The 247,112-nt window shown below is 44.9% G+C and overlaps 2 protein-coding genes and 6 non-coding genes across 10 annotated transcripts; 6 read left to right on the forward strand and 2 right to left on the reverse strand.

Moving 5' to 3' along the window:
- Positions 1 to 15,038: 15,038 nt before the first annotated feature.
- Positions 15,039 to 15,111, reverse strand: TRNAR-UCG. Its single transcript has one exon. It is a non-coding gene; the product is annotated as a tRNA-Arg (tRNA).
- A 119-nt stretch (positions 15,112 to 15,230) lies between these two features.
- On the forward strand, positions 15,231 to 99,755 carry POLG (DNA polymerase gamma, catalytic subunit). The gene is made up of 22 exons (XM_044279480.1): positions 15,231 to 15,363; positions 18,148 to 18,770; positions 19,867 to 20,062; positions 29,550 to 29,717; positions 31,733 to 31,879; positions 37,509 to 37,588; positions 41,414 to 41,596; positions 50,735 to 50,880; positions 51,012 to 51,138; positions 52,260 to 52,617; positions 52,724 to 52,810; positions 55,253 to 55,369; positions 56,423 to 56,583; positions 59,309 to 59,362; positions 59,982 to 60,099; positions 62,334 to 62,469; positions 66,399 to 66,645; positions 66,967 to 67,089; positions 68,700 to 68,865; positions 70,557 to 70,765; positions 97,660 to 97,820; positions 99,513 to 99,755. The coding sequence occupies exons 2-22, from the start codon at positions 18,190 to 18,192 to the stop codon at positions 99,575 to 99,577; spliced, it is 3,630 nt and encodes a 1,209-aa protein (XP_044135415.1). The 5' UTR covers positions 15,231 to 15,363; positions 18,148 to 18,189; the 3' UTR covers positions 99,578 to 99,755.
- FANCI (FA complementation group I) lies at positions 99,690 to 214,162 on the reverse strand. Of its 3 annotated transcripts, XM_044279477.1 has the most exons (38): positions 214,093 to 214,162; positions 211,302 to 211,402; positions 206,475 to 206,547; positions 205,529 to 205,659; positions 203,198 to 203,351; positions 202,335 to 202,392; positions 200,354 to 200,395; positions 192,941 to 193,064; positions 191,734 to 191,819; positions 190,705 to 190,828; positions 183,310 to 183,402; positions 181,946 to 182,082; positions 163,381 to 163,552; positions 163,201 to 163,288; positions 162,958 to 163,088; positions 161,287 to 161,357; positions 157,767 to 157,881; positions 157,567 to 157,689; positions 157,394 to 157,462; positions 157,083 to 157,184; positions 156,031 to 156,210; positions 154,842 to 154,963; positions 143,795 to 143,959; positions 143,524 to 143,703; positions 143,110 to 143,276; positions 140,360 to 140,433; positions 140,113 to 140,229; positions 139,867 to 139,918; positions 138,479 to 138,606; positions 135,653 to 135,721; positions 132,828 to 132,921; positions 131,866 to 132,050; positions 131,081 to 131,137; positions 130,937 to 130,996; positions 130,352 to 130,417; positions 125,911 to 126,006; positions 119,881 to 120,003; positions 99,690 to 99,820 (listed from the first exon to the last, which is right to left on the reverse strand). In XM_044279477.1, exons 2-38 carry the CDS (start codon positions 211,383 to 211,385, stop codon positions 99,764 to 99,766), a joined length of 3,969 nt encoding a protein of 1,322 aa, XP_044135412.1. In that variant the 5' UTR covers positions 211,386 to 211,402; positions 214,093 to 214,162; the 3' UTR covers positions 99,690 to 99,763. The 3 variants fall into 3 exon arrangements, with proteins under 3 accessions (XP_044135412.1, XP_044135413.1, XP_044135414.1); XM_044279478.1 differs by lacking the exon at positions 200,354 to 200,395; XM_044279479.1 differs by lacking the exon at positions 206,475 to 206,547 and having other exon boundaries at positions 214,093 to 214,116.
- An 85-nt stretch (positions 214,163 to 214,247) lies between these two features.
- Positions 214,248 to 214,320, forward strand: TRNAR-ACG. Its single transcript has one exon. It is a non-coding gene; the product is annotated as a tRNA-Arg (tRNA).
- A 225-nt stretch (positions 214,321 to 214,545) lies between these two features.
- Positions 214,546 to 214,618, forward strand: TRNAR-ACG. The gene has a single exon. It is a non-coding gene; the product is annotated as a tRNA-Arg (tRNA).
- A 5,882-nt stretch (positions 214,619 to 220,500) lies between these two features.
- On the forward strand, positions 220,501 to 220,573 carry TRNAR-ACG. Its single transcript has one exon. It is a non-coding gene; the product is annotated as a tRNA-Arg (tRNA).
- A 2,932-nt stretch (positions 220,574 to 223,505) lies between these two features.
- Positions 223,506 to 223,578, forward strand: TRNAR-ACG. The gene has a single exon. It is a non-coding gene; the product is annotated as a tRNA-Arg (tRNA).
- A 2,551-nt stretch (positions 223,579 to 226,129) lies between these two features.
- TRNAR-ACG lies at positions 226,130 to 226,202 on the forward strand. Its single transcript has one exon. It is a non-coding gene; the product is annotated as a tRNA-Arg (tRNA).
- Positions 226,203 to 247,112: the final 20,910 nt, after the last annotated feature.

Consider the following 247,112-nt stretch of genomic DNA (forward strand, 5'->3'; position numbering starts at 1 on the left):
AAATCATTTTTAAGGACTCTCCACCTACCCCTAACTTTGTCATTGGTTCCGATATGGACCATGACCGCTGGATCTTCTCCAGCCCCTCCCAGTAATCTGTCAACCCGATCCGCGATGTGTCGAACTCTAGCGCCAGGAAGACAGCACACTGTTCGGCGATCACGGTCTTTGTGACAGATTTCCCTATCTGTTCCCCTAATAATTGAATCTCCCACTACCAGCACCTGTCTGGCCTGCCCTGCTCTCCTGGTCCCCTGCTTACCGGTGCGCAGGGCAGGCCAGACAGGTGCTGGTAGTGGGAGATTCAATTATTAGGGGAACAGATAGGGAAATCTGTCACAAAGACCGTGATCGCCGAACAGTGTGCTGGTGAGGACTGCTGGGTCTCCCATGATCATGAAAATGGGGATACAGGATCCCCAAAGAAATTAAATGGTAGGTCAACCATGTTCCCTTCTGCTTCATTCAATGTCTATGGGACTTCTGGAAATAACTAAGCATCTCCAGACCACATACCCATTGAAGTCAAAGGGTCTGAAAAAAAAGTGGTTGTAGCATGGGCCACATCCATATTTTTATGCAGATCCGTAATTTGCAGACCTCAAAACAGATATGGTTGTGTGCATGGGGCCTTATACAGATTCTACTGTAAAAAATAAAAATTAAGAGGTACAGTCAGCAGTGTACCTCCAACAGAGGCAGACCATGCAGCTCTTGGAGGAAGGGGGCCCTGTCTTGGACAAAATGCCCCGTCTCCTAATTACACCTAATTTTACAGTAAGTCTCTCTGTGTCAGCTTCATGCACTGATGTAGACTCATTGTTTGTCCTGCTTTACACTGCAACTTATCTCCATAAGGGCATTACTATGAAGGTGACAAGTGGCTCCCTCACCGCCACAACTGCCTGGTAACACGTACAGGAAATAATTATCTTTGTGTTCCTAGATGAACAACTTATTTTTTGGTACATCATTCCTAAAACTCGCATGTTTCAATCAAGATGATCTTTAAAGGGGTTGTCCAGGTTCAGAGCTGAACCTGGACATATCCCCATTTTCACCCCGGCAGCCCCCCTGACATGAGCATCGGAGCAGTTCATGCTCCGATGCTCTCCTTTGCCCTGCGCTAAATCGCGAAGGGCAAAGGCATTTTTCTGAGTTCCGGTGACATACCGGGCTCTCTATGGGGCTGACAGGCAGCCCGGTGACGTCACCGGCACTGATGGGCGGGATTTGGCTCTGCCCTAGCCAGTAAGACGGCTAGGGCAGAGCTAAAGCCCGCCCCTCAGAGCCTGTGACGTCACCGAACACACTGCTGGGCGGAAGTTACCGCCCGGCAGTGTGTTATTGAAAACACAAGAGCCCGCTTTTTGCGTTCCGTATACGGAACCATTCATTTCAATGGTTCCACAAAAAAAAAAAAAAGGAATGTACTCCGTATGCATTCTGTTTCCGTATTTCCGTTTTTCCATTCCGTTAAAAGATAGAACATGTCCTATTATTGCCCGCAAATCACGTTCCGTGGCTCCATTCAAGTCAATGGGTCCACAAAAAAAATGGAACACATACATAAATGCATCCGTATGTCTTCTGTATCCGTTCCGTTTTTTCCGAACCATCTATTGAAAATGTTATGCCCAGCCCAATTTTTTCTATGTAATTACTGTATACTGTATATGCCATACGGAAGAACGGAATGGAAACACAACGGAAACAAAAAAACGGAACAACGGATCTGTGAAAAACGGACCGCAAAACACTGAAAAAGCCATACGGTAGTGTGAAAGAGGCCTAACACTGTTTTGGAGGAAACTGCTCCCTACCAATGACTCTTGTAATAAGCCGCCATAGCTGATGGAACTGTCGCTACGAGCAGTACTGTATTTAAGATTTCACAGAAACATCAAGAAAATCAAACAAGATCAGCTCTGACCAATAGTTTTATCACTGATCTTTACCAACTTGTACGAAGATTATTATGATCACACAGAAACCAGCAAATCGTAATGATCACTGGGTAGTTTAAATGAGTCCTTTGTATCAGTATCTCCAATGAGAAAAAGGTCCACGTGTACAACCATATAAGGCCTCATGCACACGGACGGGGTTTTTTTCGGTCTGCAAAAACGGTTTCCGTTGTTCCGTGATCCGTGTCCGTTTTTTCTTCCGTGGGTCTTCCTTGATTTTTGGAGGATCCACGGACCTGAAAAATGAAAAAAAAAAAAATCTAAGTCAAGTTTGCCTTTGAAATGATAGGAAAAAACGGACACAGATCACGGACACGGATCATGGACGCGGATGACAATCTTGTGTGCATCCGTGATTTTTCACGGACCCATTGACTTGAATGGGTCCGTGAACCTTTGTCCGTGAAAAAAATAGGACAGGTCATATTTTTTTCACGGACTGGAAACACGGATCACGGACGCGGATGCCAAACGGTGCATTCTCAGATTTTTCCACGGACCCATTGAAAGTCAATGGGTCCGCGGAAAAAAACGGAAAACGGAACAACGGCCGCGGATGCACACAACGGTCGTGTGCATGAGGCCTAAGCCAGTGATGGTGAACCTTTTACAGACCAAGTGCCCAAACTGCAACCCAAAACCCACTTATTTATTGCAAAGAGCCAATGCTGCAATTTAACTTGAACACTGAAAAACACCGGCCAAGTTAATCTATTGGTGCGTCGCTTAACACAGGCCCCAGTAAAATGAATGCCCCCGTTGGCACCCCCTAGTATTAAAAATGTCCTATTAGTGGCCCCCAGTATCAATAACACCTCCATTAGTGGACCCCAGTATTAATAAGGTCAACATTAGTAGCCCCGCCTCAAGTATTAATAGGACCCTACAATACAATGCACATCAGACACAATCTGGAAAACATAGCAAAGATTTGCATTATGCTTTGGTTAGGCTGGGGTCACATTACCGTTTAATTTTCTGTTCTTCTGATCTACTAGAAGAACAGAAGAAAAAAACCGGATCCTGTACATGGCTAAAACGGATACAAAATGTGCATAATGCTTAAAATACAGGATCCTTTTTTTCAGTTCTTCTGACGGATCAGAAGAACGGAAAATGAAACTGTGACGTGAACCCGGCCTTAGTAATCTCCTAGCATGTCCTTCCCTTCTGCCTCCAATACCTCTGTGTACTCCAGTGACCTAGCAACTATAGCTACTACCAGCTACTATACACACAAAGAGCCACGACCTGCCCGAGCCCTATGACCAGATTGTAAGTAGCAGCAATTCTTCTGTATTTAATGTATTTTTACTATAGATCTTCTAGTGGCCGGCATTATGCGCCCCTTTACTGGGATACATATAGCATCTTGTCGGGATCATCGGCTATTATATATTTCTGCTACGAGGAGCCTGTAGTCTAATATGTGTGTGTTTGGTTTTAGCAATGATGAAATCTCTCTATAGAAGACAACTTACCGACTCCAGTCACCACAGTACAGGTAAATGTTACAGGATAAAGCGGCAAGTGTTCCCTTCCAACTTTGTGCAGCAGCAGGTGACACTTAACCCTTTCATGACTGGCCCTGAAACGGCTTTAATAAACAGAGTTTTTTATGATTTAGCGCACCTGGTAGTTTAGCAAACCTAACTTTATTTTATTTGTTGGACTACCAAAGTAATTTTTGCAATTATTTTATTTATTTTTTACAGGCTTTTCATTAATATGTTTTTTGGGTGGTTTTTTCTAGCTCTAATTTGGTGAAAACAGCTAAATATTTTTTACATTTAAAATTTTTAAATATAGAAACTAACACCAAAATAGTGCCTATCATTTTGATATATAATATGTACAGCTTTACGTGCACAAGGTGACTTTCGGTTGGTATGGGCATTTTATTTTTTTACATTTTTTTATTTGTATTTTTTATTATATTTCATTTATTTTTTAATTAAAAGACCTCTGAGGGGACACTGACACTTTTTTGCTTATTATTTTGCACTTTTTCCACTGTAACTGGGGCACCCACAGGAGTCTCAGTTACGGGTTGAAACAGCCCTGTGAGGGCACTGCAGACACCAGGCGATCACGTGACCACCGGGTCCAGTAGAAGAAGCCGCTTTGCCGCTATATATATATTTATAATGGTTGTGAAAGGGTTAATAAGAATACAGTTACTTTTGTTTTGTACATGAACCCTATGAGTTTCTAAAGCGCTGCGGAATATAGTGGCGCTCTATAAATGAATATTATTATACAGAAACATGGGATGTAAAATACAGTGGAAAGTCTACTGCAGATTTTGGCACTGATTAGTGGCAAAAAAAAAATAATAATAAATAAAACATTTCATGCAATATTAAATCATAGGTGGAGATCTGCAGAGTATATTCACCTGCTGCAGATTTGTACGCAGCACTGCATGTCAATCACTTTATCAAATGGGAATAAACCCTTTAATGGGGTTGTCCACCTTTGAAACACTTTTGGGCAGAATCCCTTTCCCCGCTTGACCTGTGGAGGGAAGCATACAAACCTGCTCCCTGCCGCTCGGTTCCAGTATTTTCGGTCAGCTGCGTTCCAGTTCCCTGTTGTCAGCTTCTGGAGTGGACAGAGGCCTTGTGTACTGCTCTAGCCAATGACTGTCCGCAGTGGTAACATGTCCCTCAGCCTGCACGTCACTGGGTCATGTGCCACTTGGGGGACATATCATCCCTGCCGCTGTAGCACTCGTTACCTCCATCCACTCAAGAAATTGACAATCCGGAGCTAAAGAGTGGTGGACCGAAGGAGCCGGCAGGGCCAACGCTTCCATATAGGCAAGGGGGGCAATTTCCCCCGGGCCCCCGAGTCCCTAGGGGCCCCCAAGCCCACCACCCGAGACTGGCCCGCAACTAACGCCAGGTCACAGGGAGATGAACGCTTCCATTGTGGAAGTGTTCATCTCCATAGTCATCTGTATCACCGTCCTCAGGACAGCGATACAGATGGCTGTGCTGTAGGGCAGGGGAGGGAGATGCGTCTCCTTTCCCTGTTCCTCTGATAGGCTGCAGGCCTTGTGCCAGCAGCCTATCAGAGGCCGGTGTAGGCGTCATCACGCGGCCTGAGCCGTACAGCGCGGGACACAGGCCGGAAGAGGCCTGCATCGAAACGCTGTGTGATGGAGGTAAGTATAAGTGTTTGTTTTTGTTTTTTAATACCGGAATATCTGTTACTGCCACATGGGGAAAGCGGGAGGCACTTGATACTGGCACATGGGGGGGTTTGGCACTTGATACTGGCACATGGGGGGTTGGCACTTGATACTGGCACATGGGAGGGTTTGGCACTTGATACTGGCACATGGGGGGGTTTGGCACTTGATACTGGCACATGGGGGTTTGGCACTTGATACTGGCACATGGGGGGTTTGGCACTTGATACTGGCACATGGGGGGGTTTGGCACTTGATACTGGCACATGGGGGGTTTGGCACTTGATACTGGCACATGGGGGGGGTTGGCACTTGATACTGGCACATGGAGGTTTGGCACTTGATACTGGCACATGGGGGGGTTTGGCACTTGATACTGGCACATGGGGGGGGTTTGGCACTTGATACTGGCACATGGGGGGTTGGCACGTGATACAGGCACATATGGGGGTTTGGCACTTGATACTGGCACATGGGGGGGTTGGTACTTGATACTGGCACATGGAGGGTTTTGGGGAGCACAGTGGCACAGTATTGGGGGTAGTAGGATGATTTGTCCAGAAAATGGGAGGATGATGGAAAAGTAGTAAACTAAGATATATTTTTTTTGTTGTCAAACAGCAGAGATGGAAAATGGCGACAAAATGGTGGTCTTGTCTGAAGGTCTGAAAGGAGAAGACGAGGACAGAGAACATCTATATCAAAGGAGACGTCACTGGATGTAAGAGGTATGCGGCGCTGTATTTCTGTAGTGATGGGGGGGGCGTTAAAGTCAGCAAGTGTCATGTGGGGAACCTTATTGTTTTTCACCTAGAACCGGCCCTAAGAGCCGGAACCAAGCAGCGGGGAGCAGGTATGTATACTTTCCTTCACAGGTCAGATAGGAAGGTGGACTTCCATTTTAGTTATCTGACTAGAGCAGAAGCCTGAAATGATTTGATATGAATCTCTTCAGTACAAACCAAGTAGCTTGTTGTTTTCTGGACATTTTATAGCACTCATGTTTGATGCCTCACATCTTTCTTTTTGAATGAATAGAGAAAGTAAGAAAACCTGGGGTCAATCAAAGTCAGGTGGATCTCCTGGAAGAGGAATTAAGAAAAGGTTATCGACAGGAAGCTGTAACCCTCAATGCAGTGATGGAGAACATGACACGGCTCTATCTGACCAGGTGATGATGAATATATGACTGTGGAGATGAATTACTATACACACTGAACCTCTCTAAACTGTAGATGATGTCAACTTAAAAGGCTTTCCCATGATTAATGTAAAAAATTAAAATCATACATAATCTAGTATATGACAACTTTGTCCAGAGATCTTCCCATTCATTGCTCCAACTGTTCTGCTAGATTTACAGCCAGGTCCATAAATATTGGGACATTGACACAATTCTAACATTTTTGGCTCTATACACCACCACAATGGATTTGAAATGGAACAAACTAGATGTGCTTTATTTTGAAGGTATTTACATCAAAATCAGGTGAACGGTGTAGGAATTACAACAGTTTGCATATGTGCCTCCTACTTGTTAAGGGACCAAAAGTGATGGGACATAATAATAATCATAAATCAAACTTTCACTTTTTAATACTTGGTTGCAAATCCTTTGTCGTCAGGAACGCATAGACATCACCAGACGCTGGGTTTCATCCCTGGTGATGCTCTGCCAGGCCTCTACTGCAACTGTCTTCAGTTCCTGCTTGTTCTTGGGACATTTTCCTTCAGGTTTGTCTTCAGCAAGTGATATGCATGCTCAATCGGATTCAGGTCAGGTGAGTGACTTGGCTATTGCATAACATTCCACTTCTTTCCCTTAAAAAACTCTTTGGTTGCTTTTGCAGTATGCTTTGGGTCATTGTCCATCTGCATTGTAAAGCGCCGTCCAATGAGTTCAGAAGCATTTGGCTGAATATGAGCAGATAATATTGCCCGAAACACTTCAGAATTCATCCTGCTGCTTTTGTGAGCAGTCACATCATCAATAAATACAAGAGAACCAGTTCCATTAGCAGCCATACATGCCCACGCCATGACACTACCACCACCATGCTTCACTGATGAGGTGGCATGCTTAGGATCATGAGCAGTTCCTTTCCTTCTCCATACTCTTCTCTTCCTATCACTCTGGTACAAGTTGATCTTGGTCTCATCTGTCTATAGGATGTTGTTCCAGAACTGTGAAGGCTTTTTTAGATGTTGTTTGGCAAACTCTAATCTGGCCTTCCTGTTTTTGAGGCTCACTAATGGTTTACATCTTGTGGTGAACCCTCTGTATTCACTCTGGTGAAGTCTTCTCTTGATTGCTGACTTTGACACACATACACCTACCTCTTGGAGAGTGTTCTTGATCTGGCCAACTGTTGTGAACGGGTGTTTTCTTCCCCTGGAAAAAAAATCTTCTGTTAACCACCACAGTTTTTTTCCGTGGTCTTCCGGGTCTTTTGGTGTTGCTGAGCTTACCGATGCGTTCCTTATTTTTAAGAATGTTCCAAACAGTTGTTTTGGATGCGCAAAATGTTTTTGTGATCTCTCTGATGGGTTTGTTTTGTTATTTCAGCCTAATGATGGCTTGCTTCACTGATTGTGACAGCTCTTTGGATCTCATCTTGACAGTTGCCAGCAACAGATTCCAAATGCAAATAGCAGACTCTGGACCTTTTATCTGCTCATTCTAATTGGGATAATGAGGGAATAACACACACCTGGCCATGGAACAGCTGAGAAGCCAATTGTCCCATTACTTTTGGTCCCTTAACAAGTGGGAGGCACATATGCACACTGTTGTAATTCCTAAACCGTTCACCTGATTTGGATGTAAGTTAAAGCTGACAGTCTGCAGTTAAAGCACATCTTGTTTGTTTCATTTCAAATCCATTGTGGTGGTGTATAGAGCCAAACATTTTAGAAATGTGTCGATGTCCCAATATTTATGGACCTGACTGTATTTCAAGTTGTCAGTGTGGCGTGTTCTTTCCTGCTGCAGCTCGTGGCAGTTGAAGGATGGAACTGAGCATTTGCTTCCGTCAAAGTGAGCAGGACAAAGAAATTCGAAAAAGATCAAACAACAGGTGGCGCTATACAGGTCTGAAAACTGTAGAACATTTTTTGTGGGACAACCCCTTTAAGCTGGCTATACAAATTAGATTGAAGTTGGTTGATGGTTGCACACCAGTTGGACAAACAAACATCTGGTAAACGTTCGTTTTGCAGACAAGACCATACACACTTTAGTCCATATTGACCGTTACAGTTGTTCAGAATGCCTATACATGTTCAATGAAAACAGGCGATGGTCGAAAGATCTATCTGGGAATGTTCGTTTTGGTTGACATCATCCAAGTAGATCATCTTCAGCCAAATGTGTATGGCCGCCTTTAGACTACTAGACAGTCAAAAGATGACCAGATTTATTACAGCACCTAATACTGGCCACTTTTGTCTGACTTTATACTACTATTGGTTGGCTTCGTTGTGACAGAAATTTGGTGCAAATTGTCACATTTTAGGTCATGCTGCAGTGGGTTATTCCTTTCAGTAAATTTTTATTTGTGGTAAATATGGGCAATGGTGCTTTCCTCCATTGCCCATATTTACCACAAATAAAAATTTACTAAAAGGAATAACCCACTGTAGCATGACCTAAAATGTGACAATTTGCACCAAATTTCAGTTGGAACAGACCCACTGTTATATAACCTAAAGGTCTGGCTTCGGAAACCTCAGGCAAACAGATGCTATTTCGAGGCTGAGCTGTGGGCAACTGCTGCAGAGGAAATGCTCCCTCGCCGGGTCCCATTATAGTCAACGGGACCTGGAGGTGCTCGGGCTGTTTTCAGCTATGCCGGATACGATGAACTCTGGCAGGCTGTTCCTCTGCCTGAACAGCCTGCCAGATAGTTTAAATGCTAGTGTGAAACTAGTATTCACTGGACCCCAATGCAAAATCTGCAACAGGGTCTCCATCTACCATGTGCCATTCATAATAGTAGTGCCTAATGTGGCAGAAGAGTTTCTGGACCCTTTAGGCAAGAGGTTCTTAGTACAACTGTTGCCTCTGCACCTCCTACCACTTGGGGCTCATGCACACGACCGTTGTTGTTTTGAGGTCCGTTTTCACTGATCCGTTGCTCCGTATCTGAGTTTTTTTTCCTCAGATTTAAGTCCTCTTCCGTTCCGTTATTTCACAAAACATATCCGTATGGTTTCCGTATTTGATACGTTTTTTGCAGATCGTATACAGAAACAGTAAGGTATTAATCACCAAATGCTGTACATGAGCAATATGGGCTGGGCATAACATTTCTACAGTAAGAATCTGCAAAATACAGATAAAATACGGATGACATACGGATGTGTTCCATGTGCGTTCCATATTTTTGGCGTACCCATTGACGGACAGTGATTTGCGGACAATAATAGGACATGCACTACTTTTTTGCAGAACGGCCATGCGGACAAACAGAAACGGAATGCACACAGAGTAACTTCTGTATTTTCTACAGCCCTATTGAAGTGAATGGTTCCGCATATGGTCCGCAAAAAAAATGGAACGGAAGCATAAAGAAAATGTGTACGTGTGCATGAGCCCTTATAGTAAAACCCTCTCATACATTGCTGATTTTACATCGAAGGTTCCAGGAGCTGGAAAAAGAACTGAAAAGTACAAAAATTGAGCTGGAAGTAGCGGAGAAACAGCAACTAGAAGCACAGAGAGTCCAGTCAGAGCTCCTGCATCACAACTGGGAACTTCTTAGAAAGCTACAGAAGCTTCGCCAGACCTTGGAGAGACACCAAGAAAGAAAAATCCCAAAACGCCAAACTCAGCCGGAGATTACACGCTGGAAACTAGCGAACCTTAAACATGGACATCATCTTATTTAAAGAGGTTATCCCACAAATGTAAACTTGTTTTTTTACTCATTTATCTGAAGGACTTTCTTCCCTTTATGTGGGTGGGCAGCAGCTCATCAAGCACCAGCATTTTCCATGATGCATTGAATTTAGCTCCTGTTAACCCCTTCCTCCCGGCATAGAAAATAGTCCCTTATGTACAGCCCCAGCGATATATACATGGTATTTAATGCCCCCACAATTTCATTCTCCACTGTCTAGAGAGAGATATAGCTATATATTTCTATGAATGAATGAAAGGCGTCAGGACCACTTCACTATGCAATCACTACGCCGGCACGGAGGGGACGGGAGCAGGGAAGCTACTGAGCATGTTAGTTCACCTCTGAATGCAGGAGAAGGTGGACCAGAAGGGTAAACAGCAGGGGGCATGTAATATGTGACAAACATAAAAAAAATTAACAATATTTTTATTTCATGTATATTGCAATAATATCACAGAAAACACTAAGATAAAAACATCCTGCATGATATGATATACAAATGTGCGGATGTCCCTGGCCATATTATTAAAGAAAATCACAGAAATAAGATAATAATGCACTTAGTAAAGTAGATGCAAGCATTATATACTGTATGGACTAAGCCCTCACTCTGATATGATAAAATCTGAGACACAGCCAATATATTTTGATCAAAACACATCTGAGCCCGCCTACCAAGCGTCAAGGTAGTCTCAGGTCAGGCGGGTCCTACTCTAAACCTATGCTAAACCTACCTAAGCCTGACCTGAGACCACCTTGGCGCTTGGTAGGTGGGCACAGATGTGTTTTGATCAAAATATATTGGCTAAGTGTCTCAGATATTATTATATCAGAGTGAGGACTTTGTCCATATATAATGCTTGCATCTACTTTATTAAGTGCATTATTATCTTATTTCTGTTATTTTCTTCAATAATATGGCCAGGGACATTCGCACATTTGTACATCATATCGTGCAGGATGTTTTTATCTTAGTTTTTTCTGTGATTTTTTGGTCTATGTAGTATTTGCTTGAGAAAGTGGCACCTTCAAGTGTGAATGCGCACCTATTTTATCTTGGGAGTAGCATTCCTCTGCACTTTTGCCCTTCCTATCTCATAGAGCGCATTGATTAGGTGGTACATATAGGTGTGTGCTCCTCCTCCCATTGGTTGCTTGATGCACATGGAGGTGACTAGGAGCAGCACACCATATGTGCGGCGTCTGCGCTCCTGAATATAGAAGCCCAATGGCTTAGGTAGGTTTAGCGTAGGAGCCGCCTGACCTGAGACCACCTTGGCGCTTGGTAGGTGGGCTCAGATGTGTTTTGATCAAAATATATTGGTAAGTGTCTCAGATTTTATCATATCAGAGTGAGGACTTGGTCCATATATAATGCTTGCATCTACTTTACTAAGTGCATTATTATCTTATTTCTGTGATTTTCTTTTATATTACAATAATACCTTATTTGAAATATCCATTTCATAGGAATATGTTTCATGGGATAACCACTTTAATTTTGGCCATGTCTTTCATACATTGCTGGTTTTGCATTGAAGGTTCCAGAATCTGGAAAAAGAACTTCTTTTTATTTTATAACTTCATCTACTTCCTAATGTGCCGCCAAACTTACCTTTCAGTACACAGTACAACTGGGTCGTAGGCGTGTGACTGTGCTGTATTTTATTTTTGGGCTGCAACACTCATAAATTTGCTGTTCATTTGCCTCTAAAATAAAATCTATGAAAACTACATTTTCCACTTCTCACATGTTTTTTTTTTGTTTTTGTTTTTCTGTGTTTCTGGAATTGTATTTCCTCAAGAAGAGTATGAAAAAAACATCATAAAAGAACACCACTGCAACAACATGCTGTCATTTAAAAAAAAAATGCAATAGACACAAAAAACACATTGCAATTGGAAAAACACTGTAAAAAAATCGTGTGCACTGTTTCATAATTTCCATGGACTTTCTGTTAACATCTGAAGTAAACATTTTTTTCAGAATGCGACAAAAACACAAAAAAAATCAGACAAAAAAACCATAATAAATTGTGTGAATGAACTCACCCTTTGGCCTCTTGCACACGAATGGATCCGCAAAAAAAAAAACGGATGACATCCATGTGCATTCCGTATTTTGCGGAATGGAACAGCTGGCCCTTTATAGAACAGTACTATCCTTGTCCGTAATGTGGACAATAATAGGACATGTTCTATTTTTTTGAGGAACGGAAATACGGAAACGGAATGCACACGGAGTAACTTCCATTTTTTTTTTGCGGACCCATTGAAGTGAATGGTTCCGCATATGGCCCGCAAAAAAAAAGGAACGGACATGGAATGAACATACGTTCGTGTGCATGAGGCCTTACAGTCAGTGTTTGGCGATTTTCATCAGTAATGGTGAGCCAAAACCAGGAGTGGGTCAAACACAGATGCAGATCTTTCCATTTTATCGTATGTCTGTGGAGGCTCCACTCCTGGTTTTGGCTCACAATAAGGCTCCATTCACACGTCCGCAATTCTGCTCCGCATTTTGCGGAACAGAATTGCGGACCCATTCATTTCTATCCGGATCCGGAAGTGCGGATCTGCACTTCCGGGTCCGCAATTCCGTTCCCGAAAAAAATAGAACATGTCCTATTCTTGTCCGCAATTGCGGACAAGATTAGGCATTTTCTATTAAGTGTCGGCGATGTGCAGTCCGCAAAGTGAGGAACGCACATTGCGGTTGTCCGTGTTTTGCAGATCCGTGGAGCCGCAAAAAACATACGGCTGTGTGAATGGACCCTAACTGATAGAAATTACTGACCGAACACTGATGTGTGAAAGCGGCTTTAGTAAAAACTCTGCTGGAGAAAGAACCAACCAATAGGCGCAAGCCCCTTAATAAATTTGCTGTTTGTGTGCCAGATCTGAAATCTTCACCAGCCAGGAGCTGTAGTAGATTCCTGGCGTTATGTGCGCATGTTTTCTGGAGCACATAGTGTTAAATGATTCGAGCCATGAAGGTCCTACCTGCCTCCTCCCACCCACTTTTTGTAAAAGTAGCGAGTTTGTTGGGAAAAGCTAAAAAGTCCCCCACTTTGTCACAAATGAGTATTTTTGAAAAATATGTGCGTACCACTTGAAACCGAACCCGAGTTCGGGAAATGTTTTTTTACAGTAGAAATCAATTTATGAAGTTATTACGTAAAGTCTCGCGAGACTTCGCAAAGTAATAACTTCGGCTCATCGGAGCCAATACATTCTAATACTGTACAGAGCGCTCGTTCCGTACAGTATTGAAACAAAGTTTTGTGCAAATCAACTTCAGATCTTTCATCCGAAGTCGAGTCGCTCATCCCTAGTCGTGTGCATGAGCCCTTATTGTGAGCCAAAACCAGTAGTGAAGCCTACACGGAGATAAGGTATAATGGAATGATTCCCTCCTGTTCTGGGTTTTTGACCCGCACGTGGATTTGGCTCACAATAAGGCTAGGTCTACACGACGACATTTGTCGCGCGACATTTTGTTGCACCAATGTCGCGCGACAATTTTTATAATGGCAGTCTATGGTGTCGCACTGCAACATGCGACATGTTGCGACTGCGACGCGACAGTCGCAGAAAATCCATTCAAGATGGATTTTTCTGCGACTGTCGCGTCGCAGTCGCAACATGTCGCATGTTGCAGTGCGACACCATAGACTGCCATTATAAAAATTGTCGCGCGACATTGGTGCAACAAAATGTCGCGCGACAACTGTTGCGCCCTATCTGTCGCGCGACAAATGTCGTCGTGTAGACCTAGCCTAACTGATCAAATAAGGGTGGATTCACATCTGCGTCCTGGATTCCGTTATGGCTTTCCGTTATAACGGAAAATAATGGAATCCAGAAGACAGAAGTCAAAACGGAAGCCTTTAGGAGACATTCCGTTTTGATCCGTCTTTATATAAGTCTATGGGCAGCTGAACGGATCCGTCTGGGTCCCGTTATGCAAGACGGAAAATACATTTGTGTCGACAGGACTTTTTCTCCGTTCTGCATAACGGAAACCAGACGGATCCGTTATGCTGCCCATAGACCTCTATTAAGACGGAAAGAAAAACGGAATGCCTCTAAAGGCTTCCGTTTTGACTTCTGTCTTCTGGATTCCGTAATTTTCCGTTATAACCATTTTATAACGGAAAGCCATAACGGAATCCAGAACACAGATGTGAACCCACCCTAACTGAAGTGTGAACGTCTAAAAAAAAAAAAACCTGTAAAACACGCCAAAAATAATAAAAATTCAAATCACCTCCTTTTCCAATTTTACATATAAACATAAATAAATAATACACATAACAGGTATCACTGCTTGCGAAAATGTCAGAACTTTTAAAATGCAAAAATATTTTTCCTGCATGGTGTAGCATGATTCGCCATTTTTGGTCACATTGTCCTGGAAAAATATAAATAAAAAGTGATCAAAAAGTCATATGTATCACAAAATGGTACAATTAAAAGCTACAGTTCACCCCACAAAAAGCTCTCATACAGGTCGGTAGACGGAAAAAAAATAATAATAATGGCTTTATGAAGATGCAAAGAAAAAAAGGGTTTTTTTTGTTTGTTTTTTACAAAGGTTTGTATTTTTTGTCATTTTTAGTGAATGTGGTAAAAACAAAACCCAAATAACTTTGGCGGAACTTCAATTTTTTTCCCAATTTCACTGCACAAAGATTTTTTTTCCAGTTTGCCAGTACAAGCGATGGTAAAATAAACAGTGCCATTAAAAATACACCTTGTCCCCCACCCACCCCCCAAGAAACAAGCCCCTATGCAGCTATATGAACAGAATATGAAAGAAATGATGGCTCTTTGAAAGGCAGCGAAGGGAAAACGAACAATAAAAGAAATACAAACAGACGGTGTTCAGAAAGGGTTAGAGAAAGCTAAATAAAGCATCAGCTGCTATAATGGCTTTTTATTTTGTATTAAACTGAGAGAGAAAAAAAACGACCGCGGCAGGACTCGAACCTGCAATCTTCTGATCCGAAGTCAGACGCCTTATCCATTAGGCCACGCGGCCCGCTGATACTCCCCACTATCCGAAGCATCTATGAATCCTATCTGCCGCTAGGCGTCACTCTCCCCTCCCCTCACTCTGCTTCTCACGCTCTTCACGTAATTCGTCCCCCGGATTACAGTTATGGGAGCAGCAGAGGCGTCAATTAGCCGATGTACTCAAAGTTTAGCGCTTGTGTCCTCCCCGGTCACCGTCCTCCTGTCTGCTGCTGTTTAAATTTAGTCCCCGGCTTTGTAGGCCTCAGCGGAGAATGAGGTAAATACAGAGTCTGTGCCCTTCTTATGTCACCAGCACGTGGGTCACCAACACGCGGGAGATCATACACATATAGCGGTACCGGACTCACAGCCATTGTCCACCGCGTTTACCGAGCTCCCCTGCCCTCCACACTGCGGTACTGTAGAGATATACTGGTGGACAGTGCGTCTTTCATTGCGTTTTATTTGTATACTTTGCTCACAGTCTACACACAACATCAGGTATCACTGTACACATTTACTGTCTGCCAGTGCCATACGTCATCCGCTGCAAGGACAGGGGTTGATCTCGAACTTTGTTTATAGGGTCCTGGGATGACGTAGTCATGTGGTGTTACGTCATTGAGGACGAAACGTCACTTTGACCTGATGAAAACTCCCCACCAGAAGATACCAACTGTGAGAGGTTGAGGGGGGAAGAGTTCACATAAAGGGAAGTTGTATAGGATGATGATGATGATTAATATTAATTACTATTATTATTTTTACATGCTTCTGGGATTGTTTTAATATCTTTAATGGGGGGGGGTCTGTAGTTTTAAATAGTCTAATAATAGCAGATACAGTGGTTTGGAGGAGGTGGGAGGTATTTATGGTGATTTTGGTGTCTCAAGCTACAAGGCCCATCTTCCCAACTTTGGAGACTGGAGGTGCACAGCCGCCATGTCTGTTTCTGAGACTCGAGGGCCACCGTGTCAGTTTCTGAGACTCGAGGGCCACCGTGTCAGTTTCTGAGACTCGAGGGCCACCGTGTCAGTTTCTGAGACTCGAGGGCCACCGTGTCAGTTTCTGAGACTCGAGGGCCCACCGTGTCAGTTTCTGAGACTCGAGGCCCACCGTGTCAGTTTCTGAGACTCGAGGCCCACCGTGTCAGTTTCTGAGACTCGAGGCCCACCGTGTCAGTTTCTGAGACTCGAGGCCCACCGTGTCAGTTTCTGAGACTCGAGGCCCACCGTGTCAGTTTCTGAGACTCGAGGCCCACCGTGTCAGTTTCTGAGACTCGAGGCCCACCGTGTCAGTTTCTGAGACTCGAGGCCCACCGTGTCAGTTTCTGAGACTCGAGGCCCACCGTGTCAGTTTCTGAGACTCGAGGCCCACCGTGTCAGTTTCTGAGACTCGAGGCCCACCGTGTCAGTTTCTGAGACTCGAGGCCCACCGTGTCAGTTTCTGAGACTCGAGGCCCACCGTGTCAGTTTCTGAGACTCGAGGCCCACCGTGTCAGTTTCTGAGACTCGAGGCCCACCGTGTCAGTTTCTGAGACTCGAGGCCCACCGTGTCAGTTTCTGAGACTCGAGGCCCACCGTGTCAGTTTCTGAGACTCGAGGCCCACCGTGTCAGTTTCTGAGACTCGAGGCCCACCGTGTCAGTTTCTGAGACTCGAGGCCAGGCCCACCGTGTCAGTTTCTGAGACTCGAGGCCCACCGTGTCAGTTTCTGAGACTCGAGGCCCACCGTGTCAGTTTCTGAGACTCGAGGCCCACCGTGTCAGTTTCTGAGACTCGAGGCCCACCGTGTCAGTTTCTGAGACTCGAGGCCCACCGTGTCAGTTTCTGAGACTCGAGGCCCACCATGAAGTACTCTACATTTCTGTCAGCAGGATGGTGCTGAGAATGACGACTAGTACTGGACATACCTCCCAACTTTTTGGATGTTCAAAGAGGGATGCTTTTGTCTGACTGTGAGATCTATTTTTCCTACATATTTATACACTTTAGTACTTTTTCTTTTACACAATAGCAAAAAGACTATCTGAATATAGTATCAGGCACTTTCTGGATCAATATTGCAGATGTAATAATGCAAATCTATAGCTCAGCTCAGAAAAGTAGGGACTGTCCCTCCTAAAGAGGGACACTTGGGAGGTCTGGTAGTGGACAAACTATGGTAATCAGTTTGGAATAAGACACACACAATCTTTCATGCCACGACTACGCCACAGAATTGAAATATGTTAGGCCTCATTCACACGTCCATGTTCGTGATGACATCCATGACAAGATTAGTCAGTGGTTTATCCGTGAAGAATCCTTGTTTGGTCTATGTGTCCGTTTTTTGCTGACTGTGTGCCATCAGTATTCCACAGACAAATTAATTTCCAGAGCGTCTCCTACCAATGATGCATGAAAACAACGGCCTAACCTTGGCATCTGTGTTGTGTCCTTGGTTTTCACAGATTCATAGATTATAATGTGCGTAAGGGATCCGTAATCATGGAGAAAAATAGGGCATGCTTATGTGGGGTCACCACAGACCCACTGTCCGTACAAAACCTGTTCTGTGTTTTTGACCTGCACCTGGTTTTGTCTCACAATCACTGGTTGAAATAACTGACCAAGTAACTGAAGTGTGAACTAGGCCTTAGGGCTCAGGCACCTGACCGTTGGATGTTTTGTGGTCCACAGATTGCGGATCCGCAAAACACGAATACCAGCTGCGTGCATTCCGCATTTTATGGAACAGCCAGAACCCTAATAGAACAGTCTTATCCTTGTCTGTAATGCAAATAATAATAGGACATGTTCTATTATTATATATATATATATATATATATATATTTTTTTTTTTTTTTGCAGAACAGCCATATGGACATGGAATGCACGAAAAACGGATACGGAAAAAAAATATGTTCATATGCATGAGCCCTTAGGGTGATAACTTGTGAAACAAGGCTATGTAGTGCAATACATGGAGGAGACATATAGCTTTCATATCATAGTACATCCCATAGTGCAATGTTCTCGTGCTTCCCATTTGACATTCTTTTCCACTTCTGTGTTCTGCAGGATTATATAAAATAACCTAGAACGTTTGAAAAACCAGACAAAATGCAACATCTGCTGGCGAGGAGGCCATATTTGTCTTGTGCTTGGAGGGTCAAATACTTGAGATGTTACAAAAGCACAATGACCTCACATTTACCGAAAGAAGACCACGCAACGGACACTCCGCAGAGACGTCTGAACCCACTCAATATACAGATGCTTTCTAAAGGACTCCATGAACAAATATTCAGAGGTGCGCAAGCAGAGTACGTAGAAGAAGACATTCAAAAGAGCATAGACCATTTGAGGAATCATGAACTTTGGGGTCAAGAAACATCTACTCTTCAAGATGTGAATTTAAAGCTTCCTAAGATGTATGGCAGTAACATTGAAGAACATTTTCAAATTCTAGCTCAGAAACAAAGTTTTCCGTATCTCGAGGCGGCCAATGACCTCTTGCAGTGCAGACTTCCGGACATGCCTCAAGAATGGGCCTGGCAAACTGGGTGGACCAAGTACACCAGAGATGGTGGGAAGGAGCAAGTTGACTTCCCAGATGAACGAGCTTTGGTGTTTGATGTGGAAGTATGCATGTCTGAGGGACAGTTCCCAACACTGGCTGTGGCTGTTTCTCCCCAGCACTGGTGAGATTTTATCAGTGCATTTATATTTGGGCTATTTTTGAGCATTTTTAAGAGGGTTTTAGATAGTTGAGAAGTGTCTGATTTATCGCTTATGAGACCAGGGGTCCAGTGTCCCCATTTGATGGCAGTCACATAAGCACCCTACCTCTCCATTTAAAGTCTATGGGACTGACAGATAGCTGAGCACTACACAGCTGCCGTTCCATTCAAATGAGGGATACTGGACCCCCTTTATCGTAATCAATGGGGGTCCCCGTGGTGAGATTCTCAGTGATCAGACACTTATCACTTGTCCATAATCCAAGTTTTGATTATGGAAACTGCCTTTAAAGAGTTGTGCCAAGAAACGTGTCCTCTCTACACAGGGTGGACCTCTCAGTAAGGAGACCAGCTGTGTATGGAGGAAGTTTCTCATTCATCTTCGCTGTGTTTTCGGCATCAAAATGTTGCAAAACCCGGTTTTGCAACTTTTTGTACACCACTGGGACTAAATCTAGTCGCATTAGTGTTTTTGCACCACATTAGGTAGTTTTTGAATAGGGGGCATGTCGAGGGGAAGGGTGTGGGCTGACCATAGGTCTACATATACATCATAATTTATGTCTAAAAACTAGCGGAAATAATGACTGAGATCTATGCCAGCTATTAGATAAGTAGATTTCAGTCTGGTGCATGGACTGCCGAAGGATGAGTTTATTTTATGACTGGGTCTTCTTCTTGGCCATCATAAATTGAATGCCTCCTCCAGCAGCGAAGAGCCGATCATGCTGGCTTTGATAAATCAGTGTCGGTGATCCACGGGAAAATGATATGCAAAGAGGTATCTTGGAGAAAAAGAGCCATCTCCATAGTGCCACCTAAATGCTCCCCATGAGTCCTCCTAGACTTGGGTGTCTCCGGCAGTCCAATAGAGAGTGAGTGATCAGCTGCCTCATTCATATGGGGGCACTGCACCCTTGATCTTGTGATTATGAGGGTCCCAGTGGTTAAACTGACTATGCTAATAAGTCTTTGTCAGAAGAACCCGCCGAGAACATATACATTTCTATCTTGGCACAACCCCTGTGAGTGATATGTGTATATTTCTAATTTGCAGGTATTCATGGTGCAGCAGGCGGCTAATAGAAGAGCGGTACACGTGGTCTCACCAGATGTCTCTGGCTGATCTTATTCCCCTTGAGACTTTTGTAAAGTCAAATGCATTGAACAAACCCAACTGGACGGAGAGACTAGTGGTGGGACACAACGTCAGCTTTGATAGAGCACACATTAAAGAACAGTATCTCTTAAAAGTAAGTGCACCTACCTCACCTACTAATGTCATTGCTCTCTTGTAGAAATCCAACTTAACCCCTCAGTGCTCCGAGCACCTCATTAGTATAAAGATAAATATATGACTTTCTCAAGAACTAAACATTGGATTGCCTGCAGGACAGGGGTTGTTGCACTCAATACGATCAGCTCTGACAGACAGTATGCTCTACTAGGGTTGATCATGGTCACTATTACGACATATGGTGGACTTTGAATGGCCACCTTATAATATTATATTCCCCTTACACTACCTCCCGCAGGGAAAGTGTATGGCTGGCCAGGTTTATGTAACATGACACACAGCATCTGTCTGGAGCAATCCTACTTTTAAACCAGGCCCAGTACCTTGTTGGGCTTGCTGAACCTTATGTACCCATACCTTTCATTCAGCAATCCCATGCCTCTTTCTTCATATGTAAGTGAGCTGTTCGGTGCCCTCCGTGCACCATAGCTCCACCCTTAGCTCCTCCCTCTCCTTGATTGACAGGTTCAGGCTTAACAACCATACAGAAGCCTGAGAGAGGAGGCGGCAGAGGAATGCAGCGGACCTATGGCGCACCAAGGGGTTCGGGTCCGTCCTCTGTGAGTGTAATAGATCATTTACGTAGGAATAAAATGGCAATGCAGCAAAAAAAAAGATCCAATAAAAAGATATGGTTACATTTGGCCGAGTCAGCCCTACTAGACATTGGTGAGATTTATCAAAACTGGTGTAAAGGAAAACTGGCTTAGTTGCCCATAACAACCAATCAGATTGATCCTTTCATTTTCCAAAGGACCTCAGAAAAATGTATGGTGAAATCTGATTGATTGCTTTGTGCTTGTTTTGATAAATCTCCTCCACTGTTTCTGATTTAACTGATCTATTCACCTGTCCCCTGGATAGGTCGTCAGTATCTGACACCCGGGAAGCCCGCCGATCAGCTGTTTGAAAAGGCAGCAGTGCCGCAGCCTTCTCTCCGCTTTTCCTAGGCCAGTGACATTGCGTTCATCCGTCATATGGCCTAGGAGCAGCTCAGCTTCATTTTCAGTGAATGGTGTTGGGCAGAGATAACAAGTACAGCTGGTATACTATGCGTCGTTGCCCTCTTCTTTTTTTTTTTTTTTTTTTTTAATTATACATATAGTTTATTCTTTCCAATAATAAAATATTACATACAAGCAGTGTATATTGTGACACTTATTTCTAATATCAATCAAATCTTTCATGAAGGTTTACTATATTGTAGCGTTGTTGCCTTCTCAAACAGCTGGTCATTGGGGGTCCAAGGTGTCGGACCAACACTGGTCAGATACTGATGAATTAGGCCTCATGCACACAACCGTTGTGTGCATCCGTGGCCGTTGTTCCGTTTTCCGTAATTTTCTGCGTACCCATTGACTTTCAATGGGTCAGTTGAAAACTCGGAAAATGCACCGTTGTTCATCAGCGGCCGTGATCCGTGTTTCCTGTCCGTCAAAAAAATAAGACCTGTCCTATTTTTTTGAAGGACAACGGTTCACGGACCCATTCAAGTCAATGGGTCCGTGAAAAAACACGGATGCACACAAGATTGGCATCCACGTCCGTGATTCGTGGCCGTAGGTTACTTTCATACAGACGGATGCGAAGATCCGTCTGCATAAAAGCTTTTTCAGAGCTGAGTTTTCACTTTGTGAAAACTCAGATCCGACAGTATATTCTAACACAGAGGCGTTCCCATAGTGATGGGGACACTTCAAGTTAGAATATACTACGAACTGTGTACATGACTGTCCCCTGCTACCTGGCAGCACCCGATCTCTTACAGGGGGCTGTGATCCGCACAATTAACCCCTCAGGTGCCTCCCTCCCCAGTTTTAATTTCATTGGTGGCCAGTGCGGGGCCCCCCCCCCCGGCCCCCCCTCCCTCCCTCTATTGTATTAATTTCATTGGTGGCCAGTGTGCGGGCCCCCCCCCCCCCTCCCTCCCTCTATTGTATTAATTTCATTGGTGGCCAGTGTGCTGCCCCCCCCCCCCCCTTTCCCGATCATTGGTGGCAGCAGTGAGTTCCGATCGGAGTCCCAGTTTAATCTATGGGGCTCCGATCAGTAACCATGGCAACCAGGACGCTACTGCAGTCCTGGTTGCCATGGTTACTTAGCAATATTAGAAGCATCATACTTACCTGCTGCGCTGTCTGTGACCGGCCGGGCGCTCCTCCTACTGGTAAGTGACAGATCATTAAGCAATGCGCCACACAGACCTGTCACTTACCAGTAGGAGGAGCTCCCGGCCGGTCACAGACATCGCAGCAGGTAAGTATGATGCTTCTAATATTGCTAAGTAACCATGGCAACCAGGACTGCAGTATCCTGGTTGCCATGGTTACCGATCGGAGCCCCAGCGATTAAACTGGGACTCCGATTGGAACTCTCCGCTGCCACCAATGATCGGGGGGAGGCCGCACACTGGCCATTAATGAAATTAATACAATAGAGGGAGGGAGGGAGACCGGGGGGGGGGCCGCACACTGGCCACAAATAAAATTAATACAATAGAGGGAGGGGGGGGGACCGGCGGGGGGGCCGCACACTGGCCACCAATGAAATTAATACAATAGAGGGAGGGAGGGGGGGCCGCACACTGGCCACCAATGAAATTAATACAGTAGAGGGAGGGAGGGGGGGGCCGCACTGGCCACTAATGATATTAAAACTGGGGAGGGAGGGGGGTCTGCCCCCTGCTGCCTGGCAGCCCCTGATCTCTTACATGGGGCTATGATACGCACAATTAACCCCTCAGGTGCTGCCAGGCAGCAGAGGGCAGTCATGTACACAGTTCGTAGTATATTCTAACTTGAAGCGTCCCCATCACTATGGGAACGCCTCTGTGTTAGAATATACTGTCGGATCTGAGTTTTACGATCTAACTTAAATCTGATGGTATATTCTAACATAGAGGCGTTCCCATGGTGATGGGGGCGCTTCAAGTTAAAATATACCATCTGTGGTAGTGCGTCTTGAGAGGGGTGTGTACCAGAAAAGAAAATGCTTGACTAAATTTGAGGCTATTTGGGGTAGCTGGATAGATAGGTCGGGATGCTGTAGTCCTTGGCTAGCATTGACGAGGAGTGCTCTGAGTGCCCGGTAAGGCTGCTCTGGGGAAGTGACTGTGTACAACCTGGTGATAGGTGGAATGTGTGGTGTACGGTTGTTGGTGTCTGATGTGTGATGTGCGACCGTGGACTGAGTGCCATAACTGTATGGGAGTTTAGTTACTTGGGGCTCATTGCTTGTAATGTATATTGAGATCCATCGAACAGGTGCCGATATGATGAGGAGAAAAAGAATTTGGAGGTAGTTATGCTCTTATTGCAATGATGTCCTGCTCTTGGAAAGTTTGGGAGGGGAGGGGGGGGGGGGGTTGGTTATAGGGATGTTTGTTGAGGGAGAAAACAAATAGATAAATAAAGGTCTAGATCTATTGTGTAAATTCCTACGATGTCTTACGGTCATAGGATGTATATTATGTACAATGTGCATATGTAATATTTTGTACTTTTACCCTTTGTACCTGATGTCTTTTTGATGATTGGATATTTGATTTGACTGTCATTTGATGATGAAAAAGAAAAATTGATAATAAAAAATTATCTGATTCAAAAAAATAAAATATACCATCGGATTGGAGAAAACTCTGATCCGATGGTATAATAGGGACTCCTGACTTTACATTGAAAGTCAATGGGGGACGGATCCGTTTGCAATTGCACCATATTGTGTCAACGTCAAACGGATCCGTCCCCATTGACTTGCATTGTAAGTCAGGACGGATCCGTTTGGCTCCGCACAGCCAGGCGGACACCAAAACGACTTTTTCCTTCATGTACGTGGATCCTCCAAAAATCAAGGAAGACCCATGGAAGAAAAAACTGACACGGATCGCGAAACTACAGAACCCGTTTTTGTGGACCGCAAAAAAAATGTCCGTGTGCATGAGGCCTTATCCAGAGTATAACTCATTAGTATAAAAGTCTTGGAAAAACCCCTTTAGACGCAAGATTGCTGCTGAAGTATGCCCTTTAAAGTGGTTAGCCAGCATTTCGTCCTTTTTAAATGTCCCCATTAATGTGTTGTACCCATTAAAAAATCCTACTCTGTTGCCCACCGCTCCATTCCAGGTCCCTAGCTCGTTCTACGATCTTCTGGTGAGCTCCGCATTGAGAGAGCCATAACTTTTATTGTTTCATCAGCTCAGCTGCATGAGGGCAGGTGTTTGTGGAGCGAGTTACTGTTCTCGATGCTGGTGATGGTGTGGGCTAGGGCTGAGCGAAGCTGAGTTCGGGAAATGTTTTTTTTTACAGTATAAATTGAGACTTTGCAAAGTAATAACTTTGGCTCATCGCTCCATACAGTATTGAAACGAAGTTTTATGCGAATCGACTCCGGATGTTTCATCTGAAGTCGATTCGCTCATCCCTAGTGTGGGCATTAGACCTAATTCTTATGTCACTGTTCACTGTTTGTTCCATGATTTTCGTCAGGGATTGAGAGCCAAAACCGGGTGCTGGGTAAAAACACACATGACCATATATATTACATGAACTGCAAATTGCAGATCCGCAAAACATGGATAATTGTCGGATGCTTTTCCTGCTTCACACGTCCGGTCCTATGTCACAAATGCCTGTTCTTGTCTGCAAAACGGACCAGAATAGGACATGTTCTATCTGTTCTGCGGAAAGGACATACAGATGCAGACAGTACACGGCGTGCTGTCTGCATTGCGGCTCTATTGAAATTAATGGGGCTGATTTATTGTATGTGGACCAAAAATATGGTCGTGTGCATGAGGCCTTAGGCTCACAATCACTGATGGAAACCACGGACTACACGCTGTGGGGATACTATTAAATCATGGAGATCGGAGTGCTGTTAGATCATAGGGCGCAAACACAGCAGTAAACTATTTAAAATGACTAAATTGAGCCTTATAATAAGGAATGAGCGAATCGACTTCGGATGCTTCATCTAAAGTCGATTCACATAAAACTTCCTTGTAATACTGTACGGAGCGGGCGCTCTGTACAGTATTAGAATGTATTGGCTCCGATGAGCCGAAGTTATTACTTTGCAAAGTCTTGCAAGACTTTGGGTAATAACTTTGTAAATTAAATTCTACTGTGAAAAACCTTTGTACCGAACCCTCGTTCAGTTCCAAGGTACCACCAATACATTCTTTTTTTTTTAACAAATCTTTATTTATCACGGCAAACATGGTAAAAAAGACAAAAACAATATGCGGGCAACAGCCCAACAATCGAGGAGACATATGCAGTACAATCATATGCATAATCAAGAATTTACAGGCGCGAGTAAAGATAAGTTAGACAGACGGACCTAACAAGAGTAGAATGCGTGTCATGTAAGGAGGGTCAAATACCCCTAAGGCTCAACCACCCCAGACCACCAGACAAAGGTGGTGTAGGCTAGGAGTGATAAATAGAACAAGCATGATATACAATACAATATAGGGTGTATAGCGCAAATAGTTAGTTATCAAAGGGGGAAGAGTTCACAGTAACTCCAGTAGAAAGGCCCAAGTTCCCCGACTCTGATTCCAACCAACCAAACCACGGTCCCCACATATCGTTAAACTTGTCGTGCGAGAGGGACTCCCAACTAGTTAGTTCTTCAAACCTGCATATCTCATGAACCTTTTGGGTCCATTCCTCAATTGAAGGAGTATTTGTCGAGAGCCAATGAAGGGGGATTAAAAGTTTGGCCGCCGACAACAAGTGTGCTAGTAGAGAGTATTTATGCAAGGGGAAATCCTTTGATGGTACATTGAGAAGAACCAGAGTCGGAGAAAGTGGGGGGGCCGAAGGACATATTTGCTGTAGTATCTTACTAAGCGAGGCCCAGAACTGAGATACCCCCCCGACACGACCACCATACATGTGAGACTGTGCCAACTTCTTCGTGACATCTCCAGCAGGCTGGGGAAGTAAGAGGGTCCATCCTATGTAGCACCTCCGGAGTGCGGTACCATCTCGTCAGCAGTTTAAAGGAATTCTCCTGGATTCTGATGCATCTGGAGAACCCATGAGAATTCCTAAGTAGTGAAGAGACAGACTCATCTGATAAAGTGATTCCTAAATCCTGCTCCCACCTCCCAATGAAGGACGGTCTGCTAGGTACACCCTCCAGCAACAGTTTGTTGTAGATTAACAAAATAGCCCTCCTCACCGGTTTGTGTGAGGCTACCATAGTGTCGAACCAAGAGGGAATAAAATTCCTATTAGCTTTAGCGAGGTACTGTTGGCCTATAAATGAAAAATGAGAGTAATGCAAAGGGGTCCAATTCAAAGCCAATTGTGACGCCTGGAGGTCCCCCAAGGACGCAATCCGCCCGTCTCTCAAGAAATCCCCCACAGCAAATTCGTTAAAGGCAGGCCATATCCCCAAGACATCTGAATAGTTTGAAGATAAGCAGTACGGCAGAAGGTGCATGGGGAGGAGGGGCGAGGGACCAGGGCAAAACCCAAACTTCCTGGCTGTAATGTTCCAAGTTGTTAAGAGACCTTTTAGAAGGGGTGGTGCATCAATGCAAAACGCAGGACCACGATCCCCCGTCCAAAGGCGGGCGAACACGTCAGGTGAAGTCAATTGGCGTGCAATTTGGCAACCCAATTTTTTAATGTTAATGTTTAGCAATTCACTCAACAGACGGAGCTGAATAGCCCTATAGTATAGTTTAATGTCTGGCAAGCCAAAGCCGCCCCTATGTTTTGGCAGGGTTAACAAATCATAAGCCAATCTCGGACGAGCTCGCCTCCAAATGAAGCCTGAAATAATCCTACGCAGGTCCTGGAAGTAAGAGTCAGGTAAGTATATAGGTAGAGTCTGGAGAAGAAACAGCACTTTGGGAAGGATAAATGTTTTAATTATATTTTTCCGCCCCATCCAAGAAACAAATGGAATATCTAAATGTTTCAATTGTTCTTTAATATCAGCAAGGAGAGGGGCATAGTTTAATTGGAAGGCCTGATCTATTCTGGCTGAGATCTTCACTCCTAAGTAGGTGATACTGGACGACCATTTAAAGGGATGATCCTGCGACAGCAATGAGATGGTTGCATCGGGGACACAAACCCCCAGTGCCGTGCATTTAGATAAATTGATCTTGAAGTTGGACATGTGGCCAAAAGACTCAAAAAGACCCAGGATACCTGGGAACGCCTTCATTGGGTCTGGTAGGAGGAGCAACATGTCATCGGCAAAGGCCGCGACCTTGTGGGTCGACGTGCCAACCTTTAGCCCGGCAATGTCATCATCCTGTCTGATGGCCTGCAACAGCGTCTCCAGACAAAGGATGAAAAGGGAAGGGGAGAGGGGGCAACCCTGCCTGGTCCCATTGGCTATGGCAAAAGAGGGTGAGAGTACCCCATTGACTCTAACCCTCGCGTGAGGTGAGGAGTACAGGGACAGCACCGCCCGGATAAAATGGGGAGGAAAACCAAATTTGTTAAGAGTGGCTTCCATAAACTTCCAATCAACCCTGTCGAATGCCTTCTCGGCATCAGTGCTGAGAAGTGTGAGCTGCTTGTTACTCGTCATCCACCAATACATTCTAATACTGGACAGAGCGCTCGCTCCGTACAGTATTCTAACAAAGTTTTATGCGAATCGATTCACTCACCCCTGCTTATAATGACAGGCGGCCCAGAATGGACTTTCAGGATAGCAACAAGACTGATCTTTTCTACACTGCTCACTCTGGCTGAAAGATGAATGTAAAATCGGCAAATACAGATGATGAATAGGTGGATTACAAAGCAGCGGATTGTGGTAATCAACACTGGGGCTTTGGTCAGAATGATCATATGTTGCCTTCATCGCTTCCGTGGTCACATGTTGTGTATGATTTGTCATTGCATTAAAGTGAATCCACTTTTATCAGCATTGCATTTTTTGGGGGGGTCAAAAATTCTGTGCTAAATCATCTTTTCTGATACAAAGCTCCAAGTGCTCTGCACACATTCAAAAGCTGCCACTAGAGGGAGCATGGGAACTTACCACATCTGTTGTTTTTTAATACAGTAAGATACGAAGCTCCCCCTACTGGCAGTTGCACGTTCAATTTTAACACTGGGGGTCATTTACCAACATGCATATGCCAGTTTTTGGCATAGAAAAAAGTTGTAAGACCCCTTTTTGTGACTTTTTAAACACCCGTGCAACAAAATTTAGTCTAATGGGCGTTTTTACTACATCCTCGTCCCCCGGGAAGAGAGGGGGCTGCGCCAGCAAATTTACTGACATTTGCGCCTGGAAACAGGCGTAAAAGAGGAGTGAAAACTACAGTAGTCAGGGGTTGGCGTTCTTTTCACTCCATGCGGATAGACTGTCAGCTTTGCGCCTAATTTATGAGGAGGCCTGTGCATTAAAATCCGTTCTTTAATAAATGACCCCCTGTGTTTTTGGAGTGGCATTTTAAAGAGGACCTGTCACCTCTCTTGACATGTCTGTGTTTAAATCAGACATCATATAGTACCTGACAATCTCTTTCTAACAAAGCTAGACCCAGCCCTGTACCTCACATGGATCCAGAGATCTCCCCATTCAATGCTCTGCTAGATTAATGTCACGCTGAAAGATTAAGGGGAGTGTCCTTTCTGCGTTGAAGGCTGAAACTGAGCATGTGCGGCCTTCTCAGCGAGCAGGTCAAAGAAATAAGAAAAAGAACAAACAGCAGGTGGCGCTATACAAGTACTTTTTTTTCTATATTTCAGCGGCTATGCACAATTTTTAATTACATGCAATTACAAAAGTATTCAGATCCAGGTGCTGGTTTGAAAACTGTAGAATATTTTTTGTGGGAGGACAACCACTTTAAGACCTCGACTGTTGGATGTTTTGCAGGCCGCAAATTGCAGATCAGCAAAACACAGATGCCGGCTGTGTGCATTCCGCATTTTACAGATTGGCCATCCACTAATAGAACAGTCCTATCCCTGTCCGTAGTATGGACAATAATATCACATGTTCTATTTTTTGGTGGAACGGCCATGTGGACATGGAATGCACATTGAGTCATTTCCGTTTTTTTGCAGCGCCATTGAAGTAAATGGTCCGCATACAAGCCGCAAAAAAAATTGAATGGATACGGAAAAAAAATACGTTTGCATGAGCCCTAAGTCTGTTTGCTGTTTTTTTATTTATTTATTTATTTTTTATTTCAACTGCTTTGACATTTCTTTTCCAATCGTTGCGTGCTCTCGGTATGGTTTTTTCAGGCATTTCCCCATAGGATAAAAAAAACCCTGCAAACAAATGCAATAAAAAGCACTTGAATTGAAAATAAAAAAAATGGAATCTCGCAGGATCTTCACAGTTCATATTTCAGAAGGGGGTGTCTCTGTTCTGTACTAATGTGCTATAGAATAATGAAATTAGCACATTTTGGTGATTACAGTTGACCATCTTCTCTAATGTTCCAGGGCTCAAAAATGCGTTTTATGGACACCATGAGCATGCACATGGCTGTTTCCGGCCTTACTGGATTCCAACGCAGCTTATGGATGGCCAGTAAATACGGAAGGAAGAAAGGCCTGCAGGAAGTTAAGCAGCACATCATGAAGACACGCAAAAAGGGTGAAGGTCCTGCCGTAAGTAGACCACGCTGTGTGTATGCGCTGGAAATTGCTATGGACACTGTGTCACCGCCTGGCGTGTCATCTCTGTAGCCAGCAGGGACGCACAAGTCACACGTACATTCACTGATTGTAACGTAGATTATGGTGACGCGATCAATCAAGATCATCAGTAACGATCATTTCCTTCATTAACCCCTTCCCGTCATTTCCACAAGCAGCCATATATGTATGCTGCTATATAATGCTATCTACAGAGGAAGCCAGCTGTAATATGCTGCAACGGTATCTAAGGGCTTGTTCACATGCTGTTTCTTGTACGCAGATTTCAGTCAGTATTTCTGCCTCCGATTTGTAGTTTGAATGCAGTGGATCTGCTCACTGCTTTAGCCTTGTTCAGTGGTGCTAATCCACGAGCAGTAACCCTTTGGTTTCTGGCAGTGTCCACGTAGAAACTATGCCCAAAAATAAATAAATTTGTGGCATGGTCTGGAAAACCCAGGGGAAATAATATGTGGCGGCATGAACAGCAGCACAGACTCCCATTGAGAGGTGGTTTCTGCACAATTTTTGATGCAGAAATGCCTGTACAGGAAACATTGTGTGAACAAGTCCTAAGTGGTTTAGAGAGGGAGGGGGCTTTCAGTCGCCCCATCAGAATACAATTAACATATAATTTATATTGCATGTTAAATAAATTGAAACAAAGGAAATGGAAAAAAAAAACTGCTTTTCGTTCATTTTGCCTTACAAAAATTGGAATATAAAATTATCAAAATATTATAGGTAGCCCAAAATAGTTCCAATGTAGGGGCACAGATTACAGCATCCACCTGGGTGCACGATTTTGCAGGTGTTGCCCAGTGGGATTGTACCAGACATATAGGTCAGGCATGTCCAAACTGCGGGCCCTCCAGCTGTTGCAAAACTACAACTCCCAGCATGCTCTAATAGCTGTAAGCTATCCAGGCATGCTGGGAGTTGTAGTTTTGGAACAGCTGGAGGGCCGCAGTTTGGACATGCCTGATATAGGTAAACCACAGGCTATGATAATCACCTGTGTGTCATTACCTCCTCACTCTCTCTACTACAAGTATAAGGGCTCATGCACATTGTTGCCTGTTTTGTGGTCCACAAATTGCGTTTTGAAGGAAAGGAACGTCCAGGCCATAATAGTTCTATCCTTGTCCGTAATGCAGTCAAGAATAGGAAATGTTCTATTTTTTTGCAGCATGGATACGGAATGCACACAGAGTCATTTCCATTGTTTTTGCGACCCCATTGAAGTCAATGGTTCCACATGCCGGCCGCAAAAAAACACTGTATGGACACGGAAAAAAAATAGGTTTGTGTGCATGAGCCCAAAGGGTAAGAGCACACAGTGAGGCTGTAGACACATGGCCCAGCCATGCCCACCTGCGACAGCTAATGGCCACCTATATTTGCAGTAAACTCATGTGGCTATTGGCTGCAGGTGGACTGAGCTTGGCCGCCTGCGTTCAGCTGCTCCATGTTGCCCACATGACTGTATGTCCTCGAAGACATACGGTCCGTGAGCGGGCCATACGGTCCGTGAGCGGGCCATATGTCCTGGAGCGGCATACATCGTGCGCACGGGAGCGCACAGCATCATAGCTTACTATGATACTGTGCGCATCGGGCCGCCCGCGGGGCTATTGTCCTGCACTCATAATATCATATGAGTGCGGGACAATAGCCCTGCGGGCGGCCCGATGTGTACAGCATAATAGTAACCTATAATGCTGTGCGCTCCTGTGTGCACGATGTAAGCCGCTCCGGAACATATGGCCTGGTCACGGACCGTATGTTTCGGAGGGCATACGGTCGTGTGCATAAGCCCTAAAACCTAAAATGATCCAGATCATAAATCATTTAAACCTTTTTGGGAAAATAAAAATAGGATTCTGACATTTCTATGAGCATCTCCCCCAGGTTTTGTCTGCCGTAGAGTTCATGCTAAGGCCACTTATGTTGTTGTATTTTATGTGGCTTTTTGTTTGTTTTTGCAGATAACTTCATGGGAGTGGGTAAATGTTAGCAGCATTAATAATCTTGCTGATGTCCATGCACTCTATGTCGGAGGCCCCCCTTTGGAAAAGGAGGCGCGGGACCTGTTTGTAAAAGGAAGTATGGCAGATATCCGAGCTCAGTTCCAGGTGAGAATACAAAGAATACACAAATGCTTGCTTGACAAAGTAAGCGATTTCTTATTATTAAACAGGTTTTTCTGGGGCTAGATTAGGTTAAAAATACAATCGAAGCATTGCTCATCTCCACCACTCTGGTCCGTGCTCTACAAACAGGAAATGGCTGAAATTGCTGCAGGGCCATTCAGTGACCTCAGAGGTGTTGGCATGGGAATGGGGGGGGGGGGGGGTATTGGTAAGTATGCACTGGCCACACCCTTTAAAGGGGTTGTCCACTCCTTTTATATTGATGGGCTTTTCTCAAGATCTGGGAGTCCATCTCCTGGCACCCTGGCTAATCAGCTATTCCAGAGTATCTCAAGTGCCAGAAATAGGCGTCAGAGGTACACAGCTCTGCCCATTGTGTAGCAGAGGACCTGGTTACTGCAGTCCTGCTCCCATTGAAGTAACCAGCCCCATTACACAAATGGACAGAGCCGTGTAATTCTGGAACAGCTGTTACAGTGGGGTGCTGGGTGTCAGACCGCAACAAATCAGATACTGATGGCCTGTTCTAACGATAGGTTATTAATATAAAAGGAGCGAGCTACCCCTTTTAAGCATTTAGGGTACTGTCACACTTGCGGCAGAGGATTCCGGCTGGCAGTTCTGCTGCCGGAACTGCCCCCGGGATCCGACAATACTGACGCAAACTGATGGCATTTGTCAGACGGATCAGGATCCTGACCCGTAAGGACAAATGCATTGAAATGCTGGATCCGTCTCTCCGGTATCATCTGGAAAATCGGATCCGGCATTTATTTTTTTTCACATTTTTTCCCGGTTTGAGCATGTGCAGACCGCAATGCCGGAACACTTAGGGCCGGATCCAGCATTAATGCATGTCAATGGGAAAAAATGTCGGATCCGGCATTCCAGCAAGTGTTCCAGAATTTTGGACGGAGATAAAACCGCAGCATGCTGCAGTATTATCTGTATCTTGAAAAGTCAAAAAGACTTAACTGAAGACATCCTGAACCGATTGCTCTCCATTCAGAATGCATGGGGGTAAAACTGATCAGTTCTTTTCTGGTATAGAGCCCCTGTGACGGAACTCAGTGCCGGAAAAGAATAACACTAGTGTGAAAGTACCCTTATTTATTTCTTATATATATATATTTTTTCCCCATTTTTGTAAAAACCTGTCCAAAAGTTCTGACATAGGGTAATACAAATAAAATATTATTTCTGCAGTTCAGTGTACAAGTCCTTCAGGTTTACAGATGTAACAGTTCAGCCTTACATGGCCGTATACATCCTTTCATACATGTACAGGATAAACTTATTGTTATTGCTGCTCCTGCTGTGTAGACCTCACCGGGTTTGTGCCGACCTCTGGAGGTTGCAAAGCCATGCCCGCTTTCTCACTTGAGTCATTAGGGGACACAGAATACCGTGGGTATAGCTGCTGCCACTAGGGGGCTACACTAAGTGAAAAAAGTGTTAGTTTCTCCTACCAGCTGTACTCCTCTTGCAAACATTGATCTAATCAGTTTTCAGCCTTAGTGTCTCATCCCCTACCATCAGAATGCCTGGTAGAATGCAACGTGGCAGACCATTAAATCTGCTGTAACTTGCCAACAATCACGTCACTTTTTTTATTTTTTTATTCAAAGCTACTGTTTTTTCAGTGTAGCTTCCCACACCAAGGGGCAACACACTGCAGAGGGTGACATGGTTGGGGGAGAAGACTTTGGAAGAGCAAATAGCCTGAGAGATAAGTATATACCCCTTGGCTGTTCCTCACCTTTCTCCGCTTCCCTTCTGCCTCGGTTCGGCGCCATGGCCCTTAACCTACCATGTGCCACTTCTTTCACTATCTTGGGGCAGAAGCTTTTATGGGCACTAAACCAAACGTCTGGCAGCCCCTTCCTCTCGTGTTCCCGCCGCAGCTCCACATTCTCAGCACAGGAGAGGACCACTTACCCGTCATGGCTTCCTGTCTATCTCGGTCTGGTGCTGATGGTCCACGCTGGTCCGTCATCCCATCTGTCCTCTTAAGCTATGTGAGGTCATTGCTTTTGCAGCCTACTGGGCTGCATCTCTAGTGGCTTTCACTGCCCCCACTCTGCACCTTTTTTTTTTTTTATATAGCTTGAGAGGTTCTTTCTAACCTCCTGGGCTATATTTCCTCTGTTGGGACCGACAACACTGTGTCACACCACCTTCTTCAGACCTCAGCCTAATCGAGGTAAAGGCTTTTGCAGCCTGCCACACCACATGTCTGCAGTCCCTTCACATATCTGGAAGGTGTCACAGCTCTTGCCCTCCGGGCACCTTATTGACCCCCTATTACTACTTCACAGGGGAGGCTGAGGTTCTACAACAGTGTACAGTAGGAGCTGATCAAAGTATGTGTTATATACTGGGGCTGTACACAGTGTGTGCTGTATACTGGGGCCATGTGCGGTATATGCATATACTAGGACTGTCCTCATGAGCTGCAAGTTCCCTGTGCACATCTGTTTCTTCATCAGATAGCCATTCCCAGCTATGGAAGATGACCCTTCAACTGTTCCACCAACCTTGGTTCTGGCTTCCACCTGAGGTTCACGCTTTTGGTGGGGGTGCTTCCTCTGGAAAAACTAGCAAATTGTCTTCCACCGATATGGGTAACTTCTTAACCCGTGGTCGGCACATTTGGTATATGACAAGCTTACTCACTTCTGGCATACACCAGGCAACCGGATTGCCCCCTTTTGTTCAGGGAGTGCACTTGCATCATCTCCTGCAACGGTATCCAACAAACCTGTACAGTCCTCTTCATGGGTAAGTAATGGTGCTATCGATAGCTTGATGGATGACAAGCCTATGCATCTCTGATGTGCACTGGACAACCGCATTACCTCTTTCTATAGGCAGAATAATTGCGCTGCTGCTTGTTGCCATATATGACAAGTCTATGCAGTTCTGATGTGTGCCAGAGTAGTTGTTTGGGAGCTAGTGTACTTGTGCTATCTCCTACAATGGTATCCAGAAAGCCCGAGCAAGACTTCTTGCTCCTGTTCCTTCTATTCTAGGTTTATATTTTCTGTCCAGTGGGGATTCGTTCTGGAGTACCCCTCCTCCCCCTACTTGTGAGTGGATTCTTTCCCGAGAGTTAGAGCATCTGGGTCCCCTTACGATCCCTCCACACCTTTTTGGAGTCTCTGCTGCAGTCTTTTTCAGCTCTCATTTATCCAAGATCATGCACTGAGTTCTGTGTTTTTTCTTTGGATTGGCATAGTTCAGTATACCAGGACTCATCCTTGTCTTATCCTTGTTGGGATGCTGTTGGTACCTCCACTCCACTGGTGTGTCAGGTCATTGTCTCTCTTTTATGGGACATGCCCCTTGGCATCCGTAGAAGCATTTTGGTTAATGGGTTCTGCAGACTGTTTTATCGGTTGTGCTAGTTTTTTGTCCCCCTCCCCCCCATTTCTCTGGGACTGCTTTGGAACGTCCTACTGTCTCCTGTGTCCTCAATGACACAAGCGAGAAAATGTTTTTTTTTTTCTTGTTTTTTTTTCTTTGTAACTCACTTGTAAAATACTTGATGTGACACACTGCTGGAGGGGACCACATACTAGCTATGCCCTCAAGAACTGGGAAAAGCTTAATGACAACCTATAATGCCCCCCCCCCCCCCCTCCCATCTCCCCCAAGGATTGGGAAAGCTTTCTGACACCTATAATGCTACCCCCCGCCAAGGTTTGGGAAAGCTGAGTGATGATCTATAATCCCCCGTAGAACTGGGAAAGTTGAGTGACAACCTATAATGTGACCCTGAAAAGAACTGTGAGCCATGACCATTACTTTATAAATTACACTGCCTGTCCCAAAAAAAGTCACCACCCAAAAAAATGAGGTCACACCGCCTTTAGCTTTGATTACGGCATGCATTCGCTGTGGTATTGTTTCGATGAGCTTCTGCAATGTCACAAGATTTATTTCCATCCAGTGTTGCATTCATTTTTCACCAAGATCTTGCATTGATGATGGTAGAGTCTGACCGCTGCGCAAAGCCTTCTCCAGCACATCCCAAAGATTCTCAATGGGGTTAAGGTTTGGACTCTGGTGGCCAATCCATGTGTGAAAATGATGTCTCATGGTCCCTGAACCACTCTTTCACAATTTGAGCCCGATGAATCCTGGCATTGTCATCTTGGAATATGCCCGTGCCATCAGGGAAGAACAAATCCATTGATGGAGAAACCTGGTCATTCAGTATATTCAGGTAGTCAGCTGACCTTATTCTTGGAGCACATACTGTTGTTGAACCTAGACCTGACCAACTGCAGCAACCCCAGATCATAGCACTGCCCCCACAGGCTTGTACTGTAGGCACTAGACCTGATGGGTGCATCACTTCATCTGCCTCTCTTTTTACCCTGATGTGCCCTTCACTCTGGAACAGGGTAAATCTGGACTCAGACCACATGACCTTCTTCCATTGCTCCAGAGTCCAATCTTTATGCTCCCTAGCAAATTGAAGCCTTTTTTTCTGGTTTGCCTGACTGATTAGTGGTTTTCTTACGGCTACACAGCTGTTCAGTCCCAATCCATTAAGTTCTCTTCGCATTGTGTGTGTGTGGAAATGCTCTTACTTTCACTATTAAACATAGCCCTGAGTTCTACTGTTGTTTTTCTTCGATTTTTGATTTCACCAAACGTTTAAGAGATCACAGATCACGATCATTCAGGATTTTTCCCCAACACATTTTTTCCTCAAAAACGATGGGTCCGCACTATCCTTCCAGTTTTTAATAATGCGTTGGATAGTTCTTAACCCAATTTTAGTAGTTTCTGCAATCTCCTTAGATGTTTTCTCTGCTTGATGCATGTCAATGATTTGACCCTTCTCAAACAGACTAACATCTTTTCCACGACCACGAGATGTCTTGTTTAAGAAATGAGAAGCAACTCATTGTACCAGTTGGGGTTAAATAACTTATTGCCAGCTGAAAGATAATCGCCCATGCAGTAATTATCCAATAGGAGGCTCATAACTATTTGCTTAGTTAAACCCAGGTGGCAACTTTTTTTTTGGACAGTGTACATTCCCTGCTACCAAACACACAGAGTAATACAGCACCACATACCTCTTACATTCAGTGACGTTTCCGCTGATGTAGCCTTTCTCCCTCATCATTATCATCTCCATTCGGGCCAGACCACCATGACGACTTCTTTCAGTCATGTCTTGTCTCATGTGTGTTCCCTATTGAACTAAACGATAAAAGGATTTTACAGGTGATTACAAAAATCACATTTTCTGTGTTGGATCTGACATGCCTAGGTATTACCATAACCGATACCAAGTAAACACAAACCTCCGGCTAGGTATTAGTATGTTCCAGGACCTACGCAGTCAGCAGGTAATAATCCACCATGGGACTACTTTTGTCAGGTTAGTGGATTATTGGATCACTGGGTGCTAAATTTATGGTATTTTACAGCATATGAATATTGGTGCATCTGTATTCAACTAGTGCAGAAACATAATGGGATTTTCTTAGCATTTAGTTAAACCACTGGTGACCCGATTGGTTGAATTGAGCCCCCATTTTGCATCAGTTTCACTACACACATTTATATTCTCCCTCTTTGTCTCCTGAAGGATCTTATTCAATACTGCGCTCTTGATGTCAAAGCTACTTTTGAGGTGTTTCAAGAGACATTTCCACTCTTCATGGAAAGGTAACAAGTCTGTCAGTATGCCACCAGAATAATAAAAAAGGGACAGAACAGCTTTTTAAAAAAACAAAACAAAAACAGTAATACATTACCGGTCTGCCACTACACTTGTTCTGGTGCTTTCCTGGTCCCCCAGTGGTTATTACTTTCTTGTCCCTCTCAGTATGGAAGTGTCACCTCAGCCAATGACTGACTGACATGCTGCGACCATTGATTGGCTAAGTGGTCATATTTGCTAGATTGAGATGAACCAGGAAGTGAAGACCAGCGGGGGACCTGGAATTGTCAGATCAGGAGTAGCGAGGGATCGATAAGTATTATTTTTACTATTATTGTTAATATATACAGTACAGACCAAAAGTTTGGACACACCTTCTCATTCAAAGAGTTTTCTTTATTTTCATGACTATGAAAATTGTAGATTCACACTGAAGGCATCAAAACTATGAATTAACACATGTGGAATTATATACATAACAAAAAAGTGTGAAACAACTGAAAATATGTTATATTCTAGGTTCTTCAAAATAGCCACCTTTTGCTTTGATTACTGCTTTGCACACTCTTGGCATTCTCTTGATGAGCTTCAAGAGGTAGTCACCTGAAATGGTTTTCACTTCACAGGTGTGCCCTGTCAGGTTTAATAAGTGGGATTTCTTGCCTTATAAATGGGGTTGGGACCATCAGTTGCATTGTGGAGAAGTCAGGTGGATACACAGCTGATAGTCCTACTGAATAGACTGTTAGAATTTGTATTATGGCAAGAAAAAAGCAGCTAAGTAAAGAAAAACGAGTGGCCATCATTACTTTAAGAAATGAAGGTCAGTCAGTCAAAAAAATTGGGAAAACTTTGAAAGTGTCCCCAAGTGCAGTCACAAAAACCATCAAGCGCTACAAAGAAACTGGCTCACATGTGGACCGCCCCAGGAAAGGAAGACCAAGAGTCACCTCTGCTGCGGAGGATAAGTTCATCCGAGTCACCAGCCTCAGAAATCACAGGTTAACAGCAGCTCAGATTAGAGACCAGGTCAATGCCACACAGAGTTCTAGCAGCAGACACATCTCTAGAACAACTGTTAAGAGGAGACTGTGTGTGAATCAGGCCTTCATGGTAGAATATCTGCTAGGAAACCACTGCCAAGGACAGGCAACAAGCAGAAGAGACTTGTTTGGGCTAAAGAACACAAGGAATGGACATTAGACCAGTGGAAATCTGTGCTTTGGTCCGATGAGTCCAAATTTGAGATATTTGGTTCCAACCACCGTGTCTTTGTGTGATGCAGAAAAGGTGAACGGATGGACTCTACATGCCTGGTTCCCACCGTGAAGCATGGAGGAGGAGGTGTGATGGTGTGGGGGTGCTTTGCTGGTGACACTGTTGGGGATTTATTCAAAATTGAAGGCATACTGAACCAGCATGGCTACCACAGCATCTTGCAGCGGCATGCTATTCCATCCGATTTGCGTTTAGTTGGACCATCATTTATTTTTCAACAGGACAATGACCCCAAACACACCTCTAGGCTGTGTAAGGGCTATTTGACCATGAAGGAGAGTGATGGGGTGCTGCGCCAGATGACCTGGCCTCCACAGTCTCCGGACCTGAACCCAATCGAGATGGTTTGGGGTGAGCTGGACCGCAGAGTGAAGGCAAAAGGGCCACCAAGTGCTAAGCATCTCTGGGAACTCCTTCAAGACTGTTGGAAGACCATTTCAGGTGACTACCTCTTGAAGCTCATCAAGAGAATGCCAAGAGTGTGCAAAGCAGTAATCAAAGCAAAAGGTGGCTACTTTGAAGAACCTAGAATATGACATATTTTCAGTTGTTTCACACTTTTTTGTTATGTATATAATTCCACAAGTGTGAAACAACTGAAAATGTCATATTCAAGGTTCTTCAAAGTAGCCACCTTTTGCTTTGATTACTGCTTTGCACACTTTTGGCATTCTCTTGATGAGCTTCAAGAAGTAGTCACCTGAAATGGTCTTCCAACAGTCTTGAAGGAGTTCCCAGAGATGCTTAGCACTTGTTGGCCCTTTTGCCTTCACTCTGCGGTCCAGCTCACCCCAAACCATCTCGATTGGGTTCAGGTCCGGTGACTGTGGAGGCCAGGTCATCTGGCGCAGTACCCCATCACTCTCCTTCATGGTCAAATAGCCCTTACACAGCCTGGAGGTGTGTTTGGGGTCATTGTCCTGTTGAAAAATAAATGATGGTCCAACTAAACGCAAACCGGATGGAATAGCATGCCGCTGCAAGATACTGTGGTAGCCATGCTGGTTCAGTATGCCTTCAATTTTGAATAAATCCCCAACAGTGTCACCAGCAAAGCACCCCCACACCATCACACCTCCTCCTCCATGCTTCACGGTGGGAACCAGGCAGGTAGAGTCCATCCATTCACCTTTTCTGCGTTGCACAAAGACACGGTAGTAGGAACTAAAGATCTCAAATTTGGACTCATCAGACCACAGCACAGATTTCCACTGTCCATTCCTTGTGTTCTTTAGCCCAAACAAGTCTCTTCTGCTTGTTGCCTGTCCTTAGCAGTGGTTTCCTACCAGATATTCTACCATGAAGGCCTGATTCACACAGTCTCCTCTTAACAGTTGTTCTAGAGATGTGTCTGCTGCTAGAACTCTGTGTGGCATTGACCTGGTCTCTAATCTGAGCTGCTGTTAACCTGCGATTTCTGAGGCTGGTGACTGGGATAAACTTATCCTCCGCAGCAGAGGTGACTCTTGGTCTTCCTTTCCTGGGGCGGTCCGCATGTGAGCCAGTTTCTTTGTAGTGCTTGATGGTTTTTGTGACTGCACTTGGGGACACTTTCAAAGTTTTCCCAATTTTTCGGACTGACTGACCTTCATTTCTTAAAGTAATGATGGCCACTTGTTTTTCTTTACTTAGCTGCTTTTTTCTTGCCATAATACAAATTCTAACAGTCTATTCAGTAGGACTATCAGCTGTGTATCCACCTGACTTCTCCACAACGCAACTGATGGTCCCAACCCCATTTATAAGGCAAGAAATCCCACTTATTAAAGCTGACTGGGCACACCTGTGAAGTGAAAACCATTTCAGGTGACTACCTCTTGAAGCTCATCAAGAGAATGCCAAAAGTGTGCAAAGCAGTAATCAAAGCAAAATGTGGCTTCTTTGAAGAACCTAGAATATGACATATTTTCAGTTGTTTCACACTTTTTTGTTATGTATATAATTCCACATGTGTTAATTCATAGTTTTGATGCCTTCAGTGTGAATCTACAATTTTCATAGTCATGAAAATAAAGAAAACTCTTTGAATGAGAAGGTGTGTCTAAACTTTTGGTCTGTACTGTATATATACACGTCTCAAAGACACTTCAGAACTGAATTGGTCCCTAAAATATAGGATTTGGAAATTGTCTTTATATTTGACAAGGTGTACAGTACACTAACATTTAAAGGCTATGTACACCTTCGAAGGCAATTTTTTAATGATTGCCTATTACTTATTTTTGGCCAAAAATAATTTTTTCAATTGCCCTTTATTAAAAATATTGAGCATTTCTGTCACAAAGGGTTATCTGTTTTTCTAGCTGTGTAACTGGTACTTTCACTTTGTGCAATAACCCTTATCTTGGTCTTGGTCTGACAGAAAATACAAAGGGTGCTACTAGAGCATCTCAGCTATGTACAGAAAAAAGGACCCCATATTTTTTAATAAAGACCAATCTAAAAAATTATTTTAGCTCAAAATGACTACAATGCAATAATAAAATATGCCCCCAAAGGTGTACATAGCCTTTAAAGCCAAGCTGTTCTTTGATATCAGATTTGTTTTCTAGGTGCCCTCACCCTGTGACCCTAGCTGGGATGCTAGAAATGGGTGTTTCCTACCTACCAGTGAACCAAAACTGGGAGAAGTATCTAGATGAAGCTCAAATCACATATGAGGAGCTGCAGAAAGAGATGAAGAAGTCTCTCATGAACCTGGCAAACGATGCCTGTCAGCTGCTGTTTGATGATAGGTGTGTAAGTGAGAGATCTAAGGGTCCTTTTGCACAGGCAGATTTCTGATGAGTGCCAGTGGACGATATAGCATGTCTATCAGTGCTCATGAAAGGACCTGCACTTGAGCAGATAATTGAATTAATGGCTTTATGTACAGTTGGATCATTTGTGCCGCCGCTCATTTACATTCTTGTCAACAGCAAAAGATTATTTTTATGGTGGCATAAAAGATCTGATCAGAGCTGTTAATCGGGCTGATTGTATGGTGCCATAACCTGTATGTAGTAATATTTAGGCACAGTAGCATTTTTTAAGAATGATTGATTTAAATGGAAAAATCATTATTCTTTGCAAGATCTAAATGAATATTCATTCATGAGACATCCCCTTTAAAGGGAGTCTATCACAGACTAATAAAACCACCAGCAATGGCCATCAGTACATGGTAAAAGCGTGCTTACCTGTATGTCATTTGACTGTTCATTCATTGTCCAGGAAAATAACTTTTATTCATATATAAAACGGCTCCCAAGTGCCCACCTGAGCAGGCTTTCCATTTCAAAGTGCTGTCTGCTCGTCCCCTAACCTCCCAAGGTTTCATCACTTTTTCCCTAAGGGGATGTATCTCCAAATCTTGCGTATCCCTGAGGCAATAACCCACAAAAGGGAATGTAGTGTGCAGGCACCAGAAACGCAGCAGAGGGAGCCTGCACGATATTTGGAGACACATTACTGTGGAAGAGAGCGAAGGAAGCTTTGAGAGGTTAGGGGAGGAGCAGAGATCGGGGAAGAGCTGCGAGTTTGGGCACTTTGAAATGGAAAGCCCACTAGCTGGGCACTTGGGCACCGTTTTGCATACAAATTTTTTTTTTTTTTGTTGGACAATCAATTAACATCCCAAATAACATACAGGGACATTTTGCTTTCACCATGTACTGATAGATATTGCTGGTAGTTTTATTGGTGGAAAGTCAGCGACAAACTCCCTCTAAGGCGATGTAAGTAAATCTAAGCCTTGTTCCGCGGCCGAGAGCGGTCCGTGGTATGCCGGGCTGGATTCCTGTTCAGAGCAGGAGTGCACGGCGTCATTGGTTGCGCTCCTGCTCTGAACAGGAATCCAGCCCGGCATACCACGGACCGCTCTCGGCCGCGGAACACGGCCGTGTGCATTCGGCCTTAACCACTTCAGCCCCGCTAGCTGAAACCCCCTTCATGACCAGAGCACTTTTTACACTTCGGCACTACACTCCTTTCACCGTTTATCGCTCGGTCATGCAACTTACCACCCAAATGAATTTTACCTCCTTTTCTTCTCACTAATAGCAGCAATAAAATACCACCAAATGAATGCTCTGACATTTTTACTTTTTTTGTTATTAACCAAATGTAACGATTTTTTTGCAAAAAAATGACATTTTTCACTTTCAGCGGTGAAATTTTGCAAAAAAAAACGACATCCATATATAAATTTTTCGCAAAATTTATAGTTCTACATGTCTTTGATAAAAAAAAAATGTTTGGGCAAAAAAAAAATGGTTTGGTAAAAGTTATAGCGTTTACAAACTATGGTACAAAAATGTGAATTTCCGCTTTTTGAAACGGCTCTGATTTTCTGAGCACCTGTCATGTTTCCTGAGGTTCTACAATGCCCAGACAGTAGAAAACCCCCACAAATGACCCCATTTCGGAAAGTAGACACCCTAAGGTATTCGCTGATGGGCATAGTGAGTTCATAGAACTTTTTATTTTTTGTCACAAGTTAGCGGAAAATGATGATGATTTTATATTTTTCTTACAAAGTCTCATATTGCACTAACTTGCGACAAAAAATAAAAAATTCTAGGAACTCACCATGCCCCTCACAGAATACCTTGGGGTGTCTTCTTTCCAAAATGGGGTCACTTGTGGGGTAGTTATACTGCCCTGGCAATTTAGGGGCCCAAATGTGTGAGAAGAACTTTGCAATCAAAATGTGTAAAAAATGACCGGTGAAATCCGAAAGGTGCACTTTGGAATATGTGCCCCTTTGCCCACCTTGGCAGCAAAAAAGTGTCACCCATGTGGTATCGCCGTACTCAGGAGAAGTTGGGGAATGTGCTTTGGGGTGTCATTTTACATATACCCATGCTGGGTGAGAGAAATATCTTGGCAAAAGACAACTTTTCCCATTTTTTTTATACAAAGTTGGCATTTGACCAAGATATTTTTCTCACCCAGCATGGGTATATGTAAAATGACACCCCAAAACACATTCCCCAACTTCTCCTGAGTACGGCGATACCAGATGTGTCACACTTTTTTGCAGCCTAGATGTGCAAAGGTGCCCAAATTCCTTTTAGGAGGGCATTTTTAGACATTTGGATCCCAGACTTCTCACGCTTTAGGGCCCCTAAAATGCCAGGGCAGTATAAATACCCCACATGTGACCCCACTTTGGAAAGAAGACACCCCAAGGTATCCAATGAGGGGCCTGGCAAGTTCATAGAATTTTTTTTTTTTTCGCATAAGTTAGCGGAAATTGATTTTTTTTTTGTTTTTTCTCACAAAGTCTTACTTTCCGCTAACTTAGGACAAAAATTTAAATCTTTCATGGACTCAATATGCCCCTCAGCAAATAGCTTGGGGTGTCTTCTTTCCAAAATGGGGTCAGTTGTGGGGTGTTTGTACTGCCCTGGCATTTGAGGGTCTCCGCAATCATTACATGTATGGCCAGCATTAGGAGTTTCTGCTATTCTCCTTATATTGAGCATACAGGTAATGAGATTTTTTTTTCCGTTCAGCCTCTGGGCTGAAAGAAAAAAATGAACGGCACAGATTTGTTCATTCGCATCGATCAATGTGGATGAAAAAATCTCTACCAAAAAAAAAAAAATGGAGGGGAAAGGCGTCTGCCAGGACATAGGAGCTCCGCCCTACATCCATACCCACTTAGCTCGTATGCCCTGGCAAACCAGATTTCTCCATTCGCATCAATCGATGTGGATGAATAAATCATTGCCGGGATTTTTTTTTATATATATATATATATGTATATACAAAGTGTTTGCCAAAGCATAGGAATGCCGCCTCCTCCTCAGCTCGTATGCCTTGGCAAACGTATCTGTCACTGCAGAGGAGAAAATCCCGTCTTGCAGCGCCGCATACACCGACTTGCGTGTAATCTGACAGCAGCGCAATGCTTCTGTCAGAATGCACATCGGTGCTGCAGCTAGTAGATCGGTTGGTCCACCTGGAAGGTAAAAAAAAAAAAAAAAAAAAAAAAGAAAAAACCAGGCCACAACGCAATAATTTTATTAACTTTGGAACAGAACATGTAAACTTTAACTTTTGGAACTAAACATTAACCTGTTTGCTTACTGGTGTTTTTTTTTTTTTTTTTTTTTTTTACCTTTATAGAACAAACCTCTCCTTCCCCATGGGTCAATGTGCAAAGCGCAAATCGCCCAAAGATGTGGTGAAGTGCGTTATGCACTTTGTCCCATGTGAAAGGAGACGTTTGCAGCAGCTGTGAGTGAATGGGCCCTAATAGCCCTGTGTGCCTATCCTGGTGAGATGATCCCTATGCTAGGTGTACCTGTGTGTGGTACTTTCGGAAACACTCCCCTAAGCATAGGGCAGGGTGGTCAGGACAGTCAGGACAGAAATAGCGGGTGTCACGCCTTATTCCACTCCTGCTACAGACACGACATTTTTTTCGGGGTGGCGGTCGGTTTGAGGTACCAGCAACGACACTGGGGAAGTGTCGCTCGTGTAGACGGCTAACTACACTGGTGGATGGGGCCACGGAACCTCCTGGATACAGGAGGTTCGCGATGATCTCTTCCTGAAATTTGAGGAAGGATCCAGTTCTCCCAGCCTTACTGTAGAGAACAAAACTATTGTACAGAGCCAATTGAATTAAATATACAGACACCTTCTTATACCAGCGTCTGGTTCTGCGGGAAACTAAATACGGAGACAACATCTGGTCATTGAAGTCCACCCCTCCCATGTGGAGGTTATAGTCGTGGACTGAGAGGGGCTTTTCAATGACACGGGTTGCTCGCTCAATTTGTATTGTCGTGTCTGCGTGAATGGAGGAGAGCATGTAAACGTCACGCTTGTCTCTCCATTTCACCGCGAGCAGTTCTTCGTTACACAGTGCGGCCCTCTGCCCCCTTGCAAGACGGGTGCTAACGAGCCGTTGGGGGAAGCCTGCGCGACTAGTTCGCGCGGTACCACAGGCGCCAATCCGTTCTAGAAACAAATGCCTAAAGAGGGCCACACTTGTGTAGAAATTGTCCACATAAAGATGGTACCCCTTGCCGAATAAGGGTGACACCAAGTCCCAAACTGTCTTCCCACTGCTCCCCAGGTAGTCAGGGCAACCGACCGGCTCCAGGGTCTGATCTTTTCCCTCATAGATCCGAAATTTGTGGGTATAGCCTGTGGCCCTTTCACAGAGCTTATACAATTTGACCCCATACCGGGCGCGCTTGCTTGGGATGTATTGTTTGAAGCCAAGGCGCCCGGTAAAATGTATCAGGGACTCGTCTACGCAGATGTTTTGCTCAGGGGTATACAAATCTGCAAATTTCAGGTTGAAATGGTCTATGAGGGGCCGAATTTTGTGGAGCCGGTCAAAAGCAGGGTGGCATCTGGGACGGGAGGCGGTGTTGTCACTAAAGTGCAGGAAACGCAGGATGGTCTCAAATCGTGTCCTGGACATAGCAGCAGACAACATGGGCATGTGATGAATCGGGTTCGTGGACCAATATGACCGCAATTCATGCTTTTTTGTCAGGCCCATGTTGAGGAGGAGGCCCAGAAAAGTTTAAGTTGGACTGGTTTCCACCGGAAAGGCTGGGCATAAAAGCTTCCCGGGTTAGCGGTGATAAATTGTGTGGCATACCGGTTTGTCTCTGCCACAACTAAGTCTAAGAGCTCCGCAGTCAAGAACAGCTCAAAAAATCCCAGGGCCGAATCGATCTGAGCTGTCTCAACCCGAACTCCAGACTGGGCGGTGAAAGGGAAAACTACAGATGCGGCTGAAGTTGGGGACTGCCAATCAGGGTTTGCCAGCACCTCAGGGACTCTAGGGGCTCTACGGGCACGTCTTTGCGGTGGCTGCGATGGGGTCACTACTGCACGTGCCACCGTACCAGCTTCAACTGCCCTTCTGGTGCTCGCTACTTCACCAGGTTGTACGGCAGTGCTGGTACTAGGTCCAGGAAGGGCTGGGCTGCTGGTGTATGCCTCACCACGTAATCCGACAGCACCAGCCCCACTCTGCTGCTCTTGAAGCGGATCCTGCGCAACCTGCGGTCTAGCGACACGGGGCCGGGTACGCCTGGTGGTATCAGGGACCTCAGCCTCCTCGTCCGAACTTTGGGTCAGAGAGCCACTGCTTTCTACAGGTTCGTATTCTGACCCGCTGGATTCATCAGATGAGGGTTCCCACTCCTCATCCGACTGGGTCAGAAGCCTGTAGGCCTCTTCAGAGGAATACCCCCTGTTAGACATGTGGGCAACTAAATTTAGGGGTATTCCCTGAGACTACCCAAGAAAAAAAAAGCAAGCCTGTCTTACAAATGGGAGGCTAGCGAAGTCCCGGAAGCCGCTGCGGTTGATAAAAAATATCAAACTGATTTTTTTATCGCCGCAGTGCGTGTAAAGTGAATGTGCAGCGATCAAAAAATAATAATTTTTTTTGTCACTGCGGTGGGGCGGGCGTGGGTGTACGCACGTGTGGGCGACCGATCAGGCCTGATCGGGCAAACACTGCGTTTTGGGTGGAGGGAGAACTAAAGTGACACTAGTACTATTATAGATCTGACCGTGATCAGTTTTGATCACTTCCAGATACTATAAAAGTACAAATGCTGATTAGCGATACGCTAATCAGCGAATAACGGACTGCGGTGCGGTGGGCTGGGCGCTAACCGATCCCTAAACTACCTAACCAAGGGGCCTAAACTATACTGAAACCTAACGGTCAATACCAGTGAAAAAAAAAGTGACAGTTTGCACTGATCACTTTTTTCCTTTCACTAGTGTTTGACAGGGGCGATCAAAGGGGTGATCAAAGGGTTAATTCGGGTGATCTGGGGGCTAAGTATGGTGTAGTGGGTACTCGCAGTGATGTGTGCTCCTCTGCTGGAACCAACCGACCTAAAGAAGGAGCAGAGGAGCACAGCAGCCATATAACCCCATCATATTTACTAATATGTGGGGTTAAATGGCTGCTGATTGGATTTTTTAAAAATCAGCAGCCTGCCAGCCAATGATCGTGGCCGGCAGGCTGCTGACGAAATACTCTGCTGCGAAATGCCGGCCTGCGATGCGCATGCGCGGGCCGGCTGTGACGTAATCTCGCGTCTCGCGAGATGACGCGCCGATGCGTCCAGGAGGAATAAATCAACCACCTCCAGGACGCATCGGTGCGTACAGCGGTCGGGAGGAGGTTAATTGGGGATTTCAGAATTTTTTATATTGATAACTATCTTCAGGATAAGTCAGCAATATCTGATGGTTGATGGGCCAACTACCAGCACACCTGCCGATCAGCTGTTTAAAGGGATTCATAAGGGATTAAGAAAATAAAATTACTGTAACCTTCCTAGTGTTACTCGCAATGCCAGGGAGGCTCGTTCCCATTGCGGCCAGGTCGCCAGATGTTTTGATCCGTGCAACGGGCATCAAAAGTGAATCAAGGAGTGGGGTAAGTATAACCAGTATGAGGCGCCCGGGCATTTTGGAGGGCATTATAGGGGTTGGATAACCTGTTAAAATATACATTTATTATAAATATGTTCCCACATACCTTTCATTAGTTATAATGTCTCGTTCTTTCTAGGAGAAATAAAATGGCTGCCGTCCTATTAGTACCCACAAAACCTGTTCTAGTCACACAGCAGGACAAGTGACTTCACAACACTGAGGTAAAGAGCTGCCTCATCCTCCTCTCTGCTTTGCCTGTCAGGAATTATGATCCTAAATACAGGTGATAGAACTTTACCTGAATCTCTGTAGGAATGGAGTTTATGAGGAAACAGATGAAGTACAGAGAAGAGGGTGGGGGTGTAGTAATGAGCAGCAGCTCATTTATGCAGTCTCCTTTACCACAGCCCCACATTACCACAGTCTGTTCTGTCCATCCTCTCTGTACTTTATGTCTCCTCATGAACTCCTTTCCTACAGAGATTCAGCTGAAGATCTTATTATCTGTATTCAGTATCATAATCCCTGACCAGCAGAGCAGAGAGGAGGATGAGGCAGCTCTTTACCTCAGTGTTGTGAAGTAACTTGTCCTGCTGTGTTATTAGGACAGGTTCTGTGTGTACTAATAGGACGGCGACCATTTTATTTTTCCTAATGATTGCTCACTAGGCAAAATGAGCCATTATAACTAATGAAAGGTATATGGGAATATATTTATAATAAACTAATATTTAAGTATTTTTATTTTCTTAATTCCCGGAGAACCCCTTTAAAGAGGCCGTGGTGCTCACCCTAGCTTAGCCCCTTTCTAGGTCTGTGGCGCCATGCTTATCGGTCACATGGTCAATGTGCAGATCAGTCCCATTCAAGTGAATGGGGTTAAACTCTAATTCATAGGAACCTCCTGAAGATAGGTTAGCAATATTAAAATACTGGACAACCCCTTTAATCTAATTTAAATTATCCCTATTGCATATGGTAAATTTTATTTCTCACCCAAATCTTTCATGTCATGTTGATGGGGCACTCATCTCCACTAACCCCTTTCCAACCGAGCCATTTTCATTTTTTCATTTTTGTTATTTACTCCCTGCCTTCCAGGAGCCATAACTTTTTTTCATTTTTTGTTCATATAGTTGTATTGGGCTTCTTTTGTGGCGCCATTAAATATTCTATACGTTGAATTAAAAAGAAATCTAAATGGGGTGGAATTGAAAAAACAACAACACCATTCCACCATAGTTTTATGTTTTTTGTTTTTATACTGTTCACTGATAAAAATGTCATGTTACCTTTATGCCTCATTCACACGTCAGTGTTTTGGTCAGTGATTGTGAGCCTAAGAGTCCATTCACATGTCCGTAAGTGTTTTTGTGGTCTGCAAAACACAGATACCGGCGTTCTGCATTTTTCGGACCGCACATGGCCGGCCCTATGATGGAAATGCCTTTTTTTGTCCGCAATTGCAGACAAGAATAAGACATGCTCTATCTTTTATGCAGGGCTGCAAAACAGAACTACGGATGCGGAATACACATGGTGTGTGCTGTCCACATCTCTTGCGTCCCCATTGAAATGAATGCATCCGCACCCGTGCTGCAAAATTGTGGAACGGGTGTGGATCCAGAACACCAGGTGCGGCTCTAAACACAGAACAGGTGCAGATATTTCCCTTATACCTTATGTCTGTGGAGCTCCATTCTTGGTTTTGTCTTCAATCGCTGATGGAAATCACTGATCATATTTTTTGGGAAGGTGAAGCGAATAAAAAAGGCGATTTGGCCATTTTGACTTTTTTTTCAATTACATTGTTCAATGTACAGGCTTTTTATATTTTATATAACCTGGGGAAAGGAGGGTAGTTTTGAATTTAATTAAAAATAAAATTATTACAGTATTTGCAGCCCCTATAGGACACATGAACAAGTGATCATTATATCACTTCTACGATAGACTACAGTGGTTTACACAGCAGTTTTTTGTAAATCACTATATTTCAATAGGAACTTTACTATGGCAGATCTGGGAGTGTCCAGAAAGCCCCATACTGTCATAGCAACCGAATTGCTCCTGCTCCTCGTCGTGTGGGGTGGTGTTCGATCACAGGGAGCATTACTTTTCCATTAAATGACCACTCATTTGCCATGGTCATTACTGATTACAGTATCAAAGGGGTTAATTGTCAGTGATCAAAGTTGTCCCCCATAATTGACTCTGCTGGTGGATGTCTGCTGCCAGCTTCTAAGCGGGTGCCATCTATAAAGACCCAACATCCTCTGCACATGTACAGTATCTATCCATCCATCCTGAAGATTTGCCTGAAATTCCAGGAAAAGCCTGAATTGGGAGCTTTTTCCTCAATTTGACATCACTGCTTTTGAACTGCAAGTAAATATTACATTTCATGTAATATTGTATAAAGCTGATGCTCTATGTATATCTTGATCTCAAACCAGATACAAAACTGATCCTTGGCTTTGGGATTTAGAGTGGGATGTTCAAGAATTCAAGCAAAAGAAAGTAAAAACTGGCAAAAAGAAAGATCTCAAAACCGCATTAGAATGTAACACACGGAGCCAAGATGTCACAGAGCCACATGAAGGTGAGTATCCATTTACTCCTGGGCACTAATTTAGTATGTACCGCACACATTTTAATGTTTTTCCCAAAATTTTTGGGTGATTTTGCTCTGAGTTTGCCATGGTTTTACACCAATTACTTCAATATATGTAGATTCTGGACCTCCCAGTGAAGAAGAGGAATCTCAGCCTTTACCCGGTAAACTTTACTTGGATAGTATCATAGAGAAAACTTTACCATATTTGCCTAAAAGAACCCAACATATGCCTGGACATCCTGGGTAAGTGATACAAAGAAAAGATAAATTAACTTACAAAAGGTAATCTTATGTCCTATTAGCACACACAAAACCTGTCCTAATCACACAGGAGGACAAGTTACTTCAGAACAAGTAGCTAAAGTGCTGCCTCCGCTCCTACTTGTCAGGGATTATGATCCTGAATACAGATGGTAAAAACTTTAGGAGAGCTGGAGTAAAGAGTGGACGGACAGGGCAAACTGTGGTAATGTGTGGCTGAGGTAATGTAGCCCACTATATACATGTGCTGCTGCTCAATAGCCACATCCCCAACCCCATTCCGACACCTCCACCTATCAGGTATATGGGAGTAGTGCTGGAACTACACAACTTCATCCTTTGCTTAGTAGATGGATCTGGTTCCTGCAGCACTGCTACAATTGAAATTGTCACTCCTCCACTGACCAGAAGCTTGCCCTCTATTCAGTGGATGGGGAAAGTTTGTATTGTGGGAAAACCTGCTTATGGTAAAGTGATCTATCCAGTGTCCCTTTAAAGCGAGTCTGTCAGCACTTTTGACTGTGCCAAACTGCTGACAGCACTAGCTAGGGGCCTGGGAGTGCAAGACGTACATTCTTTTTCTCATCAGGAGTACTGTAAATATGAAGTTTTGTTCTAGTGCTTCTGCGAGTGCATTGAAGGTGAAGCTTCATGGTGAAGTGCTCTTTACATTGAGCTGCTTTGCTGCCCCTTCTGTCTGCTATGAGTGACAGCTGTAGCATCCAACCAGAAGACCACTACAGCTATCGCTCAGATTGGGCCAGAGAGGGTTGTGAAGCAGCGAGCAGTTCAAAATGAAGCTTCACCTTCTGGGCACTTTCATGTAGAATCTGGCAGATTAAAATATCATAGTCACACTACTCCTGATGATAAAAAGTCCACAAAAGTTATGTTTGCACTGTTAACGCTATCAGCAGTTTAGCATGGTCAAAACTGCTGACCGATTCACTAGTCCTCAGTTCCACATTATTAGTGTAATGCATTCTATAGGTTGTAAGTATTGAGGATTTTTTTATTTATTTTTTTGGAGGGAGTTGTTTGCAGATGCACCTTTGAAATAACCTCATGACTGTGGTCAGATTAAGTTGTGTTCATCTTTGTAGATGGTATCGTAAGCTTTGCCCGAGACTAGATGATCCTGATTGGATTCCTGGTCCAAGCCTCATCAGCCTTCAGATGAGAATAACTCCTAAACTAATGCGTTTGACTTGGGATGGCTTTCCACTGCACTTCTGTGACAAGCATGGTTGGGGATACCTGGTTCCAGGACGGAAGGACAATCTTGTGGCCAATCGAGTAGAAGATGATGACTGTGATGTTAATAATAACTGCCCTTACAAATCAATAGAAAAAGTTTACCTTGACTCTTGTAAAAATAAAGCAAACAAGATCTCAGAGGATAAAGACTCAAATGTACAGGACAATTTCATGCTTACTGAAGACAGCAGTATCTGGCTAAAGGTAGAATAATTCAGGGCTGTCTGCATTCCCAGTACATGAGAAATATTAGGACTATATGCTGCTCCCTGAAGTGACTTTGCTCAGGTTGCCTTGTTCTTTTATCTAGGTAGAAGAACTCAGTCGACTGGAGAATGATACAAGCCTCGAAGAATCAACCAAATCAACTATAAGGAAGAAGTACAAAAGTAAACTGGTATGTCTTCTTTTCCTACGCTTTGTGTACAAGTCCTTCACTTAGCTGCTGGCGCTGCTAAATTTGACATGCATGTAAATCTTTCAGAGCTCTTCTCGACTTTTTGATGGCTCTTTCTGCTCTCCTCCATCCTTCTCTCAGTGTTCCAGATAGCAGCAGAGAGGGAGGATGATCAGAGTGCAAAGAGGGATGAAGCAATCCAAGGTTATAGAGGAAAGCACACACACATGGCAGTCTGCAGAGGTAGAATCACATAGGATCCATACATGTGTAGAGAGAAAGCGGAGCACCCATGGCAAACTACAGAGAGAAGGGAATCACTCAGTCCTCAGTATCAATGATTGTCAGTACAAGTGAGGGGAGACGCCTGATGAGCTGTAAAAGGGGAAAGCAGTATTGTAATGAAGCTATGCTGATACATGTGAGCTAGTGAAGGCAGCAGCACACTGGACACACAGAGCTCACTAACTGCATGTATTACTGGGAGAGACAAGACCACATGAGAAAAGTCTGAAACTAAAAGCAACTTGCAGACTGAATATCAAGTGGGTCTAAAAAGGAATGAAGTTTGCGGAGTGACACTTTTTTTTTTACTCAAGGTCACCAGTAACATATGTAGTTAAATCATTTTTTCCACATCAAATGTGTTCATAGCCTTTAAAGGGAAAACATTATCTGGATCCAGCCCCAAATTTTATACCAGATCTGTCATCTCTCCTGACATGTTTACAATTCTGGGTCATCTTCTATTAGAACTGAGCATTGTATGATTTCTCTGTTATTCCTGGTGGAAATGTAAAACTAAGTTGTCAACTGTGTTCTTGCCAGTTGGGGATGTTTCCTACACACTCTTATCATGTCCAGTCATTGCTGACAAGCTGGGGTGGACTGGGAATTTAAAGTGGCCCTGGAAAAAAATAAAAGTGTTGTAGGCCGGTCTAAATTGATAGAAGATGGAACTACACAATGGGACAGCATTACCATATTGTGGCACAAAATACTGCTCCAGCAGAACCATATACCATAGTGCCGCATAAAATACTGCTCCAGCAGCACAAAATACCTCCCCAGAAGCTGCTCCTCTGTGGTGGCCAGCACCAGCTGTTCGGTCCTTCTACTCCAGTTGCCTCAGGATGGCAAAGCAGTTGAATTCAGCAGTCAGGAGGCCACCTGTGGTTGCTGACCAGGTACATATGTTCCTGACACTCCCAGTGTTAATGAACTCAGGGATCATCAGATCATTACTTACCTGGCTGGCGGCTGTGAGTGGGGACCAGGCAGCCCTCTGGGTATCTGCACATCGGGAATATAATAGTTTAATTTTACACAACCTGAATCACATTGTGTAGATTTAGGCTACTTTCACACTTGCGTTCAGAGCGGATCCGTCTGAGACGGATCCACTCATATAATGCAGACGGTGGCTCCGTTCAGAACGGATCCGTCTGCATTATATTGTTAAAAAATTTCTAAGTGTGAAAGTAGCCTCAGACGGATCCGTCCAGACTTTACATTGAAAGTCAATGGGGGACGGATCCGTTTGAAAATTGAGCCATAGTGTGTCATATTCAAATGGATCCGTCCCCATTGACTTACATCGTAAGTCTGGACGGATCCGCTTGCCTCCGCACGGCCAGGCGGACACTCGAACGCTGCAAGCAGCGTTCAGGTGTCCGCCTGCTGAGCGGAGCGGAGGCGAAACGGTGCCAGACTGATGCATTCTGAGCGGATCCGCGTCCACTCGGAATGCATTAGGGCTGGACAGAAGCGTTCGGGGCCGCTTGTGAGAGCCTTCAAACGGAGCTCACAAGCGGACACCCGAACGCTAGTGTGAAAGTAGCCTAAAAGGTTGCCATGGATTAGAATAAATGGTCTGCTTTCTTTATTTTTTCCAGAAATAGTGCCGCACTTCTCCATTGACTGTCTGGTATTGCTGCTCATGGTTCGAAAAAAAAAAAAGAGGTTGTAGTCCGACAGGATGTTGAGATTATGATTGAGATTTCGAGGTGCCATTAGGGTGAGGCCAGATACATGAGGCCACTTGCTGCATGACGCCACATGACCTCACTTGCCTAGGGAAAGCTGTGAGAAGGCTGTGGCGCTATTGCAACCGCCACTGCCTTCTCAAACAGCTGATCGGCGGGGGTCCAGGATGTCAGACCCCCACTGATCAGATACTGATGACCTATCTAGAGTATGGATTATCAGCGTAAAACTCCCAGAAAAAACCTTTAAGTAATTTAAAGTAATAATCAATGGCAAAATAAAATGATGCAGTATGTACTGTCTATACATTTTTTGCGCCACGGTTTACGACGACCAGAACAAAATAAATTCCTCTTGATATTTAGTTTAGTGACGTAATTGCTATACTGACTTCCCTGTGCTTCTTATCTGCCGTCCCATTATTTGTATCTGTAATTACCCTATTCACTGTGACAGGAGCACCCTGCTGAATCACTTCCAGAGTTTGAAAACTCGGCACCTCATCACTATGGAAATGGCTCTTGCAGCGATGTGAATGTTTCAGGCTGCTGGTTCTACCGTTTGCCGCATAAAGTGAGTCTGGAAAATGCACTTAATACGCTTTGTTCCTAATAGTCAGAATCCTACTGGCAGTCACTCCGACACCGCCAACATTTCATGTGCTGATACATTGAAGAAAAAGTAGTGTATGTAATTTATCTGTACTTTGCATCAAGGAACTCAATTAGAATGTGGGAACATTTGCAAAGCTATTCTTCACAGCCTCTAAGCACCGAGCCTCAGACCTACACAGCATCTTTATTGGCAATATGTCATTTTGCTCCTTATGTGCACTAGCAAATAAAATTAGAACATGCTGGAAAGTCTTTAACTTTAGAATAGTCTGGTTAGGCTTAGACTTCCGTTTTTCTGATCCATCAGAAACACCGAAATTTTTTTGAGCATCAGTTATGCTCAATTTGCACAAAAAATAACTGATCCGTCTTTTTTTTTGAGCATCAGTTATGGTCAGTTGCGTTTTTTTCTTTATTTTTCTGTTAGGTCAGAAGACCAGAAAGCTAAACGGTAATGTGGTTCTTACTTTGGTTCTCCAGTTTTCTTCAGGACGGAGAGCTGGGGCATAGTTTATCTTCAGATTATTCTGTGCCATAGTTTTCAGCTCCAAAAAAACTGAGGTTTAGAAATGTAAAATAAAGCAGCCTACAAAACTGCATGGATCGCAAGTTGTGGTCCTGGCATGATGGAGGTTTTTCTGAAGTCTAAGCCTAAGGTGGCAGGGAGCTTCTTCCACCTCTCTGTGTGTCGGTGACATTTATAAAGAGCATGGCTATCGGTTACGTTCATTAGCTCTTCTTTGTCCTAGCTGTCTGCACATCTGAATGCCATGTTACAGCACTGTTATAGGTCACATAATCTAATATTAGGCAGATTGAATGTATACTGTAGGTAGCAGGCATCTGTATTCATGTATACAGAAGACAGGAGCAGATACATTCTTTTTAGGGCTTCTTGTAAAGTTATCAGAGCATTTAAATAGTCTCCTTGACTAGTATTTTATTTGACTGCAGTAACTCATAGGAGTATAACCTTTCTATGTTTTCATGAGTTCAATATTTTACATTTTAGGACGGCACTGCCAATAATGTGGGTAGTCCATTTGCAAAAGATTTTCTTCCAAAGATGGAAGATGGAACATTACAGGCCAGTACTGGAGGCAACAGCGCCACACGTGCGTTAGAAATTAACAAGATGATCTCGTTCTGGAGGAACGCGCACAAACGCATCAGGTATTTTATCTGTAAAGATGTTATACTTAAAGCTGATTTAGCTGTAAAACACAAATGACTATGGATTATGGAGCCGAAACCATCACTCTGGGATTAGCCTTATGTCCAAGGACAAACGGGTCATGCAGCGGTTGTGGGGCTAACGGGAAGAAGGGTCCAGCTTGTTTCTCCTCCCTACAGTTTCAGCAGATAGGCAGATTGCTGTCCACTCTTTTTACTACAGAAGATGGGGAGTGTAACAAGCTCAGGACCTTCCTGTCTTTGGATTAATGGTTGTGAACCTGCAGGACTCCATCAAAAATAAAATACAAAATCGGTGTATTCTCATAAGGTGCAGCTATGTCTTCTCCCCTCTCTGATGCTAATGCACGTGAGCCTGAAAGATTAGAAGGGGGCTGAGTTTAGGCTTCACACTTAGGCTACTTTCACACTGGCGTTTCTGGGTCCGCTTGTGAGATCCGTTTAAGGCCTCTCACAAGCGGCCCAAAACGGAAAAGTTTAGCCCCAATGAATTCTGAATGGATAAGGATCCGTTCAGAATGCATCAGTTTGCCTCTGTTCAGCCTCCATTCCGTTCTAGAGGCGGACACCAAGATGCTGCCTGCAGAGTTTTGATGTCCGCCTGACGATGCAGAGCCAGATGGATCCGTCCTGACTTACAACGTAAGTCAATGGGGACGGATCCGTTTTCACTGACACAATATGGTGCAATTGAAAACGGATCCGTCCCCCATTGACTTTCAGTGTGAGTCAAAACAGATCTGTTTGCATTATCATAAACAAAAACAAAAATAATATATATATATATATATATATATATATATAAAATTTTTATTGAAAGGCATGAAATAAATACAGTGCCAGCCGTAGTACCAGAAGTAGTACACACAGTAACAGCAGCCAGCTATACCTCACTGGGTCACTTGGCAACAGTACAAGGTGTTTTTGCAACAGAAGCAATCTTACTGATTGTTTACATGGTTACAGGAGCAGTGTACATAATGTATATCATTGCACACACGCATATAGCATCAGGACAATTTTTACACAACCAAATGCAGCCTCCATTACCGTTCTACAGCTTTCTTAGGGTACTTTCACACTTGCGTTGTTTGTTTCCGGCAGGCAGTTCCGTTGCCTGTATGTCATTTTTTCTGACTGATCAGGCATTTTTCAGAAAAATGCCTGATCAGTCAGAAAAATGCATTCCAATACCGGATCCAGTTTTTTTCGCCGGAGATAAAACCGTAGCATGCTATGGTTTTCTCTTTTGCCAAAAGTCAAAATGACTGAACTGAAGACATCCTGATGCATCCTGAACGGATAACTCTCCATTCAGAATGCTTAGGGATATGCCTGATCAGTTATTTTCCGGTATAGAGCCCCTGTGACGGAACTCTATGCCGGAAAAGAAAAACGCTAATGTGAAAGTAGCCTAAGGGCTCTTTCACACTTGCGTTCTTGTCTTCCGGCATAGAGTTCCGTCGTCGGGGCTCTATGCCGGAAGAATCCTGATCAGGATTATCCTAATGCATTCTGAATGGAGTGAAATCCGTTCAGGATGCATCAGGATGTCTTCAGTTCCAGAACGGAACGTTTTTTGGCCGGAGAAAATACCACAGCATGCTGCGCTTTTTGCTCAGGCCAAAAATCCTGAACACTTGCTGCAAGGCCGGATCCGGAATTAATGCCCATTGAAAGGCATTGATCCGGATCCGGCCTTAAGCTAAACGTCGTTTCGGCGCATTGCCGGATCCGACGTTTAGCTTTTTCTCAATGGTTACCATGGCTGCCAGGACGCTAAAGTCCTGGCAGCCATGGTAAAGTGTAGCGGGGAGCGGGGGAGCAGCATACTTACCGTCCGTGCGGCTCACGGTGCAGAGTGACGTCAGGGCGCCCCAGGCGCATGGATGACGTGATCGCATGGTACGTCATCCATGCGCATGGGGCGCTCTGATGTCATTCTGGAGCGCCCCGGGAGCCGCAGGGACTGTAAGTATGCCGCTCCCCCACTCCCCGCTCCTACTATGGCAACCAGGACTTTAATAGTGTCCTGGCTGCCATAGTAACACTGAAAGCATTTTGAAGACGGATCCGTCTTCAAATGCTTTCAGTACACTTGCGTTTTTCTGGATCCGGCGTGTACCTCCGGCAAGTGGAGTACACGCCGGATCCGGACAACGCAAGTGTGAAAGAGGCATAAGTCCCCTGAAAGGCAAATCTGCCTAATTTTACCATAATTCCCACTTCCTACATTGATGTATAATTAGGCACTTTTGCCTTTCAGGATCTTTAGAAAACTGTGTAACAATAAATGTGGAGGTATGCTGGGGACCAATCTGGGCATGAAGCCATCTCATTGTTGCCCTGACACTATACGTATTTATACCTTATTAGGGGAGCATTGTGTACGTACTAATGCATATGCTAAACGTGATCGCTGTTACAGTCATTATCCAGCTTTCCCAGACTGTTGGATTCCAAACTTGTCTACTTATTCATTGATAAAGCCACTATAAGAACTGAACTTAATTTATGGTGCTGGGAAAGCTGGGTGACAACACTCAGGAGCCGCACTGCTGAATAAAGTAAGTAAAGAGGTAAAGGTAAGTAAAGAAGACAAAAAAAGAGGTAAACCCCCCCAAAAATCCTGTAACTTTTTCATGTTGGTTAGTTGTGCTTTTAAATCATAGCACTTAACATTCAGATATTTTGTTTTTTACAGTTCTCAGAAGGTCGTGTGGCTGAAGAAAGGGGAGCTGCCGCGCGCAGTCACCAGGTATTTTATTAATGGGCTCATGCAGTTGACCTTTTAGGAGTGAAGAGGTCCTCATTTTACTGTCAGTAGTGCGTCAATACATATATAAATACATACGAGTCCCCATTTAAGTATAGAGGCTGCATTTACAATTCACTTTCCTGGTATGATTTTAAGCGCATTGCCATGTTAAATACATCTTTTAGTTTTGAGTCTCGGTCTGCTCACGGATAGAAGAGCAAATGCCCTTTGTATTTGCACCCACCCACTGGCCGCATAAAACAACGTACATACAAATGAAATCACTTAGCTATTGAAAAATAAAAGCCCTTTATCGTCACTGTACGCGTGTTTGACAGTTAAATGTGTGAAGGGAGCAGCTTTTACTTTTCACATAGTGCATTTCAATATTTTAGCTTTTCCACTATAATTAATGGAACCTGCAATTTTGCCTCTTCACTAGCCCTCAGGACAATTGCTGAAAGTTGGAAAGAACAACGTTTCCTGACACTTATGGATCAGTAGGGCTTGTGGTGGTACATAGGCAGTAGTATCTTCTGGCTACCATTCTCCCTCATGGAGCATGGTTCTTATTTCATATATTTTGTATATATTCATAGAAAATATTCATTCATTCCAGGAATCCTGATTTCGATGAAGAACATAAGTATGGAGCTATTGTTCCTCAGGTGATCTCCGCTGGAACCATCACACGTAGAGCAGTGGAGCCAACCTGGCTGACCGCCAGTAATGCACGTGTAAGGGGCTGATTTGTGCTTTAGACCTAAGATGGGTCCATAAGGATTTTGCTGCACTGTGAATGTTGAATCATGGCAATACCGTCATAGATCAGATTTCCACTGATCTCCATTTTGGAGATTTGGTATATCTGCAAGTAAATGCAGAACTTGTACTAAAATGTGTTTCTTTGGAGTATGTTTGATTCAGTGGTGTAGCGTGCGTTGCCAGCACCCGGGGCAAAGCAAGTATTCCGCCCCCTAACCTGTGGACGCGACCCCTAACCTGTGGACATGCCCCTTTTTGCAGAACCATACCCTAGCCGCATATGGAGTGGGGATCAGCTGATGATCTCCATACACCTCTCACACCCCACTGATGTACTATTACAACCTGGCCACGAATGGGTTCTATTCCCAACCTCATTTAGGCTCCATGCCCTCGACCAGCTTTACGGACAGTGGTACATGTAAAACTCCCAGTGTAGCTCGCTGGAGGCATGGGGCCTAAATGAGAATGGCTTAATAAGGAGGATTATTACTGTGGGGGCTTAAGTGCAGTCTGCACAGCAGGCCGATGGGAATTTTACTAGTATTAATGTGCAGACTCCACTTAGGCCGCCATGTTAATAATCCTCCATTATTAAGCTAGTCCCCCTCCCATTCCCTATTTAAGCTCCATGTTGCCCCCTGCCAGCGCCTTTGATACAGTATCTTCATGTCAAATTTTCAAGGCTGGGACCCAGGCACTGGTGTGATCACTGTGATCATCAGAGCGCACTGCTGGATGATCTCGTAGGCTGCAGCCTGAACTGTACTGCGCATGATGTGTGGCCTCCGTCCATTCACTCCGTCTGTGGCAGCACTGTGCACGTCCCGCCAGCACCACTCGGTGAATGATTCACTGAATGGCATTTGTGGGGTGCACTGCCTGCCATACAGGTGAAACTCAAAAAATTTGAATATCGTGCATTTTAGTAATGCAAATTAAAAGGAGTTGCATTAATGCAGCTTAAAATTAGAATATTGTGAAAAGGTTTAATATTCTAGGCTCAAAGTATCACACTCTAGTCAGCTAATTAATCCATACCCCCTCAGCAAAGGGGACCTGAGATTGTGACTTTGGGGTTTCATAAGCCGTAAGCCATAATCATCCAAATTATAACAAATAAAGGCCTGAAATATCTCGCTTTGCATGTAATGAGTCTATCTCATATGTTAGTTTCACCTTTTAAGTTGCATTACTGAAATAAATGAACTTTGCACGATATTCTAATTTTTCGAGTTTCACCTGTAGAGGAAATGGCATTAACAATGAACAGTACAGCGGCAGCTGTGCGTCCCCTTCAGTCTGGCGCATGGGGCATTCACACCCCGCCTCCCCATGCTACGCCACTGGTTTTATTAGCTCTGTCACTAGTATATACCTGGACATTAGGACCCCCAGATGTAAGGAGCACAGCTCTTAATGGGGCACTGTACCCTTTGCAGTTTTCTATGTACTGAGCTATTCTTGTCCATGGCCTGGCTCTGGTATTGTATCTTACCTAAATTCATTTTATAAAGGCTCTGCCTCTTCCCAATAAAATTCTGGCGCAAGTTTTTCAAACTCTGCACTGTGGCATTCCTGTTATGCCACCTGTAATCTGATGAATAACTTGACCACTTTGTGTTACCATTCCCTTTCAGGGGGCAGTGTCCCCACAGACTGGCACTGTTGACACTGATTGGACAATGTCAGTTTGCAGGGGCACATCCCCAACTGGTAATACCCAGTTGTCAGTTTATTCATAAATGTCTAGTAGGAACAACAGAGGAGTTAACAAACACCGAATTCTAAAAAAAAATAGAATAAATATGCAAGCATTTATTACTACATGTCAGGAGAGCTGACAGGTCCTCTTTAATAAGGCTATTGCGCATTGTGAGACACAGCCGATGGACATAAGTGGTGGTGTTTTTGGAAGAATAAAAGACTATATACTAATCCTGGACCAAACCTAAAAACTAGCAGAATGCAAACTGAATACTTGAGGGGCTTCTAAGGGATGGTCGGACATAGTGCTCTGAATGGCAGACTTCAATATACTCTTTAATAGGCTCAACAGGAAGCACTTCCTTAGCAGCCAGCCTTCTTCAGGTAGCTCAGATTGGCCGTTCCATAAACTACCTTATGAATCAAACGTTGCAATTTCATTTATTGATTTTATACTGGTGGTTTAGTGAATAGTAATATTGCCATCTTCTTCTGTTAGACTGACCGCATTGGCAGTGAACTGAAGGCTATGATTCAAACACCTCCAGGATATCATATGATTGGCGCAGATGTAGATTCCCAGGAGCTCTGGATAGCTGCAATTCTCGGAGAAGCCCACTTTGCTGGTATTCATGGTAAGGTCAATGCAATAAAGTACATTTTATTAGTATAGTGATGTGGCGTGTGTCAGAATAATGGGGTGCAGGGCCCTTTATAGCCACTGAATTTACCTACATGCTCATGAGTGGAGAAGCTTAGTAACACTGGCTGCTTTAAGAATTCCTGTGCGTAAGTTAGCATAACAAAGTATGTTTCTTGATTGGGATCCTAACTGGTTTATTCAAAAGAATCCCCAGATTTCAGAAGCTTTTAGAGGGGTTCTCCAAGACCAGGAACCCCTTTTGATCACCAGGCAGGGTATTTAAAAAAACTCACCTGTCACCAACACTCTGTTTCCAGTACTAAGCTCCCTTCTCCTCTGCTTCCAGTCCCAGCTGGACTGAAATTGTGACATGCCATCTATATGCATGTGACCAGTGCCGGCCTCAGCTGTGACATGTGTAGTCATGGCATGTGACGGGCGCCACCGCAGAGGCCACTGATTGGCAGCGGTGACGTGTGTGTAGACAGTGTGTCACACAGTCCAGCAGGGAGCAGAGAACGGAGCTCAGCGCCGGATCCAGAGTGCTGATGACAGGTGAGTCTTTTTGATCTAGTCTCTGCACTCTTCCATCCTTGTGATACCCACACAGTGATTCACGTCCGTGAGACTCCCATTGATCTACATAAAAACCAAGGGAACATGCATTACTTTTGGTCTGTTTTGTGGACAGAACACGCCTGTTCTTTACAATAGAGGTCCGTGAAAGCCTTGGACAGAATTAACATTTTCAAAAATCTTTTAGACCAGTTCTTGAGAGAGGCTTAAAACAATGGTGACCACAAATATACTGCCTTTTGTTCACTGTAGAAGCCACTGCCAGCAATTAGTGTAATTAAACACAAGTATTTACGTAAATTGATTAAATCAGATTGATCCTTCCATTTTACAAAGGAGCTCTGAAAAATGGAATCTAATTGGTTACTATGGGTAACTAAGCCACTTTCCGTTTGCACCAGTTTTCTTTATGCCGAAGATGAATTGCTCTTGTCATAGATGCTTTCCCGTGACCCCTGCCGATTGGCAGTTTGAGAAGGCAGTGGCACTCTAAGTAGCGCTGTGGCCTTGGCGTGGCTCAGCACCATGCACTTCATTGGGGCTGAGCTGCCCCCAGGACACGTGACAGTCGTGATGTCCTTCGCCTGCGGCCGCTGCCTTCTCGAACAGCTGATCAGATGCTGATCAAAGGATGGATCATCAGTAAGAAAAAGGTATAGAACCCCTTTAATTACTGCTGTAATTATCATCATGGTGCCGTTACCTATTATTGGGGGGGACTTACTGTATATTATTATACAATTTGATACAGTTTTTATACTGTATGTTTTTGGTCATTTATTATGCAGGGTATAGATACAATGCATTTGGAGAGATTTCATTTTGCGTAGAATTCACATTGATTTGCACTATAAACCTCTGTAATTGAGACATTATTACAGGCTTAATTGCCTGGGAGCCTTGCTACTTTTATTAGCCTGTAAAATCACAGGGAATAAAGGCCCTACGGTATATATGTTTTCTACATGTCATGTTTCTTATTAATTGCCCTCCAGCCTATGTCATTACTGTGCTCCCCATTACCCGGTAATCTTTCCTTCTCATTTCCTGCACTTCATTATCCTGATTCCCTCCTCACTCCATTGCATTACACCGCTTCTCACAATCATGTAATCTTGTGCTTTTCATCCGCTCCCCTGCTTTATGTCCTCACCATCAACCCCATTATTACTTTTGCTCCTTTTTACTGGTCTCCTTTACATTATTTTCTGGATAGCCTCCTTTAAGTGTCACTTTTTCCCATCATATCCCATTCACACACATGGATGGCTTACAAGAAGATGTGTAATTTGGTGAATTACATTAAAACCTGTAACAGCTTTAGTGTCCTACATTTACTTTGATTAAGATTGTGGGAATTAGTGGTCCCATTTAGATGGAGGGGGCTGTCTTTAATACATTGTGAGTTTCTTTTTTCTTGACAATTTGGAATATATAAAGTTCTGTTTCTGAAGCGCAGCGCAGCTCTGTTCTAGAGATCACATCATGTTCAGAGACTGGGGCAGTGATAATATATACACAGCGGGGGAAATTTACGAAAGACTTGCGTCCCATATGCCAGTGTTAATCCAAAATATTTTGGCATAAAATATGCTAAATTTATTAAGACATGTATTGTCCTGCCCTTTAAAGAGGACCCGTCGCCTCTCCTGATGTCTGTTTTAGTAACTACTTACATTCCCCATGAAGTAATAATTCTGGAGCATCTGTTCTTAGAACTCTATATTGCGTCATTCCTCGATTATTCTTGTGTAGGAATAAATGTAGGACATAGTTGTCACTAGGGGGGGCGGCTAGGAATAATAGCAGAACAGTACAAAATATTGTTATAAAAATCAGTACTCCAGAATTGTCATTTCAAGTGTAATGCACTTTTTTACAGACCTATCAGGAATGAAGATTGGTCCTCTGTAAAGGTGGTTTCCAGGCTCCTGATACTGAAGACCTGTCCTTAAAAAGGGTCATTGATATCTGTGGCTTGCCCATCAATCACCTTGCAATTTCCAGCGCAGGAATTAACGCTATGAATGGAACAGGAAGCACAGCTCTGTTCAAAGTGTAGTGGACGTGGTGGGTTACTGCAGCTCAGCTCCTATTCAAGTTAGTGTTAAAGGGGTTACCCGGTAAGTTATATTGATGACCTATCCTCAGGATAGGTCATTAAAGGGAGTCTGTCGCCTCCATATTGCCATATGCAGTGCTTACATGGCTCTGTAGCACACCTATACAGGATTGTAACGGTACCTTTTGTCTTTGTCTTTAGACTTGCACCAGCAGGAAAAACGAAGTTTAATTCATATGCAAATGAGCACCTGCAAGTGCCCAGGGAGGAGTTCAGAGTGTAGGTGCCCAGGCTGCTCTGCCTTCTTTTCACTTTACCCCTCCCCAGCCTCTGCCTTTGCCCGCCCTCCAAGTACAGACCTATCGATGAGGCAAGAGACTTGGAGGGCGGGCAAAGGCAGAGGCTGGGAAGGAGTAAAGTGAAAAGAAGGCAGAGCAGCCGGGGCTCCTACACACTGAACGCCGCCCCTGGACACTTGCGAGTGCTCATTTGCATCTGCTGGTGCAAGTCTAAAGAAAAGAACAAAGGTACCGTTACAATCCTGTATAGCTGTACTACAGAGCCATGTAAGCACTGTATATGGCCATATGGAGGTGACAGACTCCCTTTAATATCAGATCGTGGGGTCTGACCCCTAGGACTTCTGCCAATCAGCTGTTAGAATTGCAGGCGCTTTGTGAGTGCTGCAGCCTCTTCTTAGGCCATGTGACATCACTGTACCTCGGTCACATGGCCTAGGAAGAGGCACAACCGCTGTACAATGTACTGCACTGTGCTCGGGAAGCTGCCGGTATCCGGCGGTGCTCAACAGAGCTCCGGTGAGCGTGGCAGCTCCTTGAGGATAGGGTCATCATTGTATTTACCTGGATAACCCGTTAACACAATTCAGCCACTAGACTTAGCACACCTCAGTTCATTGTGCTATTTCCAGAGCCGGTGACTGCAGGGAAGAACGGATTTGTGGGAATACTGGTTTCATTTGGCTCTGCAGTTTTCCTTAAGAAGCTGCTGCCCGTAGTACTACGTGGCAGGCATGGAAAGTTTAAGTTAGAGCAAGAACTCTGTCATCTGTTCTCCACTCTTCTTCATACAGAAGTGTGCCACTTATCACCCCAAAGGGTGTGTATGCAATTAGACAAACGTGGAGGCTTTCTTCCAGTATCGGCTATACTCTTGTCCATCAGCTGTGTCTGCCATTTGCTGGCATTTTCAATAACTAGTGAGTTAAGTATTGTCTTTTATACAGTCCTTTGTAGTGAACTGAGTTTTTGCTTTGTTTCCAGGCTGTACGGCCTTTGGCTGGATGACATTACAGGGTAAGAAGAGCAGTGGCACTGACTTGCACAGTAAGACAGCCTCCACGGTGGGAATAAGTAGAGAGCATGCAAAAGTCTTCAATTACGGTCGCATCTATGGAGCAGGACAGCCTTTTGCAGAGCGGCTGCTAATGCAGTTTAATCATCGACTGACTCAAGAACAGGCGTCAGAAAAAGCTAAGCAGATGTATGCTGTGACAAAGGGAGTCAGGAGGTTGGTAATATTATGTACCTCTTTATATACTTTGGGGCACTGAACAGCCTATAAACAAAAAAGTAGCACTCAGTGATGACAGGTCCTCAATAAAGGTAGTCAAAGACTGCATCTGAGGTGCACATGATGTAGCGGGTTGCCCTCCACTGTACTAGATACATGCTGTATGCCACAAAATATAAAATTTTTATTCAATAAATGTCCTTTCTTGGTACAGTTGTAATGGTATTTGTATGAGCAGCATCTCCATTCTCTTTCCGCCTCATGACAGCTTCCATGTCATGTGAGGAGCTTACTTGACAGTATCTATGACTCTTCTAGGTATATCTTGTCTGAGGATGCAGAGTGGCTGGTAGAACAGCTTGGAATCGCTGTTGAGAGAGGAGAAGAGAACTCTGTGAGCTTGCAGGATGTAAGAAAGATTCAAAAACACGCATCAACCAAGTAAGATGATGGTTTTCAGTTTTAGCCTGGAATATATATTCACTACATCCACCATGTAGCCGCAAAATAATTCTGCTCATAGATAAAAAAATTATATAAAACCCTTAAAATCCTTCATGTTTAGCGTTTTAAGTGACGGTCAACTATTACATATCTTCTGACGTATCACAGATAACATCAAGGGGATGGTACCATGAGCCGACACTCCTAACCCCTGACCTTTCCGTAATGACAAGATAATAAAGACTTTACATCTGTATGTAAAGATATGATGCAAAACAGAGTACCTGCAATGTACCAGAATTGACAGATGCAGTTAAAGGCAGTCTCTTACCTGCTATCTCTGTATCAAACTGAGGGCATAGACAAATAGCTTTAGATCAGGTGATACGAGGCTATGCTTCTGAGTTATGACGTTTTCCTGATAAGCAAAATAGCCATTTGCTGCAATAAGGACGTCAACGTTGCACCAAAGCTCAGCTGCTTTATTTGGCCAAGCCTCCCTTGCTACTTTGATTAACAGGCCAGGCAGTGGTGACAAAATCCTTCATGGCCCTGTCTTAAGATAAGATGCCTTTTATTGTCACTGTACAATACAATGAAATGTTGTTTGGAGCAATCCTAGATTCATGGCCCTGTCTTCTCACACATGCACTGTTGGCTTGCATTATGGCGAACTGCAGTACACTCAGTTTTGGCCCTGGCAAGGATCAGGACTGTACTGTGCACATGCCAATATGTGAGCCAACGGCGCACGGGCAAAAAGACGGGGCCAGCCTGGAATACGTTGTCTCTGCCTGGCTCTCTCAATCAAAGCAGAGAGGGAGGGGATGGCCACTGGAAGGAGCAGAGCTTTGGAGCAACAAAGATTAGAGGTCTTACAAATAAATATGGTCATCTTAAAGTATACAGCATGCGCTGGCATTAACAAAAACTTCAATGGCAGCTGGTTTATAATGCTGGAGATCTATCTAAGGTAGGTTAGTAACACTATACACTATACAAACATATACAGGTCTGTATACATCGGTCGTCACTCCATAGTCTTTGAGGGAGGGAACTGTACTGTCACCTTCTGGAAACTGTAATAGTCCGTGACATTTCGTTGTCAACTCCTATTAATTGCAGCTGCCATAAAGCACATGCACACACCATGCAGGGAGTGTGTGTCCCAACTATGGCTGCCTCCAGGGAAGTTTTAAAAAATAAACAGCTACAATATATAAAAAAAACACCAGAAGAAACACGGTATCTCACCACTACAGACTTGCACCTAATGAACATAAGACATTTCCTTGAGTCAGTTTCTTGACTATATCGTTTTTGTAAAAATAGAAATATTTGTCTGCAGATGATCTCTATCCGGTCGTTACTAATAATTGCCCTATATATATTGCTCTAGAGACGTCTATTAGCTTCATTGGGCCTGTATACAGGTTCCTCTCCATAACAATAGATTGAGATCCTGCAGGAGCAAGCTGTTGCGTGAAGGTACAGAAAATGAGTCAGTGTCTTTCATTAACATGACCGCTGGTACACTGTGAAATGAATGGCTCACACTAGATCTATTGTGGAGCAGCATCCTTAGGTTTTATTTCTCTCAATATCAGCTCTAGGAGGAAATGGAACTTGATAAGTCGGAAGATTTGGATTGGAGGTACAGAGTCACAGATGTTTAACAAGCTGGAGAGCATAGCTATGAGTCCCTCCCCGAGTACTCCTGTCCTTGGATGTCACATCAGCAGAGCGCTGGAACCTGCAGCTGTCAAAGGAGAGGTAGTCAGTCACAATGGTATCCTCTTACTGCTAAGTATGACTGCCTGAAGGGATTTTCCAGGATCTTTTACCTATTTTTTACCTATTCCCCAGAGCATGTGGTACCAACTGGGTCACATGCCTCTTGGGTACAAGTCATAGCTGAGGCCAGTTATTGGCTGCACATGACTCAGTCCATACCCTGGCCAGACCTACACAGACCGGGGACCAGAAGATCGCTGAATGGAGCGGAAGGGAGCAGATGAGTATAAGTTTTTCAACAGGTACTACATGCTCAGGGGGCTAGGTAAAAGGCCCTATGAAAGAGTTGTCTGGGAAACAGATATTGATGACCTTCTCAGGATAAGTAATGAATAGGGATGAGCAAATCGACTTTCGGATGAAACATCCAAAGTCGAGTCGCATAAAACTTCGTTAGAATACTGTACGGAGTCGGAGCTCCATACGTCAGAATAGGAGGATAGGTGTCGCGTACGAGGGACAGAGGATTAAAACTGCCCACCCACCTGCCCTCTTGCACCATGGCCAGGGTGTGACTCCAAGGGGGAACCCCGCTCCACAGCTCAGTTCAAACCCCCACGATACACGCTGCCACCACCTACTGAATTCCAGGCCAATAGATAAACCTATACATGCACTCACTGTTCACAAGCAGGCACACAGTAACACCAGCCGTACTTATACCCTACCTAACAAGGCGAATCATTAAAGTTTTAGGCTTCAATGAGCAAAAGGTGCAGGAAATACATACATACATACATGTGCAAAACAGTTATGAAATAAAAAAGAGAAAAGTCTGATACTTAGTGTGTTGCATTGTAGAAGTCCTTACTGTCATTGAGACAGGGAAGAAGATGTACACAATTCAGTCAGATTGGGTCTCCTAGCTTGTGCCAAATACAGTCGCATATTTTTATTTCCCCTCAGCAAAACGGAGTGCGGCTGGGAGGACAACCTCCTTCATCCTGGTTCGGCCCTCAGGTTGGATTTTCATTATCCATGCTCTCCCCACCTCTCCATCCAACTGTCAGAAATGAAAAATGAACAAAACATGATTTCAAGCATGTACAGAATGAGGTGCAGGCATATTTCTAGAATTCATGCTTCAACATACAGATCGTACAGACACTAAATACATATAGTGTCCACAGGAGTGTCCACCCTTGTTAAGCGGGGACACATGCAGTGTGTGGGGTGTTTTGGCTTTATGCGAAGCCCATGATACACCAAATGCGATTTATAATAACACACAGGTCCTAACAATAATAACTTTAAGCCTATGATATATTCACTCATATTCCTGTGTGGAGCCATGCCTGTCTGTAGGCCTCCTGCTGTGAGTGGAGCCTCAGTGTCTGCGCCCCTATGAATTCCCATGGGATTAAGTGATTTTGCAAGTATGAGGAACTGTGCATACCTAATTGAACAGTTTAAACGACATGGGTATCTCATAGGTACAGTAGATACTAAATGGATCACAAAGAAGAATGTTTGACCAAAACAAAGTAATGGAGACCTTGTGGAGCCTCAAGGGCCACCATTACCATATACATAAGACCTGCTCAATAGGGGACTATTACGATGGTCGTCTGCTTATCACAGTAGGTCTTCAATATCTGTAGACCCTTTTAAGCTAGCCTTAAACTAAAGATAGAGGCTGTAGTGATGTGACTCTTCTTTTTCTTTTACAGTTTATAACCAGTAGAGTAAACTGGGTCGTACAGAGTTCGGCTGTTGACTATCTTCATCTTATGCTAGTAGCCATGAAGTGGCTTTTTGAGGAGTATGACATCGATGGGCGTTTCTGCATTAGTATCCATGATGAAGTTCGCTATTTAGTATGTAGTGAGGACAGATACCGTGCAGCATTAGCTCTCCAGATCACAAATCTGCTAACAAGGTATAGTTTTTACTAGTTATGTCTTTTCTATTAAATATGATTGATGACGACACAATGACATTACATTAACCACGACTATTACTGACCTTACATGGGTTTTCTGGTAAGCCCCCAATCCCCTCCACCCCCTAGCGAAGAGACGGTCCGCCATTTGTAACAAAAGTATCACACCTCATCACACTTATCATCTGATAATCAACAAAATCATATCAATCATATGTTGGTCCCATCCATATCCATACTTACTCAGTCAGGACACCCCAATTATTCTCCAGACCAACTTGTTCCGATTCCTGCCATATCTAACTCCTACGCAAATACGGCTATCCAGTCACTCAGCTTGGTCTGCCCCCCACCAAATCAAGGGAAGTCTAGACAGGCCCAGGGGAGGAGGACCCGGCCCTGGCGGAGAGCCAATTATATATACACCTCCCTTTCAAGACGGAGTATATCATTCATCCTATTAAGGAATTTAGTTACAGAGGGAGGCTGTGGACTAATCCAGTACTGAGCTATCAGCTTCCGGGCCTGGAATAATAGGCGCTGCACACCAAGACGCACATCATGGCCCGCAACGTCCACCACACCCAGTAGGCAGGCTCTAGGACTAAACGGTACTCCAATTTGGTATGCATCCTTAATACTTTTTATCACTCCCAAAACATGTGAATTATAGACGCAGGGCCCCATCCACCATCACATACCGATAGTTGCAGCATCCAGTATCTCATTCCATTGTTCACCCAAAATAGGGCCGACATCCTCCTCCCACTTCCGCCTAACCGGGAGTGATCCCTCTCCCAAAGACAAAAAGGTTCTTATATATTGAAGAGATCAATCCTTTCGTAGAGGATCGAGAGAGAATCTGTTGCAGGAGTGGAACCATTATATAGGTCACTAAGATAGATTTAGCCTGCGACTGGAACGCGTGTCTCTGTTGTAGAAATTGATAGAAGGCAGTACAAGAAAGGGTAAACTCCTCTCTAATCTGATCAAATGACTTAAATTCCTCATTCTTCTGAAGCTGGTATAAGAATACCACTCCCTTCTCTCCTCTTCCAACAGGGAAAACCCTTTTAGGCGGAATATCTCAGGCAACTGAGGGTTTTTCCACAATGGTGTAACCTGGGTAAAACCTGTTATGGACAACAGCTCCTGACATTTGCACCAAACCTTACATATTAAGTTAATTGTAGGTAGTCTCGCAACCTGAGCGGGGAGGCCACCCTATTCCAACAAGACTATAGGGAATTTGCATCTTATAATGTGGGCCACTAGTTTTGTTGACTCGTTTCCTCCAGGAGCCTGTCCCCACCATGGAGTTATGCAGAACATACATAAGCTTCGGCATCGCTCTACCTGGGCTTGCTGTACTAAGTGGGCTTGTGAATAAGTGGAGTTTAAAGAACCGGAGTTTAAGACAAGGAGCAAGAAACTAAGGTTTGATAGATTTTCCTTGTGTGTTGTTGCCTTGATTCTAGCTAGTCCTCCAACTGCAGCAGACAGGGTCTAATTCTAACTCAAATTTACTGTTTTCCTTTACTGTTCATCCCTATTTAAACATGAGCTCCATGGACAATGCTACTAAGTGTGTGTCCTGTGCCATGTATGCGTGCCTTGAAGAGCCGTTCGAGGGTGAATACATTTCCACTAGATGCAATCATGTTGCATATTTGGAAACACAGATCTTGGATCTAAATAAGCAGCTGGAAATACTTAGGGGCATTGCAAAACTGGAGAGAGGATTAGACCTCACTGTGCAGGCACTGACTGGGGTCAGTGAAATGGAGGTGGAAGGAGGAGGGCAAGATCAGGACTATTGGGTCAGCATTTTGGTTAATGTAGGAAGAAGGGGGGGGGGGGGGGCGTGGCTGGCAGAGGATGTGAACAGACGTGCTGAGTAAAGCTCCCGCTTCATCTCGTCTTTTATCCTGACAAGAACCCTCAAAAACTGACTTTAACCTGCCACAGTTGAAGCTCTGGTGCTGCTGTCGCCTGTCTGCCCGAAACTAAAGCTTTCTGTGCTGATTTGGGGGCGAAATGGGGCCAAAGAAAGATTCCAGAGGCTCGAGCAGGGAGCTGCAAGATGGCGCAGGGCCCGACACGCCGCGGCGTAGTGACCGCGCGAAAGACATCCAGCGGGAAGCGGCTGCTAAGCTGGGGAGGTTTGCGCACTCACCAGATTGTGAGGACTTACCTGAGTCAAGCGGGAAGCGAGACAGGTCTTCGTCTCAGCCCGGCCATGATCGTGAGGGTGAGGAAAATAACGCGCATGATACTCCCGCCGGTAGTTCCAACAGATATGAGGTGCTGAGAGGCTGTACAGAGTCGGATGACACCAACGCTATGGAGCCTGATATAGAAGAACCTACCCTTAAGGATGTGATGAAAGCCATTACTGACTGTGGAAAATCGCTAACGGCACTGAGAATGCAGGTGGGCTCCATAAAGGAGGATGTGTCCATAGTGCGCCATGACCTGAAGCGCCTGGCGGACTGCACAACTGCCCTAGAGGGGAGAATGGAGGAAATGGAGGATATTGTACCCTCTATAAAAAGAGCCTCTGCTGATCATACACAGAAAATAGCCCTTCTAATGGCCAAGCAGGACGATCTTGAGAATCGTTCACGGAGAAATAACGTACGCATAGTGGGGGTACCGGAGAAGATTGAGGGCTCTAACCCTTCTGATTATTTTGAAACCTGGGCGAGAGAAACCTTTGGTAGAGAGACTCTGACACCTCTTTTCGCTGTGGAAAGGGCCCACAGGGTGCCTACCAGACCGTTACCACCAGGGGCCCCGCCAAGACCGGTTCTCATGAAAATCTTGCACTATAAAGATAGAGACATTCTCCTGCGTAAGGCCCGTGAGCAACCTGATATAACCATTGGTGGCCAGAGGGTGTCGCTGTTCCCAGACTACTCTATGGAGGTACAGAAGAGGAGATCACGATTCCTGGATATAAAGAGGCGGTTGCGCAGCCTGAATGTTCCTTACTCCATGCTGTTTCCAGCGCGGCTGCGGATACTTGCTCTGGGCAGGACCAATTTCTTCGAAGACCCTAAAGAGGCCCTCCGATGGGTGGACAGTCACGAAAGCCGTTTGAGAAATGCGGAACCACAGGCGGATGACGACTGAAGGACGGCTGCAGCGGTTCGGTTTGTGTGACTGAGTACATGCGAGAGCGTGATAATGTGTCTGTGTGATTAGACAGTTATATACGCAGGGATAGCGGTGGCATTATTATTATTATTATTTGTTATATACAGTTTATTGTTTTAATATGCCTTATGCTGCTGGAAAATGTGTGCTGTAATTAATTAATGGGTTCATATGATATTAGGTGGTTTTTTGCAGAGAGGAAGTGGGGAGCGGAAACGTACATGTACTGTGAATTCTTGGGAGCATTGTATAGTTTTAAGAATCAGGGTACGTCACGTTTTCCCCGCCAAAGGTCTAGTATGTAAGAGGAGCTGGTGGTTCTGACACGGTTGACTCTTTAAACCTGCAGTCCCCTTGGGAGCAAGAGCAGGGACCTGCCAGACACACCGGTGTCCTTGTCTTATACTACCTCAGGGTAGGAGTGAAGGGGGGAGGGGGTTTTCCTTTCTCTCCTGTCTTGTCTTTTTGTTGTTTGTTCTGTCTGTCTTTGTCCCTATGTTTGGGGTTTGGGTCAAGTTAGGAACCAGGTTATGCAGGAATGTACTACTATTATTAATGAGACCACAGTATGCACACGCTGCTGGGCTAAGTCGGACCGAGACCCGACTTACGTATAGTTGGATGTTTCGTATTGATGGCTGGTAAGGTTACCTTTTTCAGCTGGAACGTCAGGGGAATTAAGGAAGCAAACAAAAGGAGGGCGGTGTTGGATGGTGTTGGGAAGTATCAGCCCCTGATTTGCTGTCTTCAGGAGACTCATTTACTACCAGACCAAACTGGCATTCTTACACCGAGATGGGCTGCACACTGTTTTCATGCCACCTATTCTGCCTATGCAAGGGGGGTTAGCGTATTGATACACAAATCTATCGCGTTCTCCTGTTTCTCCCAAAAAATTGACAGTGAGGGCAGATTCGTGTACATACATGGCTCCTTATACTCAGTTGAATGTGTAATTATTGGTGTCTACATCCCTCCACCGTATTCCCCACAAGTGATGAAGCAGCTAATTGCTTTGATAGCGGAAAAACCCCATGTGCCTACCCTAATGATGGGAGATTTTAATAACATACCTTGTCCGGCATTGGATAAATTCTGGGCTTCCCCACAGGTTGTTAGCAGTGATCTCACTCCCTTCGGCCGATTACTACAGGAGGCAGCCATTTTGGATTTCTGGAGACTAAGGTACCCTGACGTTAGACGGTTCTCCTGTCGCTCCAGCACATTTGGCTCCTTGTCCAGAATCGATTTCATTATGGGAAATGAGGAAATGGGCAATTTATTGCATGACATTAGATACTTACCAAGACAGATTTCTGATCATTCACCGGTTGTGGCGACCTTCCAGGTGGTGCCGTCCGTGTCGCGCAGGGCTACTCAGTGGAAGTTTAATCCTTTCTGGTTAAATATTCTAGCTGATCTGTCAGACGTAAAGGATGATTTAGCTGAGTTTTTTGAACGAAATCTCCCCTCTGCCAGTAAGATAGTAGTATGGGATACGATGAAGGCCTATCTGCGGGGGATACTGGCTGCTAAAATTAATGGGCGGAAAAAAGAGAATAGCGCTTTAACCAAACAGTTGCTTCTAGCGGTAGAGACGGCCGAGAACAAGTATATAGCAGATCCAAGGCCGGAGCTTGAAACTCAATGGAAAGAGGCGCAACAGCAGCTAGACGAGCGCCTTCTTAGGAATGCCCGTAATAAGCGGTTCTTCTTGAAACAAACATATTATGAAGAGGGGGAGAAGGCAGGAAGGCTGTTGGCTCTGGTCACTAAGGCCCAGCAGAAGTCTAATTATGTGGCGGCGCTGCGCGACACGGACGGCATGGTGCAGGTTACTACGGGGAAAGTGTCCCAGATATTGCTAGAGTTCTATAGAAATTTATATACTTCTAAAACTGTAGCTTCAGAAGCAGACATCCGGAATTTCCTCCGTCCCTTAAGTTTACCCACTCTAGATCAGGACCAGAGGACACTTTTAGATAGCCCCTTCACTTTGAAAGAGCTAGAGGTGGCATTGGGAGACATGGCTAACAATAAAGCTCCTGGGAGTGATGGCCTACCTGCCGAGATTTATAAACAATTTGCCCCAATTTTGCTGCCTAAGTTATTGGAAGTACTCAATGAGGCCCAACTGGTAGGTAAATTGCCGGATACAATGAACGAGGCGATTATAGTTGTTATACCAAAGGCAGGTAAAGATCCAGTGGAGGCAGAGTCGTATCGGCCCATTTCGTTGCTGCAAGCGGATATCAAATTGGTGGCCAAAATTTGGGCTAACCGTCTTAACTCGGTTATTGCCTCACTCATAAACAAGGATCAGGCAGGTTTTATGCCAAACATGTCGACTGCGATAAACATCAGGAGACTCTTTCTGAATATTCAGGTGGGCCAGGTCCACGCCTCGAGTGCGGCGGTCGCGTCCTTGGACGCGGCCAAAGCATTTGACAGCGTGGAATGGCAATACCTATTCCTGGTATTGGAACAAATGGGAGTGGGATCAGTATTTATTGATTGGGTTAAGATGCTGTACGCAGGTCCTACGGCTAGAATACAGGTAAATGGAGGCCTTTCAGACTTATTCAACTTAGGGAGGGGTACCCGTCAGGGTTGCCCGCTGTCACCGCTATTGTTTGCAGTGGCAATTGAGCCCCTGGCGGAGGCTTTACGACTGTCATCGGAGGTCAAAGGGCTTACATACGGGTCGGTAACTGAAAAAGTGGCATTATACGCGGACGATATGCTCATGTTTCTAGATGACTGGGAAACGTCCTTGCCAGCTGCCATAGAAATTATTAATAGGTTTGGACAAATGTCGGGCCTAAGAATCAACTGGTCAAAGTCGGTACTAATGCCGTTTGCTGATGGCATTGCGGTGGATCCTGTCTCGGCAGGGGGGCTGCAAGTAGTGTCGAGCTTTAAGTATTTGGGAATACAGGTCTCCAGGAATAGCAGGGATTTTATAGAGCTGAACATAATACCATTATTAGATAAATTCAGACAGAAAGTACAGACATGGTCGAAACTACCTCTATCCATGATTGGCAGAACAAATCTGCTTAAAATGATTCTTATGCCACAGCTCCTCTATGTGCTGCACAACGCCCCCGTGTGGATTCCATTAAGGATGTTTTATACTGTCAATGCTATCTTTCGAGATTTGATCTGGAAGAAGGGGATCCCTCGGATCAAATTGAGTACCATGTGTAGATCTAAGACCCAGGGAGGATTGAGTGTCCCTGACCCCTTGGCCTACTTTCTGGTGGCCCAAATGCAGCATTTGAGGGGCTGGGGTGAAGTAGAGAAGGTGAATAAGACAGGTACAATAGTAAAACACTTGCTTAGCAGGAGGTGTCAGCACTAGAGGAGGGTGCCTTTAGAGAAATGGGGAGGAAATATGGGATATTAGATCTAATACATAGGGTATGGTGGAAAACCAGAAAAATGGCAGGAATTGAAGGATATACAAAGTTTACTCCAATTTGGCCGAATATCATGTATGCTGAACTTAATAAGGTGTCAAGTGTTAGGACATGGAGGAGGTTTGGTTTGGACAGGATGTGGCAATTATTTGGAGACACGTCTCTTAAAGATTTCTCTACATTACAACAGGAGTTCAACCTGCCCAAATCTCTCTTCTATGTACAAGTGAGACATGCCATCCAGGTGCAGGAGCGGCAGGAGAAATTGATACCGGCCCAGAAGCACCTTATTATAGACCTCACGGCCACTGGTGGCGGCTCGGGGGGAGTGATATCGCTGCATTACCTTAGCTTGATGGAGGCTATGCATAAAAAAAAACCCGTTACAACTGTTTGAAAAATGGGAAAAAGATGTTCCAGGATTGAAGGAAGATCAATGGGAAAAGGTGTTGGCTGGCTTTCCTGATATAGCGGTGAGTGAGGCCCATAGAGTCTCGCAATTGCTACTGCTTCACAGGGTATATAGGACTCCGAAAATGTTGTATAGAATAGGACTTCGTACTGATGATACATGCCCAAGGTGTGGTACCTCGTCGGCGGATTTAATACATTTAATGTGGAACTGTCCGCGTCTACGCAGATATTGGAGGGAGGTGATAGATCTCATTGCCAAGGTTTATAAGATCTCGATTGAATGTTCTCCTATTTCGTGTATTTTGGGATATGTTGGGGAAGTGTCGGGTTCCAGAGAGACAAAGCTGGCAATTCAGCGCATTCTATACCAGGCTAGAAAGAGGATTGCATCCAGATGGATAGCTCAAGACCCACCGGAGCTTAGTGAATTGATTACAACGACACACACTTTGGTGCAACTGGAGATCTATGTCTATCAAAAGAGGGGTAATAACAAAAAGTTTAACAAAATATGGTATACTTGGATTGAACATTTTCATCTCACTGTTTAATACAACTGAGCGAGAAGGGAAAGAGATAAGGCAGTTATAGGTGGTAATAAAGGAATATGAGAATAATATAATGTAAGGTGCCTTATAAAAAAGCAATAAGTAGAAGCTGCTGTGTGAGTGGCGTGAATGCGCATTGGATTGTGATCTGCAATACACTGTGGACTCTTTTCTTTTTTCAGGGATCAACTGCACCTGGACTTCGGGGACGGGGAAGGGGGGGAGGGGTTCGGGGTGGGTTTCTGTGTGTTTTTGCTTTTGTTCACATGAAAAATGAGAAAATCGGTCTTAAATAAAAAGATTTGATCAAAAAAATGTAGGAAGAAGGGGTAGAGGGAAAAGTGCCAGGGAGGCTAGTCCTGAGCTGGAACTCCCTAGTAAATATGCCAGTTTGGCTGATATTAGGGATGAAAGCCCAGGGCCAGAAACACTGAAGCAGGGCGTTTCTCCTAGCAACCAGGAGGATGACCACTGCAAGAAGGATGCACAGATGCTGGTGGTAGGGGACTCTATTATTAGGAGGACAGACAGGGTCATCTGTCTCAGAGACCGTGAATGCCGAACAGTGTGTTGTCTTCCGGGTGTTCGCGTTCGGCATATTGCGGATCGGATTGACAGATTGCTGGGTGGGGCTGGGGAAGTCATGGTACACATTGGCATCAATGACAAAGTCAGGGGGAGATGGAAGGTCCTTAAAAATGATTTTAGGGAACTAGGAGAAAAGGTCAAGTCCAGGACCTCCAAGGTAGTGTTTTCAGAAATGCTACCGGTGCCACGAGCGTCACCAGAGAGACAATGGAAGCTTAGGGAGTTAAATAAGTGGCTCAGACGCTGGTCCAGGATGGAAGGGTTTGGGTTCATGGAGAACTGGGCCGATTTTTCTTTCGGTTACAGGCTCTATAGTAGGAATGGGCTGCACCTTAATGGGGAGGGTGCAACTGCTCTGGGGGAAAAATGTTAGATGGCTGGAGGAGCTTTTAAACTAGGATCTGGGGAGGGTGGGGGGGGGGGTCATAGTAATAAGGGGGTAGATATTGTAGATAGAGAGTGGGATATAGGAGGGAACAGTGGAGATTAAGTGGGGGCTGGGGTTAGTGAGGAAAGTAGGGAGAAGACTAGGCAGAACTATACACTGATGAAAAATAGAACTGCTGGTAACAAGAACCTGTTACATGCAAACATCAACCAAAGTAACCCCAAAATCCCGGATATTCACTTTACAAATGTATTTTCACAAATGCCAGAAGTCCAGCTAGAAAAATGGGGGAGCTGGAGGCTATCGTACTAGAACAGGCACGGCCAACCTGTGGCTCTCCCGCCATGCACAGCTGTAGGCTGTCTGTTGTTCAATTTCTTTTATTCAAGAGAGCCAAGAAAAGAACAATACATCAAGAGACAGAAACAGCTCGATGACAAGTCGAAGCTGTGTACAAGTAAAAGTATACACTCAGATGTTCATAGGTACAGAGAGCAAAAAGATGCATAGGAGGGTGCATCCAGTGATCATTCCTTACATATAAGTGGTGCAACATAGTCTGGTTAGCAGATGCCTAGGAGTGAGCGCTCTGATGTATACATACACAGAAAAACAGATGACATAGACGAGGACATACACAGAAAAACAGAGGAGGGGGAGGGGAAAAGGAATCCTGACCATAGACATAGAGAAACGAAAATCTGAAAAATTGATTTCAACTGGAGTGAGCCAGTCTATAAAAATATACCCAGTTCAGGTGGGATTAAAATCTAGATATATGAAAGTGGAGATCTAGGGAGGGAGCCAATATCTCCTTAGGGACTGGCACTATCTCTGTTCAGCCAATTGATAAATTCGCTAGAACCCTTAAACAAAATCCAGGGAGTCCAGATTTTTAAGAATTTGGTGGAATTACCCAAGTCCTCCGCCCAGAGTTCCTCCATTCTATAGATTTTCTCAAAGGTTACTAGCCAGTCCCTAAGGAGAGGGGCAGATGTGGTTTTCCAGAACCTAGGTATGACCAGGCGAGCGGCTTGAACAAAGAATCGCAATAGGCCTTTTCTCAGGGTGGAAGTAGAGCTAGGGAACATGGAGAGTAAAGCACCCTCTGGCGTCCACCTAGTAGAACTACCACAAACTAAGTCATAGAGGTCATTAATAGCCTCCCAGAACGGTATAATTCTGTTGCAAAACCACCAAATATGGGACATATTACCCTCCTCACTACCACATCTCCAACAAGTATTGGGGCATGTGGGAAGGAAGGAATGCAACAGGGCCGGGGTCCTGTACCACCTAGATAACACTTTAAAATTATTTTCCTGGAGTCCGCAACTAATAGAAAACTTATAGGATAGCTCAAATGCCTTTTCCCACTGGTCAGCAGGAAATGTCTTCCCCAGTTCTCTTTCCCATACCCTTACATAGGGTAAAGTGGAGATGGTGCCGTCTTTCCCCTGGAGTAGCCTGTAAGTCAGAGACACTAAGTGGGTAGGAGGGGACGTTTGAGTTCACAATGATTCAAAAGAGGTAAGATCTCTAGCTAGAGCTGTCTTGAGGCCTAGAGAGGATATGTAATTTTTAAGGCTATTGTACTGAAACCACGCCCCTTGCGACGTACCCTCCGCAAAGGAGGATAGCGGCCGTAAAGATCCCTTCTCCATAACTGAGGATAGAGTAGGATTACCTGCCAGATCCAAACCCAGAAACGACTTACTCTTCATGCCCATAGGGAAATCAGGGTTATTAAAAAGAGGGATTAGGGGGCTAGGGGGTTGAGTAAGGCCAAGTGGTATTGCGATTTTATCCCAAATCTTCAGAACACCCGAGGTCAAGTGGGGGAGACGTGGGGGTCTTTTAGACCGAGAAATCCAGAGCAGATTATGGGTTGGGAACCCAACCTCGTGTTTCTCAAACTGGATCCACCTCTTAGATTGTCCGTTATGAAACCAATCCAGTATGTATGAGAGGATTTGGTTACGCTTGGCTGGCTCATTGAGACCGTTCACATTGTAAGAGCTGATTCTAATAGACGCCATATAGAATAGCACATATTAAGAATATATATGCAAGCTTGTCAGGAATGGACAGGGGGAGGGAAAAACGAAAGGGGAGACCAGACATGACATGGTAGACATAGCAAGGACACACACTAAACATATAAAACAATAACCTGTGGCGTTCAGCCTGAGGTATCAACATCTCAGGGAAATCTTCAGCCACACTGAGGAGATAGAAGCGATGAAAGCCCATGGTGAGCAAGCATCCTCCCACCACTCAATATTAAGGCATAACTGACAGAGCTATTTGGTAAACGTGGAACTGCCCCTATACTAGTCCAACCAGTGGAGCTAAAGACAAGGAGAGAGCCATTAAGAACTAGAAACTACACATAACACCCGCAGGGGTATATAGGCTAGTGACTCCTAGCAATGAACTAGGGGTAGGAACCGAATACATAAACCACAATTAATGCAAAACAGTTGCAAGAGACCCACTTGAAAAGTAGGCACAATAAAGTCCAGCACAGACTAAATATGTAGAGCTTCTCACGGCGTCCTCCTCGCTTTTGACGAACGTGGTGAGACTTGCGTCCACTGCACTCTATCTGGCAGCGGTGCAGGGGATGGCATCGCCGGCCAGTCTGGGAGGGAGACCTTGGGTAGCGAGAAAGTCTCCAAGAATTTAGGAAGATCCTCAATATCACGGAATGTCGCCATCTTGCCATCGTTCTTGGCGTGTAGTTGAAATGGGAAGCCCCAGCGGTATATTATGTCTTTCTCCTTTAGCAGGGCAAGAATAGGGCGTACCGCTCTGCGTAGCTGGAGTGTCCTTCTTGACAGGTCAGGGAGAATCTGAACTTGAGCCCCCTGGTAGGATAGATCCTCATTTTGCCGTGCAGCCCTCATAATGTCCTCCTTTATTTTGAAGAAGTGCACGCGGCAAACTATGTCGCGCGGCCTGTTGGGGTCGGTAGATTTGGGCCCTAGAGCCCTGTGCACTTGATCTAGTTCAATGGGGGTATCCTCTGACCTTTGCAGCAGAGAGCTGAAGAGCGCCTGGACAGTGGCTTCTAAGTCAGACGGCACGACGGACTCCGCAAGCCCCCTTATCCGGAGGTTGTTCCTCCGGTGATGGTTATCTATATCGTCAATGTGAGATAATATTTGGGAGATCTGTGTGGAGTGCGCAGAGAGCACTTGTTGGTGGTCTGCAAGGTGTTCGAATACTGCCTCCTGCGTTTTATCAGAGGCCTCCACCCGGTGACCCAAATGAATAATTTCCCCCTTCAGTACCTCCATCTCCGTTTTATAGGTCGGGAGACCGAGTGAGCTAAGTCCTCCTTTGTAGGCAGCGAACGCAGCTGCGCTTGTAAGTCCCAGCCAATATCGGAGGCACATGAGGAGGGGCTCCTGGAGTCAGTGTCTGAGGGAGCTGAGCGGGAGCCGCGGTGTGGAGGAGCCGGCGGCCATCTTGGGAGCTCCTTGCTGTCCCACTGTGTTCTGCTGGGAGCCGAAAAATCTCTGGATTCCGGCACCGTCACCTTGCTGATCGGACTCAGCAGTGCCCTTTGCAGTTTTCCTGCCCATTTTTAACTGTCTGTGGTAGTTTTAGTAGCCGGGAAATAGCTGTATAAGTGCGAGTGGCGGGAGAGCTGCAGCGACGCACATCCTATGCAGCCATGAGCAAGCCACGGCTCCCTAGTTGTAGGCAGTCTGGGCATGCTGGGAGTTGTAGTTTTGCAACAGCTGGCGAGCCTCAGGTTGGCCATCCCTGTACTAGAAGAACACATAGATGTAGTTGGTGTGGCTGAGACATGGTTGGATTCTTCGCATGACTGGGCTGTAAATTCTGAGGGTTTTACACTATTTAGGAAAGACAGGGTCAATAGAAAAGGTGGTGGTGTGTACCTGTATGTGAGGAGTGATCTGAAGACAAGTGTGAAACAGGCAATTGTGGGTGAGGATGTGGAAACCTTATGGGTGGAAGTTCAAAGGGATATAAACACTGAAAAAATAACACTTGATGTAATCTATAGACCCCCTAACATCACAGAACCAAATAGAGTGGGCTGCACAGGCTGGTACAGTGGTCATAATGGGAGATTTTAACTTCCCAGACATTGACTGGGGTCTCGATTCTGCCTCAACCGCAAAGGGGAGAAAATTCCTCAATTTGCTGCAGAACCACTTTATGGGCCAGTTTGTAGAAGCTGGTAATTTCTAATGATGCAGAGCTTGTTGGAAATGTTACTGTTGTAGAAACACTAGGTAATAGTGACCTAAATATAATTATATTCCCCCTAAACTATAAGAAGCAAACTCAGGCAGGCAAAACAAAGACACAGAATTTTAAAAAGGCTAATTTCCTTGGGTTGAGGGCAGCATTTCAGGGCACAGACTCGGAGCAGCTACTGTCACATAATAATAACTGAAGATAAATGGGAGAGCTGGAGAGCTTTAAATCCACATTGAGTAATTGCACAATTTTTTTTATTCCTTTAGGTAACAAGTATAAAAGGCTAAAATTAACCCCCCCCCCCCCCCATGGCTTACAGCTACTGAAAAAAGGGCAATAAAATACAAAAAAGGGTATTTAAAAAATACAAATCTGGGGGGTCAGCTGTAGCGTTTGAAGATTACAAAGAGCTTAATAAAATCTGTAAAAAGGAGAAAAAAATAGCAAAAAAACGAAACAAACAGCAGGTGGCAAAAGAGAGCAAAACAAATTCCCCCCAAAAAATCATTAAATATATAAATGCTAAAAAACTAAGGTCCGAGCAGGTAGGTCCCATAAATAATGGTAAAGGAGGGTTAGTCACTGAAGATAAAGAAAAGTTACTAAATGTTTTTTTTAGCTCTGTATATAATAAAGAAGAGAAAGGAGCTGATATCTGTGGCACCGGGGCTGTTAGCCAATGGAGTATATTACTGGATGTACTAACTGTAGATATGGTCCAAGAAAAGTTAAATAGGGTAAATGTGAACAAAGCTCAGGGTCCAGATACATTACACCCAAGAGTGCTTAAAGAGCTCAGTTCAGTCATTGCTGTGCTGTGCCCGTTTATAATTTTTAAAGATTCTCTAGGTACTGGTACAGTGCCAAGTGATTGGCGCAAGGCAAATGTGGTGCCCATATTAAAAAAAAGGATCTAGGTTCTTCACAGGTAATTATAGATCAGTTAGTTTAACTTCTGTTGTGGGAAAAATGTTTGAAGGCCTCTTAAGGGAGTATGTGACCGTAAATAATATTATAAGTTATAACCAACATGGGTTTACCAAGGACAGAAGTTGTCAGACTAATCTGATTTGTTTTTATGAGGAGGTGAGTAGTAGCCTGGAGGGGTGGCTCTGGATGTAGTGTTTCTGGATTTTGCAAAGGCTTTTGATACTGTCCCTCATAGACGCTTAATAGGTAAAGTAAGGTCTATTGGCTTGGAAAGTATAGTTTGTAATTGGATTGAAAACTGGCTGAAGTACCGTGTCCAGAGAGTTGTGGTCGATGATTCCTATTCAGAATGGTCCCGGGTTATAAGTGGTGTACCCCAAGGTACAGTGCTGGGCCCTCTATTATTTAATTTATTTATTAATGATATTGAGGACAGGATTAATAGCATCAATTTTATTTTTGCAGATTACACTAAGTTATGTACAAGCTGACTTGACCACTCTCAGTGATTGGGCATCAACTTGGCAAATGAGGTTCAATGTGGATAAATGTAAAGTTATGCATTTTGGTAGTAATGATCTCCATGCTTCATATGTCCTAGGTGATGTAACACTGGGGGAGTCACTTATAGAGAAGGATTTGGGTGTCCTTGTAGAGCGTAGATTAAATAACAGCATACAATGTCAATCAGCTGCTTCTAAGGCCACCAGGATATTGTCATGCATTAAACGAGGCGTGGACTCGCGAGGCAGGGATGTAATACTACCACTTTACAAAGTGTTGGTGCTGCCTCATCTGTTCAGTTCTGAGCAGCAGTCCATAGAAAGGATGCACTGCAGCTAGAAAAAGTACAGAGGAGAGCGACTAAACTGATATGGGGCATGGAGGGTCTTAGTTATGAAGAAAGATTAAAAGATTTACGTTTATTTAGTCTTGAGAAGAGACGTCTAAGGGGGGGACATGATTAACCTATACAAATATATAAATGGGCCATACAAAAAATACGGTGAAAAGTTGTTCCATGTAAAATGCCCTCAGAAGACAAGAGGGCACTGCCTCTGACTGGAGAAGAAAAAGTTCAGTCTCCAGAAGCGTTAAAGCTTCTTTACTGTAAGAACTGTGAATCTCTGGAATAGACTTCCTCAGGACGTGGTCGGCTTGATTGGGAGACCATGTCCTGGGTCGGCTTCCCTCCCAGTCCAGCTCCCCAAGAAGAAAGAGGACCAGGGCAGCCTCGTTCCCCTGCTTCCCGCCAGCCAAGGGGTCATCTGGATCCAGCCATCCCTCCTTCTCTTCCGGGCAGCCCCCGCTCTTCCCGTGCTGCCTTTGGTTTCGGCCGCCGCAACTAATTTACCCCCTCGGCTTCCTTTGCGGCCTACCTCGGTTTGCGGCCTCCACGTGCCTCGGGCCCTTTTATTCTCCTCTGGTGGGTCTCCTGTGTGCGCCCTCTCCTCCAGGCAGCCTCCGCTCCTCCCGTTCCGCTTTTGGCGACCGGAAGTGCGTCGCGGCCAGCCGCCGCAACTAAGTTTGCATCCGGTCTCGGGGCCTACTAGGCCTCAATTTCTCTGGACCCTCCCCCCGCCTTCTATGCTTGTGGGGCGGGGCCCTTGGCCGCTGGACACTCCTAGGAGGGCGTGGTTGCCTTTTTTACCTGCTTAAGCCCTGGGAGAAGTCGGCATTCCTCTCCCTTTGTACCTCGATTGGCAGGAAGATTCACTAGGGGACATCAGGACCTGGTGCCACCTGCAACCTGTCTGGTAGGACAGCCCTATATCCCTCCAGCCCTGGGACCGGCTCTTAGAGCCATGTCCAAACCCACGTCTGACGCCCGCCCGCCACCAGCCCCCACCCACTACTCATGCACAAAATGCGAGTTCGAGTTTCCTCGCGGCCATTCGGACTCCCTGTGTACCGCATGCCATGTGCCCAGACCGGCCCTAGCCACCTTTCACGGGCAGCCGCGCTGCCCCCTGACCGCGTGGAACCGGAGTGGGCCTGCGCTCTGTCCTGGGCAGTTTCCCAATCCACCCTCGCATGGGTCGATTGGTTGACCAGTCCTCACCTGCGCATCCCACGCCTTCCTCAGACGACCAGCCTAGGGGCAAACCTTCTCACAAGCGTCCCAGAACAGGAGACTTTTCCTCTTCTGACGCCTCAGTGTCTCCCCCGAGGCCATGCTCGGACATCTCTGGCGAGACACTGTCCGAAGAGGAGGTACTTGATTCAGACTCTGATCTGGATCAGGAACAATCTTCTAAGATTGCTTCCATGGTAGATAGCCTAGTCGTGGATGTCCGCGACACCTTTCAGGATAAGGATGCCAGGGAGTTTAGTTTCCCCGTTCGTCGTTTCAGCGCTTCTAAGCACCTCCATCTGTTATACTACTTTCCGCCAGACTTGCCCGTGAAATGGTCATCCCCACCCAAAGTGGACCCGCCTGTTGCTCGTCTTGCTAAGCATACCGCTATCCCCGTGGCCGATTGCACGTCCCTTCAGGACCCCGTGGATCGCCACCTAGAGTCTTTTACTAAGTCCACCTTTGCGGCGGCTGGCTCTGCACTTATCCCATATTTGCCTCAGCGTGGGTGGGTAAGGCGGTCTCTGAATGGGCCCTTCGGCTGCACAATAACATAGTGGCTGATCTTCCCCCGGCGGACCTCCAGTCTTTGGCTCTGCAGATCTCAGGCGGGGAAGTACCTCTGCAAGGCCTCTTTGGACGCGGGCTCTCTTGTTGCCTTACGGCGCGAGGTATGGCTTAAAGTCTGGGCTGCAGACTCCTTGTCAAAGCGGTCCCTTACGGGGCTTCCCTTTTCAGGTTCTTGTCTGTTCGGTACTCGGTTGAACGCGATCATCTCTGAGGCTATGGGTGGTAAAAGTACCCACCTCCCACAGGGCAAGACCAAGTGTCCGGTTCGCTCCAGGCCCTCAAGCTCCCGTTTGCACTCCTTTTGCCGCTTCTCCAGCACACGCCCGTCGGCAGGGGCGCCACCCAGGGTTTCCAATCAAGAGCAGAAGAGAAAACCGTCCTTTAAACCCTAGCCAGCCTGGCGCCCGCGGCCACAACCCGCCGGCACCCTAGCCAATAGACAATCTTCAGCATAAAGGTGTGCCCCCGCCCTCTCGAGGGGGGGGTCGGCTCCTGTTTTCCAGGATGTTTGGCGGTCCCACATTTCTGACGAATGGGTACTCAAGATAGTAACCTCGTTCTCTTCCTTTTGAGGCGCTTCCGTTTGTGCAATTTCACAGTCGTCCTGTCCAGTGGATGATTTTGTCATCCTGGAATTCTGGAACATGACAGAGTTCCTTGGACCATACCATCGCCCTTCCTCCACAGGTGCCGTCGGAACTCAGGTGGTGACTTTCGACTCCAGCCTTGGTCTCCGGCAAATCCTTTCTCCCGGTCTCGTGGGCTGTCATCAGCACCGATGCCAGCCTCCTCGGATGGGGCGGAATCTTCCCACCTTGGACAGTCCAAGGCAAATGGTCTTTGTTGGAATCCAGACTGCCCATCAACATCCTCGGATGGGGCGGAATCTTCCCACCTTGGACAGTCCAAGGCAAATGGTCTTTGTTGGAATCCAGACTGCCCATCAACATCCTGGAACTTCGAGCCATTCAATTGTCTTTGCTTCATTGGACTCCTTTCTTGAGGGGACTGCTGGTCCGGATCCAGTTGGATCAATGCCACAGCGGTGGCGTACATCAAACACCAGGGGGAACCCGCAGTCAACCAAAATTCTAAAGTGGGCAGAGGAACATCTACCAGCGCTATCGGCAGTCTACATTCCAGGAGTGGAGAATTGGACGGCAGACTTCCTCAGCTGGAAGACTGTGGACCTTTCTCCCGGAGGTGTTCGACTCCATCTGTCTCTGTTGGGGCTGTCCGGACATGGATCTGATGGCATCCAGGATCAACCACAAGCTTCCCACCTTCATCTCGTGGACAAGAGATCCCCGGGCATGCACAGTAGATGCATTGGTGGCCCCCATGGGATGGCTTTTCCCTCCTGTACATCTCCCCCCCTCTCCCTCTCCTACCCCGGGTGCTTCGCAGGATCAAGAGAGAGGGAGTCCAGACGATTCTCATCGCCCCGGATTGGCCGCGCCAAGCCTGGTACACAGATCTCATCCTTCTTGTAGGAGACGCTCCGTGGCTACTTCCGCTCAGGGACGACCTTCTCTCTCAGGGACCCGTCTTCCACAAGCATCTAGAATAGCTACGTTTGACAGCATGGCTATTGAAACCGCCATTCTGAAGCGGCGGGGTTTCTCCTATGGAGTCATTCACACCATAATTAAGGCCAGGAAGCCGACTTCGTCCAAGATATATCACAGGACTTGGAAGTCTTTCCTGCACTTCTGTGCAGACTGTCGCCTCCCTCCATTCCGTTTCTCCCTTCCCACAATCCTCTCCTTTTTGCAAAAGGGGCTGGATTTGGGTCTTGGTCTTGGCTCCTTAAAGGGGCAGATTTCAGCGCTTGCAATCTTTTTCCAGCGACCTCTGGCGCAAAAGGCCCCGGTTAAGACCATTCTCCAAGGGGTGGCTCACGCTGTCCCTCCTTATCGCCTCCTTAAGTCTCCCCTCATTTTGTCCCTCGACTTCACATCCTAGGGAACGGGCCCGCCCTTCACCAGCTGGACATGGTTCATGTCCTGCGGATTTATTTATCCGTTTCGACGTACCAACTCACTGTTAGTTATTCCTGGGGGTCCTTGCAGAGGGTTTGGCAGCCTCCAAAGGAACGATTGCCAGGTGGATCCACTTGGTCAATGCTTCGCCCCTCCATATCTTATTCGACCAGGGCGGTGGGCGCTTCTTGGGCCCGTTTCCACCAGGCTTCCTCTTTACTGTTGTGTAAAGCGGAAACCTGGTCTTCCTTGCACACGTTCACCAAGTTCTACCAGGTGCATACCTTTGCATCGCCAGACACCGTTCTGGGACGCAAGGTCTTCCGAGCTGCGGTGTCTTAGACTCCCGCAGCTATGACTTCCATGGGAGTGTGGTTTCTTACTCCCCGTTTTTGTTTTGGGACAGTCCTGTGTCCCCCAATGATATGAACGAGAAAACAAGATTTTTGTGGACCTGTAAAAATCTTTCTCGCTGAGTTGATTGGGGGACACAACTCCCACCCGTTTTGTTTCTAATTTTGCCGCAGTTGATTAACTGGTAGGGTCCTCAGTTTTGGGTTCGGACCCACTGGTTATTGTTATGTCATTTCATTTCTTTTCCTCCTACTGCTTGTGCACAAACTGATATGCTCTCTCCAGGCTGGAGGGGATATAGCCGACAGGAGGCGCTAATACTTTTTAGCCTAGTGTCGCCTCCTAGCGGCAGCAGCTATACCACACGGTCCTTTGTCCCCCAATGAACCCAGCGAGAAAGAGATTTTACAGGTGAGTCCACAAAAATCTAGTTTTCTCCCTGAGAACCACCCTAGGCAGTAGCCTCCTGCTAAACATTCTCAAAGGTTCAGCTCTTCACATGAATCCTTGTCTCACAGAGCCGATCAACAATCTTCTCGTTCCTCAGAATCCAGGAGACCAGCCTTCAAACCTAAGGCCTCATGACAGCCCATTTATCAAGGGCTACTAGCCCTCTACCTACATGTCTTCCACTGCACGAATGTCTTCCCTGCTTTCTGATGCTTAAGAGTTGAGTTGACTGCATACAAAATAAAAATGTTCTCACTTGCTTTTAGAAAGTTCTGTTGACCCCTCTGTCCCTGTCCCGCGCTTCTGCTTTTTCCAAGCCAACAGCACCCACTTTCACAAAGGAAGGTTCCCTCTTGGATTGTTTCCAGGTGTTTTACCCCAACCTATTTACAATTTTGAGAAGAATGGCTTGGTCAGAGCCATTCTGGATCTTAACCACTTCCTAACTGCCCATTGACTATAAACATCCTGGGCGGTTGGGTTTATTTCTGAACATCCTTTCAGAGATGGCAGCTGTACGCTAATCATGCAGCTGCCGTTCCTGTGTGTCCCTGCCTCCTAGATCGCTGTATACACAGACCTCAGTCAGCCCTGCACTGAGGCTGTACAGCACTGTATACTGCTGTACAGCCTCTCTGGGGGGTGTATTTCCACTGTAACTGGAGCTACTATGTCAGCCCCAGTTACATGAGAAATTAATAGTAATGGCAGTGCGTCTTATAAAGCGATGGTGTCATTTTTACATTGCTGACACTGATGTATCGCGGGCCAGTATGCTGCACAGCGTGGCCGGCGATACATCAGTTACAGTTATGCGGGGTGGGAGGAGGAGCTGGAGGCTAGCAACTCGTGGCAGGGTCCGGTGCAGTCACTGTATTACACCATGCCCCGCGCACAGCAGTGTCTTTGTATGTAAAGTCTATTTCTTTAATGCTGAAGCAATCGCTCTCCTTTGATAAACTAGCCTAATCGTCTCAAAGGAGAGCGATTGCTTCAGCATTAAAGAAATAGACTTTACATACAAAGAGACTGCTGTGCGCAGAGTGTAATGGGACACATATTAATAAAGTAATGCTGTGAAACATAGGGCCATGAGGGGGACTAGCATAAGATGCTATATGTGTCATCCATACATACAGCATCTTATGCTGGTCCACCTCATGGCCCTATGTGTCACAGCACACATCCCCCATAACAGTGCATCATCCACAGATCCCCATAAGGCCTCTTTCACACGACCGAATGGCTTTTTCAATGTTTTGCGGTCCGTTTTTTTGTTTCCGTTCCGTTTGGCATATACAGTAATTACATAGACAAAATTGGGCTGAGCATAACATTTTAGTGTATAAAGTGAAAAATACGGTAAATGTCCCCCAGAGGTCTTATGACATTATGGGGAACACAAAGAATAAAATAAAAAATGTGTTTTGGGGGGACAAAAAAAAAAGTTTCACATTTAAAAATATATATTTCCCCCCCCAAATCTGTTATTTAAAAAATGTTAGAAATAGAATAATAAAAAAATAGACCTATTTGGTATCCCCGTGTCCACAACGACCGGCTCTATAATAATATCATTATCTACCCCATCAGGTGAACGCCGTAAAAAATAAAATAAACATCGCTCCAAAACAGATTTTTTTAGTTAGCTCACCTCCCAAAAAACACGTTAATCAATCAAAAAGTCGTATGTACCCCAAAATGGTAGCAATAAAAACGCCACCACATCCTGCAAACAAGACTATAGCTAGAAAATTTTTAAAAAATATGGCTCTAAGAAAATTGCAATACAAAAACATATTTTTTTTCTAAAAATGCTCTTTAACCTATTTTAAATGTAAAAAAATTAATAAAAGACATATTTGGTATCGCCTATCTTCAATCTATTTTAAATGTAAAAAAATAAAAATAAAAGACATATAATCGCCAAATGATACAATTGGCTCTACAAAAATATCACATGATCTACCCCATCAAGTGACTTTTTTCAGTCATTCCATGTTAGAAAATCCAGATGCCGCTCCTTCCCTTCTGAGCCCTGGCGTATCCCCAAATAACAGTTTACGGCCACAATTGGGGTATTACTGTATTCAGGAGAAAGTGGGTAGCAAATTGTGGGGGGAGAGATATTCTCCTGTTCTCTTTTGTGAAAAAAAGTTTGGGCCTAAAGCACCATTTTCTCATTTTTATTCTCTGACCTGCTAGAAAGGTACATGATGTAATCTGCTGTGAAATGTAATCTTCTCATCAGTGACTGTATTTGTTATACCTCCCTTCTAATTTTCAGCTGTGTCATGTGACCAACTTTCTGATCTCCAACTGACACAGGACAGTAAGTCAGTTACTTTCCTATTCATTCCTATGAGACTGACATTGAGGAATACATAGAAAAACTGACTTCCTGTCCACACGTCAGATGCTGTGTCATTTAGACAGGGGCGGACTGGGAACTTAAAGTGGCCCTGGAAAAAATACTAACAGTGGCCCAGTTTTGTAGTTGGGTAAAAATTGATGGAAGGCAGGGCCAGCAATACCATATTCTGGCACATTATACCACCCCAACAGATCCAAATACCACAGTCCATCACAAAATACTGCCACCAGCAGCATAAAATACATCCCCAAAAACGCCATTGGCTGGCTGTAAGGAGGGCCCAGCAGGGAAATTCCCCTGTAAGGTCTATTGGCAATCCATGGCAGTGGAGTGTCACCCAGGAAAACTGCATGTGGAAGAATGGTGCTCTGGATGTCCTGTTGTCATCTTAATAACAAACTTTTGTCTTACATAGTCACTAGTCATAGTACTTGCCACTTACACTCTGGTAGTGACTTGGGATGAGGCAGACAAACAAAAGGCCCTGTTCCTCTTCATTTCTTTTTCCCTGTGTCCTCAAGCACGTCAAAGCAGAGCCTATTCTGGCACTCAGCTCGGGCTTCTCCCCTTGTGGTCTGACCTCCTTTCCCAAAGTTCACAGCTTGACTGTTGAAGCTGAGGGACTAAGGGGCACATTTATTAACAGCAGCGTTTTAGACCCCAGTCTTAATAAAGCCCCAGCGCTGGATCCTCCATTGTTATGAAGAGACGCAGGCCTCCAGCGCCTACGTTTTCTTGTTCTCATTCTTAAAGCTCACAAACTTCAGTCAGTGAAAGCTTACTTCACTTGGTCCCACTCACAGTTCAGTCCTGGAATGTCAGTTTTCTCATGGCCATCGCTTAGGGCTCTTTCACACTTGCGTTCTTTTCTTTCGGCATAGAATTCCGTCGTCGGGGCTCTATGCCGGAAGAATCCTGATCAGTTTTATCCTAATGCATTCTGAATGGAGTGAAATCCGTTCAGGATGCATCAGGATGTCTTCAGTTCCGGAACGGAAAGTTTTTTGGCCGGAGAAAATACCGCCGCATGCTGCGCTTTTTGCTCCGGCCAAAAATCCTGAAGACTTGCCGCAAGGCCGGATCCGGAATGAATGCCCATTGAAAGGCCTTGATCCGGATCCGGCCTTAAGCTAAACGTCGTTTCGGCGCATTGCCGGATCCGACGTTTAGCTTTTTCTGAATGGTTACCATGGCTGCCGGGACGCTAAAGTCCTGGCAGCCATGGTAAAGTGTAGTGGGGAGCGGGGGAGCAGCATACTTACCATCCGTGCGGCTCCCGGGGCGCTCCAGAGTGACGTCGGGGCGCCCCACGCGTATGGATCACGTGATCACATGGCACGTCATACATGCGCATGGGGCGCTCTGACGTCATTCTGGAGCGCCCCAGGAGCCGCGCAGACTGTAAGTATACCGCTCCTACTATGGCAACCAGGACTTTAATAGGGTCATGGGTGCCATAGTAACACTGAAAGCATTTTGAAGACGGATCCGTCTTCAAATGCTTTCAGTACACTAGCGTTTTTCCGGATCCGGCGTGTAATTCTGGCAAGTAGAGTACACGCCGGATCCGGACAACGCAAGTGTGAAAGAGGCCTTACATTGACAGAGTGTCCAACTTGGCAGTCCTGTCTTGCAAGTCTCCTTTCTTATATGTTCACAAGAACAAAGTCGTTCTTCCTCCAGTGCCTTCGTTCTTGAATGTCGTTCTCCCCCTTCTGCATCAATAAGGACGTTGTCCTTCTCATCCCAGGGAACATTCTTTTCATGTGCTTACAGGGAGTGGTGCAGCCTGAGTATAGGTTTCTCGATACATTAATTGATAACAATTCATTATTGGTGGCCGTATGAAGGCACTGGGTTGTTTGGGCTCTGGCATTATTTGCTGTATATAGTTGCTTTGGTTTATCTAGTCTTCCCTTTACTTAGTCTATGATACATACAAGTGAAGTATACACAATGTTAGTGATGGCCATCAGAGATTTGTATAGGAGACACATGTATGTGTACAGTAGCTCCTAGTCCTGCAGCATCTGTATGTTTAGGGGACTGTACATTCTTTTACTCTGTAACAAACATACTTGTTACAAATAAACCATCAAGGGAAAATTTATGGTTTATCCTTGGATTTAACCTGGGATGAAATCTATCCTGCTGCACAGTGCGATGTGTGTGTGTGTGTGTATATATATATATATCTTTTAGAGCCAGTCATCTAAAGAAAGAGTAGTTAATTTGCTGGTTATATATTGTATCCTTGTATAAGAGCTTACACTCTAATACAACAATGGTTATTCTACTTGTACTCTGCTATTAAGAGCTTACAATCTAATCTAATACTTACTTTGCTTGAGTTTACAGTGTAGTGAAAGTGATCATGTCTATATATTTCATAACCGTGACTGACTTAATACTATAATGCAGAAAGTAGCAACTATAATATAAAAGTAGCAACTGCAATTTAAAGAGTTTATTTTGCAGATATTTAATTTACAACAAAGCAATATACAGCATGTCTCCATAACCACTGCAACATTTCAACTGTAAAAAGTGCTTCTCATGGAGGCGGTCCTACCAGTGACTGACAGCCTTCCCTCTATGACTGTGTATACAGAGACAGCTGTCAGTCACTGATAGCACCTTCTCTCTATGACTGTGTATACAGAGATAGCCGTCAGTCACTGATAGCACCTTCTCTCTATGACTGTGTATACACAGATAGCTGTCAGTCACTGATAGGACCTTCCCTATATGACTGTGTATACAGAGATAGCCGTCAGTCACTGATAGCACCTTCTCTCTATGACTGTGTATACACAGATAGCTGTCAGTCACTGATAGGACCTTCCCTCTATGACTGTGTATACAGAGATAGCTGTCAGTCACTGATAGGACCTTCTCTCTATGACTGTGTATACACAGATAGCTGTCAGTCACTGATAGGACCTTCTCTCTATGACTGTGTATACAGAGATAGCTGTCAGTCACTGATAGCACCTTCTCTCTATGACTGTGTATACACAGATAGCTGTCAGTGACTGATAGGACCTTCCCTCTATGACTGTGTATACAGAGATAGCTGTCAGTCACTGATAGCACCTTCTCTCTATGACTGTGTATACACAGATAGCTGTCAGTCACTGATAGGACCTTCCCTATATGACTGTGTATACAGAGACAGCTGTCAGTCACTGATAGGACCTTCCCTCTATGACTGTGTATACAGAGATAACTGTCAATCACTGATAGGACCTTCCCTATATGACTGTGTATACAGAGATAGCTGTCAGTCACTGATAGGACCTTCCCTATATGACTGTGTATACAGAGATAGCTGTCAGTCACTGATAGCACCTTCTCTCTATGACTGTGTATACACAGATAGCTGTCAGTGACTGATAGGACCTTCCCTCTATGACTGTGTATACAGAGATAGCTGTCAGTCACTGATAGCACCTTCTCTCTATGACTGTGTATACACAGATAGCTGTCAGTCACTGATAGGACCTTCCCTATATGACTGTGTATACAGAGACAGCTGTCAGTCACTGATAGGACCTTCCCTCTATGACTGTGTATACAGAGATAACTGTCAATCACTGATAGGACCTTCCCTATATGACTGTGTATACAGAGATAGCTGTCAGTCACTGATAGGACCTTCCCTATATGACTGTGTATACAGAGATAGCTGTCAGTCACTGATAGCACCTTCTCTCTATGACTGTGTATACACAGATAGCTGTCAGTCACTGATAGGACCTTCCCTATATGACTGTGTATACAGAGATAGCTGTCAGTCACTGATAGCACCTTCTCTCTATGACTGTGTATACACAGATAGCTGTCAGTGACTGATAGGACCGCCTCCTGGACCTCAAAGCCCAGAATGAGCAGGAATATAAATGAATAAAATACAAGTTATACTGAATCTTTTCCCATAAAACTATATATTAATTTGCTCAGCTCTTCCTGCTCTATAACATGCTGTCTGTAGCTCAGACACAAATGTTCAACATGACAGGTTCTCTTTAACTTTACTCCACCTTCCACCACATAGAAAATCACATGAATAAATGCTGGGACAGTTCATCTCACAATTATTCACAATGTCTGCTGCAGCTTACAATTACATACTGTACTTAAAGGGAGTCTGTCGCCTCCATATTGCCATATACAGTGCTTACATGGCTCTGTAGCACACCTATACAGGATTGTAATGGTACCTTTGTCTTTTAGACTTGCACCAGCAGGAAAAACAAAGTTTAATTCATATGCAAATGAGCACTCACAAGTGCCCAGGGGCGGAGTTCAGTGTGTAGGAGCCCAGGCTGCTCTGCCTCCTTTTCACTTTACTCCTCCCCAGCCTCTTCCTTTGCCCGCCCTCAAGTCCAGACCTATCGATGAGGCAAGAGACTTGGAGGGCGGGCAAAGGCAGAGACTGGGGAGGAGTAAAGTGAAAAGAAGGCAGAGCAGCCGGGGCACCTACACACTGAACTCCGCCCCTGGGCACTTGCGAGTGCTCATTTGCATATGAATTAAACTTTGTTTTTCCTGCTGGTGCAAGTCTAAAGACAAAGGTACCATTACAATCCTGTATAGGTGTGCGACAGAGCCATGTAAGCACTGTATATGGCCATATGGAGGTGACAGACTCCCTTTAACGTCTATGAGAGGGCAACCAGAAGTGAAAGCCCTTTAACAAAAAACATTCCACCTCAACCTTTTGCAGTTTTTCTGTACTCATTTAATATTACTAGTAGAAACTGTTCCAGGAGTACATACACTACATTAAATTAAGCATGCAGCTTCTGATTTAAGTGGCTGCACTCTATTATGGCATGGGTCCCCTTACAACATATGATGGCTGTCTGGTTTAGACAATGACATTTATTTGTGATGCAGCAGATTAAAATGAACAAGGTGTGTAGGGTCTTGACATAGCTGCCGATTCCCTTTATATTTGAGCACTAAGTACCCAACCCCCTTCCCTCATAGTACCCCCAAGGCTATCGTCATTCTTGTGTGCACCATGTGCTGTAACCATAGTATGGCATGAGGTTTGTGAGTAACTACCACTGAACCTAGGCTCTAAAAATCTTTGAGAGTATCCTGTTACAGACAGCTTTAAAGGTCAGATCAGATTGTTGTTTGTTTTTTGCAGCCAATGTAAATTTAATCTTTCCAGACCTCTTTTGAAAATGAATAGTAGTGCAACATACCCATTTATTGTACTAGTTCTTAAAAATTAGCATCACACCGATCGTAAGAGCAAGATGCTGTAGGATTATTTTGTTTTCATGTCTGTGGTCACTGAGACTTGGATGATCTAGAACGATGGATGTCACAGTATGAAGGCCATTGATGAGCCCGTAATGTGTGTTCTATTTTTACTCCAGATGCATGTTTGCCTACAAGTTGGGAATGCAGGATTTGCCCCAATCGGTGGCTTTTTTCAGTGCAGTAGATATTGATCAGTGTCTGAGAAAAGAAGTGAATATGGACTGCAAAACTCCATCAAACCCAACTGGCTTGGAGCAAAGATATGGTATTCACCCAGGTACATTGTGTATATATTTTATGTATATAAGAAGGTCTGTGCATACTTCTAACCATATTTATTATGTAAAGGGATACACATTTTGTGGAACATAATCATTATAAAATACATTATATATAGACTTTGCATAATAGCGTCATAAATTAATTTCTCCTGTAAAAAACAATTTCCCGACTCTGGTTCAGTTCCAAGTGGTAAATTGGAACCGAACCAGAGTTCGGGAAATGTAGAAATTAATTTATGAATTTAGTATGCGAAGTCTCGCAAGACTTTGCGAAGTAGTAACTGGCTCATCTGAGAAAATGAATTCTAATACTGTATGAAGTGCTTGCTCCGAAGTCTATTCGCTTTTATATACAACAAAAGTATTCTATAGTAACATTTGAAGTTGTACCAGAACTTTAGACTGCTCAATTAGATTGGGATGCAGTGCAGTCTCTCTAAAGAGCTTGGCACTTGGCCTAGCAGCAGAAAACCACATAGTCCGATGAACATCACACAAGTGTATTCATTTCTGGAACAACCTATTTACATACAATTTTAACTAATTTTTGCCATGTCAGAAGATCTGATACATAGGGGGTCTGCCCACTAACCATTAAAACAAGTTAAAGAAGCACTCAGCTGAGAATTTGCTCTCCTCCAACCGTGTGCAGATTCAAGGCGAGTCTATGGACTTGCTATTAATCCATGCTATTAATCCAACCACTTGCTCACAGAACAAAAGGAAAAGCATTTGGCGGGCCCCTTTGTTTTATCAATCAGTGTGTGTTCCAGGACCCACACCACCTTGAGCATAACTTCTGTATATCACTGTGTTAGAGTTATGTTAAACTAATAAATGTCCTTTAAAAGGAGTTGTCTCATCTCCGACAATAGCTGCATATCACTAGGATATTCCACCAGTGTCTGATAGCAGCAGAGATGGGACTCACACCTATCTTCTAAGTGAAGGAGAGTACACTGCACAAGCATGATCACCCTGCATTCACTTCTATGGGAGTTCCGAAATTAGCCAAGCACTGGCTCGATGTGCTCCCTATTCACCACTATGGGACTTCCAAAATAGCTGAGTTCTCTTGGCTATTTTCAGAACTCCTGCAGAAGTGAATAGAGAGCATGCACAGTGCACCGTCCTTTGCTTTGAGGGTCCCCCATTCTGGACATATGTGCAGGTGCCACCTCTGTAACCTGCTCCTCTCTGACATTGGTGGCATATCCTTGAAATATGCCAACAATGCCTGACATTATGCAACCCCTTTAACAAACCAGGTTATATAACTAGTGCAAATAATGAGTGGTGGTTGACCAATCAACCAGTTAAATCCCAGCTGACACAACATCACCACTTATATATTACATTCATAAATACCTCACTAAGGCACAGCTGTAAAATACGGTAGTTTGTGTTGGATATATCGAACAATCACATTTCAAATGCAAAGAATAAAATACGGTATTACAACCAAAACTAGTCAGAATTTGCACCCAGTGTCCGTAAAAAGTCAAGGAAAAAAAATTAAATTGCAAAATATCAGTAATAAGTTGGAGCCGTAGCTATTTTATTTTTCAAACTTCTGTTTTTCTATAATATAAGCCTATTTTATGTCTTTAGTGGAAATCCTTTGTAGGTAGAACTTTATGTATAGCCCTTATGGTTTATAAACCTTTCTATTTTGCTTTATTTTGTAGGTGAAGCCTTGGATATCTATGAATTACTTAAAGTAACCAATGGTGTTTTGGAGAAAGGGAGTTGACCCATCTGTACCTGCAAATCAGACATGTCTGCATCCAACTCCCATGGAGTTTCTATGTATTCATTATAAAAGTTATGTTGTCAATATTAAATTGGTGCATCCACATAAACTGAAACCAATTTTTGTCAGTTTAAGAAAAAAAAAAAAAACTGTAAATAAAGTTGCATGAAGTGCCTGATTGGGCAGTTACTTCCTCCTCCTTTTCCTCTTTGGTTCTTGACTTTCACTTTGTTCAGGCACAGACTGGAAATTGAATTAAAAAAAACAAGATATTAAAAAACCACTGGTTATAAAAGAATAAATACACTCAAAATGATCCACTTTCCAATAGCATACAACTTAAATGGGAGTACTCAAGATATCAAAGTTAACACGAAACAAGTGACTAATGTTATATCCCTTTAAAAATATCACTATTTAAATCATCATAAAATTAATCAAAAACATATAGTAGGGAGTCAATAATAAGGTGCCACTTAATCCCCACCAGAAAACTGACAATGAGCTAGGTAAATAAATGTCCAGCAGTAGATAGATTATAGGCATGTGATCACAAAGGCTAATCTTCCAGCATAGGTATGTCTGAATGACGTACAAAGGTGCTAACTGCGTCCTCTTATTGTCTGAAAGCAACCTGCAGTAGTCTATAGAAAAAAATGGCATTGAATTGCAGGACTTGAAACACAATGAAAACCTAAACTAACATTACCTTTTAAGAATGGGGGGATGTGAGTGGCGCCTTCCCCTCTACGCGCGTTTTGCGTATCTGCTTCGTCAGGAGGAGAGGCTAGTCTGGGTAAAGGGGCAATGTCTTAAAGATACATCTGGCCAATCAAAAGGCCGTGAGGTGCACATGTGACCTGATTACAAGAGCCGGCACATGACTAGTATCTGCCGGACATCCTTAACGTCTCTTCCACCCGTCCTCTGAGCGTCACACTGGGAAGGGCAATCCAACGTCATAACCTGATGTGGATTGACGTTCACGGTGTCCCTTCTCCTTGGAGACGGAGTGGAGCTCCATGGTCACAGCACTTGTATGGATCTGACAGATGGGAAGACATAGATATAAATAAAATAACCCTAATTAAATATAAAGAACGTGCTAGTGCGTGTAAATTAATAATTTTATATGATATATTGATATCATTCTATTAACTACAGTAAACAATCACATTAAGTGCTACAGTCAATGATACTTATCAACTATCTATGAATAAAAATAAAAAAATTGGTTATAGAAGAAAACCATATAAACCGCTTTGCGCACGTTGATGTACATCACAGGAGTGTGAGCAGTGTATGGAGCTCAGCCTGTTTTATACAGCTGACACCTGCAGTGCCCAGCATTGGAGATAACTTCGATCCTAGATATCAGATGCTGAGTAAGAGGTTTACATTTGTCCTCTGATGGCACCCTGAAATTGCGGCCCAGAGGGGCAAAGTGGTTGTCATGGCAGCTGAGGACCAAGGCCCCCAGGCCTGCTACTTTAGCCCTGCCTCTACCCTCAAAAAGCAAGCCTTCAAGCACCTCAAATTATGGATGTCAGATTATAGTAACACAAAGCATATATGGAATATTACATGGGGTTATTAAAAAGAGAGAACTTTTCCTGCCGAAAAACAGCTCTTGGACAGCAGCCGATGAAAAATAAAGTTATGGCTCGGAATGAAAAACCAAAAAAGCTTCTGTGTTCAGAAATACCCGCACTTAGGCCATTGTCTGCTGCATTCTGGCTTTCAGGACACAAGTTTAGCTTGCATGACTTACAAAGCCCCACTCACTGCTTGGAAAGCTGGCAGAACAATGTAGTAAACCCAGAAATTACCCCAGTTTGAAAACTACACCCCTAAGGCTCCTTTTACGCGGGTGCAATGCGTGAGGTGAGTGCATTGCACCCGCACTGAATCTGGACCCATTCATTTCTATGGGGCTGTGCACATGAGCAGTGATTTTCACGCGTCACTTGTGCGTTGCGTGAAAATCGCAGCATGCTCTATACTGTACGTTTTTTAACACATAGAAGTGAATGGGGCTGCGTGAAAATCGCAAGCAAGTGCGGATGCAGTGCGATTTTCACGCATGGTTGCTAGGATGAAAGTCTATTCACTGTATTATTTTCCCTTATAACATGGTTATAAGGGAAAATAATAGCATTCTTTAATACAGATTGCTTAGTAGAAGTTCAATTGAGGGTTAAAAAAAATAAATTAACTCGCCTCATCCAATTGATCGCGTAGCTGCCGGTCTGTTCTTTCTTCAGGACCTGTGGTGACATCACTATGCTCATCACGAGATACATCACATGATCCATCACCATGGTGATGGACCATGTGATGAGCTCAGTGACGTCACGACACAGGTCCTTAAGAAAGAACAGGAGACCGGCAGCTACGCGATCAATTGAAGGAGCCGAGTTAATTTTATTTTTAACCCTCAATTGACCTTCTACTAAGTATTCTGTATTACATAATGCTATTATTTCCCTTTATAACCATGGGAAAATAGTAAAATTTACAGAATACTGAACCCAAACCCGAACTTCTGTGAAGAAGTCCGAGTTCGGGTCTGGGTACCAAACATGCCGATTTTTCTCATGCGCTTGCAAAACGCATTAAAACGCTTTGCACTCGCGTGGAAAAATTGCACATGTTCCTGCCACGCACCCGCATCTTTTCCCGCAACGCCCATGTGAAACCAGCCTAAGGTATTCATCTAGGGGTATAGTAGTGAAAAGTTTGAGTCCACATTTTGTTGCAGGAACTAATGCAAAGCCAGTGTAAAGGAAAAAAAAATACATTTTTTTTTGTTTTGTTCACAAATGCGTCATTTGTAGAACATATTTCTTGTGAATGACATTAGGGGACACAGTACCGTAGTTATACACCCAGCTGCCAATACTAAAAAATAAAAAATTATGGCTTTGCCTAGGTGGGCTATACCCGCTGCAGACACTGGACTAACCAGTTTTTAGTCTGGTGTCCGTAGGAGGCAGACACAACCTGCTCTTTTTTTGCTGATATTTTAGTTTTGTTAATTCTTTTACAGTCTACAGGTTTTATCGTGGGTCTCCACTTTAGTAGCACCCCCTGCACACTTCATTACCTCAGCAGTCACCTAGTTCCCCATCCTTGCATACGCAGTGGAATGCAGTTAATACCACTCATGCAAATTTACTCATGACTAGTGTTGAGAGGCAGGGGCATATTCGATTTCGCAAATATATGGTAGAATATATGTCATATATTCGTGAATTCGCTATCTTCGTTCACATTGTTTTTCTCTTTACTAAAATCGCAATGTACAATTCGCTTAATGAGCATTCGCAAAAAGGGGCGGGGCCTAGCAACTGTTTTAGAACTACCCGCAGTTTGAGGCGATTGGCAAAGATGGTCGGAAGCAATTTTCAAGACAGTGAGGAATAACTCCTGATCACTGTAAGTAATTTCACATTACACCAATGTATTTGATTACATTTCACATGCATGTCAGACCAATCGCCACTTATGATCTGAATTTTGTTTCGTGATACAGATAACTTCCCTTTTTATAAGGTCTCAGTAGATATTACTGATTGGTGCAAGTATTGTTGTGACATGACAGCACTATATCTGTAGCATATACGTATGGACAGCAAATAAATATCTCTCACATGCACATTAAGTTTCCTGCCGCACACTACATACCACACACACAGTCTATAGATTAGAGTTTGTGTCCTGTTGCTCAGGACTCAGGAGAAGCTTTCTTTGTCTTACTGCCAATATTTGCTGGTTCATTTAGAGTTATCCAGGGTGAACCATGGGAAGGCGAACAAGCTGTACACCCCATACCGTACAGTCACTTCACTAGACAGGTAAATCTCTGCTCAGCTGGACAATACCCGATTGCTCAGACCCCACACACATACAATCCCATCTTATAACGTTAACATTAAATCTAATATTTTCCCTTCGAAGACTAAATACTTTTTGATGTCTTGCTGAGGACATTATTTACAATACTTGTATTTAAAAAAAATTGGGATTATATGCTTGCATCTTTATCCTGCAGCGCATGTTGGAGCAGGGCTATGACCTGACCCGGGTCCAGTCTGAGAAGCAGGCCATTGTGAGGAGGATCCGTTCCAAGCTCAAGAGGAAGTTTAAGGGCAATCACCCTAGGATGGACATATAAAAGAAAATGGTCGGATTACACACACACACACACACACACATACACAGAAACCGCAATCATCATTCTGTATTCCAGTAAAAGGCCCCGTACAATATTAGATACATCCCCCACTTAACGCCCGACGACGTCCATGTACGTCAGATCTGGACATGACTTAAAGCCCAGTAACATAAATGTACTGCATGGTGATCGAGCGGGTGCAGGAGCTGCGTCCGCCTGATCGGGGGCAGGGGTCACTGATAGCCGGACCCCTGCTGTATGCGCCTGCATCAGTGAAATCACCGATGCCGGCGCATTAACACCTGCACGGCCGCGGTCCCACGTGAGCTTCAGACATGTGCGGGATGTCTATCAGGTCCCCGGACTGCTGTGACGGGGAGTCGATGGCACAGAAGGTAGCCCGATGCCTTCCTTAGTCATCGTGGCTGCCTTCCAGGAGGGCCTGTGAGATCCAGCCCCCTGTATTACATTGGTAATACACTTACGGCCAATGCATTACAATACAGAACTATTGTAATGCATTGTAAAGGGGATCAGACCCCCAAAAAGTTGAAGTCCCAGAGGGGGACAAAAAAGAAAAAAAAATTGGTTTAAAAAAAAAATAGAAATTATAGGAAAAAAAAAATTGTGAAAAAAGAAAATAGACATATTATGTATCGCCGCGTCCGTATCGACCGGCTCTATAAAAAAAATAATTTTTTTTTGTCACATTACATCACTAAAAGTGCAACATGAAGCAATCAAAATGGCGTATGACCCCCCCAAAATAGGACCAATTTAACGGTCACCTCATCCCGCAAAAATACGGAGACATTAAAACATAATTTATTTTGGTTCCAAAATGCTATTGTGTAATAATAAAATACCCAAAAAAATATATATATGTACATATTAGGTATTGCAACGTTCGTAATAACCATCAGTATAAAAATATCACATAACCTAACCCTTCAGCTAAACACCGTAGAAAAAAAAAAAGCTATTTTTTGACACCTTACATCACAAAAAAGCATAATACCAAGTGATAAAATTTTTTTAAAAAATTTGTATTTAAAAACAATATACTAATTACATTTTGTGACTGTATTTCATTACAGTGGAAAAATTCAATATGTGACTAGAAAACAATCTCATAATGGCCTGGACAAGTAAAAGCGTTTTAAAGTTACTACCGCATAAAGTGACACATGTCAGATTTGCTCAAAATGCCCTGGGCAGGAGAAAAACGGTCTGATCATTAAGGGGTGAATTTGCATTTGTTATGAGTTCTGAGTTGTTTGCCTAAATTCTGAACATTGTGTGATTACAGGGGTTCCTGTTCCCTCTGTACGGCGCAGGCCTTCTACAGAGGATATGGTGGTGGTTCTGGTCTCGGCATTGGCAGAGGAGGAGGGGGGAGAGCATGCTGGACCCTCCTAGCATGAAGATTCTCCACCACCACCTGATGTTGGCGAAATGGTGGAGGCCGAAGAGGCTGGTCCCTCTCTACAGCCGCATACCCCACCTCCTGATGAGGAAGAAGAGGAGGAGGTTGTCACCAGCCCCCACCAGAAGGGTAAATATGTACACACAGCAATATAATTCTGTATCCATAACATGTACAGAAACAAAGGGCCAAAAATGAGGGGACAACACACACTACAGTAATAGAAAACAACACTACTGGACACTAACTATATAATCTACATAAAAACCATTAACTAAATAACATTATACGCTACATAACTATCACAAACTAACCAACTAAATACAATTATACTGTACTGAACTATCACTAACAAACTATATCATAAATATCATTAACTAACGAATTGTAATGTAAATAGTCAGTGCTTTAACAAATACTACACACAATGCACTAATTGCCTCTTAATTCAAAGTATTTTTAATATTTTTATAAATCCTAATAGTAATCTGTAAATTAAAAAAAAAAAATTATGCAGCTGCAGCAGGCCGACCAAAGGGCAATGCTTGAGATCAGCGCCCAGCAAAAGATAATACAGGAGCAGCAAAGGAGGTTACATCAGCAGCAGCGGCATCTGGATAAGAAGGTACATCAGCTGGAGGAGCTGCACCGTAAGGGATTCAGGAGTTGCTGGACCTCCATAAACAACTAAAAAAAGTTGCCTTAGAGGCATATTTGTTCATCAACTTTGTTAATAAATATTTATTTACGTTCTAACGTGTGCTTTCGTTTTTAAATATTACGTTTATGATTCATTTTAACCTATAAGGTCGCAGGAAAGCCCCTTTAGTCCTGGGGAAAACTCATCTGAATCGGGATAGACAGCAGCAGCAGGTAAAGGTAATGGTGGAGTAAACGGCCTACACAAAACTCAGCAGGATCAGGACAGACAGTAGCAGCAGCATGTACATGGTAAAAGGTGTAGTATCAGGCCTACACATAGCTCGCCCAAACTCATCCAGACAGACATAAGTAGTTAAATGGTAATGGTGTAGTATAAGGCCTACACATACAGTCAGGTCCATAAATATTGGGACATCGATACAATTCTAACATTTGTGGCTCTATACACCACCACAATGGATTTGAAATGAAATAAACAAGATGTGCTTTAACCGCAGACTGTCAGCTTTAATTTGAGGGTATTTACATCCAAATCAGGTGAACGGTGTTGGAATTACAACAGTTTGCATATGTGCCTCCCACTTGTTAAGGGACTAAAGGTAATGGGACAATTGGCTTCTCAGCTGTTCCATGGCCAGGTGTGTGTTATTCCCTCATTATCCCAATTACAATGAGCAGATAAAAGGTCAAATGTTCATTTCAAGTTTGCCATTTGCATTTGGAATCTGTTGCTGTCAACTCTCAAGATGAGATCCAAAGAGGTCTCACTATCAGTGAAGCAAGCCATCATTAGGCTAAAAAGAAAAGAAAAAAAAAAAAAAAACATCAGAGAGATAGCAAAAACATTAGGCGTGGCTAAAACAACAGTTTGAAACATTCTTAAAAAGAAGGAACGCGCCGTGAGCTCAGCAACACCAAAAGACCCGGAAGACCATGGAAAACAACTGTGGTGGATGGCCGAAGAATTCTTTCCCTGGTGAAGAAAACACCCTTCACAACAGTTGGCCAGATCAAGAACAGTCTCCAGGAGGTAGGTGTATGTGTGTCAAAGTCAACAATAAAGAGAAGACTTCACCAGAGTGAATACAGAGGGTTCACAACAAGATGCAAACCATTGGTGAGCCTCAAAAACAGGAAGGCCAGATTAGAGTTTGCCAAACGACATCTAAAAAAGCCTTCACAGTTCTGGAACAAGATCCTATGGACAGATGAGACTAAGATCAACCTGTACCAAAGTGATGGGAAGAGAAGAGTATGGAGAAGGAAAGGAACTGCTCATGATCCTAAGCATACCACCTCATCTGTGAAGCATGGTGGTGGTAGTGTCATGGCGTGGGCATGGATGGCTGCCAATGGAACTGGTTCTCTTGTATTTATTGATGATGTGACAAGAACAGTAACACTAAAACACAAAGCTTTTTTTTTTTTTTCACAGACAAAAAAGACGCAGACAATAATCCCTCTCTAACAAACGAAACCCTAAAACAGTAACACTAAAACACAGGCAAAGACTTTTTTTTTGTTTTTTTCACAGACAAAAGACGCACAATGATCCCTCCCTAACAAAACGAAACCATAAAACTGTTACATTAAGGCCTCATGCACACGAACATGGTGTGTTTTGCGGTCCGAAAAATCGCGGACCCGCAAAACACGGATGGCGTCCGTGCACGTTTCGCAATTTGCGGGACGGCACGGACAGCCTTTAATATAAATGCCTATTCTTGTCCGCAAAGCACGGGCAAGAATAGGACATGTTATATTTTTTTTAGTGAGGCCACGGAACGGAGCAAAGGATGCGGATAGCACACAGAGTGCTGTCCGCATCTTTTGCGGCCCCATTGAAGTGAATAGGTCCGCATCCGAGCCGCCAAAACAGCAGCTCGGATGCGGACCAAAACAACGGCTGTGTGCATGAGGCCTAAAACACAGGCATTGCATTTGTTAGCCACCCTCATCAATATTAGAAACGGAAGGGGAGGGGGGGGGGGGCCTAGGTGCGATTGTGGATCTCTCTGCCTTGGTGCCTCCCGGCTTGGTCCCCCCTCCTGGGCATCTGCTGACACGGTGGCTGTGGATTGTGGCGATCGGCGGGTGGGATTTGCGGGGTGCCCGCCTGTGCTGCGCCATGCTGCCCGACTTTCCCTGTTGGTGGCGGGCAGTGTGTTGGGGTCTCCTGCTGCACTGGATCCCGGGTCTTGGGGGCCTTTTTTTTCCGCGGGGAGCGGACTGCCTGTTGTGTGCCTCTGTCCATCCATCCGTGCCCTTGACCACCGACTGATGTGCCGCCTCTGGTGACTTCGATGCCTGGACACCCACCGACAATTTGGGACGTTAGATTTGTCAAGCACTACACTTCAAGACACGTGAGATAAACCTCTATATGTGTATTGGGCCTGAACATTTTTCGTTCCGTGTATTGGAATTGTGTATACTCAGATGATGAGAACTTTTGATACCTTAATGTACATTTGAACTGATTTAGGAGCGTCTGCTCTGTCTATATCGGAACTTCTGGCGGTGGATCTATCAAATACGTCACTGTCTCCCCGTATACGGGTTGAATTAAGTTCAAAACACTCTCGGACACAGTGGGGAGAAAAAAAAAAGTCAAAATGCCCCAAAAAACACAAAATAGAAAGTCACTGGCAGTTACATCGCCTAAAGGCAGTACAGTCCGCAGCCCTATGACCCAGCTTGTGAGCAATATCGAAACTGTCTGGAATACTGGTCGCAGTTAAAATGACCAATCACTCATTAAACACCTTGACGACCACGGTAGCAGCGGTACAGATTGACATCTCAGTGATATGTGACGACCTTAATAAAATGAGGCAGCGGATAAAAGAGACTGAAACTTTAACGGTGGAGCTGCAGAAAGACACCAAACGTATAAAAAAAACTATTGAGGAGGTAGAAGTGGACAATAAAGCTCTGAAGGATAAAATGGTGGATTTGGAGGACAGATCCAGGAGATATAATCTTAAGCTGGTTGGTTTTCCTGAGGGGGTAGAAAGAGATGATCCCACAAGTTTTGTACAAAAATGGCTACGCGACGATATAGGAACTGGAGAGACATCTTCAGGATCCGTAGTGGAACGAGCACACCGTATCCCTATTAGAAAACCACCATTAGGGTCGGTCCATAGGCCATTGTTAATTAAGATGCTAAGCTCCAAAGATCAGGACTATATTTTAAGACGGAAAAGAGAGATGCAAACGGTGAAATACAATGAACATAACATTGAAATATACCCTGATTTCTCTAAAGCCACGTAGGATAAAAGAAGAGAATATACAGAAAAAAAGAGGAGACTAATACAAGCAAATATAAAATACTCCATGAAACAGGGAAATGTCGCACTAAAATGAGGTGGAAAAACCACACAGAGGTGCACCCACTTAACAGACAACACCCAGTCTGAAAGTGGTAAATGGCATAAATAAATAATGAAAGTGGGGCACACTCTCAAAGTATAGGGATCTTTATTAACACTATTAGTAAAATAGTTCTGCATTTTACTAATAGTGTTAATAAAGATCTCTATACTTTGAGAGTGTGCCCCACTTTCATTATTTATTTATAAAATACTCCATGATGTATCCAGCGAAATTACGTGTTATTTATAAAGACACGGTCCAATTATTTTCTAACCCAACCAATGCATCAGAATGGATGGACTCTAAGGGAGTTTAATAAGAAAGACGCAGGGATTCGCTGATATGTGGGATGCTGGGGGGCATTAAGGGGGCTGGAGATGGGGGGGAGGCTTATGGTTAGAGACCTTATGAGCTGTGTCTCTTCGCTCATGGGTCAGTACGGATGGGTAAGATGGGGGGTACTGGGAGTGCTATTTCCGCAGGGGCCACTGGAGGAATTTTTCCTCCTTTTTTGCTCTTACTCCTTGCTTTGATTTGTTATAAAGGAATAACTTGTCAAAAATATTAACCTGGTACATCCAGGGGTCTGTAGATAAAGTTAAAAGGTGTGCGGTCTATGACCTAATCTCTAGACATTTACCGGCAATAGTGGCCCTGTTAGAAACACACTTAACATACGAAAAAGCCATAGCTTTAGGAAGAAAGAAATGGACCTCATATGAATACCACTCTTACTATTCTACATATGCTCGGGGCATTAGTGTCTATGTCCATAATCAAGTAGATTACCATCCAATAGAACAACTAATTGATCAAGAGGGACGCTATATATTTTTCCACTGTTATTGGCAAGGTCAAAGGAGTATCCTTGCATTCATGTATATTCCTCCACCTTTTTCGTCTGCTGTGTTGGGCAAATTGATGGACTTTGTCTCCATAAGGCCTCTTTCACACGGGCGTCAGTTTTCTTTGCCCGGATAGGAGCCGGGTGCGTTGCGGGAAAATGCGCGATTTTCCCGCGCAAGTGCAAAACATTGTCATGCGTTGCACTCGCGTGAGAAAAATCGCGCATGTTTGGTACCCGAACTTCTTCACAGAAGTTCGGGCTTGGGATTGATGTTCTGAAGATTGTATTATTTTCCCTTATAACATGGTTATAAGGGAAAATAATAGCATTCTGAATACAGAATGCATAGTAAAACAGCGCTAGAGGGGTTAAAAAAAATAAAAAAATAATTTAACTCACCTTAGTCCACTTGATCGCGAAGCTGGCATCTCCTTGTGTCTCCTCTGCGCTGAACAGGACCTGGGTTGAGCTGCTCCATTAAATACCAGTTAAGGACCTTCGATGACGTCACTCCAGGTCATCACATGGTACGTCACATGATCTTTTACCATGGTGATTCACCATGGTAAAAGACCATGTGATGACCGGAGTGACGTCATCACAGGTCCTTAACCTCTATTTAATGCAGCAGCTCACCCCAGGTCCTGTTCAGCAGCAGAGGAGACGCAAGGAGATGCCGGGCTTCGCGATCAAGTGGACTAAGGTGAGTTAAAAATTTTTTCAATTTTTTTTAACCCCTCTAGCGCTGGTTTACTATGCATTCTGTATTCAGAATGCTATTATTTCCCCTTATAACCATGTTATAAGGGAAAATAATAATGATCGGGTCTCCATCCCGATCGTCTCCTAGCAACCGTGCGTGCAAATCGCAAGGCATCCGTACTTGCTTGCGGATGCCATCCGATTTTCACGCACCCCATTCACTTCTATGGGGCCTGCGTCACGTCAAAATCGGACAATATAGAGCATGCTGCGATTTCAACTGAACGCACAAGTGATGCGTTAAAAACAACGCTCATGTGCACAGCCCCATAGAAATGAATGGGTCAGGATTTAGTGCGGGTGCCATACGTTCGCCGCACGGATCGCACCCGCACGGAAAACTCGCCCGTGTGAAAGGGGCCTAAGAGATGAGTGCCCAGTGCTGGTGATTGGCGATTTCAACTCGGTCATGGACGTAAGAATGGATAGGAAGTCCTCCATCACCAACTATGAACAAAATTCCAGTCCAACTACTGCATTGTATAAAATATGCAAGGAGATGGCATTAGTTAATGTATGGCACTCTCTGTACGGCGATAAACAGGTGTATTCCTGTCTTAGCAATACATATAAGTCCATGTCTCGAATTGACCTCGCCCTCGCCGACACTGGGCTGATTGACCGGGTTAAGAAAATAAAATATGAAAATCATGGTATTTCTGACCATTCCCCGGTTCTAGTATTAATTGACGCTCGGCGCAAAATAAAAAACAAGAGCTTTAAGCTCAATCCCCACTGGATAACATTACTAGGCGATACTGACACGATCGACACTGAGATTGAACATTTCTAGATTAGTAACACTGACTCCACACATATTCATATGGTCTGGGACTCGCTGAAGGCTTTCCTTCGCGGCCTATATGCCTATCAAATTAAGAAGCAAAAGAAGATCTTTGCGCAAACACAAAAAAACCTAGAGGGGAAGATTAGTCAATTAGAATCAGAAATTATGTATGTACACACGTTAGAAAAACAACAACAATTAAAAATTGTGAGAGATGAATATAAACAATATTTATACAAAAAAGCCCCAAATAAAATCTTAAAGTAGATTATTGTCCACATTAATAAAAAACAAAACAAAGAGGGAGTAATAAAATTAACAGCATCAAGGCTGGCTCGGAGACGGTCCTGCGGGCCCCTGAGACTATCTTAAAGGAGTTTACCAGATATTTCTCTGGGATATATCAGGCAGGATCTGCTGATTTTGGAGAGGAAATTGATAAATACCTCAACAATATTGCGATGCCCTGAGTTTGATAAACAAGATACTGAATGGTTGAATAGACCGATTCAATTAACAGAGCTACAGTCTACGTTGAAATCAATTAAAGGCAATAAATCTCCAGGGGCAGACTGTTTTCCATTTGAGCTATACTGTAAGCATGAGAGTGTGTTGCTCCCCCGATTGCTGGAAGTTTTAAACCAGCCTTGGACTGTGGGTTCGCTGCCCCCCTCCTGGATGGATGCAATTATTACCCTAATCCCTAAAAAGGGGAAGGACCCACAACTAATAATAACATCATCATATCGACCGATTTCGCTGTTGAATACAGACTATAAAATCCTTACTAAACTCCTGGCCAATAGATTAAAATCTGTAAATCATAAAATTATCCATGTTGATCAAACTGGTTTCATCCCCAAAAGGAACATACAGGATAATATAAGGAGAACATTCTTGAACATCCAGGTGGGGGAGGGAGAGGACCGCTCCATCCGGTCTCTGGACGCAGCGAAGGCCTTTGACAGGGTGGAGAGGCCCTTCCTCTGGAGAGTGATGAACCGAATGAAAATCAACAGTTATTTCTCTAGGTGGGTTTAGATTTTATATCGGAGCTCCATCTCCAGAATTTGAATAAATGGGGAATACTCTGCGGCCCTCTCCCTGACACGAGGAATACGACAGGGATGTCCTCCTTCTCCAATGCTCTTTGCACTTTTTCTTTTGGCATGTAAAATTAGAGCAGACAAGGAAATAATGGGTTTCGGGTGTGAGGGCAACGCTGATAAAAAAAAAGCCTATATGCAGATGATCTTTTGTTGTTTTTGAAAGGGGGATATGCTAGCTTGCCCAAAGTCATGGAAAATATAGACGACTTTGGACGCCTGTCAGGCTATGAAGTTAATTGGAAGAAATCTAAATTCCTCCCATTAAAACGTCTGGTTCCTCCTGGCCATAAGTTTAAAGTCTGTATACTGGACCCAGCTATTTGGGTATTCATATCGGGACCAGATTGGAACACTATACGAAGTTGACCATTTCCCCAATGATAAATAAGGTAAAAGAGAAAATCAAAACTTGGCTAAAACTCCCCCTGTCACAAATGAACCGTATAGCCCTTATAAATTGACGCTACTTCCAATGTTACTATAAGTATTGAATGCAAGCCCAATAATGATCGAAGATATGTTTTTTAATAAACTTGAGAGCCTCTTTAATGAGCTAATATGGGGCCAAAAACGGGTTAGAATTAAATTACAGTATCTATATAATAATGAAGAAGAGGGAGAATTGTCACTCCCCTTCCTCAAAGGATATCATGTTGCCGCACAACTGAAATGGTGCATTAAAAACCGGAAGGGTGAGTGTGTCAGGCTACTATTTGGGAATCATAACGGGCCCTCGGGAGGACATTTTCCACATTCTTGAAACTGGGATTACGGAGAAAAACGGGGGAGAATGCCCGTTTAGTAAAATTCTTAGGGGAGTTTGGAACCAGGTTAGGCATATTGTAGGACTAAAACAAGCTGTTCAGTTCACTCCGATCTGGAGGAATGTTAATTTACCGCATATTACGAAGTTAGTGGGCAGATAAGGGGCAGATTAGAGCACTAACTGAAATCCTCCCGGACACAACACTAAGGTTTATTGACACATTTCAATATGAACAGCTACGCCACGCTGTAAAATACATCGAAAATAAGAATTACCTTAAAATTGCACATAACACTTTTTTAGATTTTTGCTATGATACGTCACCAAATAGTCCTGTTACATCACACATCTATGCAAAGCTTAAGCATGAATGTACTAAACAGATCACATTTAAAAGTGAAGCTAAATGGGAAATAGACCTACAATGTAATGAGCACATTCCATGGGACACTATTTACGGGAATATTAAAAAGGCTACAATTTCTCATGCACATATGTGGATTCTTCTTAAAATGATACATCGCTTACATTATACACCACTATTAATATCCACGATCTACAGAGATAGAGAACCGAAGTGCTACAAATGTTATATGGACAGGGGGGACTATAAACATCTATTATGGGAATGTTTAGGTATAAGGGAATATTGGTCCAAGGTCTTTGAGAAAATACAGAACTGCTCCACCTTGAAATATGATGCCTGCATTGAATATGCGATTTTAGGTAATTTCCCGGACACTAACAAAAAAAACGGAGCAACGACTCTGGCTTAGGGGTGACTGCACTCGTCAAAGTCGTAATAGTGAAGTACTGGGGTTCGACTAAATATCCCTCCTTCCAGGAATGGAAGGAGTACATGGACAGGGTAAAGCAATATAAATTTAGCCTTGCTCAGACAAAAGGGAGAAAATCAATATAGTTAGAGATTTGGGGCAATTGCAATTAATTGGAATTAGGTGGTAATTGAGGGGCGACAGTGGCTCCTAGCGGAAATGAGGGTTGGGGAGGGATTGGGATTTAAAGATAGGAGAAAAAGCCTTGGTTGTAAGGTTTTTGATACTACACTGTACTGTGTTTTTATTTAAGTATTTTGTACACTTTGGCTTTTTCCCGCTCTCTGGAAAAAATAAAACACAGCCAAATACTTTTTTTTTTTCTCTCAGACAATGATACTTCCCTAGTACAACAAACCCTAAAACAGTAACACTAAAACACAAAGCCTTTTTTTTCTTTTTTTTTCGCAAAGGACGCAGACAATAATCCCTCCCTAACAAATGAAACCCTAAAACAGTATATCTGTAAAGAATAAATCAAGGCAACTGGACTTGCTGTAGATTTCTTGAAAACGTTTCACTCGTTCTTCCAACGAGCTTTCTCAATTCTGAGTGACTGTACAAAAATTCTCTGGGAATAAATATGTAACTGAATCAACATCTGGTAATTATACCCAGCATGGGGTCAGAGGTCATTATACCCATTATTGAGAAAGCTCGTTGGAAGAACGAGTGAAACGTTTTCAAGAAATCTACAGTACGTCCAGTTGCCTTGATTTATTCTTTACAGATATACCATGACCTGGATAAATGAGAACCTTCACAGACCTAAAACAGCAACACTAAAACACAGGCAAAGACTTTTTTTTTTCTCACAGACAAAAGACGCACAATGATCCATCCCTAACAAACAAAACCCTAAAACTGTTACACTAAAACATGGGCAAAGACTTTTTATTAAAAAAATGTTTACAGACAAAAGACGCAGACAATCCTAGCACACAAAAACCTAAAACACAGCAAAAGATTTTATTTTTTATTTTCCCCCACAGACTAAACAGACAGCAAAAGGCTACACTATACTATATCTCTATCTAATCTACACTACACCCTGCACTAAACCCTATCAACTAACTAACCTACACTATCTCACACTATCTGGATTATATATATGACTGCGTTACCTAACACCCTACACGAACCAGCTACACTAACTAACTTACACTACCTACCACTAACTATCTGGATTTTATATATATATATATATATATATATATATATATATATATATATTACTGAGCTATCTAACTAATGTACCTAACACCCTACACTGGAACCTAATCAGCTAACCTATTCCCTAACTAACCTACACTATCTACCACTAAATATCTGAATTATATATGAGGTATCAGAAGTATTATAAAACAGCAATTCACAACTGCATGAAACAGCACAAAATGGCTGCTGGACATTTTCTTATATAGTAAGGGGTAGGCAACTTTCCTATTGGTTGCTAGGGAAGTTGCTAAGCTCTTGCAGCCTTCTCATTGGCCCACAAGCTAGAAGCTGGGAGGGATCCTGTGTACTGTGAAGAAAAAAAAATCTAGAATATTTGAAACTACGAATATATAGCGCTATAGTCAAAATATTCGGAAATTCTCAGTGCCGATATTCGCGATTAGAATATTCGCACTCAACACTGCTGATGACCTGCAGTGCCTAAAGACACCAGATGGTATGTTTCCCTCTCCCCCTTTAGGTTAGGTTGCCTCTTTGCTTCCCTCTCCTCTGGGCCTATCCAAACGTAGCCCCCGGCCTGACTCTGTCATCAATTCCTTCTCTTAGTCCCTGGGCTTATTCCCGTGACTCAAGAGCTTTTTGGTTTAGGGAACGTTTTGGCCAAAACTTTTCCCTTGACTGTTGCTTTTCCAAGGCGGCTTTTTTCTCCTGCTAACTTTTTTCTTGTTCAGGCTCCTCACTTGGTCTCCATGTTTTCTTCTAAGGCTGAATTCACATGTCTGTGGAAAACGGTCTGCGAGATACCGGACGGGCATCCTGCTGAGTGCAGGAGCGCACGGCATCGTTGGTTGCTATGACACTGTGCGCTTCGTGCCACCGCTGCTGCTGTATGTGCCTCCCACTTGTTACACTCCTTTAGATCATACGAGTGTATTGCTGTATAACAGGGGTCATAGCAACCAGCGATGCCGTGCACTCCTGCACTCTGTGTTCCACGGACGTGTGAATTCAGCGCAGAAGAAGACACCCACAAACTGCATACCACCGGCCTCCAATTGTTACATAATTTTAATTTTTAATTGCCATGCGGACAGCCTGACCCTGTCTGTGCCCAGGATCTGTCAGCGTTTATAGAGGTAAGTACAAGGACTTCCCACTTGTCCTTGTACTTTACAAACAGCGGCTTATTGTTGCAAACTGTCCTCCTGTTCCCTACTGGAACACTTTGGCCTATAAAAGTCTTGGGCAGGTCCTTTTGATTTCGCCTGATCGCAGATTGTATCTTTGGAAGCCAGACATTTGAATAGGGGCATACTAGTATAAAAGTTGTTGGGAATAAACTTGTATTCCTTATCTAAATAGGGGTAAATTAGATCCCAGAAAAACTTCCCAGAGATTTTTTTAGCCTAGGGGTCAGTCTGGAGGCTCAGTTTGTGCATCATTTGTCTCATATATTAAGAATCTTTGTGTGTACTCCGTGGTGCTCTCGCACAGTTTCATTTCATATCTGGCCCATTTGATGGGTAAGTATTGTCAGAAATTTAGCCTTAAAATGAATAAACAACTCATGGATCGTCAAATTTTTTATCAGGGGTGTCTAACCTAGTCAAACTTTTCTTTACAGTGGCTAATTATGGGACGCAGTTGGTATAAACCAGTGGTGGCGAACCTATGGCACGGGTGCCAAAGGCAGCACTCAGAGCCCTCTCTGTGGGCACCCACACCCTGGAAAAAGTCTATGGTGTAACAATATGCTTTAGACTTTTCCTGACATTCATCAGCGCAGGGCTCACTATGTACAGCACAGGCAGCGCACTGAATGTAGGCAGGCTATTATAGCTGACAGGGGTCAAGTCCTGGGAAAAAAAGTGTGGGAACTCACCCAAGATCCACTGCAACCCCCCCCCCCCCCCCCTTCCAAAAAATAAAAAAGCACAGAAAATCTAGCATGCTGTAATTTGTGTCGCTGCGGACTAAAAAATAAAAAAATAACACTTTTAGAAAAGTTTGTCCTGGGATTCGATCTCTTGACCTCTACACAGCAGAAGCAAGGCATATGCCCTCACAGCTATGAAAGCTGTCTAGCTTGTTACTTAAAAAAAAAAAAATATAAGACTTCTACTGTAGGTAACTTTGCCCACTGTGTATGGATGTAGCAGAGCTGGGTGTGTTGGGGCAGCTGTCATGTGTATGGTTGTACACGAGGTATCAGTACACTAGGTATCAGTAGAAGTATCAGAAAAAAAAAAAAAAAAAACACTTTTAGAAAAGTTTGTCCTGGGATTCGAACTCATGACCTCTACACATTACAGGCAAGGCATTTACCCTCACAGCCATAAAAGATGTTGAGGTAGTTGCTTAAAAAAAAACCCTAAGACTTCTACTTATACCTAGTGTACAACCATACACATGACAGCTGCCCCAACACACCCAGCTCTGCTACATCCATACACAGTGGGCAGCTGTCATGTGTATGGTTGTACACTAGGTATCAGTAAACTAGGTATCAGTAGAAGTCTTATAAAAAAAAAAAAAAACACTTTTAGAAAAGTTTGTCCTGGGATTCGAACTCATGACCTCTACACATCAGAGGCAAGGCATTTACCCTCACAGCCATAAAAGCTGTCTAGGTAGCTACTTAAAAAAAAAAAAAATAAGACTTCTACTTATATCTAGTGTACTGATACCTAGTGTACAACCATACACATGACAGCTGCCCCAACACACCCAGCTCTGCTACATCCATACACAGTAGGCAGCTGTCATGTGTATGGTTGTACACTAGGTATCAGTACACTAGGTATAAGTAGAAGTCTTATATTTTTTTTTTTTTTTTTTTAAGCAACTACCTAGACAGCTTTCATGGCTGTGAGGGTAAATGCCTTGCTCTGATGTGTGGAGGTCGTGAGTTCGAATCCCAGGACAAACTTTTCTAAAAGACATTCTAAATGATCTTGTAGTGAAGGAGATGATGTCATTAGGGGGGTGGGGCGCCATGAGAGGAGTCGCAGGCAGCGGCACCGCACAGACAGCTTCCTCTCAACTGAAGCCGCTCCTCCTCCCTTAACCTGCCCTGCACAGTGCGCTCCGTCTCCCCCTGTGAATCTGATTCAGCCGTGTTCTCCTGGCTTGAGGCTGAAAGGGAACGGCGTTCCTGCCATGAAAAAAGTGCAGGAACGCCGTTCCCATGCGTTCCCCCTCCACTCGACCCCTGATAGCTGAGTGATAAAGTACATGGAAGATATACTATATTGGACTGTAGTATTCAGGTTACATTGCCGTGTTGGCACTTTGCAATAAATAAGTGGGTTCTGGGATGCAGTTTGGGCATTTGGTCTCTAAAAGGTTCACCATCGCTGGTATAAACTGTTGTAGCTGGGATTTTTTTAGGGGTGCAATATGTGAACGAACGGCGTGGCACGCTGGTCCAATCTTTGGGTGCTTCTGCTATGGGTTCCCAACCCTTAATATATTTGTAATAGTATAACTTCAGCACACCTTTGGGTATAGTGCAATCAGTACATTCTTTTAACTTGATTTTACTTGCAAAGCAACTCAAATGCATGTGCATACATGTGACGTTTCGGTCAAAACGACCTTCATCAAACACTCTCCTGCCATATAGCATATTGCTATATGGCAGAAGAGACCATGTTGGAAATAAATTCATCTGAAAAATGTTGCTACAAAATTTCAATTGCATCCACTGCAATACATTGCTTTTTACTGTCAACAGTAGCTTATAACTAACTACGGGTGTTTAGGGCTAGAAATTTATATATTTATCTTTTTAACAGTAATTACCCAGAGGGGCAGACAGCAGGACATCAACCAGCTCCCGATCTTCTCTGTCACATGGCTGAGCACAAATAAGAGGACTATAGCTGGGACAGCAAGCCTTTTCTAAGACTTTTCTTTGTGATTGGTCCTTCTGTACAGAGAGATTGCTGCCAGGTACCACTGCTGATGGGTTCCCATCCAGCTAACAGGACATGTATATGGAGGGAGGGGTTTATTTATTTTTTCTTCACACACAGTGAAATACCGGCAGAAGAGAGAATTACAGCCTTTTCACCTGTATTCACTGTGTTCAGCCATTCTCACAGAAGGACCAATCACAGCAATCATCTCCTTGGTACCAATGCTGATTGGTTCCCGGACGGATTGTTGGGCATGTCCCCTCTCACAATCACCAGTTTAAGTTAAACTGTCACCATGAGATTTTGTATGGCAACAGTTTAACTAAATCACATACATGTACGTCAGGACGCCTTAAGTCACTGCATCCCCCGACAAACATGATCTTGCGCTAAGTGGTCTGGATAAATACAGTGGTCTGGATAAATACACCAAGAACACACAGCACATACCTGCTCATTGTTCACCTCATTCTCTTCATCCGATCCTTTTTCTTGCAGAGCTACATCCAGGCTGGCTGCATTGATCCTGAAGTCTCTGGAGGTACTAAGCTTCATGTACTGCATCAGATTAACCTGACATGGCAGAAAACGAGATTTTTGTATAACTTACCAGTAAAATCTCTTTCTCGCTCTTTCCTTGGGGGACACAGAAGACCTTGGGTATAGCTCATCTCCATAGGAGGCGTGACACTAAGTGAGAACTGTTAAGCCCCTCCTCCACAGCTATACCCTCAGCCTGGAGAGAGAGACTGCCAGTTGCGTGTCCAAGTAGTGAGAAAAGGCAAAGTCCAAAAGTGGAACCAACAAGCCAACTACCCAACGGGTAAAACAAACTCGGAAACAAAGAATGGGTGGGTGCTGTGTACCCCAAGGAAAGAGCGAGAAAGAGATTTTACTGGTAAGTTATACAAAAATCTCGTTTTCTCGCCCAATTTCCTTGGGGGACACAGAAGACCTTGGGACGTTCAATAGCAGTCCAAGAGGGGAGGGACCACAGCACCAGGGCAAAGCACCCGAAGGCATCAAGAAACCGCCGCCTGCAGACCAGGCGGCCCAAGGCAGCAGACGCCGAGGCCCCAGCGCGCACCCTGTAGAACCCAGTAAGGTGTGCAAGGAAGACCAGCGACCGCCTTGCACAAAAGCATGGCCGAAGCCTAATGCCTCCGGCCCAGGAGGCACCGACCGCTCTGGTGAAATGAACGGTGACACCAAAAGCAGAACCCTGCCCTTGGTGCGGTAACCACAGCAATAGACACAGAGAGCGAAGGAAGCCACCCTGGAGGCCGTCAACCCTTTGCGCGGACATCCTGGAAACACAAGAGACCGAACGCCGACAAGAGCCGGAGATCTCCAAGGAATAACTGCAAACCCAAACAATCTCCAAGCGGTGAAGCGCCCGTTCCCGGAGACGGGAAGGGGATGACCAAAGCCTCGTAGATAAGAAGGCAGATACCACCCTCAGAAGGAAGGGACGGGATGGAGAAACAGCCCCGTCCTGGAAAAGGACAGAGGGCACAGAACACGAAGGGCCACCCATCAGGCACCCGTCAGACATGATGGCAACAGAAAACACAACTGTACAGGACAGCAGGAGTAGGGAGAACTTCTACAACGGCACCAAGGGAAAGAGTGGAGCGCCAAGAGCTCAGTGTGTAGTTCCCAGGGCGGTACCAGGGAACGGTACAGAGGAACCAAAGAGCCACTCTGTGGAAGAAGGTCATGACAGGCCCAGGAGGGCCAGAAAACGCTGCAAGGGGAAGGACAGCGCCGACACTTGACACTTCAGTAACAGAGTCCCAGTCCCAGGCCGGACTAGAGAAAGACAAAACCAAGGGAGAGAAAAGCAGAGTGGGGGAATGCCCCACTTACCACAAAACCTAGTCAAGAACCCTAAGTCCGACAACCGAACCCGGACGAAGCACAGTCGGGAGCGAACACTAGCGCGCTCGCAGGAATCGCCTGGCAAGCGGGAAAAAAAAACCAATGTGATCAGGCGCAGACCAGTAACACGGCCCAAGGGTCGGAAGAAAACTCCCGTCGGCCCCCGAACAACATAGTCCCGTATCCAACCGGAGTGGGTGAGCAGAAGGACAGACGGAAGAAACCGGAAGGGTCCGCCCAGCAGCCGACAGATGCCAGGACAAGACAGGCCAAAGTCCAAGTCGACGTAGCCACCACAGGAAGGAGTTCTACAGTCCTGGTGAGGGAAAGTCAAGGACAACCGTGACCGAAGGGTAGTCCTCCCAAGTTACCGAAAAGGTAAGTCCAGCAGGACCATATGCCCAGAATGGAAAGGCAATCTGCACCCAGCGGGAGGACAGAACGCAATAGGCCTGGCAAACAGGCACACAGCTAGTACTGCCAGCGAAAACGAGGGAGACGGTACGAGACCACAAGTAACACCGGAACCATCCAAATGAACAACCATGCTCACCCCCGAAGGGGAGGGGGCAATGACGAAACAGCCTCTGAGGCCTGGCCGGTGCAGAAGCCACCTCGGAGTGACAAACTCAGAAAGGAAGCCAAAACAACCGAGCCGGCGAGGAAAAGCAGTCGAGACAGAGGTCGGCATAACACCCTCCGAACCGAAAGGAGGAATGGCAAACAGGGAAGCCACAGGACAGTTCAAAAGCCGAAAACCTGCTACTCTGTGAGACGACCTGCACATCGCCTCGCAGAAGGCGAAAACCCGGAAGAACCCAAAAGTGGAGGTCCCTCAGACCTGGATAGACTAGCACCCAAGAGAAGTTGGGTGACCTACCCGAGAGGAGCGGTCTGTTCCTGGTAGCAGATCAGACTGAAGTGCAGAAGGCGCCAAAGACAACGCTCTCGACCCGACGGCTTGTGCGGGGAAGCAATGTCACGGGAGGACGAACGGGTACGCATCAAGGTACCCCGAACACCCCCAGGTGGAAGGGCCAATGAACATGGCTGGTGCAGTCACAACGGGACCACACCAGAGAATGAGTGCCACCCAGCTCGGTGCAGTAGCGAGCCAGCAGAGCCCGTCTACATATATACAAGGTATACAGCGGTGAATACATTGGGCATTCATTTGTTGTGTGTTGGACAACACCTTAGGCTCATACAGGTGGACAGAATGACCTCTTCAGAAAAGAGTGCAAAGCTAGCGACAAGCAGCCTCACCCCAAGAGAAAAAAAAAAGTATGTCGCAGGAGGAAGGGAGGCATACGTACTAGCAAACCGCAGGCAGCGAGAAGGCCAACCCACCCACGGGAGGAGAAGGGAAACACGGCCCAAACAACGCACAGAGCGCACAGCCAAGCATCCCACAGTATCCATGGAAGTGCAAAGTGCAACCCGAACGGGAGTAATGCACAAGGCTAGTACAGGGGGCATGCTATGGAACGCAAGCAGTCCGCCCAGAAAAGGGGGAAGAAAGGCACCTGGCAAACTCTGCAGACGGCAAGAGTGCAAAGGCCCGCACCAAAGGACCTAGTGAAGGGGGAAGGGCACGCACAGGATTATCCTGGCATTAAATTATTGTGCAATAATCCAACCAACACCGAATTTTGTGAGAGTGCAACGAGTAGTTCGCCAATGAAGGGGAACGTCCAGTACAGCATATAGAAGGACAGCCGTGAATCTCATGAGCGCGCAAATTACCGCCCACGGAATAAGAAGTGGTCATGCACAAGGCCAGCACCGTTTCCAAAGGGAGTGCAAGCAGCGCACCCATGTTTAGAGGGCCATGCTCCCGGCCAGCAACGTATTCGGTGAGGGTGCAATGAATCGCACACGGCAGCATCGCATCCCAGGAGAGCGCGAGCACCCCGCCACGGACGGGGCCATGCACATGGCCAGCAACGTACTGGCGCAAGAACAAACACCGTCAGTGAAGGTGCATGTATGTCGCCTGAGGAGAGGAGGCATGCCCATGCCGGCAGCAAAGCCAGCGAGAGTGCGGTACACCGCCCAAGGAAGGGGGGGGGGGCCATGCCTATGGCTGGCAGCGGATCCGGTGAGAGTGCAAGCACCCCGCCATGGAAGGGGGTCAAGCACGTGGCCAGCAACCTACCGCGAGAGAACAACCCCAGCCAGGAAGAGTATGTATGCCGCCCGAGAGAAGGAGGCATGCTCAAGGCCGGCAGCGAAACCAATGAGAGTGCAGCCTACCGCTTATGGAAGGGAGTCATGCACAAGGCCGGCAGCGAATCCATTGAGAGTGCAGCGTTCCGCTTATGGAAGGGGGACGTGCACATGGCCGGCAGTGAACCCAATGAGTGCAGTGTTCCGCATATGGAAGGGGGACGTGCACACGTTTTATACCCATGGCCGACAGCGAACCCAGTGAGAGTGCAGCGTACCGCCATAGAAGAGGGTTACACACATGGCCGGCAGGAATCCAGTGAGAGTGCCGTGCTCCTCAAGGAGGGGGGTCGTGCACATGGCCAGCACCGTATCCGGTGAGAGTGCAATTCTTCTGCCCCAGAAGGGGGTCATGCACCTGTCCGGCATTAAATCCAGTGAGAGTGATGCACATGGCCAACCTGTAACTGGAGAGGCGACGTTCTGCCTATAGACGGGGCGCTTGCCCTTGGTCAGCGCCGTATCCCGGGAGATGGCAAGGGTCCGCCTAGAAGGGGAACATGTAGCTGGCCAGAACCGCAGCCGAGGAGCGCAACATGCCGCCTACGGAAGGGGGGCATAGCGTGCGGCCAGCACTACTGCATCAGGCTGCAGCGTCCTGCGCAACCATTCCGTTATTTATTAACTTTATTCCTTATTTTTTTTTTTTTTTTTTTTTTTAAAACACAGCCACTCTGAGGCAAAAAAAAAAAAAAGGGGCCACCATACAGGGGCACAATCTCACACAGGCCCACCAGGAAGCCCAGAACATAGAGGGTGTCCTCTAGATGGGAGCCGGCCCCTGGTGGCCGGTACCCAACAGGTTAACAAACCTCCGGCCTAGGGGGCGGCGCTGCGATCCCCTGGGGGCGGGGGACCTCCAGGCGGGAAGAATTCGCGCCGCGAGAAGTTCCCGCCCCCTCCAACCGAGGCTGGAAGTTTGTGGCCTAGTAGGCCGTGAAGCCGGGGCCTAGATTTTCGCGGCGCCCGGCCGACCGGGAGTACCGGCGGTCGGCCGGGACCGGGAGGGAGCCGGCTGACGCATGCACTAACGGCCGCGGGTGCCCACCCCGCGGGCCGGCAGAGACAAAGGGCCGGATTGCGGCCGTGCAGGCCGAAGCCTGGGTCAAAAGTTTGCGGCACCCGGCCGGGAGCCGGCTGACGCATGTACTAACGGCCGCGGGTGCCCACCCCGCGGGCCGGCAGAGACAAAGGGCCGGATTGCGGCCGAGCAGGCCGAAGCCTGGGTCAAAAGTTTGCGGCTCCCGGCCGACCGGAAGCCTCAACAGTCAGCCGGGGCCTGCCGGAGCATCGCGCCCAGTACATGCAGGCCGTGAGGGCCTTGCGTCCGGCAGCTTCTGGAGCCGGCAGCTTCTGGAGCGGGCCCCTGGCCCTAGACACCGGTAAGGAGAGCGGGGGGGGGACCCTGAAGTCCAGCACTGCACCCCCTGCCCTAACGGACCAGGGCAGTCAGCGCGGGCCCCCTGTACTGAATCTGCGACCGGTAAGGGGGAGGGCCGGCATAACCCCTGTGTCAGAGGCAGCTAGGAGCCGGACTCCGGTCCTAAAGCAGATTCCTCCACAGCAATCCATTGCTCACCCCTGTGCAATGCCCTATGAAGGGGCAGTGTATAGTCGCCCGTGGTCACCAGTATGGTGGTGGTGTGGGGCTTGGGCAACAGCTGGACATGAGAGACAGCCCTGGAGCCAGAAACATGGCTGTTCCCAACGACACCTCAGGGGCCAGCCTAGGTCCAGCAGGGACCAGTATGGGGGTCCAGCACGCAGGAGACCGGGGAGGGAATGAGGGGAACGTAGGGCTGGAGAAGCCTCTCTCTTACCACAGCCGTCTTCACCCTCGGTCCGTTCCAGCAGGGTCGCCCCTTCAGCTACTGGCACCGTAGTGGCAGGACGCTGGAAGAGGGGCTTGGCGTGCGGGCGACCCTTGCGCTGGCGGGATGCAGGGGAGCTGGGCTGCCCTGGTCCACCTTGCCTTCTGTGGGGGAGGCAGCAGTGCGGATGACCGGCACTGGCGCAGCTCGACCCCGGGAGAAACAGAGAGGTCTAGTGCGTCTCTGTTGTCCCTGATGATCTGAAGAAAAAACAAAAGCAAAAATCAAAACTAAAAACCAAACAGGAGAAAAACAGCCCTGCAGTAGCAGGGAGTGTCTTGCCTCCTTGGACACTAAGCAAAAACTGGCAGTCTCTCTCTCCAGGCTGAGGGTATAGCTGTGGAGGAGGGGCTTAACAGTTCTCACTTAGTGTCACGCCTCCTATGGAGATGAGCTATACCCAAGGTCTTCTGTGTCCCCCAAGGAAATTGGGCGAGAAAAGGGTGTCATAAAATATGCAATGTATCTCAGTACTTGAAAACCTTAAATAGTGTCATACCTTTGACTTTTTAGATAATTTTATAAGAAATTCCTCATATTTTTCAATAGCAAAAATCAAATTTGGAATTGGCTTGGTGTCTCTGAGGACTTTGGCCTAAAAATAGGAAAGAAAAAATAAATAAATGAAAATTAATTATAGGAAGATTACCATCTGGGACATTGATCACATATTGCCAGGATATGTGTAAAATTGAGTGGTAGTATCTGCGCTATCACAGTATGTCCCTTCTCCGTGAACAGCTGAACACAGAGCCGCTGCTGACTACCTGAAAGATAACGGTTGCCGCGATCCACAAAGTAAATATGTTTCAAATATAAAAGTGAGGTATCAGCGCTGGAAAAAAAGAGACATGGGGCACAATTGAGTAATGGAATACCTGTGTAGCTGGATGTAGGTCCGGAGATACTCCTAGTCCGGAATCAATTTTCGTAGTACTCGATAGTGCGGGGTGGGTAGCGATTCTTCTGGCTCTACTTAAAAAAAGGCGCGCGCCGCTCCGTCCAACAGCTGACGCGCGCACGAAGGGGCGTGATGGTAAGGGAATCCGAAAGCGCAGCGTGTGACGTCACAACTGTGGTACGGATACTTCCGAGGACCAAAAAACCAATCCAACGCGTTTCGAGGCCGGCGGGCCTCTTCGTCAGGGATGGTTGCGGTAGTCAGGCCTGTGAAGTAAATAGGAATCCGGTTCCCATGGTAACCGCTGTCCACTCCCACACTGCTGTTTTTAGATCTGCTTATTGGAAGATATGAGGTACATCACGGTGATTCAAAGCTGCTATTACATGTCTGTGAAGAATATGTTTTATTCAGGGATGTTGTATTAGGAGTATTTTGTTATTATTGTTAGAAAGCAAATAATTCCAATTCTTGATTTAAACCCCTTGGGGCCAGGCTGTTCAGTCTGAAGATCCACTTGCTCTCACATCGCGACATCTGTTGAATAAAGTCTCCGCCCCTTATATTGGGTTTAACCTTTTCGGTGCCCCCAAATGTGAAGCCAGAAAAGGAGCCCCCATGATATTCAGTATAGTGACGGGACAGGGGGTGGCCATCATATTTTTTATTTATATTATTCAGATGTTCACCCATTCTGATTTTAAGTTCCCGTTTTGTTCTACCTATATATAATTTCTGACAAGGACATTTAATGAAGTATACTTACTCCCTTGATGTTGCAGGAAATATATTGGTTAATTTTGTAGATATGCTGGGTGTCACCTATCTCTATTATAGGGTATTTAACTAGGCCAGGTTTAGGTGCTATCATGTTGGCTAGATTCGATGCTTTCTTAAATATAAATGTTGTGTATGTTGGAATCTTTTCCCCTATCAGTTTATCTTGACATAGCATCTCCCAGTGTTTTTTAACTATCTTTTTGAGATTAAATGATCCTTCGCTGTATGTGGAAATGATTGGGATTTTAATGAGGGTATTAGTTGGATCAGTTTCCTCACTAGTTTGTTTATTCTTTACAGTGTCCTGCAGGAGTACCTTTCGATTGACTTATCGAATTTGGTCTACAATTGTTTCTAGGTCTTTGCTCTTATATCCCTTTTCCATCAACTTCTTATTTAACTCTCTAGTTTCTTCTTAAAAATGCGTAATCTCAGAGCAATTCCTGCGTATTCTTATATATTGGCTCTGGGGAATCGCTACCCACCCAGAAGAATCGCTACCCACCCCGCACTATCCAGTGCTACGAAAATTGATTCCGGACTAGGAGTATCTCCGGACCTACACCCAGCCATACAGGTATTCTATTACTCAATTGTGCCCCATGTCTCTTTTTCCAGCACTGATACCTCACTATATATGATCTTTTTAACCCCTATAAAAATAAATCAATAAAAAAGTTTTTTTTTTTTTTCAGGCACGACTGTCCCGAAAAAAAACGAAAAGAGGAGCCAGAGGACTAACTAAGAAAAGGAAAAAGGCATCTCAGTGTGTAAATAATAGACAGGGTATTCATAATCTTAGCAGTTACAACTTAAAAGAAAATGAACTGTATCTTCTGGAGAAGGGCCTTAAATTTGCCCCTACTGCTAAATTTTGTCCCATTAATGCCTTTATAGGGGTTAAAAAGTTTCTGAGAAACCTTGCTCAAAAAAAATTCTATATGAAGAAAAAAAGACACCGCGGATTCAAACAACCTCTCAGAAAACTCAAAGACTCAAACACTTAAACAATGTGACCAGTCCAAAATACCAGAATAAAAGTAAAAATAAGAAGATTAGTGATATAACTAACTCCAACAAAGTTTCAACTGAGTTACTCCCTACCCCTCAGACATCAAACAAACTAATGTTACTGGTCCAAATATCATATCAAAAACCCCCATACATACAGGACTTAAACCCAAGTCCCATTTTAACCCTCTGAATGAATACTCTAATGCCTTTACAGCATTCTAGACCTTGGTACTACGCGACCTGCGTAAGATAAATCCAAATAAAAAAACGCAAGGGCACGCAAAATTTATCACCAGAGGAAATAAAGGCTATCCGTTCACTTCAAACCAACAATGACATAGCAATTAGACCTGCGGATAAGGGGGGGGATGGGGGGGGGGGGGGGGGGGGGGCTAGTTATATTGGACGAGAAATCTTACCATAACGAATCTATTCGACTCCTCAGTGAGAAAAAAAAAACTTATAGAAAATTGGATTTTGACCCAACTAATACATACAAACACCAACTGAATCAATTAATGAAAAAAGGAAAATCAAAAGGGATAATAACCATGGAAGAAGCATCATACATGAACAATCAATGCCCTAAAATCCCTATTTTCTACTACTTGCCGAAAATTCACAAACATCAGACAAATCCCCCCCGAACGCCCGATCATTTCAGGTATCGACAGTCCAACTGCCAATCTATCTAGATATGTCGACACCCTATTACAAAGTCACGTACAAAAACTCCCTGCCTATCTCAAGGACACTAAACATATCTTACAACTGTTGGGAAATATCAAGTGGGAGGACGGTTATATCCTAGGTACCCTGGACGTAACTTCACTATACACTGTTATAGAAAACTCTAAAAGGAAGATCCGCTAGTGAATATTTCCCGGAAAAGGACGGAAAGATACCTAAGGATCAGATCTTCTTTATCGGGGATTGCATTATGTTCATTCACCCACAATTATTTTAAATATGACCGTGATTTTTATCTGCAGACATGGGGTACAGCCATGGGGACCAGATTCGCACCAAGTTTCGCAAATCTATACATGGGTTGATGGGAGGAATCTGCCATCTTCCCCTGTGGCGGGCTTGGTGCGGGTCTGGTCCTTTGGAAACGTTTTATTGACGATATTGTTTTTATTTGGAAAGACGGAGAAGCCGAACTGGAGAAGTTCCAGTATCCGTACCACAGTTGTGACGTCACACGCTGCGCTTTCGGATTCCCTTACCATCACGCTCCTTCGTGCGCGCGTCTTTTTTGAAGTAGAGCCAGAAGAATCGCTACCCACCCCGCACTATTGATTGCTACGAAAATTGATTCCGGACTAGGAGTATCTCCGGACCTACATCCAGCCATACAGGTATTCCATTACTCAATTGTGCCCCATGTCTCTTTTTTTCCAGCGCTGATACCTCACTTTTATATTTGAAACATATTGCCAGGATATGCCATCCATGTCAGACAGGAGTGGGTCTCAGAGGTGGGAACCGCTCCTTTCTCCAGAAGCAGGCCTCTGAAGTGAAGAGGAGCAGCTGTGTATGGCGGTTTGCTCTCCATTTACTTCTAAGGGACTTCTGAAAATAGCAGAGTAAGTACACTCAGCTATTTTCGGATGTTCTATAGTGGTGAATGGAGAGCAAACCACATAAGTGCGTTCACCACCATGGGACTGCCGGTGTGCTCTTCTTCACCTTTGAACCCTGTCCTGGAGATAGAGTGTGTTTCAGAGGTGACACCTGCACCTATCTGACATTGTAATTCGCCCACTGGCTCCAGGTAGGTTTAGCGTTAGGTCGCGAGCTAGTTGAGAAACCTTGGCGCGGTGCTCGGGCTCAGACATGTCCTCACGTAGGACATGTTGGCTAATCTCTCAATTTTAACACCCGTTTGAGGGCTTAGTAAGACCGCAGAGTGCACCTGTCTTTGTTATATTATTTATACTGTTTATCACATCCACACATTTGTTATCCTGTGTAGGATGTCCATTGTGGTACTTGTGGTCCGCTGCAGGCATCCTCCATTGGATCTGCCCCCCGGTATAGATGCACCACTGCATATGGGGTTGAGCACTTCCTGCTTTTTAATACCATGCCAATCTGTAGTTTGTACATTGATAGCATATCCTAGAAATATGCCACCCTGATGAGAATACCTCTTTAACTTCTACATTAAATATCTACCACCAGAGTTAATGGTATATAAACATCTCTACTGCATGCAAACTGACAGACGGACACACCATACCGTAGAAATTACAGCCCCATCCTCCTTTTTCTTCTTTTCTCCTGAAATACTTTCATTTTGTATACTCTATTAACACAAGAAAATAACACGGACTTATTCTACAATATAAGTGTACACCTTCACTACATTAGTCAGAGACGCACCAATTGTTAAAGCTAATCCCCAGGAATATAACTTAAAGGGGTGTTCCAGTAGGTACAACTTATCCCCTATCCACAGGATAGCAGATAACTACGACATTGGAGGGGGTCCTACTGTTGGGACTCTCATCGATCATGAGAACAGGGGCCCTGTACCCCCTGCACGCCCCTTGCTGCTCCCCAAAATGATCGGAGAGGCCGCAAATGTGAGCAGCCGCTCCAACCATTTCTATGGGAGTTCCGGAGATAGCTGAGTACAGCGCTCGGTGGATAGGGGATAACCTGCACCTACCGGAGTACCACTTTAATCACTGCTGCTGTTTTAGTTAAGTAATTCTGAAAGCTATAGCTATGGAAATCCAAACTATTAATGCAAAGGATTGTATTTCTTGTAAGCAAGGATATAGATCTACAGGAAACGTTAAGAATAACTTCTCACAAGTACCTGTGCATATGTAATGAACGCATAACACTGTGGTGTGAGGTGCGAGCCAGACAGCTTAACCTGCAGATGAGGGAAAAAGGAGAAAAAAATCACCACCTTAATTCATGACTTTATGAACAAGTAGACAAGTTGAGATGCACCTACCAACTTCTCCAAACGGGCTGGAATCTTTCCTGCTTGACTTGTGTAAACCTGAAAATACTGGACACAGAACAACAGTCAGCTTCGTGAAAGAGCAAGGCAGGCATTTCTGAGAATATTTTCAAGAAATGTTTAATTGCGCAGAAATTGATAAACTGCACATCAGACAAAAAAATTAAAGCTTCTGAACCCAACTATCATGTTCGTCAAGTTTATCTCCAGGAACCAGGTGTGTCCCAGTTTCGATAAAATTTGTAATGGTGGGTGAGTACTGATGATTCCAGGGGTATTCCCATCATTTCTTGTTAGGATTAGCCACATCATTGGGGGTCCAACTTCTAGGGCACAGGTCCCTTTAGAATTTCTCATTCATAGTTCTGGGAACGGCAACCTCATTTAAGTGTAGTACTGTGGCCTTTTGCACACAAACGTATTTTCATTCGGTGTCCGTTCCGTTTTTTTGTGGACCGTATACAGAACCATTCATTTCAATGGGTCCGCAAAAAAACAGGAAGGTACTCAGTGTGCATTCCGTTTCCATATGTCTGTTCCACAAAAAGATAGAACATGTCCTATTAGGGGCCAGCTGTTCCGTTCCGCAAAATACGGAATGCACATGGACGTCATCTGGATATTTTGCGGACCGCAAAATACATACGGTCATGTGCATGAGGCCTAAGGATGAGTTGGTGCGCGTGCAGTCAGGCCCCCATTGACCCTAGGGATATTCTATCGCTTACTATAGTGAAAAACCCCTTAAATGCTTATACATTTGCCAAATAACTTACATATTTGACAAGGGCTGTTAAAACTGTGTACATTTTTGTAAGTTCTTTCAGCAAAGTGTCCATACAACTTCCTGCTGGCAGTGCCGTCTGGACCAGCTCATGACATGCAGTTAATAATGTCCCGAGCTGAAGAATGATTGCCTTCTCCACTGGTTCTCTTGGATTTGTAGCCTGGGTGCCATCAGCTGCCAAAATAAAGTATTCTGATTTAATGGACTAAGCAGCACATGGTCAGTGTATTTACTAAGCTGTGCACGCTGAAACATGATACACTCTCATGTTGGGATTTTTAGATCATAGCTCTGCACTAAGAGCTGCTAACATACAACTGGGTATAGTCTAGGCTCCCTCATTCCTAATTTCAAAACCATAAGGTTTAAAGGGATCTTCCATCTTATAAAGACATGGTATATCATTAGACTATGCCATGACTTTATAATCAGTGTGGACCTTCGCTCTGGGACCCCCACCAAATCTTAGAATGAAGGGGATGCAGCAACGGTTTATCACTGCATCCCCTTTTTTTTACTGCACAGTGCTGCTCCCGGCCAATTGGTTGTGCAGGGAACTGCAGCAAACTCCTTCACTTAATTGAAGCTATGCTGCAGTTCACTGCACAGCAAGTGGCCAGAGCGCCTCTGTTCAATGAAAGGTCAGTGAACTGAACGCATCACTAAACCAGCACAGAAGCACCTTCATTATCAGGATTGTCATGGTCCCAAAGGTCAGACCACTAGCAATAGATAGAAAAACCCCTTTAATGCAAGTGGTGCAAACTGCTACTCGGTTGTCCGGTTATTTGTACCATATTCACACAAATGGCGCTCAAATGTTTTGGTTAAAACTATCACTAATCACATTAACATGAGGCATAAAAATGATGGGTTTCAGGCCTTGTCTGCTGTTGGGGGACAGTCGGTATACCCTAATACGCTTTAGATTGTTTAGCTTTTTCAACTTACCAGGCATCTTCTCTGAACCGAGCTGTGTTTTCAGTTTTGTAATCAGCCAGTCCACTTCATCCAGCACCTTTGCAGCTTGACCCAAAACCAAAAGCTAAAAAAAAAAAAAAATTCATTACGAGGGTGTAACTTGTCAGCTGTTGACATTATGAAAAAATGTTTGTGTACTCACCTGTAAAATCTGTTTCTCACTGAGTTCATTGGGGGACAACGCACCCACCCAGTTCTCTTGCATTATTAGTTCTGTTGGGTGTTTTTTCTTTTGAGGTTTGCTGGATGGGTCATCAGTTCCTATCTTCTGACCCATCTCAGGTTTATTTCTATATAGCCTCTCTCTACTGCTTCTACTGCTAGTGTACAAACTGGTTGTCTCTCTCCTGGCAGTAAGGGGTATAGTTGGCCGAAGAAAATAAAACTTTTTTGGCTTAGTGTCCGCAGCTATACTCACGGTCCTGTGTCCCCTAATGAACTTGGCAAGAAAGAGATTTAACAGGTGAGTACACTAAACGTCTCCTTTCTTGCTCAAGAAAGCAGCGGCGCTCACAGTAGCGTTGCGGCCTTCTCTCAGCTTTCCCTAGACCAGTGACGACACATTCATGTGTCACATGGCCTAGGCACGGCTAAGCCGCATAGAATGGAATGGGGCTGAAAGTAATACCAAGCTGGTATACAATGTACTTTGCTGTGCTTGGTACGCACGGAGAAGAATACTGATGACCTATTCTAAGGATTGGGCATCAGTATAAAAGACCTGGAAAACCCTTTTAAAGAGCTTATGCGTGGTGGCGCACCACCCAAGAAGCACCAATCGATCTGGTCGAATGAGCTGCGACTTGAAGAGCAGAGGCCTTGTCCTTGGCGCAATAGGCCTCAGCAATTGTCAACCGAATTCACCTGGAGATCCAGGAGGCCGCCAAACCTTTCCACAGACCGCAAGGAAGAACAAACAGGGAGTTCGTGGGCGGAAGCGGGCCGTTAGCGACAAGTAAACCCAGGGATCCCAGACAATATATTGATGGAGGGAGTGTTCCTTAGGATGGGATGGCGAAAGGTAAAATGAAGGAAGCACAATGTCCTCAAGATGAAAACAGGAAAACACCTATGGGAAACCGGAACTGCCTTATCTTGATGAGGTACCAGGAGGTGAGCTTTGCAGGAACTGGCCATCAATTCTGAGACTTGTCTCATGCAGGTGATGGCAATTAAAAAGTCTACCTTCTAAGAGAGGAGACAAAGCGGAATCTCCTGGAGGGGCTTGAAGGGTGCTGACATAAGGACATCAATGACCAAGTTCAAATCCCATGACTGAAAAGGGAGACGGATAGGGGGAACAGAGTGGGCCACCACATGGAGAAAGGTCTTAATTGGTACCTTGGAGACCTGTGGACATTGAAAAAGAATAGAAAGAGCAGACACCTGGCCTTGAGGGGAACTTAGTCCAAGTCCAGTTCCAGCCTAGAGAGGGAAAAATTGAGTGGTGACCGGTGAAGCTCTTCAGACAAGTGTGGGTGGTTTTCTTTACCGCCCTATTTCCCCACGAGTACGAGCAGGGACACCCCTCAGCTGCCAGTTGAGGCAGGGTGACCCCCATGGCTGGTGGGCAACAGATTAGGGCGACTGACACAGAAGGACCTAACACTTCTTTTGGCTTAGTGTCCACCTTCTAGTGGCAGCAGCTATACCCACAGTCCTGTATCTCCCAATGACACAAGCGAGAAACAACTGTATTTTATTCTATGACAACGTGCAGGAAAAAATATAATGCAGTAAAGTGGACATGTATAAGACTACTTTCACACTTGTGTTGTTGTTTCCCGGTATTGGGATCCAGCAGAGAATGTTTCTATTTAGTCCTTATGCATTCTGAATGGAATGAGATCCGTTCAGGATGTCTTCCGTTCCATCTGCACAAAAATGTCTGAGAACACATTTAAGACCAATTTTATTACCTAATAATGAAGAGTTCTGTGCAAAATTTGAAATGATCTCAAATCGCTACTCAATGGATATAATGTTATTAAATATGGAATTTCTACAAAAAGAAATTAAAGAGAGTGATAAGCGCCTGGAATCACTTGAACAACTGAAAACTTTGTTGATGGTACAGAACTTTGGGGCATTCAAGGAACAATCACTAACAGAACAACAATCATATCGCTCTGGCATTGAAACCACAAAGAGGCAAAAGTGGTTTAGAGATCAAGATGATTATGTTAAGGTCTGGTTCACACCTGAGCGTTTTACAGCGCTGTAAACCGCTCAACAGGCGAAAAACCCATGTTTCTCTATGGCATGGTTCTCACCTGCACGTTTTACAGCGCGTACGAATGCGCTGTAAAACGCCCTATGCCCAAAGAAGTACAGGAGCTTCTTTGGGGCGTATTGTCGAGTGTAACACCTCTGTTTTTCATTGGACGCCTTTGTGGTCAATCGCAAGAACGCGCGTACAACGCGCGTTTCCTATTTCCAAAAATGCGCTGTAAAAACGTCCGACAAAAACGTGTGTATCAGATACGCTCAAGTGTGAACCATGTAAGTCAATGGTGATGGATCCAGAGTTTTTTAGGAGCCAAAAAACAGATCCATCAACCTTTGACTTTCAATGTATTTAGTGATGGATCCATTTTTTCTGCTTTGAATTTATACAACCGCATCCTAACGGAATGGATCCATCATGATGTGCAAAATCAAAACGAACCCATTTAATTCTGGTATTGAGATCCTCTGCCGGATCTCAATACTGGAATTAACAACACAAGTGTGAAAGTAGCCTTACAATTATGCAGACTCTTGTACATGATGATCATGAAACGGAGGGTCCTTACAGTGACAGTAGGTGTTGCTGTCTTTACATTTACGATCCGGAAATGTGATTGTTTTTCGACTTCGATGTCCTACAGTGAGACAATAAAACAAACTGTTATTTCTGCTAATTCTTAAAGGGGCATTTCATTTTCATTAAATAAATGTTTTTCTTTGTATGATGAAAAGTTACACAATTTTCCATTATACATTTTGATCAATTGGAAGATCTCAGGCTGATGTTGATTAATAGCTTTCAGTGTTTGTGTTTTGCGAGATAAAAATGTGTTCAGAACTCATGTGTCCATCACGACTAGGACAGATTTTTACCAACCTAAAATAAACAATGAAAGTTCATATTACATGACAGCAAGCAGAAATCTGAAAGAATATCTGTCAGTGAGATGAACTCCATCAAATCAGACATACTGCCTGGTAAGGTTGATCCTGCTAATTAAAATGATACCTGTCTTCATTAGTTACAGCGTTCCAGTGGGAACAAATTTAAATTATTTGTGTTAATGGGGGACTTCAGTGCACTGAGGGGAAGGGTTGCACCTCAGCTTTCCAGTGCTGGCTACATCCCGAGGTGCCCTGAAGCTCTCATTTGCATAAATAATAAAAGCATTATTTTAATTAGCAGGGTCAACCATAAAAAGCAGTATGCCTAGTTTAACCCTTTCTACCCTGGAGGTTTTTTGACTTTGCATTTTCGTTTTTTTGCTCCCCAACGGGCTTATTTTTTGCTGGACAAATTGTACTTTCCAAAGTCACCATTTAAAAAGGGTAAAGATGTTGGAATTGGAGAGAGAGAGAAAAAACAACGCAATTTCGCTAAAGTTAAAAAAAATTTTTTAACAACAATCGTAATGCAGTAAAACTGACTTATGATCTTCAGTCTCCAGGTCAGTATGAATCCGGTGAAACCACATATGAATATTTTTCCTTGTGTTTTGATGCAGAAAAAAAACAAAAAAAAACTTTTTTTGCTGTCATTTTCTGACCCCCTATAACTTTTTACAGTTATGTGTGCGGAGCTGTATGAGGACTCATTTTTTGCAGGACGATCTGTACTTTTCATCAATACCATTCTGGGGTGTGTAAAACTACCGTATCACTTTTTATTAAATTTTGTTGTGGGAGGAGAAGCGACCCCAAAAAAAAGCAAATCGGCCATTTTGATCCTTTATTTTGTTTCACCTTTTTCCGTATAGGATAAATTATTTTATATTTTGATAGTACAGGTGTTTTCGCATGTTTTTTGCGATACCCATGATGTGTGGGTTTTTTTTTTATTGTCATTTTGTGGAAAGAGGGGGTGATTAGATTTTTAATATTTTTTTAAACTTGTAAAAACGAATTTTTTTGCACACTTTTTTATAGTTCTCATAGGGAATTATAGTTCCCATAGGGAACTATAATAAGCAATCATTAGATAATTTGCATAATAATAAAAACGCAGCTATCTCTGCAGCTGTTTAGCATGCAGACAAAAAGGAAGGTATCATTTTAATCAGTATGAGAAGCCCTACCAGGCAGTATGTCTGGTTTAATAGGGTTGATCATGCGGACAGAGCCTCTTTCATAAGGTTCATTGTGCTGACAGGACCTTGTTAAAAAATTGCAACTTTATATAATAAATACAATTTATTTGCTGAATCCGGCTACCCCTTTAAGTTTCTTTTTTGCCAAGCAACTTCATTCTAAGTATACATTTAGAGTTATATAATAGAAAAATGGCGGCACACCAGGGAGCATGATTAGTCATTTAACAAAGTGATGCTACAGTAAATTCAAACATGGCAGAAACAAATGCTAATTTTGCACAAAAATGCAAATCTGTGGGAAAATGTGTATGTGGTTATATGAAGAGTTTCCTTCAGAATTCACTCAAATCCACAGCACAAAAATCCACTACTTGTGAACGGGGATTTGAAAGCTGAATTAATTAGTACAGCTTTGTAATTTGTTGCATTTTTTGTGCACAATCCACACTAAGGGCACTTTCACACTAGCGTTATTCTTCTCTGGCATAGAGTTCCGTCCTAGGGGCTCAATACTAAAAAACTCAGTTTTATCCCCATGCATTCTGAATGGAGAGCAATACGTCAGGATGCATCAGGATGTCTTCAGTTCAGTCTTTTTGACTTTTAAGGATGAAGATAATACCACAGTATGCTGCAGTTTTATCTCTGTTCAAAATTCCGGAAAACTTGCATTAATTTACATTGAAATGTATTAGTGCCGGATCCGGCATTAAAAATACCACGATGCTGGATCCACCTTTCCGGTCTGCGCATGCGCAGACCTTTAAAAATGTGGAAAAAAATAGAAACTGATACATTTGTCCATATGACAAACGGACAGACTGATCCGTTCTTGAAATGCATTTGAGAGACTGATCCGCATCCGGATCAGTCTACAAATGCTGTCCGTTTGTATGCAGATTGCCGGATCACTCTGCCGCAAGTGTGAAATCTCCTCGTTGGAATATAACTGTTCACATAGCTGATTCAACAAAATCATTTACCGAACATAGACAATCTTAACTGTATATGTATGACTTGTAGTCTGGGACAGCCACCAGCATTACTTCCCCAGTATCTATGATTCTCTGGCCCTACTTGCCTGCTTCACGAATGTAATGCAACAATATTCGATCTGTCTCTGTCAGTCATGGCCCCCACAGCATGGAGAAGCTGGTGTCATCCCTACCCATAGCTCACACATACATTTAGCTGCAGTCAATCTAAAGTATCAACCTCTATAAAAAATACAGAAATGCTATTTTGTTGCTAATGAAATATCCAAGCTGAAGACATCAGAAGATATGGCCAGTACAATCCTACCTGATCAATATCTCCAAGGTGTCCGTGGATGTCCTGAGAGAGCTCACGAAGCAGACTTACTGGGCTCTTGTATAAGGAATGCATACTGAAGAGAAGTGTGAAGATTCCTTTACAGAACTGGACATCCTCTGTGAAAGACACATCAATGTCTGAATATGATGGACACACACCATGGATGATGCAGTGATATAAAGAGGGGACCAGACCAGTAGAAAACACACTGGCAGGACTACATGGACTGATATACAGCATGCTGTGCATTGCAATCTCACGTCCTGTTAGTCCTTACACAGAAAAATGCATCAGACTAGTCTGGAAGCAGGGAAGATAATGAAGATAGGCCATTAATATTAAAACCCCAGACAATTCCTTTGAGCTGTTCACCGACAGCAAGTAGAGATATTAAAAATGTTGGGGAATTGAATAGAAAATTTATTACAATAAAAGATACATTATGATTATGCAATAAAGATTTATATAAATAAAAACCAGACGCCTCAGAAAGAACAAAAATTACCATATTTTGACGCACCTGATAATAAGACACAGCTAGGTTTTTGTTGAGGAAATTAAGAACATTTAATATTTTGAACCAAATTGTGTGCTTTTGGTGGGTTTTGAACTAATGGAAGGTCTGTGGGTGGTGCACTGTTATGGGGGATCTGTGGAGGACAGTGTTCTAAGGGGATCTGTGGAGGACAGTGTTCTAAGGGGATCTGTGGAGGACAGTGTTCTAAGGGGATCTGTGGAGGACAGTGTTCTAAGGGGATCTGTGGAGGACAGTGTTCTAAGGGGATCTGTGGAGGACAGTGTTCTAAGGGGATCTGTGGAGGACAGTGTTCTAAGGGGATCTGTGGAGGACAGTGTTATAAGGGGATCTGTGGAGGACAGTGTTATAAGGGGATCTGTGGAGGACACTTATAAGGGGATCTGTGGAGGATACCTATTGGGGGATCTGTGGAAGACACTAGTTTTATAGGGGGATCTGTGGAAGACACTAGTTTTATAGGGGGATCTGTGGAGGACACTTACTGGAGGATCTGTTGATGACTCTGTTATGGGGGGATCTGACCCCATTACATTGGGCCCCAGTTATAGCAGCCCAGCCATCACATATAAAGTGTATGCAGCAGCCCCTAGCAGTGCTGCTTTGCGAAAATAGCAGTAATCGCTTATCTGCAGTACTCACTATGTACTCTGCAGGCAGGCCGGCAGCGCACGTCACTCACTTAGTCGCACCCCAGCCCCGCCCACTTCATTAATTAATACAACTCCTTGGGGGCTGTTACACCAAACTTATTCACCCTATGAGCCCCTCTCTTTTGTGTTTGCTTTTTTTGCACTAACCAAAAAGGTATTTTGCTTTTATCATATGAACCCAAACTTACCTAGCTCGGTGTCTTTACAGATCTTCACCGTCCATGACAGAATCTGTACAAACTGCAACACAGCCACAATTTCTATATTAAGTTCATACGAAGCAGTGTTTTTGCATGTTATACAACTAGATTTTGCTGCAGATTTGCAGAGGATTACACTCTTTGCATTGCAAAAATTGCCAAAATCCCACAGAAAATCCACAAAAATTTGCCACATCTGAATTTGACCTATCTGTTCATTGTATACAAACTGACCTGCTGAGAAGAGGTGTCCAAGAACCTGTATAATGTAGACAGGATACTGACTAGCATCACAGCTTCCTTACTGTTAAAGTCATCTTCTCCAGAGCTCAGTTGGTTCGTAAGGGATCTCTGTAAAGAAGGATCACAGATCTGTTTACAGGTACATGGACCTTCCTCAGGACCCCAAATTAACAGATCATGTTCTTATTCCCAAAACACCACAAGACACATGAACAGTAGACAGGCATTGAGAACTTACCTGAAACTGTGTAATCAGCAAAGATGTTTTTTCCAAGATGTTTACTGCACCAGCATCCCCCTCATCTTCGTCATCTACAAAAGTACAGTCTTCAAAAAGTTAGTTCAAAGGCTTGCCAATTGTGGTACGCAGGCTGAAAATAGATCTGAACATGTGAAAGATGGGAGCTTGATATCACAAGCATAATAAAAATCTATGTCAGATTATCCTTTACTAATAACTCGATGCAGTTTAACAGAGTGTCTATCAGCAGTTTTGACCATGTTAAAAACTGTTGACAACACTAGGGGCTGGGAGAACAGTACAAACATTTTGTGGAGCTTTTATTATCAGGAGTAAGGGCACTTTCACACTAGCGTTTTTCTTTTCCGGTATTGAGTTCCGTCCTAGGGGCTCAATACCGGAAAAAACTGATCAGTTTAATCCTAATGCATTCTGAATGGAGAGCAATCCGTTCAGGATGCATCAGTTCAGTCCCTCTTACGGTATTTGGCCGGAGAAAATACCGCAGCATGCTGCATTTTTTTTTCTCCGGCCAAAATTCCAGAACACTTGCCGGAATGCTGGATACGGCATTAATTTCCATTGAAAAGTATTAGTGCCGGATCCGGCATTAAAATTGCAGCATTGACGGATCTGGTCTTCCAATCTGCGCATGCGCAGACCATAAAAAATGCACAACAAATGAATTTCGGATTCGTTTTTCCAGATGGCACCGGAGAGACGGATCCGGTGTTTCAATGCATGTGTTAGGCTCCTTTCACACCTGCGTTCAGGTGTCCGCTCGTGAGCTCCGTTTGAAGGGGCTCACAAGCGGCCCTGAACGCAGCCGCCTGGCCCTAATGCATTCTCAGTGGAGGCGGATCCACTGAGAATGCATCCGCCTGCCAGCGCTCAGCCTCCGCTCCGCTCAGTGGGCGGACACCTGAACGCTGCAAGCAGCGTTCGGGTGTCCGCCTGGCCATGCGGAGGCGAGCGGATCCGTTCCGACTTACAATGTAAGTCAATGGGGACGGATCCGCTTGAAGATGACACCATATGGCTCAATCTTCAAGCGGACCCGTCCCCCATTGACTTTCAATGTAAAGTCTGAACGGATCCGCTCAGGCTACTTTCACACTTAGAAAATTTTTCTAAGTTATAATGCAGACGGATCCGTTCTGAACGGAGCCACCGTCTGCATTAATATGAGCGGATCCGTTCAGAACGGATCCGATCAAACGCTAGTGTGAAAGTAGCCTTAGACGGATCCGCATCCAGATCCGTCTACAAATGCAATCCGTTTGCACACGGATTTCCGGATCCGACAGGCAGTTTCGGCGACGGAACTGCCGGCCGGATCTTCACAACGCAAGTGTGAAATTATCCTAATACGAATATGACATTTTATTCTGCCAGATTCTGTTCCTGCAAGTGCCCAGGAGGTGGTGCTTCACTGTGAATTGCTCTCTCTCTTCACAGCCCCTCCCCTCAACTCTGAGTGACAGCTCTAGCATCCAACAGGAGATAACTATAACTGCCATTCAGTGCAGATGGGAGGGGCTGTGACACACTCCCTTTAAGCAAATAATATTGCTGCATCCATAGGTTAGAAAGAGAATGTTAACAGGGTGGATGGCACACCTTTAACACAACTTTTATAGGGCTCCAATCAAATCAGCCTGCTAATAATAAAATTGAATATGCATATTGAATATGCCCTCTTGTATTACAGAATCGCATAAACACTACTGTGAAAAGTGGGTACAATAAACAGGTTAGAATGGCACAACCAAGGGCACTTTTCAGAAGCCAAACATACAAGGGAAACGCTGGGTAAGCTCTCATTAAAGCCATGGCTTATACACGTATATCTGTCTCCTAACAGTCAGGGATTTAACGAGGAGACCCCGGACCACTACTGAGGTGTGTGTGAGGATATAAGTTTATCAAGTGCTGAATTTGAAAACCCCAGAATGTATGTTGCAGAACACATCTGGGCTACCTTGTACATAAATCCCTAAACTGAGCTATGACAACCTAAACTAATTTAGACTGCTAGCTGCATGAGAATACCGTAGTTTAAAACAAAAAGTTTGGAACCCCACTAAGGTGTCTGGCTGCCTTTTATCCGATGTGTAACATAAGGCTGGAGTCGCACACTGTTTTGCACCATTTTTTTGTAGGCCATTTTAGCAGCATTTCTTGTCAAAAACGCTGTGGCCAATGTTACTTTAAAGTTCATAGCGAATTATTATTTTTTCCTCAAAACAAAGCATGCTCTGGGTATGAGGCTATTTTTTTGGCGTTTTCCAATAGGCTTCTCTATAGAAAAGCAATAGGAAAAATGCTACAATTGTAAAAAAAAAAAAAAAAAAAAAAAAAAAATTTATAGTTTAAAACAAAAAAATGTATGTTCCTGAAAGAGTGACTGCACAATCATTCAGCCAACAGCTAATCCTCCCAGTTCCCACCATACACATGTAGGCTCAGGGTTTTGAAAGGGCATAGTGGAACAAGCTACTGCCAGACCTCTGGAGACAGTAAATCTACCATAAGAACAAAATTATTGGGCATGTTAATATTTAACAGCCCAATCCCCCATTTCAACAGACACTCCCCTACACATTAGAGGATGATGAGCAGGCCAGTAAAAAAAAAAAAATTCTGACAGCTTTCATCCTATGTGTATGGTAAGTTTGGACTTCATCTGCTTAAGTAGGACATGAGCAGCATTCAAGATTATCAACAGTTTTTGAAAAGTACATTACCCAGTGCAGTAAGAAATTGTGAGATCTTTGTCTGATAATGTAGCTGGACAGTGTAAAATATCTGCACCAAGCACTCCAAACATAGCAAAGAGATGTTCTTTCCTTTGTCCTTTTTCCCAGAATCCTCAGCTGCACATGGTATTGAAGTATATCTCCACATTAACACCCTGTGTGGAGAGAGTTTTATAATTGATCAGTTTATGGTGTTGACCTCTTGACCACTGTTAAAGGGTTATTCCATCCTAGCGATATGCCATCAGCACCTATCTGACATTGGTGGCATATCCTAGATCCTAGCTATATTCCGACAATGTTCGAGACGGGTATAACGCTTTAACATTCATTTTAGGTCTCTACATAGAAATCAGTTTCAAGTCATTATCTTTGATAACTTTATGCATTCCTGCTTCTTACCTGGTTATCTCACAGATGCTGTGGAACATCTTCTCATTATTCTGACCATCAGCTCCATCTGTGAAACCAGTCTCCTTCAGTTGCAGAATTTTCTGCAGTGCAATGCTAACAATGTATCTCATAAAATCTAAGCTAGATCGAAGCACGCTAAGACTTTCCTCGTGGTTCTTCAAGCTATCTCTACAGAGTTGAAAAAGAAAAATTGTATAATACAAGTGCAAACTTTTTGCCCGAGTGACTGGGAACAGAGACAGTCTAGAGTATAACCTACCTGAACAACGCGGTTAAAAGTGTGGAAACAAATCCCATAGACAGCAAGCTCCTGTATGATTTACTGCTGCCTGCTGATCTTCCTTTTGCAGATTTCTCCTTTAAGATGTCAACCAGTTTGCTGTAGCACTTAAATATTCCCAATATTTCTTCAAACTTACTTTTACTGGAAACAAAGAGGTTGTGTAAATTAATATGAATGAAAAGAAATAGAAAAAATACTGCTTGTAGTGTACAATGCAATATTTATTATAAACCTCATATTTAGAATATTAATATCTTGGCCATAGACACAATTACTGTCAATGATGTAGGCATTTTTACGATTAAACAAAAATGACATTGAAACATTTGCTAGCATTGTTAGGCAGGGCTGTGGAGTCGGTAGATAAATGCTCCGACTCCGACTCCTCAGTTTTTTGTACTTCCGACTCAGACTCCCGACTCCTCTGTATTTAATATGCGAATGTATTTTATACATTCCTTGAAGGAAAGAAAGAAGTTCTTCTAAGCTCTTCTAGCACAGAGAGGTAGTTGGGCAGAAGCTGCTGCCTTCTCCTTTGTGTGCTGATCTTCTGCTGAAGATAGGGCAGTGGGAGGATCCAGGAAGGGACATTTATTTTAAAACATGATTTCCCTAGAAGAATCCCATAGTCATGTTTAAAGTTTAAGATAACATTCTGAGTTTACACGTTTTATAGCCTTAGCTGAATGACAGCAGTTTTTCCAATGGTTTACAGCTTCAGTCTTGAACTATTGACCCTCCATTCCCTTCACTTATACAAGTGTCTCTAGTCCTGCAAAACACATATTTACCTTATCCCTTATCAGTGAGAGGCGAGGTAAACCATGGGCATTGTGTTCCCTGTAACAGCGGAACACAACACAATGGAAAGTATATGTATTGCCACTCCTAATTGTGCATTGCGTGCCATATAGTGAAGCATATGAAAAGCATGCTGATTCACATCACTGAACGCGTTTGTTTTGCGGTTACGTGAGGCACTGCATGCATTGGCCTTTATTCTTACAGTAGAGAAGTCATTAATTATAACTGTTTATGAATTCGGACATTTAAACTTGCTTTTTTTTTTTTTTATTCCAATTTAAATTTAGTAGGAGTCGGAGTCGGTTCATTTTTTGCCGACTCCGACTCCAGGTACCCAAAATTGACTCCGACTCCGACTCCTCGACTCCGACTCCACAGCCCTGTTGTTAGGTACTTCCAATATGAGTTTATTACTAAGGGCACTTTCACACTAGCGTTTTTCGTTTCCGGCATAGAGTTCCGTCACAGGGGCTCTATGCTAGAAAAGAACTGATCAGGCATATCCCCATGCATTCTGAATGGAGAGTAATCCGTTCGGGATGCATCAGGATGTCTTCAGTTCAGTCATTTTGACTGATCGGGCGGAAAAAACTGAAGACTTGCCTGAATGCCGGATCCGGCATTTTTCCACATAGGAATGTATTAGTGCAGGATCCGGCATTCAAAATACCGGAATGCCGGATCCGTCCTTCCGGTCTGCGCATGCGCAGACCTTTAAAAACGTGAAAAAAATAAATACCGGATCCGTTTTGCCTGATGACACCAGAAAAACGGATCCGGTATTGCAATGCATTTTTCTGACTGATCAGGATCCTGATCAGTCAGAAAAATGACCTGCTTGCCGGAATCCTCTGCCGCAAGTGTGACAGTACCCTAAAGTGGTTTTCCAGGAGTAAAATACTCATTCTCAGGATAGGTCATCAATATCAGATAATAATCTTTATTTATAGCGCTAACATATTCCGCAGTGCTTTACAATCAGGAAATTCATGCACAAAATCATGCATTATATAGCAACCAACAGGTCAACAATTAAAACAAGAGGAATGAGAGCCCTGATCACAAGAGCTTACAATCTATGAGGAGATGGAGATAACACAGAAGGTAACAAGTGTCTGATTTGTACAAAGGTCCAGTTATCTTAACACAATAAGGGTGTAGATATAAGGATGCACGAGCCGCCACCAGCAGATATCTGTAGTGTTTCTGAGTGTATGGGGTGTGGATTATGTTCAGAAGAATGATTATGAAAGGACCAGGGTGGGGGTTGGGGTGAATGGAGAAGAGTTATATTAGGAGATGTGATAGGCCACCCTAAAAAGATGTGTTTTTAGGGAGCGCCTAAAATTGTACAAGTTGTGAATAAACCTAATTTCTAAACAGGGTGGATTTGATTTAAATCACTAGTCAGTGAGGCTTGATTTAAATCATAGTTTTCTACATAAAGACAAATTCTTGCTGGTATAACTTATAATATGCAAGTAGATGAAGATTTTTAGAATAACTTTTCATATTAGTTTGATTAGGTTGATTCTGTATTCTTAGGTTTGTAGAAGTTAGGATTAAGGTCTTTTTCTCAACTCTGTTCATGTTATAACATTTTTGCTGTGAAGAAGAGGCATGTGATCTCTGCTGAGTCAAATTCAGTTTTGAGAACTGCAAAAGTAAACCAAGCATCTGTGATGATATCTTGCAGGCAGAAACTGCTCAATAATCTTACAAAAACCTCTGGAAGAGCAAAACATTGTGAATGGATTCATGGAATTTATTTACCCAAAAAATTTAAACATATACAGCCTTATTCTACATAATTAAAAAACTAATCTTTATTTCATGATGGAATAACTTTTGGATGGTAATACATTTTCCTCAAAAAGCATTTTATATTAAAAGAAATCTGATTTAAATCAAAGGTCTGATAGGAGTGAGAAGTCTGGATTATGGTAGATGTTAGTCGTAAATGATTTGCAGAGTATGGCGCAAGGGTAAGATGGTAGACAGAAATGAGTGAAGGTATATAGGCAGGTGCAGCACTGAGGAGAGATTTGTGGGTGAGAATGAGCAGTTTAAATTGAATACTATATCAGTGCAATGACTGGCACAGGGAGGAGGCATTGGAGTAGCAGGTAGACAGAGGAGAGTTTAGTGAATGGGCCTGGGCTGCAATAACAAGCACAGCCACTATACAATGTACTGCACAGTGCTTGGTACAGTCAGGTCCATAAATATTGGGACATCGACACAATTATAACATTTTTGGCTCTATACACCACCACAATCGATTTGAAATGAAACAAACAAGATGTACTTTAACTGCAGACTGCCAGCTTTAATTTGAGGGTATTTACATCCACATCAGGTGAACGGTGTAGGAATTACAACAGTTTGCATATGTGCCTCCCACTTGTTAAGGGACCAAAAGTAATGGGGCAGAATAATAATCAGAAATCAAACTTTCACTTTTTAATACTTGGTTGCAAATCCTTTGCAGTCAATTACAGACTGAAGTCTGGAACGCATAGACATCACCAGACGCTGGGTTTCATCCCTGGTGATGCTCTGCCAGGCCTCTACTGAAACTGTCTTCAGCTCCTGCTTGATCTTGGGGCATTTTCCCTTCAGTTTTGTCTTCAGCAAGTGAAATGCATGCTCAATCGGATTCAGGTCAGGCGATTGACTTGGCCATTGCATAACATTTCACTTCTTTCCCTTAAAAAACTCTTTGGTTGCTTTTGCAGTATGCTTTGGGTCATTGTCCATCTGCACTGTGAAGCGCCGTCCAATGAGTTCTGAAGCATTTGGCTGAATATGAGCAGACAATATTGGCCGAAACACTTCAGAATTCATCCTGCTGATTTTTTCAGCAGTCACATCATCAATAAGTACAAGAGAACCAGTTCCATTGGCAGCCATACATGCCCACACCATGACACTACCACCACCATGCTTCACTGATGAGGTGGTATGCTTAGGATCATGAGCAGTTCCTTTCCTTCTCCATACTCTTCTCCTTCCATCACTCTGGTACAAGTTGATCTTGGTCTTATCTGTCCATAGGATGTTGTTCCAGAACTCTGAAGGCTTTTTTAGATGTCATTTGGCAAACTCTAATCTGGCCTTCCCGTTTTTGAGGCTCACCAATGGTTTACATCTTGTGGTGAACCCTCTGTATTCACTCTGGTGAAGTCTTCTCTTGATTGTTGGCTTTGACACACATACACCTACCTCCTGGAGAGTGTTCTTAATCTGACCAACTGTTGTGAAGGGTGTTTTCTTCACCAGGGAAATAATTATTCTGTCATCCACCACAGTTGTTTTCTGTGGTCTTCCAGGTCTTTTGGTGTTGCTGAGCTCACCGGTGCGTTCCTGCTTTTTAAAAATGTTTCAAACAGTTGTTTTGGCCACGCCTAATGTTTTTGCTATCTCTGTGATGGGTTTGTTTTGTTTTTTCAGCCTAATGATGGCTTGCTTCACTGATAGTGACCGCTCTTTGGATCTCATCTTGAGAGTTGACAGCAACAGACTCCAAATGCAAATAGCACACTTGAAATGAACTCTGGACCTTTTATCTGCTCATTGTAATTGGGATAATGAGGGAATAACACACACACCTGGCCATGGAACAGCTGAGAAGGCAATTGTCCTATTACTTTTGGTTCCTTAACAAGTGGGAGGCACATATGCAAACTGTTGTAATTCCTACACCGTTCACCTGATTTGGATGTAAATACCTTCAAATTAAAGCCGACAGTCTGCAGTTAAAGCACATCTTGTTTGTTTCATTTCAAATCCATTGTGGTAGTGTATAGAGCCAAAAATGTTAGAATTGTGTCGATGTCCCAATATTAATGGACTGACTGTATGTTGTAAGGAGGCTGGAGCAATAATCCGAGTGCTGTGGCCCTTCCTGAGGAAAGGTCATCAATATTGTATTCTGAGAAAACCAGATTCCCTTGGTGTCCACTGTCACGGATCCCCCAAACATACACTCACCTAAAGAATTATTAGGAACACCATACTAATACGGTGTTGGACCCCCTTTTGCCTTCAGAACTGCCTTAATTCTATGTGGCATTGATTCAACAAGGTGCTGATAGTATTCTTTAGAAATGTTGGCCCATATTGATAGGATAGCATCTTTCAGTTGATGGAGATTTGAGGGATGCACATCCAGGGCACAGAGCTCCTGTTCCACCACATCCCAAAGATGTTCTATTGGGTTGAGATCTGGTGACTGTGGGGGCCATTTTAGTACAGTGAACTCATTGTCATGTTCAAGAAACCAATTTGAAATGATTCGAGCTTTGTGACATGGTGCATTATCCTGCTGGAAGTAGCCATCAGAGGATGGGTACATGGTGGTCATGAAGGGATGGACATGGTCAGAAACAATGCTCAGGTAGCCCATGGCATTTAAACGATGGCCAATTGGCACTAAGGGGCCTAAAGTGTGCCCAGAAAACATCCCCCACACCATTACACCACCACCACCAGCCTGCACAGTGGTAACAAGGCATGATGGATACATGTTCTCATTCTGTTTACGCCAAATTCGGACTCTACCATTTGAATGTCTGAACAGAAATCGAGACTCATCAGACCAGGCAACATTTTTCCAGTCTTCAACAGTCCAATTTTGGTGAGCTTGTGCAAATTGTAGCCTCTTTCCTATTTGTAATGGAGATGAGTGGTAACCGGTGGGGTCTTCTGCTGTTGTAGCCCACCTTTCTTTCCCATTCTGACATTCAGTTTGGAGTTCAGGAGATTGTCTTGACCAGGACCACAACTTTACATGCATTGAAGCAACTGCCATGTGATTGGTTGACTAGATAATCGTATTAATGAGAAATAGAACAGGTGTTCCTAATAATTCTTTAGGTGAGTGTATATCCACAAGTCCAAAATAAGCGACAGCACTCGTAGGTTCAGATGCAACAAAGATCATTTTTTTTAGGAATCCAGACTCAACAGTAACAAAGCATAGCAACATATAGAGACATATCAAAAGTTTTGACCAGTGGGCATCTGAATGCAGAGACCCCAACCAATAAAATGAGTAAGTAATAATAGGAATATTATTCATGGACACCATGAAATATTGACAGCCTCCTGCATTACAAATAACTATGTTTCACTCTGAAATGCTGCAGTGTTTCAAAGAAAACAGTTTTAAAACAAGGTACTGAGAAAATTGGCTTCCTTCCAGCTCTCCTTATCTGTCTCAGATTGATTGACAGGTCCCTATACGCATACAAGCTGAAGCCTGCCTAGCTAGCAATGCCTGGTGTACAGACCTACAAAAGCTGCTCGGTAGACATCTCCCTGTTCCAATGTTTATTATACATATAAAACAATCTATTCAAATACTGTGTATGATCGCTGATATTCAAGATATTTTTCAATGGAGGTCTTGATATATGGTGATCGTAGTGGAATATGGGCTTTGGTGTGATACAGTCCCTGGGATAGTAATCTCTAATAAAACAAATATTGTGCCAGCAAACTAATAATACATTATTTATAAATAGATATAAGTGAGTAAATAGGTGAATTGATCTGTTGCAGTAACGCCACAATATAATAAGTGCAAGGATATGTGAACCTGCAAAGGAAGATAGTTAAAAGGCCATCCGCAGTGGGACCTCCTGAATTTGGTGTGTAGGAAAAAATATAAAAATTATTACAAGTGCAAAAATCTAACCGCAATGGGGTGAAAACCACAATAAGCAAAACACGTTGCATTATAATTCAGCGGGTCAGTAATAGTCCCGCTGTATTGTAAGGGACAATTGTGTTTTGTCCAACAGAATTGGAAATAATATTTCTTCCAGCGATATTATGACCACAATATTTGGGAACCACAATAATACATAAAAAATATAGGAGAATATATAAATGTATAGTATAAAAATATATAAAACCACGTATAGTCGCACTGCACTATAATGAACAATCGTATTTTGTCCAGCAATAATCAAAATTGTATTCCATCCAGCAATATTATAACAGCAGAGTATAAAAGTTGTAGTTTCTCCTGCAGGATAGCGATATTAGAACCGCACTGTGGTATATAGGGATTATGTTTTACCCAGCAGATTTATTCAACTTTGATACAGTCTCAATGTCTCTTGAGGTTGAATACTCCCAAGTATATTACTATATATCATTTCTCCAAATAGAAGTACAATGTATCAATGTCAGATCTCTCCAGTTGTAATGTAATATAAATACAGGTTCCGTCATGCAGTTTTGTGATTTCAGTCTGCCGACCAACTTACTGCCTATACAGGGAGTGCAGAATTATTAGGCAAATGAGTATTTTGACCACATCATCCTCTTTATGCATGCTGTCTTACTCCAAGCTGTATAGGCTCGAAAGCCTACTACCAATTAAGCATATTAGGTGATGTGCATCTCTGTAATGAGAAGGGGTGTGGTCTAATGACATCAACACCCTATATCAGGTGTGCATAATTATTAGGCAACTTCCTTTCCTTTGGCAAAATGGGTCAAAAGAAGGACTTGACAGGCTCAGAAAAGTCAAAAATAGTGAGATATCTTGCAGAGGGATCTAACACTCTTAAAATTGCAAAGCTTCTGAAGCGTGATCATCGAACAAGCAAGCGTTTTATTCAAAATATTCAACAGGGTCGCAAGAAGCGTGTGGAAAAACCAAGGCGCAAAATAACTGCCCATGAACTGAGAAAAGTCAAGCGTGCAGCTGCCAAGATGCCACTTGCCACCAGTTTGGCCATATTTCAGAGCTGCAACATCACTGGAGTGCCCAAAAGCACAAGGTGTGCAATACTCAGAGACATGGCCAAGGTAAGAAAGGCTGAAAGACGACCACCACTGAACAAGACACACAAGCTGAAACGTCAAGACTGGGCCAAGAAATATCTCAAGACTGATTTTTCTAAGGTTTTATAGACTGATGAAATGAGAGTGAGTCTTGATGGGCCAGATGGATGGGCCCGTGGCTGGATTGGTAAAGGGCAGAGAGCTCCAGTCCGACTCAGACGCCAGCAAGGTAGAGGTGGAGTACTGGTTTGGGCTGGTATCATCAAAGATGAGCTTGTGGGACCTTTTCGGGTTGAGGATGGAGTCAAGCTCAACTCCCAGTCCTACTGCCAGTTTCTGGAAGACACCTTCTTCAAGCAGTGGTACAGGAAGAAGTCTGCATCCTTCAAGAAAAACATGATTTTCATGCAGGACAATGCTCCATCACACGCGTCCAAGTACTCCACAGCGTGGCTGGCAAGAAAGGGTATAAAAGAAGAAAATCTAATGACATGGCCTCCTTGTTCACCTGATCTGAACCCCATTGAGAACCTGTGGTCCATCATCAAATGTGAGATTTACAAGGAGGGAAAACAGTACACCTCTCTGAACAGTGTCTGGGAGGCTGTGGTTGCTGCTGCACACAATGTTGATGGTGAACAGATCAAAACACTGACAGAATCCATGGATGGCAAGCTTTTGAGTGTCCTTGCAAAGAAAGGTGGCTATATTGGTCACTGATTTGTTTTTGTTTTGTTTTTGAATGTCAGAAATGTATATTTGTGAATGTTGAGATGTTATATTGGTTTCACTGGTAAAAATAAATAATTGAAATGGGTATATATTTGTTTTTTGTTAAGTTGCCTAATAATTATGCACAGTAATAGTCACCTGCACACACAGATATCCCCCTAAAATAGCTAAAACTAAAAACAAACTAAAAACTACTTCCAAAAATATTCAGCTTTGATATTAATGAGTTTTTTGGGTTTATTGAGAACATGGTTGCTGTTCAATAATAAAATGAATCCTCAAAAATACAACTTGCCTAATAATTCTGCACTCCCTGTATTTGTTCACTTAAAATAGCTGAGTATTATATCTGTTACTCACAGTTGGTTGTCTCCGGATTTAGATCCTGGTATAAGCAACCTGATAATATATTATAAGATATTTATATTTTTTATGTATTATTGTGGTTCCCAAATATTGTGGTCATAATATCGCTGGAAGAAATATTATTTCCAATACTGTTGGACAAAACACAATTGTCCCTTACGATACATATCGCTGACCCGCTGAATTATAATGCAACGTGTTTTGCTTATTGTGGTTTTCACCCCATTGCGGTTAGATTTTTGCACTTGTAATAATTTTTATATTTTTTCCTACACACCAAATTCAGGAGGTCCCACTGTGGATGGCCTTTTAACTATCTTCCTTTGCAGGTTCACATATCCTTGCACTTATTATATTGTGGCGTTACTGCAACAGATCAATTCACCTATTTACTCACTTATATCTATATATAAATAATTTATTATTAGTTTGCTGGCACAATATTTGTTTTATTAGAGATTACTATCCCAGGGACTGTATCACACCAAAGCCCATATTCCACTACGATCACCATATATCAAGACCTCCATTGAAAAATATCTTGAATATCAGCGATCATACACAGTATTTGAATAGATTGTTTTATATGTATAATTAACATTGAATACTATACACAAGGAAGCCTCTGTGTGTGTATGTATATACATATATATACACTTTCATATGAGGTGTGCACAACCAATCTACTTTCATATGAGGTGTGCACAACCAATCTACCCGCCCCATATATAACAACGAGGTGAGCCGTCACAACCCAATATACTTTATCTCTCTGTTCCAGGCTTTCAGATATTTTTTTTGCTGAAAGACCGCCACTAGAGATAAGAAAAGTTTTCAAAAATTTAATTTGGCAACAAGTTAGCCCAAAAATATGATTAGTTAAGAATTAGGCTACTTTCATACTTGCGTTCAGAGCGGATCCGTCTGGTGTCTGCACAGACGGATCCACTCATATAATGCAGAGGATGGGATCCGTTTGCATTATAGTTTAGAAAAAAATTCTAAGTGTGAAAAGTTGCTCAGACGGATCCGTCCAGACGTTACATTGAAAGTCAATGGGGGACGGATCCGTTTGAAAATTGAGCCATATTGTGTCAACTTCAAACGGATCTGTCCCCATTGACTTACATTGTAAGTCTGGACGGATCCGTTTGCCTCCGCACAGCCAGGCGGACATCCGAACGATGTCCGCCTGCTGAGCGGAGGACAAACAGTGCCAGATTGATGCATTCTGAGCGGATCCACATCCACTCAGAGTGCATTGGGGCAGTACGGATGTGTTTGGGGCCGCTTGTGAGAGCCTTCAAACGGAACTCGCAAGCGGACCCCCGAACGCTAGTGTGAAAGTAGCCTTAATTTGTCATGAATCGCTATAAATCATGTATACCGAGGCCACACAGAGCGGTCATGTTACGGTGAAGAACAGCAGCTGCCAATTAGCCCGCACAGTATAGTCTTTTTTCATTGTTATTGGCCATGCGGTACCTTTCATGCACCTTAAACAGGGGCTGTTGCTGGTATGGGGCTTGGCTGGTTAGGTGGGGGCACAATATACAAATTATTGCTGTTGTGGCTTGCAATCTCCTGCAGATTATTTGACAGTAAACAGAATATTAATCAGCTCTGGCAAACCCACTTCTCCAACCCCAGCCCTCTCCTGCCCTACAGGTGGGAGCCCTTCTTCTGCCATCTGCTTTTCCTCCTTTTTCACATCATCTAATAACGATGAGAATATGTAATCAGGAACATCCAGCTCCTCCTCTATCTGTATCTTGCTGACTTTTCTAGGACATGGAGACTTTGAAGGATGATTTGGAAGAAGTAAAACCAGCAAAAGATGAGGATGGTCATCATTAACACCTGGCCCCCGTAAGGTGTGCAGACTGGATGGTATTGGTTGGCACGCTGGCAGTGGGATAATAAATGCTTCCATCTTATTGATATTGAATTACATTTACAGCTGATGTAGGAATAATTAAATGTAGGAATAAATAAAACTGATGCAGAAAAAGTCTCCCTGCACTCTCCCTCTCCAATATTCTTCTATTAAATGATTTTCTGGCTGCATAGAATTATACGCGTTCACAGGGTTCTTACTTTCACTTTGTAACACGTGCAGCCGTCATTTTAATAAAAACTGACGAAGTGCAAGGAAATTATGATTCATTGCGAATCAAAGTTTTCCTAAACTTCGGACCAAATTCCACTTTAAATGCTTTGCTTCACTCAACATTAATCACCATGTTTCAGAGGAAGAGGTTCCCTAAACAGGGAAAATATGGCACATCAAAGTTTTGTTGACAACAGATCTACATCTTACCTGAAGTCTGCGGTGGAAAAGTTGTACTCTATTAGCACCTCACAAACTCCCATAACCAGAACGGCGTAGTTATAATTTTTCATCCCAACTCCAGATGACAAAGAGAAGTCAGCTGACTTGTCCTAGTTGGGAAGGAAGACCGCGTGGTTAACATGATTTAACTTGTAGAAGGGGACTTACTAAAAAAAGTTCTGAGACATAGTGGCCAGCCAAGAAGACTTGAGAATTAAGGCAGGAGTGAATGGGAATGGTAGTGGAATGAATAGTAGAAAATAAAAAGCCCAGTCCCTCCCTTATAGAAGGCTGCCCTCACTGAGGCCCTTAACAAAACTCGCTGACTTCAGGGCTCTGTCACTCCTGTGATGGGATTTAGTAGTTTTAGAATACTGACCTGCTAAAGCCCATGGAGCGCACCAGTGCAGCAAGAGAGAACCAGAGATGGGCGAGGGCATTGTGCGCCATTGGACACATCTCTCTGACATCTTCTCTTCTATGCACGACAGGAAACAAAACTGCCAATTACTGAGGTGGGGTAGGCTGGCAGTTTGCTTCACAGGAGGCGCACCGTGGGATTTAGCAGGTCAGTACTCTAGACAGCGATCTAAGTCAGAAGGGTATGTCCCTACATTATGCTGCCCGCAGTAAGAAAAGTATAATGGGGCTGACAGGTTCCCTTTAAGTTAAAAAGGACTTTTCACCTCTATAGACATGCCTGTTTTAATAGCTAAATGCATTCCCCATGTAATAACAATTCCGGAACATCTATTCTTATGGCTCTATCTTGTGTCATTCCTGTATTATTTCTACTAGAAGTTATGAATAAATTGCTGTTAGACTTCAGTAAGGGTACAGAGAGTCGGTAACCAGTTGGGGGGGGGGGGGGGTGTACCTGCACAGTCTGAAAATGGCAGCACTGATGGGATAGAGTGAGACTGTGCAGGGACACCCCCCCCAACTGGTTAACTCCCCTCTGTACCCTTACTGAAGGCTGATAGCAATTCAGTCATAACTTCTAGTAGAAATAATAAAGAAATGCTCCAAAATTGTTATTACATGGAGAATGCATGTAGCTATTAAAACTGTTTTGTCTGGAGTGGTGACAGGTCCTCCTTAAGGAATTAAAAGTAAGTAAAGTAAAAGTAAAGTTAACGAATTCCAAGTATTTTTCCCATTTCATAATAAAACTTACCAGTTCGAACTCCTCCAGATCGCATTTGGTCATTCTCCTGGTTATGGATCCCAGTATCTCATCAATTTCTTGCTGACACGCCATATTTTCCTCATCATCATCTGCTTCTCCTTCCTGTAGTAAACTGCTCCTTTGTTTATACCAGTTAAGGCAATAGTGAATACTGCTCAGCAAGTGTGCCTAAACCCCAGAATATCGATAAAGATCCATTTGTTATTAAAGTACCTTTAAATACACAGTTACAACACAGTAAAAGCAAAGAGTAGGCATGTAACTAGCACAATTAGATTATCCCAGGGATGGCCAAATAGTCCAACATAATCTACTGCCCGACTCTTGAGTGGTGACCAGTAGATTGCAAGTTCGTCCATCCTTAACGTTCTATAAACTGGGTTCATGAATTATCTGTGACTTTAAAAAACGTGGCATCATCAGACTCCCCCACTTAGGCCTGTCACCTTCAGATGGAAGAACCACCAGCAGCAACAGCAGTAGAGGTGGGTACAGAACCAACAACACTAAGAAGCTGGGAAGCAGCAGCAGGAACAGCAACATCTGTGGCTGAAAGATCTACTGTTCGGTACAGCAATTATTGCTAGTAATAAAATTACTAGTAATTTTATATACAGTTAAAGCAAAGTATCAGGCCTAGAGTAATTAGGTCAGGACTACCCCACACTTCTAACTGGACTAAATAAAATCTAAAAATAATATATTCTGCCTCTATTAGAGGGGTATTCGGGTAAGAAACATTGATGACTAAGTGCAAGCCCGGTGGGGATCCAGCCACGCAGAACCGACACTGGGGAGAAAAAAGGGAAATTCCTCCCAGCAGCAAGATCATGGCTGGGAGGAGTTTAAATGGAGTGGAAGTCAAGCATGCATCCTGATGCTCCATTCAAAGTCTTTTGCACTGATAGAAACAGTCAAGCCTCACCGATCTAAGATTTCTGACAGGTGATAAATGCTGCTAACAGGAATACCACTTTAGGAATACCCTGCTAGATCACTGCTTTCACTAGAGTGTCTCTGCCTTAGAAACAGTCACTTACCAATGGCTCCTGCAGTATTATCTGTTCCTTCTGGGCAGTGATACATTTCTCCAGCTTCAAAGGTGGCAACAAGTCAGGTTCTGGTTCATAGTACTTCTTTAACTAAAGCAAAGTCAAATCATGTGAGTAAATACGTTGTTTCTTCTAACTACCCCTCAGAAAACTGGCAGCAGAATGACTATATTATGGCATACAAGGTACAGGATACTTCTGTACCTAATTATCTGCCCACACTAAATATTTCAACATAAAGGTCTCCATTACCCCGCTCATACAGAATGTTAACACTTTCTTCCCCCATATCATCATACCTGAGCCACAAGTGTGTGCATGATGGGTCTGGCTAGTTGTGAGTTCCGTCGAATAACATCATAAAACCCCTAAAAAAAAGGCAAGAAAATGTGATCTAAATTTTGGTCTTGTTAAAAAAAAAAAAAAAAAAAAAAAAAAAAAAATTCTACATAGTGTCAGATAATAAAAGTACCTCATAAAGAATACGTCGAATGTCTTCCTGCTGACTCAAGCATCTTCTCAGACATCCTAGTATTTCCAAGCAAAAAGCTTCATTTGCAGCTGAATTGTATCGAGTATGGACATCCACCAGCACCTGCCACGCATAGATCAGAATATACACTTATGCCAACCTACACATAAAGAAAAGAGAAATAATAGATAGAAACTTACCTGGCTCGCGCCAATGGCTTGGCTACACTGAGAAGAGGACAAGCTCCCCAGGACTTTAAAGTTCTTAAGCAAGAGCAGGAAACCAGCTACTGCGGACTTCCGGGCATCTAATTGACTGATCACAAAATGGATTAGAAAAATCATTAATAATCAATCTGAAGACCCATTTTGCAGTAAAAAATATAAAAAAAAGCACATGAATGAGTATTTCAATCACATCAAGGCTTCTATATACACTACTCAACAAAAAAAAGTTAGGAATATTTGGCTTGTGGGTGAAATTTCAAGATGAACCTAAAATGCACTCAAATCTTTACTGGTGAACTTAATGTGACCTTCTCTAAACTTTTGAATGCATATGTCCAACTGTTCAATGTTTTAGTGCTTTTTGCACAACTAGCTATTCTCTAGCAAGGAGCTTAATGGAAAAATTCACAACAGGTGTTTGATCCAAGAATCGCCCAATAAATTTCCTGGTTCAATTAGAATTGCTATTTAAACAGTCCTCCTCATCATGCTGTTCATTTTGATATCATGAGACTAAGATGGCACCTAACAATTGATCAACAGTACCCCGCCATTGCAATGCTTGAAGCAGGATGTTCTCAGACTGAAGTGGCCACTGAGCTTAGAGTGTCTTAGAGTGTCATCAGCAGGTTGCAACAGAGATACAGAGAGACAGGAAGTGTCACAGAAAGGCATAGAAGTGGACATCCTTTGGCCACATCCCACATTGATGACCACTTTGTTTTTTGTGAACAATGCCCTGCAGAACCAGATTATGAATGCCACACAACTCCAGACACATTTAAGGGAGGTGAGATGCACCCAAGTGTCACATCAGACCATTCAAAACCTTATACATCAGTGGGTCTCAGTGCTGTTCACTTATGAAAGTCGATTCAAGCTGAGCAGAAATTATGGTCACCAACAATGTTGGAGACGTTAATAAGAGCACTATGCATCGGCTACTGGTGAGCCTTTGGTGGTGGTAGTGCTACCATTCATACTCAATCACTGTCCTTTTGTTCATTATCTCATCCACTCTGATCGGGGATGAACAATCGATACTACAATCATTTGTCCCCATTCAGTTTTCAGTGGTTGTCGGCAGCATATCTGTTATGCTGCTGACAATGATTTTAAGTGCAGCCTATCTGACCTGATCATGAGTGTTTGCTCATATGTTAGGTGATCTGCAGCACATTTACACAAGGCAGTTATCAGAAATAAGTGTTTCCCATGTAAATTTGTGCTGATGGCTTTAAATGATTACATCCTTACATTCAGCATGAAGCAGCTATTAAACTGAGTCCTCACATCAGGATATTTCCTGCTGAACAATTCCCTTAAAAAAGGTTTCCATCACATTCACCATCCCCCTCTATCCCCAAGGTTATAAGTCATTCTGATTAGGGCTGCAGCTAACGATTATTTGAATAATCGATTAGTTGCCGATTAATTTCTACGATTAATCGATTAATCGGGAAAAATGACAAAATTACAAAACAGAGAGGTTTATATGATCTTACTTGAAAAATTATGTTCAAAGGCCATATTAAAACAAATTGTGGACGACACTATTATGGGGGATCTGTGGACGACACTATTATGGGGGATCTGTGGACGACACTATTATGGGGGATCTGTGGACGACACTATTATGGGGGATCTGTGGACGACACTATTATGGGGGATCTGTGGACGACACTATTATGGGGGATCTGTGGACGACACTATTATGGGGGATCTGTGGACGACACTTATGGGGGATCTGTGGACGACACTTATGGGGGATCTGTGGACGACACTTATGGGGGATCTATGGACGACACTTATGGGGGATCTGTGGACAACACTATTATGGGGGGATCTGTGGACGACACTATTATGGGGGATCTGTGGACGGCGTAGTTATGGAGAGGGGGATATGTGCACTGTTATGGGCATAACAGTGCACAGATCCCTTTCCTCATAACAGTGCACAGATCCCCCTTCCCATAGCAGTGCCATACACAGACCCCCCCCCCCTCCTCCCTATAGCAGTGCTATACACAGACCCCCCTCCCCATAGCAGTGCCATAGACAGATCCTCCCCCCTCCCCATAGCAGTGCTATACACAGACCCCCCTTCCCATAGCAGTGCCATAGACAGATCCCCCCTCCCCCTTCCCCCTAACAGCCCCGGCCCCGATGCTTGCATCTTTATTTTACCTTTTTACAATGACGCTCCCGTTCCTGTAACAGCCAGGCAGAGCAGACGGCGGCGTAACGTCACTCAATCACGTGACGCGCCTGCTCCGCCCACTTCATGAATGAAGGAGGCGGAGCAGGCGTGTCACGTGAGTGAGTGACGTTACGCCGCCGTCCGCTCTGCCTGGCTGTTACAGGAGCGGGAGCGTCATTGTAAAAAGGTAAAATAAAGATGCAGCGACCGCCCGCCCGCCCGAATAGCAACGAATCGGCGATTATTCGATAACTGGATTCGTCGACAACGAATCCAGTTATCGAATATAATCGATTACATCGATTAATCGTTGCAGCCCTAATTCTGATATCGTTTTAGGATTCTCACTTTGTACCATTTTAATTCCTGTCTTTGAATCCACTTTGTCTCACCAATATCTTTTTGTAGGTGAAGACCTAAAAGGGAATCTGTCACCTAGTTTGAGGATATTCAGCTGTCACCATTGCCGTGTGCAATAAACTACCTCATTTCCTGCAATGGTCTTCTTTCTTCTCTTCATGGTTTCATTTCGATAAAAAGGCGCTTTTTGTGATCTGCAAATTAACCTCCAAGGTGCCCAGAGGGGCGTTATTCTTCATCTCTTGAGCCCAGTAACGCCCCCCCTGCAGTGCCCATCCCGCCTTAATTTTGAGCCCAAGCACACCTACTAATTTAGAAATATCGTCCCACTGCCGAGGTGAACAGCTCTGCCCCCTCCGCTACGTCAACTAATACATTCAAAATACACCCCTGGCTTCTTTCTTTCGGCCATCGGAAATCTCGCACAGGCGCAGTACCGCCATCAAGCGAATTCTTGAGTGGAAAAACAGCAGTGTAATACAGTACTAGAAAAGTGCATGAGTAAACAAATCTCATGATTTTTTGCGCAGATTTCACACTGCGTGTCATTAGGTCACAGTGCAGTGCAGGTCCTAAAAGACCAGGGAGCAGTGAGTGTAGGAAAAGTGTGGGGTCTGATAAAGATTGGTGGTCTGAAATGAAGTCTGATGAAGACTAGGGGTCTGATAAAAACTGGGGAATCTGATCAGAGTACTGATGAAAATTAGAGGTTTGATGAAAAAATATATATATTTCTTTACGTTCTCTAAAACTTGGGTGCATCTTATAATCAGGTACGTCTTATCACGCGAAATATACGGTACACATGCTGGGAGATTTTCTGGATTATCAGATGTGAACATAGCCCTACCTAATTAACATGCCAAGTACAAAAGCTCAAGCAACAACCTTAAGGACATTTTTAGATTACTATATTAAAAAGAACAATCATACCTCGCAAACATCGCCTTCCTCAGAACAAGGATGACATTGTCCCTCACAGATACATTTATTTTTAAAATTGGCTGTAAAAACAAAACAGAAACCTCACTCAGGGAGACACATTGTTAAAGGGGTATTAAGATTTTATTTATTTTTTTATTTCATGTCCCACCCATCCTTTTTGAGACCGACATCTTTTGCACTATTTATTAAAAGTTGCCTACCTGGACAGCACTGCACCACCAGTCAATTGATATACTTCTGGATTATATCCCGTACATTGTGCACTTGATCCTAGCCTGGTTACAACTCACGATGAATGTGTCAGTCATCAATGGCGATGCGTTCATGGCATGCCCCCGGTACCCCATAACCATGGTGCATGCATGAGAATAAATCGCTTGCTAGCGCTATAAAGCATACAATACTATCCTGATCCCTAACCAGGTCGGCTGCTCCTGCACAGTCAGGCAGCCTTTGCTACTGACTGCTGTCACCATGCAGGTCAGCAGGTGGGATAGTACTGTATGCTCAACAGTGCTAGCGAGAGATTCATTCTCTACTCACAAATTTTTTATTAGAAAATCAGAGCATACAACATCTTCCATAGTGTCACAGTACAATGACATAAAATATAATTTGCGCCTAACAGTACGCAAGAGATTCATTCTCACACATGCGCCGTCGTTATGGGGTGCAAAGGGCAGGCCATGAACATGTCAAATGTGATGAATTGAATAACACATTCATTGTGGATTGTAAGCAGGTTGAGATCCAGGGCACAGTGTACGGCACGTGATCAAGGAAGCGCCAGGAGCATTTAGTTTGACCGGGAACGCAGCACTGGACACTTGGCAACTTTTAACTAGTAGCAATGCAAAAGATGTTAGTCTCAATTCTAATTCAGTTAGTCAGAATACCCCTTTAAAAGCAAAAATTTGTACTTCCCAGGTACATATGTTTCCCAATGTCTTGTGCAAACCTACAGCCACATTTTTGCATGACTTTTTCCAGTTAAAATTAACTAAAATGAAACATATACAGCGTATATAAGTTTGGTACTTATTGTGTACATGAAGAAATGTAAGAAGACAGTACTGTTAGGGTTCTGTGTCCTGGCGCAGAACCTTTTCTGGTTCGAGAGCCACGTTACATATTGCACCACTTCCAAGTGTACTGTGGATACAATGATACACTGTGCTATGCCTATTGCAGCACCCCGAAAGGAATGGTGCAAGACAAAGGGATTTAGAGCATAGCATAGAAAGACAGCAACCCTTCGTCATGTATAACACAGTATATTATTTTTTGCTCCTTTAAAGTGATTAAAATAGGACAGTGACAGTCCATCCCTTAGCAATTAGTGCCAATTAGTATCACTATCTAAAGTGCACCCCATAGTGCCACCCTGACCGCTGTTACTGCTACTGGCCACAGTACCCCTCGTTAAAGTGGATCTGTGATCTGAATATGCTTTAAATCAATCTTTGAAATTTGCTCATTGATTTCCACTGTTCAAAACCTCCTATTCCGCACTCTCAGTAGAGTGCTAGTAAAGAGGACACAGTCCCTTCAGTATAGCTTTTGGTGGTGGTCCCAATTCACAGACCACCATTAAAGTCATCTTCTGTAATATGAATCTCACAAGGCACATATTTGTTTTATCATTTTCTTGGCATATACCTGTAAAGCTTTAAGTAGACCCTGAACTGTGGAAAATGACAAGTGGAAGAGATGTTCAAATGTTGCAGTCAGTTTAGAGGATGAATTCTGCATTATAAGAGGTGTTGCATGTACAATGTCCGAGAGAAGATCTGCAAAACATTTCGTAAGATCTTATTTTTTCTACATGGACTTTGTAGTTTCATGTGGTATCCACCATCAACCTTGCACATTAATGAACAACTTCAATCCTGGACAATTTACCTATGAAATGACTTGTGGGAGACGTTGCCTTAGTAATAACACGATTTAAGACCTGCTCCAAAATCACACTTCTTATTGGTTCATGAACCTAAAATATGACATGAACAAGTTTTAAAAGTCTGCAGCACATAAATACAATTTGGAAATAGGCAGACGGGGAAACTACAACAATAAATTCACCTTGAAGGTTTCTAGTACAATTTTGGACCCAAGCTGACTGGCCTGTTGACTTGGTGATCCTACAGTTGCCTCTGACACCTTGGCACCTGGAGCGATTTTAGGCCCATATGAATCCATTAAGAGAAAGCCAAGCTCCACAAGCCCTTGGGTGACATGGTCCCAACCGAATACACTGAGAAAGAGAACTTATTGTAATTCATCAGTATCATTTGTAATGAACAAATAAAAAATATCATCTACAAATTATAAAGTAAATTTCAGTCTTGTTCACACATGTAGGTAATTTACAGGTTTGCCATCGTAGTGGGGTTGTCTCCTTTGACCACGTCAAGGCCAGGTTAATCCCCCCCTCCCTTATGACTAGGCTCATTTCCCATTTGTCTTTGAAAGCCATAACCTATTTATCCTTTCGGTTATAAAAAAGAAGATATCCAGCACTGCAAAAGTGAATCATAAAAAAAAAAAGTATTTATTTTGGCAGGTTAAAAGATTGTAGCATCACAGTACTAAAACATTTTCTATGTGTTTAGGACTGAACCGTTCAGACGCGTAAGCAAATTTTTTGAGCTGTGATAAAATACAAAATGTTTATAAAGGATTCCCTTTTGCTGTGCTAGATATCTCCTATTTGACCTGCTTTCTTCAAGTTGTGCACCATAAGGAGAGTCCTAACCAAGGCATGGTCAGCACAATATTGTTTGGTTGTTATATCCTTTTGGTTATGTTAAACGAGATTTTTGTGAACTCACCTGTAAAATCTCTTTCTCGCTTTATTCATTTGGGGACCCAGGACCATGAGTATAGCTTGCTGCTGCCACTAGGAGGCGACACTAGGCTAAAAACTGTAAGTTCATCCTCTGCCAGCTATACCCCCTCCAGTCTGGAGAGAGCCTATCAGTTTGTGCTCCAACAGTAGGAGAAGCAGAATTAAACTGAAAACCAAACAAGAACTGCACACTGCCATAAGACCAAACCAAACCAAGGTCTCAACTGGCAACCCATGGACCCCACATGCCGTACTAAGAACAATGGGTGGGGGGCGGAGCCTGGCCGGAGAAGGAGTGAGACGCGTGCCTCCATAGCTCCTGCCAAACTCCTGTATTTTATCCTGCCGGGCTGTCCGGATCGCTACCTTTTACCCACAGACGGGTGTGCCATCGGTCATAGCAGCTGTAAGGACTGACTCGGGCGTCCAGCATGCCGAAAAGGGGGAAAACTCCGATGAAACCAGGCCGGGAGGCGCGGGAGCAGCATGGCGCCGGAGATGAAGAAGGCGGAAGTCGGCCGGCAGCAGCGCGCCGCAGAGCAGCGGAGAAGCTGCAGAAATATACCAGACAGGAGCGCATGGATTCAAGAGAGAGGTGGGGAGACAGAGGGGCAGAAGATTCAGAATATGATAAATCTGAACAGTCCTCTGAAGAGGACATGCAAGAGGAGGAGGGGCAAGCTGATGTGGGACAGTATAAGCATGGTGGCAATGAAGGTGCTGAAATAGGGGCAGAGAAATCTGAGCCCACCTTGAAAGATGTCATGGCAGCGATTGCAGGCTGTAATGCCACACTGAAAAGTTTAAATTTGCAATTTGGCAGCCTAAAAGAAGATTTATCCGTTATACGGCATGACCTGCGTAAAGTGGCGGAACGCACTACTGAGGTTGAGCGCAGAGTGTCGGATCTGGAAGATGGGGCGAGACCCTTAAAGAAAGCTGCTAAGACTGCTGCTAAAAATATTGATGCGCTTTTTGCTAAAACAGACGACTTGGAAAACCGGTCGCGCAGGAATAATATCCGTTTAGTGGGCATGCCGGAAAAAACGGAAGGGGCGAACCCCACTGAATTCATTGAAAAGTGGCTGGCTGAAAAATTTAAAGATAAAGGCCTCTCCTCGCTATATGCCATTGAACGCGCACACAGAGTTCCAACTCGGCCCCTGCCTCCAGGAAGGCCTCCCCGCCCGATAATTGCTAAAGTCCTCCATAAGATCAAATCCAAGTCCCAGGAACGGGATAAGCAAATGCACAATAGTATGAGAAGGGTGGAGGAAGCCTTTGCGTCTAACCCAACAGTAGAAAATAGTACTAAGTATAAAGTTACTCAAGAGGAATTTAGATGCTATATGCTCCAGTTGTCAGAGAGGAAAAGGATGTTTTACAGACATCAGTTTTTTGCTGAAGGGGAAAGGTCAGGTCACATGTTGTCTATGATAGCAAAGGCGCAAAGGGGCTCCTCCTGTATTGCTGCGCTGCTGGATGAAGAGGGTATTCTGAGGCAGGATCCTGGTTTAATCCTCCAGATTCTGGAGCGATTTTACACCTCATTGTATAAGTCTAAACTGACATGTGCAGATTCAGATAGAGAGCTTTTTGACAGAAGCTGCTCTGCCTAAACTGTCGAGAGAAGACTGTGAGTCGCTGGAGGCCCCCATAGAGTTGGAGGAATTACAGGAGGCGGTGAGTTTTATGGCTAATGATAAGGCGCCGGGATTGGATGGTCTCCCTGTGGAGATATATAAGAATTTTGCGGACACTCTACTACCGGAACTGCTTAAAGTGTTTAACTATTCCTTAGAGACAGGTGTATTACCTGCTTCTATGCAGGAAGCTTTAATTGTTGTGCTCCCCAAACAGGGCAAGGACCCGAAATTGCCAGATTCCTATAGGCCTATATCATTATTATCAGTAGATGTTAAAATACTTGCAAAGGTCTTGGCCCGGCGTTTGTCTAAGGTAATATTAAGTGTCATACACCCAGATCAGACTGGTTTCATGCCCCAAAAGTCGACAGCAATAAATATACGAAGGGTGTTTGCTAGCTTGCAAGTGCCGGCGGATAATACGGGTGACAGAGCGATATTTTCCTTGGACGCGGCCAAGGCCTTTGATAGTATAGAGTGGAAATTTCTATGGAGTACGCTGGAACATATGGGTTTTGGGCAAAAGTTCATAGCCTGGGTGAAGGTCTTGTATTCGAGCCCCAAAGCGTGTATTAGGGCGAATGGTGGAGTGTCCGCGAAATTTCAGCTTCAGAGAGGCACTCGGCAGGGATGTCCTCTGTCTCCGTTATTGTTTGCATTGGACATAGAACCACTGGCTGCTACGATAAGGGGCGCTCAGGATATTCAGGGTTTTAGGTATGGTGATCTACAAAATAAAGTGGCTTTATATGCCGATGACACATTATTATTTTTGGGCGATACGACACAGTCATTAGCTGCGGCAATGTTGGTGATAGATAAATTTGGCCATTTATTGGGTTTAACAATTAACTGGCATAAGTCAATGTTGATGCCTATAGATAGTCAACCTACATCGCGGGTGGTAGTTAACCGCAGGATTCCCTGTGAAACTAGGATCAAGTATCTAGGTATTCATATTTCGCCCAAAGCGGGGGATTTTATTGAAATGAATCTTACGCCCCTGCTCCGACAATTTAGGGACAAATCAAAGGCCTGGTGCAAACTGTATTTGTCAGTAGTGAGTAAAGTGAACTTGATCAAAATGATCATGATGCCGCAGCTGCTATATGTTTTACATAATTCGCCGGTGTGGCTGTCTAGGGATAAATTTGATCAAATTAACACTATCTTTAGGGAATTAGTGTTGCGCAAAGGCCAGCCCAGAATAAAATTGGAAACTTTACAATATGCCAAAACGGAAGGAGGTCTGGCGCTTCCAAACCCTTGGATATACTACTTAGCTGCCCAATGCCAACATTTGAAAGGATGGCTTGAACCTGAGACAAAAGACGTGACCAGGCAGATATTGGGGTCGCAGATTTCGGGGAAAGATGTTATGATTTTGTTGGAAGGAGTGGAACCAAAGGCTGCAAAGCTGACTGGATCATTATATCGCACAATGTACGATGCCTGGAATAAAGTGAAGACGCTTAGGGGGATTGGAGGCTTTACGCCTTATACTCCGCTGTGGGGGAATTTAGCGCTGGCGGAATTCAGCTCATTGCAGGTATTCGAGGGGTGGAGGAAAAAGGGAGTGCTAAGACTAGAGCATTTAATGGAGGGAGGAGTTTTTAGGACTTTCAAATCTATTCAAGATCTTTTTGGTATTCCTAAGACCCACTTCTTTAAATACTTGCAACTACGGCATGCATATGATACCACGTTTAAAAATGGCGTACAGGTCTCTCAACGAGATACAGCGCTTCAGATAGCCCTGGTGGGAGGTGGAAAGAAAGGGTTAATTTCCATATTATATAAGCTGCTGTTAGATAAACAGCTTGAACTTCACCCCTTAAACAGAATGCATAAGTGGGAACAGGATGTGGGGGATATGTCTAGGGATCAATGGGCTGATATTTTGGAGGCAATCCCGCTAACCTCCTTGAGTGAGGGGGGTAAGCTGTCACAGCTGTTTATTGTTCACAGAGTGTACAAGACACCGATCTTTCTGTACCGCATAGGGTATAGGTCGGATGACAGATGCCCCAGGTGTTGTGTGGACTCTGCTGATCTAATACATATGCTGTGGAAATGTGCCAGGTTACAGCAGTTCTGGGACGCAGTACTGAAGAGTGTTAGGAAAGCGTACCGGGTGCATATATCAAAAGACCCTAAAGTTTGTATATTAGGATACACCGCAGAACTAAAAACAGATGATGTTAGCAAAGTGGCAATTGGGCCGATTGCTATATGTGGCAAGGAAATTAGTGGCGCAACATTGGATCCAGGCTGAACCGCCAGGGTTTCAAGAATACCTATCCAAGGTTAATACTATGCTTACGTATGAAAAAATTATATTCCAGAAAAGAGGTTGCCCCGCCAAGTATGAGAAATTATGGGATTCCTGGAAGGAACATGTGTCCTCTATTGGCAGTAATGACTAGTTAACCGGCACTGGACTGGGGGGGGGGGGGGGGGGGGGATTATATCAGTTGTATTGTCATCTATTTGTGATTTCCTGATGGTATCTTATAATGTGATATGGAAGTTCCTGTACTTATCTCAAAGGTACATTGATTGGCACTGTCTGTTATTGTATGACATGTACATTTTCTAAATAAAAAAAGATCTGATTAAAAAAAAAAAAAAGAACAATGGGTGGGTGCAGTAGGAGAAGCAGAATTAAACTGAAAACCAAAACAAGAACTGCACACTGCCATAAGACCAAACCAAACCAAGGTCCCAACTGGCAACCCATGGACCCCACATGCCGTACTAAGAACAATGGGTGGGTGCTGTGTCCTCCAATAAATAAAGCGAGAAAGAGATTTTACAGACGAGTTCACAAAAATCTCGTTTTCTCGCTCATATCATTGGGGGACACGGGACCGTGGGACGTCCTAAAGCAGTCCCCGGGGAGGGAAGACAGCATCTCCAAGAAAACAACTCCCTCATAGAAGTCACTACACTGCGGCCTGCAAGACTCTGCGGCCGAGAGCAGCATCCGCCGAGGCCAGAGAAGGCACCCGGTAAAATTTTGTGAAGGTGTGTACGGAGGACCAGGTCGCCGCCTTTCACAGTTGGGATGCAGAAGCGTGGTGTAGGTGAGCCCAAGAAGCCCCGACCACCCTGGTAGAGTGAGCCGTGATCCCAGGAGGAGGTGCCTTGTCCCTGGAGTGATAAGCCTCAGCAATCGCCGACCGAATCCACCGGGAAATCGTCACCTTGGAGGCGGCCAACCCTTTTTTGAGGACCCTCTGGGACGACAAACAAAGCGTCCATATGCCAAAAGGGGGCCACGACTGATAGGTAAGAATTCAAAGCCTGCACCACATCCAGACGATGGAGCAAGACCTCTCTCGGATTAGAAGGCTGCGGACAAAACGAGGACAGAACAATGTCCTCATTAACATGAAAAGCTGATACTACCTTAAGTATAAAAGATGGCATGTGGCAAAACACCACTTTATCCTGATGGAACACCAAGAAGGGCTCCTTGCAAGAAAGAGCCAGTTCTGAAACTCTCCGGATAGATGTGATGGCCGCTAAAAAACCTACTTTCCAGGAGAGCAAGCGAAGAGAGACCTCTCTTTTAGAGGTTCAAACGGGGAGGCCTGGAGAGCACCCAGAACCAAGTACAGGTCCCAAGCATGTAAGGGGGGACGATAAGGGGGCAATGTGTGAGCCACCCCCTGCATAAACGTCTTAATCAGACCTAACCCGGCCAGGGGCCTTTGGAAAAAATTGGACAGGGCCGAGACCTGCCCTTTCAATGAACTAAGTGCCAGACCGAGCTCCAATCCGGACTGCAGAAATGCCAGTACATTAGGAAGGAAAAAACATCTAGGAGAAAGATCGCGCTCCTCACAGAAACGCAGTAAGGACTTCCACTTCCTGTAATAATTCTTGGATGACAAGGGTTTCCTGGCTCTAATCATAGTCCTAATGACCGCATCCGAGAAAACCTTCTGTCTCAAAATGAAGGTTTAAATAGCCACGCCATTAAACATAGCGTATCCAAACTCTGGTGGAAGACTGGACCTTGTGAAAGGTCGGCCCTGAGTGGAAGGGGCCACGGCACGTCCCCTAGAAGATGAATGAGCTCTGAATACCAGGCTCGGCAAGGACAGTCTGGAGGAATCAGGATCGCCTGGATGTTCTTCATCCTGATTCTGCGCAGAATCCAGGGCAGGAGAGGTAAGGGTGGAAAGACGTACAGGAACGAGAAGTCGTCCCATGGCGCCACAAGAGCATCCACACCGTGTGCCTCGGGATCTCTTGCGCGAGAGAAGACGCACGGGAGCTTGCGATTGAGCCTGGATGCCATCAAGTCCATGTCTGGACGTCCCCACCGGAGACAGAGAGCCTTGAAAACCTCCGGATGAGAGACCCCCATCTTCCGCCCACTGTAGAATCTTTGTGGATTCCTTCATCAACGCCAGGCTGTAGGTCCCCCCTTGATGGTTGATATAAGCCACCGCCGTGGCATTGTCCGATTGTACTCGGCTCGGATGGACCTGCAGTAGGGGAGTCCAATGGCGAAGGGATAGATAAATTGCCCGGAGCTCCAAGATGTTGATGGGCAGTTTGGACTCCGATTGAGACCAAACGCCTTGGACCGTCCGGGGGGCTAAGACCGTCCGGGAGGCTAACCCGTGAAGACTGGCGTCGGTTGTAAGAGCCATCCATGAGACTGGGAGAAAGAATTTCCCCATGGCCAGGTGCGCAGGAGCGAACCACCAATCGAGTGCCGACCGTACCTGCCGAGACAGATACACTGACTGCTGGATGTCCATTCTCTTGTCCTGCGGAAGGCGCAGCAATGCCGCACCCGAATCCAGCGTCATGCAGAGGAATCTGATCTGGGTGGAAGGACTGAGGGAGGATTTTCCTCCCGAATCGGGCGAGAGTGTCCAGGGTCATCCGGAGACTTTCCTCGCACTGAGAGATTGACGGACCCTTGATCAGAATGTCGTCCAGATACGGGAGAAGAGTAATGCCCCTGGACCTCAAAAGGCCCAGAAGGGGAGAGAGTACCTTAGTGAACACCTGTGGAGCTGTTACCAGGCCGAATGGATGGGCGACAAATTGGTAATGGCATGACTGAACAGCCAAACGAAGAAACCGCTGGTAAACAGCTGCGATGGGAACGTGCAGGTAGGTGTCCTGAATATCTATGGACGCCATGAATTCTCCTTGGATCAACGAAGCGAAGAGACTCCATCCTGAACCGTTGAATCCGGAGGAAGCGGTTTACCACCTTGAGGTCCAGCACCAGGCAGACTTCGCCTTCTATTTGGGGAACCACACACAGGTTTGAATAGAAACCCGTAAATCTTTCCTCTAGAGGCAACCGGAATTATCACCTCGAGTGTCCAGGTCGCTCGCCAGGTCTCCTGAAAGAGGAGGAGACGACCACCCACCCACGAGGGAGGGGGGGAAGCACCTTCATGTGGGTGGTCTGGCCGCCGAGGCAGCTGCCGGACGGGTGCCAGCGAACCGCCGAAAGGACTGATAAAGGGAGGTTGAAGCTCTGGGATGAAAGGAACGTTTCGTCTTGTGTTGTGGCTCTTCCCAACCGTTGCTTCCAATATGATCTTGTCGAGTCGGGAATCAAAGAGTCGAGACCCGGTAAAAGGAACGCTCGAAAGCGAGCGCTTACAGGAGGAATTCGACTGCCCAGGACAGGACCCTTGCCCAGTCAGGTTCTACACAGTCAGGATGGTCCTGAACTTCTATGGGCTGTGGAGGGGAGGGATGGCTCTGTGCAGGCGCATGACATGCAGAACACAGAGATGTTGCCTGTCCACAAGGGAATTTAACTCTGCACGAAGTGCAGGCATAGTAGGTGGCCCTGCAGGGTGCCTGAGGGGAAGTATTGGCCGGTTCAGACATGAGTGTCACAGTTACTCTAGGCTGGAGGGGGTAGCGCTGTTCCTACCAGAATGTTGGTAACCCAGCTCCTGTGTCACACCAACGCAGAGGAGAGCCGCGAAGAAGAGGGAAAGGACGCTGTCGTGGTGGGAAAGATGGCTCCCTCCACCTCCCCCCGGACACTGGGTCTCCAGGAAATCGGGACATTCAGGACCACATTGATGTATTGGACGCGTGGATCATGCAAGTATTCCTATTGCACAGTGGTTTATGGTTCACCATAATACTCACCTGTCATTGCGCCTTCAGCAGTGGGACTTGATGCACTGTTTTATTTCCTTCTGTCTCCTTACTCGTTGGCTTCATCTGTTCAGATGTGGGTCGCTTTGATTACAGTGAACTCTATGTTTTAGTCAAATTTTTTATTTTTCTTCTGCACACTATGTCACTATTGCTGAATGTACGTTATATGTTGATTACAAGCTAATGAAGGGTGGGAGCAACACCTGCATAGGTATTCCATCTAATTATACTATGTAGGTCCCCGAGACCTTGGCCACTATGTTAGTTGGATCAGACTCCAACGATCATTTATTCACTTCGTAACTTATGTGTCCTAAGTTGTGTTCTTTATGGTTTTGTTCCATCCAGGTGTGGGCTCGTCTTCTAGTAGTGCTAGATGGAGGGGTACTAGGGCATTGGAGTCAAAGAACAGATTGTACCTCTCCTGCGGACAGGGTAGGAGGGGATCCTATAGGGATAGATCAACAATTGCCTCCCTGAAGTTTTTGTCGTGGAATGTAAGGGGATTAGGGGACCCAAAGAAAAGAATAGCAGTATTTTCACACATTCGCTCCTTTAACCCCCTCATTATTGGCTTACAAGAAACTCCCCTTACACCGGAGACTGGGAACAGGCTTAAAAAACCTTGGGTTCAATACCTAGCTAATGCATATGGCAGCTCACACTTCAGAGGGGTCGCTGTATTAGTTCATAGGAGCCTTAGATGGGAGGTGCAACATTCGGTAGTGGATTCAGAGGGGCAATATATATTTTTATTTTTATATGCGTACATCAATTGTGTCCCTTATGTTGTGATTAATGTGTATAATCCGCTGCCTGCCACTACTTCTCTTCTGCAGACTGTGATAGGATTTGTAGCGCAATATCCCAATGTTAGATTGCGCTGCATGGCCGATTTTAATCTGGTAATGCACGATGAGCTGGATAGATTCCACAGGGATGGTGGAGGGAATCGTGGCTCCCCTTCTGACACTGTTTTATCCAGAATAGCTGCGGAGATGGGGTGGTTGGACTTGTGGCGGATCAGACACCCGCTTTTGCAGGAATATTCATGCTTTACCCCAGCTAGAGGAGCTCTTACCAGGATAGACTACATTTTAGGAAATGCCTTAGTGTACACCGATCTTGATGATGTGAGATATGGGCCTCAGGGACCCTCGGACCATGCTCCGGAACTGGTAGAGCTAAAACTGCCTGATGCTGTTAGACAGGGTGGTAAGATGTGCATACTTCCTTTCTGGTTGTCTCTTTTCACCATGACTCACAGGGTTCCAGACCAGCTGATGATGTTTCTGGAGGTGCAGGATGTTGAGACGGATGGTTTGTTGCTCTGGGAGACGATGAAGGCGTACCTGAGAGGTTGCCTTAAGTCGTCTATATCCTACATCAAGAAAGATACGCAGCGCAAAGAGGAGGAACTACACACTAGATGCAAAGAGGCAGAAAGGGCTTTTACAACTTCCCCGACTGAGGAGAACAGGATAGAATGGCTTAACAGAGGCAGATTATATATGGTACACTTGACAGAAAAAAGCAATCAGGCTGGCAAGCTTCTTGCACATCTCGCGCGCAGCAGTAACATGTCCCTCCCGGTTATCAGAATACGGAATGCTGATAGGCTGGTGGTGGAATCAGTGGATGGTATCCTATTGTGCTTCAGGAGCTTCTATACAGACCTGTATGACTCTGCTGTAAATTACACGGGGCGTGAGTTGGATGGATACCTTCTTGAGGTGCCCCATCCTCAGCTGAGTGATCTGGAAAGCGGTGTCTTGGAAGATATTACACTGGAGGAGATTAAGCTAGCGATCACGGACCTCCCTGCTGGGAAAGCACCAGGCCCGGATGGCATTTCCGATAGAAGTCAACTCCAAATATGTTGATATACTAGGTCCGCAACTTCACAAACTATATGTGACCGCTCATTCCTGTGGGTGCTTGCCAGATTCTCTGTATGACGTGGCGTATGATAGTGGTCATCCTAAAGCGAGATTAAAACCAGTTGGAGTGCGGATCATATCGTCCAATCTCACTTTTGAATCTAGATTATAAAATACTCACTAGTATTCTGGCTACTCGCCTAAACAGGGTGGTCACTGCCGTGGTACACAGGGATCAGTCAGGTTTTATACCAGGTAGGTTAATCTCTGATAATATCAGGAGGGCGCAGGTGATTGCACAGATAGGTGCGGCTGAGGGTAATCATTGGGCTTTGGCCTCCCTGGATACTGCCAAAGCCTTCTGGTGGGCATTTCTACTGACTGTGTTGAAGAGCTTTGGTCTAAAATTCATTAGGTGGGTTGAGATATTATACAAAAGACCAAAAGCCAACGTATTAATAAATGGCCATCATTCTGACTCATTCCTGCTGAAGAGAGGCATGAGTGCCCCTTATTGCTTCTGCTATTTGCGGTCGAGCATCTAGCCCTTAGAATCAGGCAGGACCAGATCTACATGGGCATTACCATGGGGGAGAATAAAATTGGGCTTTATGCGGACGATTTGCTCTTATTTATGACCAATCCTGAGGTTGCACTCAGTAGAGCGATTGAGATTATTGAGCAGTTTGGCAAATTCTCGGGGCTGCACATAAATTGGACCAAGTCCGCTATTATGCCCCTTTGGGCCCACATATGGCCGCCGCACTATCACAATCTGCCGGTAGTTGATCGCTTCAAGTATCTAGGAGGAGTAATCTCAAGAGATGCACAAATGTCATACACCCTGAACATAGAACCTCTGGAAGCTCTCTTTGCATACAAATTTAAAACATGGAAATCCCTCCCTCTCTCCATCATGGGAAGACTGAATTTAGTTAAAATGATCTTGCTCCTTAAGGGCTTGTATCTTCTAGCTCACGCCTGCACACCAATATCCAGAGGGTTCTTTGACCGGGTCCACACTATGATTACCTCCTTTGTATGGGGAAAGGCCAGAAGGAAACTCTCTCTTGCTGTACTCCAAAGGCCCAAAATGCAGGGAGATGCTTCCCTACCAGACCTTTTCCTATATTTCTTGGCTGGTCAACTGAAATTCCTGAGGTCTTGGGTGTTGTCAGTTGTACTATCTAATGCTGAAAATTTCCTGCAAGAGTACTTTCACCTGAGCACTCTTTGGCCAGTTTTGGAAAATTCTTACTCCCCTCGCAGTCGTCTCCAGCCTCTGCATAAGCTGGCGCATCAAGTGTGGCAAGCTTTAAAATTGCATATGTATAAGGATCTACCTGATGTCATTCCGCTGTGGGATAATACCGTTTACTCATCTAGAATCGATACAAGGGGCTGATATGTGGAGACTTTACGGGGTTATCACATTGGAAGACTTATATGAGGGTGGGCATTTATGCTTCTTTTCGCAGATTCAGGAGAAATTCAGAGTCCCCCGTAATATGTTTTATAGATGCTTACAATTGAGACATGCCCTACAGGCTCAGTTAAGAGGAGTGGGGCGAGGTATCTCGAAATATCCTTAATCTGTGTGTTGAGATCCCAGGGCCCGAGGGGATCATTTCTGTGCTGTATACACATTTGCTTTGCAACCGCATGACAATGAACCCCCTTGCCATTGAGGATAAGTGGAAGATGTTCATACCTACTCTGACAGAAGATGATTGGAACAAAGCGCTGCTGACTCCGACCAGGGTTTCACCCTCTATCAATAACAGATTGGTTCAGTTGTTTATACTGCACAGAAGTTACCTCACTCCAACCAGGTTACATAAGACACTGGTGCTTGGGGTCTTATCAACTATGGTCCCAGCTACGGTTTCTTTGTGTTCCAAATTGTGCCTACTGGGCTTTCTGGATGAAGAGTCATGGACTCATTATAATAGAATCTTTCTGGAGGAAACTTTATTTTTAGCTAGGAAAGCTATAGAGCTTCGGTGGATGGGAGACAGACCACCATCATTAGGTCAGTGGAAGTCTTTAGTTAACCACGCTGTGCATTTACTTTAGAAACCCCTGTGCATTTAATATTTGATTCACACCTGGAATGTTAATCTTTAATAAAACAAGTTTAAAAAAAGAATAAGAGCAGCCTAACCACAGGGTATTAGTCCTTAAAAGGGCGACCCCATCCGGAACCTCTCTCCCCCCCCATCCGGAACCTGGCCCTGAAAATGGCCATCTATCATTTGAGGGGTGTCATCAAGCCTCTATGTAAGTAGGTGCAGTATATTCACCTTCTGTTACCTCCTGACCCTTACTCTTTAAATTGATGCTGCTATATCAGGAACCTCAAATTGCAAGCTTACTGTTGCTTATTTTTTGCACATATAGCTCAATTTGTGTCTTTTACCCAATTTCATACTGTTCCCCTGATGAGTTTTTCTTAAATTGAAAAGCGAAATGTGCATGTATGGTTTGTTTCAGGGCCAATAATTTAGGTAAAGGTTCCGGACGGGGTCGCCCTTTTAAGGGCGAATGCCCTGTGGTTAGGCTGCTCTTATTCTTAGTGGTTAGGGCTTGCCCGGTAGCCACAGTATAGGGTGACAATAGGGATATATTGCACCCGTCCCCGTTATTTTTTGCAGCATCTTGGATCAATTGGGAAGAATAACTTTGTTCCCCAGGACAACGACAGAGAGCAGAGAGCAGCATCCGCCGAGGCTAAAGAATGCACTTGGTAAAATGTTGTGAAGGTGTGTGAGGAGATCCAAGTCGCCGCCTTACACAATTGAGACGCAGAAGCGTGGTGGAGGTGCGCCCAAGAAGCCCCGACCGCTCTGGTAGAGAGCCTTGATTCCGGGAGGAGGTGCCTTGTCCCTAGAGCGATAGGCCTCGGCAATGGCCGACCTAATCCAACGAGTCACCTTGGAAGCCGCCAAACCTTTATGAGGACCTTCCGAGATTACGAAGACGATGGAGAGAAACCTCCCGTGGATGAGAAGGCTTAGGACAAGATGAGGGCAGAACAACGTCATCGTTAACGTGAAATGCAGATATAACCTTTGGTAGAAAAGACAGCACTGGGCGGAGCACTACCTTATCTTGATGGAACACCAAGAAGGGCTCCCTGCAGGAAACAGCCGCCAGTTCTGACACCCGTCGAATAGATGTAATAGCCACCAAAAACGCCACTTTCCAGGAAAGCAACCAGAGAGAGATTTCTCTCAGAGGTTCGAATGGCGAGGCCGGGAGCAAAACCAGAACTAGGTTCAGGTCCCAAGAGTGCAACGGCGGCCAATAGGGAGGCCAATAGGGAGCCACCCCCTGTATGAAGGTTTTGACCGGACCTAAGACCGCCAGTGTAAGCTGGAAAAAAAAGGAAAGGGCTGAGACCTGCCCCTTCAGAGAACTAAGAGCCAGACCCAGTTCTAATCCGGACTGAAGAAACGCCAGTACAGTAGGCAGGGAGAACCTCCCTGGGAGGAGGAGGACCGTGTTCCTTACAGAAGCGTAGGAAGGACTTCCAAGTCCGATAGTAAATCTTGGAAGAGGAGGGCTTCCTAGCCCTAATCATAGTCCGAACGACCGCATCAGAAAAACCCCTCTGTTTCAACAAGAAGGTTTCAACAGCCACGCTGTTAAACGTAGCGTATGTAAATTCTGATGGAAGACTGGACCCTGTAAGAGCAGGTCGGCCCTGAGTGGAAGGAGCCACGGTGCATCCCCCAGAAGGAGAATGAGCTCAGAGTACCAAGCTCGTCGAGGCCAGTCTAGGGCGATCAGGATTGCCTGGATGCCCTCCATTCTGATTCTGCGCAGGATCCAGGACAGGAGTGGTAAGGGCGGGAACACGTACAGGAACAAGAAGCTGTCCCAGGGTGCCACGAGAGCTTCCACGTCATACGCCACTGAGTCCCTTGCGCGAGACAAGAAGTACGGGAGCTTGCGATTGAGCCTGGACGCCATCAAATCCACTTCCGGACGTCCCCACCGGAGACAGAGAGCCTCGAACACCTCTTGATGGAGAGACCACTCCCCCGGGTCCACCGTCGTCCGGCTGAGAAAGTCTGCCGTCCAATTGTCCACTCCCGGAATGTAGACTACCGAGATCACCGGAACATGGGCTTCCGCCCACTGTAGAATCTTCGCAGACTCCTGCATCACTGCTCGGCTGCGAGCCCCTCCCTGGTGGTTGATATAGGCCACCGCCGTGGCGTTGTCCGACTGTACTCTGACCGGACGACCCTGCAATAGGGGAGTCCAATGGCGAAGGGAGAGGTAGATGGCCCGGAGCTCCAGGATGTTGATGGGCAGTTTGGACTCCGATGGAGACCAAACGCCCTGGACCGTCCGGGTGGCGAAAACCCCACCCCAGCTGTGGAGACTGGCGTCAGTTGTAATGACAGTCCACGTCACAGGGAGAAAGGATTTCCCCGAAGACAGGTGCCGAGCGCACTCGTCGAGATAGACGAATCCTGAGCTCCAGAGAGTCCAGGGATTTGTCCCAGGATGATAAAATGGCCCGCTGAAAACACCTTGTGTGGAATTGGGCGAAAGGGATCGCCTTGAAAGAGGCTACCATCAAGCCCAGCACCCAGCATACAGTTGCGGATAGACGTACTGCGGCGCTGGAGTAGCAGACGCACAGACCTTGTCCAGCGGCAGACGTACCACGGCTGCACCTGAATCTAACGTCATGCCTAGGAACCTGACCTCAGTGGCGGGAGATAGGAAGGACTTCCACAGATTGACTATACACCCGAAGCGGGATAGAGTGCTCACAACGATCTGAAGACATTCCTCGCATTGAGACGCCGTAGGAGCCTTGATCAAGATGTTGTTCAGATACGGGAGAAGAGTAATGCCTCTGGATCGCAGAATGCCCAGAAGGGGGGCGAGTACCTTTGTGAACACTCGCGGAGCTGTCGCCAGACCGAATGGTAGGGCGACAAATTGGTAATGGGCCGAAAGAATGGAAAACCGAAGAAAACGTTGGTGAACGGTTGCGATGGGAATGTGGAGGTAGGCATCCTGGATGTCTATGGATGCCATAAATTCCCCTTGTACCAATGAAGCAACCACAGATAGGAGGGACTCCATCCTGAATCTCTGAATATGGAGGAAGCGGTTCAATAACTTGAGCTCCAGCACTGGGCGCATATCGCCCTCCTTTTTGGGGACCACGAACAGGTTGGAATAAAAACCCGTAAACCTTTCCTCTAAGGGTACCGGCGTCATCACCCCCCATGAGAGAAGGGATTGAACTGCGTGAAAGAATGTCGCAGCTCGAACTGGATCCCTGGCAGACAGAGAGGGAAAAACGGGTGGGGGGTGGGGGATAGACTTGAACTCTATCTTGTAGTCCGAGGAGACAACCTCGAGTGCCCATACGTCTGAAATATGGGTTCGCCAAACCTTCTGAAAAAGGAGGAGACACCCCACCCCCACCCGCAAGGGTGGGAACACAACTTCATGCTGAAGGCTGTTTTCCTGAGGCGGAACGAGGTTGCTGAGCCCACGGACGCCAGGCCTGCTGGGGCTTAAAGGACGGGCCCTTCCATCGGTCTTGAGTGGACTGTCCCGCCCTTGAGGTGGGTGCTGGACGAGTGCCCGAGAACTGACAAAAGGACTGGTAACGGGAGGAGGAAACTCTAGAGTGAAAGGGACGCTTTGTCTTGGGTTGGGGCAGATGGGTGCTTTTCCCACCTGTTGCTTCCGAAATAATCTCATGCAGCCGGGCACCAAAGAGTCGCGACCCAGCAAAGGGAAGGCTCAAGGGTGAGCTCTTAGAGGATGAGTCTGCCTTCCAGACCTTGAGCCATAACTCTCAGCGGATAGATATCGCGAGAGACAAGAACGGGCGACCATCGTCCCAGCATCCAGAGCCGCTACACAGAGATACTTCCCTGCCTGAGAAATTTGGAGCGCTAAAGACTGAAGGTCAGAGGAGGGAAGGTCAGACACTAGGTCTTGGTTCAAACGGAGAGCCCACTCCAAGACCACCTTGGCTACCTATGCAGAGGCGAAGATCGGACGTAATGCCGAACCACTCGCCGCAAAGATAGACTTGGAGAGTGAGTCTATGCGACGGTCTACTGGGTCCTGGAGAGAAGAGCCATCCGCCATCGGAATAGCCGTGTTCTTAGCCAGGCGAGCGACCGATGGGTCCACTTTCGGTGGGGAAGCCCATTTTTCCATGTAATAGCCTGGAAAGGGATAGAGTAGGTCCAGTCGCTTCAGAACAATGAAGCGTAGACCTGGCTGGTCCCAAGCTTTTGCAACAACCACAGAAAAGTCGTTGTGTAATGGGAAAGACTTAGGTGTCTTTCCCATTACTTAGGTGCCTGCCTTGAACGCAGAAATGACACCCCCTGGTGGCTAGTGGAGGGAAGATCCTCCTGAACCTGGAAGGCGTCACGTATAGCTGATATCAGGCTATCTACCATGGATGCAATCTGAGAAGAATGCTCCGGGTCCATTTCTGTATCCGAATCCCCAATCTTACCCTCCGACAGTGCGTCACCTAAGAGGGAGGACGCTTGTGATTGGGTGCCAGGAGGAGGAGGGGATGTTGAGGCGTCAGAGGAGGAACAGTGGCCTGCTCTGGGACGCTTACTAGGAAGTCTGCCTCTGGTTCGTACGCTATGCACGCTGTGGATTGCACCGGTGGCGATTTCTCAACCAAACGACCCAGCAAGTAAAGGGTGGAATGGGAGATTTTAGAGAGGTCTTCCACTGCCTGGGACAGGGATCTTGCCCAGTCAGGTTCCCCATAGCCAGGATGGTCCTGCGCTTCTGTGGGCTGCTGAAGAATAGGGGGGTGGCTCTGTGCAGGTGCATGACATGCAGAACATAGTGGTAGTGACTGGCCACGAGGGAACTTCACTGACCATGAAGTGCAGGTGTAGTAAGTGGTCCTGCAGGGTGCCTGAGGGCATGTGGCCGCCATTAAACATGGCCATGTAAAAGAATGTGGCCGGACCTATTTAACACCCCCCGACAGTGGTCGCTGCGGCTAGAATGGTGCCGCATGCTGCAATATGCGCCCTACTGAAAAAGGTGCCGATGGGGCGATGTGCGGGGTTGAGGGAGACTCTCCCCCATCGCATAATGCATGCGATGCCGCCAGCGGTGGGATTAACCCTTGTTATCCCAAGTGTGGGGAGCCGAGTTGGACGCCAGGAGGGTGGAAACCCTCGCTACCCCCTACAGGTCTGGATGGGAGACATGGAGAGGGAAATATAGTCACCTGTCTTCATCTGTGGTCTTCGCCCTTTAAATCTGTACCAGCAGGGCCACAACACGACCGCTGGCACAAGGCAGCAGGGGTCCGGGCAGATAAGGGCTGGAGATTAGGTAGCCCTCTTGCTGGTGGGAAGAAGGGGAGCGAGTCTGCCCTGGTCCGCTTTGTCTTCTTGGGGAGGCAGGGCGGTGGAATTAGGGACACCGGCCAGCCTCCCAGCGAGACAGAAAAGCCATGTGAATCTGTGCCACATTCAGGAAACCTATAAAAATATATAAAAAAAAAAAAATCAAAAAGCGCCACCCTGCGAAGCAGGGAGGTCTGCCTTCTATGACACTAAGCTAAAAACTGATATGCTCTCTCCAGGCTGGAGGGGGTATAGCCTGCAGTGGAGGAGCTAACAGCTTTCAACCTAGTGTCGCCTCCTAGTGGCAGCAGCAAGCTATACCCACGGTCCTGTGTCCCCCAATGATATGAGTGAGAAAGTTATGTTTTATTAATACAAATGGATTACCCTTATTGTGTATCGATAAAACTATATATTAATCTGCTCAGCTCCGCCTCTATAACATGCTCCCTTCCGCTCAGACACCAATATTTAACCTGACAGGTTCAGTTTAATGCACATTACATAAATTATGCCCTGTACACTAATTTAAAGCATAAAATAAATTAAGTCTAAGTAATCTAAACAGGATTCTGTGTGTCTACAAAAGGTGTTTTTTTTTCTTCACTCAAACGCCACTCAAAAGTGAGTGGATGTAAAACTGCATTAAAAACTACACTGGCATTTACCCAAAAATGTCTCTCTGTCTGAAACTACCCATACAGTGCAAACAGCAACCTTCATTTACTTCCATACCTGTTTTTCACAATTTCAAGGAGCATCGTTGAGACACAGGGCGGCTCTGGCACTAAATCACGTAGAAATTTTGAGCCTTGCTGAAACTGAAAGTCTTTAAAACCTTTCAAAATGGTACTTTTCAGGAAATCAAATACCTGGAGAATGACGAAAAAATAGTAACAGGGAAAAATTGTCAAAAATGTAAAACAAAATCCAGCTCTGCAAATCGACCAATGCTAACATTATCCATAAGAGGAGTTTGTTATTAAATGCGATGAAATGGGAGAAATGCAGGTGCAGACCGGCCATAGACCCTCTCTGCATTAATTAATGCTAGGAGCATCAGGTACTTACGCACTAGGCCTACTGCAGCAAGTGCCCTCCTGAACACAACTGTATCACCGTGGGACAGTAGGAAAGAGATTTTGTTTCATACTGTGGTGAGGGCTGCAGTATTTTGTGCTTCACTGTTGTATTTTGTTCTGCTGGGGCAGTATATTGTACTGCCCTGTGGTATTTGGTGCTGTTGAGGTAGTATTCTCTGCTGCTCTGTGGTATTTGGTTCTGCTGGGGCAGTATACTGTGCTGCTCTGTGGTATTTGGTTCTGCTGGGGCAGTATACTGTGCTGCTCTGTGGTATTTGGTTCTGCTGGGGCAGTATACTGTGCTGCTCTGTGGTATTAGGTTCTGCTGGGGCAGTATATTGTGCTGCACTGTGGTATTTGGTTCTGCTGGGGCAGTATACTGTGCTGCTCTGTGGTATTTGGTTCTGCTGGGGCAGTATACTGTGCTGCTCTGTGGTATTAGGTTCTGCTGGGGCAGTATACTGTGCTGCTCTGTGGTATTAGGTTCTGCTGGGGCAGTATATTGTGCTGCACTGTGGTATTTGGTTCTGCTGGGGCAGTATATTGTACTGCACTGTGGTATTTGGTGCTGTTGAGGTAGTATTCTCTGCTGCTCTGTGGTATTTGGTTCTGCTGGGGCAGTATACTGTGCTGCTCTGTGGTATTAGGTTCTGCTGGGGCAGTATATTATGCTGCACTGTGGTATTTGGTTCTGATGGGGAAGTATATTGTGCTGCACTGTAGTATTTAGGTCTGCTGGGGCAGTATATTGTGCTGCACTGTGGTATTTAGTTCTGCTGGGGCGGTATTTTGTGCTTACACTACAGTATTGCAGGCCAAACCTACTTCTGTTGTCCCTGCCGACTTTTGTTGCCCCACCTTCTGCCAATTTGGACCCATTTACAACATGGGCCCACTTTTAGTTTTTTTTTTTTCTAAGTTCCCAGTCCCTGGAGAAATGTCAAAATCAACATGGATCAAGCAAAAGATTTTCTCATTATCCCATGCAAACAGAATAAGCCTCAATGGATAGATTACCTGTTTCTCAAATCTTTGTATTCTGGACACAGACAACAAGAGTGCAACACTGAAAGGACATAAGAATTTGCTTGAGTCTCCTTGCTGCCCAGCCTATAAAAGGAAACATAAATAACACACACAACATATATTACATAATTAACAATATATGAAACATATTACTTAAGAAAAGCAAATTACTGTATATTTAGAGAGGACCGCCAGCTCCTTTTAAATGTAAATTCTCGTCTTTTATTAGAATTCTACATTTTTCTGTTCCTCTGTTACTCCTCATAGAAATGTACAGATGAAACTCGAAAAATTTGAATATCGTGCAACGTTCATTTATTTCAGTAATGCAACTTAAAAGGTGAAACTAACATATGAGATAGATTTATTACATGCAAAGCGAGATATTTCAAGCCTTTATTTGTTATAATTTGGATGATTATGGCTTACAGCTTATGAAACCCCCAAAGTAACAATCTCAGGTCCCCTTTGCTCAGGGGGTATGGATTAATTAGCTGACTAGAGTGTGATACTTTGAGCCTAGAATATTGAACCTTTTCACAATATTCTAATTTTAAGTTGCATTAATGCAATTCCTTTTAAGTTGCATTACTGAAATAAATGAACTTTTGCACGATATTCTAATTTTTTCGAGTTTCATCTGTATGTATTAAATGGACAACTGAGCAATTCCATTTATTTTAACAATACAGTGTTCCCCTGCACAGTCTGACACTGGCAGCATTGACTAGACAGTATCAGAATATGCAGGGAACTGCCCCACTTACAAGGAGAATAGTAACATAAATTTCCTACAGAAAAAGCTGGCGGGCAGTACAACGCTGAGGTCCAGGAAAAGATGCCCAAGGACAGTGATCTTATGGGGAACAAGACCATGTGCTAAAACAGACAGGTTAAAAGAGCCAAATGTATGGTCGGTACTCAGTAAGGTGCCAGTGGAAGACCTAGAAGGGTGGGTCCCATTAACATTTCAAAAATTCCACGGCACTCAATGGTAATGTTGAAGAAGGTGTCACAAAGCTACCACCACTTCAGTCTTAAAAGTATCTGACATCGAATAAGCCCACTACCTCCCAACCTCAGCCATAGCAGCAGGAAAAGAGGAAAACAGAGAGGAGACAAAATAGCTGCCTCCCGTGACTAGTATAGGTTTTTTATCAATTTGTATTGCAAACTGGAAAAAACTGATTCAAAGAAGGGGAACACTCACACGGGCGATTTTTCCGAGCAGGTGCAATGCGTGAGGTGAAGGCATTACACCCGCACTGAATCCGGACCCATTCATTTCTATGGGGCTGTGCACATGAGCGGTGATTTTCACGCTTTACTTGTGCATTGTGTGAAAATCACAGCATGCTCTATTTTGTGCGTTTTTCACGCAACGCAGGCCCAATAGAAGTGAATGGGGCCTGCGTGAAAATCGCAAGCATCCGCAAGCAAGTGCGGATGCTGTGCGATTTTCACGCATGGTTGCTAGGAGACGATCGGGATGGGGACCTAATCATTATTATTTTCCCTTATAACATGGTTCTTAATACAGAATGCATAGTACAATAGGGCTGAAGGGGTTAAGATTATTTTTTTCCGCTTCTGTCTTCATCCATTCCATGGCGATGGATCATGTGGCGGACCATGTGATGAGCACAGTGACGTCATCAAAGGTCCTTTTCCTACTGCACAGCAAAGATGAAGACAGAAGAGAAACCGGGCTGCACGAACAAGTGGATTAAGGCGAGTAAAAAATAAAATAAAAAATTTAACCCCTTCAGCCCTATTGTACTATGCATTCTGTATTAAGAATGCTATTATATTCCCTTATAACCATGTTATAAGGGAAAATAATACAATCTACACAACACCTAACCCAAACATGCCGATTTTTCTCACGCGCGTGCAAAACGCATTAAAATGTTGTGCATTTTCCCGCGACGAACCCGCATCTTATCCGGCCCAAAACCATTACACCCATGTGAAAGAGGCCTAAGGGTACTTTCGCACTTGCGTTGTTGGATTCCAGCAGGCAGTTTAGTTGCGGATACGGCTGACAAATGCATTGAAACACCGGATCAGTCTCTCCGGTGTCATCCGGAAAAACAGATGCGCATGCGCAGATTGGGAAACCGGATCCGGCTTTCCGGAATTTTGGCTGGAGAAAATACCGCAGCAGGCGGTATTTCTCTGGCAAAATATCAGTATTTCTCTGGCCAAATACCGTAAGAGTGACTGAACTGAAGACATCCTGATGCACACTGAATGGAATGCTTTCCATTTAGAATGCATTAGGATAAAACTGAAGCGTTTTTTCCAGTATTGAGCCCCTGTGACGGCAACTCAATACCGGAAAACTTTAACGCAAATGTGAAAGTACCCTAACAGCAATGGTCAAGGAGAACGGATTCCCAGAAAGCAGATTACAATGCTCCTTCAAAATGTTATTTGCATGCACAGTATAGAGTTCCTCATTATAAAGTGAAACATGTATCAGCTGAGGCCCTTTCATTTTAAAGGGGCTCTCCAGGAATTAGGAAAATGTAAATACTTCAATATTACTTTATTATAAATATTCCCAAATACCTTTCATTAGTTATAATGGCTCGTTTTATCTAGGGAGCAATCATTAAAAATGGCCATCGTTCAATCAGTACACATAAAACCTGTCCTAAATCACACTGGAGGAGTTACTTCACAACACTGAGCTAAAGAGCTGCCTCATACTCGTCTCTGCTCTGCTTGTCAGGGATTATGATCCTGAATACAGATAAGATCTTCAGCTGAATCTCTATAGCAATGGAGTTCATGAGGAGACATGAAGTTGAAGTACAGAGAGGACAGACAGGTAATGTGGGGCTGTGGTAATGGAGGCGGTATACAAGTACTGCTGCTCATTATCCACACTCCCACCTTCCTCTGTATACTTTATGTTCCCTTAGAAGCTCCATTCCTACAGAGATTCAGCTGAAAATCTTATCTTATTCAGGATCATAATCTCTGACAAGCAGAGCAGAGGAGAGGATGAGGCAGCTCTTAAGCTCAGTGTTGTGAAGTAACTTGTCCTCCTGTGTGATTAGGACAGGTTTTGTGTACTAATAAGACGGCAGCTATTTTAAATTCCCTGATGATCACTCGCCAGGCAAATGCAGCCATTATAACTAATGAAAGGTATTTAACACGTTAAGGACCTATGACGAGTATACTTGTCATGGAACACTGATACTTAGCGCTCCATGGCGAGTATACTCATCATGGCATTAAACTGTCACCATGTCTGCAGACATGGTGACAGCGCTGAGTGCCCGGCTGTTACACACAGCCAGGCACCCAGGGTCAATGCCGAGGGGGGTCCTGTGACACCTCCCCTTCCCCCTGTCAGATGAATGTTGTAAATAACAAAACAAAAAAACGGTGCCAAAAAAAGCTATTTCTTGTTACCTTGCCTCACAAAAAGTGTAATATAGAGCAACCAAAAATCATATGTACCCTAAACTAGTCTTTTTTATCAATAAATTTTTTATTGAAAAGAGATTTTGTACATACATCAATACCCTAAACTAGTACCAACAAAACTTCCACCCTATCCCGTAGTTTCTAAAATGGGGTCACTTTTTTGGAGTTTTTACTATAGGGGTGCATCAGGGGGGCTTCAAATGGGACATTGTGTCTAAAAAAACTGTCTAGCAAAATCTGTCTTCCAAAAACCATATGGGATTCCTTTCCTTCTGCGCCCTGCCGTGTGTCCGTACAGCAGTTTGCGACCACATATGGGGTGTTTCTGTAAACTACAGAATCAGGGCCATAAATAATGAGGTTTGGCTGTTAACCCTTGCTTTGTAACTGGAAAAAAAAATAGTAAAATGGAAAATTTGCCCAAAAATTGAAATTCTGAAATGTCATCTCTATTTGCCAATAACTCTTGTGGAACACCTAAAGGGTTAACGACGTTTGTAAAATCAGTTTTGAATACCTTGAGGGGTGCAGTTTCTTAGATTGGGTCACTTTTATGGAGTTTCTACTCTAGGGGTGCATCAGACCCTACGGACCGCGGTATGGAAAAGGTTAACAGCTCAGGGAGCTCCCTCCCTCTCCCATCGGAGGGCTGCTGTACCTTTGCAACCTCCCGATGGAGAGGGAGAGAGCCCCCAGACAGCCCCCCCAGAGCCCCGTCCTTACCCTTCCCCGTCTGCGCAGTTCTGACCATAACTGAGCAGACGGGGAAGGTTCCCATGGCAACAGGACGCCTTCTCAGGCGTCCTGCTGTCCATGGTGCTGAACAGATCTGTGCTGAAAGCATAGATCTGTTCAGTGTAAGTAAAATATAGTACAGTGCAATATATATTGTACTGTATTATACAGACATCAGACCCACTGGATCTTCAAGAACCAAGTGGGTCTAGGTCAAAAAAAAAAAGTGAAAAAAGCGAAAAAAGTGAAAAAAAATAAAAATCAAAAAACACATTTATCACTGATTAAACATGAGAAAAATAAAATTCCCTACACATGTTTGGTATCGCCCTGATCTATAAAACAGTCATGTTACTTTTCACGAACGGTGAACGCCATAAAAATAAAAAACTATGATGAAATTGAAATTTTGCCCACCTTACTTCCCCAAAAAAGGTAATAAAAGTGATCAAAAAAGTCGCATGTACGCCAAAATTGTAACAATCAAACAGTCATCTCATCCCGCAAAAAATGAGACCCTACTTAAGATAATCGCCCAAAAACTGAAAAAACTATGGCTCTTAGACTATGGAAACACTAAAACATCATTTTTTTTGTTTCAAAAATGAAATCATTGTGTAAAACTTATATAAATAAAAAAAAAGTATACATATTAGGTATTGCCACGTCCGTATCGACCGGCTCTATAATAATATCACATGACCTAACCCCTCAGGTGACCACCGTAAAAAAATAATTAAAAAAAAACGGTGTCGAAAAAGCAATATTTTGTCATCTTACGTCACAAAAAGTGTAATAGCAAGCGATCAAAAAGTCATATGCACCCCAACATAGTGCCAATCAAACCGTCATCTCATCTCGCAAAAAATGAGACCCTACTTAAGATAATCGCCCCAAAACTGTATAAACTATGGCTCTTAGACTATGGAGAAACGAAAACATTTTTTTGGTTTTAAAAATGAAATCATTGTGTAAAACTTACATAAATAAAAAAAATTGTATACATATTAGGTATCGCCGCGTCCGTGACAACCTGCTCTATAAAATTACCACATGATCTAACCTGTCAGATGAATGTTGTAAATAACAATAAAAAAAAGACGATGCCAAAAAAGCTATTTCTTGTTACCTTGTCGCACAAAAAGTGTAATATAGAGCAACCAAAAATCATATGTACCCTAAACTAGTACCAACAAAACTGCCACCCTATCTTGTAGTTTCTAAAATGGGGTCACTTTTTTGGAGTTTCTACTCTAGGGGTGCATCAGGGGGGCTTCAAATGGGACATGGTGTCAAAAAACCAGTCCAGCAAAATCTGCCTTCCAAAAACCATATGGCGCACCTTTCACTCTACGCCCCGCTTTGTGGCCGTACAGTAGTTTACGACCACATATGGGGTGTTTCTGTAAACGGCAGAGTCAGGACAATAAAGATACAGTCTTGTTTGGCTGTTAACCCTTGCTTTGTTAGTGGAAAAAATGAGATTTTTGTATAACTTACCAGTAAAATCTCTTTCTCGCTCTTTCCTTGGGGGACACAGAAGACCTTGGGTATAGCTCATCTCCATAGGAGGCGTGACACTAAGTGAAAACTGTTAAGCCCCTCCTCCACAGCTATACCCTCAGCCTGGAGAGAGAGACTGCCAGTTGCGTGTCCAAGCAGTGAGAAAAGGCAAAGTCCAACAAGGAACCAACAAGCCAACTACCCAACGGGTAACAAAAACTCGGAAAACGCACAGAGAAAAAACAATTAATGGGTGGGTGCTGTGTCCCCCAAGGAAAGAGCGAGAAAGAGATTTTACTGGTAAGTTATACAAAAATCTCATTTTCTCGCCCAGTTTCCTTGGGGGACACAGAAGACCTTGGGACGTTCAAAAGCAGTCCAAAAGGGGGAGGGACCACAGCACCAAGGCGAAGCACCCGAAAGGCATCAATGAACCGCCGCCTGTAAACCCAGGCGGGGTAAGGCAGCATCTGCCAAAGTCAGAGTATGCACCCTGTAGAACTCAGTAAGGCGTGCAAGGCAGACCTGTGGCCGCCGTGCCCAAATGCACGGCCGAAGCCCAATGCCTCCGGCCCAGGAGGCACCGACCGCTCTGGTGAAAGGAACGGCGACACCAAAGACAGAATCCTGCCCTAGGTGCGGTAACCTCAGCAATAGCCAATCTGATCAAGCGGAGGAAAACCACCCTGGAGTCTGCCAACCCTATGCACAGACCTCCTGGAAACCCAAGAGGCCGAACGACTGCAAGAGTCGGAGATCTCCAAGTAAAAAACGGCCAGGCCCAAACAACGTCCAAATAGGTGAAAAAAGAGCCCTGCAGAGCAGGGAGTGTCTTGCCTCCTTGGACACTAAGAAAAAACTGGCAGTCTCTCTCTCCAGGCTGAGGGTATAGCTGTGGAGGAGGGGCTTAACAGTTTTCACTTAGTGTCACGCCTCCTATGGAGATGAGCTATACCCAAGGTCTTCTGTGTCCCCCAAGGAAACTGGGCGAGAAAAATGGTTAAAATGGAAAATTAGGCAAAAAAAATGAAATTCTCAAATTCATCCCCATTTGCCAATAACTCTTGTGCAACACCTAAAGGGTTAACAAAGTTTGTAAAAATCTGTTTTGAATACCTTGAGGGGTGTAGTTTATAGAATGGGGTCATTTTTGGGTGGTTTCTATTATTTAAGCCTCACAAAGTGACTTTCAGACCTGAACTGGTCCTTGAAAAGTGGGTTTTTGAAAACTTCTTACAAATTTTTAGATTTTCTTCTAAACTTCTAAGCCTTGTAACATCCCCACAAAATAAAATGTCATTCTCAAAATGATCCAAACATGAAGTAGACATATGGGGAATGTAAAGTAATAACTATTTTTGTAGGTATTACTATGTATTATAGAACTAGAGAAATAGAAACTTGGAAATTTGCAATTTTTTACACATTTTTGGTAAATTTGGTATTTTTTTATAAATACAAATTTCTTTTTTTGACTTCATTTTACCAATGTCAGGAAGTACAATATGTGCCGAAAAATTATCTCAGAATGGCCTAGATAAGTCAAAGCGTTTTAAAGGTATTACCACTGAAAGTGACACTGGTCAGATTTGCAAAAAAATGGCCTGGTCCTTAAGGTGAAAATGAGTTTGGTCCTTAAGGGGTTAAGGATGACTCATATTTTTGTAACTTATGTATAAAAAGTATCATTAATTGTTCACTTACCTTCACCAGCTCTCGGCCGAGATCCTGATCAAATTTAATTGCAAAGACAATGTGTAAAATAATGGTACCCTCAACTTGGCGAACTTGTTCTTTTGGTAGTGTTGAATCAATCAGATCTAAAGAGCTACAAGTAGAATCAAATATTACTCCAGAGCATTTGGCCAATAAATCTGTATCCTTATTCTTTCCATGCATATTTAGATCAAAATTAAATATTTCACCTTCTAAAATATTCTTGCTCTTATCCCTACTGAAAGGAAAATATTTCATATTCAGTTCAAAACATGAAATGAGGAGGTATTATGCCTTTAGACGTTAAAGGGGTTCTCAGAGTTTAGAAAGAACATTTTCATATTCTATCAGAGAATACTTAGTTAACAGAGGGAGTCCTATGTTACGACCCTCATCTCTCGGCCAGGGTGGACAATGCATTTGTCTCTGGACATCTTGACACAGACATTATTTATTTGAATGAACAATGTGTAATGTTAAATGTACCCTGTGAAGGATGAACCGTGTATGAGTCTATAATGAATAGTATTATGTTATTACCATCCTGCCTTATCTAGGCTTCTAGCATGGGGTTAGCAACCTTTGGCGCTCCAGCTGCTGTGACACTACAACTCCAAGCATGCACACTTGCTCTGCAGTCCTTGTAACTAATAGTAGTGAAAGTAGGATTCTGGGAGTTGTAGTTTCAGAACAGCTGGAGTGCCCGAGGTTGCCGATCTCTGTTCTAACAGAATAAAACAGCTGTTGTGTGTCATTTAATTTCTTTTCATCAGCTGACTCTGTCCTAGTCTACACAGCAAAGCCGATGACTGAAGAATACAGGAATCTTTAGCGTATAGCACGGGTCAGCAACCCCAGCACAATCACATAGTAAATACAAAAAAAAAAAAAAGAAATATAAAAATATATATAAATATAAGGAATATCTATATAATTTAAAAAAGGATTTAAATAATATAATTTCCTAATTCAAGACCCCCTTTAAATCTGACACAGATTACATTAGTATTTACTTACTCTTCGTTACTTTCCTCAGTCATCAACTGGTGGTCCAAATCATTGAAAACATTGATAACTCCTTCTAGAATGTTCTTTTTACTACCCTGTGTGGACAATAAAGAAAAAAGTCTGTCAGCAGTTTTGACCATGCTAAACTGCAGACAGCCCTAGGTAGGGTCTGGGAAGAGCAGGACAAACATACATTTTGTGGTCTTCTTATTATTGGGAACAGGGTGAATCTGAACTTTTATTCGGCCATATTTTTCTCCTTAAGTGCATTGGATGTGGAGCTTCATTCACTTTGAAGTGCTCTTTGCACTGAGCTGCTTCACAGTCGTTGTCGCGCCCCCCCCCCCCCTTGTTCAGAGTGACAGGTTGTAGTGGTCTCCTGGTTGGATGCTACAGCTGTCACTTAGAGCAGAGGGCAGAAGCTATGAAGCAGCTCCATACAGAGAGCACTTCACGGTAAAGCTCCACCTCCTGCAGGAGCAGGCAGTGAAAGGCAGAATACAATTTCACATCCTCACTACTCCTGATAATAAAAGCTCCACAAAAGGTATATTTTTTCTGCTCCCCCCAGCCCATACCTAGAGCGGTCAATAGCTTGACATTGTCAAAACTGCTGACAGGTTGTCTTTAAACACAAGCAACATCTGCCAAATTCACTCAAAGTATCACCTCACTTTGGTTTTAGCAAACAAATGTTAAACTTTGTATAATAAAATGTTACATATTTCTGAATATCCCTTTTCTATCAATTCCTCACCATTTTCAGGATCTCTGCTTTCCAGTATTCAGAGGAATACCTTCACAGTGAATGAAAAACTGTCCTGATCACGTGATACACACAAAGTGCATGGACAGACACTTCTCAAATAGGGCATCCTGGCGTTTACCACCACTAGCCAATACTCAATCATTCTTGCTGCTGTCAGTGATTTATTAAATTTAGAATAGCAATACCAGAAATAATAATGCACAGGGGCCTCAATTTACATCCAGGATGGACCACAGTTCTTCCTATGGCAGGTCGAACAAATTATCAGGAACCAATGCACCTAGAAATTAGCTGCTGGCTCCTGTATATTTTTGCACAGTGTTCTTCAAACATCAATGGGAGTAGGACACTTTAAATGTCTCCTGGAATGGTCAAACTGGCACTGTAATGCTGCATTGTAAATGTGTCCATCACAGCTAATACTACGTTTCCCATTAATGGCTTTACCTTTGCAGAAATCAGCAGCAACTGGTAAACCAGCGGAGGCATCTCCTGAAGGTCTACCTTAGACAGCAGTCTCAAAACTTTCTCCACAACAAACTGAAGTTCTTCTGTACTTAGTAACACGTCTCTGAAAGACATATATTCATAAAATCATGAAGATTATGTCAAATGTTAAAGCTAAACGAGTGCCATGCAAATCGGTTTGGACTCTTTATCACATTTGACTTAAAAACAGCTCAGTGTGCAGCACTATCTCTATTAGTCAATGAGGTGTGGGTGTTATCCAGTTTGTGAGCAGAGCATTCTGAAATACCACAAGCCACAACACAAGTGAACGACTTTGCTTCTCACCTACTATTATTTAAGTATTTCTTATTGAATGAATATAGAGTACAGCATTATAAAGGTATGTATAACTCACTGGGCACTGTGTTAAAAAAGCTCTAAACCTATAACTTTTTTTTTTATTGCCGTCTGTCACCTCCATATGGCCATATACAGTGCTTACATGGCTCTGTAGCACACCTATACAGGATTGTAACGGTACCATTGTTCTTTTCTTTACGCTGGGTTCACACCTGAGCGTTCGCAATGGAGCGCTCTGTATGCACGATTGTACCGGCGTTTGCAATCGCGCATACAGAGACAAGCGAACGCCCATTGTCGCGCGTTCCCGAAAGTCTATGTACGGGAACGCGCTGTAAAACGCCCAGGTGAGAACCATGCCGATAGGGAAGCATTGGTTTCTCCTTGTTGAGCGTTTTACAGCGCGTAGGAACGCGCTGTAAAACGCTCAGGTGTGAACCCAGCCTTAGACTTGCAACAGCAGGAAAAACAAAGTTTAATTCATATGCAAATGAGCACTCGCAAGTGCCCAGGGGCGGCGTTCAGCCTTTGCCCGCCCTCCAAGTCCGAACCTATCGATGAGGCAAGAGACTTGGAGGGCGGGCAAAGGCAGAGACTGGGGAGGAGTAAAGTGAAAAGAAGGCAGAGCAGCCTGGGCTCCTACACACTGAACGCCGCCCCTGGGCACTTGCGAGTGCTCATTTGCATATGAATTAAACTTCGTTTTTCCTGCTGGTGCAAGTCTAAAGAAAAGAACAAAGGTACCATTACAATCCTGTATAGGTGTGCAAAAGAGCCATGTAAGCACTGTATATGGCCATATGGAGGTGACAGACTCCCTTTAACCCTTTAGCCCACCATGCCAAAATGTACTGCGCGAGAAGAATTACATTCCAGCACCATGCCATACATTTACGTTCTATCTTTAGCGCGTGTTTGCTGTAACATACACCTGATACCCTGCTGCAATGGTCAAGATCGGCGCTAGCGATGATCCCGGAGGTTTAACCCCTTAGATGCAGTCATCCATAGCAACCACTGTATATAAGGGGGTTTGCAGAAGGAGGGGGCTCCCTCTCTCGGACGACCTGCAATGAGATTACAGGGTCACAATGGTTCCTTTGTCTTTGCTTTGCCTCTGGGTCTGCCATATACTGAAGCCTGCCAGAAACGGGGCTTGATCAGACCAAATGTCAATGTAAAGCTGCCAGTTACAATACATTTAACAGATTACTATTGCTGTGTATTGTACTAGCGATATTGCTGTATGTTTAAGTCCCCAAGTGGGACTTGATAAAAAAAACCAAAAAAAAAAAAAAAACGAGATTTTTGTATAACTTACCAGTAAAATCTCTTTCTCGCTCTTTCCTTGGGGGACACAGAAGACCTTGGGTATAGCTCATCTCCATAGGAGGCGTGACACTAAGTGAGAACTGTTAAGCCCCTCCTCCACAGCTATACCCTCAGCCTGGAGAGAGAGACTGCCAGTTGCGTGTCCAAGTAGTGAAAAAAGGCAAAGTCCAAAAGTGGAACCAACAAGCCAACTACCCAACGGGTAACACAAACTCGGAAACCGTGTAGAGAAAAACAAATGAATGGGTGGGTGCTGTGTCCCCCAAGGAAAGAGCGAGAAAGAGATTTTACTGGTAAGTTATACAAAAATCTCGTTTTCTCGCCCAGTTTCCTTGGGGGACACAGAAGACCTTGGGACGTTCAAAAGCAGTCCAAAAGGGGAGGGACCACAGCACCAAGGCGAAGCACACGAAGGCATCCAGGAACCGCCGCCCGCACACCCAGGCGGGCCAAGGCAGCATCCGCCGAAGCCAGAGTAAGCCCCCTGCAGAACTCGGTAAGGCGTGCAAGGAAGACCAGTGGCCGCCTTGCCCAAATGCATGGCCGAAGCCCAATGCCTCCGGCCCAGGAGGCACCGACCGCTCTGGTGAAATGAATGGTGACATCAAAGGCAGACCCCTGCCCCTGGTGCGGCAACCTCAGCAATAGCCAAACTGATAAAGCTGAGAAAAGCCATCCCGGAGGCAGTCAACCCTAAGCACGGACCGCCTGGAAACACAAGAGACCGAACGTCGTCAAGAGTCGGTGATCTCCAACCAAAACTGCAAAGCCCAAACAACATATAGGCAAACACCACCTTCAGAAGGAAGGAAGACATGGGATGTAGAACAGCCCTGACCTGGGGAAAGACAGAAGGCTCGGAACAAGAAGGGCCGCCATTCAGGCACCCGTCCGAGACACGACGGCTACGGAAACAACCGTACAGGACAGAAGAGGTAGAGAGAACTTCTGTAACGGCTCCAAGGGAAAGATCGGAGCGCCGAGAACTCAGCATGCAGCTCCCAGGGCGGTACCGGAGGACAGTACAGAGGAACCAAAGAGCCACTCCGAGGAAGAAGGTCTGGACAGGCCCCGAGGGCCGGGGAACGCTGGAAGAGGAAGGACAGCGCCGACACTTGACACTTCAAGCAAAAGAGTCCTAGTCCCAGGTCCAGGCCGGACTGGAGAAAGACAGAACCATGGGGGGGGGGGGAGAAGGGCAGAGTGGGGAATGCCCAGCTACCCACAGACACCCAGACAAAAAAACCCTAAGTCCAACGACAGATCCTGGACGAAACCCAGCCAGGAGCGAACAGTAGCGAGCCCGCTGGAGTCACCTGGGCAAGCTGGTAAAAACCCAATGTGACCAGGCGCAGACCAGTAACACGGGCAGAAGGGTCGGCAAAACTGGTCCCGTCGGCCTCCGAGCAACGTTGTCCCGTATCCACCCGGAGTGGGGGAGCAGAAGGACAGATGGAAGGGAACCGAAGGGTCCGCCCAGCATCCGCCAGATGCCAGGACAAGACAGGCTAAAGTCCATGCTGATGTAGCCATCACAGGAAGACTATCTACAGTCCTGGTGTGGGAGATCTAAGGACGATCTGGACCGAAGGGCAGTCCCCCCAAGTTACCAGAAGGTAAGTCTACAGCAGGACCATAGCCTAGAATGGAAAGCGCAATCTGCACCCAGCGGGAGGACAGAACGCGGTAGACCCAGCAAGAGGCACACAGCTAATACAGCCAGTGTGAACAAGGGAGACAGTACGAGACCAAAGGAACACCGGAACCATCCACATGAACAACCATGCTCCCCCCAGAGGGGAGGACAGTGAAGGAACAGCCTCTGAAGCCTGGCCGGGGCAGAAGCCACATCGGAGTGATCTGTACCGAACGGGGAGCCAAACAGAGCCGGCGAGACAAGGTAGTCGAGACAGAGGCCGGCATCACACCCTCCAACCGAAAGGAGGAGTGGGCAGCAGGGAAGCCATAGGACAGCCCAAAAGCAGAACCCTGCTACACTGTGAGACGCCCGGTTCACCGCCTCGCAGAAGGCAAATAGCCTGAAGAACCCAAGGTGGAGGTCCTCCGGACCTAGGTAATCGAGCATCCAAGAGAAGTTGGGTGATCTTCCCGAGAAGAGTGGCCCGAACCTGGTAGCAGATCAGACCGAAGCGTAGAGGGCGCCAAGAGGAAGGACTCATACCACACTGCATCCGAAGAGGAGGAAATGGTAGTAGGCGAAGGAACCATAGTCCCGACAGAGCCAACGAAGAATCCGAGGGCGCTGCAGACAACAGCACGCATCTAGGAACCACGAACACTTCCCGGGGGGAAGGGCCAACGAAATGAATGAGTACCACCCAGCTCGGTGCAGTAGAGAGCATAGAGCCCTCCGGGTCAGGTGGACAGAACGATCTCTGTAGAGACGAGTGCAAGGCTTGCGGCAAGTAACCCAAGAGAACAAAGGGATGTCGCAGGAAGGAGGGGAGGCATACGTACGAGCAGCCCCGTAAGCAGTGAGAAGGCCAACCCACCTACGGGAGGAGAAGTCATAAACGGCCCAAACAACGCACAAGAACGGCCGCTCCCTGCAAAAAAGCCACTCAGAGAAGAGGGCCAGCCACAGAGTGCCCCAGCATCTATGGAAGTGCAAAGTGCAACCTGAAAGGGAGTTATGCACAAGCCTAGCATGGCACGCGATGGAACGTAAGCAGTCCGCCCCGAAAGGGGGGAATGTACCTGGCAAACTGCAGTCGGCAAGAATGCAAAGGCCCACCCCAAAAAGGGGATGACGCCTAAGGCCGTACCTACTCCAGAGACATAGGACATACCATATAATCCAGCAGGAACGCAGGAGGTCCACCTAGTGGAAGGGGGACATGCACAGGGTGATCCTAGCATTAAGAGAGCGTGCAATAATTCCCCCAACACCGAACTTTGTGAGAGTGCAACCACTCCGCCAATGAAGGGGACATGTACAAGTCCAGCACAGCACGTACAAGGACAGCCGTGAATCTCATGAGCGTGCAAAAGTCCGCCCATGGAATGGGGTGGTCACGCACAAGGCCAGCACCGAATCCAATGGGAGTGCAAGCGTTCCACCCATGTTAGAGGCCATGCTCATGGCCAGCAACGTATCCGGCTAGAGTGCAGTATGCCGCCCGGAAAAAAAGGGGGGGGGGGGCAGCATCTCATCCAGGGAGAGTGAGAGCACCCTGCCATGTACGGGAATCATGCACATAGCCAGCAACGTACTGGCGAGAGACAAACACAGTCAGTGAGAATGTGTGTATGTCGCCTGAGGAAGGGAGGCATGCCCATGGCCGGCAGCGAATCCAGTGAGAGTGCGTACACCGCCCACGGAAGAGGGGCCATGCATATGGCCGACAGCGGATCCAGCGAGAGTGCAAGCACCCCGCCATGGAAGGGGTTCATGCACATGGCCAGCAACGCACCGGCGAGAGAACAACCACAGACAGAGGGAGTGTATGTATGCCGCCTGAGGGAAGGAGGCGTGCCCAAGGCCGGCAGCGAATCCAATGAGAGTGCAGCATACCACCTATGGAAGGGGGTCATGCCCATGGCCAGCCGCGAATCCAGTGAAAGTGCAGCGTTCCGCCTATGGAAGCGTGTCGTGCACCTGGCCAGCACCGCATCCGGTGAGAGTGCAGATTTCCGCCTAAGAAAAAGGGGGACATGCACATGATCGGCAACAAATCCAGTGAGAGTATAGCGTTCCGCCAATGGAAGGGGGTCACGCAAATGGTCGACCGCGAATCCAGCGAGAGTGCTGCGTTCCGCCAATGGAAGGGGGACGTGCACATGGCCAGTACCGTATCCGGTGAGGGTGCAGTATTCCGCCTATGGAAGGGGGTCACGCACACGGCCGGCAGCGAATCCAGTGAGAATGCAGCGTTCCGCCTATGGAAGGGGGACGTGCACATGGCCAGCACCGTATCCGGTGAGAGTGCAGTATTCCGCCTATGGAAGGGGGTCACGCACACGGCTGGCAGCGAATCCAGTGAGAGTGCAGCGTTCCACCTATGGAAGGGGGACGTGCACATGGCCAGCACCGTATCCGGTGAGAGTGCAGTATTCCGCCTATGGAAGGGGGTCACGCACACGGCTGGCAGCGAATCCAGTGAGAGTGCAGCGTTCCGCCTATGGAAGGGGGTCGTATCCGGTGAAACTGCGCAGCCCACAAGAATCTGTTAGACATCTGTTTATTCATTATTATTTCATATTTTATCTATTTCTTTATTTTATTTTTTATTTATTATTATTTTTTTTTTTTTAAACAGCCTCTCTGAGGCTAAAGGGGAACCACCAAATAGGGGCACAGATTCTCTTGAGGCAAGAAAAAAAGGGGTGGCCAACCATACAGGCCCATTGGGAGCCGGCCTGCACCCAAAGTGTTAACAGGGAGCCGGCCTGGGGGCCGGCGCTGCGATCCACTGGGGGCGGAGGAAGCCCCAGGCGGGAAGAATTCGCGCCGGGAGAAGTACCCGCCCCCTCCAACAAAGGCCAGAATTTCGCGGCCTAGTAGGCCGTAAAGCCGGGGGCCTAAATTTGTGCGGCGCCCGGCCGACCGGGGCCGCATAGTATTATATACCGCCGGGACTGAGGCGGAGCGGCGCATTAAACGGGCCGCGGGAGGCCACCCCGCAGGCCGGAAGAGTCAGGGGCCCAAATGGAGTGCCGGGACTGAGGCGGAGCGGCGCATTAAACCGGCCGCGGGAGGCCACCCCGCAGGCCGGAAGAGTCAGGGGCCCAAATGGAGTGCCGGAATTGCGGCCCCGCAGGTCATTGCGGCGCCCGGCCGCACCGGACTGTCCATGCCGGCCGGAGGCGAGGTCTGTCAGGAGCGGGCCCCCAGGCCCTGAGCAACGCTCCGGTAAGGAGATGGGGGGACCCTGAGATCGGGTGCCCGCGCAGTATTATATACCGGCGGGACATCAAAAGATAAAGGGGGACAGCAGCTGCCTGTCCTATGGGGGCCAGGGGGGGGGGGGGGGAGCAGGGAGCAGATTGCCGCCCTGCGACACCCCAGGGGCCAGCCTAGATCCAGCAGTGGAAGGGTTAAGGTTTGTCCAGGGATTCGAACTCATGACCTCTGCCATCAGAGGCAAGGCATTCACCCTCACAGCTATGAAAGCTGTTCAGAGAGGCACAGTATGGGGGTCAGGCCCGCAGGAGACCGGGTGGTGGTGGTGGAAAGGGGGGGGGACGTAGGGCTGGAGAAGCCAATCTCTCACCATAGCCGTCTTCACCCTCGGTCCATTCCAGCAGGGTCGCCCCTTCAGCTACTGGCACCGTAGTGGCAGGACGCTGGAAGAGGGGCTTGGCGTGCGGGCGACCCTTGCGCTGGCGGGATACAGGGGAGCTGGGCTGCCCTGGTCCTCCTTGCCTTCCTTGCCTCCTAAGCAAAAACTGGCAGTCTCTCTCTCCAGGCTGAGGGTATAGCTGTGGAGGAGGGGCTTAACAGTTCTCACTTAGTGTCACGCCTCCTATGGAGATGAGCTATACCCAAGGTCTTCTGTGTCCCCCAAGGAAACTGGGCGAGAAATTCCAATTATAACCGAGTATTCACTCATATGTGGCATATGCCCCAACAAGGATTACAAATACTGGAAAATACAAGGAACAAAGGCACATGTTGTGAACATAAAAACTGGAAGGAAGTTGATAAATCAGCCAATGTGAACTGTAAGGAATACTGAACCGTATTTGTAACCTTACCTAAACATTGATGTAAGAAAAATTACACATTTTGGATCCCATCTGAAAAAAAGCAAAGTAAAACTGTAATTTTAATATAGTTTTACATTTTTCGATCTTCTTTAGTCACGCTGGTAAAAAATTATCTTCAGATGTTTCTTAGCTGTGTTGAACATGCAGTGACAACCAATGTGACTGTCTCATTCGCATTACTTATGAAATCCCATGAAGCCATATACACTACAGAGCTATATGGCATGTAGGAAAACAAGTCTTTGCAGCATGGTACTCAAAGATTTTTCCCCCAGGGACTCAACTGTAGTACATTAGAAATATTGAACAACTTTAGGCCATGCTCACACATGGGGCCTCAATTATCAAAACTGCCTAAGCATAAGGCTAGGGCTACACAACGACATGTGTCGCACAACAATAAGCTGCACAACACAAAGGGTACAACTACACTACAACATGTGAGGCGCAACAATTTTTATAATGACAGTCCATGGGTCACAGTGAAACACCATAGACTATCATTATAAAAATTGTTGCACGACTTTTGTGCGACAACTGTCACCGTGTAGCCCTAGCCTAAAACTGTCTTAGTCGCCCATAGCATCCAATCAGAGATAACAGTTCATTTCCTAAAGGACTCTGAATGAAATGAAAGCAGAGCTCGGATTGGTAGCTATGGACAACTAAGAGTTTTTAATAAATGAGGCCCATAGTGTTTACCACCCACAGAAAATCCACAGCAAAGTAGAGTACAATGGATGTGAATTGGGGGAAAAAAAGAAATCAGCACAGATCTGAGAGCATACAGTGCATTTGTTCTGTATTTGCTGAGAATTTCAACTATCGCTATGCAAATAATCAGAAATCATTGAACAGTAATGCTTAAAGGGCTACTCCCCAGGTGGGGACTGAACAGAGTTGCATAATTTCTATAGGAGTTGCATAAACAGCTGAGCACCCACCCATTTCTCTATAATACTGATGCTGGTTTTCTATATGCTGATCCTCTGTTTAGTTATCTGCTCCCCGGGGTATAGATGCACAACTGCATATGGGGCTGAGCACTTCCTGCCTATAAAAACATCACGCCATTTTTTGTAGTTTGTGTATAGATATGTTTGGAGGTATATAAATTAAATGTGCCCTTTATATATCATTTGATTTACTATGTAAAACAAAACTGTGATGACAGAATATATGTTAGCTGTACTGCTTGATCCAGAATAATAAAAAAAAAAAAAAACATTGACAAGTAAATTAAATGTGCCTGATTCTCATCCACAGGCAACATTTAGGTGCACCTGTGAGGCCTGGGCCTCATCAGTCAGTATTGGGTGAGTTTCACATCCTCCTCCCATTGCAAGCATGGCTGCATGCTGGAGGTAACTGGGAGTTTGCTGTGAGTCAGACCTTATGCCATATGGCACATGTAGGTTAGCGTTAGGTCCCGAGCTACTTGAGATACCTTGGCGCAGTGCTCAGATATGTCCTTAATATAAGGCTATATTGGCTAAACTCTCAATTTTAACACCAGTTTGAGGGTTTAGGGTTTAGTCAGATTTGGTTGTTTACATCCACAGTAGTGCACCTTTCTTATTAATGTTTATTTCATATAGCTATTTACATCCATACATTTTTCTATCTTGTGTAGGATGTCTTTTTGTGGTACTTGTGGTCCGCTGCGGGCATCCTCCACTGTATGCATTTTTGCTGGGAATCACGCTATTAGTAACAGGCCACAAGTGCAGGATCTGCTCCCCTTGGTATAGATGCATATGGGGCTGAGCACTTCCGGCCTTTTAACACCACACCAATTTTTAATATGCTATATGCTAAACATTACCTACCCCTATACTGTAACATAGGAAGCCTGATAAAAAGTCTGACAGCCTTTACGGTAGCTGACTGGCCTGTTTCCTTTTGATGGTAAATGCTCTTTAATCCAAGTATCATGCTTTAAATTACAAGCTATTGAAATTCCACATACCTGCTGGAGCAAAGGCTGTTTATAATCTGCTTCTTGCATTCTTCTCCTGTTATCTCACCTTGGAGAAAAATAAAAGCACTTCTTAAATTTCATCAAATGGTTGATGAGAATAGGGATGAGCAAATCCGACCTTCACAGGTTTGGATTCAGGGTTCGGGCAGTGGAGGAATCCCGTTATAACGGAATATAACTGAATTCTATGACGGAATGCAAAATGGAAGCCTTTAAGAGGAATTACGTTTTGATCCGTCATAATAAAAGTCTAGGGTCAAGCATAACGGATTCCATTATGCAGAACGAAAAAAAAACTTTCCAGAATTGTCTAAGTTGTGAAAACCACAACCTCTTCAGCCAGGACGGTATGATGGCTAGATGTCCTTTTATAGGCTCAGGGTCTTTGGTAATTAATGCTTAATTTGATTAAAGGGGTTGTCCAAGTTATTATTTTGCTCTTTGTATGTTTCTAACTAAGCAAATGTAATGGGTTTCAATTCACTTACTTCTTGTGGCGCCATTCTAGTTAGCGGAGTGTCAAATGACCTGTAATGTCAGCTTCTTTCCCTCCTCAGGTGAATACAAATATTCATGTTGTTACACACCCCCACAGCTCTGCAACTGCATGTCAACAAAGGGGCCAGAACAGAACTAGGGAAATATATATTTTTTTTTTTTCCTAAAACTTGCTTAGCTTATGTATATATTGCAGACCATCAGATTTACAGTGCTTTATTTTTTTTACATAACTCAGAAAACCCCTTTAATTAAAAATTCCATCTGTCAGAAACATTCCATTATTGTGCAGCTGGTTGGACATGAGGGACATACAGATGCAGAGTATGCTGATGCAGACTCCATTACATTACCATTGCCATAGACCAAGGTCTCCTTTGATGACAGAGCTTTGAGCACATTTGGAAACAATTCCAGAGATTTTCCACTGGACATCTTTCCAGCTTTCACTGAATCAAGAAATATATTAGCCAGTTCAAGAAGAGATGGTGCTGGCAGCTGATGAACCTGCAAGTGACAATAAGCAGAAAAGAATAAGAATATATCCAACAAAATAAGCTTGTCACACTACCACTCCCCACACCCAGGGCTTTGTCTGTCCAACTGTGCCTAGAGCACTGGAAGATATTGGTCACACAGAATTTTATTGATGTCCTGTGCAATTTAGAGGGGTTATTCTAGAAGAAGTATTACTTTGGAATGAAGGATTATTGTAATATTCATATAATATTATTTTTCTTTTTCAATGTGTTACATCTTCCTCTCTGGTAGCACCCCCGCTCTTCATCTTTCTGGACCACCTTAAATTTTGGGGGCTTTACTTGCTGTATATATGTGAGGGACTATTTCCCATGCAGGAAGGAAGGAGATCACAAGATCTGATTACAATGCCTCCTGGCAGGTACTTGATGAGCTGCTGTCCACCCACAAAAAGGGAGGAAGGTTCTACAAATAAGTGGGTAAAAGAATTTTAAAAAGAGTTTAACATTTGTGTGATATCCCCTTTAAATCAATTGTATTAATAACTGCACTGATGTAATTTATATTCTGCATGGTCCTGGGCTCTAAACCTGCACCACTGTGAATGCACAGCATGGTTTTAAAGCTCTTGCAGTCTAACATGATGTCAGATGATCACTGCGTGCCCTCCAGCATGGTGCCAGTGACTAATGTCACTACAGGAGCCAGTTCTCCTCTGTGACAGAAGCCCCAGTTACAGTTGAAAATTGCAAATATCAGATCGGCGGGGATCCGACACCCAGCACCAATCAGCTGTTTGAAGACAAGCTGCGCACCATGTGAGCGCTGCCTACCCTTTGTTGTTTACCTGCTCGCCACCGACATCGCAGCGGTGAGCAGGTGTAAATATAAGCCGTCCCAATCACTTCTATGGCATGGGACTTCTTCCTATACACTTGAATATGAAGTAGCCGCCCTATTAAAGTGAATGGGATGGCTTGTAATTACACCTGCTCGCCTCTGCGATGTCGACAGCAAGCAGGTAAACAATGAAGGGAAGGCAGTGCTGGCACAGCGCGCACTTTCTATTCAAACAGCTGATCAGCGGAAGTGCCGGGTGTCAGATCCCCGCTGATCTGATATTAATAACCTATTCTGAGTATTCTTTCCTGACTTCCTCCCAGCTTCCCCATACACATAAATGTGTCAGCGGAATGTGTATGTGTATTCTATGAGGAGAGTGGAGAAAGCTGCTGCCAGACACCTCTGATCTCCCAGGAGAACAAAAGAATCAGGTGAAAATATTCATTTTGCCAAACCCTTATGCGTGTCCTCCCCACCCATCATCATCTTTTGGTAGGTGGAGTCGGTAGCTCCTCACACACATTAGAGCAGAGGCGGCACTCAGAGCCCTCTCTGTGGGCACCCGCACCCGGGAAAAAGTCTATGGTGTACCAATATGCCTTAGACTTTTCCTGCCATTCATCAGCGCAGGGCGCACTATGAACAGCACAGGCAGCGCACTGAATGTAGGCAGGCTATTATAGCTGAATGATAAAGTACATGGAAGATATACTATACTGGGCTGTAGTATTCAAGTTACATTGCCGTGTTGGCACTTTGTGATAAATATGTGGATTTTCGGTTGCAGTTTGGGCACTCTGTCTCTACAAGGTTCGCCATCACTGCATTAGTGTGTCAGCTGAACCCACCATTCTCAGTGGATTCAGCTGACAAGAGTAATGTGTATGGCCACTCTTAGGCCCCTTTTACACGAGCGAGTTTTCCACGCGGGAGCGATGCGTGACGTGAACGCATAGCACCCGCACTGAATCCTGACCCATTCATTTCAATGAGTCTGTGGACATGAGCGTTTTTTTTCACGCATCAGTTCTGCATTGCGTGAAAAACTCAGCATGTTCTATATTCTGCGTTTTTCACACAGCCCTCGCCCTATAGAAGTGAATGGGGCTGTGGGAAAAACGCATCGCATCCGCAAGCAAGTACGGATGCAATGCGTTTTTCACCGATGGTTGCACCCGCGCAGAAAAAAAATCAACAATTGAACGCAATCGCAGACAAAACTGACTGAACTTGCTTACAAAGTGGTGCGAGTTTTCCTGAAAGCATCCGGACCTAATCCGTCACGCTCGTGTGAAAGAAGCCTTAGAATAAGCCTTGAAAATCTTTGAGATAATTGCTTTCACCATTTCAAATTCATTTACCTCAAGCATTAATAGGCCCACCATCTCTGCTGCCACTTCTTTCTGCAAATCTCCCGACTCCACGAGTTCTATACAGTGCTTATAGATGGCAATCCTCCTGCACACCCCTGTGTCTTCACAACATGGAGACCCTGCACAGATACAATGAGGGTCATTCCTTATAGCGCTATACCAGTTTTCTGACATAAAAAGTCACATATTTTGAGTAGATTTTTCTGACACCCTCCCACATTCCGAAAGGGGGGCAGATCCCGGGGAGGAGTAAATGGGCCACAAGCGCACCTATGCAGCCTGACTCATTTAGCAACATGTGGACCAGAAAACTGGAGCGCATTACACAAAAAATATACTCCATCTTCTAGCTAGAGAAGACTTCAGTTCCGGTGCAGGAACAGCAGAAGGAGCGCCTCTTACAAAACTCGAGTCTTCCTCCAGCAGGGTTTTTACTAAGGCTACTTTCACACTAGCGGCAGGACGGATCCGACAGGCTGTTCACCCTGTCGGATCCGTCCTGCCACTATTTTGCCGTGCCGCCAGACTGCCGTTCCGTCCCCATTGACTATAATGGGGATCGGAGCAGAGCTCCGGCGCAGCACGGCAGTTTGCGGTGAGAAGCCGCCGGACTAAAAAGTTTGACATGCAGGACTTTTAGTCTGGCGCCTTTCGCCGTGCCGGGGCGCCATCCCCATCCCCATTACAGTCAATGGGGACAGAGCGGTGGTCCTGCAGGACGGCGAAACAGCAGCAGGACGGATCCGACAGGGTGAACAGCCTAGTGTGAAAGTAGCCTAAGACTTGTGTGCGAAACATTGGTCTTTAGTAAATGACCCCCAATGAGTATTATATCAGAAATGATCAGTTATTCAGTTACTGAAGACTGTTTGCCATGTTAAGAGCGAATGCAAATAAAAAAAACAATTAACGCAGCTAGAAAATAGACATTTACCTTTAAAAATACCACGTAATAGCGCCCCAAGTTCTTTGCCATTCACTGCATGTTTAGTGATGACGTTTACCAGCTGAAAAGAAAGATAAAGCACTGATGAAGGTCTGCAGATGGACTCCACTGTATTCTGTAATCACTATTAGCCACTTGACCCAATCATCTTGTGCCACTTGGCAGAATAGTACAGTACCTGTCCACAAACTATGTGGCCCCTTATTCTCAACATGAGGACAAGGGGCCACAACCTAAAATTAGTCAGGGGGTGATCAGAAGCAATGTCAGAAAATGTTATTTTACTGAAAAAGTAGTAGATGCTTGGATCTAACTTCCAGCAGATGTGGGTGGGAAAATTAACAATTAACCCTTCTGCACCCGTCTGGACAAATTGCGGGCCTGCAAAATACGGATGCAGGCCATGTTGCATCCACATTTTATTTGCAGGCCCATTGTTCTTAATAGGTCTGTGGTCCGCATTTTGTAGACCTAGTTTATCTTTTTGCAGAACAAACATACAGATGCGGAAAGCACACAGAAGCTCTGTGTGCTTTCCGCATCTGTAAGTTTGTTCCGAAAAATGTAAAAATGGGGATGCAACATGGACCGCAAAGCGGATAGGGTCACATGCTCGGAGTCTTCGTGAATCTACACCAGGGGTGGCCAACCTTACAGACACAAAGAGACAAAAAAAGCCAAAAAAAACATTTGACTGCCAGGAGCCACAAGCTATACATTAACACAAATATGCGTGCACACAACAGTATTATTGCAATTGAGTTATCAAAGATTTAAACCACCTTTCCTACCTGTAATGTAGAGAGCTTTAGTGAGACTTCTGGCAATCTTTGTTTTTCACAATGTGTTTCAAGATTTCTCAGATGACACCCTTATGCTCAGATGACCGCCCATGTTCAGATGACCGCCCCCCACCCCCTTTCTGAGCTCATGTGTGTTGGGGGGGGGGGGGGGGGGTGATATGACACAGTAGTGATGGGAAGTTCGGATCTTTCACATGAATCGGTTCATTTGAATCAGCTCATTCAAATGAACCGATTCATGAATCGGATCTTCGGTTCACTTCCTGAGCCGGCAGAAGCAAGTGAACTGAAGATCAATGCGCATGCTCATCTCATCGAATCTTCGGTTCACTTGCTGAGTCGGCTCTCAAGTGAACCGAAGGTCAGAGGGACTCGCTCCTGGCAAACACAGCTCTGCTGCAGTGAAGCAGACTGTGATAATTGTCTGAGAGTTTTAAATAAAAGAATCGTGTCACCAAGTCCCTACCAGACTTCCTGCTCTGCTACATGCTAGATTAATTCCCCCCGGACGGACGGACTTACAGGGAGCCGCAGAGCAGGGAGCCTGGCAGGGACTCGGTGACTCACGGTTCTTTTAACTCAAAAGAATCAAATGAGTCTCTGACTCATTTGATTCTTTTAACTAATAGACTCAGCCGATTCTCTGAGTCCCTGCGACTCCCCCTGTGCTGGGAGTCAGTGCTGGCTGCCTCTGATTGGTTGGAGGACGGGGAGGGGCGGGGCTAGCGTCCACTGGAGGCTCCTATTTCACTGCCTGCTGCTGCCTCTACGCTGATCTGACTGAGCCGTTTCATTCGGATCGGCTCAGTCAGAGGAACCGACTCTTCCGGATCAGTGAACTGAATCGGTTCAAAAGAACGATTCGTTCATGATCCGGACATCACTATGACACAGGGGAGATGTGAGCATGGGATGTCAGATTTTTTGGTGTCTTATGTGAGCACTGGGGAGGCTTATTTTGGAGGTCTTATCTGAGCTCATACTAACCTCATGTCAGATAAGACCCCCATTATCAGTACTTTAATAAATAAAATAAAAACACTGTGTAGGACGCTTATACTACCCCTGCTCTAAGGACTGTGGCGCCCTCTCCACAGTGACCTGACGTGCACGTCAGGTCAGAGCGCCGGCCTCCAAGTATTAAAAGGGGGGGTGCACTGCGCCACCAATGACAATTGACCTTTAATACAGATACAGGAGGCGGGTGCCAGCAGGATCACATAGCAGGCACCTGGCCTCCATGACGGCACTGTGATCCGCGGCAGTTAGGCTAGGTCTACACCACGACATTTGTCGCGCGACAATTTTTATAATGGCAGTCTATGGTGTTGCACTGCAACATGCGACATGCTGCGACAGTTGCAGAAAATCCATTCAGGTGCGGCACCTAAGGGGTTAACTGCTGCGGATCTCAGCTACCTCTCATAGAGGTCGGGTGCGGGCTATATGATTCTGCAGCCTGCACCCCCCTCCTGTACTTGAATAAATAAGTGAGTTAACCTCATTCAAACTTCACAGCCCTTCTCCTCTTCCCCTCTGTGTTCTCATTGGTGACAGCAGCACGGGGGTGGGGGGGGGGGGGGGGTGAACGGGACTGCTTCCTTCTCCCCTGTGCTGCTGATATTTTGATACCTGCGAACGACATCCCTAGTACAGAAATAGCTGGCCTACTCCCCTGCGAGTCGCATATGTAGAGGAGAGCGCAAATAAAGGTGCGAGGAGCTGCATGCGGCTCGCGAGCTGGCCACCTCTGGAGTTGGGGAAAAAAAGGGCGAGTTTTCTGTTGTCACTCTTCTATGTTTTAAAGCCATTGAATAAGACAGAACATTTAGGAGATCTGCTTCAAAGATTTTTCTTTATAAAGATATAAAAAAAATATGGGGGAAATGTATCATTCCCTCTACGCAAACCTTGTGTTTGCAACTTTTAAACGCCACTGTACTAAACTTTAGGCCAAGTGGAGTTTCTATGCCGCCCTCACCAGGGGAAGGTTGTCCCAGCACATTGATCTTTTACGCCAGTTACATAACATGGACACCATATCACAAAGGTGTCAGCAGAGGAGAGAAGGGCTACTTTTTAGATCACTGTATTAGAAGGTAAATTGGTTTCTCTTGTTTTATTTCTAAGAACAATTGCGGCACTGTTGACATTGTGTCAGAGACTTACATAAAAAGTATATGGACTATGAAGAGATGTATAGCTCAAGTAGAAGGCTACACGCACCACAGTGTAGCCATATAGTGACAAATGTCATCCACTGACCAGAAAGTAAAAAAAAAAAAAACAACAACACTTATACTACCCATGCTAGGAGCGCACGGCATTATCATGATTTATAATGCTATGTGCCTCTGCTTGACCTTATTTCTACAGAATTATACTGACAGCTTTATGTCAGTATGATTCTGTGGAAAAAAAAAAGGCCAAGCAGAGACACATAGCATTATAAATCATGATAATGCCGTGCGCTCCTGCAAGTCCAGAGCGGAGGATCACACTCACACGCGGAGTGCGATTCCCGCAATGGACTCGCTCATGTGAAACAGCCCTAATGCAATTCCTTTTAATTTACATTACTGAAATAAATGGACATTTGCGCAATATTCTAATTTTTCGAGTTTCACCTGTATGTACTTTTTTCGTGTGTGTTGGCAGACTATATAGGAAAAAGCAATCTGCAAGCTTTCCTATACAGTGAAAAAAATAAAATATATGCCTATGCATACCACATACCACTCCTCCCGAGAGCAGAGGGACACTGCTTTGGCTTCCATCAGCCTATAGCTTTGTCCCTAAAAACACCTTTGAAATGTATTATTCTCTGCAAGGAACACAACAGGATTTGTCCCATTACAAGAACTTCTCCATTGGATAAGTCTGATCGGTGGGTGTCCGACCTCTGGGGCCTCTGCTGAACACGAGAACGGGGATCCGTGTTTCTCCATTTGAAGACAGTTGTGCGCTGTATTCTTTTTTTTCATTTAGGACTTCAGGATTTAGATGCAGATCCGCATGAAATCTGCTGTGGTTCCACAATACAAACTGATCTGCTTCAGATTTCTAACTCCACTCTGCAGGTCAATTCACGCACAATTTTCCCCCAAAAAAATCTGCAAGCGTGCAGGTAGTCTTGTGGATGCTTTTATTTCCTGTAGAAGCGAGACCCCCTCTGCTCTGAGTGACGGCTGTAGTGGTCTCCTGGTTGGATGCTACATCTGTCACTCACAGCAGAGGGGAGGAGCTATGGAGCAGCTCAATGCAGAGAGCAACCTTTGGCACTCCAGCTGTTGTGAAACTACAATTCCCAGCATGCTCCATTCATTTCTATGACAGTTCTGAGACGAGCAGAGGAAGTATACATGCTGGGAGTTGTAGTTTCACAACAGCTGTAGCGTTAGAGGTTGTCTAACCCTGGCATAGACACATAGCTTTTGTTCACCTGATTAAAAAAAACGCTGTTTTTCTTTTGTTGTAAAGGCTCCATTCCTGAGTCAGGCCTCTTGCACATGAAGGTTTTTTTTTTCGTTTACATTCCATTTTTTGGGTTCTGTATACGGAACCATTCATTTCAAAGGATCCGCAAAAAAACGGAAGGTACTCGGTATGCCATTTCCGTTCAGAGATAGAACGTGTCCTATTATTGTCCGCATTACTGACCAGGATAGGACTGTTCTATCAGGGGCCAGCTGTTCCATTCCGCAAAAACACCATCCATATTTTTTTGCGGATCTGTTTTTTGCGGACTGCAAAATACTGAAAAGGCCTTACGGTCGTGTGCAAGAGGCCTTATACTTTTTCTTAATATGCAAATTAGGCCTTTAATGCAATGAAGGCGTCATCATTGCCCTTCTTGCACCCAAACTTTGCCCTGAGCGTTTTCCTCAGGTGAACCACGGCTATGTGTCTGTGCAGCCAGTTATATAGGTAGATCCCTGGTGACAGTGTATGGCAGTATTGAGAACTGGACGCAGAAGGAGCGCGGCGCTGGTTGGATGTATCCCACATTCACCTCTGCATTTTTCAGGCTCTGGAGGTAACGCTGCAGTCCATCAGTTTTCTTCTCAGCGGATAAAGACAGTATTTTCTGGTCCATACTGTCTGGTAAATACCCTGGAAAAAAATACATAACTGCGTTTACTAGAAATGATCTCCACAGAAGAAGCGCGGGCTCTGGGTGATCCGATATTATACCGAGTGCAGATGGAGATTTATCAAAACTGGTCTAAAGGAAAACTGGCCTAGCTGCCCAAAGCAACCAATCAGATTCCACCTTTCATTTTACAAGGGAGCTCTGAAATGAAAGGTGGAACCTGAATGGTTGCTATGGGCGACTAAGGCTACTTTCACACTTGCGTTTTTCTTTTCCGGCATAGAGTTCGGTTCTAGGGGCTCAATACCGGAAAAGAACTGATCAGTTTTATCCCCATGCATTCTGAATGAAGAGTAATCCGTTCAGGATACATCAGGATGTCTTCAGTTCAGTCACTTTGACTTTTAAGGACAGAAATGAGGCTAGGTCTACACAACGACAATAAGTCGCGCGACAGATAGGGCACCACTACACTGCAACATTTGGCGACAATTTTTATAATAGTATTCTATGGTGTCGCAATGCGACATGCTGCGACAGTCGCAGAAAAACTAAACACTTGCCTGAATGTCAGATCCGGCATTTTTTTTTTCATAGGAATGTATTAGTGCCCGATCCGGCATTCAGAATACCAGAATGCCGGATCCGTCCTTCCGGTCTGCGCGTGCGCAGATCGAAAAAAAAAAGGTGAAAAAAATAACTGCCGGATCCGTTTTTCCGAATGACACAGGAAAGACGGATCCGGCATTTCAGTGCATTTTTTCTGACTGATCAGGCATTTTTAACACTGATCCGGATCCTGATCAGTCTTACAAATGCCATAACTTGGTATTACGTTTTGCTGGATCCGGCAGGCAGTTCCGGTGACGGAACTGCTTGCCGGATCACTCTGCCGCAAGTGTGAATGTAGCCTAAGCCAGTTTTCCTTTACACCAGTTTTGATACATCTTCCCCAGTGTGTTTATATACAGCTCTCTATCCATCGGGATACATGTACGTATGGAGGCGGCATACAGACCACCCCCTCAGAAGCACATGGATCCACGTGAGAGCAGACTGTGCACTTGACAGCACTCGACCAGGCCACTTTACCACAAGTGACTTCAGGAGTGCGGCCTGCTCTCCGCCTTATATAAAATTCTACTTTTAGTTGCAAACTATAACACATTTGCATAGATCCTAGAAAGACAAATGAGATCTCCACTTCTGCGCCAGGACCAGTGTCCTCTGTGGTGACTGGCTACGCCACCGCTGCAGCAGACGTGGGTCGTCTACGTCACCGCCGCTGCAGCAGACGTGTGCCGTCTACGTCACCGCCGCTGCAGCAGACGTGTGCCGTCTACGTCACCGCCGCTGCAGCAGACGTGTGCCGTCTACGTCACCGCCGCTGCAGCAGACGTGTGCCGTCTACGTCACCGCCGCTGCAGCAGACGTGTGCCGCCTACGTCACCGCCGCTGCAGCAGACGTGTGCCGCCTACGTCACCGCCGCTGCAGCAGACGTGTGCCGCCTACGTCACCGCCGCTGCAGCAGACGTGTGCCGCCTACGTCACCGCCGATGCAGCAGACGTGTGCCGCCTACGTCACCGCCGATGCAGCAGACGTGTCGTCTACGTCACCGCCGATGCAGCAGACGTGTCGTCTACGTCATCGCCGCTGCAGCAGCCTTGTGTTGTCTACGTCACCGCCGCTGCTGCAGCAGCCATGTGTTGTCTACGTCACCCCCGCTGCAGCAGCCATGTGTTGTCTACGTCACCGCTGCAGCCTAGAAAACGCAATCCAGATGTGAGGACCACTGGAAACTGTGGCGTCTTTTATTTTAACACATTTTGGGTGCTCAGACCATCCCTTTAAGCCTAAGGGCTTGTACACACAGACATATTATGGCCAAATACAAGCTCCAAGGCGTCAGATTACACTGTTCCCTAAACTTTACTTCAGCCCGCTGCATGGCGCTGTTCACACCACATGCCTACGCTGGCCGAGGCTCTCCCGATGTCTAGCTCTGATGCTAGGCCGTGGTGTGCCCAGTAGGAGACATCACAGATACGTTTTTCGTTGCATGTATTACCTTTGTATGGGATCGTATGTAGTGTATGGCGCTATTCTATACCGCAAAACGTATACAGAACGGCCAGGGGGCATCTGTCATGTGAATGGGGGTCCCTGGATATGTTTGGGGCACATGCTGGGTACTTTCCTTTGACTCCAGACATGATGTGCCCAGACTCCTTGTATTTTCATATATGACAGACATTTTGTAGATGAGAGCCCCTGGGCACAGTATGGCGGCACATGGGCAGATAGAAGGCAATGTGCATGTGCCAGTCATTGTCACCACCGCCCCTCAGTGGTGGCAATTACAGCGGGCAGTGAGAGGGGGCGCTCTGTCACACAACCCTATGGCTTGGTCTTACTACCGCCGGGAATAAGCCATTGCCCTTCAGAGAGAGCCGGGGCAGGTGAGGTAATAATGCCTTCTATCACTAGAGGACGCTAGAGCGCCATGTACTGCCGCAGCGCCCCTCCTGGTGTAAAGCGGTGAGGGAGCTCCTGTGCTGCCGCATATATCTGCAGGTCTGAACACTAAGCATCATCCCTGCGGCACTGAGCACGTCTCCTCTGCCCTGCGCTCTCTATGGCGCCGTTCACCCCCGTTCTATACTGTGCAGAGCACTTCATCGCCTCACAACTGTCCACAGTGCGCTCACCCCAATCCGGGCACCGGCGGGCGACCAGTCCTAGCGATCCTAATACCAGAGCGCGGGTTCTGAATCTGGCGCGCCTGACGTCATTTCCGCTATTATGTAACCCGACCTGTGACGTTCTGTTGCAATACAACACTAGGGGGGCTCTGCACTCGTACGGGCCAGTGGCGCAATGGATAACGCGTCTGACTACGGATCAGAAGATTCTAGGTTCGACTCCTGGCTGGCTCGGATTTGTTTTTTATTTCATTCATTTTATTTTAAATTGTCCTGTTATTCATGAAAGTCAGTTTACAATAATCGGCAGAGTTTCAATGATAGCAAACCTAGACAGCTGTCTAGGTTTGACAGAGAGGTGTTTTGTAGGTTTACTAGAGTTTCAATGAAACCTGAATTACTGGACTGTGCGATGACTTTTACTATAAGACTCAGCATTCTTGTGCTGACTAACATGTGGGGCCAGTGGCGCAATGGATAACGCGTCTGACTACGGATCAGAAGATTCTAGGTTCGACTCCTGGCTGGCTCGGCTGAGTTTTTTTTCTCTCATTTTGAATTTTAGTTACTGCAACAAAATCCATAGCACTTTAACCCTCTCCAGACCAGACTTGTTTAGGACCACATAAATTTGGTCACTGTATTGTGAAGGCTTGTATGCTGTATGAGGGCTTGTGTTTCTGCAGGATTATTTTTAACCACTTCCTGATGCAGCGCGTTTACGTTTTTCCGTTTTCTGCAGGACATGTACTTTATAATGGCACCGTTTAAGGCCAAATGCACGCGGCTGTGTGCATTCGGCCTAATACTGCATACAATGTAGTAAGAAGCTGGAAAAAATTCTAAATGGGGGGGAGGGGCAGAGCGCAATTCCGCCATTGCTTTGGGGTTTCTTTTTTACAGCGTTCCTTATGCTGTGGAAATGACGTTAACTTCATTCTGAGGGTCAGTACAATTACAGCAATGCTTCATTTTTACAGTTTCTTTTCTTCTGTTTTAATACTTAAAAAAATAGTTTTTCTTTGTATTGCTATATTTTGATCCCAATACCTTTTTCATATTTACCGGTATATTTACAGAGTTGTTTGGGGGCTCTTTTTTTTTTTTTTGTGCAGGCTGGTTGATATTTTTTTTATTAATATCATTTTAGATTGTGTCATTTTATTCAGTTTTTGGGGAGGTGAAGAAACCAAAAATGGCGAATTAGTCATTTTTATTTTTTTCCTTTGTGCCATTCAGTGTACAGGATAAGGCCTCATGCACACAACCGTTGTTTTGGTCCGCATCCGAGCCGCAGTTTCTGCGGCTCGGATGCGGACCTATTCACTTCAATGGGGCCGCAAAAGATGCGGACAGCACTCCGCGTGCTGTCCGCATCCGTTGCTCCGTTCCGTGGTCCGCAAAAAAATATAGCCTGTCCTATTCTTGTCCGTTTTGCGGAAAAGAATAGGCAGTTATATCAATGGCTGTCCATGCCGTTCCGCATGTAGCCTAAATATTCATATATTTTAATAGTTTAACTATTTTCAGATGTGGCGATGACAATGATCTTTATTTCTTTTATTGTGTATTTGTAAAATGGGGATGATTTGAATTTTTATATCTTTTTGTTTTTTTATATTCTACATCTTTTTTTAGTCCCTCTAGGCTTCAACATGTGGTTGTTCGATCACTTGTACGATAGATTGCAATGACTTACTATTGTGGTCTATGTCTATGTGTTCCTGTCAAGCCCTGCCACAGGCCAAACTTGATAGGAACTTTGCTATGACAGGCTTCAGAGCCTTGAGAAGGTCCCAGGCTGCCAGGCTTATTGTGGGGGAACCCTTTGGACACTGGGAACGCAGATCTCCCAGTAAATAACCGATCAGATACCATGTATGTCTCCCTTCCTGTCCACTGCTGTGGTCTACAGTCTTTGCCCCCCCCCCCCGCCGATGTGTAATTGATAATCTATCCTGAGTCATCAATAGTTAAAGTGTGGACAACCTTGAAGGTCATGACGTTATATAGCGACATCACATGTGATGTTTGTCCATGGAGTCACAATGTGACATGCTACCTACTGAGTCTGCAATGCAACTGTCACAAAAGAATCTAACCCTGTTGCGGCAGCATGTGACTTTTCCATCTTGATCATAAAGCACATTGCGTGTGACTTATGTGCTACTTTTTGTGATTTGGCTGTTTTCTTCTTATTAGTTGCAGAAAAATCGTACAAATGTTTTTGGTGGCGCAAATTGCTGTTGCGTGACAACTGTAGCCCCTGCCTAAGGCTCCATTCACACGTCCGCAACGTGTTTTGCGGATACACGGAGCCGCGGATCCGCAAAACACGGAAAGCGGCAATGTGCATTCCGCATTTTGCGGAACGCACATTGCCGGCACCAATAGAATATGCCTGTTTTTGTCCGCATATGCGGACAAGAATAGGACATGTTCTATTTTTTTGCGGAATGGAAGTGTGGACCTGGAAGTGCGGATCCGCAATTCCGTGTCCGGGCAGCACATCGTGCTGCCCCATAGGAATGAATGGGTCCGCAATTCCGTTCCGCAAAATGCGGAATGGAATTGCGGATGTGTAAATGGAGCCTTATTCTGCAGGTCAGTGCAATTAGGACAATACCAAGTATGTATAAAGTCTCATTCACACGTCCGCGTCCGTGCTCAAATCCGTGAGCAGGTGATCAGTGATGCATCCGTGAAGCTGTCCGTGAAGGATCCGTGTTGGGTCCGTGTGTCCATTTTTTGCTGTCCGTGTGCCATCCATGTTTTACTGACACTAAACAGCTGAAAAATAATTTTCAAAGCATCTGTTCCTAATGATCCGTGAAACACGGATGCAACACGAATGGCATTCGTGCTGCATCCGTGGTTTTCACGGACCCATAGACTATAGTGGACGTGATGGATCCGTGAACACGATCAAAATAGAGCATGCATCCGTGCTAAAAACATGGACCGTGCTAAAACACTGATGTCTGAATACACACATTAAAATGAATGCGAAGGTGTGCTGTCCGTGGAGAACACATGCAGCACACATCCGTGGAACACTGACGTGTGAATGAGGCTTAAGAGTTTTATTATTTACTAATTTTGCACAAAAAATGATTTATTATTTGTTTTACGTTGCCAGATTCTGCAGCAATAACTTTTTTCCTTATCCGTCGACTCCTGTGTCTTACGGCTTGTTGTGTTTTTTATTGGTAACATATTGAGGTATACTGCATATACTTCTTTTACTTCTTTTTTTATTTTTTAAAGGTGAGGAGGCCAAAATAACATCATTTCGGGGGGGGGGTTTTGTGGCATGTGGGATAGATTATTAATTTTTACTAAAAAAAAAACAGTTTTAAATGAGGGAAAACGTTTTTTTTTATTGATTTTTCTTCATGATTTTTAGCTGAAGTAGAGGACTGTATTATGCAGTCTTCTGATTACCGGTATAATACACTGTAATATTTGTGGTAATCCATATAATAGAGAAGAGCACATATACGGTACTCTCCACCTCCGCGGCGTCTTTATTCAGTAGTCCTCTTAAACATTAATACATAATATAGTACACCATGCATAGACTCCTGCAGGCTCCCATTTCCAGATCTGGGTGGTCAGTGTCTTTTATTTGCTGTTCTCTATTATATTGATTACTGGACTTTGTGTATACACTGAGCACCACTAGCGGAAGAAGGCCGTCCTGGGACCTGTTGTTCCGCTATATAGGTGTCACAGACACAGGGGGCAGAAGATCAGTGAGACTGGCAACACGTGGCTTGATCTGACATGTTTTCCGTTTGGATCAAATGACGTCTGCGTTGTTTCTGGTGCTTGCCACAGCTTCTTTCCCCAGGTGTGGCTATTATGGTCATTTAACCTTCTCTATTTATGGTTGTTTCTCCCACTTCAGTTTGAGTTGTGGATTGCTGGTGTGTGGATCTCAGCTGAGTTCCTCGTGCTGCCATAGCCACTTGAAGTTAAGTGTTTTCTTTCCCTTTTGTATTTTTTGGGTTATTTTGTGTTTTGCATTTCCCTGTCATTTGTATTAAGGCCTGAGGGAGACTCCTGTTTGTCCTTCCAGGGCCGGCGCCACCAGTAAGGCGAATTAGGCATTCGCCTAGGGCGCCACTTAGCAGGGGGTGGCGCCCTAGGCGCTGGCTTCAGGCTGCAATGCACAGGGTGGAGCGGAGGCGGAGCTCTGCTGACTTTGGAGCTAATGAGTAATGATCTTCTTGATTTGAACTCCCTGACCCCTCTCACCCTTGAGCACGTGATCAGAGTCAGAGAGAGGGGTGGGGCGAAGGAGGAAGAAGAGAAGGCGGCAAGGCCGCATACTGAGCAGCCCAGCAGCCGAGCAGCCAGCCACGGCCATGGTGGCCACCAGTGGCCCACCACCAGCAATTTGCCTCCCCCGACCCCCAGTGCGGCAGTGCAGTGCCTGTGCCTTCTCCTTCTGGGACAGAACTAGAAGTGGGCTCCTAGCCTCCTACCTGCCTGGATTGGAGTGCAGCCTGCAGGTGCAGCTGCTCTCTTCTTCCCCAGGACCCCAGCCAGGGCGACATTGGTGAATGGTGTACATACCGTGTTTGTCTCCAGTCCCAAGAGCCAGACTGCAGCCAGAGACCAGCTCATCTTATTGTCCTGGACTGGTAAGTAGTCAGTAGACAATGCAATATGTTTATTATTTACTGTATTTTTTGCCTTATAAGACACACCCCCCCCCCCCCCCCCAAAAAAAAATGGGGGGAAAATGGCCGTGCGTCTTATAAAACGGATTGGGGATACTTCGCTGGCCGCTATGCTGCACAGCGCGGCCAGCGAAGTATCAGTGTGGAGGGAGGAGGCGGGGACACTCATGGCGGGACCCGGTGCAGTGACTCTACTCTAATACACCTGGCCCCGCAGTTGTTAAGTACATTCAATCCGAACTATACTAGTACCTTATGTATAGCATTGAGATGGCGCAGACCGGCAGCTCCCTCGGTCATGCGCTGCCTGCCGCAGCTCCCTCCTCATGCGCCGCCTGCCTGTTCATTCGTAAAGTGAGATAAGCAGGCAGGCGGCGCATGAGGAGGGAGCTGTGGCAGGCAGCGCATGACCGAGGGAGCTGCCAGTCTGCGCCATCTCAATGCTATACATAAGGTACTACAGTAAGTACTGTACAGTAATTGCGGACCCATTCGGATTGAATGGACTTAACAGCTGCGGCGGGGCCCGGTGTATTCGAGTAGAATCACTGCACCGGGTCCCACTATGAGTGTCTCCGCCTCCTCCCCTCCACACTGATGCATCTGATGGGGGATCTGTAGATAACACGTATGGGGATCTGTGGATGACATAAGCGTCATCCACAGATCCTCCCCCCCCCCCCCCATAACAGTGCGTCATCCACAGATCCCCCCGCCTAGGGCGGCAAAAATCCTTGCACCGGCCCTGCGTCCTTCCTTTTGGAGTAACAGGTTGTCTCAGTCCTGACATTAGTACCAGGGTCCTATAGGGTGAGTTAGGACATTAGGTATTCCTGTGTATGAACTTACCTACCACTGGGGTCTTTTTATACTGATAGTTAGTCAGGACTTTGATTTGGGTTTTACTAGGCGGTGTCCATCTCCTTTCCCTAGTTTCCAGGCCTTATTCCCTCACCCCTTTTCCTCCTAGGTTCGGTGTGGTGTTTCCCTCCCACACCCAAACGTGACATTAGGGGTGTAATGCCAATCGCTATCTATAGGAAGGAGTATCACTGTAATACTTCTGCATTGCTCTGTACTATACCTATCATCGTAACACTGACAGGCATCCTATTGGCCCTAATGCACACAGATGGCAGACCTACGGGCTTTCATTAAGCCCCCAGCTGCCAAAATGACACATTGGCACCCCACAATTGCGTTCTGCCAACAAAATGAACCAATAGCATGAAACAAGTTGAATGTTTAAAACATTTATTGTTTATTAAAGGGCTTGTCTGAGTTAAATAAAAACTCGTCAGGATCTGTCGGGGAGCCGTTAAGACAATCCCTGTAAGACCTCATTTTCATAAAAGCCTCTTAATAAATTTGTCCATCTGTGAAAACGTTGCAATGATAAATCTGGCTTAAAATGTAGCCCCGCCCACATAAAATCTGCCGCTCCTTTGTTAATGCAAACTGTCAGACATGAAGCAAAAACGTCATAAATTTGGTACAAATATCTACTCCACCAAAACAAAAACAGGCAATATTACCGCACTTTTCTGGCACAGAGCACGTGATACATTACCCCCTATGTCTTGCTGTGGACAACAGTGGCTTATACTCGGTCACAATATCTTTGTATAGTTGGGACAATATATTCAAAACATTCTGGAACATTTTCTTCTGAGGTTATGTACTGACACAGTGACACTATGTCGGTGTTAAAGCAGTCTCACCAGTAGGGCTAGTGGCGCAATGGATAACGCGTCTGACTACGGATCAGAAGATTCTAGGTTCGACTCCTGGCTAGCTCGAAAATATTTTAAAACCTCCATATTTAAATGGAATTCCAAAAAATGTCTAAAGGACTAAAATAAATAAAAGACTATGCTTCATAAAGAACATCCAATGATAAGTGTTTTTAAGAGGACAGTGTGGTACACATAAAATACTGCAGTGGCCAAACGGGAGCAAGGAACAGGACATCTCTATGTAACACTTCAGCCTTCTCATTGCCCTTAGGATACGCAATCAATATCAGTTCAGTGGGTGCTGAGAGTCCGTATCCCCACTATCTGCTGTCTCGTTACCAGGCACAGTGCCATACGTTCTGTAGCAGTGGGCGTGATACTCCAGATAGCTCTGTCCCATTCACTTGAAAAAGGTGGCGTTGCAGTACCACACACAGCCACTACAAAATCTACAACACTAGGGCAGATTTACCAGTCCTTTAGATGGTGTACACTTAGGGGCTAATGTATCAATATCGATCTTTTTGGGCTTTTTTTTAAGCCATTTTGCAACAAATTTACAAAATGTTGTTTGCCGTTTGTTCAATTTGTCACACAAAATACAATTATATACAAATATAATTTTTCAGTCTAAATTCTAATCAGATTTATTACAAAGATTCCATCAGTTTATGCTCTACTCGTGAATTGGAGAACACAACTTTTTTGCCACATTTGCCAACTGTAGCTCTGCCCACAAAACATCTGCCCACCCTATTAGCTAATGCAAACTGCCAGGCAATGCGCAAACCACGCTAAAATGGTGTAACTTCACTAATTTTTGTGCAAATGCCTACTCTGATGTTTATGATTGTTTTAACTATTTTTAATTTCAGGTAGAACCTGAGATGGCAAAGGCACAAGGAAGTTTCACGTCTGTGGAGTTACGGGCCGTCATGAAGTTTTCTCCAGGGAAAGGATATTTCTCCTCTAGTGTTTGTGACATCCTAGCGTGAATGTCCTTTGTAGACTTTCCGTGGAGAAACAAAAACTTCATGACGGCCCGTAACTCCACAGACGTGAAAATTCCTTGTGCCTCTGCTATCTCTGGTTCTACCTGAAATTAAAAATAGTTATAACAATCATAAACATCTGATATTTGCACAGTTACATAACAAGATATCAAGGTTTCTAAATTTATTTTTCAATTCCAACTGGAAGGGGGCAAAGCCAGGAACTTCTCAGCATCCCCTTGTATATATACACTACGCACAAAAAGTTTGGGATATTTGGCTTTCGGGTGAATTTTATGGAAAATGTAAAAAGTTCACGCTACAGTGATATTATATCATGAAAGTAGGGCATTTAAGTAGAAGCATACAATGGTTATTTCCTCATCTCAAACAGTCTATTGAAATAAAAGCCAACAACAGTGCTGTGTACACCCCCACAAAAATGTCAGTTTCTCAATAACTTGTCATGTGGCCTTGGGCATCAATTACAACTTGACAATGACGTCTCATGCTGTTCACAAGTCGTCTTAATGTCTGATGAGGCATGGCATCCCACTCTTTTTAAAGGGTGGCCCTCAGGTCATTGAGGTTCTGGGGTACAGAGTACGGCGACTCAGCTGATCCCATAGGTTTTCAATGGGATTCAGGTCTGGAGAAAGTGCAGGAAACTCCATTTGAGGTACCCCAGTCTTCAGCAGCTGTTACCTAATGATGCGACCTTAATGAGCTGGATCATTGTCGTCCACGAAAATGAAATTAAGCCCGTGTTGTTCATGCAGAGACACAATGACTGGGTTAATGATGTTATTCAAGTAGTATGGGCTTATATTTCAAATATAAAAGTGAGGTGTCAGCGCTGGAAAAAAAGAGACATGGGGCACAATTGGGTAATGGAATACCTGTATGGCTAGATGTAGGTCCGGAGATACTCCTAGTCCGGAATCAATTTTCATAGCACTCGATAGTGCGGGGTGGACAGCGATTCTTTTGGCTCTACTTCAAAAAAGTTGTATGGGCTTGTCACTGTATCATTCACCACCACCAAAGGAAAACAGTGTCTGATGTATAGCACTCTGCTTGACGTCTCCAACTTCGTTGGCGGTCATCATTTCTGCTCAGCGAGAATCGACTTTCATCAGTGAACAGAACTGAAGCCCACTGGTACCTCGTCCAGCGTAGATGCCCCCTGGCCCATGGCATGTGGCTAAAGGACGTCCACTTCCTATGCCTTTCTGTGACTCTTCTAGTCTCTCTGTATCTCTGTTACAACCTGCTGATGACACTCTGTGACACTCTAAGCTCAGTGGACACTGCCATCTGAGAACATCCTGCTTGAAGCCTCTCAATGGTGGGGTACTGCTGATCAATTGTTAGGGGTTGTCTTGGTCTTATGATGTCAACATGTGAACAGCATGGTGAGGGGGACTGTTTAAATACAAATTCTAATTGAACCAGGAAATTTATTGAGTGATTTATGGATCAAACACCTGTTGTGAATTTTGCCATTAAGCTCCTTGTTAGAGAACAGCAAGTTGTGCAAAAAGTACTGAAACATTGAACAGTTGGACATGTGCATTCAAAAGTTTAGAGAAGGTCACATTAAGTTCACCTGTAAAGGTTAGAGTGCATTTTGGGTTCATCTTGAAATTTCACCCACAAGCCAAATATTCCCAAACTTTTTGTGAACAGTGTTTGTATATATATATATGGCTCTGTGAGAGAGCTGAAACGTTGCCTGTATCAACATGTGTTGAATAAATTTTGTATTTTTTCACTTTTTATCGAAGGAATGCTGCGTTACATTTATTTGAAATATATATATATATATATATATATATATATATACCCCCTTAGACAGGCTGTCTAGATCTACACCAGATGTATCACTTATTTTGACTATCAGTGATTGTGATTGGACCTGACGTAGGGAGCATTCCGCTCCTGAATTGCATAGTCCTAAAAATGTGAACATTCATCACCAGCTCCTGGCAATCCTACCAGTAGGGCTAGTGGCGCAATGGATAACGCGTCTGACTACGGATCAGAAGATTCTAGGTTCGACTCCTGGCTAGCTCGAAAATATTTTAAAACCTCTAAATTTATAAAATTTAATTAAAAAAATAAATAAAAGACCACACATCATAGAGCACATCCAATCATCAGTGCTTTATAAAGTCAAAATACAATGTGGTACACATAAAAGACTGCAGTAGCCAAACTGGAGCAAGAATGTAACACTTCAGCCTTCACATTGTCCTTAGGCTACACCATCAATTTTAGGGGCTAATGTATCATCTTTTTGGGTCTTTTTTGGAGTCTCAGTTTCAAGCCATTTGTGCGACAAATTTACTAAATGTTGTTCGCCATTTGTTAAACACCTAGGAATTTTTCAGCCTAAAGTCTAATCTTTATTACAAAAGCTCTGTCAGTTTGCTGACCTGCCTATGAGGGAGGAGGCAGTATATAGCGGGGCAGGGGAGCCTCTGGCTCCTGTCTCCACTGTTCAGACTCAAAGGTCTCAGGCCACTATGATGCCTATGATGCGGTAGAACGGCGCAGGAGGTCACAATGACATTGTCATGACTTCCTGCGCCAGGTCACAGGCGGTGTGATGACGTGGTCATGTCATTGCGCCACCTCTGACATGGTGCAGAAGGTCACAGTGATGTCATCAAGATCGCCTGCAAGGGGACGCGGAAACTCAGGCTACAGGCAGGAAGAGAGAAAGGAGAAAGTCTAAATCAGAGGTCAGCGATGTCAATGGATGCACTGTACTATAGTGTCTGAGCCTGTTTTTAGTCAAAAAAATGCTGTTATAGACGGTCTTATTTTTTTATTTTTTTTGACACATTTACTAAATTGTGCCTGTTTTAGAGGCTTTTGCATCTCGTTCGCCTATTTAGATTTTTTTTAGCCTTTTGAGAAGTTCTCTAACTTTTGTGACTTTTTTCTGACCTATTGTAGTTGTGGCTTTTTTTGCTCCTGAATTTGTCGCAAAAACAATCTAATTTCTACTCCATTCCAGGGCTGACATACTTTTTTTTACTGCATGCACATCTAGGCACATTGGATACTATGGAAGATGTCAACAACTCCTGAGAATGCATCATTACTGTTTTATCACCCTCTTTTTTTCTCCCTCGTAAGCTGAAAAAGACAGTTGTGGATGAGGACAAGTGGGTCTTTACATAGACAGAACACTGAGCGCGTCACAATGAAGCTCCTCAGAAGCCAGGGGAGATGACCTCATAAAGAGCCCTGTCTGCTGGAGAGCCATTACACAGTTCATTTGGTCAGTATACAACGGTACAATACACAGGTAGAAATAGTTATTTTTGTAACATGACTTTTTGCATGTGCATGTCCATGAAAGTAGGTAAATTATGGTGCAACTCGCCACTCAAAACAGAGACAGGGAAAAAAAGCCAGCCCAAAAAAAGCCAGCCCTGGGGTGGCGTAGAAATTAGACTGTTTTTACGACAAAATCTGGCGCAAAAATAAAGTACACTAATATAAATAGGATGGAAATTGGCCACAAAAGTGACGAATAAGCAAAAAACAGCAATTCTGGATGTTTTTTAAATGGAAAAAATGTGTATTTTTTTACTATTTAACTTGCTTTCAAAATACTTTGCACTTTTCCTGTGGTGCAATGTATTTTAATGTCGGTGCTATACTGACATTCACCACTAGCAGGCTGCGACAGAGAGGCATGGTCTGCTGGGACACGCTAGAGGCAGGCCTAGGGCCTTCACTAGGCCCTGACCAGCCTGCACTTACATCTGCACCCCACTCCCTCTGTAACAGCTTACATGCTGTAGGTGCTGTAAAGGGGTTAAACAGCTCGGATAGGCGCTCCAGCCTAAGGCATCTTAGTGAACACTGTGAAAAGGTGTATTGGTGGTAACCAAGGAGTTGATCGATACTGCAAAAATACCCCAACAATGAATATACAGAGTCGAGTGACGTTATTATGACCACTTCCTACATTTGCTGTCAGTAGCTCGTAGCTCGTAGCTCATGAAGCATGTGCCTGTGGATGCAGGCATATTTTTTAAATGAAGTGATTTCGATTTTTTTTTTTTACACTATTCTCTATTAAATGGAATAAAATTGTGTGAAAATATAGTGGGGGAGATTTATCAAAACTGGTGCAAAGAAAAACTGACAATCAGATTCCACCTTTCATTTTTCAGAGCTGTTATGGGCAACTAAGCCATTTCTTCTTTACACCAGTTTTGATGTAACTTAAAGCGGTTGTCTGCCTTTTTCTGACTTATGATCTATCCTTTGGATAGGTCATCAGCATCTGATCCCGGGTGTTGGGCCCCTGCTGATCAGCTGTTTGAGAAGGCAGCACTCCTCACAGTAGCACCGCTGCCTTCTCACAGCTTCCTGCAGGCCAGGGACGTCACGACTATAGGTCACGTGGCCTGGGCGCAGCTCAGCCCCATTAGTGTTTAGTCTGACATTAATCTATACATGAATGCTTGTTTTTAGTGGTACACAGAGACCCCCATTGACCCCCTGGGAGTTAGTTATAAATGGCTGGATCTGAAATCTAGCTAGAAATAGTGAGGTGGGCTAGTTAATGAAGGCATAACATCCCTTTGGGGGTCTCACAGTAGGGCCAGTGGCGCAATGGATAACGCGTCTGACTACGGATCAGAAGATTCTAGGTTCGACTCCTGGCTGGCTCGAAATATTTTTTTTTTTTATACTTCTTAAGATCATAATATGAAAGTTAAATCCTTAAGATCACATTTTGAAAGTTAAATTCATAGAAAATTACAAAAAAGAACATGTATTTTAAAAGGTGCTACTAAAAGGCACCATAGTGCCACCCCCTAGCACTAGATGTGGATATGGACTACAACCAAGTTATCAAAGCACATGGTTATGAAGTGTGTGCATTGTGGTCCTGCAGCCATTGTGGCAGACAGTTACTTGGATGTTTTACATTTTTCCCTAATGTGTGTATTCATGTACGTTGTTCTGTAGCAGTAGTATCTAAATAAGTAACATTGCTTTGGTCCCCCCCCCCCCTCCCCCCTCAACATACACAGAGCCCTAGCTCGAGAGCACTCTCTTCAATACATTCCTGGGGGAAGGGGAAGTCTGAGCCTTCACACAAAGTACAGAAGCTCAGTGTGTTCTTCCAAATAATTATACTCTTGTTTTTTCAACATGGCCAACAATAGACCACAGCAGAAACACGCGGGACTAGACAAATACCAGTAAAGATCAAACTAAATGTATCACCAATATACACGGCTGCTGCATGCTTACATGAGGCATTAGTACACATTTTGATCAAAAAGCATAAGCCCACTCACCACGACAAGGTTGCCTCCTCGAGTGGGAACCTTTTGCCGTGTGGATCGGGGACCCCTTTCAAGTGAATGGGTCCGCAATCCGCTGTGGATGCCCCATGGTTGGTGCCGTGCATTGCGGACCGCAATTTGCAGTCCGCAGCACGGGCACAGAGCCCCTACGTTCGTGGGCATGAGCCTCTAGAGGTAGCATGAGGCAGTGTCTACAACCCACAGAAGTTGCTCAGGTAGTGAAGCTCATCCAGGATGGCACATCAATGCGAGCTGTGGCAAGAAGGTTAGTTGTGTCTGTCGGTACAGTGTCCAGAGCATGGAGCAGATACCAGGAGACAGGCCAGTACACCAAGAGATGTCGAGGGGCCGTAGGAGAGCACCAACCCAGCAGCAGGACTGCTACCTCCTCCTTTGTGCAAGGAGGAACAGGAGGATCAGTGCCAGAGCCCTGCAAAACTACCTCCAGCAGGCCACATTTCCGTTTTTCACTGACGTGTGCTGTCCGCATTTTCCACAGCCAGCACACGTACCCATAGATTTAAATGTGTCTGTTCAAATTTCTTTTTTTTTTTTATTGACTGTGGGCAAGTTAACTGACTGCGGGTAAGAGACTTGCACTACTTTGATCTGTGATTCGGACCAATCACGCAATTGAAGTCTATGGATTCGTGAAAATCACGGACACACCACGGATGTGAGAGATTCTTTGGTATTTTATTTTCAGCTGAGCAACATCAGTAAATTATAGAGGATGATAAAAACGGACCCACGGATCAACCACCAGTGTCTGACTGGTGTACTTAGGGCCCACCAGTGTAACTGATTCTTGGGGTCCACCTTAATGCTCCTGCACACAAACGTATTTTTTTTTTCCATGTCCCTCTCGTACTGTTCCCTTCACTTCAATGGGGCCGCAAAAAATAAAATGACTCCGTGTGCATTCTGTGTCTGTATGTCCGCATGGCCGTTCTGCAAAATGATAGAACATGTCCTATTATTGTCGGCATTACAGACAAGGATAGGACTGTTCTATTAGAGGCCGGCTGTTCTGTCCTGCATAATGTGGAATGCACACCCCCGGTATCCGTGTTTTGCGGCATCCGCAATTTGTGGACTGCAAAATATCCAACGGTCGTGTTCATGAGCACTTACAGTGATAACAGAAATATTAAAGATGAAGTATGATGGCAGATATTCACAGCAAAATGCACAAACATACATGTGGCAGAATTTACACATATATGGATATCCTGCACTTAAGGCCGAACGCACACGGCCGTTGAACACGGACGTGAGCGGTCCGTGGTATCCTGGCCTGGCATCTGCAACACGCCAGACCTGCAGGGTATAGCGAAGTGAGGTCACGGTTATGGGCAATCGAGGGTTACTCACTGTATTGGAGAACCCTGGGCAGGCACGTGGCAGTGAAGGAGAGGTAGACACGGTTCCTCTGGGGCACACTCTGTATGTAGGGACCAGGCCTGATGGTGGATGAGGTGCCCTGGATGTTACGGGTATTTTGAGTGCCTGGGGCAAGGTCCCTTTAAGGTTCGTGACGCCAGTGCCTGTGACGGTGGCACACCGGTTTATAGTTGGAATAAGTGAGGTACACAGGTGGTATAGTGAACCAAACGTTGCTTTACTTAACAGTCCAACTTTATACATCAAGATGGTAATGCAGTTCCTTATATCAAGTACTTTACAAGCAGGCCTCAATACAAATACTGGCAGGTATAATTCGGTGCAAGATACTCAGAGGGTAAATCCACAATACACTCAGAATCAGGTTGTACCTTTCCTCAGAAATAATGTACACTTTTCTTTTAGAACTCCTGTCTGGTTTCAATCCCAAGGCCCGGATGCCTAAATGCTGGCTTAAATCCTTGGTAAATATATCTTCCTCTCGTATGGATTCTTGCTTTACTACTTTATAGTTCCTCTGCCCATTAGATTACTTATCTGTGCTGATGACACTGTCTCTGCTTGACTTGAGGGTAACTGCAGGTTTTCTCCCAGGAGGTGCTGTCCTACTACTGGGGTATCTCAACTGAGCTAAGCTTAGCCTCAGGAGCTTCAGGCTGACGAGGTAACTCCTCTAGTCCCCTGGAATGAACTCGGTCTCCAAGCAGGCTGTACTCCTTCTAGCCTCCTGGTGCAGCTAGGAACCAGGACTGTCCAGCTGCATGTCAGGAGGAGGCCCTCAGCATATCTTGGGCTGGTGCCTTCTCACTTCTGTCTCCACAGACTCCTGACTATGACTAGTGATGTCCGGATCATGAACGAATCGTTCTTTTGAACCGATTCAGTTCACTGATCCGGAAGAGTCGGTTCCTCTGACTGAGCCGATCCGAATGAAACGGCTCAGTCAGATCAGCATAGAGGCAGCAGCAGGCAGTGAAATAGGAGCCGGCAGTGGATGCTAGCCCCGCCCCTCCCCGCCCTCCAACCAATCAGAGGCAGCCAGCACTGACTCCCAGCACAGGGGGAGTCGCAGGGACTCAGAGAATCGAATGAGTCAGAGACTCATTTGATTCTTTTGAGTTAAAAGAACCGTGAGTCACCGAGTCCCTGCCAGGCTCCCTGCTCTGCGGCTCCCTGTAAGTCCGTCCGGAGGGAAGGGGGGGGGGGGGGCATTAATCTAGCATGTAGCAGAGCTGTGTGTGTACAGGGTACATGCAGCAGTGTAGCATCATGCTACACGCACCCTGTACACACACAGCTCTGCTACATGCTGTAGCAGAGCAGGAAGTCTGGTAGGGACTCGGTGGCACGATTCTTTTTACTAAAACTCTCAGACAATTATCACAGTCTGCTCCACTGCAGCAGAGCTGTGTTTGCCAGGAGCCAGTCCCTCTGACCTTCGGTTCACTTGAGAGCCGACTCAGCAAGTGAACCGAAGATTCGATGAGCTGAGCATGCGCATTGATCTTCAGTTCACTTGCTTCTGCCGGCTCAGGAAGTGAACCGAAGATCCGATTCATGAATCGGTTCATTTGAAAGATCCGAACTTCCCATCACTAACTATGACCTCCCCTCTCCCTGTCTGGGCCTGGACATTTATACTAGGGGCTCCCTATCTCCCTCTAGTGTCTGGGATGTCTAACTACACCCAACTAGGCCTGCAAAGCATATGACAGGGGAAATATTGCATGTAAAAACACACAGCAATTTACATTAAATGCATAGATCAATACAATATCACTGTCCCTTGTGAGTAGAAGTAACACGCTACCCAATTGACCCTTGTGTAGTGCCCACTCCTACCTAGTGGGACACTACACATCCTGCTGACAGCATACCAGTGTGTATTACTGTAGTGCAGCTGCGGCATGAAGCGCACGGTGTCATAGCAACCAATGACGCCGTGCGCGACTGCTGTCAGCAGGATGCCAGGCTGGGATACCACGGACCGCTCAAGTCCGTGTTCCACGGCCGTGTGCATTCGGCCTTAGTCAGTCAGAAGCACGACACATGCAGTGCACACCATTCACTCATTGGACACATGTGGGACACAAGACACGTATATATGGCTCACAATCCACTGATGCATATGTAACATGCTGCACACACACCACTGATACATAGAACATATATAGCACACACCAATCACACATAGGAAACACACAATACACACACAAAGACATTTATGCCTAACACTATTAAGTGTAGCACGGTTAAAGGGGTTAAAGGGGTTGTCTCACTTCAGCAATTGGCATTTATCATGTAGAGGAAGTTAATACAAGGCACTTACTAATGTATTGTGATTGACCATATTGCCTCCTTTCCATCACATTATACACAGCACATAGCTGTGGTTATTAACACCATGTAATCCAGCAGTGGTGTTGGCCTATGAGCACTTCCATCCTTTCCCTATAGTGTGTAAGAACGGCTACCACTGCTGGATTACACGGTGGTAATAACCACAGTTATGTGCTGTGTATAATGTGATGGAAAGGAGGCAATATGGAGTATCACAATACATTAGTAAGTGCCTTGTATTAACTGCATGATAAATGCCATTTACTGAAGTGAGACAAACCCTTTAACCCCTTTAAGCATAAATGCCGGGCATGAAATTTACCAAATCGTAACTTCTTCAGATTGCACATAATCTACAGTATATTTAAAAGGGTTGTCCTACCATAATTACCTATTGCCTATCTACAGGATAGGAGATAAATATCAGATTGCTGGGGTCTGTCTGCTGGAACACCCACTGATCATGAAAAAAGGGGTCCTGAGATATTCAATTACATTACCACCAATCTATGTACACAAGGGTCTTAAGACCATGTTACCTTGATCATGGGGGGTCCCAGCAGTCAGACCCCCATTAATCAGACACTTATCACCTGTCGTGTCATAGCTGTTGGACCTTTTCACATTCCCTATTTTTAAAGGCTTTCTTTGGGTGTAAAAACCCCCCACAAAAATAAAAAATCTGGCTCAAAATATGTGTCAAACTAAAATATAAATGCTTGCCTGTTAAAGGACGTGTGTCCACTTTTCTAGTGATCCGTGGGGGTCTGAATGCTGGAGCCCCCACTGATCCCCCTTCTTGATTGAGTGGCAGGCCACTCATCACTATTTGATTAGTGGGGTCCGATTCTGCGACCTCCCACTGATTCCAGGAACTGGTCCTTCCCCCGTTTTTGATGGTGTGGCAGGCCACACATATGCCCCGTTGCTCCATTTATTCTCTTTGGGACCACTGGAAATAGCCAGCTCTGTACTCTGCCATCTCCAGCGACACCATAGAAAATGGATGGAGAGGTAGGGCATATGCTCGACCTGCCACTCAATCAAGAAGGGGAATCAGTGGGGGCTCCAGTGTGTGGGGAGGCATTTCTTTGGAGGGCCGTACAGCCTTCCATGTGCTAGCCAGAGGTACTCTGACTGCCACTGGGTCCCGGGATGAGATCCTCAGACCCAATATTGAGAACATATGCAGGTGCAGTGGCTGGGTTTCTTCTGATGCATTACAATCCTAGGCCTCTTGTGCATGAAGTGTGTCAGCAGTTCCTGCATGATGCTAGTTCCCCAGACCTGAATCGAATCCAGCACATCTGGGACATCATGTCACGTTCCATCCACCAATGCCACATTGCACCACAGACTGTCCAGGAGTTGACTGGTGCTTTAATCCAGGCCTGGGAGGAGATACCTCAGGAGAACATCCGCCGCCTCATCAGTAGCATGATCAGGCATTACATGGAGGTTATACAGGCACGTGGAGGCCACACACACTACCAAGCCTCATTTCCTTGTCTTGAGGCATTTTCACTGAAGTTGGATCAGCCTGAAATTTGATTTTCCACTTTGATTTATCATTCCAAATCCAGACGCATTACACTATGTAATGAATAAAGATTTGCAACTGGAATATTTCATTCATTGAAATTAGAGATTAGCGAATCAAAGTTGACAAAGTGGAATTCGATCCGAATTTCAGAAAAAATTTGATTTGCACCGAATCCGAATTTCCTCACGCTTCGTGGTAACGAATCGCATTTTTTCCTAAAATGGCTGCTGCACATGTGAGGACATGAAGCAAGGAACTCTGAGAACGCGGGATCACCCATAATGCCATGCATGCAGCCAATCAGCAGCCATCCAGCCTTGTGATGTCACAGCCCTATAAATAGTTAGACCAACCTATAAGAAAAAAACTCACATATAATGTGTAGATAACACTGGGGTCTAGTATAATATACTGAGCCAACCCAAAAACAAAACCAATAACCCCAAAGAAAAGTGGGAGACACACATATAAAATATATGTAATTTATTAAGACATGATCACATAACAAACAATATATGAGACATAAGGCACAAGTGTACAGGAGGGGGGAAGACCTCATGTAAGGAGGTCAGATACAACCTCTCTCCCAAACACCAAACTGACAGGGAAAAAGATGTCACAGCCCTAGGTATACATCAGCATGAAAATTGTGAGAACTGTAGGTTCACTTAAAGGGCTTCTGTCACCCCACTAAAGTGATATTTTTTTTTTGGGCTAGTGAAATTAGTTATATTGCGATATATGACAATATAATTGTGTTACTTACTTTGATCCAGCAGTTTCTGCAAAAACGAAGTTTTATAATATGTAAATTCGGTCTCTACCAGCAAGTAGGGCGGCTACTTGCTGGTAGCTGCTGCAGAAATCCGCCCCCTCGTCGTGTTGATTGACAGGGCCAGCTGGGATCTCCTCCTCCGGCCAGCCCTGTCGGCATTTCAAAAATCGCGCGTCTGTGTTGATTCGGCGCAGGCGCTCTGAGATGAGGAGGCTCGTCTCCTCAGCACTCCCTCAGTGCGCCTGCGCCGATGACGTCTTCTATTTCGGTGATGTCATCGACGCGGGCGCACTGAGGGAGTTCTGAGGAGACGAGCCTCCTCATCTCAGAGCGCCTGCGCCGAATCAACACAGGCGCGCGATTTTTGAAATGCCGACAGGGCTGGCCGGAGGAGGAGATCCCGGCTGGCCCTGTCAATCAACACGACGAGGGGGTGGATTTCTGCAGCAGCTACCAGCAAGTAGCCGCCCTACTTGCTGGTAGAGACCGAATTTACATATATTAAAACTTCGTTTTTTGAAGAAACTGCTGGATCAAAGTAAGTAACACAATTATATTGTGATATATCGCAATATAACTAATTTCACTAGCCCAAAAAAAAAAAAACACTTTAGTGGGGTGACAGAAGCCCTTTAAAGTAACATGTACTGGTATGTTGCATGCACAGAAAGATAAATGAAAAAATGTACAAATAGCACAAGGCCAACTAGCCCACCCAAAAACCTGGGATGGCCGCATAAGGTATGCACATAGCCACTGAACTGTACACTAAAGACAGAGGCAAGTGTGCCAAGTGCAGGTGGTAATAAAGATATAAAAGGAAATTTAACAACTTAGGCTACTTTCACACTTGCGCTTGATCGGATCCGTTCTGAACGGATCCGATCATATTAATGCAGACGGAGGCTCCGTTCAGTACGGATCCGTCTGCATTAATAACTTAGAAAAATTTCTAAGTGCGCAAGAAGCCTGAGCGGATCCGTTCAGACTTTCAATGTAAAGTCAATGGGGGACGGATCCGCTTGAAGATTGAGCCATATGGTGTCATCTTCAAGCGGATCCGTTCCCATTGACTTACATTGTAAGTCTGAACGGATCCGCTCGCCTCCGCACGGCCAGGCGGACAGCTGAACGCTGCAAGCAGCGTTCAGCTGTCCGCCTGGCCGTGCGGAGGCGAGCGGAGCGGAGGCTGAACGCCGCCAGACTGATGCAGTCTGAGCGGATCCGCTCCATTCAGACTGCATCAGGGCTGGACGGAGGTGTTCGGGTCCGCTCGTGAGCTCCTTCAAACGGAGCTCACGAGCGGACCGACGAACGCAAGTGTGAAAGTAGCCTAACTGAGCAAAACAACAAAACATATATTACCCATGATATGCTGGACCCAGAGCGTGTGACCAAAAGCTGCACCTCGACGTACGTTTCACCTGGAGAGGCTTCGTCAGGAGGTCGAAGCCTCTCCAGCTGAAACGTACGTCGAGGTGCAGCTTTTGGTCACACGCTCTGGGTCCAGCATATCATGGGTAATACATGTTTTGTTGTTTTGCTCAGTTAGTTGTTAAATTTGAGCGTGGCATGGTTGTTGGTGCCAGACGGGCCGGTCTGAGTATTTCACAATCTGCTCAGTTACTGGAATTTTCAAGCACAACAATTTCTAGGGTTTACAAAGAATTGTGTGAAAAGGGAAAAACATCCAGTATGCGGCAGTCCTGTGGGCAAAAATGCCTTGTTGATGCTAGAGGTCAGAGGAGAATGGGCCGACTGATTCAAGCTGATAGAAGAGCAACGTTGACTGAAATAACCACTCGTTACAACCGAGGTATGCAGCAAAGCATTTGTGAAACCACAACACGCACAACCTTGAGGCGGATGGGCTACAACAGCAGAAGACCCCACCGGGTACCACTCATCTCCACTACAAAAAGGAAAAAGAGGCTACAATTTGCACGAGCTTACCAAAATTGGACTGTTGGTGTTGAAGACTGGAAAAATGATTTCTTGAACATGACAATGAGTTCACTGTACTAAAATGGCCCCCACAGTCACCAGATCTAAACCCAATAGAACATCTTTGGGATGTGGTGGAACAGGAGCTTCGTGCCCTGGATGTGCATCCCTCAAATCTCCATCAACTGCAAGATGCTATCCTATCAATATGGGCCAACATTTCTAAAGAATGCTATCAGCACCTTGTTGGATCAATGCCACGTAGAATTAAGGCAGTTCTGAAGGCAAAAGGGGGTCCAACACCGTATTAGTATGGTGTTCCTAATAATGCTTTAGGTGAGTGTATGTTCTAAAGCCCTTTTTGTTGTGTATTAGTGGCAAAAGAAAAATATATTTGCCGTTCAGCAGTGCAGTTATATGTTCTAAAGCCTTTTGTGGAGTGTATAAAAGGAAAAAAGAAAAATATATTTGCCGTTCAGCCGGGCAGTTATATATTCTAAAGCATTTTGTGAAGTGTATAAGTGGAAAAAAATAAGCTGTATTTGCCGTTCAGCGGTGCAGTTATATTTTCTAAAGCCTTTTGTGAAGAGTATAAAAGGAAAAAAGAAAAATATATTTGCCGTTCAGCCGGGCAGTTATATATTCTAAAGCATTTTGTGAAGTGTATAAGTGGAAAAAAATAAGCTGTATTTGCCGTTCAGCGGTGCAGTTATATTTTCTAAAGCCTTTTGTGTCGTGTATAAGTGGAAAAAAAAGAAATATATATTTGCCGTTCAGCGGTGCAGTTATATGTTCTAAAGCCTTTTGTGGAGTGTATAAGAGGAAAAAATAAAAAAATATGTTTGCCGTTCAGCAGTGCAGTTATATGTTCTAAAGCCTTTTGTGTCGTGTATTAGTGGAAAAAAGAAAAATATATTTGCCGTTCAGCGGTGCAGTTAAATGTTCTAAAGCCTTTTGTGGAGTGTATAAGTGGAAAAAAATAAGCGCCAATTTGCCGTTCAGCGGTGCAGTTATATGTTCTAAAGCCCTTTATGTCGTGTATTAGTGTCGTGTATTAGTGGCAAAAGAAAACGATATTTGCCGTTCAGCGGTGCAGTTATATGATCTAAAGCCCTTTTTTGCATGTTGTAGTGGCACAAAAAAAGTATTTGCCGTTGTGTGGTGAAGTGAGAAAATTACAGCCCTTTTTGGCGTGTATTAGTGGGGAAAAAAAGGCTTATTAGCCGTTGTGTGGTGAAGTGAGAAAATTACTGACTTTTTGGGGGTGTTTAATTTCCTTTATTTATTTATTTATTTGATCTAACAGTATGTCAGACAGAGAAGTGCCAGGCCCTGCACAGGAGAGTGGCAGAGGCCTAAATGTTTCTGGCGCAGGCACAGGTGCAGCAGAGTAAGGGGTGTGACAGCAGGAGACGCAGTGACGTTAACACAAACTTAATGCTGACACCCTCTCCACTCTGTTGGGGGGGGGGGTTCTACTTGTATAAGCGTTTAATAGAAGAGGTTCTGTAGACATCTATGTGGAATCAGCTGACAACGGTGTAAAAGGAGTGCGCTTCTTCTTGGCGCTAACATCGACCTGTAAGGCCTCCTGCACACAAACATGTGCACCCCGTGGCCGTGCGAACACGAACACCGACCGAGGGGCAGCCGCAGCGGATCGTAGACCCATTCACTTTAATGGGTCCGCGATCGGGCCGTTCCGCAAAAAGATAGGACATGTTCTATCTTTTTGCGGAACGGAAGTACGGGACGAAACCCCACTGGAGCACTCCGTAGTGCTTCCGTAGGGTTCCGTTCCGTGCTTCCGTTCCACATCTCCGGATTTGCGGACCCATTTGGCGCAAGAGCAGTGTTGTTGCTCCTCTTTCATTGAATGTGCACCTGGGGGATACCTGGTGTGAAGTTGCAACTTTTTAAAAAGTCCCACTTCATAAATGTGACACTAAAAGTGATCTACTCAGAAATCCTGACCAACTTTACCCTCCACTTCTGAAAGTGGTGTTGGAAGGTGCAGCTCTCAAAAACTCACAAAAGTTTGCATAAAAACCTGTTTATGACAGGATTTGCACCATTTCCACCAGTGCGTACACGGCCAGTGCCGTATAGTGCAGACCCACTGTTTGCAGGCCGTATTATGGCACAGACCTGCTACGGGCGTGTGCATGAGGCCTAAAGATGAGGGAAGATTTTTATCCCAAAGGATTACAGTCCATACACTGCACTGCGACTATGCTGGTCCTCGAAAATACGTTCCTGTCTATTCCAGGGACAGGAAACTTCAGCAGTAAGAAGATGGAGGTGATGCTGGCTTAAAGCGGCTATCTGGGTACAGAGCTGAACCCGGGCATAGGCTCCCCTTCAGTGATTTACCATGTCTGAGTGGAGCATCAGAGCATTTCTAGCTCTAATGCTCCCCTTGCCCTAAAAGGCGGTTTGTTTACTGCCGGTGACGTACTCAGCTTTTTCTCAGTATGCTAGGCAGAGACTTCCACCTGTAAAACAGCATAGGGCAGCCCTGAAAACAGCCCATTTGTGCTGGGGACATGACTCGGCTTACTGCTTGGCAGAAACCGCATCCTAGAATACCCATGAGAAGCCCGATACGTCACCGGTAGTGAAGAAAAAGCCCTTGTCCTACACTATGCAGCGCAGGGCAAAGGGGGAGCAGCGGAGCAAGAAATGCTCTGATGCTCCACTCATAGAGGCTAAATGAGGAAAGGGGAGCTTATGTCCGGGTTCAACTCTGAACCCGGACAACCCTTTTAAGTGGAGATCTTCTGGAGAGGCAAGTTACATGACCAGTTCAGAAAGCAGAAGACCCATCATGGTTGGTGTACATTAGAAAGGTGTTTTTCAGATAGGGTCACTCAGATGAGCGGAGGTTATATAGTGCTGGAAACCCCCTTTTTATTGTTTCATTTGTCATTTCTATTACAGAGGTCAAAGTCCTATATTTTGCTTGACAGTCAAGTGAAAGGGTATGACCAGAATTAGGAAAGATAAAAAGCATATGCTTCCCCCCCGGAAACAGCGCCACTTTGTTAATGGGCTGTATCTGGTATTGCAGCTCATCGCCATTATCAGCAATCTGCTGCCCAGAATGATCAGGCAATTATCAGGAATGAGGGGTTGTTCTCAATAATGGCCTGTGCATAGGCCTATATAAAAGAGATTAGCTGAGATAATTAGAAGTCTGGCTGTGTGAATCCTGTATTGTGTCGCAGACCTGTTGTCTAGAATTGGTCTGCGATCTGAAAAATACGGCAAAGGGCTCATTCACACAACCGTAGGGGCTCAGTGCCCATATTGCGGACAGCAAACGGCAGGTCCACAATAAGTGTGCACTCCCTGCTGCATCGTTTGCGAATTGTGGACCCGCTCAAGACAATAGGTCTGAACCGCAATACGGGATTCAAATGGCTTGTGCATTGCAGACCGCTATTTGTGGTCCGCAATACAGGCATGGCGACCATACAGTCGCGTGAATGAGCCCAAAACATATGACATGCCCTATCTTTTTCGGTGTGGAAGCATGGTCCCAAAAGCCCACAGAAGTGCTTTGGAGTGTTTTCGTTGCCTTCCAATCCAACTTTTTTTTTATATTTCCGTCTACACAGCTTTATGAGGGCTTGTTTTTTGCATAATGACCTGTAGTCTTTATTGGTACAATTTTTGTGGTATGCATGACTTTTTGATTGCTGTTATTCAATTTGTTGGGAGGATAAGATGAGAAAAAAATGGTGAAATCGCCTGTTTTTCATTTTTTTCCCCCGTTACTGCGTTCACTGCACAGGAAGTTTTAAAAAAAAAATATTTTAATGGTTCAGACATTTTCCGACGCAGTGATACCTAATATAGTTTTTTTTTTATTGTTTATATATTTTTATATGTAAAATTGGCAAAGGGGGATGATTTAAACTTTTAATATATATTAACTATTAGCCCGCTTAGGGCTAAAACCTTGGATTTTTGATCCCTTGTCCTATGCACCCTAATAGAGATCTATTATGGTGAATAGGATTCTTACACTGTACCTGCTAAGCTGTGTCTCATGCACAGCGCAGCATGGAGTTCATCATGGCAGGCCTGGATGGTTTCAGAAGCATCCAGGCTGCCATGGTAATCGATTGTAGCCCTGCGATTTCACTGCGGGGGCTTTGATTGGAAAGCAGAGGGAGCCGCATTCCCTTTGCCTTGCTTCAGAGATGTCGTGATCAGCGTTGAGCACCGTTCCCCATCATTGTTGCCGGGTGCCTGCTATATGATGCAGCCAGCACCTGCTGCGTATGGAGCGGGTTCACCGCAGAAGCCCGTTCCATACAAATGCGGGCGCATAATGCCCTACATGAACGGCATTATGCGTTAAGGAGTTATCTGGGAATTAATATAGATGACTTATCCTCAAGATAGGTCATCATTATCAAATCAGCGGGGGTCTGACTCAGCGGGAAGCCAATCAGCTGTCAGAGAGAGATTGGGCACTCTGAGTGCCACAGGCTTTTCCTAGGCCATGTGACATCACTTTACATCAATCACATGGCCTAGTTGCAGCTCAGCCCCATTGAAGTGAAAGGGGCTGAACTGTGACACCAAGCACTGCTGCTATACAACATACAGTGCTGTGCTTGGAAAGCACAGCGGCTCCCTGAAACAGCTGATTGGTGGGAGTGCTGGGACTTGGACCCCAGGCGATGTGATGATGACCTGTGCTCATGCTGGAGATAGTTCATCATTATTTCCTGGATAACCCCTTCAATTTCCCTTGTAGGGTCGCTGCAGGAAAGTTCAACACTAGCTGCCAGGATTTTCCTCAGATGAATGGCTCATGCACAGGAACATGTGTGTCCTGCGCCCATGCTGTGGACTGCAAACAATGGACAGGCACCGTCCGTGTGCACACTGTTTGTGGACGATTCTCTTGAATGGGTCCACAATCCGCATGAGACGGTCCGCACCACAAAAAAATAGAACATGGTCTATTTTTTTGCAGTGCAAAGACACGGACCGAAATCCCATGGAGGTGATTACTAGGGCTTCCATGGACATCTGATCAGTGCCTCTGCTCTGCACTATATTTTGCGGATCCATTCACGCCAATGCTAAATATGGCCACGGGGCACACACGTTCTTGTGCAGGAGACCTAATTCTGATTGGTCAAGGGTCCTTTCCAACAAGTATGATTTGTATGAAAGCGAACAACCCCTTTAAATAACTTTTGAATTAATAAGTGTGGATATAGATATGGAACAGGGCTGTGGAGTCGGTAGATAAATGCTCCGACTCCGACTCCGACTCCGACTCCTCAGTTTTTTGTACTTCCGACTCCGACTCCGACTCCCCGACTCCGACTCCTCTGTATTTAATATGCAACTGTATTTTATACATTCCTTGAAGGAAAGAAAGAAGTTCTTCTAAGCTCTTCTAGCACAGAGAGGTAGTTGGGCAGAAGCTGCTACCTTCTCCTTTGTGTGCTGATCTTCTGCTGAAGATGGGGCAGTGGGAGGATCCAGGAAGGGACATTTATTTTAAAACATGATTTCCCTAGAAGAATCCCATAGTCATGTTTAAAGTTTAAGATAACATTCTGAGTTTACACGTTTTATAGCCTTAGGCCCCATGCACACGGCCGTGTGCGGGCCGTGGAACCGCGGCCTGGATCCCTCCTGAGAGCAGGAGCGCACGGCGTCACTGGTTGCTATGACGCCGTGCGCTCCCTGCTGCCGGCACAGTACAGTAATACACTGGTATAGATCATACCAGTGTATTACTGTACTGTGCCGGCAGCAGGGAGCGCACGGCGTCATAGCAACCAGTGACGCCGTGCGCTCCTGCTCTCAGGAGGGATCCAGGCCGCGGTTCCATGGCCCGCACACGGCCGTGTGCATGGGGCCTTAGCTGAATGACAGCAGTTTTTCCAATGGTTTACAGCTTCAGTCTTGAACTATTGACCCTCCATTCCCTTCACTTATACAAGTGTCTCTAGTCCTGCAAAACACATATTTACTTATCAGTGAGAGGCTCGGTAAACCATGGGCATTGTGTTCCCTGTAACATCAGAACACAACACAATGGAAAGTATATGTATTGCCACTCCAAATTGTGCATTGCGTGCCATATAGTGAAGCATATGAAAAGCATGCTTCTTCACATCACTGAACGCGTTTGTTTTGCGGTTACGTGAGGCACTGCATGCATTGGCCTTTATTCTTACAGTAGAGAAGTCATTAATTATAACTGTTTATGAATTCGGACATTTAAACTTGCTTCTTTTTTTTTTTTATTCCAATTTAAATTTAGTAGGAGTCGGAGTCGGAGTCGGTTCATTTTTTGCCGACTCCGACTCCAGGTACCCAAAATTGACTCCGACTCCGACTCCACAGCCCTGATATGGAATACTAAATATCGGATGAAGATTACCCATCCTTAGGCCTAGTTCACACTTCAGTGTTTGTTCAGTGATTTCCATCAGTGATTTTCAGCCAAAACAAGGTGCGGGTCCGAAACACAGAACGAGTGCAGATCTTTCCATTCTACCTCATCAATAGAGGCTCCATTACTGGTTTTGGTTTAAAAAATACTGATGGAAATCACTGAAGTGTGGACTATGCCTTAGGCCTCTTTCACACTTGCGTTGTTCGGATCCGGCGTGTACTCCACTTGCCGGAATTACACGCCGGATCCGGAAAAACGCAAGTGTACTGAAAGCATTTGAAGACGGATCCGTCTTCAAAATGCGTTCAGTGTTACTATGGCAGCCAGGACGCTATTAAAGTCCTGGTTGCCATAGTAGGAGCGGTATACTTACAGTCCGCGCGGCTCCCGGGGCGCTCCAGAATGACGTCCGAGCGCCCCATGCGCATGGATGACGTGCCATGCGATCACGTTATCCATGCGCGTGGGGCGCCCTGACGTCACTCTGGAGCGCCCCGGGAGCCGCACGAACGGTAAGTATGCTGCTCCCCCGCTCCCCTTTACCATGGCTGCCAGGACTTTAGCGTCCCGGCAGCCATGGTAACCATTCAGAAAAAGCTAAACGGCGGATCCAGCAATGCGCCGAAATGACGTTTAGCTTAAGGCCGGATCCGGATCAATGCCTTTCAATTGGCATTAATTCCGGATCCGGCCTTGCGGCAAGTCTTCAGGATTTTTGGCCGGAGCAAAAAGCGCAGCATGCTGCGGTATTTTCTCCGGCCAAAAAACGTTCCGTTCCGGAACTGAAGACATCCTGATGCATCCTGAATGGATTTCACTCCATTCAGAATGCATTAGGATAAAACTGATCAGGATTCTTCCGGCATAGAGCCCCGACGACGGAACTCTATGCCGGAAGACAAGAACGCAGGTGTGAAAGAGCCCTTAATATGAAAGCCCAATTAAAACATGGCCTTAGGCACACGGGAGGTGAATGCATTGCATCCGGACTGAATCCGGACCCATTCATTTCTATGGGGCTGTGCACATGAGCAGTGATTTTCACGCATCACTTGTGCGTTGCGTGAAAATTGGAGCATGCTCTATTTTGTGTGTTTTTCATGCAACGCAGGCCCCATAGAATTGAATGGGGCTGCGTGAAAATCGCAAGCATCCACAAGCAAGTGCGGATGCGGTGCGATTTTCACGCATGGTTGCTAGGAGACGATCAGGAAAACATTGTTATAATGGAAAATAATAGCATTCTTAATACAGAATGCTTAGTAAAATAGTGATGGAGGGGTTAAAAAAAAAATATATAAAAATTAAACTTAATCCACTTGTTCGCGCTGCCCAGGCTTCTCTTCTGTCTTCTTCTTTGAAGAAAAAGGACCTGTGGTGACATCACTGCGCTCATCACATGATCCATCAATGATCCCAGAGTCTGTGTATTGGGTATACTGAATTCTCCAGGAATAGACGATAAAACGTCTCTATGTATTCACAGAATGCTGTTTCAGGTGAGGGTTTTAATTGCCAAACATTAGATACGGGACAATCCACCCAACACACAGGAATACGTCTCGAAAGAGGGGTTTATGTCAAGAGAAAATGTCCCAAAAATTCCTGTCAATATGGAAGGGCTGGTTGGAAGCTGTGAATTTGGCTTCATTAGCACTGACAAGAGATTGCATAAGAGGGGAACTATCATAGAGTCCCATGGCTTTCAGTATCACTTTTATGCTGACGACACACAAATCTACCTCTGGCCCTGACATCACCAGCCTGGCTATGAGCTGAGCGCTGCGATTGGCCAGCGCTACAGCATAGGAGAAAGAGACCGCGGCAGGTTCCTCTGGGTGGAGCCTAAGTTCCCCCGGGTGGAGCCTAAGTAGGAACATACCGGAGGGTATAACCGGAGAGGCGCCCGGGGATACCAGTAAGTGCAGGGGGATCCCTGGGCGCCGCTCTACACGTCGGTATAGTCAGTTTACATACTTTTTCCTGGTGAAAGGTCCTCTTTAACATGGATAAAACAGAATTCATCATCTTTTCCCCATCCTGTTCAACCACTAAAAGACCTATCTATCACGATCAATGGCTGCACACTCTCCCCGATCAACCAAGTCCGCTGCCTTGGAGTGACCTTGGATTCACCCCACTCCTTCCAACCACACATCCAAGCCCTTTCCACCACCTGCCGCCTCCAACTCAAAAACATCTCCCACATCCTCACTTTCCTCAACTTTCAGTCTGCGAAACGAATTGTACATGCCCATTATCATCTCCCACCTAGACTACTGCAACATTCTCCTCTGTGGCCGTCCATCTAGCACTCTCGCACCCCTTTAATCTATCCTCAACTCTGCCGCACGACTGATCCACCTTTCACCCTGTTACTCCTCTGCCTCTCCCCTCTGCCAATCCCTTCACTGGCTCCCAATTGCCCAACAAATCCAGTTCAAAATACTAACAAATACATACAAGGCTGTCCACAACCTGTCCCCTCCCTACATCTCTGAGCTACTTTCCTGATACATTCCCACACGTAATCTCCGATCCTCACAGGACCTCCTTCTCTCCCATCCTCTTATCACCTCTTCCCACAATCGCCTCCAAGATTTCTCCCGTGCATACCCCATTCTCTTGAACTCGCTACCCCAACATATCAGACTCTCACCTACAGTGGAATCCTTGAAAAGAAACCTAAAAAATCCACCTCTTCAGTTAAGCCTACAACCAGTGACCCTGCTGCCCCTATACCACCATGACCAGCTTCACCCTCACCTGTGTCCTTCTCCCATACCATGTAGATTGTGGGCCCTCTCTCCTTCTGTACCAGTTTGTAATTAGTCTTGTTCATGCTTAGTGTAATTGTCTGTATTATGTATGTATACCTCTTCTCATATGTACAGCGCTACGGAATGAATGGCGCTTTAATAATAAATAATAGAGTAGGAAAACAAAAATGCAAGCTGTATTACAATTGTGCAGGTCCCTTCTCTGCTACATTTATCTGCACAATTCACTGAACTAAAAGTTAAAGTTCAGCTTTACCAGAACATCTCTTATTTGCAACTAAATTTGCAAAATAACAAAAATCATTTTTAAACTGTAGTTTAATGTATTACAAAGATACAAAAAATAGAAAATGTATGTACAAAAGTAAAAATACATATGTACACAAACTACAACTGCTGCACAGCCAGAAAAGATTTATACAATGTATTTTGTATATTTTAAGTGTTATTCACAAAGTGGATTTTCACATGTAAGTGTCCACTATACAAACTGGAGGTAGCCTATGAGTTAAAAGGGGTTTTCTGGGATTTTGATACTGGATGACCTGTCTTCAGGATAGGTTATTAATATATGATGGGTGGGGGGCCCGACAGAGACCCCCACCGATCAGAGCCATACATTGTATAGTGGCTGTGCTTGGTATCACAGGTCAGTCTCATTCACTTCAATGGGGCTGAGCGCAATACCAAGCACAGCCACTATACAATGCACAGCGCTGTGCTTGGTAAGCACAGAGAAGGCTATGGCGATCCCAGGGACACCAATGCCTTCTCAAACAGCTGATTGGCGGGGGTCCTGTGTGGATCCCCACCGAACAGACAAAATTCCCGAAAATCCCTTTAACTGAACCATAAAGAAGCCAATGCATGAACCAAGATTTTGTAAGAAGTTGTGGTAAACTCATAACAAAATAATAATAATAATAATAATAATGTCTCAGCCGGGAAAATACAGACAGCACATTTACATGATACTGTATCTGTGGTAGACAGGTTCAGGGGCTAAGATATTAAAGAACTGCATGTCTACAGGTACCTAATACATGCTCACCTACTGCAGGCAGAAATCTAAAGTAAGGCTGCTTTCACATGGCAGTAATATGGGTGCATGTATGCAATGCTGCTCCGTTCAACTCTATAGAACTGCAGGAGATAGCCAAGCAATTGTATACGGCCATCTCCTACGGTGTTGTCTCCCTTCAGCAAAGGGCATTTATCATGTACAGAAAGTTAATACAAGGCACGTACCGTATTTTTCGCTTTATAAGACACACTTTTCCCCCCAAAAAACTGTGGGGGGGGGGGGGGGGGGTGGAACGGCAGTGCATCATATAAAGAGAAGGTTGCCATTTTTACATGTCTGACATAAATACATCGCCGGCCGCTATGCTGCACAGCGCGACCGGCGATGTATCAGAGCTCTATCGCGCGGGGTGGAAGGAGAGGCTGGAGGCCGGTAGCTGCTGTTTTGCTTGCGGCAGGGCCAGGTGCAGTCACTGTACTGCATTACACTGGGCCCCACTCACAGCAGTTTTCATATGAAAAGATTAGTCATGTAACCCTCAACAAGTGGCCCTGCTTTGTAGTAGTATGCACTATCAAGCTAGCAGGCAGGCCGGCAGCGTCACGTCACTGTCAGTCACGCTCCTCCTACTTCATTAATGAAGCTGGCAGCGCAGGAGCGTGACTGACTGAGTGATGTGACACTGCCAGACTGCCTGCTAGCTTGATAGTGCGTACTACTACGGACGATTACAGTACTTTAACAAAGCAGGGCCACTTGTTGAGGGTTACTAGAGTTGTTGCGATACCAATTTTTTGATTCGGTTTTGATACCATGAAAAAGTATTGCGATACTCGATACCACGCGAAAAAAATAAACAAAAAAAGCCACGTGCATTCCTTATTTTTAAAAATGGTGAATCGCGCAGTTTTTATTTTATTTTTTCTGTTCCGGCATTCACCACCTAGATTTTTTTAATATATTTTAATAGTTTGGATGTGAAATTGGGAAAAGGGGGTGATTTATACTTCATATTTTAGTGTTTTTTGTTTGTTTTTTTTACACTTTTTATTTAATAACTATTTCCCCCTTAGGGGCTAGAACCTGGGATCTTTCATCCCTTTTCCTATTCAGCCTGATAGAGATCTATCAGGGTGAATAGGACTCCACACTGTCCCTGCTGCTCTGTGCTTTGTGCACACAGCATCAGGGATGTTACCATGGCAACCAGGGCTTCTGTAGCGTCCTGGCTGCCATGGTAACTGATCGGAGCCCCAGGCTTACACAGCTGGGGCTCCGATCAGAAGCTGCCACTGCACCACCAATGAGGGGGGGGGGGGGGGGGGGGAAAGAGAGGTCCCTGTGGCCACTGCCACCAATGATTTTAATACTAGGGGGTTGAGAGGGGCCGGCGCACTGTGCCACCAATGATTTTAATGGGATGGGTGGGTTGAGGGGGGGGGGGGGGGGGGCAATGATAACTACCTCTTTATACAGGAGGCGGGTACTGGCAGATCAGCGGCAGTTAACTGCCGCTGATCGCAGCTCCCTGTCAGGGGCAGGGTGCCGGCAATGCGATTCTGCTGCCGGCACCCGCCTCCTGTATGTGTTAAAGACTGACTACTGTATATGAGTCCAGACTTTCACTATCAGGCCACACAGAGCGGCGCCCAGCGATGTCTCAGCACTCACCATTAGTCCTGGGCGCCGCTCCGTTCGCCTGCTGTGCCCCATTACTGTCTCCTGTCCTGCTCCACATGCTGCTGATTACTATCGGAGCGATGGGAGGAGACATCAGATTCACTAGTGGGCGTTCCTTCTCCCTGGCTGTAGCGCTGTCCAATCGCAGCGCAGGGAGAAGGAACGCCCACTAGTGAATCTGATGTCTCCTCCCATCGCTCCGATAGTAATCAGCAGCATGTGGAGCAGGACAGGAGACAGTAATGGGGCACTGCAGGCGAACAGAGCGGCGCCCAGGACTAATGGTGAGTGCTGGGGAATCGCTGGGCGCCGCTCTGTGTGGAAATAATCCTATCATTG

This window comes from Bufo gargarizans, chromosome 2, assembly GCF_014858855.1.
Source record: "Bufo gargarizans isolate SCDJY-AF-19 chromosome 2, ASM1485885v1, whole genome shotgun sequence".
Taxonomy (NCBI): Eukaryota; Metazoa; Chordata; class Amphibia; order Anura; family Bufonidae; genus Bufo; species Bufo gargarizans.

Coding starts and splice junctions, on each gene's coding strand:
- FANCI (XM_044279477.1), bottom strand. CDS start 211,385: ATGGACCAGAAAATACTGTCTTTATCCGCTGAGAAGAAAACTGATGGA. Junction 183,403..190,704: donor TCGGCCGAGAGCTGGTGAAG/GTAAGTGAACAA, acceptor TTCCTTTTATAG/GCTGGGCAGCAAGGAGACTC. Junction 126,007..130,351: donor ATGGGGCTGTAATTTCTACG/GTATGGTGTGTC, acceptor TCCTATTTTTAG/GCCAAAGTCCTCAGAGACAC.
- POLG (XM_044279480.1), top strand. CDS start 18,190: ATGCAACATCTGCTGGCGAGGAGGCCATATTTGTCTTGTGCTTGGAGG. Junction 68,866..70,556: donor CTGCAGCTGTCAAAGGAGAG/GTAGTCAGTCAC, acceptor TTTCTTTTACAG/TTTATAACCAGTAGAGTAAA. Junction 97,821..99,512: donor AAGATATGGTATTCACCCAG/GTACATTGTGTA, acceptor TTTATTTTGTAG/GTGAAGCCTTGGATATCTAT.